Raw genomic sequence first — 288,358 nt, 5'->3', positions numbered from 1 at the left:
GTGGCCATAAGCACTCATTTATACTTGACGTATACCTATAGATTATATTTCTGACATGCATATGTTCATCTTTAGCAGACACTGGTAAATTATTTTCCAGAGAGGTTGTACCAATTTATACCTCCACTAGCGGTGTACGAGAGTTCCTGTTGCTCTATAGTTGGATAATATTTTAGGAGATTAATATGCTTATATATATATATTTTCACCCCATATATTCCTCCTTTTATTTTCTTCCATTAAGCAGGTTCTGGCCCTCTTGGTCACCAGGAGGTTTGTAGAAGTACAGAAAACTGACTTTTCCCACAATACTTGCTGGCTTTTGTTCACAAGAGCCTTGAGCCCCAGAGGGAGGAAAACATCTGCAGTAAAGAAAAAACATCTTGGAATAAATAGAAAGGGAAGAGGATTTTCCCAGATTAAAAAAGAGATTTCTCCAATATAAAGGTAGGAGAGAAAGAGCTCTGTGGATTCCAGAGTGGCAGAGCCTGGCCTGGCTTCTGGGCAGCATATGCGGAAGGCCCTAGTGAGAAGTGGTGAGGTAGGGAATCTAAGAAGTTGAGACCAGAAGCAAAAGTTTTTCACAAAAGCATCACAGTGCTGCCAGACCTGAAGGGCCCTGCACAGGGGTCAATGTGTATGTCAACATTTACCAGTATGAGCAGATGGCTTGATGACTAGAGGGCCATAATGCCATGTGCTGGTGCATATAGAATTCCAGAACCTAGGCACAACTCAGAGTCAGGGGTCCCAAGAATAACTTAGGTTGAGTTTCCCTCCAGACTTATGGGATTGGGAGCTCAAAATGGAATTAACTCTGATTTATAAAGAGCAGTGATATTTCTTATCCATTGGAGTTGTGGAATGAGGTTTGTACCTCCAACACTGACCTGGTATTCCCCAGGGCTACTGTTAGCACATATAGCATCTTTGTGAAAATTAGGAAACAGACATTGCCTCTGGGCTAACCAGTTAAGGAAAGGCTCACTTTCCTCTGAGCTGGCAGTGTTGGGCCAGTACTTGGCATGATAAGTAGAATGTGGACTAGATTTCAGCCCCCTTTCATGCTTCTTGTACCATACAACCTGCGCAATTATACATAGCAATCCTGAGGAGTCCCTGTCGCAATCCATCCTTCCCATCATCACCAGAGTTCTTGCTCTGAAGCACACATCAGACCATGGCACTCCCTAGCTTGAAACCTTTCAGTGGCTCCCCATCACTTAGATCTGCACTAACAGATACGCTAGCCACTAGTCACATGTGGCTCTTAAGCATTTGAAGTGTGGCTAGTTCAAATTGAGATGCACTATAAATGTAAAATACATGCCAGATTTCAATGATTCAGTACTAAAAAAGAATGTAAAATATGTCATTAATAATTGTTTATATTGATTACATGTTGAAATGATATTTTTATATATTTGCTTAAATAAAATATAATATTAAAGTTGATATTGTCTGTTGCTTTTTTCTTTTTTAATGTGGCTATCAGACAATTTAAAACTGCATATGTGGCTCACATTATTATTTTTTCCTTCTAGTTTTATTGAGATATATTGGCATACAGAACTGTATAAGTTTAAGGTGTACAGCATGATTTGACTTACACACAGCATGAAATGATTACCACGATAAGTTTAGTGAACATCTATCATCTCATATAGATGCAAAATAAAAGAAAAAGAAAAAATTTTCCCTTGTGGTGAGAACTCTTAGGATTTACTCTCTTAACATACAGCAGTGTGAATTATCTTTATCATGTTGTACGTTACATCCCTAGTACTTATTCATCTTATAACTGAAAGTTCGTACATTTGACCACCTTCATCCAATTCCCCCTACCCCCACCTCCTTCCTCTGGGAACCACAAATCTGATCTCTTTTTCTATGAGTTTGTTTGCTTGTTTGTTTTTGAAACATAATTGACCTACAACACTGTGTTAGTTCCTGGTACACAACATAGTGATTTGGTATTTCTATACATTTGAAAATGATCACCACTCACATTATATTTTTAATAGACAGTACTGGTCTAGGTAAAGTCCAAACTCCTGACTTTGACACAAAAGCACATCATATTCTCGTCTTTGCTTCTTCTATAGCCTTATATACCCTCCAGTCTTCCTCCTTTCTCCCCACCCCTCCAACACATGCATACACACACTCTTTCATCTGGCTTACAACCACTTTAAATATGTTTTCATTCCTTTTCCTACCTTTTGCTTTTGCACAAGCTTTTTCCTTTTCCTCAGATGCACTTGTCTCCCCTGGGTCTTAGGTTCCTCGTGTCTCAAATTTTAAGAGCCATAGATAATCTCTAGCATTCCTTCCAGGCCAGTGGTTCTGCAACTTGGCCTCAAAGTAGTACACAGCGGTATAGATAATTGAATAGTCATTGACGTTTGCATTCAATGTAAGAAATAATAATATATACTGTGCACTAGAGGCCCACTGTGTTCCAGGCTCTGTTCCAATTGCTTTCCATACCACTTAACCTCATTAGCAATCCTATGAGATGAGTACCATCATTATTCCTGTTTTACACATGGGGAAAACCAGGTTCAGAGAAGTTAAGTGATTTGCCAAGGATACTGGAGACTTCAGAGTTTGCTCTTAACATCTATACTGTGTTTGAGAAGCTGGGAATTGATAGCAATTTCAGCTGAAGGAATCTACACGGTGAAAGAAATGATCAGGAAAAGATGACAAGCTGCCCAGATCTCTTATCCTGTTCTTGCTCTTTCAACATTCAGCTGCCTCGTCCTTCTCTAACACTGGAAGACTGGTGTCTCTACCTGTCACTGTCTGACTTTCCTTCCAGGTTTATATTCCCACAGAACCTCAATCATGGAGGCCCAGCCTACAGCTCAGGATGGCTGCCCATGTACACCATTGGACGCTTCCTCTCTGCCCTTGCTCAGCTGTCCCAAGAGTCCAAACGGTCTGGTCAGAAGGGGATTCTCAATATTTTTCAGGCCCCTCTCTTTAGGTTCAGGGATTTCCCTGAATTCTCTGGAATTAGGTTGCCTCATCAGCAAGAAATGCATTTATCGAATAATCCCACGAAGTCATAGGTAAACACAGAGGAAATGTGCAAATAAAAGAGCAGAAGCACATTCATCTAATCGGGTCTCTCTTCAACACACACTCACTCTTCTCACTCACACACACTTTTTCAAAAAATCATTCTAAAAACAACCTAACAGCAACATTAAAGAGGAGTTGTGGGAGAAATCATCTGAAGTGATTTAATAGAAAGGCTGTGGAATGTGTCAGACCTGGGTTCTGCTCCTGGCTTTGCTATGTGACCTTCAGCAAGATAACCTCTGTCCGAGTCTTCTGATAAACTGTTGAGCCCCCTCCATCCCTTCAATCCCCCACCATGTATCCAACCATCTAGCCCTCCTGCTTTGGATTCTTCCACAAACCCAGGCATTCAGCTTGCTTTTCTCTCCTTCAGGAGCTGTCAGCCTTTGCTCTTTGTCTTGAGGTTCAGCTTTTGCAGGATTGACTGAGATGTGGAATCCAGGCCTGCAGTCCCCGCTTCTTTGCTGCCCCCAGAGACAAGGGGCCATGGCCTGGCACCTGGGAAACTTTTACTAATTTGATACTCATGATTTTCATTCAAAGGTTTTGCTGTCAGCCCCTTCAGGGAAACAGAAAGGGGTTAACAAAAATCACTAAAACTGGAATATTGACAAAATTTCCAGAATCTTAGAAAGTACTCCGAGTCCCTGTCCCTGTTGTTTTGTCCCTACGTCTCTTGCTAGATGCTTCCTTGAAGCCCCAGAAGCCTTCTGTTCAGTTTTATCTCTCAGGATAGAGCTCAGCAATCCTCTCATTTGTCGCTGACTAGCTGTGTGGTAATTGAGCAGGTCATTTACCCTGAGCCTCAGGGGATGTAATGTCTCCTACTAATATTTCCCCATATGCTTTCTTCTTCTGTTGTTTTTCTTTTCTTTTTTTTTTCTTTTTCTTCTTCTTTTTAATCTTTCTCTGTCTCATTGCTCCCCTCACCTGCAGCACTCTCCCCAACTCCCACCCAGGCTTTGTACTGCTGGCAGCTTAATCTTTAGGTCTCAGCTGAGGTAATGCCTCTTGAGACAGGCCTTCTCTGTATACCAAATCTAAAGTAAGCCCTCTGCTCATTACTTTCTCTTGATATTTCTTCTTCCTGTTAGTTATCACAATTTGAAATTATGTATTTACTTTTCTGCTTATTTATTATCTGTCTCATCCCTAGACTGGGAACCTTAGGAAGGCTGGCACCGTATGCCTTGTTCCCTGTTTGGGTACCTATATAGAGATGGTAGTTATTCACGCAAAACTACTGTGGCTGAACTCTGGGAGGGCATTTTGTATTACCTGTGCTTTCTCTGGTTCTCACAAGCAATCCAGTTGCATCAAGGCTTTTATTTTTAAAAAATTAGAGGCAGAGAACAGAATCTACTGAAGATGTGGAGAAACTAAGGGAAGGGTCATATTTTCCTATCTCTCCCCTGCTTCTCTCCCAAGCCGGGTCCTGTTTTCCCCACACTCCAAATTCCTCTCTGTTTACTATCAGAATTGCTCTCTCTCCTCTACCTTTGTCTCAGTTTGATGCCCTCAGGAGACTTTCTTTTTCTGCAGGTAATTAAATTATGTATAAAAGGACATTACTGAGAAGGTTAAACAAAGCCTCCTTTGTTGCTTCCCCCGGCCCCCATCCCATTTTTCCCAACACCCACCAGAAGCTAATGGTATTATGAATTTAACGTGTAAAGTTTTGATTCAAGATTGTGGCCTTCCTGAGGACAATGACCACTCTTTCATCCTCCAGATCCTCTGCCCCAAGCACAGGGCTCAGAACGTATTTGAGGAATGAAAGGAGGAGTGGACTTTCTGTTCTGTCTTGAACACTAATTATTGATTGACTTCCCAAGGAGAGGGAAGCTGCCCTGTGAGGGACACAAGGGCCGTGCCTACCCTTCAGGTACTTATGATCTGAATGAGGAGAGAAAAGAATGCATAAGATAGCATATTCTCCAGGTCAAATGAAGAAACCAACTAGCATTGTTGGAGTTCAGAGGAAAGACTACCCTGGAGGCCTCAGAGCTAAGGTAGGATTTAAGTTGGGTGTTAAAGAAAAGAAGGTCTTAATTAATCAGAGAGTGAGTGGGCAGAACATTAGGAGAAGAAAGCAACCCAAGTGAATCTGTGAGGTAAGGAAAATAAATACCTCCCTGGGCACACCAGTGTCTAGTAGGTTTCTTCCTGACATACCATCATCTACCATTAGCTGCCAGTCTGCAGCTGGAGTCCCCAGGGCAGCCTGTTATTCTAAAGCAGCTTCTCTGGTCACCTTTTGAGGATTTGTGAATGCCATCTTACAGGTTACTAGTTTCATAAGTAGCCCTAAATTATAATATGGATATGTTATATGAATCCAGTGGGTGTGCACTGAGGTATAAGATGGGCTGCTGCACTGGTAGGGCCTATACAGAAGTTTTCATAAGTATTACTTTATATTTTATTTAACAAACATATAGCATTTACTAGTGCTAGGCATTGTGCTAAGCAGTTTAAAATATTAACTCATTAACAGATACCAACCTCATATTGACCTATGAGGTAAGTGCTATTACTATCCTCATTTCAGAGATGAGTAAACTGAGGCACAGAGAGGTTAAGTCACTTACTCATGGTCACACAGCTGATAAGCAGCAGAGCTGGGATTCAATCCTTTCTCTTTTTTTTCTTTTTTGGTTTATACAACAGCTTTTTTGAGATATAACTCATGTGACATACAATTCACCCCTTTCCAGTGAATAATTCAGTGGTTTTCAGTTCATTCACCAGGTTGTACAACCACCACCTAACTTCTTCACCACCTCAAAAAGAGACCCTGTCCCCGTTAGCAATCACTCCCCATTCCCCGACCCCAGCCCCTGGCAACTGCTGATCTCTTTCTACCTCTTCTGGACGTTTCACATAAATGGAACCACACACTATTGTGGACTTTTGTGTCTGGCTTCTTTCACTCAGCATAAAGTTGTTTTTTTTTTTAACTGAAGTACAATTGATTTGCAATGTTTCAGGTGTACAGCAAAGTGATTCGGTTTTATATATATATGTATTCCTTTTTCAGATTCTTTTCCATTATAGGTTATTACAAGATATTGAATATAGTTCCCTGACAGTAGGGCCTTGTTAGCATAGGTTTTAAGGTTCATCCATATTGTAGCTTGTGCCATAAATCTTCATTCCTTTTTATGGCTGAACAACAGTCCATTGTACATAGGGACCACATTTTGTTTCTCTAGTCATCATGGACGTTAGTTTTTCATAATCCTTGATTTGTCTATTTTTCTATACTAATCCACCTGTCTGTCCAATAGAACTTTCCAATGTTGGAACGTTCTAGATCTGCACTGTCTAATGTGGGAGCCACCAGCTACATGTGGCTACTGAGCACTTGAGATGTGGCTAGTGTGGCTGAAAAGCACCTTATTTAATTATACTTGAGTTTAATTACTTCAAATCCTGTGGGATGGACCACAGTCTATAGCTGCAGAGGAGCTATGATAGATTGATCAGAATCGGAGGCTCGATTCACGAGTCACTCTGAGACTGTGCGGCCAAGAAAGGACACTCCAAGCAACCTGAAAAATAACCCCCCCCAGCTCTAGGAGGTCTGCTCCCTGCACGGTCATGATGAAATACTGCACAGGGGTCTCGGCCCCTGGTCCAGCCAATCACAAAAGGGATCCAAATTCTGGAAGAAGTCACACATTGGCCCTAACCAGAAGGCTGAAGCTACCTATCATGATGTTGCAATTGCTACAGAACTGAGTGGCTGAGGAAGAAGGGAAACAGAGGTAAAAAACTGCTGGATTACTTATGCCTGACTCCAGGCCAGGCTCAGGAACAGTGGTGAGGAAATAGGAGGGCGTTCCCTTGTGTGATGAGTTATTTACATCCACTCCCCCAACAGCAGCTGCCTGTGCTCCCACAGCACAGCAAGGGATCCTTGGCCTGAGAACAAGGTTGGTGGAGCTGGGACTTCTTGTTCCTCAGAGACAAAGCGAACCCAGAACTGACCAAAGTGAGGCACAGATGCGCACCTGAGGCCAGCACAGGGGACAGTCACGGCTCAGAGAAGAGAGAACAAGCCCCTCGGTATGAAGTGCCCAGGGAGCCTGGCAGCTCTTCAAGGGGATACCCATCTGCAATCCAAGATCCAAAGGTTTTTACGCAAGTTGGCACTCAAGTTCACTTGGAGGCAAACCTGACCCACACCAGCGTGTGTGACTGTTACCGCTCTGACGCTAAAAGTCACTGAACGCAGGCTCTGACTCAGCCCTTGTCAACGCCACATACCTAAAACCCAAAATTCTGAGTTCTGTAATGTACCCAGCCCCAAGGTTTTCAGGAAAGGGACTAGGCCAGTATCGGGTCCTCCCAGCTACATTCAAAGCTCTCCAAAAAGCGTTTATTTGTTTTTTTTCAGGACAGCTCCTCCAGATACCAAGAAGGACTGCTGTTTCAATGGAAGGATTCGGGAAGGGGGTGTACTCCTAGGGTATCCTTGGCCTTCAGAGACTGCTGCAGGCAGACACCACAGAGAAGAACACAGGTGGAGCGCCTGCATATCAACCCTGGAAGATGCACCTGTGTGCCTCCCACAGGCCAGAGGAGGCATGGGAAGGCAATTCTTGGAACTCATAAGGTAGTGCTTCCAGGAACATCCGCCAATGCTAGGTTTACATGCAGGGTGGCTTTCTTTTCAGGTTGATATGAATGATAAGCCTTGTGTTCTAAGTCAGGCCCCAGACACTCAATCTTCCTGAACTCCCATAAGGTGTACAGGATAAAAAGGATTTCACCTAAAAGGTATCAGTCACTAGATACAGTTCTTCATTCAACAAAAATATAAGGTGTGTACACTGTGTGCCAGGTACCAGGGCAGTCCTAGGACACGGTGAGTCCTAGACCCTGCACTCACAGGAATAGACAGATGGCAGAGGCCAGGAGCCATCATGGATGCAGTGAGAGCAGCAGCCGCACAGACAGTGGCCCCGCCCAGGGGCTGTGGGTGCAGGGTTTCCTCCCCGAGCCAGGACAGGGTGTGGAGGGGCAGCATGGAGCCTGGATGTGGGTTACTGGCTTGCAATCTTCTCTCTCCGGAGCTTTACTCTGCTCACCTGTCTTTTCCTTGATCTCACAGAGCACAATGAAGAGAGCAGGCTTCATCCCATGGCAATTCAGAGCATGCTTTCTGGCCTGCGCCTCCTCCAGGCTCCGGTCGGTGATGGCCATGATCTGCTGCAGGACGCCGCCCGTATCGGGGCGCGGCGGGGTCCCAGGTGCGCGGCGCGGGGCGGGGGACGGCGGCGCGGGGCGTGGCGGGCGCTTAACCTGGAGCCGCCGAGCCTGGAGAGCTCGAGCTGACGTCATAGACAACTGCCCCCATCTGTGCGGCGCGCCCTCAATCAATTCTTAACCATTATGCTCTAGTGCCTCTCTCTATAAAAATCCTGGATAGATGGTTGAATTAAGATCCTTTAAGTCTAGAAGCTGCAAAGATAGTACCAAAAATTCACCCTGTTTCCCCTTATATTAGCATGTTACGTAACTGTGGCCCTTGTGTCAAAATTAAGAAACCAACATCGTTACATTACTGTAAACTAAACTACAGAATTTATTTGTATTATACCAGTTTTTCCACTTATGTTCTTTTCTGTTCCAGGCTTCAATCCAGGCTACTATTTTGTATTTAGTTATCATGTCTTCTTAGTCCCCTCTGGTCTGTCAGTTTGTCATTCTCCTTGGTTCTCATGACCTTGACAGTTTTGAAGAGTACTGGACAGGTATTTTTGTAGAATGTCCCTCAATTTGGGTTTGCCTGATGTTTTCCTTATAAGTAGACTGGGGGTGACTGGTTTGGAGGAAGAACACCACCGAGGTGAAGTGCCCTTCTCATCTCATGGTATCAGGGAGGGCATGACATCCACATGACATCACTGGTGGTGTGAACTTTCATCACCTTTCTAGTTAGTGTCTACCAGATTTCTCAATCAGAAAGTTACTACGTTTCCATTTCTATACACATCTCTATTCTGTACACATACTGGTTAGAAGTGAGTTATTAAGTCCAGCCCATAGTCGAGGGGGAGGATGTTAAGCTCCACCACCTAGAGGAAGGGAATACATATATTATTTGGAATCATTCTGTATGAAAGATTTTTTCCCTTCTCCTCTATTTATTTATTTGTTAAATCATTTATTTTTATCAGTATGGACTCGTGTGTTTCATACTTTGGGTTTTTATTTGGATTATTATTGACTATTTTTAAAATATATATCCTTCCTGTACCTTTAAAAGGTTATTGGCTTGAAAATCCAGAATTCCTTATTGTGGATTTGTTTGAAGTAGGGACTATCTGAATTAAGTTTGAGGGAGTGTATGTGTGCATGCAGATGAGGAAATTAAGTGATGTTATGTAAATTGACCATGCTTATATAGTATGTGATGGAATCTCATACAGGAATGGTGTCTACAGAATCCTAATAGTAGGTCTCCATCCTCTGCTTAAGCACCTCTTGTGACATGAAGCTCATTACCTCATAAGACAGCTCTTTTGATGTTGAGTCTGCTCTCCTCCTAGTGGGATTGCAGTCATCCAGGTAGTGGGATTGCAAGAGAGGAAGGGAAATGATGGCCATGGGAAGAGCAGAATATGACAGAGCAGTTGGCAAGAAAAGGGATTTGATTAGAGGAAGTGGTGACTGAGTCTAGGATGAAGCAGCTAAAAACTGATGTGTCTCGGGACTTCCCTGGTGGCACAGTGGTTAAGAATCCGCCTGCCAATGCAGGGGACACAGGTTTAATCCCTGGGCCAGGAGGATCCCACATGCCGCGGAGCCACTAAGCCTGTACACCACAGCTACTGAGCCTGTGTGCTCTAGAGCCCGTGAGCCACAACTACTGAGCCTGCATCCCACAACTACTGAAGCCCGTGAGCCTAGAGCCCATGCTCCACAACAAGAGAAGCCACCTCAATGAGAAGCCCGCGCACCGCAACGAAGAGTAGCCCCCGCTCGCCGCAACTAGAGAAAGCCTGCATGCAGCAACGAAGACCCAATGCAGCCAAAATTTAATTAATTAATTTTTAAAAAACTGATGTGTCTCCCTGGATTTCAGGGAAGTATTGGGCTGGCAAAAAAGTTCGTTCGGGTTTTCCATAATATCTTACTTTTTGGCCAACCAATAGTTGTCTACCAGGCTGACAAAATATATACAGAGAGAACTTGTAGTGACTACTCCCCCACACCCCATGCCCATCTAGACCCTATTCTTCTCCCCCAGTGGACAACCTTCAGTTATTGTATTACTCCTTTGCCCATCCCCAATACATCCATTCTTAGATATAAACTATATTCGTTAATTCAACAAATTTTTCTTGAGCACCTACTATATATGCCACAGGAACTATTCTAGGTACCACAGATGAGTTGGAAGGGTAGTGTGTGCGTGCATGTGTGTAGGAGGTGAAGCAAGCCCTTCTATTGCTCTCTTTTATTTGGATTAAATTATTTCTCATTCCTTCTATCCCTGATATGATTTTTAAAAATCTTTGAGATGTAATTCACGTGTCACATATCATACAATTCACCCATTTAAAGTGTATGTACAGGCAACTCAAGATGGCGGACGAGAGTGATACAGCAGTGAAGCCCCGGGCACCTCCAGTGCATTCCAGAAATGCAGCCAGAAATGCAATGGAAATGGCCATGAGCACTGCAGCGATTGCAAGAATGAGGAGGACAACAGCTACAACGAGGTGATTTGAGTCCAGCCAATGACACTGGAGCCAAAAAGAAGAAAAAGAAACAAAAAAAGAAGAAAGAAAAAGGCCGTGAGACAGATTCAGCCCAGGATCAGCCTGTTAAGATGAACTCTTTGCCAGCAGAGAGGATCCAGAAAATACAGAAGGCCACTGAACTTTTTTTGGTGGCTCAAGGGACCTGCAAAAACCATGGAGGAGGCTAGCAAGTGAGGCTACCAGTTCTGGGACACGCAGCCCGTCCCCAAACTGGGAGAAGTTGTGAACATGCACGGTCCTGTGGAGCCTGGCAAAGACAACATCCGCCAAGAGCCCTACACCCTGCCCCAGGGCTTCACCTGGGGCGCCTTGGATCAGGGGGACCGTGGTGTGCTGAAAGAACTATACATCCTCCTGAACGAGAATTATGTGGAATGTGATGACAACATGTTCCAATTTGATTATTCCCCAGAATTTCTTCTGTGGGCTCTCCGGCCGCCTGCCTGGCTCCCCCAGTGGCACTGTGGTGTTTTAGTGGTCTCAAGTCAGAAACTGGTTGGATTCATCATCGCCATCCCAGAAAACATCCATATCTATGACACAGAGAAGAAGATGGTAGAGATCAACCTCTTGTGTGTCCATAAGAAGCTGCACTCCAAGAGGGTGGCTCCAGTCCTGATGCGTGAGATAACCCAGAGGGTTCACCTGGAGGGCATCTTCCAAGCTGTTTACACTGCTGGGATGGTATTACCAAAGCCTGTTGGCACCTGCAGGTACTAGCATCGGTCCCTAAACCCACGGAAGCTGATTGAAGTGAAGTTCTCCCACTTGAGCAGAAATATGACCATGCAACGCACCATGAAGTTCTACCAACTGCCAGAGATTCCCAAGACAGCTGGGCCACAACCAATGGGAAAAAAGGACATTCCAATAGTGCACCGGCTCCTCACCTGGTACCTGAAGCAGTTTCACCACATGCCAGTCAGGAGCCAGGAGGAGGTGGAACATTGGTTCTACCTCCAGGAGAATATCACTGACACTTTTGTGGTGGAGAGTGCAAACGGTGAGGTGACAGATGAGCGGAGCTTTTATACACTTCTGTCTACCATCATAAACCACCCAACCCACAAGAGTCTAAAGGCTGCTTATTCTTTCTACAATATTCATACCCAGACCCCTCCTCTAGACCTTATGAGCAATGCCCTCGTTCTCACCAACATGAAAGGATTTGACATGTTCAATGCAGTGGATCTCATGGAGAACAAAACCTTCCTGAAGAAGCTCAAGTTCAGCATAGGGGACAGCAACCTACAGTATTATCTTAACAATTGGAAGTGCCCAGCATGGGGGCAGAGAAGGTTGGGCTGGTGTTACAGTAACCAGTTGCCAGTGAGATTCTGGATAAAGCCACTGAGAATTCAAACCAGGAAATGGAGCCCCACCACTTGTTGGTCCAATTTTCACAAACGTGAGAATCTCTGGCAAGGGGAGTAGAATTGAACTGGCTTTACAAACCGCCACTGAATTTGATGATTGTTTTGCAATGACATAGGCTGTGTGATGTCACCTCTGGCCATGTCTCTGGTCTCCCTGTTTTTCAATTAATCACATCATTATGCAGCCGTGATCAAGGGAATGTAACTGCTGAAAACTAGCTCATGATTGGCATATTATGGAGTTAATGGGTTAATAATAAAAGTATATATATATATATATATATATATATATATATAAAGTGTATGTACAGTTCAATGGTTTTTAGTATATTCACAGATATGTGTAAACATCACAGTTAATTTTAAAACATTTTCATCACATCAAGAAGAAACCATTTAGCTATCATCCCTCTATTTCCTCAGTCCCTCCTCCCAGCCCTAAGCATCTACTAATCTACTTTCTGTCTCTATATGTTTCCCTTTTCTGCATTTTCATATGAGTGGAATCATATAGTATATAGTCTTTTGTGAATGGCTTCCTTTACTTAGCATAATGTTTTCAAGGTTCATCCATGTTGTAGCATATGTATCAGTACTTCATTCCTTTTTATAGCTGAATAATATTCCATTGTATGGATACCATATTTTGTTTATCCATTTGTCTGTTGATGGACATTTGGGTTGTTTCCACCTTTTGGTTATTGTGAATAATGCTGTTGTAAATATTCACATACAAGTTTCTCTGTGGGCGTATGTTTTCATTTCTTTTGGGTAGATACCTAGAAGTGGGATTGCTGGGTCATATGGTAACTCTATGTTTAATCATTAAGGAACCACCAGACTATTTTTCAAAGTGGCTGCACCATTTTATATGTTCCCGCCAGCAGTGTATGAGGGTTTCTACTTCTCCACATCCTCCACATCAACACTTATCTGACTTTTTTTGTTCTAGTCATCCTAGTAGATGTGAAGTAGTATCTCATTGTGATTTTGATTTGCAGCATTTCCTTGATGACTAATGATGTCTGAGAACCTTTTAATTTGCTTTTTGGCCATTCATATATCTCATTTAGAGAATTGTATATTCAAATTCTTTGCCCATGTTTTAACTGGGTTAGTTATCTTTTTATTATTGAGTTGTAAGGGTTCTTTATATACTCTAGACACAAATCCCTTATTCTTTTTCCCATCACTTGGCTGAGATCCATGTCTGGTAGGAAAGTGCCCAAGGCAGACCTTGTAGTCAAGATGATGGTGTAAAAAGGCAGGAAAGAGCCTCAAACAGAAAAAGCTGTACATGTGGAGAAAGGGCCCAGCCTGCTTCTGGATTTTCTAGAAGTCTGGCAGCCCATGGAGGGGATCCTAGGCCAAGGGGAGCTGGCTACATCTAGCTAGCAGGTTAGCAATGCTACTCCAGGTAGCTGTTAAAAATTATTTGACCATACACAAACTTCACTAAATGGTGCCCTTTCTGAGGAAAGCCTCACTCTGTGCTTGGTAATTTCAGCTCCTTGTCTTGGAATAATTATGCCAGTGTTCATAAAAATCTTATTCATGACACTTGTTAAAGACAGCAAGGCAGACTTTATTTGGGGGAGTACTACAATGCGGTTTACCATGGGGAAAGAGATGGGGCTTAACTTGGAATACAACAAGGAAGGGTAAGGATTTGTAATCAAGGAACAGGTTTAGGGCGGGTATATCAGTGTATGAAAGACTACTAAGAGGAAGCAACAGGGGTAAGGGGGGATTCTGGCTAAATTGACCTAACAGGATTCTAACTGAAGGCAGTCAGGGTGATCAGACATCACCTAGGGGATGGTAAAAGGTGAGGAATTCGATCAAATATTGAGAGTGATCAGATGGGGGGGGCATTCTCGTTAAAGAGACTTAGGAGTCTCGCTAAAATTGGACAATGCAGAGAGGAACACAGAAGCTCAAAAGTCAGGGCCTAGTTGAGAAGGTAGTTGGAGACTGACTAAAGTTTGGTCAAGGAGAGACTCTTCGACACTAGTCCCCCACCCCAACTCCCGTACATTTTCCCTGTCTGCTTCCCTATGAGTAGACGGTCAAGGGAGACAAACACTCCTCAAGGCTATTGGGTGGTCTGATGGTTGCTAGGCAGCCCCCAGGGCCCCATTCAAACTGTAGCCTGCCCCACACCCCTCCCGGCTGGCGTGCCCCTGCCCCACCTTATGGCAGCTGGCTGCTAGCAGTATTATGGGTCCCACAGCAAAGACTCATCTGCCTGCAGGCTGCACTGCCAAGGGCCAGGAAGAGGCAGCTCAGGCCTGGTGGGGCAGGGGGGCAAAGTCGTGTAAGTCCTTAGGATTCATCAGAACAACCAAAGCCCATTTGGTGCTGCAGGATGTCTCCACCACTCACCTCTTTGTCTCTTTTGCCATGCCCATTTCCCAGGTAAGGGAAGCTGGGAGCCCTAGAGGGTGGACCACTGGCACCCCTGGGGAGGGTCTGGCACCAGCAGGGGTTAATCTCCACATTATTGGGGCTCATTAGCCCCAGCCATAACCTCACTCCCTCTGTACTTCACTCCTAAAGGACCTGGGTTTCTGAGGTTCCTTCCCTATCACCCAAATACAAATTTGGGTAGGTCTGAGGTCCATATCTTGGCTTAATTGTGGTCACATGGATAGACAGTGGTGAGAGTGGGGCTAAGCTTGTTTGTTTTGCTCAGAAAGGACCAGAGCAGGCAAAGTGGGACCTTCAGGCAGTCTGTATGCTCCTGTCCCTGAGGTGGGAACAGTAGGTACTGTCACATACTGGGAATGAACTCCGCAGATATGGGCAAGAGCAGAAGGTACTTTCAGCCTGGGAGCCTCCCAGGGAACAGACGCTGCAGCCAGACTACCTGGGTCCGAATAGTGACTCCATCACTTACTAGTTGTGTGACTCTAAGAAAGTTACTTCACCTCTCTGAGTCTCGAGTTCCATAAATGAGGATAACAGTTCCTAACTCATAAGGTTGTTGGGGGGACTAACATGTGTTAATATATGTAAAGTGATGTGTTTACTGTTATTTTCATTGTGGATGGAAAGAGGGCAAATGCCTTGGTTTTCAAGGGCCTAGGCCTGGCAACTCTTGATTCCCATAGAGCTGATAGGCACTGAGAATCTGGGGCGTGGGCACTTCACATACACTTGTGGTTAATCCTCTCAACAACCCAGTAATGTATCATCAGTCCCATTTTGCAGATATATCTCTTAGCAAGGCAAGGAAATGGTTAGGGTTAAAGTAAGAGGGAGGGAGTGAGTGTGTGAAAAGCTCAGTCTCCTGACTTCTCCTACAGTGCCCTCTTCACTTCACAATCTGCAACAGACAGCTGAGGAAAAAACAATTCCTGGACAGCAGGATAGAAAAGCTGTTCTATGAAATCAGAGTAAAATGGCTTAGAGGGAAGAACTGCCAACAGAGAAGGGCTTCCTGCTTGGACCCTGAGCCATGTTTTGACTCCTGGTTCCTGGGGGTTGTTAGTTTCCTCTGAAGAGGGAACTTATTTCTCTCCTATAGGCAGAACCCAGGAAACAAGCCTACTTTCCTATAAACTAACCTGAGTACTCTCCAAAGAAAGAAACTAGGTCTTCATTAATCACCAACTCCAGCTACCTCATCCCTCCCACCCCTTATAAATCAACAAACACAAAAACTTGAAACACTTGGCTCCTGGCCCAATGAGAACTTTGACCTTTTTATTTATTTATTTATTTGGCTGTGCCGGGTCTTAGTTGAGGCATTCAGGATGTTCGTTGCTGCATGTGGGATCTTTTAGTTGTGGCACATGGAATCTTGTTTCCGGACTAGGGATCGAACCCAGGCCGCCTGCATTGGGAGTGCAGAGCCTTAGCCACTGGACTGCCAGGGAAGTCCCAAGAACTTTGATTTCTAAGGAGTGAAGAAACCTCTGACTCTGCTCCAGATTTGTTGAATAAATATCTAGTGATTCCCAAAGCAGAAGAAATAATTTTCAGAAGGAAGAGATCAAGAACAAGGGAGAACAGTGACCTTGTTTTCCCATCGCCACATTCCTCTCCATTTCTGAGCCCTCTCTACTACTCTTAGAAGGAGGTAGGGAATCTGCCTTTGACTACTGTAAGAATGGAGTCAACCAAAGTTCAGAGGTTAGCTCAGATGGAGAGTAACAGAACCCAAGCCTATAACCACTGAGTCCCATCTCCTGGTTTTATCCCCCTCACAACTAGGACTCTCCCTAAACAGAGGTATAAACTTGCCTCCTGAGATTACCAGCCAGCCAAATTTGAGTACACACTTCACCCTCCACCCTCACACTCTAGCTCAAAGCTGAATTAAGACTTCGGGAGCATAAGGACTAAAAAAGAAATTGTTTGGGGGAAATCAGCTATTTGTCAATCAAGTCTTTTGCATCTTTAAATTCATATATGGACTATTCACGTGTAACATGCCTATCATTTTTAAATCCTCTGAAACAAATTAGATGTCATAAACTTCTCTTTCTCAGGAAAAATGGTTCTAAAGCATGAGGTAATTTGAACTTGTGAAATTGAAGTTGGATTCCAGATAAGTTATAGTTTTATTAAAGAAATTGAGAAAGTCCTGTTTAATGTGACTGCCCTTTTGGGGAACTTTTTTTAAAGTTATTTCAAAAACATGAGTCTTTTTTGCCATATGAATTTTTGTTGCAATGTACACATAACATCAAACAGCTCGGGTGCAGGGAGTTCACCCTTTTCTAGGCTTCATATGACCTCTTCAAAGATCTTCAAAGACATTTTCAGAGAAAGCGCAGATAAATTTATGTTTTATTATAATCCTTTTCTCCATTCACATTCTCAATGTCTTTCTAAATTAGAGAAGGACATAGTTCTTGTACTACACTTTGAAATTATGATGTTATGACAGGCTGACATTTTAGCACCTTTTCTATGGCCAGCAATAATGATAGGCATCTTGTAGGCACATGTCTAAGGATGCTGTCTCCTTCCATTTCTATAAACTAAGAAATCTCATTATGTGCTTCTGCATGTTTTGAGGAAGTTGAAAATGACCCCAAACTTTCATTATCAAAGCTCTAATTTCACAGGTAAGCAAAACACACTCCTTTTAAGCAGCATTGTGTACAAGGTGTGCAGGACATTTAACGGGCAAAATATTTTCATTTTCTTTAGTACGTTTATAGACTGAATGGAATTTTCAAAATTTATGTGTGTACTGTCTGCTGAATATGCAGATAGATGAGCAAAATCTAGTTTGTATTGTTCTGCTTTCTGTGGTTTCATTAACATCTTCATAGGTATCAGGAAAGCAATATGAAACTCTACCTTTTTTAAAAAAATTGAAGTACCTAATAACTAAGTTTTTTCTTGCTGAGATCAGACTCATCATTTGACACACCGTAAAAAGCATGATCATTGGTAAGATATGACAGAATCAGATCTATGCTATAAGGGACCTACATATCTGTTATCAAAATTTCCCCCTTTTGTTTGCCTAGATTTGCAACCTCGTAATCAGGATATGTAACTTTAGTCAGTTTCATAGAGTAAGCAAAGGAATAACATGATAATGCATGTTCATTTGTGTGGTATGCCCAAGCTAATTCAGTTATTATTATTTTCAACCGAACAGTGGCGTCTTTTGTGGAGACTTTTGATTAATTTAGAAGTACTTGCCAGTCTTATCCAGGACTTGTAAGATTCAGTCTCTATATGTGCTTTCACATACCGTTCTTCACCATGCCCAATCCCAAATTCTTTATATTGTGTAATAGGTCCTGTTTGGGTTATTTACCTCCCTAATCCAGTTGTATATGGTCTTCACCTGTCTAAAATAACACAGTAGTTTAGCCTTCTTTTTCAGTGATGCTAGTATTGGTATTGTAATGGTTCTCATTTTCATTATCTGCATTCTTGCAGAACATGGTGTTATGGGCTGAACTGTGTCCCTCCCAAATTCATATGTTGAAGCCCCAACCCACAGTATCAAAGAATGTGGCTCTATTTGGAGATAGGGCCTTTAAAGAGGTGATTTAAGGCTGTTAGGGTGGGCCCTGATCCAATCTGACTGTGTCCTTATAAGAAGAGGAAATTTGGACACACAGGGAGACACAAGGAGTGCACGCTATGCAGTGGAAAGACCATGTGAGGACACAGGGAGAAGGCAGCAATCTACAAGCCAGGAGAGAGGCATCCAAAGAAACTAAACCTGCCAACATCTTGATCTTGGACTTCCTAGGCTCCAGAATTGTGAGAAATAAATTTCTGTTGTTTAAGCCACCCAGTCGATGGTATTCTGTTACTGCCGCCTAAGCAGACTAAGACACATGGTGACAATATTTACAATGTTAAAGGTTAAACTAGCACTATTTCAATACAATTACTACAAAGTATAGGCAAAGTCACAGACTGTTAATGCTCATGATTACAATACACTTAAGTTGCACACTGAAGTGGCATCATTCAGAGTGATGCAACAATGAATCATCCATTATTCATTCAGAGTGATGCAATAATGAATGATCCATTACTGTGAACCAAAATCATGGTTGTCAATATCAGTATCCAGGGGAAAAAACAGCTACAACAACTGCAGAAGGCAGATAATCTATACCATACTTGTTTCACACTAAAAGCTGTGTTGTTTTCACCCCCTATTTTGGGGGCCACCATACAGGTTTTATACTCCCCCCTCAACAATATTTAGCACCCACCAGTGAAAATTGAGACTTTTGATATCCCAGGAAGGGGTTTCCTGGGATTCAGGACTTTCAGTGCTAAAACTGTAATAGTTCAAGGCAAACCAAGACAGTTGGCCATCCTAAGTGGTGCTCCTGGGATGCCACTGGCTATGTTCTATTTCTTGCCTGGGTGATGGTCACATGATGTACTTTATAATAACTTTTAGCTGTACATTTATGTTTTATGCATTTTTATGTTAGTGTATTTGTTTTTCAATATATTTTAGAAAAAGTTATGCCCCCTCGCTTCCCATCCCATATGTAATTCAAAATAAAATGATACTAAATCATAAAACAGAACAAAATCTAACCAATTTCTGATTTTTCCATGGTATATATATAATGTAAAATTGATTCCACTTTTTGTGATGCCCTACTTTGCTGGTGTCTTAGGTACCTGTTTATTTAAACAACCTGGTATCGCCCTCAATGAATGACATCACATTACCAGACACAACATTGGCAGGCCTTCCGACACTAGCCCCATGTGACCTTTTGCTTTTTATCACTCTTTCAGGTAGAGTTAATGGTTCCTTTCCACTGCACTTTGTGTCAGTGCTGATCACAATTAATTGAAATTAGGTGTTTATTATGTGTCTCCCAACATTACACTGAACTCCTTGAGAGAAGAATGGTGCCTTGTTCATTTCTGCATCATCAGTGCTTTGTGATTGGTACTTGGTGACATTTTTTGAATGAATGATGGGATTTTATTAGGGCCAGCTATCAAAGTCTTCCCTCCCTGGTGCCCTTGTACTACAACTGCATTATAAGCCTGCCTATGTTGGCTAAATCCCAAACTGGCTCTGTCCAACTGACAGCATTTATTTTCTGAGCACCCCCATTACCCTAGAATATAGAGCTGGTATAAAATTCATTTATATAAGATACATTTATTGACTATATCAATAAATACAGTCAATAAATGTACCCTGACCTGTGCCTGCAGTACAAAGAGGCAAAATCTAAATTGAAAAGATACCAAAAAAATAAAATAAAATAAATTGAAAGCGTAATCAAATGCTGAATTATGGCAGGGAAAACCGGTCTACATGAATCATTTACTGAGCCTTCTACATTGATGGCTCCTGGAAATAACTGTTTGACATCATCTTCTAGAGGTGCCAAACAGTTACTTCCAAAAACCCAAGGGGTTTTTGATCATTTTTCCAAGTTTTAGTATTGATTTTTGGGGGGGAGTGTGTCTTCCAAGCTCCTCACTCAGCCATTCTGAAAATCCCCACAATTATTTATTAATTGTTGTACAACATTCTCTATCCATGAGAATAGATACTATAAATAGCCCAAGATAAAGAGGCATTGCTGTCTTGAAACATAAGGCAAAGATAGCTTCTTCACTGCCCAAAAGCACAAAACAAGCAAAATCTGTCAAAATCATTTTTAATATTCAACTCATAAAATAACATATATTAGGTAATCTGATGGCCCTTGGCCATTATGAGGTACTTTTGTTTTCCTGTTTTGTCTTAGAGGTGTTTTGTGCTTTTGATGCAATCAAATTTATTTACCTGTATCTCTATGTTTTATGCCTACCCTACCCTATATTTCCTTTTATAATTTTATATTTTATGTTCAGGCCTTTTATATGAAATTTACTTTTATGAAAGTTGTGAGCTAAAGATCTAACTTTATTTATCCTAAGTGGATAACAAGTGTTCCTAAGACCATTTACTGAGTACTTTATCCTTTCTTTTTTTTTTTTTTTTTTTTTTTTTTTGCGGTACGCGGGCCTCTCACTGCGTGGTCTCTCCCATTGCGGAGCACAGGCTCCAGACAGGCAGGCTCAGCGGCCATGGCTCACGGGCCTAGCTGCTCCACGGCATGTGGGATCTTCCCGGACCGGGGCACGAACCCGCGTCCCCTGCATCGGCAGGCGGACTCTCAACCGCTGCGCCACCAGGGAAGCCCCCTATCCTTTCTCCTTTGTCAAAAACTGAATTCCCTTATACAGTTGGATCTGTTTTGGACTCTTTATTCTGATCCATTGATTCATTTGTCAGTGTTTCTTCCATTACCACATCATTTTAATTACTACACCTCTATGGTGTGTTTTGATATTTGATAGGGCAAGTTAAGTCTCAACCCACTGTTCTTTTTCAAAATTGTCTTGGCTATTTTTGCACTTTTTCTCTTCCAAGTGATTTTTAGAATCAATTTGTTGAGTTCTGTAAAACTTTTCACTAGGATTTTGATTGGGATTAAATTTATAGACTTTTATAGGTCATTGACATCTTTACAATATTGAGTTTTACCATAGTGAAATACAACATATCTATCACTTCACTCAGATATTCTTCCATTTCCATCTGTAAAGTTTGGGGTTTTTTCATCTAGATTTTGTACATTTATTATAGATTTTTTTCCCCTGGGTAATTTATAGTTCTGGGAGTTGTTGTGACTGGGATCTTTTTAAAATCTATTACAATGCCCAGTAGATTATTGCTGGTGTATAAAAATATTATTGCTTTTTGTATGTTGCTCTTGTATTTTGCCACTTTGCTAAATTATTTGTACTGGTTCTAATGGTTTCTCGATTGACTGTCTTGGATTTTTTATGTAGACAATTATATTGCTTACAAATAATGATAGTCATATTTCCCTTTTTATTATTTATATCTCTTTTGCCAAAGTTCATTCATTCATTCAATTAATATTTGGCAGCTGCTTATGTGCCAGGGCAGCTGCCATGTGCCAGGCATTGTTCTACACTTGGGGGATACAGTAATGGACAAAACAGACAAGGTTTATGCCCTCTAGTGCTTATATTCTATTCAGGAGACATTGACAATTTAGGAAAGGCATAAAAAGGTCAGTCACCTAGCTGCATGTAAATCAAGGAAGTTAGAACACTCCCTAACAGCATACACAAAAATAAACTCAAAATGGCTTAAAGATTTAAATATACATCATGATACCATAAAACTCCTAGAAGAGAACATAGGCAAAACATTCTTTGACATAACTCGTAGCAATGTTTTCTTAGATCGGTCTCCCAAGGAAAAAGAAATAAAAGCAAAAATAAACAAATGAGACCTAATGAAACTTATAAGCTTTGCACAGCAAAGGAAACCATAAACAAAATGAAAAGAAAACCTACAGACTGGGAGTAGATATTCGCAAATGATGCAACCAACAAGGGCTTAATTTCCAAAATATACAAACAGCCCATACAACTCAATATTAAAAAAACAAACAACCCAATCAAAAAATGGGGAGAAGATCTAAATAGACCTTTCCCCAAAGAAGACATACAGATGGGCAATGGGCACATGAAAAGATGCTCCTCATTGGTAATTATTAGAGAAAGGCAAATCAAAACTACAATGAGGTATCACCTCACACTGGTCAGAATGGCTATCATTAAAAAGTCTACAGATAACAAATTCTGGAGAGGGTGTGGAGAAAAGGGAACCCTCCTACACTGTTGGTAGGAATGTAAATTTGGTGTGGCCACTATGGAGAAAACTAAAAATAGAGTTGCCATACAATCCAGCAATCCCACTCCTGGACGTATATCCAGACAAAACTATAATTCGAAAAGATACATGCACCCCTATGTTCATAGCAGCACTATTTACAATAGCCAAGACATGGAAACAGCCTAAATGTCCACTGACAGACAAATGGATAAAGAAGATGTGGTTTATGTATACAATGTATTATTACTCGGCCATAAAAAGAATGAAATAAAACCATTTGCAGCTACATGGATGGACCTAGAGATTATCATACTAAGCGAAGTCAGTCAGAAAGAGAAAGACAAATATCATATGATATCACTTATTTGTGGAACCTAAAAAAGAATACAAATGAACTTATTTACAAAACAGAAACAGACTCATGGACATAGAAAACAATCTTATGGTTACCAAAGGGGAAGGGGGTGGAGGGATAAACTAAGAGTTTGGGATTAACAGATACGCACTACTATATATAAAATAGATAAACAACAAGGACCTACTGTATAGCACAGGGAAGTATATTCAGTAACTTATAATAACCTATAATGGAAAATAATATGAAAAGGAATGAATATATACATGTATATAAATATACATATATATATATATCTGAATAACTTTGTTGCACACCTGAAACTAACACAACATTGTAAATCAGCTACACTTCAATAAAAAAAAAAAAGGTCAGTCATCACTGGCAAAATATCCCCAAACTTAGTGGCTTAAAATAACAATAAAGGGGGAGGGATAATTTAGGAGGTTGGAATTAGCAGATACACACTACTATATATAAAATAAATAACAACTATATATAAAATAAGATAAACAACAAGGACCTACTGTATAGCACAGGGAACTAACTATATTCAATATTTTGTAATAAACTATAAGGGAAAGGAATCTGAAAAAGAATATATATATATATATATATATAATTAATTATATATATATATATATGAATCACTGTGCTGTACACCTGAAACTAACACAATGTAAATCAACCATACTCCAATTCTTTTAAAAAAGGCATAGGCTCTGAAATCAGAAAGAAGAAACAATAAATATTTATCTCACACAGTTGATACTGGTCGTGAATCTGGTAATAGCTTGTTGATGACTCGGGGTCTTTCTTGAGGTTGTAGTCAAGATGTCAGCTGGGCTTGCCATCATCTGAAGATTTGGCTGGGACTGGAGGATTCATTACCAAGATAGCTTACTTACATGGCTGGCAAGGTTCTGGTTGTTGGCAGGAGGCCTCAGTTCCTCATCTCCATAGGGCCGCTTAAGTGTCCTCATCATGTGGCAGCAGGCTGTTCCCAGGAAGAGTCATCCAAGAGGGAGAGACAGGCAGAAGCTGTAAAGTCGTTTATGACCTAGCCTTAACAGTATTCCATCATTTTCACAATATACTATTGATTACACAGGTCAACCTTATTCAGTGTGGGAGGGGACTACACAAAGGTATGAATACCAGCAGGCAGGGATCACTGGGGGCCATCTTTATTTTTTTTTATTGGAGTATAGTTGATTTACAATATTGTGTTAGTTTCAGGTATACAGCAAAGTGAATCAGTTATACATATACATATATCAACCTTTTTTTAGATTCTTTCCCCATATAGGCCATTACAGAGTACTGAGTAGAGTTCCCTATGCTGTACTGTAGGTCCCTATTCGTTTTCTGTTTTATATATAGTAGTGTGTACATGTCAGTCCCAATCTCCCAATTCATCCCTCCCTCCCCTTACCCCATCAGGGGCTATCTTGAAGGTTGGATACCACAAACTATACAGGAATTTTGAGGGAATTGTAAAGCATGAAAGTAGAGGATGTCAGCTGTGAAGCATAGACAACTTGAAGCCAGGAGACAGGCTCATGAACAAGAATTGAGGATTATTAAAAAATGAATCTCTAAGATAGTTATTCTCGACCACCAAACTCAATAATGACTTTATAACAAATATTTTGTAATACCCTTTTATTTTCCTGAAATGGAGTTTGTGGATAAGTAACTTACCTATATACCTAATTTGAAAAGATGAGCATAATGTCCTAACTGTAATATTAAGGACATAAAATTATATTTTTTAACAAAATAAAACATATTTCAATATCTAAATGCTTAATCATGATTATACTGGAAGACATAATGAAGTCAGTGACCTCCACCTGAAAATGCTAACTGATACAGGTGTGTTGTATTGGTCACTCAAATACCACAGATGGCATTGCCATAGTGATGTTGAAATGGAGCAGAACCCTATGGTCCTCCCCACAATGTCCTCTGCCTGCCTTTTGTCTGTGGAAAAACTTTTATTAAAGAATAAATTTAATCAGAGAGTGAGAAAATTCAGAAACAAAGGAAAACAGTCCAAGACTAAATAATAATAGTCACTAAGCATAATCAAGGACCTTTAGTTCCTCTTCATGGGCTATAGATAATATTCTGAGCCATATTCTGTGAGCTATCTTGTAGATATTGAAACCCCCACCAGGTAGAAGAAGTTAACTACAGGATGACCAGACTATAACCATGACATAAGCGGCCACAGTTCTGAGAATTGGGCTCAAGGAAATGGGAACAAACCGACCCTGGAACTGAAGATTAACTGTACTTAAAACAATCAAGATGATGCTGGTCAGACCACCACATGACCAATTTCAAGAGGACTGTCAGAGCTGACTCTTGCTTCTGCATGTAGCCCTCTCCCTCTGTCTATAAAAGCTCTTGCACACTGGTTGTTGGGGGTCGGGGGTAGCTGGCCTTTGGACAGGAGTTCGCCCTCCTCCCGGGTTGCCAGCATCCAAAATAAAGCAAATTTTCCTTTCCACCAACTTGCCTCTTTATTGGCTTTTGAGAGGTGAGCAGCTGGACCTTACTTTTGGTTACAATGTGGTTTTCCAAATGATGAACAACTCTTGGTAAAATTCTGAATAAAACAACGCACAATCTTCCCTTGATTTACATGATTGTTGCATTTTTGAAAACTTCAGTGTTAATTTAAACTGTATAAAAATACTTGGTGTTTTTGTTTAATATGGAGTTGGGCTATAAGCTTGGATAATCGTAAAGTCTTTTCACCTACATGAATGTCTAGCAGACATTCAAAAGTTACATGAGATAAGACCATCATATGCACTGCAGGACTTTAGCAACCCTGAACCCTGCCCACCCTCCCCCCCCCCCCCGGTTGTTGTGACAACCAAAAGTACCACCGTATATTTCCCAAAATGCCTTCTAGGGAGCAATATGGACCCCCACCCTCACTCCCGCCCCCACTGAGGACCACTTACTGAAGAGAGGGAAGGTATGTGTAGGCAGTGGAAGGAAATGAGAAGTGGAGGGGTATGGTTGTGAGGGGTACTTGAGAACAGGAAATGAGGCAATCTGAATCTTGGGGCTTCCATCACCATACATATTTATTGATGGAATGAAGGTCTCAGAACCAAACACAACCTTACACCAGGGACAAGAGGGAAGATGGAGAGGCGGGTAGAAGAAAAGGCCAGGACTTGTGGACTCTGAGCTAATAGGACTTAGGACTACTATTGCACTTTTGCTGCAGTCACCTTAGCATTTTAGACACTACCTCATACCTTTCTTTCTTTCCCTTTCTTTGAGCCCAGACTAACTGGAGCTTCTAAAATGCTGAAAGACATCTCTATTTTACATATGAGAAGACTGAGGCCCAGAGAGATGAAATGCCTTACAGGAGGTCCCCACAGCAAGTTGATGGCTGAGCTGGGGGAGGTGAGGATCTTTCCACAAGAGTACTCTTTCTTTTCTTTTTGAGGATACAAAGAATTTATTTTGGCGTGTCTCTTTCCTGACTGTCTTCTGTGGTTTGTCTGTGAGAGCTGCTGATAGCAATATGTCTTCAGGAAACGCCAAAATTGGGCACCATGCCCCCCAGTTCAAAGCAACTGCTGTAATGCCAGATGGTCAGTTCAAAGATATCAGTCTATCTGACTACAAAGGAAAATATGTTGTGTTCTTCTTTTACCCTCTTGACTTCACCTTTGTGTGCCCCACAGAGATCATTGCTTTCAGAGATAGGGCAGAAGAATTTAAGAAACTCAACTGCCAAGTGATTCGTGCTTCTGTGGATTCGCACTTCTGTCTCCTGGCATGGATCAACACACCCAAGAAACAAGGAGGACTGGGACCCATGAACATTCCCTTGATATCAGACCCCAAGCGCACCATTGCTCAGGAATATGGGGTCTTAAAGGCCCATGAAGGCTTCTCATTCAGGGGCCTTTTTATTATTGATGATAAAGGTATCATTCAACAGATCACCATAAATGACCTTCCTGTTGGCCGTTCTGTGGATGAGACACTGAGACTAGTTCAGGCCTTCCAGTTTACTGACAAACATGGGGAAGTGTGCTCAGCTGGCTGGAAGCCTGGCAGTGATACCATCAAGCCTGATGTCCAGAAGAGCAAAGAATATTTCTCTAAGCAGAAGTGAGCACTGGGCCATTTTAGGGCCAGGTTGCAGTAGGTGGCCATGAGAACAAAACTATTGTATTTTGTACTATTGTAATGCTTAAAACACAGGACCTTACACTCAGCCGAGATGTGGTGTGGAACAGGACAGGCCTTTCCTGCAGCGGTTGGGGAGGCCAGCCTTTCTTCCTCTGGAGGGAATGACCTGAGCTGTATTATGCGGCAGGCAAACTGATGTGTATAGTAGTAGGTTATCGCTTTTGGTCTTTTGTAGTTTTATTAAACTTGAGTTGAGACCTTGTTGATTCTTCATTTTAGGAGGCATTAGCCTTTGAGTGTAAGAGAAATTTACTTTTTGCTTTCCCTCTTTAGGGGAAAATGAGGTGTGAGAGCTGCCTCAGAATCAGGAAATTATATTGAGGGGAAATGCAAGGAGATACAGGGAATGGACCTGAAGCAAGGTGTTTCATTTCACCATATCTGGAGAAGAGCAAGACCTACTACACTATTGGCCAAGGCACTGCAATTTATGCTATAGGCTGGGTTGCAGGTTAAGAGCCCAATGAGATTACTGACATTCACTTTTACACTACTGGGAGGGCTATATGAAAACCTGAGGCTTGGCCTCTTCTGATAAATGCCTGGTACTGGTTCTGTAAAAGATCAGAGTTAGAGGCTTCAGTACCTTTGGAACTAAAAGGGAGAGGGGGACACAAACACAAGCGCTGGTGTTCATAGGGTAGGGCTTTCTGTGTCAAAAGCACAGTGCTGAGCACCTCGTGGCTTCCCTGGGTTTCTATCCTTGATTTAAGGGTAGTTCTTTCTTGCCCTCATATCATTGTCCTGAGGGAGGGCTGTCAGTGGGGCAAAGGTGGATTCCTCCTGGGCTCTTGAGGCTAGGGCAGATTCAGGACTGAGAATCCTTCTGTATATCATGTGGTGCCCTTCTAGACACCTTCCAGACACGGCTACCCCAGCCTACCTACCCCTCCAGTATTCAGACAAGCAAGAACTATGAGCGGCAGTATAGGATTCCCGGGGCCTTCAATAATAGCTTATTATATGCCAGACACTATTTTGTATTTATTCAGTCTCCATAATAACTCTCTGAGGCAGGTACCATTAGTTAGGGGACAGTTTCTTCTTAAGCCCTGTAACAAGTAGCATCTTGAAGCACTGCAGAGAAATGGTAACAGGTAATAATCCCATATTCCAAGGCAGGTGGCAAGTCTGGATCTGCTTTGGTCTTTTGACCAAACTTCTTTGAGCTTTATTATCTTCATTTAAGATCTCTACTATAATTCTTTATCAAAAAATGATCATCTTGGGGCTTCCCCGGTGGCGCAGTGGTTGAGAGTCCTCCTGCCAATGCAGGGGACACGGGTTCGTGCCCCGGTCCAGGAAGATCCCACATGCCGCGGAGCAGCTGGGCCTGTGAGCCATGGCTGCTGAGCCTGCGCGTCCGGAGCCTGTGCTCCGCAACGGGAGAGGCCCGCGTACTGCAAAAAAAAAAAAAAAAAAAAAAGATCATCTTGTACCCAATAAAAGTCTTGCCCAGCCAAATTTAAAAAAAAAGAATTTATTTTAATAATAGGCATCTGGTCAGTTTCTAGTGCTGGACCAAGGACTCTAGGCCTGGACCTACTTCAAATTGATCTGGTTTAAATGGATCACACTCTACATTCCAGATTATAACTGCCACTTGGTGAGTAGACATAAGGTTCGCCTCAAAGCTAACAAGAAAATGTAAAAATATATTTATTTATCAGTAATAAATAAATGTTATACATATGACTTTTTTCAGGTTAAAGCTTGAAATACACTCAGGGATGTTAAGCACTGATTTTTTTTCTCTTTCTTTTTTTAATTGAAGTAAAATTGACCTATAACACTATGCTAGTTCCAGGCACACAACATGGTGATTCAATATTTCTACATATTACAAAATGATCATCATGATGAATCTTCCACTTTTAAAAGGGAATTAGACCTGACTAGAAAGTGTAACTAGTGAACGGGCCTCTCTTTCCTCTTCAGGTTCCTTTGGAACAAGGTCAGGGACAGATAACACTGTTGTAATTCAGGCTCAGCTTCCTACCATCTGGAAGGTTAAGTCATCGGTTTGTTATGTTTTCTCTTAAAGAGCCAACCACCTGGAAGTCCTGAAGAATTGAAATACTTACAGTTGCTCAAGGGCCTGCCAGTGTCCCCTGACTTCTGACCAGATGTGCCTCAAGCTGGCTGACAGTATTAAGAAATATGTGTCCTCAGTGAGCTAGTGAGAAGGTTGACAGGCTGTCCAGTGATGACAGCCTCCTCCTTCTAGCCTCTGTCCTCTGCCCCTAATGTGGGGATGGGGTGGGGCATACCAGAAGTTGGTCTTCTCAGAGTTGTCTAGCTTTCCTTCAAGGGACTGATAATATTCTCTAGCACAGTATCCAGAAACGTGAGTTGCTTCCCCAGGGACCCAGGAAGGGCTTTTGAGAAAGATAGGTTCATATTTCCTGGGGGTCCTAATTATCTATGGCTGTGTAACAAGCCTCCCCAGAACTTAATGCCTGACATAAAAAAGAATGAAATATGGACTTCCCTAGTGGCGCAGTGGTTAAGAATCTGCCTGCCAATGCAGGGGACATGGGTTTGATGCCTGGTCCAGGAAGATCCCACATGCCGTGGAGCAACTAAGCCCGTGCACCACAGCTACTGAGCCTGCACTCTAGAGCCCACGAGCCACAACTACTGAGCCCATGTGCTACAACTACTGAAGCCTGTGTGCCTAGAGCCCATGCTCCGCAACAAGTGAAGCCACCACAATGAGAAGCCCACTCACCGCAACGAAGAGTAGCCCCTGCCCACCGTAACTAGAGAAAGCCTGTGTGCAGCAACGAAGACCCAATGCAGTCAAAAACTTAAATAAGTAAATAATAAGAATGAAATAATGCCATTTGCCGCAACATGGATGGGCCTAGAGATTATCATACTAAGAGAGTCAGACAAAGACAGATACCATGTGATATTGTTTATATGTGGAATCAAAAAAGTGATACAAATGAACATACTTACAAAACAGAAATAGAGTCATAGATGTAGAAAACAAACTTATGGTTACCAGGGGGAAAGGGAGGGAAGGAAAAAATTGGGAGATTGGGATTGACATATACACACTACTGTATATAAAATACATAACTAATAACCTGCTGTGTAGCACAGGGAACTCTAGTCAGTACTCTTTAATGACCTATATGGGAAAAGAATCTAAAAAAGAGTGGGTATATGTGTATGTATAACTGATTCACTTTGCTGTACACCTGAAACTAACACAACATTGTAAATCAACTATACCCCAATAAAATTTTAAAAAAGAACTCAGTGGATTAAAACAACCATTTTCTTATATCTCATAATTGTGTGAGTCAGGAATTCCATCAGGGTTTGGCTGGATGATTCTTGTGTCCCACATGACTGAGATTGCTCTCAGCTGGTGGACTGGGATGGTCTGGAGCGTCCAAGATGGCTTCACTCATATATCTGGCACCTTAGTAGGGATGACTGGAAAGCTGGGCTCAGATGACACTGTTGTGCAAGGTGCCTACATGGGAACTCTGTGGCGTGACAGTCTCAGGGTAGTTGGATTTCTTACATGGCAGCTTAAGGCGTCCAGAGTGAGTGTTATAAGAAACCTGTGTGAAAGCTACAAGACTTATGACTTAACTTCAGAAGTTCCAGAATGTCAGTTTTGCTGAATTCTTTTGGCAAAGCAAATCACTGAGTCTAGCCCAGATTTAAGGCAAGGGGAATTAGACTCTACCTCTCAGGGAGAAGGGTAGCAAAAGATTTGCTATTAACCTTAATCTGCCATACCAGTCCTATAGAAACATTCATTCATTCACTCAACAAATATTTATTGAATGTCTACTACATGCATACCCTAGTCACTAAAGACAATAGTGGGAAATAAAGCAGACACAAAAATTCCTGCACTTGTGGAGCTTACATCTTCCCAGGGGAGGTAAACAACAAATAAGAAATTAGTAAAATAGGGGCTTCCCTGGTGGCGCAGTGGTTGAGAATCTGCCTGCTAATGCAGGGGACACAGGTTCGAGCCCTGGTCTGGGAGGATCCCACATGCCGCAGAGCAACTAGGACTGTGAGCCACAACTACTGAGTCTGCGCGTGTGGAGCCTGTGCTCCACAACAAGAGAGGCCACGATAGTGAGAGGCCTGTGCACCGCGATGAAGAGTGGCCCCTGCTTACCACAACTAGAGAAAGCCCTCACACAGAAATGAAGACTCAACACAGCAAAAATAAATAAATTAATTAATAAACACCTATCCCCAACAGCAACAAAAAAAAAGAAATTAGTAAAATATATAGTATGTTAGATTCTTGCAAGTTTTAAGGAGAGAAAACAGGGTAGGGGAATAAGAAGCATTGGAATGGAGGTCGTGTGGCTAGAGAAAGCCTCATTAAGAAGACAACCTTTGGGACTTCCCTGGTGGCACAGTGGTTAAGAATCTGCCTGCCAATGCAGGGGACATGGGTTCGAGCCCTGGTCCGGGAAGATCCCGCATGCCCAGAGCAACTAAGCCCGTGTGCCACAACTACTGAGCCTGTGTTCTAGAGCCCACGTGCCACAATTACTGAGCCCACGTGCCACAACTACTGAAGCCTGCGCACCTAGAGCCCGTGCTCTGCAATAAGAGAAGCCACCACAATAAGCCCACGCACCGCAACAAAGAGTAGCCCCCGCTCTCCACAACTAGAGAAAGCCCACGCACAGCAATGAAGACCCAACGCAGCCTAATTAATTGATTTCTTTAAAAAACAGCAGCTGTTATTATTTTTAAAAAGAAGAAGAAAAAGACTTTTGGGTAAAGAGCTGAAGCAAGTGAGGGAAATAGCCATTCACCTCTCTGGGGGCAAATACTCCAGGCAAAGAAAAAAGCAAGTGAGAAGGGCCTGAGAAGAGAGGGTGCCTGGTGCCTGGTGCCTGGAATACTTGAGGAACAGTGAGGAGGCCAATGAGGCTGGAGGGGAGCGAATGAGGAGAGAGAGTAATAAAGTAAGACTAACTATGGAGATTGGTGGGTGAGCGGAGCACCAGATCCCCTATGTTCTTGGGATCCATGGTTAGCAGTTTGGCTTTTCTTCTGAATGAGACAGGAAGCCATTGGAGGGTTTTGAGCAGAGAAGTGATATGACCTGACTTAGGTGATGTCTATTTTAAAAGGAACATTCTGGCTGCTCTGTGGAGAAAGAAAGACTTAAGGGAGTCTAAGGCAGAACAGGAAGTCCAGTTGGCAGACTCTTGCAATCATGTTAAAGGTGATTCCTGGCGGCTTGCACCAGAATGATGGCAGTGGGCATGGTGAAAAGTGGTTGCATTCTGGATAAATATCTCCAAGGTCAAACCACCAGGATTTGCTGACAGACTAGATGTAGAGTATAAGGGAGAGAATAAGCAGGCACAAAAATACGGCCTCTTCTATAAGTTCACTAAAATCTCAGATCCCTTTAGATTCCCTGTTAGTGCTTTTCATGTGACATCGTTTTGTTGTATTTTTTTCCCCCAGAGGTTCTATTTTATTTTGGTAATTGTGTGTGTACGTGTGTTTTACTTACTTCCAGTATGAAAAAGAAAATTCACATCCTACTTATCTTAATTGAAAAAGTTATCTCTGTGTTTACTGTTTTAATTTTTGTCAACCTTGACTTTCAACATTTTTGGTTAGATCTGAGAAAAAGAATTTAATATAAATGTAAATGAATGTATCATGCTGATGATTGTTGGTTTTGAAAAGATGGGCCAGTAATATACAGCCCATATTGAACACAGTAGGTGTTTAGAAAATGTTGATTGACCTGAATTGGTACCTTCATCTAAGAGACTAGAGAAACTGAGAATCTGTAGTCTTTAGGAAAATTCTGTTAAACTGAGTTTCAGGATCATGTGTTATTTCATGCAGACACTTAGGATGATGGAGACTAAGAGTTTCCCTTCTGTTGTGTGGTGTTCATAGAAAATATACTACTTCTAACAGGTGTTTCCAGAGGCAGTGTCGCTAATTCCAAGGGGTAACTCACCTGTAAGGTCAGACTTAAGACTGGTTTGCTTTCTCATTCAACAAATATTCTCAAGGTATTCTACATGCCAGATTGTGTCCTGGACACTGGGGCTACATCAGTGAACAAAACAGCTGTGAATATCCTGGACTTTACTGATGGCTTGGATCTGGAGGACTATGGGCAGGAAGTTGTTTGTGGTCGTCATACATTGTCTCCTTTGTGGAAGTGCTGCTATCTGTGGGCAACATAGTGAGATGCTGCTGGCTGCTGTTGCTTCTACTCCCAGCAAGGCACCAGTTCATATACAGGGAAGAAGGTGGCTGCAAGAAAAGAGTTCTAGAGGCTCAAAGTCCAAGATCAAGGTGCTAACAGATTCAGTGTCTGGTGAGGACTGCTTCCTGGTTCATAGATAGCTGTCTTTTTGCTGTGTCCTCCTGTAGCAGAAGGAGGCAAAAGACATGTCACATCTTTTAATGGTAGGATTCAGGTGACAAATGCTGCAGTAAGCCTCAGAGCACTGGACCAGTTGGGACTTGCAAGCCTAGAGGCACCATTCCACAGGACTTATGCTACTGGGCTGGCTAAATTCTTATAGTCTGTACATAAGAGGTGGGAGAGCCTGTGTATTTCTAGCCAGTCTACATGTCTTGAGCAGCATTCATTTCACCAATGAAAAAATCATTTCTAATTTGCATTATGCTATTTCACAATCTCTGGTATCAACTGGAGAAAACTTAAGTATTGGTGACAGCCCTCTGGAGTGTGGGCTTCTTCAAATGAAAACTAACACATGGCTTGTGCATTTCTAATTAAGATACTTCAGATGTTAACCAAAAGCTCCTAGGATGTTGATCAACACTAACCAGATACACACACATGGATCCCACTCTCTTTGTTAAAGTATTTAAAAGTAAATTTCCAGAAATTTTAACTCTAATTGGTCTCAGCTCTGTGGCCCAGAAGCACTTGGTCTATGGACCTTGAGAACTTAGATTCTTATTGGGAGGGTGTGGGCTAATTAACTGGAGTGGCCTGCAATCCCTTCCCTCTGTGTCAATCTAAGGACACAGAGGTCTCAGAAAGAAATTTCAAATGGTGTTTTTCTGCACCACTGTCCCACCTCTGTCCCATGCTCTTTACCAACGAGGCTTATTTTTCCACTTCCCCAACAAGAGCCAGGATGGACACTGCCAGTGCATCTGAGGGGCAGCTGACCACCCCTTCCTCACTCACCTCTGCTCACCTCACTCTGTTGCCCTGCAGCTCTGCCTCCTGGATGGATGGGAATGTGAAGGATGGGCTGGATTTGCTTAGGCAGAGAGGAGAGTGATGACAATCTGAGCTGGGGAAGAGCATGATCAAAGACATAGAAGTGGAAGCACACATGGGCAGGACGAGGAGACAGGAATTTATCCCATGCAATTGGAGCTGAAAGCCACAATAGAGAAGCAGTAGGAGACCAAATCTGAAACACAGGTTAGGGCCATGTAATAGAGGGGCTTGAAAATTTAGCTAATTCATTTGGTCTTCCTTTCAGTAATAAGAGTAGTAACTTCTGTTTGTTGAACGTCCCCTATGTGCCAAACTGTCCCAGGTACTTTTCCTACATTGTCTAATATAATCTCCACATTAAAGTAGAAAATATTTACCCTGTTTTACGTTTTGAGGAAGTGGAGTCTTAGAGAAGTTAAAATCCCTTGCTCAAGGTTACCTGGTTAGTGAGTGGTATAGCCCAGCTGCAAACCTAGGTCTGTGGCTCTTTAGACAATTTAAACAAGTTGCTCTCCCATTTAAAACACCTTCAGGTCCTTTGGAAGGCTGGGATAGAGGTGAGTTGAGTCTGAAGAGCTGATGGAACTCTAAGCTGAAGGTCTCCTTCATCCTTAACAGCCACCCGCTACTCTTTTCCTTCCAGAAACTCCAATCCATCCTGAGGAGCTGCCCCAGTCATCACTCCTACACAACTGGAAGCCCTGAGATCTGCTGTCTTCCCTGCACAACCTCACCTACCAGGCAGAGGCACTTTGGCTCAGTCAGGGTGACAAGTACCATGTGTACACCTAGGTCTACCTTTGCTTCAGTAACAGGGCTAAAGACAAGGAGCCCTTCCTCACAATCCAGTACCTGATACAAGGTATCAACTGCTACACTGATTACCACCATCCCATTCTGCTCCTCAAGGGTATGGCCACCAAGCGCTGGTCACTCAAGATCAAGTGTAGCCTACAGGCTCTATTCTAGCTGGGCATCTTTGAGTTGAGGAGTAGGGAGAGCTCTTTGTGTCTTATCATCCCTCTCTGTAGATTACACTGACAGGACACCCAATTATTTGGGGACTTTCCATCTGGCCATGTGACCAAGCTCGTGGCCTGGAGTTAGGGAGTAGCCAGACTAGATCACACATTTTTCTTGACTTGTGAACCCTCAGCATGAGAACTAAAAATAACCAGATACTCAGATGCCAGTACTGTGGCCAAGCAGCTAGGGCTGGCCTTTTGGATCCCCTTCCCCCTCTCCTTCTCAAGAACCTAGTCCATGAGATGCCTGAAGGCCTGACATCATCCCCTCTGCCTATGTAGAGCCTGATGACCAAAGTGAACAAGGCTGAGGAGAGAGCTGAGGATGAAGAGAAGCAGGAGACCTGTTCAGAGGAAAACAGCAGTTGCCCACCTCCGTGCCATCACCCTTGGGGCTGGCAGAGTATAGCCAGGGACTGAGAGCTGAATTCTCTGAGAGTGGCTTATGAGACAGTGACTCCACTGAGCACTTCCTGACGGCTCTTGTTAGGACAAGCAGCACCTACTTTTTCTTCAGAGCATGAAGGAAGTGGGGAAGGCTAACCTACTGGATAAAAATGCTGTTGCTGAAGGAAGGAGAGAAGTAGGTTCTTGCTGCCCCTGAACTTGAGAATTGTGCAGTCCCTTGTGTTTATATCTGTTCCTGTTGATTATTTCTATTAAATAAATATGTAAGGCTGCTAAAGAGGTTTTTTGTCATCCGTCACTTCCTTCTCCTTATTCTAGTCTTTCCTAGTACACCTGAAACTGGTCTCCAAGTTGTAACCATTCCTATTTCTTTCCTTTCTTTCTTCTGTAATTCTCTCCAGGCTCCAGGTATCAACTAGCTACAAAGGCCCAGTCTTTTGCCTCAGTTTCTCCTCTCAAAACTCTAGCAATTTGTTGGGATTGGGGTCCTCTTGGAACTTCACACAGGCCTTTGAGTTTGTCCTTGACCCTCTGCCTGGCTCTGATCAAATTCTTCCTTAATGGGAAGACTCCTGCTTGTATTTTCCCAGGGCTCTCCTGTGAATGGACCAATTATTCAAAATCCCAAGTCCACCAGGATAGTTGCTTCATGGGATTTTCATGTAAGAAAACCATGGTAAGAGGCATCTAAGAGTAAAAGAATGAAAAGATGGTTGATGACTTGAGCACAATGTCTGAAGGACATACTCCAATGATAGGATGTCTCTCTGAAATTTGTAGTATGGACTATGTTGGGGGACTTTGAGACCATCTGGAAGAGAACAGGGATACCATGAACTTTTCCTCCCTCTGCTACAGAAAAGGGAGTGAAATCAGAGTGTTGTGCAGTGTCCTAGTATGACATTATCATAGATCCTAAGCCCTGTGGCTTGGGCAGGTTCACATGGAGATTCTCCAGTGGGTCCTGGATTATGGAGTCAAACAGACCTGTGTTGAAGCCCCGCCTCTACTACTTACTAGCTTTGGACCCTTAGGCAAGTCACTTGTCCTTCTGTACCTGCTTCTTCATCTTTAAATTGGGACTAATGATAGAGTTGTGAGGATTAAATGAGAATTCAAAAATGGTAGCTGTTACTCATAACAAGAAGACAAAGCTGAACTGAGTCTGTTGATCAAAGGAGAAAGCGTATAAGTTATACTGCATTTCAAGGAAGACAGAAGGACCAGAGAGTGAACCCCTCTGACCTGGTTGTCCCCCATTGCTGTTCCCCATTGGTAAGGTAACCATACAATGTATCATCCAAGCTGGGACACTTTTGAAAGTAAAAAGAGGCTATTCATTATTACACCATGAATACAGGTATAAACTGGGACTGGCCCAGGGCAAACCAAGTTGTATGGTCACTCTACCCACAAGGAACATGGTATAACATAAGATAAAGCCCCCAACATTGTAAAGATAAAATCCATATGGTTTGAATCCATAAATCCATGCTCTTGTCTCCTGGGACCTTGGGAAAATCATTTTGCCTTTCTGAGATTTAACTCACACATCTTTAATTGCAGACCGAAAAATCCACTTCACAGAATTGTGGGTGAGGATTAAGTTCCTTGAAATTTTATGTAAAGTAACTGACAGCTCCAGGTGGCTAACAAATGCTAGTTCCCTTACTCCTATTTTCCCTATGCCCTCAGGACAGGGCCCCAGTACCACTGTCTCTCCAAGCCCCAGTCTCAACTCAAAATGCCCAACTGGCCTCCAGCCTCATAACTCTGGGCCCAAGTCCTGCCCATTCAGAAAGCTCAGCTGTTAGCAACCCATTCTCCTTTTGCCTGGCCAAACTCAAAGGATCTGAGGCTAATTATCATGATCCTATCTGCCCATATGTGCTTCCAGTCTTGCAAAATATTTTCTCATCCAACATTTCATCACTATATGTCCATGCCACTCTCTCACTTCATCCCAGCTCGATGCTTTGTGACCATCTAGAGGGGTGGAGAGGGAGGGTAGGAGGGAGACGCAAGAGGGAGGAGAGATGGGGATATATGTATATGTATCACTGATTCACTTTGTTATAAACCAGAAACTAACACACCATTGTAAAGCAATTATACTCCAATAAAGATGTTAAAAATTTTTTCATTAAAATTAAATCAGTATTCCTAACCTTAACTCACCATGAAACTCAAGAATGGTCTTAAATGGGGACATCTGAAACCATCAAAAAGAATACATGTTACTGCCTATCAGCATGACTACAAAATCCTGGGCCAGTATTTCACAGGATTCCTGGGAGAAAGTGATGAAATGTTGGATAAGAAAATATTTTGCAAGACTGGAAGCACATATGGGCAGATAGGATCATGAAAATTAGCCTCAGATCCTTTGAGTTTGGCCAGGCAAAAGGAGACTCAGTTGCCTTTTCTTCACACCCTCTCCAGCATTTACTGTTTCTAGATTTTTTGATGATGACCATTCTGACTGGTGTAAGGTGATACCTCATTGTAGTTTTGATTTGCATTTCTCTAATGATTAGTGATGTTGAACATCCTTTCATGTGTTTGTTGGTAATCTGTATATCTTCTTTGGAGAAATGTCTAGTTAGGTCTTCTGCCCATTTTTGGATTGGGTTGTTTGTTTTTCTGATATTGAGCTGCATGAGCTGCTTATATATTTTGGAGATTAATCCTTTGTCAGTTGCTTCATTTGCAAATATTTTCCCCATTCTGAGGGTTGTCATTTCATCTTTTTTTTTTTTTTTGTCATTTCATCTTGTTTATGGTTTCCTTTGCTGTGAAGAAGCTTTTAAGTTTCATTAGGTCCCATTTGTTTATTTTTGTTTTTATTTCCACTTCTCTAGGGGGTGGGTCAGAAAGGATCTTGCTGTGATTTATGTCATAGAGTGTTCTGCCTATGTTTTCCTCTAAGAGTTTTATAGTGTCTGGCCTTACATTTAGGTCTTTAATCCATTTTGAGTTTATTTTTATGTATGGTGTTAGGAAGTGTTCTAATTTCATTCTTTTCCAGGTAGCTGTCCAGTTTTCCCAGCACCACTTATTGAAGAGGCTGACTTTTCTCCATTGTATATCCTTGCCTCCTTTATCAAAGATAAGGTGACTGTATGTGTGTGGGTATATCTCTGGGCTTTATATCCTGTTCCATTGACCTATATTTCTGTTTTTGTGCCAGTACCATACTGTCTTGATTACTGTAGCTTTGTAGTATAGTCTGAAGTCAGGGAGCCTGATTCCTCCAGCTCCATTTTTCTTTCTCAAGATTGCTTTGGCTATTTGGGGTCTTTTGTGTTTCCATACAAACTGTGAAATTTTTTTGTTCTAGTTCTGTGAAAAATGCCATTGGTAATTTGATAGGGATTGCATTGAATCTGTAGATTGCTTTGGGTCATTTTCACAATGTTGATTCTTCCAATCCAATAACATGGTATCTCTCTCTCTCTGTTTGTATCATATTTAATTTCTTTCATCAGTGTCTTATAGTTTTCTGCATGCAGCTCTTTTGTCTCCATAGGTAGGTTTATTAATTTTAATGAAATTTGATGTGTCATATTCTGATTGTCAAAGAAATATATGCTTCATTGTAGGATACTTGGAAAATACAGAACAGTGTAAGGAAGAAAACTAAAAATCCCCTGAAAGCCACCATTCAGACACAGCACTGTTTCCTTCCAGACTCTTCTAGTAGTGTGAATAATAGAGTAATAACTAGTAATATTTAGTGAGTACTTACTATGTGCAAGCACTATACTAAGGGTTTTGTATTTATTATCTCATTTCAGTATTCACAACAACCCTATGAGGTACATAATAAACTGAGGCACAGAGAGTCTACTTACTTGGCCAAAGTTACCACAACAATTAACTATTGACACTGTAGTTTGAATGCAGAAAATCTGCCTCTGGAGTCCAGCGCCTACCCCTATGCTATGTGGCCTTGTATGTTAGATATTTCCTACCTAATGCTTCCTGCAAGAAGGCAGACAGAACATGCAAATAGTAACTTGAAACTTGTCACTCACCTTTCTTTGCCACATCTGTTCCTTTTCACCAGAGCTGTTCCCCTTCTAGGAGATGGGCTAGAAGCCACAAACTGGTCCAATACCATGCAACAGGAGGAAAACAGAGGAAGAAAATGAAGGTCTGGATGAGGTGGCCTGCAAGTTGAAGGAAGCCAGGATCAGACGGAGTAAACCACAAGAAGCCTTATCCTCTGTGAGCTCACACTCTGTGACAGACACTTTTGGCAGGCATTCTCCTATCTTCTTGCTAACAGAACCCCAACACTGATCAAGTCTCCAACAGAGAACTCTTGACCTCAGGGAGGGGTGGGCCAGCACTAGGAGATGAGCCCGTGATTGGTTTATGACAGTTACAGCAACACTCTTTTCCTTGACCAGTGATTGGTGCCAGTTCTGGCCAGTGAAGTATAAAAGGAGGTCAGCTAGGAGACTTCTGGGAAAAGTTTACATCCCTTTCCTAGTGACCCAGATGCCTCCCTAAAGACTTCCTTGTGTATAGCATTAGGGACAAGAGTGAAAAGTCAGCAGAGAACATGAAGTCCGTGCAACTCTGCAGGACAAAATATAAACACTACTAAAGCCCAAGGTAAAGTCTTAAAGGATGGGAGGGGTTGAATGGCCAGATCATGGAGAGAAGAAGGATTCCAGAAATATGATAAATGGCAGGGCTGAGCACAGTGAGCTTAGCCAGGGGATGAGGTACCATGATCTATTCAGCTTGGATCATGTGTCCATCATCCTTATGGTCCAAGAAATAGAATCTATTCCCAGAAAAAAATAGAGATAAAAGGTAGTAGACAGAAACAATCAATGGCCATTATTGGGATCATCCACTATTTATACTTTTTCAATAATTTATCATACATTATCTGCTTTGAGAAGTCTGACAAACCCGCCATCCCCATTCTCTGACAACTGGATCCTTCCCCTCATAGGGGTAAGGTCCTGGCATCCATGTTGTAATCCTGACTTCTGGGCCAAGCTGATTGAACCATACAGGATCCCTGATCCAAGCTGGGACAACCAGATTCCATCCTGAGAATTTGGAACTGGAATACAGAGATGCTAGTCAGTCTCTGCTGGTCACTTAAACCTAGGACTTGTAAACCCAATAGGGAAGCTCTATTTAGTCAAGTTCATGGAAAAACAGAGAAGTCAGGATTGACTTCTGACTGTGAAGTGAAGACTGAAGCAGATATGGAAAGACAAAGACCACATGGACTGAAAGGGTTATTAAAAGAAACAGAATTACCTTGATTCCTGATAACTTTCTAGTTCACAGTTTTAGTCCCTCCTGAAACATGCCTTCACTTAATGATTTTGTGTTCCATGACACTCCCTATACCATACAGTCAATAAGTCCCCCTTTTAACTAAGCTAACTTAAGTAGGTTTCTCTTGCTAGCAACTGGAGAAGCCTTGATGAAGATATATTGTTTGCTCTTCAGACCAAATGAAGTAAGGGCAGTTAGTCATCATCCTCATTTCACACATAAGGAAACTGAGGACTCTCAGAGGTCAGCCATATAGTTTCCACTGAGGCAACTCACAGAACCTTTCTGAACATAAGTTTGTGAAAAATGTCTGTGAGTAATGTCTGTATCTCTTGAGTTCCTTCAATTAAAGACCCATTGGATGTGTGTGTGTGTATATATATATATCTCACAATTTCTTTATCCATTCATCCATCAATGGACACTTTTGTTGTTTTTGTATCTTGGCTGTTGTGAATAATGCTGCAATGAACATACGGGTGCATGTATCTTTTCAAATTAGTGCTTTTGTTTTCTTCGGATGAATACCCAGAAGTGAAATTGCTGGATATGGTAGTTATATTTTCAGTTTTTTAAGGAACCTCCATACTGCTTTCCATAGTGGCTGTAGCAATTTACATTCCCACCAACTTTCTGAAGAGAACATAGGAGGAAATCTTTGTGACCTTGGGTTAGAGGAAGAGTTCTTAGATATGACATCAACAGCAGAATCCATTAAAAATAGATACATTAAACTTTTTTATTTAAAAAAAATTTTTTAAGTCTCCTATTGTATTCCCATCATTTTAAAACTTTTTTTAAATTAAAACTTTTTCTCAGTGGGAAAACCTTGTTAAAAGAATGACAAGACAAGCCATCAACTGTGAGAAAATATTTGCAAATCCCAGATCCAACAAGAAACTTGTACACGGAATATATAAAGAATGCTCTAAAACTGAACAATAAGAAAACAAAGAATCTGATTCAAAAATTGGCAAAAGACTTGAACAGACACTTTGCCAAAGAAGACGATATGGATCTAAAAACACATGAAAACATGTTCAACATCACTAGCCATTAGTGAAATAGAAAGTAAAATCATAATGAAATATCACTACACACCTATTAGAATGGCTAACATGAAGAATACTGACAATACTAAGTGCTGACCAGAATGGAGTTATTTGAACTCTCATAACATTCCTGGTGGGAACAAAAACTGGTAAAGCTACCCTGGAAAACACTCTGGCAATTTTGTACTATAGGACTCAACAATTGCACTCGTGGGTATTTATCCTAGAGAAATGTAAACTTATATTCACACAAAAAAACGTGTACATGAATATTCAAAGCAGCTTTATGTGTAATTACACAAAACTGGAAACAACCCAACATCCTTCAGTGGGTGAACGATTAAACAAATTGTAATACATCCACCCAATGAATTACAACTCAGTAATAAAGAGAAACAAGCTGCTGATACAGGCAGCAACAGGGATGGATCCCCAGGGGCTTACGCTGAGTGAAAGAAAGCTAATCCCTTGTGATTCCATTCCCTTCTGAGAATATAAAATTCTCAAAAATGACAATATTATATATAGAGATGGAGAACAGCTAAGAACATATAGGGAATGAGAGGAAATATATAAAGTAGCAACATTGGGAGTTCCTTTGTTGTGACAGAACACTTCTGTCTCTTGATTGTGGTGAGGGTTATATCCATCTGCACGTGTGATGAAATGTAATAGAATTATACACAAAGACATACCCCAAAAATGAGTGCATGCAAAAACTAGTAAAATCTGAGTGAGAGCTAAGTCTAGATAATTGTATTGAACCAGTTAATTTCCTGTTTTTGATATGCACTTTAATTATGTGAGATGTTACTGCTAGGGGAAACTGGGTAAGGGGACACAGGACCTCTCTGTGTTGTTGCAATTTCTTGTGAGTTTATAATGATTAAGAAATGAAAAGTTTTTTTAAAAGAAAGAAACCTAGAGTTGGTAGTTAAAGCTATGCCCTAATTTTCTAACACTCACATGGCCCTTGTTTGCTAAAGACTATTTGCCCAGGGGTGACTTTACAGGATATAAACCTTGCCACCAGTGTCTCTATAGAGCCCTTGATCTTGGGGAACTACCAGACTGAAGAGATGGAACATTAAATATTTGGGCAGGCTCTTTCCTCTAAAACAAATGTTCTTAACCTGGAGTCCATGGACCAAACTTTTCAAGTCTGTCAGTGCCCTCTTTGATATTTTAGAATGGTATTTTTGTTTCTTTAGAAGCTATACACACATGATAAAATAGTTGTAATGTACGAATAGTTAAAATCTTAGATTAAAAGCTCTCCAGGGGACTTCCCTGGTAGTCCTGTGGTTAAGACTCCACGCTTACAATGCAGGGGGCATGGGTTCAATCCCTGGTCAGGGAACTAAGATCCTGCATGCCATGGTGCATGGCCAAAAAAACCCAACTCTCCAGCCTCAGAACCCTAGTCCTTCTATCCAAATGTAATTTTACTTTTGACAATTTTGTGTATTCTTCCAGGAAAAAGAAAGATACAAGTGGTAGCATACTATAGTCACAGTTCCTACTTTTCACACTTAAGAACAAATCATTGAGATAATTCCACATCACTGTAAACTGGTACAGCCACTATGGAACCAGTATGGAGTTTCCTCAAAAAACTAAAAGCAGAGTTGCCATATGATCCTGCAATCACACTCTTGGGCATATATCCAGACAAAACTCTGATACGAAAAGATACATGCACCCCTATGTTCATAGTAGCACTATTTACAATAGCCAAGACATGGAAGCAACCTAAATGTCCATCGACAGATGAATAGATAAAGAAGATGTGGTACGTATACACAATGGAATATTACTCAGCCATTAAAAAGAATAAAATAATGACCTTTGTAGCAACATAGATGGACCTAGAGATTATCATACTAAGTGAAGTAAGTCAGACAGAGAAAGACAAATACCATATTATGTCACTTATATGTGGAATCTAATGAACACAAATGAATTTATCTATGAAACAGAAACAGACTTGTGGTTGCCAAGGGGGGAGTGGGGAAGGGACGGATTGGGAGTTTGGGATTAGCAGGTGCAAACTATTATATAGAGAAAGAGAAAACAATAAGGTCCTACTGTATAGCACAGGGAACTATATGCGATATCCTGTGATAAACCATAATGGAAAAGAATATGAAAAGGAATTAATATATCTGTATAACTGAATCACTTTGCTGTACAGTAGGAATTAACACATTGTAAATAAACTATACTTCAAAAAAGTAAATTTTTGAAAAAGATCATTCCACATCAGCACTACAGCTCTACCTCTTGGTTTTAAATAGCTGCTTAATGTTCTCAGAATTAATAGATGAACCACAGTTTATTTAACCAAACTTCAATGATGGACACTTTGTGTTTTGCCATTATGAAAAGTTCTGCAGTATCTTTATATGCTTACACCATGACATGCTTTTGAGTATACATACATATGGTAAATTCTTAGCAGTAGTCTTGCTGGGTCAAAGATACGTAAATGGTAAATGCTGATGCACGCTGCAAAATTGCCTCCAGAGAACCTGTACCAATCGTCCATCAACAGTGGAGGGTAGCACCTATTTCCCCTTATGCTTGCCAACCATGAGCATTATCAAACTTTAAAATATTTGTTGTCATTCTGATAGACCACAAATGGCATCACTTGTTTATTCCTGGAGATAACTAGCTTTGGATGATTATGATTCTTCTGCAGTCTTTCTCCGAACTTCCCTCTTTGTCTGTTGTCCTTTATTTTTAATTAAATAATTGTCTCTTTTTGTTAGACAAGTACTAAATAACATTCATTGTATAAAGACAAATCAAACAATAAAGAAGTATAGAGAGTAAAAGGGAAAATCCCTTTTCTCCTCCGCAACCCCATCAGTCCCACTCTGTCCTCAGAGCTGCAGAGACACTGTTGTGTGCCCATGAGTTTCACTCTGCTAGATACCAATGCACCAGCACTCATTCTGAGTCCTCTCATTTGGGACTGGAATGCTTGTGCCGGGGCATGGCTGAGGTTCAGCTTTATAATATCCAGAAAGAAGGGGGGGGGGTGCTGAGCACTTCAATACTAATAAAGACTGCAGAGAATGGCTAAACAATGTATGTGAACAAAATGGCTTAAAAGTCCTTCAAAAGCTTTAGAGGCACCATTTCCCTACAGCAAACCATAAATAATGTGTTTATGAAAGCAGAATCCAGAAGCACTTCAAGGAACCAAAGCTTAGTTAATTTATTTCCTATATGCTTTGAAAGTAGTGAGATGGTTATTTAAACAGAGAGGGAGAGAGAGGGGGAATTAGTAAGAAAAGACAAAGGCATAGTCTACACGTATAGAGACAGACTGGGGTAAATTATTTGACCCTTAATTTCCTCACATCAGATGGGAATAATTAGAAAATATCTAGCTCATAGGGCTATTATAGTAAATAATAATCTATGTAAAGTGCCTAGCACAGAGTTAGGTATAGAGTAAGTACTCAATAAATGGTAGCTACCCTTAGCTATTCCTAAAACCTTTCCTGGAAGGGGGAAGGCATTGTGGATAGGAAGCACGGAATGAATCAAAGCTTGGATTCAGTAATCATCCCCATTTAACAGATGAGGAAACTGAAGTACAGGGTATTTAATTGACTTGCCCGAGTTCACATAGCTAATTAGTATTGGAGCCACATTTTCAAACCAGTATGTCTGACTCCAGAGGCCACAGGCTTAAATTCCATATGTCAGTTGACAAATTTTTCCCTATCCCAGACCTGGGAGTTCGACTGTCTCTCCAAGATGTCTATATTCTCAATGTCACTTGATCACTTTTGGCTCGAAGAACCCACTGTTACTGAAGTACTCTGCATCTCACTTGTATCTTACCTCCTGTGGCTGATCTCTTCTCCTTTCTCTGAAGCAACCCCTCCATGAGACTCAGTCCCTTTTCCTTAATTTCCTCCAAAATCACTCACAAAAGACATCTGTGTATGTAGCAGACTTTACTGAAAGCTCCATTCTTCACTTTTGGTATTGATCATTGGCTCATTATTAACCTTGGGTCTTACTTATCACCCAGTGCCCATTTGCATTCTCTTGCTCCCATGCCACAAATCATAGCCTATGGCTCTCGTGCTATTGCTGTGCTTTAGTAAAAAAGGGCTTGAATCTGTGACTTAAGGGAGTCACAGATTCTGGTTCACTCCTTCTACCTGTTCCCAGAGCTGCAATTTCTCATCTTCCCCAGTGAGGTTGCAGGTGAAAACATAGTTATTGAACAGTCATATGACCTGAGGCAAGTCCACAGGGGGCAAACCTCCTCTGGGCTTGGAGCCAGAGCCTGAAACAGGCTGAAGCTGGCTCAGAATAGGCTGGAGAACAGGAAGTCAAAAGCCCAGGAGAGAGATCATTCTGGAGGAAAAGACATCTGTGAAAAGCAATCTGCTCTAATAAATATTAAATGGGAGAAAGAAATATAAGGCACTATGAATCAGCATCACTCTAATTCTGTGTGTGTATGTACAAACTGTAATATATACAACAAATACTAAAAATAAATTCACTAAAACCTTAACAGTGTATCTCAGAGAGAAGGAATTATAGGTAATTTTACTTTCTTCACTATGATTTTCTGTATTTTTTGACAATGATCCTACATTTTATAATCAGAGAAAATGGAACATTATAGTTTTAAAAAGCAGACTGTTGCTTTTCACATGTCCCAGTGTCATCTGTTGAGCAGTTGGGAACTGAGGGAGGTGGGTTCTGATCACTAGATTCTAAGAACTTTACCCAAGGAAGGTGTATTAGTCAGCTCAGGCAGCCATAACAAAAAATACCATAGAATGGGTGGCCTAAACAAGAGAAATTTATTTTCTCATTGTTCTAGAGGCTGAAGTATGAGATCAGGGTGCCAACATGGTCAGTTTCTGATGAAAGCTCCCTTCCTGGTTTGTAGACAACCACCTTCTCATTGTGTCCTCACATGGATGGCCTTTCCTCAGTAAGTACACATAGAGGGAGCAAGAGAGGGTGAGCTCTCTGGTGTCTCTTCTTAAAGGGACACTAATCCTATTGGGTTGGGTCCGGGTCCCACCCTTACAACCTTATTTAACTCATTACTTCCTTATTCCAATTACAGCCATACTGGGGGGTCTAAGCCTTCAGCATATGAATTTTAGAGGGACACAAATAGTCAGTCCATAACAGAAGTAAAGGGAAGGGGTCTACATAACTACTAAAGTCCAGGCAGTTTAACAAATAATCTTACGAAATTCTCACAACAATCTTGGAAGACAAGTGTTGTTTTTCCTCCTGTATATGTAATAATAACAACAGTAAAATTTATTAAACATTTACCGTGTGACAGGCACAGGGTTATGGGGGTAATCCCTGTTAAGTAGTGGGAAAAAAGCTTATTGAAATTGTTGCCTGAAGTTAATGTGGAAAGTAGAACACGAAAGTGATAAATTTGCATATTTACTCAACAAGACTTCCAAGCAAAGTGTTGAAGGTGTGGCCTGGTATTTTCTTGCTAGCCATAGTAAAATGTGAGGGGAGAAATAAATTAAGAAAAAAACTGTTAAAACTAGAAGAAACCAGTACATGATTGATTCTCAGCCACTCCAGATGGCAGAAGATGCAAAACTTGAGAAATGGCAGACTTCCCTAGTGGTCCAGTGGTTAGGACTCAGCACTTTCACTGCTGTGGCCCCAGGTTCAGTCCCAGGTCGGGGAAGATCCACAAGCCACGTGGTGTGGTGAAAAAAAAAAAAAAGAAAGAAAGAAAGAAGGAAATGGCTTCCAAGCACTCTTAAGAAAGCATGGCATTGAGAAAAGGCTGAGAGAGTGGCTGTACAACCTTTTGTTAAAACCTCAGAAAGATCAAAGGATCAGAGTGGTATTCACTCATACAATGGGCCCTTTCAAGAGATTAAGGGTATGCCTCCCGGAACCTTTCAAACAATAGGGCCTCTAGGAAGCTTAAGAGCTATGTACCTAGCCATCTCAGGAGTCCAAGGTAGAGAAGAGCTTATCTTGAACAGATCTGTGTGTATGTATTTTTTCTAATGGAGTGAACCTCAATTAAATCCACTGAAGACTCCTAAAGTTTTTGAGGAAGTTATTTCAGCAGAAACACTGTTAGCTTGGACTGAGACAGAGAGTACAAAATTAAAGAAATTTTGGACCCCCCAAAATTCTATTGGCAGGAAGCAGGCTGATAAAACTACTCAGCTGCAAACTTGTGCCACCTTTCATGAAAAAGGAAGGATAAGTCAGAGGGCAGAACCAAGTGATTCAGAACTAATCAGGGAATATTTAACATTTGCCCAGCTGGATTTCAAAATTGCCATGGACTCTTTGATGCCTCCCAAGACCCCTGCACCCTTTTCAAATGGAAATGTCTATAGTGGGTATTCTATGCCTCCCCACCATTTTCTGTTGGTTGTATAGGGGTAGATTATTTGTCTCTTTAGTTTTATAGATCATCATATTGAGAGGAATTATACTTAAAGGACCACATCCACACCTGGACCTGATTTAAGTGATGATACTCTGGACTTTAAGCAGATACTATAATGGGATGAGACCTCAGGGAATTTTGGGAGGGAGTGAATGTATTTTGAATGTGTGAGGGATGTGAATCATTGGAAGTCAAGAGGTGGACTGTGGCAGAAAGGCTCTAATATGGCCCCCAGAACCCCCATCATCACCATCCCTTTGAATGTGGGCAGGACCTGTGACTTTCTTCTAACAGAATATGGCACTAGTAGCAGGTTAGCACTTCTGTGGTTATGTTGCATAATCTTGTAAGGAGCCTCCTGCTAGGACACTCTCTTCCTTACTGGCTTTGATGAAGCAAGTGGTCATGTTGGGGAGGCCCACAATGGCAAGTGTAATGGTTAGTTTTAAGTGTCAACTTGGCTGGACCACGGTGCCCAGATATTTAGCCAAACATTATTCTGGATGTTTCTGGTGGTTTTGTATGAGATTAATATTTAAATTGATGCCTTTGAGCAAGGCAGATTGCCCTCCATACTGTGGGTGGGCTCCATCCAATCAGCTGAAGGCCTGAGTAGAACAAACGACTGACCTCCCCAGAGCAATAGGGAATTCCTGGACTTAAACTACAACATTGGTTCTTCCCTGGGTCTTCAGCCTGCTGGCCCACCCTGTGGACTTTGAATTTGCCACCTTCCTTATCACATGAGCAAATTCCTCATAACCTCCTCTCTCTGTCTCTCTCCCCCCACCTCCCTCTCACTCTCCATATCTGTGTACACACACACACACAATTGGTTTTGTTTCTGTGGCAAACCCTAACTAATACAGCAAAGAAGCAAGAGTGACCTCTGGCTGACACTAAGCTAGGAACTGATGCCTTCAGTGGGGCAGCCCACAAGGAATTGAATGTTACCAATAATCATGTGAGCTTGGATGTGGATTCTTCCCCAGGTGAGCCTCAGATGAGAGCACAGCCCTGGCCAATACCTTGATTTCAGCCTTGCAAACAACCCAGCTAAGCTTTGCCAAGACTCTTGATCCACAGAAACTGTGAGATAATAAATGTGTATTGTTTGAAGCCACTAAGTTTGTGGTAATAGTGTTACACAGCAATAGACAACTAATAAAAGAAGGTATGGAAACTTGGAGATTCCTTTCTATTTAATGTCCTATTTTTTTTTCAAGAGCTCTCCTAGGGGGCTTCCCTGGTGGCACAGTGGTTGAGAGTCTGCCTGCCAATGCAGGGGACACGGGTTCATGCCCCTGTCCGGGAAGATCCCACGTGCCGTGGAGCAGCTGGGCCCGTGAGCCATGGCTGCTGAGCCTGAGTGTCCGGAGCCTGTGCTCCGCAACGGGAGAGGCCACAACGGTGAGAGGTCCATGTACAGAAAAAAAAAAAAAAAGAGCTCTCCTAGCTTTCAGTAAGTCAGTCCTGTGTAATGCTTCCTTAGCAAAAATAGCCAATAGCCTATGGAAATATTGAAGCGTCGTGGTATTATAGAAAGAGGCTCGGGAGTCATACAGACCTGGACTTGAATTCCACCTCCACCACTTCCTAACTGTATAACCTAGGACAAGTCACTTCACCCTGCCACCAGCATGAGCATCCCTTTCCTCAGCTGACATAGGGTATAATAACAGTATCTGTTTCTCAAGGTTGTTGTGGGGATTAAACAAAATAATAGATGTAAAGCATGGAATCTACCACTTCAAACAAAGCAAGCACTCAATACGTGGAAATTTTGTAAATGCTAATTTGTGGAGGGTTCCTAAGCCTGCAAAACCCCAAGGATGAACACCATTGCCTATGGCTGCCCCAGATCCAGGGCTACTTGGTCATCTCGGATAACAACTGGTAGTGGCATGATGTCACCATTCTCTCTAGATAGCAAAAGCCTGGAAGTACCAGGCCCAATAAATATTTGCTGAAAGAGTACAAGGAAAAGAAACAAAAAGCCTCTACTAGCCTGTAAGCCCTGTGAAGACAAGGACCATGTCTGTGTTGTTGGCCGCTGTACATCCAGCACTCAACACAGTGCTTGGGACAGAATTGATGTTCAATAAATAGTTGCTGAATGAATGAATGAATGACTACCTCATAATGAGGCATGAAGGGAAGTAGGTTGGGTGTTTATTTCCAACATGTGTCTTCTCCACTTGAATGGCTCCCCGGAGATCCCTGATACAAGTACTGGGGCCATCCAGGGACTCCCTTTAGACCAAATTATTTCTACTACTGTTTTGGGGAATAGTTAATTTCCCCCAAAGGGAGGCAAATAACTGTGAGCAGAAGGGCCCTGGTTATTTAATTAGAGCGAAATAGAAGTAGAATGCCATTTTTTTTTTTTTTTTTTGCGGTACGCGGGCCTGTCTCTGTTGTGGCCTCTCCCGTTGCGGAGCACAGGCTCCAGACGTGCAGGCTCAGCGGCCATGGCTCATGGGCCCAGCCGCTCCGCGGCATGTGGGATCTTCCCGGACCAGGGCACAAACCCGTGTCCCCTGCAACGGCAGGCGGACTCTCAACCACTGCGCCGCCAGGGAAGCCCCTAGAATGCCATTGTTTAAAGCATTTACCAGGCACTGCTGAGATTTTTACACACATTATCTGTCTCATTTATTTCTTACCACGACTCTCTAGGTTAGGTATTAACATTATCCCCCTTTGGCAGAAAAGATTACCGAGGTACAGAGAGGTTAGGTGCCTTGCCCAGGATCACACAGCTAGTAACTGAGAGTTAGGACATGAACTCAGGCCTGTCAGACTCCAAAGCCTATGCTCTTTCTACTACAGCAGTATTGGGATCTGGCAGTAGCCACAGACTTTTAGAAAGACAGCGGGAAGGGACCCTATCTTATTTGCCTTTGTGCCTCGAGTTCTGTCAGAGTGGCTGTCAAGTAGTAGAGATTCAATAAATGCTTAATAAACAAATCTATCAGTGAAGAACTCTTCTCATTCATTTGATCATTCATTCAATAAATATTTATTGAGTGCCTATAGTGTGCCAGGTACGTCTAGGTAGAAGCTGGGCATATAGTGGTGGACAAAAATCCCTATGGAACTTACATTCTAATTGGGGGAAATATACTATAAACACATAACTAAGAAAACCTCAGATGACGATGACTACTCTGAAGAAAAAAGAGCATGAAGTAATTAAGAATGACTGGGAGGTGAGGGAAGGCTTCTATAAAAGAGGTCATTTAAACTGAATAATAAGAAGGTACTAATCATGCAAAAGTCTGAGGGAGGTACATCTGAGGAAAATGAAACAGCAAGTGCAAAGATTCTGAGGCAGGAATAAACTGGGTGTGTGAGGAACTGAAGAAAAAAAGGAAGTGTGCTGGTAGCAAGTGAGAGGCTGAACACTAAGAGATGAGGTGTATTAGGTTGTTGGGGCTGCCATAACAAAGTGCCACAAACCAGGTGGTTTAAACAAGAGGAATGTTTATTGCCTCAGTTCTGGAGGCTAGAAGTCCAAGATTAAGGTGTTGGCAGGGTTGGTTCCTTCTATGGCTGTGAGGGAGAATCTGTGCCTCTCTCCTAGATTCTGGTGGTTTGCTGGCAAACTTTGGTCTTCCTTGGCTTGTAGACACATCACCTCAATCTCCACCTTCATCTTTACCTGGCATTCTGTGTGTGTGCGTGCGCGTGCACTTGCTTCTAAATTTCTCCTTCTTATAAGGACATCAGTCATATTGGATTAAGGCCCGACCTACTCCAGTATGACCTCATCCTAATTTAATCACATCTGCAAGGGCCCTATTTCCAAATAAGGTCACATTCTGAGGTACTGGGGGTTAGGACTTTAACACATGAATTTTAGGTGGACACAATTCAACGCATAACATGAGGTTAGCAAGATAGGCCAGATGAAGGTCATGGAAGGCCTCAGAGGCCAGGGTAAGGGGTTTGGGTTTGCTCTGGATGTAATGGGAAGCTACCAAAGGGTTTCAAATCAGGCAACTGACATGATCTATCTTTGAAAAGGATCATTCTGTCTGCTGTGTTAGAATATGAAAGAAAACAGCCCCTGTGCCTGCATGAGTCATATGGCTCCCCTACTGGGGATGGGAATTCTCATCATAACAACCATCTACTGGACCTGAGGCTTTAATTTTCTTTATTTATCATTAGTTTGCAAGAAAAACAAATTTAGCTTCCAACTGATGAGATGAACACATATTTATAGCCACATATAAAAATATTGTTTTCTTTCCTGGATGTTTACTTTTAAAAAAATATAAAAGTGACATATGCTCCCAGTAAAAACTTCAAATAATACGAAGGGAAGTCAATTAGTAAATACAGGCCCCCCAGACACTGCTCCCCAACCCCAATCCATCCCCACTTCTCACTTTTCTACACAAGCACATTTTTAAAAAAATCTCTTTGGCGATCCCCTTCCTAGGATTGCTTCTGATCACCTCTACACGCCTCTATACAGATTCTTACCCACAGTAAATTTTTAACACTAGGCCAACTGCCCAACCAGGCAGGCTCCTGTTACTCTCTTCCCATAAACTGGCCTAGAAACAGTCAGGATCAACAGGAGCACATAGCCATAAGATTAGTCTGGATCTGGGGTCAAAAACACTGAGTTCCAGCTTCTGTTACAACACTTCCTGCCTCTGAGATACTGAGCAAATCACAAACAAGTCTTAGTCTTAGTATCCTCATATTTTGCCTATCTCACGGGGTTGATGTGAAGTTCAAGGGTATTTGTGTAACAAAATATTTCTAAGTATATTGCTGCTAGTGTAGACAACCCTCCTCTCCACTCCCCATATTCACACAGCCGCATCTGTTGGTATTCACCCACATACGAGGGAGTAACTAGAACTAGAAAGAGAAGCTATGCTGGAGGACAGGCAAGAAAGGAAAGGGTACAATCGATTTTCTCAGGCTGGGTGATACCTGGGGTAGGGAAGGGTTCTCTGAGTGGCTTTGCAGGCTTCAGCTGTGGTCAAGTGGGGGCTGGAGCTAGAGGGAAAAAATATAGGTGCATCCCTCTTGACAACCATAGCTGACAGATTGGTTTGAGTGTAGCTGGGATGCCCTGATTCCAGAGTTTCAGAGGCAGAAATAATTGGAAAACATTTTGGTGGGAGAGGAGGTGCCAAGATTCTGCTAATACTCAGCAGAGGCTGCTAAGCCCACAGATATGGGACTTGGAAAAAAATCTCTTTGTCATTAGAATAGACTGCTGGTTGATGCCACTCTTAATTGACTGTGTTTTGGATTGTCATCTCGGGAATGGGTCTATTTTTTCCTTTCATTGAATCTCCATTGCCTAGTGGTGCTCAATAAATACTGGTTGAGCGAACTGACTATTCTCATACATTACCTCCTTTAGCCCTCAGGACCAAATGAATAACAATGATGTTTGCATAGCCAACTTGTAAAACCCTGTTTTCTTACCTAGTTTCATTCATTTCAACAGTCCAATTAGCAGGTTTTATCATCATTACTACTTTACAGATGAGGTTACTGAGGTCACAGAGGTTGAATCACATGGTGAATAAGTAGCAGAGCCTGAAATAAACATGCTCTTCCTCACTTACAAAGGTTGTATGAGATGGTGCTTATCAGGTTGTGACTTGTAGTATAAATTATAAGAATTGCTTGGGGGTGGGTAAGCCTGGTGTCCCTGGAAGGTGGTATACATCTAGGGAAGAGACACATCTTCAGGCAGGCAACAGGAACTAAGAAGGCAAGTTTTACACAGGCTGCTATTCTACCAGTACTGCATTTTCAGAGGTCTTGCTCTGTGCTGGGCGCTCTATCTGGCACTTGGGATACAAGAGTGAACAAGAGGAGGGACAATGAATTCTCCCAGGTGGTACTAAGTTGATGCCCACCACGTAGAAGTCTGATAAAGCTTCAGGGCAGGGTGAAGCCTGTAATATCCCCCATATGGTTTTTCAAATACTAGTCCAAGACCTGGCACCAAACCACCAAGAATCTATATTTTAATACCCATTTCAGATGATTCTGCTGCACAGTCAGGGTCAGCCCGATGAGCTCATTGCACATCACGATGGCTTCATTTTCCCCAAACTTTTAAATTAAAAGTTCTACCTCCGTCTCAGCTGTGCTATAGAGGCACTTTCAGACTAGAATATTAAAAAGGAGTGATCTCCACTGCACCCCAAGGCCAATGAGGTAACCAGAAAGATTGTCTCAACAGGAAGGAGAATCTTATGGAACACACAGCTGCACTGTGTGGTCCAGGAGCCCCTTTTCAAGAGAAGACCCTTCCTCCAAGGCCAATCTCAGAGATCCTGAGTTTTGTTTGACGGAGAAAGGTAGCAATTCCTTTATAGGAAGCCTCAAGTCCAGGTCCCCTGGCTCCAAATTCTATGCTTTTTCCATTCTCTCCGTCTTCTATTCTATCTGCAGCCTCCTGAATCAAGATCCTAAAATGTCTACTTAGAGACACTAGCAGTGGGCAATGTATAGACACAGAACTTCCTCAACCCAACAGCTTGGAAACCCAAGGAAGGAGGAAGGAAGGAACAGCAAGGAAACAACAAGGAACAGCAAGGAAACAACAGCAAGGAAACAAGGAGGAACAACAGCAAGGAAACAAGGAAACAACAAGGAAGGAACAGCAAGGAAACAACAGCAAGGAAACCCAAAAGCCATAAGTGTCTTTCTCTTACCCTGAATGTTGCTCTCTGCTCAGAGTCCTATTATTATTTTTGAGAATAAAATTTTTTTGTGGTTGTCTGAACACCTCTCTACCCCATGTCCCAGTAGCAGTTAAGATGAGATTGCTTATTATGAAGGAGGGAAGAGAGGCCAGGAGAGGGGCTTTGGGAGCTCAAGGGAAGGGCAGAACCTTTGATCCTAGGGAAGGAACTTAGGAGCCCTGGAGCTAGAGTCCAAAGGACAGGAGCTGGAGATCCCTCAGGAAGAGCGGTTGACCACACTTCTTGGTTTGCCAGTGTTATCGACTGGATGTTTGTGTCACTCCCAAATTCATACACTGAAATCCTAACTCTCAATGTATTTGGAGGTAGGGCCTTTGGGAGGTGATGAAGTCAGGAAGGTGGAGCCTGAACATGAACAGGATTAGTGCCCTGATAAAAAGGACCCCAGAGAGCGCTCTAGCTCTCTTTCTGCCATGTGAGGATACAACAATTCTGTAGTCTGCAACCTGGGAGAGGGGCTCTCACCAGAACCCCACCATGCTGGGCACCCTGATCTCAGACTTGCAGCCTCCAGAACTGTGAGAAATCAATTTCTTTTGTTTATAAGCCACTCTGTCTATGGTCATTTGTTATAGCAGCCTGAGCTGACTAACACACCTGGGATAGTCCCAGTTTGTGCCTGTTGTCCCTGGGTAATTATTAACACCACCATCCCACTGTCAGAAGTGTCTTAGTCACACAATAAATTATATGGCGATCCTAATGAAGGAAGAACTGGAGTCCTTTCCTCATTGTTTTTATCTGAGGCACTGCTTCTAAAAAGAAACTACAACTTTCAGACACCAGGACGATAGGCTCCTTAAAGGCAGGGACTGCCATGTGATTGACTTGTTTTAACAATAAGAAAAACACAGTTTATTATATACGTTAAAAAGAGAATATCTGATCAACTAAGAAATACCTTGTGATTGAATTTTGTATTCCCAGCATCTAGCTGTATGTATGAATTAACGCTTTTTGCCCTGCCTACTACCCTCAGACAGTTTTTTTCTGACCAAACCAGAGCTATACCAGTATTTTAATGATTGCACTGACATCTGGTGGTCATTTCCAGGTTCTTCTCTGGGCAGCTCCTGTACCAGATGATGGATTAATCTGTACCTCGTACTCCATCAAAGCCATTTTTATCTGAGCCCTACAGCAACTAGACATGATACTCTAATTCTTCGCAAGTTGTTGAGAGCTGGTAACAGCTAGATGCAGTGTTTTTTTTCTTAGAAAGTATTTAGATTAGAGGCAGGGATGATGATAAGTGTGGAAGGGGTCCAGTAAAATGATAAATAACATCAAAAACTGAAGTTTCCTTGTGGAATTTCAGGCTTATGAGGGAGTTATTTATACATAGAGGTGTCCTTCCTGAAATGATACCAAGTAGGCCAAAGTCATTAAAGTTCTTGGTAGCAACAAGGTATCAAGTCAACACCAGTGCAGATGTAACCAAATGTCAACGGGAGAAACTCTTAAATGAAAACTTGGACACACAGTAAACTGCCTTCCTGGTGGTCTGGCTAACAGAGAGAGGGACGGAGAGGGGAGGAGGAATCAGATACAGGAAAAATAGGGTGAGAAAGTAGGAAAACCATACTTCAAAGTATAGCTTTCCTTTGTTTTCTGGGTTCCAGAGAGGTGTGAAATGGAAATGTTTGCATATTCAACCACTTTCCCTAAAAGCCCCACTCCTCAGTTACTTCAAAGTGTTTCCCACAGAAAACATTTCAATCCCAACCCACCATAGCGAGGATACTACTAGCCCTACTATTCATTGGAGGAACATTTCCATCACCCATCCTTCTCCTTGTAAGAACTGACTATAGGCAAGAGGCCTGTCAAAGCCCATAATCTTACATCATTAAAAGCTTAAAAAGAGAGGGAAAAAACACAGCTCCAGCTAATCCTCATTTCATCAGGAAAGGATCACCAATGTATGAGACAGGAACATTTAAGTAGCCATAATGAATGAGGTATCTGGAATCTCTCAGAAAATACAAGGTGCTCCTCATTTGTCTCCTTATGGTAAAAAGTATTACTCGATCTGTAAAACTAATTAAGTCTTTAATAAATCATTTTAAGAAGTGAGCCTACTAGCAGGAATTTGCAGGTACCTTTTACACTACCCTCCCCCAACCTCCACACCGAGCTTTTATGATCAGAAATCAATAGCTACAAAATTGAGAGTCTTCAGAAACACACCAGACACCAAGTTGGATAAGGCTGTGCTTTATTACATGCATAATTACAAATCTGTGCTAAGTGAAAAATGTATAAAGCAATGGCGACCTGGGTTTAAGCCACACAGAGAAAGGGCTGGACAATCCCATTAACCTTTCTGCCAAAGTCCATTCCATTGCCTTTAACGTGATTGTTTCCTTTTCTTACAATTTGCATAGCACTTACTTGTCAAAGTACTTTCCTTTCATTGTCTCAGTTTATCCTCACAACAACCCTGTGAGGTAGGTAGGGCAATTAACACTATCCCCATTTTGCAGATGGGAACACTGAGGCACAGAGCGGTTAAGATCTCGAGGCTAGTTAGTAGAAGCATAGGGAATAGAAACCAGGTCTCCTAACTCCCCAGCCCACATCTTCCTTTTTAGACTATGTTCCTATGCTTGACCAGGGAGCAGAATGAACTGTGCAGTGAGCCACAGCTTTGGTACAGGCTGTGCCTATGAACAGGGACCAACGTCTCTAAAAGTTAGAATAAAGCTAAGAAAGCGTGACTAAAGGGTTGGCAACACTCAGATAAATAATTGCTCTGAACAGCTCAGCACCAAGTTTCCTGTGGAAACTCTATTAGCTTTAGTTGACTCTAGTTTCTGGACGCCTAGCTACTGCTAATGTCTATACCTTAGCTTCGGTTGAACTTTTACCAACTCTCGGGAACTAAAATGTCGAGTCAGACAGGTTTTCTTTGGCTACTGCAGTTGGAGCCGGCCCTACAAATGAGCTTATTACAGAGACATTCATATAGTGGTCCATGGGCTGGAACCGGCCCCTCTGATCCTCCTGGCCTCACTGGCTCACCTGACAGGTGGTATTTTTCCCACAGCCAGAAATGAATGGACAGAGGTAAGAGCAGGAGGCTGGCCTTGGTCAAATGAAGAAGAGTCACCATCATTACATCAATGGCATCCTTAGGTGACATGACCAGGGTGCTGTCCGTCAAGCCCAACTCCTTTCTGGCCTGTACCTGGTTAGCAGCATAGCTTCAAAAGACAGTTTAAAAGAACAAAATATTAAACACATCATTTTTTTTACCTAGAATGAAATTAATTCTTAATCATTACATAGTCCCAAGGGACCAAATATATAATAAAAAGTAAATATTTATTAAAATCTGAGTGCTAAAAAGGCGGGACAATGGGAAAGAGAGAGAAGGGATAAAGTGAAATGGAGGAGGGAAAAGGAACACTCTTGAAGGACCATATATTTGAGGTACACTCAATAAGATAATGAGGCTAAACATTCCTACCCTGACAAAACCATCTCGGGCCATTCCCTTATCTCCATTCTGCCAGGTGGCATTTCACTCATCAAACCCTAGACCGCCTCTGACTTTCAACAGATTTGGACTAGTAGATGATAACAAGGTTTAGCAATGAATACTTCACATGTCTTCATTAAGATGCTAAAGCCCTGGACACTGCCAACAGATACCATTGGCTTTAGCCCCTACAGTGGAGCAAAGCCCCACTGGTTCCATCAACTCAGAAGTATCTTCCATTCTCTACTCTCAGAATGATCCTCTCCCTCCCCAAGGTCCACATTCAAAATAATACACTTAGAGTAACTGAGAAAATTTTTTGAATTCAGGGTATTGCGGTGAGGAGAGACAGAGAGACAGGGGTGGGGAGGAAAGAGGAGGAGAGGCAGAGATCATTTATTTAAACCCTCATATCTTTATACCATCACACACTTTCTTCCCCTTAAAAGGCCAAACTTTAGGCAAGGCATTCATTCAATGAGTGTGCACCCAGAGGCTGAAGACCCTTTGGCAGGAACTTAGAGGTAGGAATTTAAGACTGCGGGATTGGGCTGGATGACCTGATAGGTCCCATCCAAGAAACGCAAACTCCGCACATCATAGACCTTCTTTCTTTCTTGGGTGATTTGGCAAAATCAGACTACAAGGTGGAAAAAACGATTTTGCTCCCTACGTCACTTCAAAACTTTGCCGAGATGCAGATGTTTAGAAATGAGACTGTGACCAGCAAACATTTAGGGAGTAACTTGAAGTTGCTAACACCTACTAGTCCAGGAACTCTTCCCCTTGGGGCAAGCAACCAAAATTGAGGCTGAGCACAGCTCAGTGGTTACCACAGGTCAAATTTACACAGCTCCCTGAGCTCTGAGAAAGCCTCACCTTTTTCTTTTTAATCTACAATAAGTACATACCAGGGAGGCTAACAATATAGATTTTTAAAATATTTTGCTATCAAAATTCAAGATAAGCTACCTAAAGCTTATCACTTAGGCAATGGCAGTAGACGCTGCCCTCCTCCACAAGAGGGTCTGGTCTTGGGTCAGCCCTCTCCACAAAAGTAGACTGCCTCCACCAAATGCTGCTTTGAGCCTCTTGGTTGCTTGGAAAGCCTGGTCTTTGGGAGGCTACTAATTTTTTCTCTCCTTGAGGCACATGATCAAGCAGTTTATAAATGTCGGGTGTTTGGCTTGGGGCATGGAATGGCCTTCCTCCCACCATCTTACAAGAACTCGTATACTTGCTTACTAGGCTTTTTCCACTGCCATAACTTTCCATTCTCTCTCCAAAGGGAATCCAGGTTATCCCAGAGGTGGTTAAAAAAAAAATCAAGGTCGTCGGACACTGAAGTTCAGACCACATATTTAGACACCTTTTTTTTAAGGACTCAATATTTCACCTCCCCTTTACTTTCTGAACTCCTCATTTTTTCTCAGAGTTTTTAAGAGCTCAATACTCTATGCACCACCATGAAAGATGCTCTCCTGCTTTCTCTGAACAGATGAGTGGCCTGCGTTTGGCTCTGATCCAGTGAAAGTAAACCGATTCCTCACAATACAATGTGGTCAGTCATCAGTAAGTACTCTGGCAATATAAAACACACTGGTCATGTCAAATTTTCAACTGTCTTCACTATCATTTATTAAAAACTCAACTTCAAAAACTGCACTCCTTGTGATTTATTAAAAAATAAAACCAAAAGATACTGTGGGGTAACAAGTACACCTTCCTACTCATCACCTAACTAAACAAATCAAGGTCAGGATCCAACCGGGACAGGTGATCCAAATACTTAAAACATACAGCAGTGATTACATTCCCTGATCGACTCTCTTGCACGCTGTTTTAAAAAACACATTTGCTCCCCCGACACCTGAATGGGTTCATAAATTCATAGTTAAGAATTACTTCACAGCCTTAGACCACACAAAGTCCCCATTACTTTATCATTCTTGTGTTCAAGCACAACTGAAGACTTGCTAGAGACATTTATGCTTCTTCTCTGCTCTTCCTGTAAAGGGTTCAGATTCAGCCTCTGGTGCCAAAACAACGGAACTGCTTTGCAGTTCCATCAGCAAATTAATCGACTGCTCTGCCAGCTGGCAAATCCAAAGTACCATCAATGTCAGATTATCCACCAGAGGATATCTGCTCTGTGGATTATACCACCTCTACTCCACAGCTGGGCTGAGCCTGAAGGACACCAGAGCCAGAAAAGAGGGGGAGTGTCTGAACGTACATCCAAATAGAAGTGATCTTAAAAGTGGCCATTATTTTGCTTGTTCAGTCCCCTGCTTCTGCCAGTGGCGTAACTAATCATGCCTTAACTATTTCGGCTTCTTTAATTCTTTACATCACAGATCTGAAGATACAAAATATAGCAGTTAGACTTTTACAAATCCATAGACTCTCATTCCTTTCGTGGCCTGGATGCCTACCAGACATTTTGCCTTGGAAAGCCCTAACTCTCTCGAAGCACTTATTGGCATTCTTTTGTAAATCCTTTCCGTGTGTCGGGAAACCTTCTTTCTTATTACCAGAATCGACTGGTCTCGGCTCATACTAATTTTTAAATCACAGATTATCCAGTCTTTTGCCATTGAGGTATGTGGCCATTTGAGACTACTGACAGACCCCCCTATATCAGCTTTGTTGGTTTAAGTATGTCCAACTGCTGAATTGGCAATGGCAGAAAGAACATTTTCCTTTGCCTCAAGACAAGAAACTCTGAGTGTTAAGGTGCTGAGCTAGCAGTCTAGCAGAGAGCTCTACCACAATTAGCCAGACTTGGAGCCAAACCATCAGACTGGACATATAATGGATACCATACACTACAGCTACTTCTAGCATATGAGTTACAAGGATTCCTGAGAAGCTGAGGTTAATGAATGAGATTTATCAGGAGTGAGGTATCAAAGGGATATTATTCTCTGGAGGGCCAATTGGTGCTTAGTATCTAGAAAGTATACCTTGGCACAGTGTTATCTGATTTCTTGAATTTATTCTCTGAAGTAGCACCTGAACACTGGCTCATCTGTCTCAAATCAAAAACAGAGCCTAGAAGAAACACAAAGGCAAACTTAGACACTCTCCATATCACTGCTGTACTATGAAATGCGACCAAACCTTTCACCATCACCAAATACCAGAGATACTAACATTTCCTGCTTTGCAAACTTTAGTTGGACGGCTGATAAGAAAAGACAGGTAGTGAACCAGAAGTACACACATAAGAACTTTGATTTGCGCACAACAGACGCGGTGGTCAGGTAAATAGCCTCATCTCGTGTGAGGGAATCAGTGGTACAGAAGGGACAAAAGACGTGAAGTTACTGAGTCGTGACTATAATATAATATAACCTAGGGAGGTTTTTGTCTTTTTCATTAAAATGCTAGAGTGATATACTTAAGAGGAGAAACTCTGGTGACTGCCTTGATATTTTAAAGATAAAAATCAAAATAAGCCTTGGCTCCCCAGTTCTAGGCAATAAAAGAATTTCAGATTTTGGAAAGATAAGAAACTAGGGGTAAAAAATCCTAGAATCAGAGATAGACAACTTTTAAAATGAGGTACGCTGAGGTGCTTGGAGTGGGAGGAGAGGCTGTGCCGAGTGACTGCTGATTCTAGGCTAGAAGCATGGTGGGAAGCGCTGGGAACAGACTTGTAAAATGGGAAAGGCTCAACTCCCACCCCTAGCATTTGAGTCTCACTGCTGTGGGCGTCAGCATGGAAATGGAGCTACTGGGCTATAAAGCAAAGCAAATGGTTGTGCGTCACCTCTCGTCCATGGGCTGTAAGATTGTAGAGGCTGGGTTTACAATTTAACTAGCCCTGGGGGTTACTTTTTTGTAACAGGAATGATTAACCGGGCACACTACTCAATCCCAAAGACAGGACTCAGGACTGAGGCGTGGGAAAGGGAGAATGGAGGGGGAACAACAGCACGTGGGTAAAACTGTAGAAAACGAAACAGTAGTCGGAATGATGATGGTGGCTCTGTAACTCCACCAGGTGTCCCTAGAGTGTGATATTTTCTACTGCAGTAAAGGTGGTAGGAAATTGAGACAGGCACCTTTTCAATTGTATACAAGCACCTTTGGTGTCACCAGGCCTTGTCCACACCCCTGGGTCTCAGGAAGGTTCTGCATTTTATTTAGAATTCTAAGGAGCCTCAAGAGAGTCACAGCTGCCTATCCTGTTCCAATGCCTTGAATATACCTGAAAGTACCCCAAGCCTAAATTCACGATCACGGGGACAACACTGGCCTGTTATATATATGTACTTAACACTGGGAGGAGGCATGAGTGCCCAGTCATTTTAGTACTGGTGGTTGTTATGAAGGAATGCATGAGAATGCAGATACAGTTCGGGATCTTCCCTGGTTTACCAGTATGCAGTCTAGACTTGGTTCCCTTTACTATTCTTACATATTCCAGAAGCTAAAAGCACCATCACTCATGGAGGTGGCATCTGGGTAAGAGTTGGGACCTCACAAAAATGTGAAAGTCCTGGTCATTGACTTTGCTCAGAACTTTACTAATCATTCGTTTCAAGGAAGATGGAGAAATCATTCCTTGCTACTAACAAATTCGTGGCAAAGTCCTTGTCTACTAGCTAACAAAGGCCATCTGGAAAATTACCCTTTTTGCAGACAAGGAGAAAATTCTATAACTTATCTTTTGTGCACTTCAAAAGAGTACCAGGAACAAGCAAGCTATAAAAGTCAACCTCTCTACATTCATTTAGAGGAGATTAACCAAAGCAGCATTGTCTTATAATCAGGTATTAAAATTAACATACACATACACACACATAAACTAATAATGCTAAATATTGTAACAAGAACAAGATAACATTTGAACTGAATTCACAGTCTGGAAAATACCATTCCTATTTTCCTTCTGGTTTTCCTTTCTGTGGTTGGAAAAGCAAAGTCCCTGGTTTACACTTCATCTTCCACCAATGACAGAGTCCAAAAAAGTGACTTTTTCATGAGCTTCCTGCAGGCTATAGGTCAGGACGGTTGGAATTTTTCTTGCATAGTTTTCAGTGATTGCATATTGGCTAATACTTATGTTTTAAATTAAAAAAATCTTTAGAAAAAGAATTAAACCATAGCAATCTTGTTTACTCTTTCATGAAATCTTCCTAATGCAATATCACAGAAGCCTAACTGAATTTTCTCCTAAAGAGAAGATTAATTTCCAGAGATTATGTAGTGCAACTGGTTAACTTGTAGGAAAGAGACAACACACAAATATAACTTCACCATCCAAATGTGGGAAATGTTTTTTGGGTACCCAGTTAATAAAATATATCCATGGTCTGCAATGTCCTTCCTGTTTTATATCCAGTACAACCCTGTGATTCTAGTTGAAGAGAATGGAATCAGGATCTTGGTTCGCCATCTGTGCTATATGCTTTAGCACATCCTTTTTGGTAATGATTCCAAGCAATCGCCTAAAAGATAAAACAAGACAAAAATTAATCTGTAGTTAAAATAACATTCTCAAAGGTGACACTTTTTGTGGTCCTTTTCATCTTTGTCTTTGAATACTATCTGTACCTACAGAACGATGACAGGACTAGATTACATGTACCAGGTAAATGGGACAATGCATGGGTCCCGAAGCATGCTCTAAGCACTTCTTCCTCTAGGTCTTAAATCCTGCTGTTTCCTGTGGTTTAAATATTCTCCCTATATACAAATCTTACCTTTTGCAACCCAGTTCAAATGTCCCTCTTCCAGAACACCTTCCCTGATCCTACGAGCCAGTAATAACTGTGCCCTCCTCCTGGGAACAGCATGTTCTGTGCACACCTCTTCCGTAGCATTTGTCCAATTTGCTGTGTTCTCAGCTTCCCTATAAACACTGTATGCTCCTTGAGGGCAGAGAAGGGTCTCATTGCTTTTTGCTTCTCCCCAGAATCTAGTGGAATGCCTTCTTACATGAAGTACAGATTCAGTAAAGGTTGAATGGATCAGTTAGGAAAAGTCCCCTTACTGATCTCAATCCTGCAAGACATCTGCTACGCTATTCATAAACTGTAGAGGGCGAAATTCTTATATAATCATTACATTAACATACCAGGGTCAAAAACAACAACAACAAAAACAAAAACACGCACCCTTCTCCTCAACCTCCTTTCTTTTCCAATAAAAATAGCATGGCTTCCTTTACTGGATAAGAAATATCCCAGAAAGAAAGAGCCTTAGCCTTGGAAGTCAGAAGACTTGTGTTTAGGGAGTTCCCTGGTGGCCTAATGGTTAGGATTCCGGGCTTCCATTGCATGGCCTGGGTTCAATCCCTGGTCCCGGAACTGAGATCCCGCAAACTGTGTGGCGAGACCAAAATAAATAAATAAATAAAGGCTACCACTACTAGACAGTAACTGGGGGTCCTTGTGCAAATCTTTAAACCTCACTGGAACTTGGTTTTCTCACCCTCAAATAATAACAACAAAGGTATCGTAAGCACCAAATACTATACATATACTACCTAATACCATTATAATTTCAGTGCTGCCTGTTCATGAGAACATAGTTGTTTCCTTTGTGGGGGAGGAACTGAGTTATTTATAATGTGCAACCAGCAGTTCGCATCTCTCAAACCCACTATCTTCCCCAAACTCCTTTTCTATTAATTATGACAAAAAAAGAAACATATTCATCTTCATCTCAGAGCTTCAGAAAGGTCTATAAATGCTACAAATATTCATGTGAGTTGGGTTCTTCTTTCTTTATCTCTCTACATTCTCTTTTCCTCCCAAATCCAATTAGCCTTCACCAAAGAGCTCTCACCCATTGTGTGTAACCAGGCACTGCCGCAGTCCCAGCTTGCGGAAGATATCTACCACGATCTCCATGGGTGTAAGGTCAGTCACAGTGAAGGGGCTGAGATCCAGGATGTTCCGAAGCTTGAGGGTAGGTGGGGTGTATGGTGGCACTGGAGGAGAATGCTCGGTGAAATAAATGACAGAAGTGCTCACAACTCCATCCTGTTTTTTTCGAGCATTTTCTATTTGAAAAGTAGAAAACAAAAGGTTGAAAAAGGAAGGACTACTTCTAAACTTCTGGCCCTTAACCAGTCGCCTCTCCACTCTGTCCTTCCCCTTTTCACGCATGCATGCATGCTTAGTGATTGATTGACTGATTGTATAGTTGATTTACAATGTTGTGTTAGTTTCAGGTATACAGCAAAGTGATTCAGTTTTATATATGTATATATACATATAATTATATATATGTCGATATATATAAACATTCTTTTTCAGATTCTTTCCCATTACAGGTTATTACAAGATACTGAATATATTTCCCTGTGCCATACAGTAGCCTTGTTGCTTATCTATTTTATATATAGTAGTGTGTACCTGTTAATCCCAAACTCCTAATTTATCCCTCCCTTCCCCTCATGCATATTTATTTATTTCCATAGTGGATTCCCTTATCCCATTTCTGAAATCCTTACCAATTGAAATAATGAGGTCTCTTCGGAGGACAAAACCCACAAGTCTTTGGGACTCCCGGGACACCACAACTGGGAAGCCACTGTAAGTGGTTTCACTGATTATGGTCTCTACGTCTTCCACGGTCATACTGTCCTGAGTAAGGACAGTCAACAAAGGATCATTTCTCCGGGGTTTCATCACATCCATTGCCAGGGTCTTGTGAGCAAACTCTTCTTTGGCTTCAAGAAAGGGGTATCCATTGAGACGGATGTGGGCATCATAGATGCCCTCCCGCCCAAGAGCATCTGCCACCCACTTGCTTGTCATGGCTGCGGCCATCAGAGGCACAATGTATTCCAAGCCACCAGTTAGTTCAAACATTATGACAACAAGAGAAACAGTCATCCGAGTCACCCCGCCTGCAAAAAACAGACACAGGCTACTTACTGAAGGGAGCAAAAGTATAGGATTCATTACAGTTATGGGCCTGTCACAGGCCCCATCCAAAAAAAGCTACTTACCAGAAACATCACTAAAAGGAGGCCTCACCTACAGACCCCTGCAACTGCATTCAAGCAAGTTTACAGTGAACATGAGTCAGACTTCTAAAAATAATCTCTACAAAAGTACAAGATACCTCCTTCATTCTTCTTCTTTTTTTCATTTGTCTGTTGCTCCCCACCCCCCAATTATATAAGTAATTGCATAAGATCTCTATGATTTGTGTAACACTACAGATACGAGAGGTTCTCTGGGATGTGCAGGCCCACTGTGGAAAGATAAGAAAATACATATATTTTTAAAGTATATAAAAGAAAGCCATTGTCCATAAGCTCACTGTCTAGAAATATGCTGAGTAAAAATTTCAAATGACTTTTTTCAAAAACGTATGTTTTTATACAGATGAACTCATATTATATGTTTAAATTCCCCACCATGCTTTTTCTCCTAACTTTATATTAGGAATACTTTGTATATTAGTACAAATGTATTTAACATTGTATTTAAAGATATTAAACCTATTAGCACCACATTCAGTGGCTGTATGGTATGGCATTATATGGATGTACTATACCATAATTTATTTAACCAGTCCCTTATTGTGCTTTTAGGTTGATTCCAGTTATTTGCTATTACACATAATACCATGATGCACATTCTTGTGCAGATCATCTTTGCCCAAATTTCTGATTATTTCCTCAATATGACGGAATTTGAGAGAAGAATTACTCTCAAAGGGGAGGAATGGAGATATACGGTAAAGAATGCTTTCTTAAAGCACTTGAAAATGGCAAGCCCAACAAGAAATGGAGAGTCACCTTTAAAAAAATCTACAGTCGGGCTTCCCTGGTGGCGCAGTGGTTGAGAGTCCGCCTGCCGATGCAGGGGACACGGGTTCGTGCCCCGGTCTGGGAAGATCCCACGTGCCGCGGAGCGGCTAGGCCCCGTGAGCCATGGCCGCTGAGCCTGCGCGTCCGGAGCCTGTGCTCCGCAACGGGAGAGGCCACAATGGTGAGAGGCCCGCGTACCGCAAAAAAAAAAAAAAAAAAAAATCTACAGTCAATTGTGTTTAATATCACTCGTCTTTATAATGCCACCTGGGTAGCAATCTCTTTGGAATCAATGCAAACAGTACTCACCCAAGCAGGCTGCAGCCCCAACCATCGCATAGAGGCCAGGGGTGATACAATCCGCTCCTTGACTGCACCAGCTATTGAAGATGGCCCAGTCATGGTGGTAATAAGCCAGCTGTTCCATCCCTACTCCCAAAAGCCGACCCGCTATAGCACCAACAGCCATGCTAGGGATAAAGAGGCCAGAAGGGATCTGCAAAGAGAAAGCAAAAGATGGTCAGTGAGAAGTGACGTGATCGTCCGGCACATGGAAAGGGCTAGAGGACTGACCCTCTGCGAAGCGAACAGGCCAATGACAATTTAACTATGCACTACGCTAGCAAGTGGCCGCAAAGATTTGTGTAACACTACAGGGACTAGAGGTTCTCTGGAACGTGCAGGCAAGGACGACTGCAAAGACGCTTACCCTGATTCGGAGTCCATCAGGCAAGAGCCTGAACTCTCCAGACCAACACAGAACTGGAGGCAGAAATTAAGCCTTTCCCAAAGAAAAAGGAAAATAGATGGAGTTTCTCATATATGCAGACATTTTCCCCAATTTTGAATTCTAATCAACAACAATTACCCTTTATTGACTATCTACAATGTTCAATGCTGGATGCTCTATGGACCAGATTTCATGGGTTCTTTACAACCACCCCAGGAGGCAGGTGTTATAATTCCCAAGTCGCAAAGGACCTAAGGTGCAGAGAGGTTAAGGAACTCACCCAAGGCCAAGATTTAGTAAACGCTGGTACTGCGGTTTAAATGCAATGCTTGTAACCACTCTCATGTATTGAATCTTGACCCATTACTCACACAAAAAGGATGGCACATGAGGTTTCAGTTTATTTTAACAGTATAAAGAAAGAATAAATGATTAAGTTTTCTTAATGAGATAGTGACTATGGTTGCATGACTGTCCCAAAAAGGAACCCCCATCTGTCTCCCCACTCTTTTTTTTTAACACCTTTATTGGAGTATAATTGCTTTACACTGGTGTGTTAGTTTCTGCTTTATAACAAAGTGAATCAGTTATACATATACATATGTTCCCATATCTCTTCCCTCTTGCGTCTCCCTCCCTCCCACCCTCCCTATCCCACCCCTCTAGGTGGTCACAAAGCACCGAGCTGATCTCTCAGTGCTATGCGGCTGCTTCCCACTAGCTATCTATTTTACGCTTGGTAGTGTATATATGTCCATGCCACTGGAAGCAACCTAAGTGTCCATCATCGGATGAATGGATAAAGAAGATGTGGCACATATATACAATGGAATATTACTCAGCCATAAAAAGAAACGAAATTGAGTTATTTGTAGTGAGGTGGATGGACCTAGAGTCTGTCATACAGAGTGAAGTAAGTCAGAAAGAGAAAAACAAATACCGTATGCTAACACATATATATGGAATCTAAGAAAAAAAAAAAGGTCATGAAGAACCTAGGGGTAAGATGGGAATAAAGACACAGACCTACTAGAGAATGGACTTGAGGATATGGGGAGGGGGAAGGGTAAGCTGTCCCCACTCTTTTTTTGACTCCTAGGATACAATAGTGCATTCTCAATTTTCTGTGCTAAGAGAGGGAAAATGATGACAGAGATAATCCAAACAGCAGATTATTTTAAAATAGATTGTATTCAATTCTGGAATATATTTGAATCAGGGTGGGTCTGATGGTCTGCAAATTCACTTTAGATGAAAGAATGAAGCCACGAGGTAAAAAGTAACTCAAGAAGCACTGCAAATCTGTCCAGGGTGTTGAGGAGCATGCATATCAATTCAGAGATTACAGTACTGCCTAAACCGACTTGCTGGCTCTTATTTTCTGGTTTGAATCTCCATTTCCCTAGAGAAGAGGAAATACCTTGGTAGCTGAGTGCTAAAAAAAGAAACAAATGAAAACCAAGGAAGAGAAGGAAAATACTTTACAAATTTTCCTTCCTGGTTTCTTCTGACACACGGAAATGATAATGGGTACTGAAAATAAAAGATGCTGGCCTAATACCAGCTGTTGATAATCTAAATACTAATTTAGGATCACCTGTGAAGTTCTTGCTAATTGGACACTGATAACTGTAAAAAATACATTTAGCTACCTATTGGGCTGAGCCATATGAAATTGCTATTTTAGTGGTCAAAATGGTCGGCAACTTCTTTTGGTTCAACCTACTATCTTGCTTTATTCGTAACTCTAAATCCACTTTATAAGGACCAAAAATGTGTTGGTCAGATATTGTTTTGATATAAAATGCACTGGAATAAATACCTCAGCATCCTTTTTGAGAGGCAAAATATGTTTTCCACAGAAAAGGGGAAAATCTTTCTACTTGAAATCTCATCACTGAGGTTTGCATTTGGCCTAAAACTGGGCTTGCACTGTTTTAGATAGAGGTACAATCATCTAAGAAGTTATGAGAACACGTGGGGGTAAAAAGGGATTTGGGTCTTTGAAGTTGGATGCGCCACACGAACTATTGAGAATCGTACAATATCTTGGCTTTGCCCTCCAAACTTACAGCCACACAAATATCCACCAAGGACCAAAAGAATCTCCTCACCTTCATGCCAAAAGTGAATATAGTGATGACAATTTTCAGTATGAGTGTCAAGGCCAGCTGCCACATTGCGCTGTAGACTCCCACACCAGCTGGTCTGTCGGGCAGCTCACCCGCCTTGCTTGTGTTGAAACGGTTCTCATAATCACAGAGCTTAGAGGAGTCCAGAAGGCCACAGTCATTGAACAGCTCAGAAATGAGTTCACTTGTGCTCATACGGGTGTACTCATTGGGGAAAGCCAGGATGGCAGTGATGGCCGTCATGACGAGTACCTCTATGACAGGATACTTGCCCAACTGGGTGGTCTTACGCTTCCGACACCAGGCAATATTGGTGCGGATAAACAAAGCTCCCCACAGACCACCAAATATGCCCAACAGAATGAAGGGCACGAGCTCAAAGAGATGCCATGGGGTGTGAAACTCCACATAAAATAGAACCAGGCGGCTGTTCCCAAATGGATTGATGGAGCGTAGAGTGAATGCTGCCACTAAAGCAGCAAAAAACGAACGCCACAGTGTTTTGAGGGGAAAGTAGTAGCTGACCTATAAGAGAGAAAATGAGAAAGTAAGCTCAGTCATCGTGCATAAACTGGGGTGAAAACTGGTGCTGCAGGAATTAGAGTTGAGGATGAAAATGGCCTGGAGATCTCCGGCCCCGTGGCAAAGCACTGGAGTTGGGCAGAGCACTTTGGGACTGCAATGTACACAGACAATGGCCAGAATTCCTGGCACAAAATCATGTGCGTGGCTCTACAGACAGATAAAAGTATTACCTCTTCTAGGCTGAATAATACTCCGCCAATAGGTGCCCCAAAGGCTACAGATACACCGGCTGCAGCTGCAGCTGACAAGACCTATGATGCAAAACCCAAAATTAGTGAATAGATCAAGGCCAACTTTCCTACCTTCAATCACATTTTAAAAAGGAATGTTAGTGGTTACTAAATAAAAAAACAATTTTATATGCTCCATATCCAGTTTATCAGAAATGAAGTTCAATGTATATTTACTTTGAGAGCAAACACTGTATGCTGAATTTTGAACACATGGTTCACATGCTGATACATGTAGAGGGCCTTCCTTCGTAATTAATTTAGGCATGTACTTGATCCCAAATTATGCCCCCATCCCCAACACTCCCAATTCCGTAACTGATTTTGAGTCTGCAGACCTATTTATCACCTAAATGAAATACTTCCAGTGATGTATTTACATAGCACTTTCTTTATAAAGGAAAGCTTTTAAAATGAGATTTTAAAGGTTCTAATGATACAAAACTGAAGTAATGATTGGCTCACAGCTAGTCAGAAGTTGAAAATATTCAGACAATAAGTATTTAGAGTTTCCTGTACTATGTGCCCTACTCCATGCCTAGTGACCTATGGAAACAGAAGTAGGGGGGCGACTAGAGGCAAAATTGGGGATAGATTTTGAAAGGAAGAGAAGACCTAAATGTGTTTAGGTGTGGCAAGGAAAAGGGTGAGGAGGGAGGGGAAGAGGAAGAAGCTGTGAGAGAGAAATTAAAAGGGACAAGGAGATGGGGAAAGAGAGCAAGTGATATTTCGAGAGCACCATCTTTGTATGTCATAGGCATTGGCGTGTGTATGTAAAAGGTGCATGACAAACACACCAGAATTAATAGAAGGATAAAGTCCTTTCATTGGATTCTGGTTGCTGTGGGGTGGTATATAATTTGTGGTAGTGAGGAACTATTTTTAAAAGGAAGTTGAATAAAATTAAGAGTTTTTGAAGAAAAAATGGTTCTTGGCAAAAATAAATAGGCAGGTTTCTCTGGGAGTGCAGGATGGCCAAAGAAAATGAAGGGGGTGAGGGGGAAGAGTGATCTCTGGTGCTAGCTGGGGAGGACTTTGAAATTCAAGGCTAGAATGACTTTCATCTGAGAAGGATGAGGACATTTAACATGGAACTTGAGAAAGGGGATTTCAGTGACTTTGTTTAGGTTGAATTATGAGGGAGAAGAAAGAATCGAAGTGGCCTATTTGCCTTAATATTATGTTGTAGAGTAGGGTCTATCTACACCCTATCTTCTCAAATCTCTATTTTACTCTCAACCATCTGGCCACTTTGACAAGGCCCTGGGACATAAAAGGGTTACTGCTGATGGTGAGAACAACAGGAAAAAATAACTGCAAAGTCTGAATAAGCAACAGGAAGTGAATGACATTCAAATATTCATGAGTTTAGTTAGAAATATATATGACATCTGTACAGAGAACCAGCCAAATGAAACTCCTCTCTTATTTTATGAAGAACTATTTGAACAAAAATGCCAATTTTTATGGAATGAAAGTAACCAGCAATCTACAGTTTCAAAGTTACCTCTACCTATGCAAAACCAGCAACAATCAACACTTTACTCTTGACAGTTAAAATGTTTTTTTTTTCATGTCTTTAGCTTCTGTTATACATTATTCCTGTCTAACAACCTCACTAATTTAATACTGCCTTTATGTCCCTCTACATTTGACAGATAGCTAAACAACCTACTCAGATTTCCCCCTCTCTCTCCTGCTAGCCTACCTCTCCTGCCAGGAACTTTCCCCCTTGAACTATCAAAATGTATTCCATATTTGAAATTTCAACATGTTTGAGTTTCCTTCCGAGTGTTATGGTGAATTTTGTTTTGTTTTGTTTTGTTTTCAGAACAAATCATTAGATTCCAATTTTGTGAAAAATCCTTTCCAATGAAATGACCTTGGTCTTGACCCATTCCATATGTGATTTCTTTGTAATTCAAGGAAAATAGAGCAAGAACCATTTTCTTAAATCCTTAATTATAGCAGGACAAAAGTAACCAATGACTTGGAACTTTTAAAAAAATGTTCTTCCTCCTCAAAATGACATACATTAACAACTGTATAAACACGAGAACAACTATAGAGATGCTGCAGCGGGGTTAATTTAGCGGGGTTGAGCCAGAAGACAAGGGAGAGAGAGATCCAATACAGAGAGAAACCAATGCAGCGTCCTGTTAGGTAGAAATAAAAGATGGAAAAGCTGGCATCTTAAACACATGCTGAATTTTATATTCTTTCACAGGGATAAACAACTTTCTTTTAAAATAATCTTCCATTAGTTTTGTACTTATTTTGTAATAGAAATAGCACATGCTTGTATAGAATTATTCATAATAAAAAGTTGACGTCCTTACTTCTCCCTCACTTTCCCCCTCACCAGAGGTAGACATTTTTTAACAGTTTGGGGTGAAACCACTTTCCAGTCATTTTCTTTCTAGGTGCACATATACATACTTTTCAAAAACATTAACTGATTTTTACTATACACATTATTCTGAGATTGGCTTCTAAAAGTTTAATGGTATTTTATAGCCATCATTCCATGTGAGTATACATAACATTATCTCATTCTTTTTAACAGTTGCACAGTATTCTAGAGTATGGACAGAATATTGTTTAATCAGTCCCCCATTGATGGACATTTTGATTGCTTCAGTTTTTCACGATGTTGACAGATGCTTCACTGTCCATCCCTATACATCTTTGTGCACACATGGTAGGATGTCTGTAGGATACATTTCTAGAAGTGGAAGTTCTGGGTCAAAGGGCATTTGCATTAACACTGGTAGAATCTCCCAACTCTCATCCCTAAGGTTGTACCATTTATGCTCTCACCAAAAAAGAGACTATTAAGGCCGTTTGTTATTACCTCTCTGCGTTTGGCTTCATTCTTCCTGTATTTGTTGAAGCAGTGGCACAGGATGTTCCCACAGCAGCAAGCCACGTGCACTAGGGGGCCCTCTTTGCCCAAGCTCAGGCCAGATGACACTGCCAGCACCAGTGTTATGGTTTTGATAATCAGGGTCCACTTACCCAAATAGCCCCTAATAATGAAACCACTCAAGATAGTTTTTATCTGCAGGTCAAACACAGAGAGATTGAATACAGACTAAGTAAGGAAACAAGGCTAAGAAGCTATAAATCTGGTCCTCGTTATAGAAACTGCACCTTTTGAAAACAACTGATATATAAATGCTTGACCCACAGTGATCCCAGTTTGGGAGGGAGCCCAGCAGCCCAAGAAAGTGAGAAATGTTCTTTAAACTTTCATGTTCCTTTTTTTCTTTTTGGCCATGTGATAGCTGGGCAAGGTAGTATTGTAAGTATGAGAGTGCATTGTATGGAGAAGGGGCGGCAGAGAGGGAGGGTGTTTCCCTTACTTAATCCTTACAGGCTAGTATAGCGCTGATTCTCTACCAAGGAATCTGTAACTATGACTTGGTCAGGAAACAGAGGGGGGGCAAGGTCATCCAGGTAACCTAAAATCTCTGTGGTTTCAGTCACTGTCAAGCAATCTAAACCAAAAGTACTTAGAAATAGGGTTTTAGTCACCCTCCTTCTAGCCCAAATCATATTGCAGGAAATGTAGCAAAACAGTTTTATTTCTTCTGCTCTAACAAAGTTGACAATACCACTATTTTTTTAGACCAGAAGCCTGGGATCTACCCTAGGAGCTTCTTGGTTAGGGAGTCGGGGAGGTCTTCAGGGGCCTGGTTCACCAGGAACCCGGAGGAGGCTAGGAATCAACTCCTTTATTTATTTTTAAAATATTTATTTATTTATTTATGGCTGTGTAGGGTCTTTGTTGCTGTGCTCAGGCTTTCTCTACTTGCAGCGAGCAGGGGCTACTCTTCGTTGCGGTGCACAGGCTTCGCATTGTAGTGGCTTCTCTTGCTGCGGAGCACGGGCCCTAGGCGCGCGGGCTTCAGTAGTTGTGGCTCTCAGGCTCTAGAGTGCAGGCTCAGTAGTTGTGGCACACGGGCTTAGTTACTCCGTGGCATGTGGGATCTTCCCGGACCAGGGATCAAACCCGTGTCCCCTGCATTGGCAGGCGGATTTTTAACCACTGCCCCACCAGGAAGTCCCTCAACTCCCTTTAATGTCCAGGTAGCCCAGCCTGGAAGGAGACTTAAGGGAAGATCTAGAGAGGCCCTAGATTGCCTCGTGATCTGATTCTGCTTGATATTCAACTGTGGTATATGCTGGAATACATATTAAATCATTTTAACTAAAAGGGATTCATTATTGTTACCATTTATAAACCATTTTAGAGACTCACCTCAGGGATTCCGGAGCCACAGGCGTACGGTGCGAACACCTTGACAAGAGATACGGCAAGGAAGGCAAATAGGAGAGCCCAGAGGACATACATGAAGTAATTGACTATGTAAGCAAAGGCTCCCTGGAACAGGGGAAAAAGAAAGACGCTTGTTTTAGCCCAGACAGCCTCAGTGAGGCATGCATCTCTTCTGAGGAATGGGTTTTCAGGAGAGGAGGTCAGAAAGAAAAAAAAAACAATATTAAATTGCTCAAGATGTTCCTTCCCAGACTGTCAGCAAAGCAACTGTCAGCCCACTTGCTATTGAAAATGAGAGGCTTTGTTACACCCAGAGGACACTGACAATGCCTTCTAAGGATGGACAAGAACGAAGAAGCAAATTCACTTTCTATATGAGTGCTTTGATAGATTTTGTAGTCAAATATATATGATACTATGTCAATTTCATTAAGAGTCTTAACAGCCCTTTTATTGGAATGGCTGAACCTTGACTACACATTTGAAGTGAAGACTGGCTCCAGAGTTCCATTAAATTCATCCTTGCCTACTACCTACCTTGGTGTCAAATTCTCATAGGTTAGAGTATCTAAAATTCTTTGGTATTTTTCTTAAAATAAGCAATGACATTCTGTAGAGACCACCACATCTTTGAGAGAATTTTGCCACTGTCGTAGCAAAGGTGTAGTTGCTGACTGGCAACAAGAAAATGCAGTAGAAAGTTTTGGGCTCTGACCATCAAACAAAATCAGTGAGATGCCAGATATCCCAAAGAATAAAACAGCAACAGCTATTTTTAAAAATGGAGAGAATATACTTATGAGACTATCCCCCTATTATAATGAAATCTGCCAGAAATCTAATTTTGACCACTAGCAAGCATTCACCAACATTAAAGGGCTCGCAAAATAGCTATGCCTTACAAAAAAAGATATTTTGAACACTACCAGATGATGCTTGCTCATAGAAACATTTGAAGTTGAAACTCACTCAAATTACATGAAACACAAAACTCAAGGGACTTCCGACTTTTTAAAACCTAAAACACTATCAAAATAATTCATTGACCTAGACAAGGAGAACCAAAATGCTCAGGTTTTTTCTGAGTTATAATTTTGACACAGGTTTCCCATTATTTTAGTCCCTCAGAGGAACAAATAATTGCTCTCTTGGCCTTCAGAATGTAGCTAGGGAGGAAGAATACTCTAGAAGTAGGAGACAAAGAGGAAAAGGGAGGGAAAGGGGAAGTAGCTGAAACTGACTAGAGGCAGAGACCAGGAGGTCAAGTTCTTGGCAGGAGAACTCTTCTTAAAACCTAGAAGACTCTTTCCCCAGGCAAGAATTTCATTCATTAAAAGGAGGGCCAGAGAAAGTTGTCACTTGTGCAAATCTCCGGCTCCAGTTTGAAAGTTATGGTTGGAACACTTAAACGCATGCACACAGCTCTCAAGGAGTAGCATGGGGGAGCCTTGTTGTGATGGAACAGTAGTTCTACATCTTGATTGTGGTGGTGGCTACACAAATCTACACATGTGCTAAAACTGTGGAGAACTACACACACACACACACACACACACACACACACACACACACTCACCCTAAATCCGGAGCTTCTCAAACTTTTCAACCCAAGTACATACTCCTAATCTAGGAGAGAGGATAGGGGGTGGGGTACCCAGAGCAGAGCTGAAATAGATATTCTGTTTTATCTTAAACATAGGACTTTTGCATTCCTTTTTAATGATTGTTTACATTTAATTTTTGAAAAAAATTTTCTTCCAAATACTGATCAGGAAAAACTGATATTCTGGGAAAGCACATAGCATGTATCCTGAGGTTTCACATACCCTCTGGTACGCTGACCTAACCCCAGTCTGAGAAGCACAGACTTAAACCCTCTCACACATATAGTATGTAGCTAACCCAAGCCAATATGCACAGTCAGATATATGTACATAAACACTCTTATTTCTGACTTTATTATTTTCTTATCCTTCTCTTACCTTCACTGAATCTGTGGGGGTGTGTGCCATTTCAAATTGTTTGTGGACCAATGTAGGTATGAAAATAAATTTTAAAAGTACAAACAAACATCCTAGTCTTGTCCCCCTCACTTTACCAACAGAGTAGATGAGGAGTGAGCTGAGATAGTACCTGTTTTAGTTGGTGGAAGCCAGAGTGGTATTGGGAGTTGAGAGTTGTTTTGTGTGCTTTCGTGTTTAGTAGGAGAGATCTAACATACAAACCAAATGGTAAGAGAAAGGTAAGGAACCAAAAAACAAAATTACTTTTACATCCAAAAAGATATGCTAAAAGACAATGACAAATGAACATTTTAATCTCAAAATGTATGGGCAATTTTATTCCTGGGTTTCTGTTATTTTGCTATGGAACGTATCATAATTTTTTTAATGTTCTAATGCAATGCTCAGGGAAAAATCGCTTAAACACATTTTTAACCCATTCCATCCTTTGTTAGAAATTATAGCTTACCTGTTGGCTGACTCTGACATTTCTACGGAAATAGCTAGAGAAAGATTCAGTCACACGGTGTACTAACAACTAAGAAGAAACATCAGGCTTGTTTAAAACAAGCAAAACATTTTAAGTTGTTGTGTAAGCATCAAAAAACTCCACATGTCAGAAGAGATAGAAATAGGACTGCACTTAAACCACAGAGAAAGGCAGCTGGCACTGGTTCCCCTTTTCATGAAAAGGAAAATAAAGGAAGCTTCCACATTTGCCACAGGGACAGTATAAGAAATGAAGTAAATGTAAGAATAATTAAATCAGTGGTTCAGAAATCTTCACTACGTGTTACCTCATTCGTGCTGATGATAAGCTGGGACCAGCTATTCCACTCTGGGCATTTGTCTCTGTCTTCAAAGGTGACATGCTGGGAGTTCCAGCAACAGTGTTCATGGTTAAACCAGATTCCCCCTGTGCATATACCTTCTTTTAAGTCTGTCATCCAATGAGCAGAGATGTCTATCAAGCCAGCTAGGGAACCTGATTTGAGGGGAGGGAAGGAAAGGCCACAGTTGTCAGAGAAAATAAGGGAAAAGGAATCAAAATAATGGACAAGTATATACTTTCTCATTCCATCTGCAACCCCTTTCTGATTGTCTGTCTGCTTGCTTTTCACCTTTTATCTCTAATGGATTTTACCTGTTATTAAATGCCTGTTCAAGAGGGGAAAAAATAACAACAACAACATTGTCTGCATTAAACACTGTGTGTGCAGGATCTTCATTGTATATGGGAAACTTAGAGGAGAGCAAAGTGGTGGGGTGGGAGCAAGGGGCGAGTGGATTTGACTTTTAGCTGCTTCCCCTGGCAAAGACTCTGCTTTGACTTAGAGTTGATGAATACTGATCCATAAAGACGGTCAAGTTTCTTAAAGTTTATTTTATTCTCACTTTATACATAAAACTGAGAAAATGTGAATTGCCCATGTTGAAGAATATTATATGATATTTATTTGAGATGGCTTGCCAAGGGCAGTTGATGAACACTGTGAGGAAAAGGGCTCAGTCTCCACACCGAATTGGCTCCAGCAGCGAGGGAATTTGAGTGGTGGCAGGAAGGCATTCTAGGCTAAGGGAACTGAAGTTATAAAAGCACAAACTGTGATGTACATGGAAGATTAGATGAAGCTGTAGGTAGGTTGAAGCCTCCTGAGCCTAGGATGTGAACATTCTGAAGTTTTCTTAGTGACAAGGAGCAAATAATATTTTATACAGAACGTCCCTCAAAGAAAATTATGAGAAAATGAATGGGGACTAATGCACTGCGGCTAATAGACTGATAGGGTTAAGATAGTTATAGTACTTTCAATTCTGCCCTTCTCATCATTTCTGCTGTCCAGATGAAGAAACGCTGGCATAAAGAAATTAAATGGTCTAGAATCGTGCTTTAGGGAAATAGCAAAGACATCATAAAATTCACAGCCCCTGAATTCCCAGACTGTTCCTGCATTCTGACACACTGCTTCTATTGTTGCTCTCCAATGCTTAAAAACAAAATACCCTGTGTGTATGAGGGAAAGAAAAATATTCACTGACCACCTAGTGACAAGACATACATTAAAAAGTTGAGGATATTACGCCTACGTTCCAACAGGCTGGAGGCCATGTCATGTGTATGTTTTGGTAGGTGCTAAGAGTGTTAACACACTCTCTTAGTTATTTACATATTTGAATAACCTAGTCAAATCTAACAAATTGTTTGACACCTACTCTTGGCCACTCCAGTTCCCGCTGTCTCTTCCTTCTAACTCCTATTGCACTTACTGCCTGGATTCAGAAAACTAACACGATGTTAAAGAGTTTGGCTAATTCTCTGGTTGTTTCACGTGTGCATGTCTTATTCTACCTAACACTGGTACCCTTCATCCTATCTTCCCGTCTACATCTCCTTCTCCTTCTTTTCCCAATTGGCTCTTTCCTCCCTGGTTACAAATATTAGCAGGTTTCCCCTACCCTAAAGAATGAAATGCTTCCCCTTGTCTATGCTACCATTTCAAGCTTCTGTCCCTTCTCTCCTTCCAGTGACTACCCAGTAACCCCAAAACTTCTACAATGGTTGCCTTCCCTTGCAGTCTGGTTCCTGGGTACTCCCTGGTGATCCAGTGGTTAGGACTCGGTGCTTTCACTGCAGGGGCCTGGGTTCGATCCCTGGTAGGGGAACTAAGATTCTGTAAGCCGCGTAGCGCAGCCAAGAAAAAAAAAAAAAGAAATCTGTCTCCTAATATTTATCTGAGATGCTTTTTCAAGGTCACTGGTATCCCCTAACTGCTAAACTACATAACCTTTTCTCAGCCCCCTTCCTTCTTGACAGCTTCTGTGCAATACTCGACATTACAGACCACTCAGTCTATTATGAGCCAGCTCTAAATTGTCCAGACCACGTCTCTCTCCTGTGCGAGCCAGAAAAGGGACAGCATTAACACCCTAGACCATGGGTTGGCAAACTATGGCCCGAGGGTCAAATCTGCCTCTGTGTTTTTAAATAGAGCTTTTCTTGGTCACAGTCCAGCTCGTTTATTTTCCTACTTTCTATGGCTACATTCTTGCTATACAGACAATTTGGCCCACAAATCCTAAAATATTTACTATCTGGCCCTTTACAGAAAAGGCTTGCTGACCCCTGGCCCAGATAATCTTTGAAAACTCTGCTATGGATGAACCATTTCTCATTTGCTGCGATCATTTTATACTCCATGGCTCATGAATTATCTCTAGGTAACAGCAGCATTGTGAACAACTGGACACTGTGTTGAGTGCTGTATCGCTGTATTTCATTCAATTCTCGCAACAAACTTGTAATATAGGCACTCTTATCCCCATTTTACAAGTCAGTAAACTAAAACTTCCAAGGGTTAAGAAACTTGCCTGAAGTCACAAAACTAGCAAGCGGTGGGGCTGGGATTCAAATCCAGGTAGCCATAAACTAGAGCCTGTGCTATTAACTACCATTCCATCCCAACCGCCATCCAATTTCCCACCTTTTATTTTAGCTCAATATTCTAAATCTTCCTAGGCCCATCTTCTAATGCCACAAGGATATAAGTCTCGGCATCTCTGCCTGGTATTCTTGGCTTTCTGCTTTCCCCATGGGAGAGGAAGCCTGCTTGGGAACCAGCTTTAAAGCTGTATTGCATAGCAAGTGTGCTATTCGTGTTTAAGATTATATATTATTTGGAGTGCCTTAGAAGGTTGATGGAGAAGATAGGAAAAGGTGGTACCATCCCAGTCCTCGGTCACCATGAAAGAGTAAGAATTTAGGCCCCCTAAGGGTATGAGCCATATCTTACATGCTTTTCTTTACTCCCAAATGAGAGAGTAGATATTTAAGAAATAGCTACAAAAATCTCTCAGGAAGTCCTCTTCTACATGTTCTTTCCTAAACCCCATGCTTACTAACATGTTAAAAAAAGGGGGGGGGGGGGAATTCTCTGGCTGTCCAGTGGTTAGGACTCAGTGCTTTCACTGCTAGGGCACGGGTTCAATCCCTGGTCGGGGATCAAGATCCTGCAAGCCACGCAGCACGGCAAAAAAACAAAAACAAAAAACAAAAAAAGAAAACCCTGTCTCTAATAGAAAGGTTCTTCCTCAAGACAAGCACCAAAAGGCAGTACTAACAGCACCTTTAAATGGATACAATATTTTATAGCATACAAATGCACTTAAATGCATTTCCTCATTTAACCTCATTTATTTAAGGAAGGAGATGAGGTATTACTACCTCTTTATAGACGGGGACATCAAGCTTCCCAAAGGTCCACAAACAATTCCGTTCATGTAGGAAAACAGTAAAGTACAGTATTCAATTCAGTTCATGACTTGGGAGAGGGGCACACCACAATTTTAGGAGATTTGTTTAGAAAGCTCACATGGTTTACCATACCTGATAAAAGCCCAATAAGTAGCATCAACAACCAGCCAGAAAAAGCATCGCTCACACTGTGAATTAAGGCCCATGTTGACTCCTTGCTTTTATTGGTAATCTAGGGAGAGATGAGAAAACATTGATACATTCTACACACACTCTTGCTTTTTTACCTCAAAATGTGCGATAAAGAAACACAAAGACAAACCTATTCATTGGAAATAGATTCCAATTTAGAGTTACTTCTCAAATCTTTGGCTGAACCAACGCCACCGCGAACTTTGAGCTTTATTGAACCCTGTCTTACTGAACCCACCTTCATCTCCAGTATTGCAATGTCTGCAAGTACCTTATTCAGGACTTCCCTATTAGCTGCTAAATTCTTATAACATCAATCTGTTTTGCTTATTGCAGCGGTCTCTTTCTAGCCTGGACATCAGATAGTCCAAAGATGGTCTCTTGACTCACAGCAAATAGTTTGATTGTTTTTCAAAGAATAAACAAACACGGGCTTATTTGAGGAGTTAAAAATACAATTTGTGGTTTTCTACCTGGGGCTGTGCTTCAGGTCAGGCAAATTCCAAGACTTGATACCACAAACCTCTTACTGTACAGTGATCACAGATGTTAAATGATATCAGGGATGATCTCTTTCATTTTCAAAAACCTGCTGGGAATATCTGCAGCTTTCAAGAGGTGCAGAAACTTTTACCTTTTAGGTCCTAGCCTTGTTAATTTAACCCTTCAGTGCCCACACTTCAAAACCCAGCATTCTAACAGCTTTGTCATTAGTGCTTCCCCCTTCTCTGTACCTGTTTCTTTTTTTTCGGCGGTACGTGGGCCTCTCACTGTTGTGGCCTCTCCCCTTGCGGAGCACAGGCTCCGGACGCGCAGGATCAGCGGCCATGGGCTCCGCACGCACAGGCTCATGGGCCCAGCTGCTCCGCGGCATGTGGGATCTTCCTGGACTGGGGCTCGAACCCATGTCCCCTGCATTGGCAGGTGGACTCTCAACCACTGCGCCACCAGGGAAGCCCTGTACCTCTATTTCTTATCTTTGAAAGTGTAAGTTAGCTACCCCATCTTGATCTGCAGTAACATCACAAGTAATAAATTACTATAAAATTTTAAAAGCAGTTTAAAATTTCATTTTGACTTATGACTTTAAGTTTCCAATTTAAGTGCTGAAAGTAGATGAGGTGATACTTTTCCCTATGACACTGTTTCCATTCAGATGATGAACAGTTAATGCTAAAAAAGGTCACCTTTGAACATTTGATAAACACATTTTAATTGATTTTAAATTATTATTAGCTGATATAATGTGCCTCAGATGCAACCATTTTGATATAACGGGAAATGTGCCCTTGTCATATCACAGGTGGCTTTCACAATCTGAGTAACATGTTGAATAAGCAAATGGTGACAAACTGAACTCTGAATACAGATAGCAAAAATTCTAAAGCCGTAAGATTCTATATTTTAAAGGCTGCCTGATGAATTGATATAACAGAAAGCATATGTGTGTATGTTCCCAAATAGCAGGAATCTTATAAAAAAAAAGAATGTTTTACAGAGATCACCTTTCTGAGTTAGGAGAAGAAAACTCTATGGGATTATGACAAATCCAAGGACTACAAAGAAATTTCTCAAAACCTGTACCTGGGACAACCTGACTCCTGGGTTTAGGTGGTCTTGAGAAAGCCAGTCAGGAGCTTGGAAAGGAATGAAAAGTGATCTGAACCTGACTGCTCAGGAGATTCACTCAGGTCTAAGAGGAGGAAATCATGAATTTAGGAGAGAATGGAGTCAACTTAAAAATCGAATTTTAAATTTGGAATCAAAGCAGAAATAGTAAGGAAGAAAAAATAATCATACTTACTGTTGGCTGAAGAAATGTTCCCTACTGAATCAGGATGACTGGGGCTGGGGCCCTACCTTTTGAATAAGCTCTCTATGTGCTCCTGACACAAACTAGAAATTGTGATTCCCTGATTTAAATGATACACAGCAATAAGTTAAAGGCAAATGACCTTGGCGGACTGCTCTGAAAAGTTTTCACAGTACTTTGAAAAGAGAAAAGTAGGGAGACTCTCTTGTCATATTCAAAACAAACTGGGCCATAGCTATAAGTACCATCTATCACCTATCATATTAATGTCATTGATTTGAATTTGATTGGTCTTGTGGTTTTGTGTGAGTTGAATGCATAAATTTGCTTTGGTTTTATGGTTGTACAAGAGCTATAATCACAGGTTTACCCTGTAAGCTTCAGTAAACACTACAGCTTTGAGATTTTTTTTCTTTTATTCCTTTAAAAAGAGCCCATTTACTTTTCTTAGGTGTAAAAATCCTGCTTCAAGGGAAAAGCATAAAAGAGAGATGAGATGGGGAAGGAAGATCTTTGAAATTTAATTTGGTTCCTCCCACCAACTTTGTTTTCACCTCTCTGCACAGGCATTTATACCCAAGGATCCTTTTCAACCACTTACTATCGGGAGATAAATCATCATTAAATATAAATTCTTTTCAAAATCATATACAAGATACCTTAAAAATAAAAATATATTAAAAATAAAACCCTACATGTCCAACAGAAAACAGATTCAGCCACATCCAGTGTTGAGGGAAAGAATACATATAAAGAATCTATACCTTCAACTTCTTCTCCTGAAGTTTCCTAACACTCACTCACAAAGCATCTTTCGTCTTACCTCTCGGTGCCTATCCCGGTCTCGAGACTTCTCTCTCACCCAATCAATTGTATTGAAATCATCATAGGTCCCCACACCAGGGATTGGCTCCTCCAAGAAGTCCATCATCCTATTTGAAGAACCTATTCCTCCACCATTGTATGACTTGTCCTCTGGATTGAACAGAAAACAGACATTAGTACTTCAGACACTCTGGACATTTTTAATACCTCTTTTCTGAGCACCAAGAGGTGAGCCCTTAAACTATCAGATGACTACTGTTAGGGTGTGCTGATAAAGCAGAATAATCACCTGGTCAGAACATCCATCACATTCAGAAGTTTCTGTGGCTTAGGCACAAAACGATGAGCATCTCGAGGCAGTGTGAATGGAAAGGGACGTATGAGAGCCACAGTACAAAGGGAGAATTGACAGGGGTTGAAGTTCAGTGGGAAAGGATTTGTGAAACAAAAAACAGGAGCTTGGAGCAGCTTAGGTATTTCAGTTTCTGTTCTAGGATGAAGACAAAAGGGTCAAAGGTCTTTGCAGACAAATCAAGTCAGAAACCATTTTACATTTATAAGGCAGTAATTCCATCCTCAGAGGTGGCTTTTGCCTGAGTGGGGACTCCAAAGAAAGCATGTAGGTCTCTTCTAGAGTTAAGCTGGCTGGAATGTACATATTTCCCTTCCATAGATATAAGACTTTGATTCCTAATGCCATGGGTTTGTGGAAACTTTTACTGAGTATACCAGGACAGTCTAAGATTTCCGAGTAGAGATTTTTTAAAAAGTGCATGGCTCAGAGATGACATGTCCCTCCCTGATCCTTCAACTGGAAGAAACATATCCTTTTGGCCAACAATCACAATCCTTCACCTGCTTCGTTTTTAGCACTTCTACTACAATTACTTAAGCAAATGCTTTATCTTCTTTTCTAGACTATAAGCTCTTTGAGGGTAGCCCTATTATCTGATTTACCATTGCCTTCTCCAGTGTCTAGCACATGGCTACGACCCAATAAATATCAGCTGAACCCAAGTTTGTTTGATGAACAGTTGGGATGAGGGAGGAGTGTTCAAACTCAGAAGTTGCACTTACACAAGGTTCCTTAGTATTGCTTAACAAACTTCTTCAAAATATTTCCACAATCCTCTGGTGAAACAAGATTTCACTATTAAACACAAAATGTAATACCGTATTCAGGAATGCATGCAAATGCACAATGAGGAAAAATGCAGAGTAATGCCATCAATGAACTCAACCAGCCACAGCTCACATTTGCAGCATCAACCTTGGCAGGGACAAAGTTCTAGCGAGACTGTTTGGTGATGAATCCCTCTGTGAAGAAGGCCAAAGTGGGCCTGAGCTGACCCCCTCTTCCCCCATCCATACCTCCACCTTCACTCTAAACTCCTAATAGACAACTTGAGCACCCTCAAAGGATAAGTTTGAATTAACACCCAAGTTGCACCTGGTTTACAAAGTCTAAGTCTCCTGAATACCTAGTTCAGCGTACCTTTCCCAAGCAACACACACACATGAAAGGAAAAGCTCTGCAGAATCCAAATCATAATAAGGGTGGGGGTGGGGTGAGGGTGGAGTGGAGGAGATGAACAAGTTAATCTTAAAACCCCTAACCAAAGTCCTTTCCATATCTTCAAGCATACTTGGCCATAAAATGGTTGGCTGCTTAATCACCAGCCCAGCATTTCCTATCATGTCAGTGGCATACCGATAAAGATTAATGCTGGTGCTGTTGTTTGAGAGCTTGGAGGGAAACAGCCAACCGGGAAATGAGGGCAGAAAGAGACTAAAGTATGTGGGGCAGGGGGGAACCAAGCTGTTTCAATTCTCAAGACAAATGCTGACATGAACACAGGACACCAACCAACCAGAAACTGACTTTTTAAAGCAGGTTAATGCTTCAATTGAATTTGGTCTGGTTTAAGTGTGCTCCTTTCAGGAGAAATTTTCAAAGGATTTTGTGAAACTGATTTTTAAAAGCACCCAATAGTTACCTAACGTTACACTGTATATCAAATGAGGCCCCCAGCTGGAAGAATATTAAGACAAAATGAAGATCTGCAACAAGCTTCCTAACAGGAAAGAAAAAATCCTATTACATCACTAGGTAACATGAGCACTGCATCATCCTTCTTTGTAGATAGTCTCCTATTATAAATGCAAATTGTCAGGCAGCTCTAAAAGAGCAGGCAGTGATTAGAATCCGACAACAGACTGCTTGTGATTCTCCAGATCCCCTTCTCCCTGGGGTCACGCTTCGGTCCTTGGCCAGGCTCAAGTCTGCTTACCTTCAATCACAGCTTTCTTTTTTTCTGCCTCAAGGAAGAAATAACCTTGGCAGCCCGCATTTGCTCATTTAGGCTGAGGAGCTTTTACAGAAGGAGCCCCTGTCTGAACTGCTTTAGAAGGGCACTTGCTGCATTCTCTGCCTTTCACAGGAACAAACGCCACCTAAAGAACCACCAGTGTTCCCTGGCGGTCAGAATGTGATGTCACCGTTGGAATCACGTGACCAGACCCTTGGACCAGCCTTGGAGAAAGGAAGATTTTTAACCGAGCACAGAAGCCTTAAAGATGTAGTCTCATCTAAACAAATGTCATCAAACTTGGGGCAGTCAGGTCAGTTCAGAAAACTGGGATCCAGAAGTTTTAGTTTTCAGACCTCATTTAGCAGGAAATCTATGAAGGCAAAGTAGAAATATCGGAAAGCATTTAGAGTTACAGAGACCCTAAGTTTAAAAGAAAAAAAAAACGAGGCAGGGGAGACAGGCAAATATAGAAAGGCTTTTTAAAAAAGGGCACTGGATACCAATAACACAGATAAAATCTCACAAATGTAACAAGCTAAATAAGTGAAATGAGTGACAGATGCTGGACACAAGAGAGCACATAATATGATTCTATTCATGTAAGTTCAAAGTCAGCCAAACCTAAATTATATCATTTTAGGACACAAATGTAAGTGACTACATTCCAAAGAGAAGCAAGAAAATGACAGAAGTAAAGACAATAAAGCCAGAAGTAAAACCAGAGGAGAGAGGGGGTCGCCATCTGGATGGAGCACATGGTGAGGGTGGGGCTTCTGGAAGGCTGGCAATTTTTCTTAATCCGGGCAGGGGTTACCTGAGTATTCACATTATAATTATTCTTTAAACTGTACACACATGTTTTATGTCTTTCTCTGCACACATCATAGAGAAAATTATGAAAAACTGAACCACATATGAACTTACTATACAAAGTCAGTTCTTTAATACCACCTAGTAACTTTGAAAACTCAGAAAGCAGTCGAGAAAATGAGGCGTGTTAGTGGTAGTGCTCTACCTAGAAAGCAACATCAAGTCTGATCTCATTAATCCAACCTGAGTAAAAGTAGCTATTTCAGCCATGAAAATTAATTCACTACTACAGTTGCATTGTTTCAAAGGCTTTCCCTTCTCTTGTCTTATTCCAAAGGCTATTTTTAAGCAGGTTTTAATAAACTGTGCAGTAAGGCTAGTCCAGTAAAGAAGAATGAAATTGCCATCTCTCACTATACCTACCACTGCTGTATGATATATAGGAAAGTTGTTAAGAGAGTAAATCCTAAGAGTTCTCATCACAAGGAGAAAACTTTTTCCTTTTTTCTTTTCTTTCTTTTCCTTTTATTGTATCTATATGAGAAGATGGATGTTAGCTGAACCTACTGTGGTAATCATTTCACAATATATGTAAATCAAAGCATCCTGCTGTATGCCTTAAACTTATACAGTGATGTATGTCAATTATTTCTCAATAGAACTGGAAAAAAGAAAAGAAAAAACCTGCCATCTCCGAACTCCTTACGTGAATCTACAGAACAGCCACTGTTGAACATTAATCTAGTCAGTGTGCTCCAATAATCAGACCTGAATGTAGGGCTTTCAAATGTTGTGATTACTCTCATCAGTTCTTAAGGCCCAATGCTTCCTGAAATGTCAGTACAACAAAACCTTAGGAAATGTGAGGCGCCTCATGGAACTTGTATGCTTTTGGTCCGTCCATCACTATGATGATATCTCAGTCTCTTGATGAACTAACCTAGCACTAATGAGAAGTAAAATGAAGTGGCAATGGAAAGTATTGTGGCAAAGAACTAAACAGCTTAAAAAGTAAAACCTATGGCCCAAGTGTGACTGTCTTATACAATTACACTTTTAGAAAAGTATGTATATCTTACTTAGAGAGGATGACAGGGCCAACCTCACAAGCCTCCTTCAAAGTTATTCTTTACTCAATAGGGTTCTGCCTATAGTATCTGAAGACCACTACAGAATTAACTTACTTTAATAAGATTTACATTACCTTTTTAGATTATTTTATACTTTAAGATACTATCTTTTTGGTACTTAAAAAGTGTGTAGTTCTTCAATGTACAGTGATTGGATTGCATAACCAGTACCATGTCAATAACTTCTGATGAAAGTTCATGTGTTTTTCAAATACTCCATCAGTGCTTCTAGGGGAGGAACTCTTTTATTCCATGTAAATTTACCTCTTTTGAAAACTAGAGGGCTGATAGCCATGACACAGTCCTCATACTAAAATGAGATTTAATTACAATTCAGATTAAGAAATGAGGCACTGGATTTGTAGCAACGTGGGTGGACCTAGAGATTATCAGACTAAGTGAAGTAACTCAGAGAAAGACAAATAGCATATGATATCACTTATATGTGGAATCTAAAAAATGATACAAATGAATTTATTTACAAAATTAAAACAGACTCACAGACATAGAAAACAAACTTATGGTTACTAAAGGGGAAGGAGAGGGGGATAAATTAGGAGTTTGGGATTAGCAGATACACATTACTATATATAAAATAGATAACCAACACGGACTTACTGTGTAGCACAGGGAACTATACTCAATATTTTGTAATAACCTATAAGGGAAAAGAATCGGAAAAGGAATACACACACACACACACACACACACACACACTAAAATTACAATGAGAATTGTTGTATTCAATTTTTTGGCTGTAATTTATGCAATTGCTTTTTGTGATTTTTTAGAAAAGGAGGCACCTGTGTTACTTCATTATTGTAAAATTTTCTCAACCAAAATTTGGTGAATTTTAGTAGTCAGTCTACCTCACTTTTTGCTTATGATTCTAAATTGTTTTAAGTTGTGTTTACAGTATGTTCTTGTCCTTTAACTTGGTGAATGTAGTAAAATTCTCTCCCATCCCCCCCAAAATATATATGAATCACTTTGCTGTACACTAGAAACTAACACAACATCGTAAATCAACTATACTTCAATTTTAAAAAAAAAGAAATGAGGCACTGGTATTCAGAATTTGACATATTTCTTTTACTCTTTTCTACCCCTCTATTCCCTTCTCTGCCAAATTTGTAATCTCTAGCACATGTTTCTTTATACAGACTGCCAGGTCAACATATTATTATGGAAATAAGAGAAAGAAATGCTTACCAATTTTTAATGCATCCTATGATAAAACCACAATGATAAAGTTAATATTTGGGGACAAACAGAGTTATCTTTGTGGAACACAGATCTGATCAGATCATTTTCTGTTTCTAACACGTTAGTGGCTCGTACAACAATGTTTTTAAAACTTTCAACATGGGAAGACCACTTAATGAGCATTTAGCACAAGTGTGGACTAGGAATTGTAAGATATTCATTATAATTTTTAGAATAGGAAAAAATTATTTTATTTTTTTAAATAAGTAAATTTTTAAAAAAGAGAGCAGTGTTGTTTAAAAAAAAGATTTTGAAGTATTTTTCCAACTACTTTGGAAAAAAATATTTTTAAATGTATAATAAGGATGATGACAATGACACTACTAACTTTTTAAGGTTTTACCAATGTGAGGGATGAAACTGTTTGCACTCTTTCACAGAGGTATCTATATCTGACTTGATGACAAACAGCTTAAGCTGTGGGTCTTATTCCACATCCAATTGGTTTCTTTTCTTAGCATTTTTATTACTTAGCAGAAAGAAATATTAATGTCATAAAACTAAGTTGTCAAGAATGGCAGTAGAGATTATTCCATTCAGGACCAACTACTGAGGTACAAAGAGAGTAATAAAACACAAAAGGCGGGCTTCCCTGGTGGTGCAGTGGTTGAGAGTCCGCCTGCCGATGCAGGGTACACGGGTTTGTGCCCCGGTCCGGGAAGATCCCACATGCCACGGAGCGGCTGGACCCGTGAGCCATGGCCGCTGAGCCTGCGCTCCGCCACGGGAGAGGCCACAACAGTGAGAGGCCCGCGTACCAAAAAAAAAAAAAGGAATTAAAAGATTTAAGCTTCTGGTCTGTAAATACTCTACCAAGGGAAGAAGAGTAAAATTAAACAACGACCCTAAATATCAGACTGGGGTGCTTATTAGGCAACTCTAGATTCTTGCCTCTATACAAAAAAAAAAAAGTAAAACTTAGGTTTTTGAAGGCATAGTGTGCCCTTCAAAGTAAGTTATATTTAAAATGATTTAATGCTCTAGCAGGAAAATGATTCAGGTTAAAGTACATCTAGCTCTTAAATGATAAAAGTCACCCAAAAGCTAACCTGGATTGCTTGAGTCTGGGAAAAAATGTACAAAAAACAAGTCAGAAAAATAAGTCAACCTTGAAACAGCTTTCCCGGTAAGTTACACTTAGGTCTAAAAACTTAATTAATGGGTGTTTAAAAGCACACTGCTTGAATGAGGAGGCATATAAATGAATGTATTTAGCTCATTTTCCTTTATGGAAACCACTTTCTAATTTTTTTCTAAAAATCACATGATGCTTAAAACTGGAAAACCCCTTAAAATACAAGAAAAGAAACTCCAATTTGAGAATAATGTTTATTTCAATCCCTAACCAATATGCCATTAGACATTTCCCTGGGGAGCTGAACAGTAACTGATTAAGTGAATTAGTTAAACACTAACAAAGACACAAGGGGAAAGAGGATAGAAGGAAACCTCCTTCACCCTGAAGTACTGCTTTAGCGATAACCACAGCTGCATGAGGGCTCACTTATTGGCAGCAGCCTAAAGAAAGAAATAAGCACTCAAAGAAATGGAGCAGGGCTATTGGTACATATCACAGGACTTGAAAATAGTTCCATTTTTAGAATGTATTTCAGTTTTTACAGGGATATATTGTATTTTTGCAAGGCTAAAAGCACATGTACAAAAAAGTCAACACTCGACCCAGCACACATCAGCAGATATTCATCCTGCAATCTTTTAAACTGTACCTTCATTCAACAGCAAGTACTAAGGTTCTATTATGAGCCACTTCTCACTTCCATACCTGCACCCTTTTCCCTTCTTGTATTGGTTCATCCATTCCAGATCTCCCAATAAGCCATGAACTTGAGAATACATTACAGTTGAAGCCCCAATAATTAGTCAACATTTTTAGGACCTTTCTATATATCAACTTGTGCCTCCATTTTGCTTCCCCACTTACCGAAACCCAGTGGCTGAAAAGCAAATGCTTCCCCCCCCCCACCGGCCACACCGCCCTGCGGCTTACAGTATTGAACCCAGGCCCACAGCAATGAAAGAACAGAGTCCTGACCACTGGACCGCCAGGGGATTGCCCTGAAAAGCAAATGTCTTCCTATGTAAGCCCTGGAGAATGTCACAGGACCATGTTATGTTTTAATATACTATCTTAGTTCGGCCCCAGGACACTTATTCAGGGTGACTATTCCATTGATACACATCTGTACAGCCATACTGGTTGTTAAACAGTGAAATACCTGTGGCTGTAGATAAATAACTACTCTTTCCCAAGGACTCTCCTCCCCCACAACCATCCCCCTCCCCCCCCCCCCCAGCCTCCTGAACTTTCCCATGATGCAGCAGCTGGAACACTAGGAGGCTCCAGAACACTACCCGCAGCTATATCTGACATCCAATCTGACGGGTCAGTGCCTGTGTTGTTTTGACTGTCACCCTGCACCCATTTCATTTAAGGACTGACTGCTTGGTTCCTGCTCACAGCACGTTAAAATGTGAAGCTAAGAGGCAGGAAGGACAACAAAGAGGAAACTCTCTATCCCAGCTCTGCTGAGCTAGACAATCAGAGAGGTGGTGAGAGAGGTGGGGAACGGGACTGCAAAAACAATAATGAATCTATGATATGTACTATTAAAATGAAGTGTGAGAGCCATGAGAAGTATATAGGAAGGTGGGGGATGGGAGAAAGGGATAGGGAAAAGGCTTTCGAGATATGCGTGAATCTAGATTCTTATACCACCTTCAGACTCCTTGGTTCCCATTGGATACAGCTCTGCCCCCACTGGGTTGTAGACATTTGCTTGACAGTGTACCTTTTGTGCCTTCTATTCCCAGCATCTACTCTAATGCGGAAGTTCCCCACCCAAATCACTTTCATTACCAGTGGAGCCAGGGTGCTAATTGCCAGAGTTACCAGTGTTAGGAAAAATAGCTTGAGGAGTATGGCTTGATATCTGAAGACCCCCACTGTACAAAGTCAATGTAGAAATAGAAGTAGAGGGGATAGGTTTGACAATGTTGCTGAGAGGGTTGTCCACATAAAGAAAATAGCCCTCTGCTCCATTATTTGTTCTTCATTCCTTCCTTCTCAAATTTATACATAAAAGGGACTGACAAGAAGACTGGTAAATGTAATGGGTAGGGAAACCCTGCTCTAAAATGCACATTCCATACCAGAGTATTGAGAAAGCCTTTGGCTAGCACGATCCTGTGTGACTACTTGTGCTTATTATTTTAGAAGCAGCATTTCTCCAGTTCTTCTATATTGAGTCTGCATTGGTTTCTCTCTATTAATCTCCAAAAGGAAGTTGGGGAAAAAAGATTAGCAACTATTCTTTAGCAGGAGAAAAAACTTCAAGAGAGGAAATACCAAGCAGGAGATTCTTCTTGGATTCATGGGAACAGTGTGATGTCATGGACAAAAAACAAAACAAAACAGTTAAACACACACACACACACACACACACACATATAACCTAGGAATTGCTCTTAAGGAAACACTTGTACCTGTGCACACCAATGTATGTATGCTATTCACTGCAGCACTGGAATCAATGAAAGAGTCCAGTAATGGGGGAATAGCATAAGGATAGAAGTAGACTGATGTGTACTGAAATAGAAAAATCTCCCAAACTTACTATGTGATAAAAGCAAGTTACAAAATAATAAGTAGATTTTTTAAAAAAATTAAAGTGTGTGTCTCTGTGTTAACTTGATAGAAAAAGAATTGAAAGGGTCATAACTGAGTTATTTTGAAGGGTTATCTCTGGAGTGGGAAGTAGTGAGGGAACTTTCACATTTTATATACATGTGTATTGTTTGAATCTTTAACAGTGAGGTGTATTTATGTGTTATATAAGTGTTTCTAAAAATAAAAATAATGATAATGCAGCTAGAAGAGTAGAGACAAGACATTGCAAAGGGAAGACTTCCATTCTGAGAGGCAGACCACTGGGGTATTTAGAAACAAAGCAGGTGACAGTTTCTGCAGAACACTAGGAGGAAAGCACCAAGAGGAAGATGACTTAACTAAATTTTTACATGAAAGTCAATGGGAGGACTTCCCTGGTGACACAGTGGGGTTAAGAATCCTCCTGCCAATGCAAGGGACACAGGTTCCATCCCTGGTCTGGGAAAATCCCACATGCCGTGGAGCAACTAAGCCCGTGCGCCACAACTACTGAGCCTGTGCTCTAGAGCCTGTGAGCCACAACTACTGAGCCCACGTGCCACAACTGCTTAAGCCCACACACCTAGAGCCTGTGCTCCGCAACAAGAGAAGCCACCGCAATGAGAAGCCCGCACACTGCAACGAAGAGTAGCCCCCACTTGCCGTAACTAGAGAAAGCCCACGCACAGCAATGAAGACCCAACGCAGAAGGGAAGGGGGAAGGAAGGAAGGAAGGAAGTCTTTGTGATCAGACCCATTGTCCAGCAGTGAGAAGATACAGATTCCAACCCTAGCTCCATAACTCACTAACTGTGTCACCCTGGGCAACTGTCTTGATCTCTGTTGGTTTCAGGTTCCCCATCGTAAAAATAAGGGCATATCAGCATGTATGATTTTTACGGTCCTTTCCAACTCTCGTACTCTATAATTTTAGCAATGATTATTTGTGGGTTATTCGTACATTGTGTTGAATGACTTCTGAGAAGACATTAGCTTTGAGGAATTCCAAATGGTATTTTGATTGCAGAGTTATCACAGAATACCCTTCTGGCAAGATCAATAAATGGTACTACCAAATCCTTAGGAAAGTAAGATTCAGCTGAGAGATGAAGTAGAGCACAACCTGGGACCCAACACTTCCAGTCTGTGCCTAACTAGAACTATACCAACGTGGCCACGGTACCTCTGGAGTACCTGCTAGCCACAGACCCCGGAAACATCCAGCACACACTCCTGAAACATCACAGCAACCCTCTCATCTACCACATAATGCCATAAATTCGAACAAGGTGAGGTTCATAATAATCCACTCAGGATTTATTAGAGGCCAAACGCCCTCTAATTTTTTTCTCCCTTTGAGAGGGGACCAAAGTGGTCTCACTAATTAGAAAATAAACGGTGAGCTTCCAGATTCAGCTCTGGCAAGTAAAAAGCTCAGAAATTGTCTTGCTGTATACTTGAAACTAATACAACATTATAAATTAACTATACTTCAATTAAAAAAACAAAAAAGTTGTTGCTCCCATTCGTACAGCAAGAAAAAGCTAGACAAACTAAAAAATCAATAACTTTTCTTGGACCCACCGGAGAATTGCTGCAAGGGAAACTCTGACCCCCAAATCTGAAGAGACAGGCTTATCCAAAAAGACACAGAGAGATCTGCTTACCTGGAGTAGAAACTGCTAGAACCATAACTGGTAGGGCTACTTAAAGGCAACTTTGATGAATTGCTGAAGGCTGTGTGTGGACTTGTGTGAGAGTAAGGATCTCCTGAGCCTATACTTCGGTGGCTTTTATCTCCAGGAACCCTACCAAGTTCTCAAAATGAAGAGCTAAGAAACATGTCCTCCTAGCTCAGAGGAGGAGAAGTGAAGAGCTATCATTGTGAAATAGGCCAGACCTGTCTCTGTAACAAAGGCCTATGCTCCAGGGGAAAATACTTTGCCTGAGCCTTATCCCAGTTGGGGGAAGGGCATTCTTCCCTCTCCAGCCGTAACCCGTCTCACTTAAGGGAAAAAAAGCAAAGTCAGTAGGGGTCTGGGCTTCCTGGAAATGGGCTGGGAATGCTGAGGTCAGAGACAGGAGTAGGGGGCAGGGAGAACAAAAAGCTATAACACCGGATTACACTTTGTGAAGGTTAAAGACACAAGACACAGGTCCAACAGACAATGCAATTTAATCAGAAGATTATAAAATAACCTGCTCCCCCATACCACACAACCACACCAATGGGGCTCCCATATCTTAATAACAGTGGATTACAGCTGCAAGACACAGAATCTCTTTCAAGGAATTGTACTTAAGGAAACTCAAAATCAAGAGAGGAGACAAAAACAAGGACACTACAGGAATTTAACCCCTGGCACTAATAATTACACCAAACATTAAACAAAGCCCAACTCCTAGCCAGTTTAACATAAATCTTAACACAAGGGAATTAAAATAGAAACCAGTAACAGAAAAATAGCTGGAAAATGACTAAATACCTGGAAATTAAGCAACATACTTCCAAATAGCCCATGGGTCAAAGAAGTCTGAAGACAAATTTTAAAACATTCTGAAGTAAATGAAAATGAAAATACAACGTAACAAAATTTGTGGGATACAGCAAAAAGCAGTACTTAGAAATTTATAATATTAAATGTGTATATTAGAAAAGAAGAGCTAAAATCAAAAGATCTGAACATCACCAGAGAAGATATACAGATGGCAAATAGCAAATGAAAAGATGCTCAACATCATTTGTCATTAGGGTAATGCAAATTAACAACAAGTTCCCACTACACACCTATTAGAATGGCTAAAACCTAAAACACTGACAATACCAATTGCTCACAAGGATGTGGAATTACAGGAACTCTCATTCATTGCTGGTGGGAATACAAGATGGTACAGCCACTTTAGAAGACAGTTAGGCAATTTCTTATAAAACCAAACATAGTCTTACCATATAATCCAGAAATTGCATCTATATATTTACCCAACTGACTTGAAAACTTACGCCCACAGGAAAAACTACACACAGATGTTTGTAGCATCTTTAGTCATAATTGCCAAAAGTTGGAAGAAACCAAGATGTCCTATAGTAGGTAGGTGAATGAATAGACAAATTGTGGTATATCCAGACAATGGAATATTATTTAGGGATGAAAAGGAACGAGCTATCAATCCACACAAAGACATGGAAGAACCTTAAATGCATGCTGCTAAGTGAAGGAAGCCAATCTGAAAAGTCTATGTACTGTATGATTCCATTTATAAAGACATTCTGGAAAAGACAAATTTATAAAGATGAAAACGGATCAATGGTTGCCAGGGGCTCACAAGAAAGGATGCTGAATAGGTAAGACACAGGAGATTTTTTAGGGCAGTGAAACTATTCTGCATGATACTGTAATAGTGGATACATGTCACTATGCATTTGCCAAAATCTATAGAGTTTTACAGCACAAAGAGTGAACCTTAATGTATGCAATTAAAAAGAAAATCTCAGGATGGAATGCAGAATGTGGCGAAAGAATCCAATTATATCACAAATTTGTGAAACAGCCTCACTAAAGGAAAAAGATGCTGACCCAAGTAACTGGAAGTGAGTGGAGTTTGTAAGACTAAAGGTAAAAGAATTTTGTATAAGCACTTTACTGTAGTTGATAAAGTAGTTTCCCACGGAGGGTATGGGTTAACAATTTGAAACCATGCACATACACTGGAAATGAACAGTTAAATATTGGATGGTGGATGGTGGGAGCCACGTTTCTCACTACCTGGAGCGGAAGGTTACAGACAAGCAAGGGGAAGAGGCAAGAATGATCCATGTGGTAACGGATTACAGTTAGAGACACCAGTATGATCTCATGTTTAGCTTAATATAGATGCAGATAGTTACATACAGATAATCTATTTACAGGTATGTGTAAATACATGGGTCAGAATACACATATATTTATATTTCCTTACTGAGAGGACCTAGAAGCAACAACGCCCCAACAGAAAAAAGCACACCTCGTGCCCAGATCTTGCTTTCTAATACCAATCTCCGCTGAAAGGAACTAGGGCTCCTTGGAGAAACGGCTGATACTAGGACTGAGGCAGGAAATATATAACATGGGCCTGGAGCATACTGTAGTACCAGAAAGTAAGTAAGTGCTTAAGAAACCTGCACAGTGACAGGGATACATCAAAGGGAGACAGAGCCAATTGAAAGAGCTCCAAATGCAAAGTTAGAAAAATTTGAATAAAATAAAGTAATAATGGATTATAGCCCAAAGTATTAAACAGATGAGTCCCTACTGATATAAATAAGTGAATGAATAAATAACTGAGAATAGAGAAATCTCCGATGAAGAACAATTCCAAATAGTGTTTGTAGATACTTCACCCTCAAGGAGGTAGATAATAACTTCCTTATTCTTAAGTGTCAGCTACGCAGTGACTTCCTTAACCAAAGAACACATTATGGAAAGGATGAAAAAAGAGTAACTTCACAGTGGAGAAAACTGACAAACACTACCTCAGCCACGTGATCAAGGTGAACATCAGCAGTGATGAGTCATATTGATGGTATATACCTTTGATATGATGTGGTAAGAATGACACTTTACCTCTAGTCTTCCCCCAAGCCCCAGTCCAATTATGAGAAAAACATCAAACAAATCCCAACTTAGCAACATTCTACAAATACCTGGCCAGTAATCCTCAAAACTGTCAAAGGTCACCAAATACGAAGAAAGTCTAAGAAACCAACACAGCCAAGAGGAGCCCGAGGAGACACGACAACTAAATGTAATGCGGTGTCCTGGATGGGACATTAGGTAAAAACTCAGTAGACCTGAATAAAACATATACTTAAGACAAAAATATAAATATATACATGGGGGAGAGATTAGAGGGCATACATTCTGAAATCTGACCGGGTATTTTCCCATTAAGGAACCTAAAGGAAGCCTTTAAAGCCTATGGACCATCACCATAGGCCTCATTTTATGGGGTCAGCATATTAAAACAGGTGAGGTTTATGGCCCCACGGAGCTTTTGATAAGGGCTACTTTTTCTTTTTTTCAAGCTCAAAAAGCAGCGATAACAATTGCCATTCTCCTAGGCTAAGCGTTTAGGGAAGTTTGAATATTATGAGGGTGACGGTTCCCAAATTCCCTTTCCTTCTCCTCCTGGCACCATCCACACAAATGAGTCAGTTTGGGAGAGCCTAACTGAGATGATGAAGGGAGGATTCTCCATGAGCTGAAGCCTAAGATGTTTTCTGTTTCTCTCTGAAGGAATACTATGATCTTTCTTTACAGCGGGGCAGAACAAACAGAACTGTTTCACAGCTTCCATGGTGGATTTCATGCACCGTCATGTTTTTCATTTTAAAAGATTTTTCCCTTCCCTGGGACATCGGGAGGTTATGCTGAGGCTGGCAGGGGTGGTCTGGGCATGTTCTCACACGTGAGGGGGAAATGGCCTGCTCATACTCCACCTGGGCTTTGAAGTCATCTGTGACTCTTCTGGTTTATTCTCCATGTCTAATTGGTCCTATTGATCCCCACTCTGAAATTTCTCCAGAACTTATTCTTTCCCCCTCTCCATTTCCTGCTGTCTTAATTCAGGCCTTTGCTCTTTTGCCTAGATTGTTCAAAACTAACAGTTTAACTGGTCTTCCAGTCTCCAGCATACTCTTCCCCTGAACCTATCTTCCACACTGCCATAATTCTCTAAAACACCAATCTGATCACATCATTCCTCTGCTTTTAAATCATTTGGTGACTCCTTGGTTACAAGATGAGGTCCAAAAGCACAGACAATCTGGACCCCACCTAGATTTCTAACTAGATCACCCAGCCTATATCCTGCTCCAACTCTCACCATCCCCACCCTTGGAGTCTCAGGCCTCAGACATACAGACTCTGTTTCTTGAGCAGAGGACGCTCTCTCATGCTGCTATGTGCCTTTACCTGTGCTGCTCTTTCTGCCAGGAATGTCTCCTCATTCTACAGTTAGGGAGTAGCAGCAAGGCATGCTAGGTAGAAAGACAAGGAAGCGAGGGGGAAAAGAGAATCGAAGAACGTTACCAAAACAACACAGTTCGTATCTGGGTGTTCCATAAATGAATGAATCGCTGAATTGCTGACCAGGAGTTCCAGGCTGCGGAGGCAGGCAAGTGAGAACAGATGGACTATGAGAATAGCTCTGAATTTCTTCCTGTTACTCAAACCTCAAACCCTTTTTCTATTTGCCTCCTCCTCCCCTTCTTTCAGATCTCTGTGTTTATGTTTCTTCTAATTTACAGACTACTATAACACTACCTCAGATGCATTTAACCATGCCATGCATAATTTATTTATTCATTACTCATAAATCAATCCCTCCAGCCATCTGGAAAACAAGGACCACTTCTACTGCCTTTCAAGCTCCTTTTAACTAATCTTTTTAGTACGTGCCATTGTGCCTGGTACAAAGTGTAATATTTTATGCACAGTTTCACCACCAAATACCAAGGACTTTATGACCTTTTTTTTCTGTTGTTGTGTTCACTAGGAAATCCCATGTGAAAACATTAAATAAAATAAGAACAATTAAAAAGCAAAGCAAGAAAATTATAACACTACGGAGTATTGTAAGTGGACTGATTTTTGTGTGTGGCTCATGGAAAACAGCCTCATTATTATACGGTCAGACGTTGGAAGCCACAAGTAGTAATTCTCCTGTAAAGGCTAGTGATAAGTGGTGAAGGACTACTCACTTAAAACTATATTCCACAATCATAAGCAATGTCAAAATCTTGTCTGCCTCAGTTTTCTAGTTTATTAAATGGGAATAATGGATACTTGCCCCAATCACCTACCCAGAGCAACGTGAACACAGAAAAACTACTTTGGTCATACAGATGCCATATGAAATCATTTTTCATTAGAAGCAATGATGATAACTATGCTAAACCACTCTGGTTTAGCCAGAAGGCTTAAGTAGAGGTAGCCAGTTTAAGCTAATGGATACCCTAACTGACCACTTCACTAGAGCCAGTAATTGGTATGACTGACTCACTGTGGTTGTAAGTACTCATAAATGGACAGGATACACACATGTCCCTTTTATATTAGTAGGCAAATAGGAAAACCCACTAAATACCAAACCATGAGTACCTTTCTTTTATGAACTTTAAATTCAGGGGCTCTCTTCTACTGTCACTGCCCTGAGGTACCTTTACCAGGCAAATTTCTTGTTATCCTTTTGAACCTGTGGTTTTCTTACCTGTATATTCATCCCAAGTTGGGCACCTCCCCTCAGAGGAGCCTTCCCTGACCTTTCCAACTATTGTGGTATTCCCCAGTTATCATCTATTATCATTCAGTTTATTTCCATCCTCGAACTTATCACAATGTGTAATTAACTAGGGAATCTGTTTATTTACCCAACTAGATCTAAATTCCAGATCAGCTTGCATCTTATCTATGTTAATCCTGCCACTGTATTCCCAGTGCCTATAGCAGTACCTGGTTCATACCAGGTGCTCGAAAAGTATTTGTTGAATGAGTATGTGAAGGAGTTTTGTCCTCACAGTGACAATAAGGTTAATTCAAACTTCTTAGCATGACATTCAGGCCCCAATTTACTTATTTGGGCTTATATTCTGTCTTTTTATACCTCTGTATATTATGCCTGTTGCTATCTCTGTAAAAGCTTGCTTTCTGCCTCAAATGCTCTTCCTCCTACCAAATAATTTACCTTTCAAGGCCCTTCTCAAACACACCTTTTCTGTGAAATTTTTTCCAATCCTACACACACACACACACACACAGAGAGAGAGAGAGAGAGAGAATGCGTCCTCTGCTAAGTCCTTGTAATATAGGGTTATAATAGACATAATAATGATGATGATTATGATAGCTAACATTTTATTGAGCATTAACTCTATGCTGGGTACATAAGCACTTTATATGTTATTATCTCATTTAATCCTGAAAACAACTCTTAAGAGGTAGGTAGGTAGGTACTATCATAAGTACTTATGTGTCTGTTAGGCTAGCTAGAATCAACTTCATGAAGGCAGGGATGGTGCCTTAAAGCCTTGCTAATTCCCAGAACCTAGCAAAATATCTGTAATGTCATAGGCCCTTAATACAAATTTGCTAAATAATGAATTCTGACAGTAGTTTCTTGTCCCCTGATTTCACTTTGAGAATGGCAATCCCAATCACTTAAAGAACCAGACAATAAAGTATATAAATTTAATCTTAAAGTGATACAGTCCTTTCTAATTACATCAAGAAACTCAGAAGTCATAAAAGGGTTATATACCTAGTTATACAAAAATTTTTAAATATTTGTAGATTAAAAAAACAAAGTTAACAAAAGCAAACCAGAAATAGAAAATATACATATTCAACCTACATTAGACAAAAGGTTAATAATAATAATATAAAGGGCTCTTATAAAAAAATAAGAAAAGGGCTTCCCTGGTGGCACAGTGGTTGAGCGTCCGCCTGCCGATTCAGGGGACACGGGTTCGTGCCCCGGTCCGGGAAGATCCCACATGCCGTGGAGCGGCTGGGCCCGTGAGCCATGGCCGCTGAGCCTGCGCGTCCGGAGCCTGTGCTCTGCAATGGTAGAGGCCACAACAGTGAGAGGCCTGCATACCACAACAACAAAAAAAAAAGTGTGAGAGAAAATAAGAAAAGATAATCAGCCCATTAGAAAAATAGGAACATCATATGAACAGGAAACTTCCAGAAAAAGAATTTTTTTTGGCCAGACCGCACAGCTTGTGGGGTTTTAGTTCCCTGACCAGGGATTGAACTCAAGCCCTCGGCAGTGACAGTGCAAAGTCCTAACCACTGGACCACCAGGGAATTCCCCAGAAAAAGAAATTTAAATGGTTAATAAACATGAAAATATGCTCAAGCTCATTAATTTTAAAAAGTGAAAATTAAAACAATAATAGGGATGTATTTATTTATTTATCATATTGTAAAAATGAAAAAAGAATTATAATATTTAGCACCAGCAAGGCTGGTGAAAGGGGAAATAAGCACTCTTACACACTCATGCTACAGAAATGCTCTCATACACTTAAAAGATACACAAACACACACACACACACACACACACACACACACACACGCACATGGTTGTCCATTGTGGCATTGTTTGTAATAGCAAGAGATTGGAAGCAACTGAAATGTGCAACAATAGAAGCTTGGTTAAGTAAACTATGGTACAGCTATACCATGAAATTGTATGCAGCCAATGAAGAGAATGATGTTACTGCATAACCAAATAATAGATAAGGGGAATTCTCATTTTATAAATATATTCCAGATAATAAGAAAACAATTATAAAAAGGGGAAAGGATTTGAACAGACACTTCATCGAAGAGGATATAAGGTTGGCAGATGAGCACATGAAATGATGTTCAACATCATAAACCATTAGGGAAATGAAATTAAAACCATGATGAGATAACACTACATAGCTGTTAGAACGGTTAAAATTAAAATTACTGAAAATACTAAGAGCAGAACAAGTGGAAGAACTACCATACATGGCTAGTTCAGATGCAAAATGGTACAGCCACTCTGAAAAATGGTTTGGCAGTTACTTACAAAGTTCAGCATACATTTATCACACAATCCAGTGATCCCACTCCGGGGTATACTACTCAGCAAGAGAAAGGAATGAACAACTTAAATGAATCTCCAAGGCATTAAGCTGAGTGAATGAAGACAGTCTCAAAAGTTGAAACTATGTGACTCCATGTATATGACATTCTCAGAAAGGAAAAACTATGGGACAGAGAACAAATCAGTGGTTACCAGGGCTTGGGGGTCAGGGAGGACTGACTGCAAAGGGTAGTAAGAAGGAATGCTTTGGGGGTGTTGAACTGTTCTTATCCTGTCAGTGGTGGTGATTACAAGTATCTACGCATGTGTTAAAATTCATAGGACTGTGTGCCAGGAGATAAATAAATGTTATTGTATGTACATTGGAAATAATTTTTAAAAAGATAAATTGTCATCAGCAGTAATGATACCTTCTATTTCTCCATCTAAGGGAGGAACATCGTCTCTCATGGAGAAATCCATAGCTGTCCCTGGTATGTCCATCAAGTCCTCATCACTGGAGCTGCTCTGGAAGCTATTGAAACTCCCCTGCTGAAAGCCTCTGTTATCCATGGCTCCTGTACAGAAAAAAAAACAGGAGGCTTATTACAATGATTTCCAAGCCCCTTACCACTTATTCTTTTTTTATTGTGGTAAATACACATAACATAAAATTTACCATTTAAACCGTTTTAAACTGGCAATTCAGCAGCATTTAGCACATTTACAATGATGTGCAATCATCACTATCCATTTCCAGAAATTTTTCATTATCTCAAACAGAAACTTGCTACCCAGTAAACATAACTCCCCATCTCCCTCCCACCCCAGCCCCTTATAACCTCTATTCTCTTTCTGTGTCTGTGATTTGCTGATTCTGGATATTTCATATAAATGTAATCATATAAGATGTGGGCTTTTGTGTCTGGCTTCTTTCACTTCTCATAATTTTCTCAAGGCTCATCCATGCTGTAGCATGTATCAGTATGACATTCCTTTTTAGAACTGAATAACACCCATTGTATGGATATACCACATTTTATTTATCCATTTATCAGCGGATGGACATTTGGGTAGTTTTCACCTTTTGGGTTACCACTTATTCGTATGTCCTCTTTCGTGCTCTTATTTTGACAGTATAGACATACAAACTACTTAGCATAGTCAGTTACCCTCCGGATATAACATACCGCTACCCTTACAATGTAGTTGATATTGGTTTTTTGAGAACCATTGCAAATAAGCAAATCAAATGAGGACATGCATACAAAACTCATGGGAGTTCACAATAAAAATCTGAAATAAAAACTAGACAGCAGTATTCAGAAATGTGCTAGCCATCTGGGAGTGGAAAAATATTATTTTATGCCTCCGGCTCTCCCAGAGTTCTTAACACAATATAGATGCACAGAAATACTGGGAAAAGGAGGCAAACTGTGCTGTTCAATGTTGTTCTCTGCTCAAGAATGTAATATTAAAGATGAAACACTTTCCACATCCCAAGTGGGAATCTTCAGATCATAAAATTTTATTCAAAAAAATCTTAGTATATTGATCATTTTTAAAAAAAAAACAAACAGCATTACAGCCAACTTTATCTAGCCCTGTACCACCACCACCCCAGTTTTTGATGAAATCTTGATCAAGTTTCATAGCCAGCAAAGTTCTATTCGATTAGGCAAATAATACTATTTTTTAAAATTTCATTCATTCATTCATTCATTTTATTTTTGGCTGCATTGGGTCTTTGTTGCTGTGTGCAGGCTTTCTCTAGTTGCAGCGAGCGGGGGTGCCTCTTCGTCGTGGTGCGCGGGCTTCTCATTGTGGTGGCTTCTCTTGTTGTGGAGCACGGGCTTCAGGCGCGCGGGCTTCAGAAGTTGTGGCAAGCGGGCTCGGTAGTTGTGGCTCACGGGCTCTAGACACAGGCTCAGTAGTTGTGGTGCACAGGCTTAGCTGCTCCATGGCACGTGGGATCTTCCCAGACCAGGGCTCGAACCCGTGTCCCCTGCATTGGCAGGCGGATTCTTAACCACTGCACCACCAGGGAAGCCCTAAATAATACTCTTTTAAGAAACTTCTTACTCTGGGTTATCAGAATTATGTGCAAGAATGTGGTAAATACCAAATACGTTAAATTAAACTTTAGGGGGACTTCCCTGGTGGTCCAGTGGTTAAGACTCTGTGCTCCCAATGCAGGGAGCCCGGGTTTGATCCCTGGTCGGGGAACTAAGATCCCACATACTGCAACTGGAGAGCCCGTACGCCACAACTAGAGAAACCCGTGCACTGCAATGATGACCCTGAGCAGCCATAGTTAATTAATTAATTAATTTAAAATTAATTAATTAAATGTTAGGCCTAAAAAATTGGAATCACAGCAGTTAAATTAAATATTTTGAACATTGAGCATAAAGGAGAAAGAAGCAACATTTACCAGGACTTCAATTAATTTTCAGGCCCTGGGCCATGCGCTTAAAGTGAACTCTTTCACTTAATTTTTCCAGCGTTCCTAAGCTGTGGCATTAGCACTCCTAGTGCAGATGAGGAAACCAAAGCTCAGAGAGACTAAGTAACTTGCCCAGTTAGTGTTTTTAAAAGACGGTAAGCTCCAAATCATGTGTTCAATTTCACAACATCTCACTTACGATAAAGAGGTCAGCCTGAAGGAGGAGGTCAGCATGAGTGACATTTATGAACCACCTATTATGTATGAAGCATTGTGGGATAGTGGGACAGATACAGAAATGATGCTGGGTAGGCCAGATGAGATGAAGATTGAGAGGCAAAGACTTGGGAGTTATCAACATCAAGGTGATGACTGAAATCAAGAGGACAGATATTCTAAGGGAAATCTGCCATTTACTTATGGATAAGGATGAATATAAATAAAAGAAACACATTCTCAACAACATCCTTTAGTATACACCAATAGCTTGAACGCTGTGCAGACATGAATCTAAACAACAGGTTCTCCAGGAACATTACCATGCTTCCATGGTGACATATGGTCAGGTGGAGACGGTAGGGTCATTTACCCAGAGGTACTAATAATTTAGAAAATTATCTATCATAAAACCATTCCCTCAGCTACAAAACCTCTAACCTTCCTATGTGGATCAAATGTTTCCTAGGATACTAAGAATCCATGCCTTGCATCTTCAGCCCAGCTCCCTCGCTGCCAGCCAATCCTTCATCCTCGCTAGACTCTTCCTCCTGCTCTATCCTGCTTCCTTCATGCCCCTTCTCTGAGCACACCTGCAAAAATGCACTTACACGAATTCCTCTGAATTATGATTCTAAGCAAGAAGGTGGCAAAAGCGGACTCTGCCGCTGCTTCCAAGTCTAACCTGACTACCACGGATCCTTAGCAGGTTTTTCCTATTACCAACGACACACAGGAAATTCTGAATCTCTCAGTCTTCCCTCCTGTCATCCAGGAAGAAGTGTCTTTAATCTTTATTTAAGAAAAAAATTAGTCTCTCTATTTTGTTCTTGATCTGACTGAGATAACAGATCCTTACCTGCCTTACTCTGAGTTACTTTATCTTATCCTTTAAGGAAACCTACTATCTCTAGCCCTCATCTCTATCTCAAGCTCCAGTCCTTAATTCCCAAGAATTCCATTTGACACTTCCGTTGCTGCTTCAAACTCAACAGGATGAAAATGAAAAACAAGCAGAAATAACATTAGCCTAAACACAAATAACAAAATCCAAACAAAGCATGTTTCCTGCCCTCACCCCTCACATCAACTTTCCCTTTTAAATGTAGGTGGCATCAGAGTCAATAGTTGTACTTAATATTTGTCTAACTCTGGGATTTACTACGTTCAACGAACCTATAAAAGCAATCTCAAAAGTAGGTATTCCAGGTTTCTAGAAATCTTAACGGAAAACGAGCACCATTTTAGCTGATGAGAAGAACTTGAGAGATTTTCTTTCTGTTTAAATTCATCCAACGCCTGTGAATTCCAGTGACTAGCACTGAAAGTAGGCAAGAAAATTTGCAAAATGATGCAGAATCCTTTCCGTCTCTCTTCACTGGTTACGTGCTTCATTCAGGAAATGATTTAAAATACACAGTTTCAGCAACTCTACATTAGCCACACAAATCATAGGAAGAAAAAGTATGGGGAGTCCAAAAATAATTTATATTTGGCTTTGGAATATGTCCTGTAGTCATATTTTCAGAAGGTGTACCTATTGTTCTGGGAATTCATTAAAACAAAATAATGACGCTACAAGATGAAGACTCAACAAAGGAGAAGCTGGAAAACTCTTCCGTTTCCCCATTAGGACCTTACAAACTCCTTCCTGTAACCCACTGACACAGAACAACCCAGCTAAATTGAGCTGCCTCATTTCAAACATTTCATGGAACAGTTATCTGGTTCAGTGTTTGGGTTATAAAGTGCTTCCTTAATAAGTACATAGAAATAAAGGGTCAACAAAAGAAAATTAGAAGCAGCAAGCAGATCAAGCAAAACAGATGCAACAAACTGGAGTTCAACAAAGAAAAAGAACATAATCAGTAAAACTCAAAGTGATATTTTGCCCGTGGATAATCCATTCTGGTAGTAGTTGGTTTTATTTTGCAGATATAAAAAGGTTCCAGACAAAAAGTTAAAGCAGCAGAATAATGAGGAAATAATTTAAAGTTCCTCCAAGTTGAGATTTGATCCTGCATTTAGTTGAACTCCAAGCCTATTGCTCTTTCCATAACACTCTGGGGCTTCCCTATGACATGTCAGTCCAGAGAATGGCACATCTGGAATAAATCAAACCTCTAGATGGTCACAAGCCTGAGGTCAGCCGGAATTTAGGGTAGACCAGGAACAAAGTAACAGGATTTATTATCCCAACTAGTGGATTACTATAGGGCTCGTCATACAATGAAGGGTTATGGGGGGAGGGCAAACAGGGAAAAATGTTTGGTTGATATCTGCATTACATAGCTGACACTTTCAGTGCCTTTTGTCACCTTCTTGCTTAAAATCATAAGCTGGTTCCCCATTGCCTTTTGGGTCAAGTTTACATTTCTTTGTATGGTATTCAGAGCCCTATCAAATCTAGATCCCATCTACCCAGACAGACTTATCTCCTGCCATAGATTTGTTATACTCCACATAGGCCATGTACTTTAACACCTCCATACCTTTGCTCAGGCCATATATTCTATCTGAAATCCCACCCAGCCCCCATCCTCTTTTTAGCCTGGTGAAATCCCCTTCAATCCATCTCGGGCCAGCTCATACAAGCTTTTCCTCAACACCCCCTTTGTTCAGACATCTATGCTGATTGCATAATCTCTTCCACTTGAGTCTTGTGACTACACCGTATCCTTCTCATTTTTGTGGTCTTAACAACTCTAGTGTTGTTCCAGAGAAGGTATTCAATAAATGCTTATTGAGGAGGATTCTAGTTGGGGAGGAATGGTTAATAGCCAGTCAACATATTTACATAGCCAATACTCAATAAATCTATGCCTTGCACTATGAGGGTAGAGGATTAAGGATACAAAAAACATCTGTTACCCTGTCACTGCTCTCAAGAATTTATTATCTAGTTGGGGAGGAAACTTCCACATAATGTAATTATACAACAGCTAAGTGTTAAACTGTTAGAATAAAAGTGAAACTGGCATTTAGAAAATGGAAGGGAGATTGTAAGCTAGAGAAGCCTTCATGGAGGAAAGAAGGTATTCGAGGACCAGGAAACAAAATGGCCAAAGGCTTGAGATGAGAATGAGGCTGGCATCTGTGCTTGACTAGAGGACAGGGTAGCTGTATGTGAGCAAATGGTTGGGAAGCCAATGGAGTCACTGTAGTTTTTGAGGAGCAACATGATAAAAACATAACTTTAGGAGGTAAGTGTGGCAGCAGTGGACTGGAAGAGAGAGGATGAAAAGGCTAGGAAGGCAGTTCACCACTTCCAGTTTCAACGTAGGTCATTTAGGATGGAGGAAGAAGAGGGAAAAGGGGAGGAGGAGTGCATATTCCCAACAGCTGTACTGAAAAAGCCAGGTGGGGATGGGGTGGGATGGTGCTAATTTGTGGTATGGCATACTAGCATCTTGTTTAACTAGTGACAGCAACACATTTTGGTACAAACAAATTAATACCTCCATCTCAACTAGCCCATTTGGCAAAAGCAAATGTATAAACCAATGGGCAGGCTGATACACACAACCCTTCAAATAAAAATATAAAGTATGTCACATATTCCAATGCTAACAAACACAAAGAAGCAATAAACTTTTCTATTTCTTATTTTGGTTCAAGAACGATAACTGTTGACCTGCACATGGCATTCCGGGTACGTAATATGCCAGATACCACAAATGTGGAAAAGGGAGGATGCAAAAGGAAAAAAGGGTAAGAGAGGCATTATACAACCTACCAAGATACAAGTATTGTCTTACCATTTAAAAGAAAGAACATTAAGTCAATCCTAAGTATAACATTGAAGGTGACAAGAACTGGCACATACATAAAATCACCCTTTTTCTACCCACTATACTTTGAGCTACTTGAGGACAGGGTGCCTTAAATCTGTATTCCTAAGTGCCTGACACAAAGAGAGCTCAGTAAATAATCTAGATTATACTCCGATTCCAGTTTTAGTTACTTTATTTTGAGAGGCAGAAATGAAATGCAAATCTTGGACAGTAGTCTCTGAGGTGCCTTATTTCAGAGGTTTGGGCCAATCCTAACCCAAGTCACCTTCTCTACCTGTCAAAATTTCAAGTAAAAAGTTCCAGGAGGAAATAACAGTGCTTCTTCTCACAGTGTGGTCTTCATCTGGGAGTCATCCTCACAGACAAGTAGGGGTTATGAGAAAAAACAGAACTCAGAGCAGGCAGTACGAGAACAGCAGTTCTCAAATTTTTTGGTCTCAGGATCCCTTTAGTCCTCAAAATTATTGAGGGACCTAAAGAGCTTGTATTTATAGGGGTTCTATCTATAGATATTTACTGAATTAGAAATCAAACCCCAGAAATGTTCAAAATAAATATTTATTAATGTATTTAAATATAATAATACTCATCCCATTATATGTTTACATTAACTTTTGGAAAAAAAATCTATATTTTCCAAAAAAAATTAGTGACAGGCATTTTGCAAATCTTTTTATTTTTTAATTTTTTAGATTTTTAAATTTTTTATTCTTACTTTTATTTATTTATTGGCCTCACCACGCTGCTTGCAAGATCTTAGTTACCTGACCAGGGTTCGAACCCGGGCCCCCTGCAGTGGAAGCTCAGAGTCCTAACCACTGGACCACCAGAGAATTCCCACAAATCTTTTTAATGTCTGCCTTAAGAGGACACATACTCCATTAGCCATCAGAGCAATGACATCAGCACCTGTCATACAGCCTCTAGAAAACTCCACTGCATATTCATGAGAAAATGAGAATGAAAAAGGCAAAGAAAGTCTTAATATTAATATGAAAATAGTTTTGATTTTGCAGACCCCATGACAGGGTCTCAGGAAGCACAGACCACTCTTTGAGAATTGTTAAAGGAGAGAAAGAACACAGAATGGAGAAACCATACTTGGGCAACACTCATAACTGGTAAGAAGGAGGAAGAGGACAAACCAGTCAGATGAGACCGTGTTGACAGATGAAGGAAGTGGAAGTGAAGCAAACTAATATTTCCTATAAATATTTTTCCAAAGGAGAAATAGCCTTGATATATAAAGAGATTGTTCAAATCATTAAAACTGAATCCCAACAGATGAAAGGGCAAAAGATATTGGTAAGTAGATAATTTATTAAAGAAAACGGGGAAAGGGGTTTTAAAAATTCAGAGAAATTAAAATTGAAACAATAATATGCTATTGTCCCTTAGCATTTCTTTGGTTTTATCTCAGAAATTCTTTCTTTCTTTCTTTCTTTCTTTTTTTTTGGCTGTGCCACATAGATTGTGGGATCTTAGTTCCCCAACCAGGGATCGAACCCAGGCCCCTGCAGTGAAAGTGCCAAGTCCTAACCACTAGACCACCAGGGAATTCCCTCAGAGATTCTTCAAATATGGTAACACTCTGATAGAAAGGCTTTCAAGAGTGACAAATAAGATGGCTAGAGAAGCACCCTGAAGTTCAAGGACAAGAGCCTGCCAGGCCTGACAAAGATACCACTCATATTTTATAGATCACTTTCACTTTGGAATATATGAGTAAAACACCAAAATAAACTTTAAGAAACTGAAATATAGCATTACATTGAAAGATTTGCCTACTACAAATAAGGAGAGTTTATTCCAAGAACACAAGACTGATATCACAAGGGAAATTGTCGACATCATTTATCAGACTAACAGATAAAATTTTAAAAGCCATAATTATCTCAACAGATGTCAAGAACAGATTTTAAAAGTTTATATTTATTCCAGATTAAAATATTTTAAAAATATTCCAGGTGGAAAATTTGTTTCTTGACATGATACAGAAAATTTAAATTAAAACCAAGAAGCAAAATCTCATTCCCCTTAATACAGGAAGATAATGATGCCTATTATATTTAACATGGTAAAAGAAAACTTTAAGAGGAAAAAAGTGAAGAATGCATATAGGAAAGGAAGAAATATATTTTGATGTTTGGATTGCATGAATAATATCTATACAGCTCTAAAAATATTAACTAAAAATAACTAAAGGTAATAAATGAATTCAGAAATTATAAGGCAAATAGACAAAAAAACAACTGCATTCCCATGTACTATCACAGAACTAGAAAATACAATAATTTATTTATGATAGAGACATACACTTGAAACACAATATTACTGTAAAATTTATAAAATCCAAGTAGGAGGAAAAAAAGAATGACATAAATCAACAAAGAAGTATCATGCTCATGGATAGAAAGTCTAAATATAGTAAGAACAAAACAGACACCAATCTGAATTGTATTACAACTATATATTAATCTAGAGTCCCTATGGCATCCTTTAGATAACTTGAAAGATTGATAGTGAACTTTACCTGGAAGAATAAGTAGGCAAGGATACTAGTGTATATATTTTCTTAAGTAAATATGGCAAACATAACCTGTCAGATTTTAATCTTCTACAAAGAAACAATCATCAAAACTTTATGGCACTGGATTAAGAATAGAGATTCTAGCAGTGGACACGCACTATTTTACGAACTTAATAGCTGATAAACCAGAAGCAACACAACTATAAGGAAAGGATCAACCACTTTTTAGTAAATAGTTGAGGGATTGCTAGATATCAAAATGGAAAACAATGTACAATTACAACATATACCACATTGTGGTAAATTCCAAATGGGTTTTTTTAGGGTTGATTTTTAAAATAACACAGAATAGTATATTCATTCCAGATGTGGTGGACAGGCAAAGTTATTTCTGACCATGGACACATACAAAATGGATTAATTAATATGTAGTAAAATAAATAACTTTTTGCATCAGGGAAAGTATGTAATAAAATGAAGTGAAAAGAACAGAGGAACAAATCTGTGTCATCATTGATAAAGGTAATAAAAAAGGTGGATGCACATATTCAAGTAAAGATTAAAGGAGGATTTCTGGTCAAGAATGTAATAAGGAGCTTGGAAGTTCTCATTCTCATCCTCACAATGAGAAAAAACTGAACAAACTGAAAATCAACAACTCTCCTTAGATCCATCAGAGAACTCAGATTACAGGACAAACTACTGTCTCCAAACTTAGGGAGACAGACAGGCGGATACAGAGAATCATAGCTTACACTAGCGGAACCCTCTTTGAGAACCAGTGCCAGGGTAGGAGAACCTAAACTGTAATTGAAGAATAGCTAGAGGCTTAGTGTGGACAAATTTGAGAGTTAAGAACTCGAAAAGGCCCAGTGAAGACCAGAGAAAAATCCCCTCGTGCTTCCAGTAGGGGCAGGAAAATGAACAGGGCATTCTCTTCTTTTTACAAGGCTGGTCCTCAGGAGAAACTATTTTACCAACGCCTAACCAACTTAGCGGAAAGGAAAACTGAAGTCTAGCTCCCTCCAGCCTTCCTGTCTCACATAAAGGAGAAAAAACAAAAGAAAATAAAACTGAGAAGCACCTGTGAAGTTCACAGTCAAGGGGGCACAGGCTTGCTAAAAGACTGAAACCTAATCATAGGACTATAGAACACATCCCTTCCTCCATGCCTTACTAACACATCAACAGGGCTCATGAATAACAATAGGAGAATATAACTATAAGAACTGCAAAACCCAAATACATATGAGGGACAAAAACAAAGACATTAGAGAAAATTTTAGCCTCTGACACATACAGATACAGCAAACAGTAAACATATCCTAACCCCCATCCAGATAAACATAAAATCTCACACTAAAGGCCTATTTACTTTAGTTATTTTTACCCAGTATATCATTGTCCAGCTTTCAAAAAAAATTCCAAGGCATACTAAAAGACCAGGAAAAAAAAACAAAAACAGCATGTAGAGACAGAGCAAGCATCAGAACCAGAGTCAGATGTGGAAAGAATGTTGGAATTTTCAGAACAGCAATTTAAAGTAACTATGATTAATATTCTAAGGGCCTTGGAAAAGGTGGACAACATGCAAGAACAGATGGGTAATGTAAACAGAGAGATGGAAACTAAAAGAAAAAATCAAAAGGAAATACTAGAAATGAAAAATGCTGTAAAAAAAAAGGTGAAGAATGTCTTTGATAGATGCATCAACAGACTGAACACAGCAGAGGAAAAGGATCAGCAAGTTTGAAGAAATGTCAATAGAAACTTCTAAAACTGAAATGCCAAGAGAAAAGAAGAATGAAAAGAATATAAAGAGCTGTGGGACAATTACAAAAGGTGTAACATACGCATAACGGCAATAACAAGAAGAAATGCTGCAAAAGAAATATTTGAAGCAATAATAATGAAGCAATAAAAACCACAGGTCCAGAAAGCTCAGAGAACATGAAGGAGGATAAATATATACATACATACATACTACAACTAGGCATATAATACCCAAACTGCAGAAAATCAAAGTCTTGAAAGTAGCCAGAGGAATAAACACCTTACCTATAGAAGAGCAAAGATAAGAAATACATCAGACTTCTCTTCAGAAACCATGCAATCAACAAGAGAGAAGAGTGAAAAATATGAAGTATTGAAAAAAACCACCGATCAAGAATTCTGAATCCAGAGAAATTATCCTTCAAAACTGAATGAGAAATAAAGACTTTTCTCAGAAAAGCAAAAATTGAGGTAATTTGTCAGCAGGAGACCTGCCTTTCAGGAAATGTTAAAAGATATTCTTTAGAAAAAAGAAAAATGATAGAGGTCAGAAACTCATATCTATGTAAAGAAAGGAAGAGTGCTAGAGAAAGAATAAAGTAAAATAAAATATTTTTAAATTCTTAATTGATCTACAGACAACAGTTTGTGCAAAATAATAACAGCAACAATATTCAGTGATGATATCTTATGGATAAGTGAAATGAAAGACAGGAATATTATAAGGGACAGAGGGAGGAAGTGGGGATACTCTGAAAATAAGGTACTTGCATTATTACTCATTAAGTAGAATTGTGTTATTTGAAAGAAGACTTAGATTAGCTGTAAATGTATATTGCAAACATAAGGGCAACCACTAAAAAAAGTAAAAAGATAAAAAGGAAAGGAAAAAGTATGATTAATATGCTAAGAAAGGAGGAAAAATGGACTCATACAAAATGTTCAATTAAAACTAGAAGGCAAAGAAAGAGTGGAAGATAAAATAAGAAAGCAACAAGGGCAACAAATAGGAAACAGCAACAAATATGGCAGATAATGTGGACTCAACATATCAGTAATCACTTTAAACATCAATAGTCTATTAAATATACCAATTAAAAGGCAGAGACTGCCATAGTGGATAAAAATACAACACCCAACTATGTTGTCTATAAGAAACCATGCTAACACTAATTAAAAGGAAGCTAGAGTAGCTATATTAATTTCAGAAAAAGCTAACTTCAGAGCAAGGCAAATTATCAGGGATAAAGAGGTACATTACAAAATGATAAAGGGGTCAATTCTCTAAGAAGCCATAGGAATCCTTAATGTGTACGTGCCTAACAACAGAGCATAAAAATACATGAGGCGAAAACTGACAGAATGGCAAAGAGAAACAGATGAACCCACCATTATAGTTGGAGACTTCAACAGCCCTCTACTGGAAATGGACAGATCCAGAACCAGAAAATCAGTAAATACATAGCTGAACTAAATAGCATCAACCAACTGAATCAAGTTGGCAAATATAGAATCCTTCATCTAACAGCAGCAGCAGAATACACTTTCTTTTTTTTTTACACTTTCTTCTTAAGCTCACATGGATCATTCACAAAGACAGATGACATTCTGGGCCCTGAAATACACCTTAACAATTAAAAAGAAAAACAGAAATCATGCAAAGTTTGCTCTCAGATCGTAATGGAATTAAACTAGAAATCAACAACAGAAAGGTAGCTGGAAAAACTGAAAATACTTAGAGATTAAAGGACACACTTCTAAATAACACATGGGTCAAAGAATAAGTCACAAGAGAAATTAACAAACATTTTGAAGTAAATGAAAATTTAAAATTAAAATTTGTGAGAAGCAGCAAAACCAGCACTTAGAGGGAAATTTATAGCATTCAATGCATATATTAGAAAAGAAGAAAGGTCTAAAATCAACCCTCTAAGTTTCCACCTTAGGAAACTAGGAAAAGAAGGGCAAATTAAACCCAAAGTAAGCACAAGAAAATAAATAATAAAAATTAGAGCAGAAATTGATGAAACTGAAGACAGGAAATTAATAAAATAAATCAACAAAACCAAGAGTTGGTTCTTTTAACAGATCGATAAAATTAATAAACCTCTAGCCAGGTTAGCTAAGAAAAAGAGAGAGAAGATACAAATTAATAATGTCAAAAATGAAACAGGAACCATCACTATTCATCTTACGGACATTAAAAAGATAATAAAGGAATATTATTAGAAAATCTATGCTCACAAATTTGATAACCTAGATGAAATGGACTAATACCTTGAAAAATACAATCTACCAAAACTCACACAAAGAGAAATAGATCAGTGAATATGCTTATATCTATTAAATAAGTTGAATCACTAATAACCTTCCAAAACAGAAAGCACCAGACCCAGATGGAATCACTAGTGAATCCTACCAAACATTTAAAGAAATTATATCAATTCTCCACAATTTCTTTCAAAAAATAGAAGCAGAGAGAATACTTCCTAACTCATTTTATGAGACTAGCATTATCTTAATACCAAAACAAGACAAAGACAAGAATAGAAAACTACAATATTTCACATGAGCACAGTTGCAAAAAGCCTCAACAAAATATTAGCAGATCAAATCCAACAATGTATAAAAGAGTTATATGCCATAACCAAGTATGATTTATTTCAGGCATGCAAGGCAGGTCCACCATTAAAAAATCAATTAGTATAATGCATTACATCAACAAGGCTAAAGAAGAAAAATCATAAGAACATATCAATCGATGCAAAAAGAAAAAAAGCATTTGACAAAAATCCAACATCCATTCATGATAAAATCTCTCAACAAACCAGGAATGAAGGGGAACTTCCTCAACTAGAGCTAACATTTTAAACTTAATGGTAAGGACCTAGATGCCTTCCTGCTAAGACCAGGAATAAGACAAGGATGTCTGTGCTCACGACTCCTACTCAGCATCATACTAGAAGTCCCAACTAATGCAATAACAATTAAAGGAAACAAAAGGTATACAGTTTGGGAAGGAAGCAATAAAACTGTCTTTGTTCACAGACAACATGATTGTCTACACAGAAAAAAACTCCTGGAACTAATGATTAACTCTAGCAAGGTTGCAGGATACAAGGTTAATATACAAAAGTCAACTACTTTCTTGTATATCAGCAATGAACAAATGGAATTTCAAATTAAAAGCACAATGCCATTAGAGCTGTAAAATGTGCTGCTGTGGGGAGGACTAAATGAACCAGAAATCATTACTCCTTCTGGCCTGGAAAATCTCCAACATTAGTTTACACCATAGGAAACAATCTTTTTTGCCTGTATCATGAACAGCCACTCTGGGGTAGTTGAAAGAGTTTATAATAAAGTTTTTCAATTGGAGATTGTGGCTATAGAGATACTCATCAGAGAACTATAACAACGTCAGTGATTCCCAGAAAGTCATCGGGCTTGGAGGGCAGGAAGCCTCTCCACGATGCATGTCATCTAGGAATAGATCATGTCATGAAATCTCTTTCTACACCACTCTTACAGAGAACCTGGCAGTGTTTTCCTAAACAGATGCCTAGTATCAAAAGCTCAACTGATGGAATGAGATGTAAACCCCTAACATAGTAGGAAAATACACATAAAGGACTGGAGAGAAGGAAAGAGTTCAGGACTGGTTGTCAGGAAACCCAGTCCTGTGTCCCTTCCTCCTCTGCCTCTCTAAATATCAGTTTTCACATTTGTAAAATGTGCTCCTTCACCCCACCCACCAAGGATCATAAACTCTTTGAGGGCAGTGGTAAGTCTTAGCTCCAGAATCACACATCTAGGTTTGGCCAAGAATAAAACTGTAAAAAAAAAAAAAATTAAACACAGTGCCATTTACATTAGCACCAAAAACATGAAATAATTAGGTATAAATCTAATAAAATGTGTACAAGATCTATATGATTAAAGAAATCAAAGATCTAAATAAATGGAGACATATTTCATGCACATGGACAGGAAGACTCAGTACTGTCAAAGACGTCAGTTCTTCCCAGCTTGATCTATAGATTCAATGCAATCCTAATCAAAATACCAGAAAGTTATTTTGTGGATATCAACAAACTGATACTAAAGTTTATATGGAAGGGCAAAAAAGTCAGAAAACCTCACACAATATTGAAGGAGAAGAACAAAGTCGGAGCACTGACATTACCCAACTTCAAGACTTATTAAAAAGCTACAGTAATTAAGACAATGTGGTGTTGGTGGAAGAATAGACAAATTGATCAATAAAACAGACTAGAGAGTCCAGAAATAAACCCACACAAACATAGTCAACTGATATTTGAGAAAGAACAAGAGGCAATTCAATGGAGAAAGGACAGTCTTTTCAACAAACGGTACTGGAACTGGACATCCACATGCAAAAGAGAAAATGAATCTAGACAAAGATCTGCAACTTTCACAAAAATTAACTCGAAATGGATCATAGACCTAAATGTAAAGTGCAAAACTATAAAACTCCTGCAAGAAAACCTAGGTGACCTTGGGTTGGGAGATAACTTTTTAGCTACAACACCAAAAGTATGATCTATGACAGAAAAAAGTTGATAAATTGGACTTTATTAAAATTAAAAACTTCTGCTCTGCAAAAGCCACTGCTCAAAGAATGAAAAAAACAAGGCACATATGGGAGAAAATATTTGCAAAAGACACACCTGATAAGGGACTGGTACCCAAAACATACAAATAACTCTTAAAGAAGTTTTTTTTTTTTCTTTTGGGCACGCTGCGCAGCTTATGGGATCTTAGTTCCCCGGCCAGATATTGAACCCCGGGCCCTCAGCAATGAGACTGCAGAGTCCTAACCACTGGACCACCAGGGAATTCCCAAGAACTCTTAAAAGAGTTTACACATAAGGAAATTCTGACTCTTAAAAATCATCCTGTGGAACACAGAAATCTGTATTAAAGTTATTTAAACCAGTGGTTCTCCAAGCGCACCGTGCATCAGAATCCCCTGAAGGGCTTATTACACAGACTGCTGGGCCGCCTACCTGAGCCCACCCCCGATTTTCTGATTCCCTAAGTCTGAGGTAGGACCTGACCATTTGATTTTCTAACAAGGTCCCTGGGAATGCTAATGCTGCTGGCCCTGTGCATCAAGAAAGATGTAAAGTCTGAGAAAAATAAGAGCAAGGCCGAGCAGCCACCAAAATGGGGTTTTAGAGTAGAGGGTGGGGAGAAAAGGGAACACTCTTGCATTGCTGGTGGGAATGTGAAATGGTACAGCCATTATGGAGAACAGTATGGAGGTTCCTTAAAAAACTACAAATAGAACTACCATACGACCCAACAATCCCACTACTGGGCATATACCCTGAGAAAACCATAATTCAAAAAGAGTCATGTACCACAATGTTCATTGCAGCTCTATTTACAATAGCCAGGACATGGAAGCAACCTAAGTGTCCATTGACAGATGAATGGATAAAGAAGATGTGGCACATATATACAATGGAATATTACTCAGCCATAAAAAGAAACAAAATTGAGCTATTTGTAATGAGGTGGATGGACCTAGAGTCTGTCATACAGAGTGAAGTATGTCAGAAAGAGAAAGACAAATACTGTATGCTAACACATATATATGGAATTTAAGAAAAAAAAAAGGTCATAAAGCACCTAGGGGTAAGACAGGAATAAAGACACAGACCTACTAGAGAATGGACTTGAGGATATGGAGAGGGGGAAGGGTAAGCTGTGACAAAGTGAGAGAGTGGCATGGACATATATACACTACCAAGTGTAAGGTAGATAGCTAGTGGGAAGCAGCCGCATAGCACAGGGAGATCAGCTGGGTGCTTTGTGACCACCTAGAGGGGTGGGATAGGGAGGGTGGGAGGGAGGGAGACGCAAGAGGGAAGAGATATAGGAACATATGTATAACTGATTCACTTTGTTATAAAGCAGAAACTAACACACCCTTGTAAAGCAATTATACTCCAATAAAGATGTAAAATAAATAAAAAATTTAAAAAAAAAGAAAGAAATGAATGGGATAGACAGGTAATCCAAGGGCACTCTACACTTTTCCATGTCAGGCAAGGCTCACCCTCCTAGAGTCCTTTTACTGGGGCACTGCACTGAGAGTACTCGCTCCCAGGTACCAAGGACAGGAGAGACGGAGTAAATCCGCACATGCACCTGCATGCCCTAGGTGAGCCAGACAGGGACACACTGACAGAGACAGAGAGAGATGGAAACAGACAGTATGGTAACATAAAAATCTAGGGTGTTCTCATCTCCGTACTTTGTGGTATGCATATAAGATGAGCAATAAGATGGGCTCCCTGCCCTTATCCCCCACCCAATTCAAGAAGAGTCTGTGGTAGGCATCTTAAGGAAGCTCACAGTCCTGTCTGCAGGTCCTGGGAGATAAGGGACAGCTTATGAGTGCAAACTCCTACACATCCTATAGGCAGGAAGTTTCTCCACAATTGTGCGCACCTCTCCATCATCAGAGGAGAGGGGGTGAGGGTGCCCTCTTGATTTGGGGGAATATCAAGACTCACTCTTTGGCACCCCCAACATTCATGCCCATCTGCACTGTGGATCTGAAGTTCATTCTCCTAAAGCTGCTCACCAGAGGGCAAGTCCAGTGATTCTGCCTGTCTCATTCCTTACTGTATCCTTAACACTCAACACAGTGCCTGACACGTGGCAGAAACTCTGTACATATTCAGGAAGGCAAAAAGGGAGACAGAACGAACTCAGTCCTGCCCTATGTAGGCAAAGCTCCAGCTATCTGAAGCCCTGACTGGAGACAACACTTGAGATAGTGCTCACTTCTGGGCTGAAAGGGAGGGAAGGAGGGAGGGAGGGGGTGGGAAGGCTCTGGTCTCCGCCCGCCACCCCGGGTGGAGAAGGCAGGAAGGGAGTAAAAGGGAAGCTCACTCTCTAGCACTTTGCACATCTGAGCACATAGACATTATTTAATAGGACATCTCTTCTAGAACACTGGCAAGCCCACTAGACAGAGAGCCCCAAATCCCTGATTATTCTGTTTTCCTGTGCTTTCCCAATATCCACCAGTCACTCAAAAACTCTTACTGGAAAGGAAGAGGGGAGGGAAGGAGGGAAGAAGGGAAGAAGAGAAGGAGGGAGGGAGGGAAGGAAGGAGGGAGGGGAGGAGGAGGGGAGGAAGGGGAAGAGGGAGGGGAGAAGAGAGGGGAGGAAGGAGGGAAGGAGGGAGGGAGGGGTGATTTATAGACTGTCCTTGGTGCAGTTCAGCCCACCCTCTCTGAATCCTTGCTCAGGTGCATTGCATCAAGACAGCACTAGCACCCAGATAGCAAGGATTAGAGAGGGGGAGCAGGGCAGAAGGCTCAAGCTCAACACGGAGAAGGCTCTCTATTACCTAAGTCTTTGCAAGAGCAGGAAGCAGAAGTCTGCACACTGTGTGCCCTGGGAGGGGGATTCCTAAGAAGCCCCATTCCGCAGCTCACCCAAACTCAGCACATGCAGGATATTAGGTGCCACAGAAGTCCACTCACCTACACATATCCTTTGAGATAAGGACCACATCCATCTTCTCAGCCCAATGTCAGCACACTTGCTCAATAAGTACTTGAGGAAGGGAGGGGGAGGGGAAAGGGAGGAGAGGTGATTCACAGGCGCTTTGTCCTTCCACCTGTAGAAAAGGGCCCCGCTTGGGGTCCTGGAGTAGGCGCTAGCACTCACATCTGGGGCTCAAGGGAAGTGGGAGCAGAGCAGAAGGCTTGGAACGTGCACACCACAGGCGCATCTGTGTGAGGCGCATCTGTGTGAGGGGATAAAGAGAAGCCCAGGCCCCACACGCTGAGCCTGTGTATCCACAGGCACTGTCGTGAGAAAACTAACTGTCCCAGGGCCCTCTAGACAGTGAGGCTGGCGTGCCTGACCAGCTAGCTCACCGTGGCACCCCCAAATAGCAGTAGCTCAGTAAATGTGTTAAATGGATGAACAAAAAAATGCACACACAAATAACTGACTGAAAGAGCATCAAGCACAGCAAAGCAAGTGCTGTACAGGCTTCGTCCTACACGGAGACCAGGCTCCCCATCTTGCATCCTTGCGCAAGCTCATGGCACAAAGCTGGCACTCAGCCTAGGTTGCAAGGAGAGGGGAGCAGAAGTGAAAATCACGGTCCAGGCAACGCCATACGTGCTTTTGAGTGTGTGTGCACAACAAGGAAGTTTGAGCTTCTACAAACAAGTGTAAATACTATCAAAGTCTCTCTCCTGCCTTTCAGTTTGGGGCAGAAATGTTGTCTCTACTTAGGTGTGTCTGTGTGCATGTGCACGGGGGCACATGGGTACGCACAGCACAATGAGAGGCCTCAATTCCTGGCACACCCTGCGTGCCTGTGTTCTAGGCTTGGGGAAGTTCATTCACCACACACCTCCACCTGACAGGAAGTCCTGTAAAGAGAGAAGCTATCCCGTATTCAGCAGGATGCTCCCAGCCCAGTTCATGGAACACAGAAAGGGATCAATACACATGTAATGACTGGATTGTTCAGCAGAAGGTGCACGATGACAGGGCTCGCCCTCCTGTAATCCATGCACATAGGAGGTGCTTTGAGAATTCACAACTCCGATATGCAATGGGTATGGGAGAAGGAGCAGTTCGTTCTTCTGCACACCGTGTGTGTGTGTGTCTAATGTTAAGTGCATACCCTGAAAAGTAATGATAAGGCTCTTCCTTGATAGAGTCTTGGCTGTGACTTCACATAACCTCCTCTGCTCGCCACGTGTGTGGCTCTAGTCATGAGCACACGTACCCTCTGCCACAGCTTGCGGGGACACAGCACTGGGCACATACATGACAAATGGGGAAACGTGTTCCCTTCCACCCTCTACGGGCTAAGTCACTCGGAGGCCGATTTGCTTGTCACTGCATCCCCAGCACTTCCACTAAATCAGTGACTCTCAAACTTGAGCGAACATCAGAGTCAGCGGGAAGGCTTGTTAGAATACAGATGGCTGTGGTCCATAATTTAGTAGGTCAGGGGTGGGGCCCAAGAATTTGCATTTCTAACAGCTTCCCAGGTGATACTAATGGTGCTGGTCCAGTGACCATGCTTTGAGAGCCACCATTCTTAAAGAGTTTTTTTGATGTGAATCATTTTTAAAGTCTTTATTGAATTTGTTACGATATTGCTTCTGTTTTATGTTTTGTTTTTTTGGCCATGAGGTATGTGGGATCTTAGCTCCCTGACCAGGGATCGAACCTGCACCCCCTGCACTGGAAGGCGAAGTCTTAACCACTGGACCCCGCCAGGGAAGTCCCAAGAGCCACCACTCTACATGGACATGAAAGAAATGAAAGAATGGGACGGGTGATGTAAAGACTCTCTACTATTTTAAACATGGATGAGATTCATTTTCTATGAAATTTTGTACAAGGGCAATGGACTGGGACAGTATTTGTCTCCAAGTACCAAGAATGAGAGAGGGACCCGAATAGAAGGCTCAGGGTTCTTCAGACTTAGTCTATCACTCGTGTGTGTGTGTGCGCACGCAGGTACAAGAAACATCACTCTCCTGCTCACAGGTGATTTTCCTATGATTGTGCGAAGATGACATGCCCTTTCTGCATATGCATGTGTGGGATAAGCAATAAATAAGGGTGACTTCCACCCAGGCTCTGGCTGTGGAAGAAGCGTGCAGAAAGCTCACTGTCTTGCACACTGGATACGGGCGAGAGCACACTGCCAGTGACACTTAGTATCCTGCACACTCCGTGGATGCAGCTCTGGGTACAGGGGACACACCGTCTGTGTTTCTATGCCTGAGTGCTCTATGTGTGTGTGTGTTTACAGGGAAGGCTCACTTTTCTGCATCCAGTGTGTTCACATGTAATCGTACAGAGAGGGAAAGACAAGGCTCTCTCCTGCACACAGCAGCATGAATGGGAGCAGCAGTGAGAAGGCCTCCCTCACTGACTCCTATCCATGGGAGGGTTAGGAAAGCTGATGGGTCTGCACGCTGGGGTGGCAGTGGGAAGGCACAACAGGCTCCATCTCCTGCCCTTGCTGTAAGCGGGAGTCTCTGCACACAGGTCCACATTGCTGAGCATTTCTGGAGGCTGGGGTGTTGAGAAATCTCGCTGTTGCATATCCTGCACATGTTTGTGTCTGCAGAATGGGCAGCAGGGAACATAGAGATCTCCTTCATTCCTCTGAACAGTGGCCTATTCGTGCACAGCATCCATGTGTCATAGTGTGTTTATTAGTCCCCCACCAGAATGTAAGGGTAGCAAACATGTCCGTTTTGATCCCTGCTACATCCTCTGTGATGACATAGTAACTGGCATTTAGTAGACACTCAAATATCTGCGGAAGGAAGGGAAAGAAGGAAGGAAAGTTGCTGCACAGGAGCTCTGTCCTAAATGTAGACATGGCTCCTTCCCTTGGAGTCCTAAACAGGGGCAGTGACTCAAGACAGCATGGGCTCCTAGACTGAACGAGGGAGGGTGGTGCACCCAGCCTGGGCACATGTCTGTGTGTGTGCACCCAGTCGGGCCCTTCTCCTGCACACAGCGCATTTATGTAGGACTGTACTGAGGCTTAGAAGAGTCTCCTACACACACATCTGGCTGTGACCAGGATTGGGGGTGGTGGTGGCCGTGTCAAGTCCCAGTGTGCAGCCTGCCCACCCTCAGGACACGTGGGCATGATGAACGAAAAGGGGTCCATTCTCCAACCTGCAGGGAGGGACCAGACGCAGCTCATTCTCTCGTGGGCCGGTTGCCCAGCACAGCACCTGAGCTAGAGCAGGTACTCAGTAGGTAGCTGTAGAAAGGAGGGCAGGAGGACACAGAGGTGCTCTGTCCTATGCGAAGGTGGTGCTCCCTCTCTCAGAATCCTTGCCCAGGTGCATTGCATTCAGAAAGCACTCTCACCCAGGTAGCAAGGATTAGAGAGGGGGAGCCAGAACAGAAGATTCCAGAACCTGCATGCCTTGCATGTGTGTTTAACAAGGAGGCTCACCATTCTTGCCCAGTGCATTTATGTAGGATTGAACTAAAGCTAAGAGAAGGTTCTCCTACACAGATCAGTGTGAAAGTGGCAACGAGAAGTGTCATACTTGTCTGTATGTCGGGGGGTGGGGTAGATAAGTCCCTGACGTGGCCCACTCACCCTGGGTACATGCAGGGGTGATGGGTGATGACAAAGTCCACTCTCCTCCCTGGACTGTAAGATCCAGGAGGGCAGGGGCCAAGTCTGTCTTGTCCAACTTCTGTGTCCCATGTCCAGCATGGTGCCTAGTAAATATTATTTGTAAAATGAAAGAATGAATGAGGGACAGACGGCAGGCAAGCATGCAGCACGCAGCAGAGAGGTGATGTCCATATCCTCTGTCCTGCTCCATGCAGAGCAGGCTCGCCCTCAAGAATCTCTGCGCCGGTGCACTGCATTCAGAAAGCGCTCTCACCCACGGACAAAAAAGAAGAGGGGGGAACAGAGCAGAAAGTACTGGTGCTGGCACCCTGTATGTGTGCATATGTACATAGTTAACTCTCACGGTCCCATTCCCACAAAGTATCACTATGTGCATGTAATGAGACTGATCCCTTTCCCCAGCACGTGCATGGGTACTCATCTCCATGCACGAGGTCCCATGGCCATTCTCTCTCAGACAGCCTCTGAATAAAGACCGTGAGCAGCATCTTTTTCAGATCGTACATGAGAGTTTACGCATGTTGGCTGTGTGTGTGTGGGTTAACAAGAAGGCTGGGATGATCACCAATGTACATGCACATGCTGTAGGATGGTACAGTAAAGAGGCTACTTTGCCCCCTTCCATTCCTCTGCTAAACTATAAGCTCAGGGAGGGCAACAACTGGTTGTGGGAGCCTCGTCACCCACTGGATATTTCTCCATTATAGTGTCTGAACGTAGGAAGCCAGAATAAAGAGAAAGCTCATGCCCTGACATAGGTATAAGCCTGCCCACGGGGAATGATGCCCATTCTCCCACATGTGCCCTCCAGAGAACCCAGGGACGAGGACTCTGGGCCAGTCCATCTTATTCACCAGTGAATCTCTAACACCCAGTGCAGCGCACCTCATAGCAAATGCAAATATTATAAAGACGGTGGGATGGTGGAAAGGTGATATAGAGGTGCTCGGTCCTTCTCCATGCAGACCAGGCTCAGCCTCTTTGAATCCTTGAATAGGTGTGTTGCACTAGAGCAGCACTCACACCTAGGTTCCAAGGATTCGAGAGGGGGAGCAGACAAGAAGGCTCAGGCACCTGCAGAGTGTGTGTGTGTGTGTGTGTGTGTGTGTGTGTAGCTATGACAAAGAGTCTTGGCCTCATGTATATACATTGATGAGTGATGGTATAGAGCGGCAGAGAATGTTCCATGTGAGATCAGAGAAGGTTCCTGATTTTGTGTACTTGTGGGTGACAGCAGCAATGAGAAGGCCACTCTGTGACCACCCACTCTCGGGGCAGGTAGGGGTAATGGCTGATGAGGAATTCCATTCTCCTCCCTCAACTGTAAGCAACATGAGGGTAGGAAAGCGGTGTGCCTTGTTGACGACTGTAGGCTCAATGCCCAGCTTAGTACCATGTATAGAAGAGGTGATCAATAAACATTGGTGGGGTGGCTGGAAAGGTGCTCTGTCCTGTATGAAGATGAAGCTCTCACTCTCAGAATCCTTGCCCAGGTGCATTGCATTCGGACAGCACTCTCACCCAGGTAGCAAGGATTAGAGAGGGGAGCCAGAACAGAAGGCCCCACGTGGACTTAATCAGAGGGCTCCCTCTTCTTCACAGAAGCTGCTTAGTTGTGGCACAGAAGTAAAGACAAGGTTCTGGAGCTTCACATTAAAGATGTCCAGTTGAACAGATATTTTGTCTGTTCTCTCAGATAACAACAACAAAGAAGTATAAACCTGTTAAGACAAAGAGACCAGGAGGAGAGAAGAGTGTGAGAGGAAAGAGAAAACAAATGAATATCACTGAGGCTCGTTATCCCCCAAATCCTTTGTGTGAATGTGTGACCACATACAGTCGAGCACAGTTGTTCTCAAACTGCAACATGCATCAGGATCACCTGGAAAGCTTGGTAATACACAGGTTATAGGGGTTTCTGACTCCATAGGCCTGGGGAAGGGCCCAAGAATTTGCATTTTTAACAGGTTCCCAGGAGCTGCTGCCACTGCTAGTGTCTGGGACTACAGTGGTGTGCTGGGAAAACCATGGACCCTGTGAATACTCAGGGTATTCACATTACCCTTGTTCGAATTCAAGCTCCACCACGAATGAGCTTAGAGAATCAACACTTTCTGAAAAATGGGGTCAATAAAGCCTACCTCCTTACGGTGCCAAGAAAACGAAATAGGATGACAAATAAACGCAAAGTGGAGTGCCGCACCTGTCACGCGTCTGTCGTCACTTGTACTTCTTACCCTCCACTTATATGTGTCTGTGTATTTGAATGAGTGTGCATTTTTAAGGGTGGGGGTCACACTCCTGCAAGCAAGGGACACATGAGAGGGAAGAGGCCTGAATACCTGTGAGACTGAGTACCTGCAAGGGTGGGGGATGAACAGATTCATTCTCTTGAATTCCTTGTGTGCGTGAGTTGATGAGTCTGTCTCTCCCTCAATCTCCCTTATCAACAAAGTTCACACCCCATCATATATAAAGAATATGAAGGAAAACATCAGAAGTTTCCTCTACTCGGCGTGCGTGTGCGTGTGCGTGTGCGTGTGTGTGGGGGGGGGGGCGCAGTGGGGAACCACTGCAACAAGATGCACCCTGGCACCCTTGTGCAAACGTAGCACATAGGAATGGGGTTTAGAGAGCTTACTGTTCAACTGCAAGAACAGTGGAACCAGAGGGCCTGTGCCTTTGTACTGGGGATCCATTATGCATGAAGTTCTGCATGCAGGCGTGGGGGGCGGGGGCAGCACATACGCCCACACACCAGAATGGGGCAGATGAGGCTTGCCCTCCTGAAAACCCTGCATGTTGGAGGGCGTTTTAGAAAGCTCACCCTCCCAGGCAAGGGATGTGAGAAGGAGCAGGTGAGGAGAAGAAGTCAGAAAGTGAACTCTTTGAGTGAGAGTCCGTATGTGCCTGTGGTGAGGGGTGGGGAGGGAAGGGGTGGGGAGAGAGAGAGAAAAATAGAGAAAACATACAAGTGGATGAATGAGAATGGGGCATTTGCCCCTGTGAGTATAAAACCAAAGGCACCAGCTGTCTCCCATCTCTGAAAGCTCACCTGCCTGTCTACGCTGGAAACTTGGCCATGCATGGGCCTCCTGTGCACGCTCACCCTCCCGTCTATCTTGCTGGTGTGTATGAGAATGCTGGTATCTGTGTATCTGTGAACGTGAGAGCAAGCACTAACAAGCGAGTGCACCTTCATTCAATAACTTCTCAAGGGAAGAACCCTGAGACAGCTCACTGCTCTTCCTGGGAAGTATGAGAGAGCAGGGTCAAGGGCAGGAAGGCTCCATCCCTGCTCACCCCGCCAGTGGGACTCTGTGCATGCAGGTCCACACCCCTACGTAGATGCCCGGCTGTCCTGGGGGTGAGGCAGGGTGCTTGGCGAGTGGAGCCTAAAGAGTAAAAACTCATTCACTAGCATGTGTGCACACCTGCGCAGTGGGTACAAATGAGGTTCATCCTCCTTTATGTGCCCACTAGCCAGTATACTCAGGGGAATATGAGTGTCCTGTTTGCTGCTGGCTCCCTACAGCCAGTGGACTGTCTGGCACATAGTAGGAGGTAACGAAATAATGGCAGGCAGGAAGGAGAGAAAGGTGACATACAGGCACTCTGTGCTTCCATCTGCAGATGAGGCTCAGCCTGCTCGAAATTCCTGCCCAGGTGCATTGCGTGTACAAAGCACTAGCAACCAGCTAACAAGGATTAGAGAGAAGGAGCAAGTGAGAGGGCTCCCAAGGGTGGTGCGGGAAGAAGGACAGAAAAATCTCACTTTTCCCAGCCCCTTGAACACGTGAAGGCAGGCTTAACGGGAGTGAGGAATTTTATTCTGTGGCACAAGCTCACAGGACAGTAAGCCCAGGGCCCCTGATGCTTTGCTTAGATTCCCAAATCCAAGAGATGTTCAAAAAGATCTGTGAAAGGAATGAGGAGAGGTGATAGATAGGCACTGTTCTCTCTGTGTAGAAGACACTCACCCTCTGAATCCTTGTTCAGGTACATTGCACCAAGACAGTACCTCCATCTGGGTATTAAGATTAGAGAGGGGGGATCAGAGCAGAAAACTCAGGCACTCACACAAGCAGTGTCAGCACAGGTGCCCAACTGACACATGAAAAAGAGGAAAAAGAACAATCTTTGACCCCTCTTTCTCTCATACCTCACATCCAATATATTGGTAAATCTAATTGGCCCTAACTTTAAAATAGATCCGTATCTGACCAGTTTTCACCACCTTCACCACTACCACCAATACCACCATGTCTCCATCAATCTGTCACCTGAATTATTTCAATCGTTCTCCCTGTTTCTGCACTTATAATCTATTCACCACACAACAGTCAGCATGATACTTTTGAAACAAAGGCATGTAAAACCCCTGTTATGATTTTGAATTGGAAGTGTAAGAATGATCTCATGTTTTTGTTTTTGTTTTTGGCCGTACCACGTGGCTTACAGGATCTTAGTTCCCTGACCAGGAACTGAACCCACACCCTCGGCAGTGAAAGCACAGAGTCCTAACCACTGGATGGCCAGGGAACTCCCTGATCTCATGTTTTATCTAGAAACAAGACAAAGCAACAATAACAAAACCTTTTTTTTGTTCTGGTCATTAAAGAAGCCTGAAAACAATGACTAATCCAGAGGCAATGAGCACCCCTAGGGCCTAGAATGTGGTCTCCAAATACCACGTCTAATAAAAGGAACCAAGGCTTACTGAAGACATGGCAGATTCCAGGTCTGGGGAAGGAGATGTCTGAGATAAGCCTGGAACAATTTTTCAATCCAGAAAGCAGAGAAGCTATTGAATCAATACTGGGGCCATGTCAAAAGAACTCAGGAACCAAGTTGAAGGTCTCCTGGCTAAACATGGGACATTTGAGCTTTACTGAGGACAAGAACTGCAATGGAAAGATCAAGTATATTTAAATCCATGAGTTTATCATAATAATTTTTTTAAAGATTCTCTTTGGAGTAAGCTAGTGAGACAACTCATTATTTTGAGCACTGATAAAGAGAATCAAGCATTTATCCTGCCTTTTCTATAAAAACTGTACCACTGGGTAATCAAACAGTAGTTGAGGGGAAGTTTTTCTTTACAGAAGTATTTCAGCTAATAAATAAGAGAGAATATATCATCATTTTGCAAACCTAATGAAATAATGGCTCTAGGAATTGAGCATCAATGGCAACTAACATCACAAAAGGAGGGACAACCAATCATTATGTGCCTCTTGATAGAAGTACTTCTGCCCCCTTTCCCAAAATTAAGCCTGAATCTGATCAGGCTTCTAGATACAATTAACAATTTACGGGAAACACAAACAAGGAAAAGCAACATGTAAACTACACCACAGGGATGCAATAGGAAAAATCCAGCCTGTGGGAGACTGCAGAACAAATAGCCCACTTTCTTCCAACAAATAAATTACAATCAGAAAAAAAAGACAGATGGTGGGAAAAGGTATAATTCAGAGACTTCAGATCTCTATCAACCAAATGCAGTGTATGGACTTTATTTAGATCCTAATTTTTTTTTTTTTTTTGGCCACTCCACGCGGCTTGTGGGATCTTAGTTCCCCAGCCAGGGATCGAACCCAGGCCCTCGGCAATGAGAGTGCGGAGTTCCAACCACTGGACCACCAGGGAATTCCCTGGATCCTAATTTATGATATTCTTGAGAAAACTAGAAATTTGAACAATGAGTATTTGATGATATTAAGAACTTATTAACTATTATTGTGTGATAATGGTATTATGGTTATGATTTTTTAAACAAGAGTTCTCATCTTCTAGAGATACATACTAATCATCAGCTTTCCATTTCCTCCATCGGATCTTACTACTTCCCATGCCACAATGGCCTCTTTGTTGTTCCTAGAACACAGTAGCCCTCTCTTTTTTTTTTTTAATTTTTACTAGAGTATAGTTGATTTACAATGTTGTGTTAGTTTCAAGTGTACAGCAAAGTGAATCATTTATACATATACATATATCCACTCTTTTTTAGATTCTTTTCCGATATAGGCCATTACAGAGTCTCGAGTAGAGTTCCCCGTGCTCTACAGTAGGTCCTTATTGGTTATCTATTTTATATATAGTAGTGTATATATGTCAATCCTAATCTCCCAATTTATCCTTCCCCCTCCCTTACACCCTGGTAACCATAAGTTTATTTTCTACATCTGTAACTCTATTTCTCTTTTGTAGATAAGTTCATTTGTACCATTTTTCTAGATGCCATATAGAAGCGATATTATATGATATTTGTCCTTCTCAGTCTGACTTACCTCACTCAGTATAACAGTCTCTAGGTCCATCCATGTAGCTGCATATGGCATTATTTCGTTTGGCACTTATCACTAATTGACACACTATGCGTTTTCCTTGCTCACTTTGTTCACTGCCTGTGTCCCTCCCACTAGGGAAGGAATTCTTTTCTTTCCATCACTGATGTTTCCCCAGTGCGTAGGAGACTGTCCGATACATACTAGATGTTCAATAAATATTTGTTGAATGAATGAATGAATGGCTCACTGAATAAGCTGCAAATTCTGCATCTGGGAAGAGAATAGAGAAGGCTCACACTCTGATTCATGTCTATGGAAACGCCTAAGAAAACAGACCTTCACACGCCCTCTTGTGCAAATAAATGTGCATTGGGTAAGGCATGGGATAGTGAGGAACCCCACTTCTTGCACCCTATATGGATGTGTGCGTGTATGCACACTTCCATATGTGTTAAGGAACAGACACTTCTTAATTTCCCTCACACCTTGGGTTTGTGAGAATGAGCTAGAAGGCTCCCTTTCCATCATACCCCATGTATGGGAATACTGAAAAGGCTCTCTCTTCTCCCCGCTAGGTGCTGACAAGGAAGGAACAAGTCAAAACACTCACCCTCCTTCTAAGTTGTCCTCATCCCTGAGTATGAGGACCTGCACTTTGTACAAGATAAAGGTAAGAGAAAACTCCCTCTCCTGCAAGATCTACATATGACTGAGATGGGAGAAAGGACATAGGGCAGAGGGTCGTCCTCCTTCCCACTGCCGGTGGATATGTCCGTCTTTTCTGAGGGTGTGTGTATGTGTAGGTGTAAAGGCACAAGAGAGCAAGGAAAGCCAAGGCTCACCATCCTGCAAACCCTGCATGTGGGAGGGGTTTTCAGAAAGCTCACCCTCCACCATGCAAGGGATGTGAGAGAGGGAGCAGGGAAAGGCTCACTCTCTTGGCACAAGGTGTGGGTACCCTCTAGAAAGTGAGATACAGCAGCCTGGGGGTTGCCCATGGGCAGCAAAGGAGTGAGGGAGGAGTGTTGGGGGGTAAGCCAGGAGGGGCACACATGGAGCGGGACAGCCACGGTGGGGGGTTTGGTGTAGCGCACACACGGCTTAGGAGGGAGGGGTACATCAAGACCCGGATCACCTACAGTGTCTATGTGTTTGTGCTCATGTTTGTGCACTGCAGAGGGAGGAGAAGGCTGGCCCTCCTGCAAGCCTTGGGTGTGGGAGGGTAATTGAGATGCCAACGGTCCTACACTCAAGGCATGTAAGAGAGAAAGCAAGTCAGGAGATTCGCTCTCCTGTACACTGTGTGTGTGTGTGTGTGTGTGTGTGTGTGTGTGTGTGTGTGCGCGTGCCCCAGATACTTTGGACAGGTATGTATGTGACTGTGCCCCATATATAAAATGTCTTCCATTTAATGAGACTGTGTGTCTGTGTGTCCATGCACAATATGTACCTTCAAGAATGTTCACTATTGCCTATTTTTTTCCATTTTCTTTCTCTTTCTTTTTATTCCAAACACCAGTATGGCATTCATTATTTAGAGGGCACTGTTCCAAGTGCTTTTCATATATTAACTTATTATATCCCCATAAAATATCTACAAGGTAATCATCACTCTATTTTATGTATGAAACAACACTGGACCATCAGAGAGGACACGTGATAAGAAAGCTCAGAATCTTAGATGCCGCTGTTTAGAAAGAGGCCCCACAAAGGCGGCGCAACCTGCTGACAATTGTATGCATATGAGGGAGTGAGATGGCAGGAATCCTAGGCTGTGCAAGGCATAGGCGAGCGTCTCATATTCCCCTTGTGCTGCATGGAGGGAAGGACGTGTGAGTGTGAGAAAATGAGGTGGAGGAGATCTGTGTTCCATGTGTGCTGTATGCAACAGGGAGGCTCATTCTCCTGCTTATAGTAGGTGTTAAAGTCCACAACCCTACACACATGGCATGAAAAATGATAGGGTCTGGGTGTGGGAAAACAAAGCACAAGAGTGTCAGAGGGAGAGACAAGGTGATCAATTTGCTAAGAAGGTTCCCTTTGGTGCCAGATCATAAGAGGGAGATTCAAAAAGTACAGCTTTTGGGACTTCCTTAGTGGGGCAGTGGTTAAGAATCCGCCTGCCAATGGAGGGGACATGGGTTCGAGCCCTGGTCTGGGAAGATCCCACATGCCGCAGAGCAACTAAGCCCACACACCACAACTACTGAGCCCACACTCTAGAGCCCCCGAGCCACAACTACTGAGCCCGCATGCCACAACTACTGAAGCCCGCGTGCCTAGATCCCATGCTCCACAACAAGAGAAGCCACTGCAATGAGAAGCTCATACACCGCACCGAAGAGTAGCCCCTGCTCGCCGCAACTAGAGAAAGCCCGCGCGTAGCAACGAAGACCCAACACAGCCAAAAATATAATTAATTAATTTTTAAAAAAAGTACCACTTTCTGCAGGCAAAGGATGTGAGATGGAAAGAGAACAGAAGAAAAGCCTTATTTACTGGCATGTGAGCAATGTAAGCCAAGGTTCCCTCTCTTGCATATCGGCAGTGGTTTCAGAAAGCTCACCCTCCACTGGGCAAAAGATGCAAGCAAAGGAGGTGAGATGATTCACTCTCCTGAATACCTGTATGTATGGATGTGTGTGTGTACATGCCCCAAACAAGATGCAGAAAGAATGTGGAGTGTGTAAGCCATGGGTAGGCAGGTAGAAAAGCAAAGCCAGGGCCTGGGCCAAATAAGGTGGCTCATTTTCCTGCAGGCCTGTGTCCCTGCACTATGCATGTGTGGTGATGGCGGAAAGGCAGGGGAGGGACTGCAATAAGCCTCCCTTTTGTTCAGACTGATATAGGGGCAGGGTCAGAGGAAAGCTGAGTTTGGGAAAAGGGAACAGTGAGAGGAAAAAGACAGAACCAGACAAAATGGGAGAGGGGGAGGGGGGAGGGGGAGGGATAAAGGAGGGGGAGAAAGGGAGAGAGGCCCAGCCTGGAAATATCAATAGGGAAGTCATCCACATAGGATGGTGTTAAGAACCACAGAACAACATAAGAACTGCTGAGGACTAATGAGAAGTAGAAAGAAGTCATCCAAAGACTAAGCCCTGTGTCTCTCTAAGGTTTAGAATTCAGGAAGAAGAAGAGAAGCTATCAAAAGAGACTGAGAGGACTTCCCTGGTGGCGCAGTGGTTGGGAGTCCGCCTGCCGATGCAGGGGACACGGGTTCGTGCCCCGGTCCGGGAGGCTCCCACATGCCGCGGAGCGGCTGGGCCCGTGAGCCATGGCCGCTGGGCCTGCGCGTCCGGAGCCTGTGCTCCGCAACGGGAGAGGCCGCGACAGTGAGAGGCCCGCGTACTGCAAAAAAAAAAAAAAAGAGAGACTGAGAAAGAGAGGCTGCTGAGGTAAGAGGACAATAAACTGAGAGACAATGGAGTCCTGCAAACCAGAGAGAGTCAATGAGCAACTGTGTGTGGATCTGTCAAAAAAGACGACAAGATTGTCCAATGAACTGGGGGGTGCTAAAGGCATCAGGGACCTTGACAAGAGTGATTTTAGTGGTGTGGTGAGGATTAAGGCCTTAATTGGAGGGCGTTCAAGAGACAATGGGAGAAGCATAAATGGAGTTAGCTCCTTGAAGGAGTTTTTCTGTAAAGTGGAACAACAAAATGGGGAGAAACTGGAGGAGCTTTTAGGGTCAAGGAAGGAGGTAGTGCCTTTTAGTTCTTTAATTTTTTTCAATTTAATTTTTTTTCAGTTTTTAATATATATATTGTGGAAATTGAGACAACAAGAAGAAAAGTCGCTTGTCCAGGATCGCGAAGCTGGTAAGGGATCATACCAGGATTCCACCACAGGTAGTCTGACTGCCGAGACAGCACACCCAACCACCAAACCCCAAGCTGTGTGTGCCCATGCGCGTACAAGAACCACAGGTAATAAGGACTCACTTTCGGTGCATCCTGGGCACACATGTATGGGAGAGGGAGCGGGGAAATAGAAGGGAAAAAGATGAAGGATGTGTCCTAAGAAGGCTCAAGCTGCTGTCATAGATGTGTGGGGGTGGGCACAGAGAAAGGAGCAATAGGGAAACTGACACTGTAGCACAAGCAATGCGTGCATTGGGAGGCTGCAATAACAAGGTTAATTTTGTCAGTTTAAGCCACGCATGGGGTGGGAGGTGGGCAGTACTAGAAGGCCCTCAGTCCTACAACGCTGGATGAAATGAGACAGCTCACGTGTCTCTCTTATACGCAGACTATGCACGTGTGCATGTGAAAGAAAGAAAGAGGACTGCGGGATAAGAGAGAGAGGCTAGTGGGACGGGGGTGGGAAAACACACACCAACAGACAGGACACGTAAGAGAGAGAATACGTTGTCAGCAGGGTCACTTGGTGTGTGTGTGTGTGTATGTATGTGTTTGGGTAAGCTTAAAGAAAGAACAAGCTCATAGTCCTGCATGTTCAAGGTAGAAAAGATGGGACAATTCAAGAGGCTTGCACTCTTGCATTGACAGTGGGGGGTGGCTGAGGGGAAAGAAGAGGCAGAGATGGGACAGGTATAAGAAGAATGCTTTGGACATATATACACTACCAAACATAAGGTAGATAGCTAGCGGGAAGCAGCCGCATGGCACAGGGATATCGGACCGCCTGGAGGGGTGGGATAGGGAGGGTGGGAGGGAGGGAGACGCAAGAGGGAAGAGATATGGGAACATATGTATATGTATAACTGATTCACTTTGTTATAAAGCAGAAACTAACACACCACTGTAAAGCAATTATACCCCAATAAAGATGTTAAAAAAGAAAAAGAAGAAGAATGCTTACTGATGAATCTTATAAAAATGTTAAAACAGAAATAGTCACACTATTTTTATGATGTAAATACTTATTTGAACAAAGTTCCAAAACCTTTGAAACAACTAAAAGATAAAGGGCTTTTAATGTATAGACTAAGCAAGCAAACTTATCAGCTGTAGGATGATTCTCATACTCTTTTCCTTACATGTCAGTTGCTCGACAACGCTAATTATAGTGTAAAGAGCCCAATGTATATTCACCTTGGCACTTTTTCTTTAGTCTTCAATCTTGTTGGCCAACAGATGAAAGCTTAGAAGTTCCATGCCATCCTTGAAGGATAAACTCCAGTTTCTGATCCTTCTGTTGTCCCCACTAAGTTAAGAGGGGCAGATAGTTTTTATTCTTCCACATACTTCACCATCCAAGGCAAATACTAACAGGCAGAAGGATTCTTCTCCCTCACTTCGTGTGCGTGTGTTTGTGTACACATCTAAATACATATGTGCCTGTGAGTCTGAGGCAATTTTTTTAAGTTCACTGCTGTTCTACAAAGCATGCTTGTAAGAAGGGAACTTTAAGGCATGCTGGGTGTAAGAGACAGGGCACAGCTCAGAAAGCATGTATACCTATAAAGCTTGTGTGTGGGAGGGGACCTGAGACAGCTCACACCCAACATGTGAGGCACTAGAGCCCAAACAGGTCAGGAGGCTGCTGGTCCTCAGACAGAGAACGTGCACCGACACAGGTACAGGGAGGTGGGGGGATAATCAGGAGCCTCCTCCTCTCACCACCGGTGTGCATCATCTCTGTGTGTGTGTTGGGGCAGGGAGGGTGTCACTGTAATAAAGCTCAGTCTTGTGCAGCGTGCCTATGAGAAGGGCATGAAGAAATCTCCGTCCTGCCTGCTGGGCGAAGGCTCACTTCTGCAAACTCCACAGCTGGGGGTGGAATTCGGAAAGTTCACTCTCCTCGGGTGAAGCCATATAAAAGGGTGATGGGGTCAGAAGGCTCTTCTCTTGGGCTCTCTGTGTGAGGAGACGGGGAAAGGCTCGTTTGCCTGCAAACCTTTGGTGTGGGAAGCGGACTGAGAAAGTTCACACTGTTCAAAAATTTTTTTTAATTTTTGGTGAATTAAAAAAATTTTTTTAATTCACACTCTGACATATATAAGGCCTGTGAGGTAGCAAGCAGGTCAGAGAGTGCATGTGCTTATACATCTGAGGTGAGAAGCCTTGTTTCTCTGCACCTTTTTTGGGGGGCTGCTCATGAGACAGTCCATCCCTCTGTGCAGGGATGTGCAGGTGCCCGCTCAGTGGCAGGCGGTAGGGCACCTGCACATCCCAACCGTTCACCTCCTCCCTTGTCTGGGGCCAGAAAGGAGCTGCTAAAGAAGGGGAGGCCCAGACTCCACTCTGTGCTCAACAACCTGGGCTCAGAGAGAGGGAGAAAGAGAGAACTAAGAAGATAGACCCAGGGGTGGAATCTGCCATAAAAATGTTCACTGTTTTAATTTTGAAGTAAAGGAGCTGGCAAAATGGACTGGAGACCGAAATGGCTGTATGTATGTGCTCTGGAGGAGAGGAAGGAGCTACTGGGGTAAGGGGTGAAGGACGGACACTGTACAATGGGGACATGACACATGGGAGGCAAGATAATAAAGTGGTGACTCTGATGGCTCTGCGGGAAACACTGGTGATCAACAGGATAGGCTAGATAATGAGCCCCTGAAAAATCATGAGATAATGACACATTTAATGGCATCCAGAGTGCAGAAAACCCTAAAAAGCAGCCATATGTTCGAGGCTTGATATGTATAATGTGACTGCTTTCCTCAAGGAGCTTGCAGTCTTTACACCAAGTAAGAAAGTCTTAGGCAAAGTTCTTAAAGCTCCATCCCAGCTCTGAGACTTTGTGATGCCCTAAGGACAGACTTAAGCCAGATAAAATGAAATGCTGAACTAGTGACACAAGGCAGCAGGGGTAAAATGCAGGAGTTTAGAGAGGAGAGACACTGCTGTAGACCACATGGGTTGGCTTGAAGAGTGACCAAAGAGGATGGGAAAGATGCTGACAGGTCAAGAGGAAGAGGAGGTGGAGGAGGGTATTCCAGAAGGTGGAGGAGAATATGTTAAGGTGCTACTTAAGAGGCCACAAATAAACCAGTTTAGCTGGAGTGGAAAGTTCTGCCAGGAAGATGAGGGTGGATAAGGCCAAGGCCATGCTGTGGTCCTTAAATGCTGCAAGAACAATAACGAGTTGGACTACCCATGCAGTGAGCAACCACTCTGGAGAGGGAACTCTTAACGCGTCCACTTTAGTGTCAAAGAGGAATAAACTAAAACTAACTCCAACTTGCATTTCTATGGAGTTTATTGCTTGAGATGAGACTAAAATATTTAATTTTTAAAATGAGCTGATTCAAAGGAAGATAACAAGTCCGGATGGACATGAAGATTGTGAAGGCAGGATGTAAATGACTAGGATGCCTGCGAAACACAGCTATAGGCAATGGGCAGTTTCCAACGTTTTATAAGTTGGAGAACAAAATGCTCCTTCAGGAAGTTTAGTCTAGCAGCAAGTGGAAATATGGATTGGCACGAGGGGGATCAATTTAAAAGCTCAGCTCTCATGACTGACAGTTGTGAGAGGAAGTGATGCTGGGCAGGGTGGTGAGAGATTCGGTAGATTTCAAGAGCAGGAATTGGCAACTCACACTATGCGGTGTTTTATGAGCATGAGTCTTGTGACAGTGTTCGAAACAAGGCTTGATGAGGGTGGTAGCTGAGTCAGTATAAATGTGATAGGCATGAAGGATGCTTTAAACAATGTACAGAACTTGGATGATTAAGCTGGGGCATGATTACATCAGAAAATGCCAAGGATTCCAGCGTTAACACACAGATAATGGCTTTGGGCTAAGCATTAGGTATTTGGGGTCTTAGCATCCTTCACTGAAATGATCATGTTGTATTGCAAAGCACTAAACAACAGAATGCCGTTTGCTGCACAGATACCAATGCATTTAATATACTTTTGCTACTCTGAATTCTGGGTAAGCTACCTATCTGTGACGGTGTTCCCAAGGTGAAACACTAATTTTTCCTCTCATTTCCCAACCCCTGTAGCTCGAAAGCCAAGATATAACATGTGATAAAACTGGCAGTTGAGTGGATTTTATTTTATTACTCAAGGGAAATTTAAACAAAAAACGACAACTTGGAAGGACTTGACTCATGAGCTGAAGTCCCCTCTAAAAATAGACACAGTTACACCATTCATTTGGTACATAAACTTATTACGTCTTACAACTTGGAGGACTGGCAGGATGAATAGAGTCATTATGTCTTCATTTATGCTTTTCTTAGTAGCTGTCAGGCCTTTGCACTGTCTCTCCTCTGACTGGCTCCCATAGCACGTACACACACTCGGCCTTGCGTTCCAGTTATTTGCACTGTGTCTTATCTCTCCCGAAGGGAAGAGACTGACCTTAACTTCACTTGGAGGCCTCAGATACAGGGTAGAAGCTCCATAACTAACTGTGAGATGAATCCGTTTGCTTTTAACCTAAGTACAGCTGCTCCGATTCTGTTTGAAGTACTGCCATTACAAGGCCCCACAAAGGTCATATCAGCGGCTCTTCAAATTACTTCCCCTTCCCCATTATTGTGCAAGAAGATATGGATAAAATGATTTACTCATTCAGGAAGATTTCAGGGTGTGTCAGGTTTGGGGACACACACATACTCCATTCTTCAGTCACTGTTCTGCCTAACCACCCACGCAAGGCATGGCAACTACTAGTCTGACAAATTACCGCCTACACCTCACTCTGTAATTCTTAAATGTAAGCTTATGAATAAGTCTTGATCTGAATTTAGTTCCAAGAGATAAGATATATAGAGTTGAAGGTTAATCCTTATTTTCTCAATGGGCTAGAGGAACAAAAAACATATTAACCAATCTGGGGAACTGGATTCTAGCTCCAACCCTGTCACTGATGTCTCCATCTCAGCTACTCATGGTGATATGACTAAACATTTGTTTTAGGGAGAAAATAGTCTGCTGAAACTTTGTGGAAAAATTCACCCAATCTTGTTTAACTTTTGTGACCTATCATATATATTTGAAGATAACATGCATAAGCCTGTATTTTATGCTGTCCCTCAGGTTTATGCAGCAGAATGGAGTCATGGGTAAGATTCTTCTAGAAATATATCCCTTCTTAGAATGGAGTCCAAGACTGTATCAAATTCTGCACTATTAAAAGTTGTGTTAGGGCTTCCCTGGTGGCGCAGTGGTTGGGAGTCCGCCTGCCGATGCAGGGGACACGGGTTCGTGCCCCAGTCCGGGAAGATCCCACATGCCGCGGAGCGGCTGGGCCCGTAAGCCATGGCTGCTGAGCCTGTGTGTCTGGAGCCTGTGCTCTGCAACAGGAGAGGCCACAACAGTGAGAGGCCCGCGTATCACAAAAAAAAAAAAAAAAAAAGTTGTGTTATAGTGAGATTCTAACTTTACCAGGTCAAAAGGGCTTAATATCTTCCAGAACCTAACGCAGCTAAAGGGAATTTTTTACACTTCCTACTCTTCTCATTTTTTTCTTGTAAGCATCTGACATAAGGTGACTCCCCAATCCTTGAAATGCCCTCATCTTCGTTTGTGTTATCCTGTACTGTAGTATGGTTCTCCTACTGCTTCTCTGAGCTTTCCTTCTTTTCAATCTTTGTTGCCACCTCTTCCTTCTTCAGGGTTCCTACTGTTTGTCTTCCCTCCTCCCCCACCCCTCCTGCCCCCTGGCAAAAATACATCCTTGGCTTTCTAATCATCTCTCTGAGTTCTATTTCAGGTTTCAGACGTCATTGTTCTCAAACAAATTCTAAGTATCTATTCCTGCTCTCCCATTCAAGCCACAGGGTATTTCAAAGCTTTTATCACAAAGCATTTATCACAAAATAAAAAGGCTGACACCTAAAAAACATACCTAAAGCTAAACTCACTACTTTTCCCCAAAGCAAATTTCCTTAACCCCCAAGTTGCCTGCAGTTGCTATTGCTATTTTGAGCTTACCAATTTAGAATGTTAATTATCTTTTGCTCCCTCCTACTGTCATCTCTATATTTAATTAGTTACCAAGTCCAAACTTTCTGGCTTGCAATGTTTCATATTTGTTCCTTTACTTTCTATCCCCACCTTTCTCACAGGAGTCTGGCCCTGGCCGCTTTACACCCTTCATGATCTGTTATTCCTCTGCAAGACCGTCCCCACTGCCACATTCAATCTCAGACTCCCCTGCCCTCCTACTCAGAATCTCTACAATCCTCTTGCTCAGTCAAGACAATTTCCTCATGGTCAACCCCTACCCACCCCCAACCAAACTTGTGTTACTGGGCCAGACTGGACTGTCACCTCCCCTTTCTGCATGTCCAAATGCTAACTGTTTTAAAGGCCCAGCTCAAGACTCACTTTCAAGACACTCTGCTTTTCCCAAACTCCCACTGGACAATGCTACTCACTTGTTGACAATATTCTCATCCTCCACCCCCCTTGTTGTTTCTTGAATAATAAGGCCAAGAGAAGCCGGGTTGGGGGCATTTTTCTCTTATATCCTCTTCCACAGTGCTAGACAGATAACGAGTATTCAAGAAGTGCTTTTTGGTTATGCAATGATTAACGTTCAAACTATATTATTTAATTTGAAAGCTCTAATTTCTCTCTGCTCTAATTTCTCTCCTCAGTGATCACACATTGAATCTAGAAGGGCCCAAGAGAGTCATGACACTCTGGTCCACCTCCCTACTCCTCTCCTTGCCTTTAACACATGAAACATAACACACGAAAAACATACATATGGTACTAAAAGTCTGTAATTTGAGAACTTTAGTAACAAAGGACCACAAAATAACGCTAGATACTTCCCTTAAATGTGAAAAACTGCTTTCCCGCCCACAGGAGTCAGGTTAAACAAAGCCCTTAAATTAAAAAGCAAGGACAACCGGAAACCTTTCCTCTTCAGGTCCCCGGGGAAATGCTGCTCTGAAGCTGACATTGGTAGTGGAGAAGGTGGGTGTGGGGAAGAAACTAGAATCTAGGGCTCAAGCCAAGAGAGGAAGAGACCCAAATCCACTGGGGCCCAGAACATCTTTCTCTAACACCAGAAGTTCAAGGGCGGGGGTCTCATTTCCTAATTTGTCTTGCTGTACGCTTAAATCTCTTTAAGTTATTGTACTGCTTATCGCATCACCCACCAGCCACCAAGTAACAAGCCCTTTCTAGTTAGCTGAAGGAAACAACAGCACACCAGTCACACACCCTTCTGTACTCTGCCTAAGAGTAACTGCAACAATTAGTTTTTTGTGGGCCAGCAGAACTTACTTAACTACGTTATAAACCAAGGAAAAATTATAGCTCCACATATATGCAAACCTTTAGATTTTCAATATGTTCCTCAATTAACCATAAGGGCAAGCAAATTACTTGCATTAAAAACAATCTTTAAAAAAGGTGGCTGGCTTGCTGCAAAATTAATATATCATTGAGTAAAGAAATTATTGCTGGGGGAGAATGAAGAAAACAACGTGCAGAACATTTAGCATATTGTAGTAGCAAAGTGCGAGTTTTGTTGCAAAAGATTTTAGGAATGTGGCCCTTTTTTTTCCTTGACACAAACCGCAATATTTAAGTATTTCTTCTCTTTGTTCCTTTTTTATTCCTAAACAGAGGTCTTGGAGATTCTGCCAGTGATGCACCTGGATGGTAACTGGGTATTTTAATGTGGGTACTGATTAAAATGCCAACCCCACAAACCACACAGGACCTCGAAGAAGAAAACAGGCAGGTTTCCCAGCGCAGGAACTTTATGAGCGCTGTGTCTAATCCCACGGTAGGACACATAAAATACTGGCTTGGCCAAAACGTTCATTCGGCTTTTTCTGTAAAATCGCTCTAGTAGCACTTAGTTGTCTTTAACTACATTCAAAACAATTTTGTTAGATTGTACTGTGACAGCTGTCACATCAGCATGCATTTTTAAAAAACTTATCAAAATTGGTGATTTTTTGTGTAGCCATTTTAATATTGAATATTGAAGGAAAAACAATATTTTCAGCATATTATGCATTATTATTTCAAAAAAGGTAAAAACGCAACTGAAACACACAAAAAAGATTTGCACAGTGTATGGAGAAGGTTCTATGACTGATCGAACGTGTCAAAGGTGGTTTGCGATGTTTCGTGCTGGAGATTTCTCGCTGGATGATGCTCCACAGTTGGGCAGACCAGTTGAAGTTGACAGAGATCAAATCAAGATATTAATTGAGAACAATCAAAGTTATACCACGCGGGAGATAGCCGACATACTCAAAATATCCAAGTCAAGCGTTGAAAGTCATCTGCACCAGCTTGGTTACGTGAATCGCTTTGATGTTTGGGTTCCACATAAGGTAAGCAAAAAAAATCTTCTTGGCCATATTTCAGCATGCGATTCTCTACTTAAATGTAACAAAACCATTCCATTTTTAAAACATTGTGACGGGCGATGAAAAGTGGATACGGTACAACAATGTGGAATGGAAGAGATCGTGGGGCAAGTGAAATGAACCACCACCAACCACACCAAAGGCTGGTCTTCATCCAAAGAAGGTGATATTGTGTATATGGTGGGATTGGAAGGGAGTCCTCTATTATGAGCTCTTTCCAGAAAATGAAACGATTAATTACAACAAATACTACTCCCAATTAGACCAACTGAAAGCAGCACTCAACTAAAAGCACCCGGAATTAGTCAACAGAAAACCCATAATCTTCCATCAGGGTAATGCAAGACCGCATGTTTCTTTGATGACCAGGAAAAAACTGTTACAGCTTGGCTGGGAAGTTCTGATTTATCCACCGTATTCACCAGACATTGCACCTTCGGATTTCCATTTATTTTGGTCTTTACAAAATTCTCTTAATGGGAAAAGTTTCTGTTCCTTGGAAGACTGTAAAAGGCATCTGGAACAGTTCCTTGCTCAAAAGATAAAAAGTTTCAGGAAGATGGAGTTACGAAGTTGCCTGAAAAATGGCAGAAGGTAGTGGAACAAAATGGTGAATACACTGTTCAATAAAGTTTTTAGTGAAAATGAAAATTGTGTCTTTTTACTTAAAAACCGAAGGAACTTTTTGGCCAACCCAGTAGTATGTCAGAATTCATCGTTTGAAAGTCCAAAGAAAATAGTAACCATGGAAAGATAAGGATGTGGGAAACTTTTTATAATTTTTCCAAGCTGAAATGCAGAAGGCAAAAGAGAAAAAAAAATAGACTGGGGTGGGGCATGGTGTAGAGACTGACCCCAATATCTCTTTGTACCTTTTGCAGATTCTACAGCACAAGTCAAGAAGATGTAGCCAGCCAGCTCATAAATTTGCCACTAACCACAACTAAATATAATTCAAAACACCTGGAAAGCTTTTTTTTTTTTTTTTTTTTTTTAAAGAAGTGAACTGAAAGACCCTATAGATTTGGGCAGTTGTCAGAATTTGTGCTGGCAGACAGATGGCATCAATACTCTCAGGACAATGATACAAGTCAAAGGCTTAATTCAGTCAACTGAGCAGCACCTCTGCACATGGATTACAATTTACACTTCATAATGTACACTCCAACTAACACCACATGTTTAAGGAACCATCATTGGGTTTGTGAAAGGAGTGCACACTATTTTGTAGGTGTGTTATAATATAAAAGTTAAAAAAAAACCTTCCCAGAATCCTCTGACTAAACTAGTAGCATCATTAAACACCTTGCTGCAGAAACACTTAAATGGCATAGCATTCCAATCATTTGGAATAGACTCGCTGGTTGAGATAGAAACATAAGCACTTGTGGACTACTGGCACATGGACGATAAGAACCAACCCTGCATCTAAATGCATAGGGGAGGACTTCCCTGGTGGCGCAGTGGTTAAGAATCCGCCTGCAGGGGCTTCCCTGGTGGCGCAGTGGTTGAGAGTCCGCCTGCCGATGATGCAGGGGACACGGGTTCGTGCCCCGGTCCGGGAAGATCCCACATGCCGTGGAGCGGCTGGGCCCGTGAGCCATGGCCGCTGAGCCTGCGCGTCCGGAACCTGTGCTCCTGGTGCTCCACAACGGGAGAGGCCACAACAGTGAGAGGCCCACGTACCACAAAAAAAAAAAAAAAAAGAATCGACCTGCCAATGCAGGGGACACAGGTTCGAGCCCTGGTCTGGGAAGATCCCACATGCCATGGAGCAACTAAGCCCAGGCGCCACAACTACTGAGCCTGCGCTCTAGAGCCCGCGAGCCACAACTACTGAGCCCACATGCTACAACTACTGAAGCCTGCGCGCCTAGAGCCCATGCTCCACAACAAAGACAAGCCACTGCAATGAGAAGCCCGCGCACCACAACGAAGAGTAGCCCCTGCTTGCCGCAACTAGAGAAAGCCTGTGTGCAGCAACGAGGACCCAATGCAGCCAAAAATAAATACATAAATAAATAAATGTATTAATAAATAAATAAAGGCATAGGGGAGAAATTATTCATTGATTAAGGGGTGTGCAGACTGGGCCACTTAACCTAGAACAGGGCAATCCAACAATTTCCAAATTTGGGGCAACTGTAATACTCTCTCAGTTTAAAGTTTCCTCTAACCTTTAAAGGGAAAAAGCACTGCATGGTGTGTAAATGTGTAACAAAAATTAATAGAAATTGGGTAAATAGGAATCAATTTTTGAAGTTTCACAACATTCTTAACATGTGACACTCCATGGAATCATCAAATCAGGGCTGAGAATAACCAGTCTGAAGCAGCAGAAAATGCCTATGTGAGGCGGTACACCTAACCAAAACCTGTGCCATAGTCAACCCTATACAGTGGCCCACAGGTTATGTAACAGGGCAGTATTGGAAAGTGAGTACTCTGCATGTACCCAGACTATAGTCAATTTAATATACTTTTAAAATACATGTTTTAATCAAGTGCCTACTCTGCATTGTGGAAGACACATTTTAGGGGGAGAAAATGTTATTTTTATTTGGATAAAAGAAGATTCATTCATTTGTTCAACCAATATATATTAAAGAACTTACATGGCTAGGTGCCAGGATACAATTTTTTTTTTGGAAGACACATTTTATACTCTTTAGCATCTCAGGCTACTTGGGAAGGCAGGAGGGTGGGCGGTATTAACAGAGATGGAACAATTGTAGAAAAATAAAATATGGTGTGTAATCAGGTGCTAAGCGATGCAGTATTAACTGTAAGTAGAGCAGCAGATTAAGGAAGGGGTATATTCAGTATGGCTTAGTATAGCTGCAGAAGTGGAGGAAGGAGGGGGCACACAAGTCTGGATCTTCTAGCATGGGCAGGTAAGATTACTGAAAAATAGGGCGTTCTGAGCCAGGGCAGGTACGTCTAAGCAAAGGGCAAGGCAGTGTAAATCAGCAGGAGGCAGAGCTGTGGTACTCAAAGTATAATTCAAAGCCTAGTGCCAGGCCCCAAACTTTATTACCAGTGTTCACCAAGGCAAGTCCAGAACTTAATAAGCATTTAGAAACTTTGTTTGACAGAGTAATTTTATGTTTCATGACTAATAATAAATATGAAGCTTTGTATGTCTTTATTTTCCATGTCTTTATAATTTGATTCTCTGAACGATTTTTATTGTATTATGCAAAAGTATCAATTCATGATGGGTTAGAAGTTAAAACAAAAACAAAAGCAAAAAAAACAGTGGGTCTCTCAGCACAGCTCCTTGAGAAGCACTGGTTAAGATTGATGGTACGTCTGACTCAAGGGGCTGGGGTGTGGAGGAGAGGTAAAGGAAGACAAAGATGGATAAATGAGGTGAGGCAAGATAATAAAGACCTTGAAACCCAAACACATGGAGGAGTTTACACTGGAGACAATAAGAATTGGAAAATCACCCTAGGTTCATCAATAAGGAAGTGACATGAAGAAAGCAGTTATTTTGTAGGGCAGAGTCCATTGGTTGGGTTGGATTGGAAAGGAGCTCAATCTCTCGGGAAATAAAGGGATTGGAGTAATTTGGAAACCTGGTGAAGAAGCTGAACTTGATTCTCCCCTAGCCTGGGGTGATGGACAATCGCACTGTGGAACAAGGGGTAAAGTTTAGTACACCAGCTATCTGGGGGTGAAAAAGGTGAAACAGGACTCCAAGGTTTCTTGCTGGAGGCCAGACACAAAGGGACCTCACTTCTCTAAAAGGAGAAGCTAAGCCTTGAACAAGGATGACAGGTAAAGACAGACTAGTAAGGAACATGGGAGACCCAAAACACTTACTTGGAAGATGGAGGGCTTTTTCTGGGAGTGGGGGAAGGCAAGGGGTATAACCATGGGAAGAAAGAAAGGTCTAGAAGAGTAACACTATAAACACTGAGACTATGTATCTGTACCTCATCGAATCTGTATAATCTATAAACTAACCTATACAGTTTCTACTCTGAGATTCCTCCACACTGGAGTTAGTGTATGTTAAAATGGCTGCACTTTGGGGCAGGGGCCTTTCTGTAAAGGTCTAAATAGCAGACCTTCCCTGAGCTTCTTCTCACAGGCACAGGCAAGAGAATGTTACCTGAGATTTAACAGGAGTCTAATTAAGATGGCCTCTGCTTGAGGACTTCCAGGAAAAATGTTTTATAGGGCTTCCCTGGTGGCGCAGTGGTTGAGAGTCCACCTGCCGATGCAGGGGATACGGGTTCGTGCCCCAGTACGGGAAGATCCCACATGCCACGGAGCGGCTTGGCCCGTGAGCCATGGCCACTGAGCCTGTGCATCCAGAGCCTGTGCTCCGCAACGGGAGAGGCCACAACAGTGAGAGGCCCGTGTACCACCACCAAAAAAAAAAAAAAGTTTTATAATGACTTGAAAACATCTTCATACAAAGTTTACAATTATAACACCACTGGTCTGTTAACATTTGGTCTTATATAAAGGGCAGTGATTTTCCCCCCTTGCCATAAGTATCAACCCATGTACCTGTCAGGGGTTGATTCTAATGGATTTAATAAGTAATATTTAATAGACTGCTTCTATATAAATATATTACTGTTAGTAACTTTCCAAAAGGATATACAGACAAATTGCTCCCAGAATCTGGCTGAGAGAAGTCTTATCAGATATCACCTATCCTGTACAAGAAATGTGTTGTTTACACCACCCACCAAGGGGGTAAGGGTAGGGTGGACCACAAACAACCTTGGACAGGTTCAGAAGATAAGAAAGCATTACGGGGCTACAGTCTCCTAAGGGGTCAATCTTCTTGAAACCTCAATAAACAGGCGATGTCAATGAACTTTTGCCAATGAAATAGTTTAGAGACACAAGGTGGGGTGAGGATGAGAATGTCATTTCAAAAATGTGTTGGGTAGCATAAGCTGGGTCTCCTGTCAGCACTCAAGCTTTTGACCTAGTCTACACCTATGTTAACTGTTGAGCGTGTCTTGCATTATTCCTTATTACATAATCTTCTGTTTTTGAAGATTATCAAGTCCAGCAGCTTCTTTTGAATGAGTGCAAGTATATATTCCTTAGACCAGCATTCTCTAAACTGTGATTTATGGAACACCTGGTTACATGAGATGTTACCTCAAAAAATTTTTTTAAGTATGATTGCTCTATGGTCTTTAAAAACCTTTTCTCCCCCTCTTAGAATGCTTCTGAACCTCCTGGAAAACATTGTTTTGTGTAGGAAGTGCTGCCTTGCCTAAGCACAGTATTTTAAAATCAGTATTTAAAAGTCATTTATACTAGGTATCACAATTCATTTCACATTTTTAAAGTATATTTACTTTCCCAGCTGTACTTTCCATACTTTTCATTTTTATTCCTGACACTGACGGAGAGCATTTGCCAAAACATCAGACAGGCAGCAGGAGGAAGGCAGGTGGGATGTAAATGTAGCCACACACTGGTTCATTCACAGAAAGACCTGACTGAGGATATATTTTTAAAGCTTATAAATATATATATATTTATGATATTAGTATTACATATATATTACATAATTGTATTTTTAAATGTTAAGATACAGTGTAATAAGCAAGCTAGAAGACAATATAGTCGCTTTGCTTTTCGGAAAAAAACCTGCTGTATTATACACTGCTAAATTTTAAGACAGTTTATTAGAGCTGCTAGTGCAGAGAGGAAGGTTGATTTCTAACGTTTTCTTCAATAACTGACATTTTTCTAAATTAAAAATGATGAGAAAAGATGGAAAATTAAACCATGAATGCAAAGGAAAACAATCATCTTTAAAGGTTTGCAACATATGAATGTGCTAAATATCACACCTAAGATAAATAATTTTTAATTTAAACAAACAAATCCTTACATACATTTGATTTAAGGAAAAAGCAATTTATTTTCATGTCCTTAGAAAAAAATTCTACAGATGTTTTAAAAACATACTAATTCTTAATAGTAGAGAAAATGAATAACTAAAGCTGTACAAGAAGCCAGACATCTCAGCAGATATGGCAAAACAACAGCTCCTCTGAAATTAAACACATTAAATTTTTTTTCAAATCTCAAAGAATAATGAATATTATTAATTAAAAACTAATCAAGATAGGATGCAATTACTATGATATCTTTTCTCCTCATCTATAAAATGGAGATAATAAAAGTATTTATTTCTTGGGTTGAGGAGGGGATAATATGTAAACCTCTTAGCACCACACCTAATAAAGCTCATAACTACAATGTTCAATACATATTATTTTTAATTATTTTTATTTATTTAAACTAAAACCCAAAAAGCAGTTCACCGATTTTTCCACCTCACACCCCCTGCCTCTAGCAACCACCAATCTATTCTCTGTATCTATAAGCTATAATATATATATAATATATATTAGATTCCACATATAACAAAGACCATATGATGTCTTTCTCTGACTTATTTCACTTAGCATAATACCTTTGAGATCCATCCATGTTGTTGCAAATGGCAAGATTTCATTTTTTTTAATGGCTGAACCATATTCTATCATGTGTATGTATGTATATGTGTATACACACTCACATACACACACACCACAATTTCTTTATCCATTCATCCACCAATGGACGCTTAAATTGTTTCTATATCTTGGCTCTTGTAAATAATGCTGCAATGAATGTGAAGGTGCAAATATCTTTCCAAGCTAGTGTTTTCATTTTCTTCAGATAAATACCCAGAAGTGGGATTGCTGGATCATATGGTAGCTCTATTTTTACTTTTCTGAGGAATCTCCATACTGTCTTCCATAATGGCTGCACCAATTTACATTCCCACCAACAGTGTAGGAGGGTTCCCTTTTCTCTACATCCTCCCCTACACTTGTTATTTCTAGTCTTTTCGATAATAGCCATTCTAACAGGTGTGAGATATCTCATTGTGTGTTTTTTTTAAGTATAGTTGATTTACAATGTTGTGTTAGTTTCAGGTGTACAGCACAGTGATTCAGATATATAAATATAAATATATATATATATATTTTCAGATTATTCCACTTATAGGTTATTATAAAATATTGAGTAGAGTTCCCTATGCTATACAGTAGACCTTTGTTGGTTATCTATTTTATATATAGTAGTGTGTACACATTGATCCCAAGCTCCTAATTTATCCCTCACCCCCCTTTCCCCTTTGGTAACCATAAGTTTGCTTTCTATGTCTGTGGGTCTAACTCTTTTTTGTATATAAGTTCATTTGTATCTTTTTTTTTGCATTCCACATATAAGCGATACCATATGATATCTGTCTTTGTCTGGCTTAGTTCATTTAGTATGATAATCTCTAGGTCCATTCATGTGCTGCAAATGGCATTATTCCATTCTTTTTTATGGCTGAGTAATATTCCATTGTATATATATATACCACATCTTCTTTATTGATTCATCTGTCGATGGACATTTGGGTTGCTTCCATGTCTTGGCTACTGTAAATAGTGCTACAATGAACATTGGGGTGCATGTATCTTTTCGAATTAGAGTTTTATCCAGATATATGCCCAGGAGTGGGACTGAAGGATCATATGACAACTCTATTTTTAGTTTTTTAAGGAACCTCCATACTGTTCTCCATAGTGGCTGTACCAATTTACATTCCCACCAACAGTGTAGGATGGTTCCTTTCTCTCCACACTCTCCCCAGCATTTATTATTACTTTTTGATGATGGCCATTCTAACCAGAATGGGGCGATACCTCATTGTGGTTTTGATTTGCATTTCCCTGATGATTAATGATGTAGAGCATCTTTTCATGTACCTGTTGGCGATCTGTATGACTTCTTTGCATAAGTGTCTATTCAGATCTTCTGCCCATTTTTTAATTGGATTGTTTGGGTTTTGCTATTGAGTTCTATGAGTTCTTAATATATTTTGGATATTAACCCATTATCAGATATATGATTTGCAAATACCTTCTCCCAAGCAGTATGTTGCCTTTTCATTTGGTTGGTGGTTTTCTTTGCTGAACTGAAGCTTTTTAGTTTGGTGTAGTCCCATATGTTTAGTTTTGCTTCTGTTGCTTTTCCTTTTGGTGTCAGGTTCAAAAAATCACTGCTACGACCTATGTCAAGAAGCTTACTGCCTATTTTTTCTTCTAGAAGTTTTATGGTTTCAGGTCATATGTACAAGTCTTTAAATCCATTTTGGGTTAATTTTTGTGTATGGTATAAGATGGTGGTCCAGTTTCATTCTTTTGCATGTGCCTATCCAATTTTCCCAATACCACTTATTGAAGAGGCCATCCTTTCCCCATTGAATATTCCTGGTTCCTTTGTCATAAATTGATCGTATATGCATGAGTTTACTTCCAGGCTCTCTATTAGGTCCCATTGATCTATGTGTGTGTGTTTTTATGCCAATACCATATTGTTTCTATTTCTCTAGCCTTGTAATATAGTGTGAAATCAGCAAGCCTGATGCCTCTAGCTTTGTTCTTCTTTCTCAAGACTGCCCTGGCTATTGGGGGTCTTTCATAGTTCCACACAAATTTTAGGATTGTTTGTTCTATTTATTTGAAAAATGCCATTGGTATTTTGATAGGGATTGCACTGAATCTGTGGATCACTTTGGGTAATATGGACATTTTAACAATATTAAGTCTTCCCATCCATGAGCATGGAATACCTTTCCATTTATTTGTGTGTCATCTTCCATTTCTTTCATTAATGTCTTAACAGTTTTCAATATACAGGTCTCTCACCACCTTGTTTAAGTTTATTCCTAGGTGTTTTATTCTTTTTGATGCAATTGTAAATGGGATTGTTTTAACTTCTCTTCCTGATAGTTCATTATTAATTTATAGAAAAGCAACAGATTTTGAGTGTTGATTTTGTACCCTGCAACTTTACTGAATTTGTTTATTAGTTCTAACAGTTTTTTGATGGAGACTTTAGGGTTTTCTACATATAATATGTCATTTGAAAATAGTGACAGTTTTACGTCTTCCTTTCCAATTTGGATGCTTTTATTTCTTTTTCTTGCCTAACTGCTCTGGCGAGGACTTCCAATACAAGCATACCTCGGAGATATTGCGAGTTCAGTTCCAGACCACAGCAATAGAGCAAATATCAAAATAAAGCAAGTCACATGAATCTTTTGCTTTCCCAGCACATAAGAAAGTTACATTTACACTGTACTGTAGTCTATTAAGTATGCAATAACCTTATATCTAAAAAAATGTACATACTTTAATTTAAAAAATACTTTATTGTTAAAAATCGCTCACCATCGTGTGAGCCTTCAGCGAGTCATAACCCTTTTGCCAGTGGAGGCTCCTGCCTCGATGTTGATGGCTGCTGACTGATCAGGGTGGTGGCTGCTGAAGGTTGGGGTGGCCGTGGCAATTTCTTAAAACAAAACAACAGTGAAGTTTGCCCCATCAACTGACTTTTCCTTTTGAACACCTAGAGGCTATTGTAGGGTTATTAATTGGCCTAATTTCAATACTGCTATGTCTCAGGGAATAGGGAGGCCGAGGAAAAGGAGAGAGACAGGGGAACAGCTGGTCAGTGGAGCAGTCAGAACATACACAATTTATCAATTAAGTTCGCGGTCTTATATGGGCACAATTCATGGTATCTCCCCAAATTACAATAGTAACATCAAAGATCACTGATCACAGATCACCATGACAAATAATAATTAAAAAGTTTGAAATATCGTGAGAATTACCAAAATGTGACAGCGACATGAAGTGAGCAAATGCTGTTAGAAAAATGGCACCAAGAGGCTTACTTGATGCAGGGTTGCCACAAACCTTCAATCTGTAAAAATCACAATATCTGCGAAGCACAATAAAGCAAAGTGCAATAAAACAAGGTATGCCTGTACTATGCTGAATAAAAATGGTGAGACTGGGCATCATTATCTTGTCCCTGATCTTAGAAGAAGTTTTCAGTTTTTCACTGTTGAGTATGATGTTAGCTGTGGTCTTGTCATATATGGCCTTTATTATGTGGAGGTACATTCCCTCTATATCTGCTTTGTTGAGAGTTTTTATCATAAATGGATGTTGAATTTTGCCAAATGCTTTTTCTCCATCTATTGAGATGATTATATGATTTCTATCCTTCATTTTGTTAATGTGGTACATCACATTGACTGACTTGTTGATGATGAACCATCCTTGGGTCCCTGGAATAAATCCTATTATGATCCTTTTAATATAAGTGTTGAATTCAGTTTGCTAATATCTTGCTGAGGATTTTTGCATCTATGTTCATCAGGAACATTGGCTTCTAATTTTCTTTTCTTGTGGCATCCTTATCTGGTTTTGGTATCAGGGTCACACTGGCCTTGTAAAATGAGCTTGAAAGAGTTCCCTCCTCTCCTGTTTTTTGGAAGAATTTGACAAGGATTGGTATTAATTCTTCTTTGAATGAAATGAAGCTGTCTTCTTTGAATGACCAGTGAAGCCTCTGGTCCTGGACTTTCATTTGTTGGGAGGTTTTTGATTACTAAGTCAATCTCCTTGCTAGTAACAGGTCTGTTCAGATTTTCTCTTTCATCAGTCTTGGTAGGCTGTACTTTTCTAGGGATGTATCCATTTCTTCCAGGTTGTCCAATTTATTAGCATGTAATTGGTTCATGGTAGTGATCCTTTGTATTTCTATGGCACCAGGTGTAACATCTCCTCTTTCACTTGTTTTTATTTGACCTCTCTCTTTTTTTGTTGGTGAGTCTAGCTAAAGGTTTGTTAATTTTATTTATCTTTTCAATGAATAAGCTCTTAGTTTCACTGATCTTTTCTACTGTCTTTTTAGTCTCGATTTCATTTATTTCTGTTTAAATTTTTGGTATTTCCTTCCTTCTATTAAATTTGGGCTTTGTTTTTCTTTTTCTAGATGCTCCAGCTTTCTTTTAGTTTCCATTTGCATGGAATATCTTTTTTCATCCCCTCATTTTCAGTCTGTGTGTGTCCTTATATTTATAGTGAGTCTCCTGTAGGCAACATATAGATGGGTCGTGGGTTTTTTTGGTTTGTTTTTGTTTTTTTTAAATCCATTCAGCCACTCTCTCTCTTTGGATTAGGGAATTTAGTCCATTTAAATTAATTATTGATAGGTATGTGTGTGTTGCCATTTTGTAGTTGTTTTTTGGTCTGTTTCTGTAGTTCCTCTCTGTTCCTTTCTTCTTTTCTTGCTCTCTTCCTTTGTGGTTTGATGACTTTCTTTAGTGGTATGCTTATATTCCTTTCTCTTTACCTTTTGTGTATTTACTATAGGTTTTTGCTTTATGGTTACCATAAGGCTTACATATAATAACTTATATCTATAACAGTCTATTTTAACTTGATAACAACTTAAGTTTGATCCCATTTTAAAACTCAACATTGTTACTCTCCCCCCACTATGTTTTATATGTCACATTTTACATCTTTTACCTTGTATATCCCTTAACTAATTGTTGTAATCATAGTTATTTTTACTACTTTGTTTTTTTAAGCTTCATACTAGCTTTATAAGTGATTAAACTACTACCTTTACTATATATTTACCCTTCCAGTGAGATTTAGTCTTTCACATGTGTTACTAATTAACACCCTTTCTTTTCAGCTTAAAGAAGTCCCTTTAACATTTCTTATAAGGCCAGTTTAGTGGTGATGAACTCCTTTATCGTTTGCTTTTCTGGAAAATTCTCTCTCTCCTTCACTTCTGAATGATAACTTTTCCAGGTAGTATTCTGGGTCGGAAGTTTTTTTTCCTTTCAGAACTTTGAACATATTGCACCACTCCCTCCTTGCCTTCAAAGTTTCTGCTGAAAAATCTGCAGATAGTCTTTTGGGGGTTCCCTTCTGTGTAACAAGTTGTTTTTCTCTTGCTGCTTTTAATATTATTTGTCTTTAACTTTTAACATTTTAATTATGTGTCTTGGTGTGGGTCTCTTTAGGTTCCTCTTATTTGGAACTCTCTGGACTTCCTGGATATGGATGTCTGTTTCCTTCCCCAGGTTAGGGAAATTTTCAGCCATTATTTAAAAAGCAAGCCAGGTCCAAGTAAAAAGTTTCACAACACTAAAAGCAAATATGCAAAGTCACAAGGACAGGGTGAAAACAGTAGCAAGATAGTATAAGAAAAACAAATATAAGATAGATGGCCTAACAAGTATATAAGAAAGACTACCATTCGATGGCAAATAGCCATTAGATTATTAAAAATAAAAAAACCACTGAGCACGTCTATAAGAAACTGAGGCAATATTATAAATTAAGGAATTAAGGCTATCCTTCCACATCATTGAACCATCTAGTAAATCTATTAGATCATGAATTTAAAAAGAAAAAAAGTTAATTGTTAAGTGAAAAATACAGGATAATCACAATGCTAAATTTTATGCAGTAAATACAATAATAATAATTATAGATTGGTTTAAATAAAATCTGACCCTAACTGATTACAAAAATACTTTTTTTTTTAGGCCGCGCCATGTGGCATGTGGGATCTTAGCTCCCCAACCAGGGATCAAACCTGTGCCCCCTGCATTGGGAGCGCAGAGTATTAACCACTGGACCACCAGGGAAGTCCCTATAAAAATACATTTAAACTGAGGGATTTGGAAGCTGGGGCTCTGCCCGGCCCTCAGCACACCCAGGGATGATGAGAGCGGGCAGTCTCACCTCCCCACTCCCCAGCCAAACCTGGGGGGCCCACCTGTACCCCTCGTCTCCTTGTTTTCTGGTGCTGGGTTCCTGACCCTGAGGTCAAGCTACCTGATCTGACTGGACATTCAGGGCTCCTTGTCTCAGTTCTGACCCCTGAACCCTCAGTCCTTCTCATGTCCCAGGCGGAGGGGGCATGGAGAGGGAGGGGCCACCTGCTCCCACAACGGCTTGTGACAGACACCAGGAGGTAGATGTGTATTGGCCAATAAAGGCCCCCAGCCTCACTGCCCACCGAAAAAAAAAATACATTTAAAAAACGTCTACTCCTGCAAATGGCAACAGAAACAGACTCACAGATATGGAAAACAAACTTGTGGTTACCAAAGGGAGAAGGGAAGGGAGGAGGGGCAGATTAAGGGTATGGAATTAACAGATACAAATGACTGTGTATAAAATAGATAAGCAACAAGGATACAATGTACAACACAGGGAATTACAGCCATCATCTTGTAACAGCCTATAATGGAGTATAATCTGCAAAAATACTGAATCACTATGCTGTACACCTGAAACTAATACAATATTGTAAATCAACTATACTTCATTCTTTTTAAAAAGGCTACTCCTTTTAGGTTTGCTAATGTAATTTAAAAGATATTAGTCACAGAATTTTTTTTTTAAAAAAAGCAAATTTTAAACCAAAAACAGACATTTTAAAATGATTTTTTTTTTTTTTTTTTGCGGTACGCGGGCCTCTCACTGTTGTGGCCTCTCCCGTTGCGGAGCACAGGCTCTGGACGCGCAGGCTCAGCAGCCATGGCTCACGGGCCCAGCCGCTCCGCGGCATGTGGGATCTTCCCGGACCGGGGCACGAACCCGTGTCCCCTGCATCGGCAGGCGGACTCTCAACCACTGCGCCACCAGGGAAGCCCATAAAATGATTTTTTAAAGCTCTAGATAATGATTTTTTAAATATCCTGGAAATAAAAGAAAATCTAATGATTTTTTTACAAAACAAAAAATTGATCAATTTAACATGACAAACACAATTCTAGTTGGAGAACTGCTCCATTATTTGAATGTGAGAAATCGAATTAGCAACAAAAACAATGAAAGAATTCAATATATCTAAACAAAACAATCAATACAACTATCAGGTTTATCATAATATTCAACTGGAAAATTTTGAGAAAATTTTTTTCACAAAATATTTATCATATACTCAGACACAAAAACATTCTCAATAAATATGAAGTGGCAGGATTTTTACACAGCACAAAGCAGTAAGATAAAAGTGGGATAAAAGAACACAAACCACATGGAAATTATAAAATATATCTTTCTTAAATGACAACTAAACCAAGAAAGTAAGGGACTATTTAAAATTCAAATATGAATCAAAATAGATTCATAGCTCTACATGTCACTCTTAAGAAAAGAGCGGTTTAAAATAACTAATAAAATTGAGAAATTGGTAGTACAATTCAACGAAAGAGAAAAGCACACAAATTACTGACTTTAAAGATATATAATTCATGCAAAGATGATTTACATTATTAGGGCATTCCATATGCAAATATGTTTTTTTAAAAAAGAAAAGGAATAACTTTCTTCAAAAGAAAAGCCCAAGTACCCAGAGTGAAATAAGGACTCTAAATAGACCAGAGAAATAAGCAACATTATCAACAAACTTCAAAAGAAACAAAAATGGCACTTAAATGTCTAAATAGTAAATGAATAATAATCCTATTACACAAATGTTTCCTAAAAGTGTTGTATCAAATTCATTTTCATGAGGTGAACATCAGCTTGATTACTAAACCTGACTTATGGCTAAACTCTGAAAAGGAAAATTATAGTTTTGTCTTATCTGTGAACATAGATGCAAAATTCTAAATGAAATTTTAGCAAACCATATACCAACACTTTACAAGAATTGATCTTCATGGGCATTCAGGTTTTAGCCTGAGGTTGCAAGGCTGATTTCTAAATAAGACCAGCGATTCACGAGAAAAATAATAAGCACAAAATTAAGTGAATAAATATGGTTTAAATAATCTGAAAATTCATTTCTGATTTTTAAAAAAGGATTTTCTTTTAACTATAAATATGATATGTCTGAAAGAAGTCAACACTATTCTTAAAGCAGACACACTGGAGGTATTCATCCAAAAAAAAAAGCAGAAAAACACAAAGATATCTAGTCACCATTCCTAATTAATCATGTTAGAAAACTGGACCATTGTAACGGCACATGAAAAATGAGCAAGTAGTATAAGGAGATAAAATTAAAACAGCAGTTTTTGCACATTATGTAGTTATATAACCTGAAAGACCAAGATATTCAAGAAACAAAATTAAAAGTAATGACTTCAACAAAGGGGCAAATTATAAGATAAAATCTCAAAAATCTATTGCATGCCAATAATAAACATCTACAGAAATTTGTTTTACCACAGCAACAGCCACCAAAAAAAGTTAACCCAAGAGTTATCCTAACTGGGCCACATATACTTTGTGGGGACTAACTATGGCAAAGATGACAACAGCTTAATACAATACAGAAATGCTTAGGCCTTCATTTCTGCATAGACGTTCGCTGAATCCTATCAAGTTTACTTCTATAATGTGACAGTATGATGTACAAACCACAAGCAAATGATTACTTAGTACCATATTCACCCACTGTGTTAGTAAAACAATAAAGCCAAATGACTGTGGGCTATTGGGATAATGAAGACACACTCAAGATGCTATTGACTATATTACCCCACAAACCAACTGTCTGACCCAGTACTCTCAGTTCAGGAACAGGTCGCCCCCCTCCGCAAAGTAAATCTCTCCTCTCCCATTTATAAAGGGTGCTTTGTATAAAAGATAATTGTCACAATTGCATTCATAATCTTTTTTAAAAATCCCAGAGATGTGATTAAACCAACTCCAATATAGCACTTATTCCCCTCACTCACTGATTGTTCATTTCAAGTGATACACACATGAACGAAACATGCACTCTCTAATATCAAGGAACTTGGGTGATATTATTTAATTCAACCATTTAAATAAGTGTTATATCATGATACATGGAAGTGTAAAAACTAATGTTAGCTGAAAAGGTCTATCAATGACAAAAACAAAAAACTGCATAACCAATGGTAAAAGCAATGTGGAAAGATTTTCTCTCTATACACACAAATAGAAACAAAGGAGAGAGACAAGAATGTGTAAGAAATGTACAATAATATAAACAGTTGGTGTTTTAAATCACACATGCATACAAACTTGCACTGCAACTTCTATAATGCTTTCAATGGCAAAGTTTGGCATTATCTAGCTGCTTCTGTTTCTATTTTTTTACAGGGAGACCAGCCTTTATGTAAATGTAACTCAGTATTCCCCTCTTTTTCCTTCTCCTCTGTTTCTCTTCTAACTGCCAATAACGTAAAACCCAAGTACTTCTTGTAAATTATTGTACTTGCTGCATTTACTGAATAGGGGGTTTTATGTTCCCTTTTTCTAATTTTAAAAACAGATGAATGGAACATGTTATATTTCTTTACTTTTAAAAAGTTGCTTTTTTAAACTTGTGATCCTTAAATGAAATCTTTCAGTGGGTCAGTGACCCTTGATAGAAAAAATAAAATACAAGTTCCCCCATCCTGTTTTATATGATGCTACTTGTTGGAATGTAAAAAGGAATCCTGAAAGTCGACATTACAAGTTTCCCACCAGGGGGCAAGGGGCTCCTCTACATTTAGGCTCCCCCTGGCCCTTCAGGACATTTAAAGGGATTTTATATTTAGTCTTAAAACTTCCAACTTATTTTGTTCCTAAATGTCACCTGCATTGAAAACAATGTTTTGTCTCTGTTGCCACTTTGAAAAACAGCTCAAAATTAGGAGATCAAAAACACAGAAAGAAATGAGCACGGATGATAATGGCAGTCAAAGGGAAAAGAGGAACGGCAGCAAAAGCCAAGATAATTCCCACCCCCACCCCCGCCATTCCCGCAGACGTATGGCCACTGGCTCCAGTTAGAAGCATCACAAAGCCTTCAACACAGGACCCGAGGACTTAGACTAATTTCCTTAATGATGCCACTGAGAGTTTGGTGAATTTAATCTTTAGAAGGTTTATTCTATTGGTTTCAGCTTCATATTTTAGCTCGAACACAATTAACGGTAGTCCAAATACATTCTCTGTGTTCTTTGCTATTCTCTCAAAAGCTCAACAGCTGCTGCTCTCTGGCTACTAGTAATAGAAAGAAATGAATTTAGTAATATTTGGATTTAAATCCTGAATCTTGAAAGGCCTGACTTCTGTACTTGAAAACTTGACTTAAAAAATAAGTAAATAAATGGAATAAAAATCTGCTAAAACTGAGATGCTGAGGCATGGAAAAATAAAATAAAATACCTAAGGTATCTTTCCATGCAATTTCAAGATGCAGTTTTTTGTTTGTTTTATCACTGTTTTTCTTTTGGTTAGGGTGTAGTATAGGGTTGAGTTTCCAGAATAAAAAGTAGGGAAATATTTTTTTTAAGTAGGGAAAGATATGTATAAGGCTCACAGATGGAGGAATGCATTTACCATGAAATCTGAAATTAGAATAGGATTCAAGCAACTTCAACTATGTGGGAGAATGGATAGCAGAAAAAGAATTCACACAATGTCTTTGAATTACAGTGTGAGAAATGACGGTTCATTGGGGAAAGGAACTTTCGATAAATGCTTTTGGGAAAACAATTAAAATTCATTCCAGATGAGTCAAGGATTCAGTTTTTTTTTAAATTATGAGACACTATAACAAAATGGAAAGGTACATTTATAATCAATGTGTGAAAGAATTTTATTAATACCAAAGCAAAAGAAGAAATTATCACCTATGGGTGATGAATATGACTAAATAAAAATAAAGCTTTTCGTACATTAAAAAATTACAAAGTTTAAAAAGAAAGCAATACAGATAAAAGCAGCCATGATTTTGATGGAAAAAGAACTTAATACAGAAAATAATAAAGATCTGATACAATCTGATAGTTAATACTACTTTCCTTTGGGTAAGTAGCTAAAAAATATAAAAATCTTACGTCAGTCACCAAGAAAGGAACACTGAAAACTGTTTAGCCTCATCGGCGATGAAAGCACTACCTATTAACTCTGTAATAAAATTCAATGCTACAGCCACATTTTATTCTCCTGACAAATGATACTAGTTTTTAAGGTTACAGTACTCTATTGGCTCCAGATGAATTAGTTAAAGCAACAAACAGGAGAAAAATCCATATTTTTTGGTCACTGGCATTTTTTATACTATTTCCATGCACCACTAGGATAGTTCTGTAACCTTTAGGGCATGTTTTTAGCATTTCAGTTCCTTTCAGATTTTTTTTAATTTCAGATTTTTAGCCTTTTATGCCTAAATCTGTTTGGCAATCTTTCATAAATATTTCTCCAGTTTGTTTCTGCCATTAAGTGAAACTGCTTTGGGAAATTTGGTTGAAAATATTTCCAGTCACAAGCTTCTTTATCAATAAATAACTTTTATACACTTTCTGGTGATTTTACAACATTTAAAACATACTTCTAAAAAGGCATTTTGGGCTATTTTAATCATTTTGTTTCATTAAAGCCTATATTATGAAGAGAAACAAAGCTTTCAACAGTGAAGGACTGGCTGAATTTATTCTAAAAGTGGCATTACATGTTAAATATTATTTTATGATAGAGGTGTTAGCTAACACTACCATGGTAACCATACTGCAATATATAAATGCATCAAACCAACATGCTGTACATCTTAATGTTATATGTTAATCATATCAATAAAAATAAATGTTATTTTAACTCTGTAATATAAAACTAAGAGATACATACAGATATATAATTAATTCAGCATCCCAATAATCATAAGAATATTTATATCTTTAATCCTAAATACATTAGACAGTACTAGACCTTTAATGTGACTAGTTAGAATTTATAAAAGTAAAGTTGCTTCAATACAAAAAAATTATAGGGAACAAAAAGTAGAGAAAGCATAGCCAAAGAAGTGAAGCAAGCAGAGGAGCTAAAAAGTCACCTAACGCTTACCTAATAACGGAGGATATTTTTTAAATTCACAAAGACACGGCCAAACGAGTAGATATGTATGATGGGTTGAAAGTGAATTATATTTTGTTGAGTCTGAAGAATGGACAGAAATAATTCAAGGCAGATGCAAAGCTTCAGAACTATCCTGTGATACACAGAAATGAGCAATGTGAGAAAACTGTGGACAAGTTCATTCTTTCAAAGAAATCATCTGCTTCCCAAAAGTTTTAAAATCGGTAAATGGTTAAATAAACTGTGGTATATTAGTGACGGACTAAAATCTAGCCATCAAAAATGAAAAATGATAAATGTGTGGCCCATGGAGGGTGTGAAGAGAAGTGGGCTGTAGGCAAGACTTTAATAAAATAAAATGAAGATAGAACACAAAACATCTGTCTTTCACTAAAAATCACAAGGACACAGAGGTAAGAGTTGTGGGGAAGATATTGCCCTCTTTTCAGGTATATTAGTATACAGTAAAGAAAAACATATTACATTCAACCTTTTTCCTTGTTTCAGAGGATGAAATTCCCCCCATCCTCTGCAAAGTTGGCCCCCTAACCTGCATTTTGACTACCTTCTTCCTCACCTTTGTGCGGGCCTTTGGTTCAACTGCCTCCAAGGGACCCCTATATCTCCAGTGACACGTGGTCCACTCCTTCCATTTAAAACAGAACCACAGACACTCCTTCAATCTTGCTGTCCCCTCAAGTAATATACACCCCACTCCATCCATAGATACTTTGCTCCTACCTTTATCTTCCACCTTGGTTGGAAAAAATGTCCATCCTTTTGGGAGAGTCTACAGACCAAACCTACCCAACCACTACTTAATCCTGTCTCCTGGTCTTCTATGCAAAATAACTGCTTTAAAAAAAAAGTAGTTAAGGGATCAGCTTACCCAATGTCACACCGTTGATTTGCAACAGAGAGAAAACTGGAATCCAGAAAGCTTGACGCCAGTTGCCCATGGCCACAAAAGACCCTTTTGCTCCCTGTCCCTCTTCCAGGTGATTGAGATCTGCTAGTTATGGGCAACTGGAGAGGAGCAGCTGTCACCATCACAGCTGAATTGGCTTGAGGCTGGCTGGCCCAGCCCTGCCCGCCACCTGCTCCACACTCTAAAATCAGCCTTTGTACAGCCTGGCTTCTGGGAAAGAGGAGGCACTAGGAGGAAATGGGGGTGGGGAGAAAGCGGTTCTTTTTTTTTTTTTTTTCTTTCAGTCTCCCTCCATAGATCCTCTTTGGGGGAAGTCTAGACACACATATTTTGAAAACTCCCCTTGTGGTCCTGATGTTCAACCTTGGGTACTGACTGTAGTCCAATAAGGAGAGGTATGAAGATATATCAGATACCTCTAGGAAACTGATCACTATAGCAACTCTGTTGCTATGTTAATTACAGTAGACTTGCAGAAAAACATACCAGGGTTTAGAATTCTAGCCCTGACACTTACTTGCTGCCTGACTCCAGGCCCATCATTTTACTTCTTATAGCCTCAATTTCCTCATCCTACAAACTGGGGATACCACCATTAATTTCCCTGGCTTATGAAGTGTACTTAAAGATTCACTGCACTGTGCCTGACACACATATAGTCATGAAGTTTCTTTTTAAAGAGAATTTTTTTAAAGCCTTGTATGGAAAATAACTGCTTTAAAAAATTATATTCAATGTCAGCATTTCTCTAACATACTCAACTTGTTAGGGAAACAAATCCCTAATACCAGCACCTATTTTAACTCTCCCTCCCCCAACATAGACAAGGCTCTAAAATTCTTTTCTACCCTCACGCCCACTCAATAAAAAGCTTCTTTAGAAAACTATCCAATCCAAATCGCTCTGGGTATCTACTATTTATGATACAAGCTTTTCCCCTGAAGGAGACTTTTCCTCTCCCATTGTCTTATCTATATCCTTGACTTCCTTAATGAGGCTTGAGAAAAATTTCTGTTCTGAAGTTGGCTTTTTTATTGGTTTCTTCCCAGAGAACCAAAATTAGCCTAAGGCACCTGCTTAGCTTTTCCTAGGACCTCCAAGTCCACCAAACCACCCTTCCCCCAAGCAGTACAAACTGGCCATGGGATCCAGTTTACCTTTGCTGCCTACCGCTCTGGCATAACCTTTGAAAACACCTTTTTATGTACTGTTACAGCAACACTCCACTGTAAAAATACTTATGTACATAGACAAAGCCTGAAAGAAAACACAAAAAGAATAAGAGCTGCTGTGTTAGAAGGATGAGAGTCCTGGCAAGTTATTTCCAGAAGCCTAACATTAAATACAAATTTTAACAAGCAGTTCTTTTGCATAGATGACTGCAAACTGAAAGCTTTCAGGTCCCCCCTACTCAAACCTGTCACTTCTGAATGACATTATCCTCGCCGCCCTCCATTTCAGGAGTCTTAACTATTAGCAGCAGTCTCAACTCCCTTTGCCTGTTCTCATATTTAGCAGTTCTTCAGGAATATCTGATACCAAGGACCACTTCACCCTGGAAACCATTACCTCCTGTGGATTGTTCTACCATTATTCCTTAACCACCACTCCCATGCTGGGAGTCTCTTGGGGTTTTGGTTCTGGCTCTGTTACCAACCCGCTCCCCCCCACCTCCCCGCCCCCCACCCGCAGTGAAAGCACAGAGTCCTAACCACTGGACCATCAGGGAATTCCTGCTAATCCACTTTTTGACTTTAGAAGTGGTTCTCAAATGTCAGCCTGTACCAGAACCCCCTGGAGGGCTTGTTCAAACAGAGTGGGCTGATCCCTGGAGTTCCTCCTTCAGTGGCTTTGGGATGGCACCCTAGAATTTGCCTTTCTACCGGTTCCCAGGTGGATGCTGCCACTGCCGGGGGTGGGGACCACACTTTGAGAACCACTGCTTTACATAGAAGAGAGCTAAACTTGGTTAGACCCGGGTTTCTCAACCTCAGCACTACTGACATTTTGGGCTGGGTAACTTGTGGTGGGTTGCCTTGTACACTACAGAATGCTTAGAAGCATCCTTGGCCTCTACTCGATGCCAGTAGACACCTGCCCCCTCCCCCCAGTCAACTGTCACAACCAAAAATGTCCCCATACATTTTCAAGTGTTCTGGGCTGGGGAGGCCGGGGTAGGCAAAATCACCCCAGGTTAAGAACCACTGAGTTAGACTGACAGCCAAGCTCCCTTTTTAATGAAGTAATGAAGCCTCCTCCTCTTGTTCATAAAATGCAGATTTTTCTCCAGATGTGACCATTTTTGTTTAATTCATCCATGCATCTATCCTACTATGTGTCAAGCACTGGGGGGCTACTCAGGTCGATGAACAGGTCCCTGCTCTTAAGGCACTTACAATTAATAGAAGAGCCAGTGTGATCAGTAGACCCAAGAAACTGTGGGGACACGGAACAAGGGGTCACAGCAGACTTTCTGAAAGATTACGATAAAGATGGGCAGGAGTTGGCTAGACAAAAGGGATGGGGTAGGAAAATTCCAGGCAGAGGTCATGGCACACTCAAAGGCATGGAGGCAACAAAGCATGAGAGTCAGGGAACTACTAGTTGTTCTTGTAGCTGTAGGCAATCATCTTCCCCCCCTACCTCCACCCCCCAACCCACCCCCCCACCCCCCCACCCCCCCCCCCGTGTAGGAAGGGGTTAGTTAGGGGAAAACAACATTATCAACCCTTCAATCTTTTTATCTCCTATATCCGTCTCTGGTAATTCTCTGTCCTTCCCCCATTTGTACCTTAAGCTATAGCCATTTTATTTTTTTAAATTTGTTTTATTGAAGTATAGTTGATTGACAATGTTGTGTTAATTTCTCCTGTACAGCAAAGTGATTCCGTTATACACACACATATATGTATATACATACACACACACACACACACACACACACACATACACACACACATTCTTTTTCATATTCTTTTCCATTATGGTTTATCACAGGATACTGAATATAGTTCCCTGTGCTATACAGTAGGACCTTACTGTTTATCCAAGCTATAGCCATTTTAAACTTCTTTCTACTAACCCTGGAGCCTCATAGAATCACTTTCTCCAGGCGCCTGAATTAAATCCTTCTCCTCACTTTTATCATGACACCCATTACACTTAGTTATAATTGTTTTTGTCTGTCTGCCCTACTAAGCCCACAATCTCCATTAGGGCAGGAACCATGACTAGGCCTTTCTTCAATGTATCTCCAGAATCCTGAACTATGCCAGGCACAGACAAGCCACTCAAATTAAGTATCACCTGAATGAATGATGTCCTCAAATTCTGTATGTCCCAGACTGAACACTCGCCAACACCTTCCTTCCACAAACTAGGTTCTACTTCTATATTCCTCTACCATCCCTTCCACCTCCCACATACCCCATTCATGTATTCTCATCAAAATCTTGGCATAATCCTTCACTTCTTATTTTTCTCACTCCATACATCCATTTTGGTGTCTTCAGTGAGAAGCAAGATCTGTCCTCTAAACCTCAATAAATATTCATCTGGTAGACAATCTATGGAAAGAGCATGGGCTTTGGAATCAAATAGAAGTGGGCTTATCTCACATCTGCCTATTAATCACTAGGTGATTTTGAACAAGTTATAATCTCAGAGCCTTAGTTTCCTTATCCTTAAGTGGGTTTAACAGCACCAACCTTACATAGGTTTTTATGAAGTTAAACGTGAAGTACTTAGCACTTCAATGTTACTCAATAATAAATGTTTCATTTCTCCTCACAGCATCCCTGACAGGAGTAAGCAGCGGTCAGGAAGACATGTAAAGAGCTAAATAAAAGGTCAATAAAATGGGAGAGAGTGAGAGGGATAACATGGAAAGCCAAATAAGAAATAAAAATTTAATTCCCTTAAAGAATCATGTTCACTTTTCTATTGTTTTCTTTTCTCAAAATGTAACACATAATGTTTATATTGATCAAGGAACACAGTTAATATCCAAGAGAAATGAAAATATATGTCCACCAAGAAACTTGTATGCAACTGTTCATAGCAGCATTATTCATAATAGTATACAAGTGGAAACAACCCTAATGTCCGTGAACTGGTGAATAGATAGACAAAATATGGTACATCCATACAATGGAATATTATTAGGTAATAAAAGGAATGGAGTACAGTTACATGGATGGACCTTGAAAACATTATGCTGACTGAACGAAGCCAGACGCAAAAGACCACATATTGTATGATTCCATGTATATGAAATGTCTAGAATAGGCACAGAAAGTAGCACAGTGGTCTCCTAGGGTTGGGGTGAATATAATTAAAACCATTGAATCATATACTCTAAATGGGTGAGCTGATGGTGTGTGAATTATATCTTAATAAAGCTGCTAAAAAAGAAGATAGAAGAACAGCTGGAGAAATGTCCAAAAAGTTTTTTCCTAATTATTTCCTTCCTACATCGTAGTAGATTATCTTGTATGTCCCACTCTGAAGACTGCCACCTTTGACTAAAGAGAAACTGTCTGGCTACAGAGAAAGTTTCTCTGGCACCGGCCATGACAAGGCCATGACAAGGCACTGCCAGAGAGGTTGGTGAGAGCCAGGCTTGAGTAGAAGTGAAGGGTCAGTGCCCTAGACCAGTGCTTCTCAGACTTGAAGGTACACATGCATCACCTGGGGACTTGTTTTCCCAGGGTTGGTGTGGAGCTAAAATGAAAGAATGTATTAAAATGCATTATAATTGGTAAAGCACCATATAAATGTTGCTGTTAGTCAAGTCAAACATTTCTGAGGATGTGTGGGGGGTCCTTGTGAGGGGAGGAAGGGAAATGGCAGTAAGGTTTCCTTTTTCCTACTTTGCTTAAGGAAGTTAACAGCCACTTAACCTCACTGAGCCACAACGTCTTCAAATCTGTATGTTGCAAGCAGCCGGCACAGGCTGTAGAATCATATGATTTTAAATGGCTTTAAAATTCCTAAGTGGAAAAGTCACATGTAGACAGCTGAGAGCTTATTCAGCAAGGTCACTTGGTGTGGAAACATATGAACTCTGGGGTCAGAAATCCTGGGGTTGAGGCCCAGGTCTAACAATCGCTAAGCTTTATATCTTTAGTAAATTCCTCAGTGTTTCTCCATATTTGATAGGGGTGGGAAAATACATCTTGCCTGCGTCACAGCGTGGTGGTAGGATCAGCTGAGCTGATAGTGAAAGCATTTTGTCAAACTCTGGATGGGTTGCTTCACAAATCTTTTTATTGCACAGGTCTATCAGTAGAAAAACATTCAGAAAAGAATCTGAAAAAGAATATATGTATGTATAACAATCATTTTGCTGTCACCTGAAACTAACACAACATTGTAAATCAACTACACTTCAATTAAAAAATAAATAAATAGAGACTTCCCTGGTGGTGCAGTGTTTAAGAATCCGCCTGCCAATGCAGGAGACACGGGTTCCATCCCTGGTCCGGGAAGATCCCACATGCCGTGGAGCAACTAAGCCCGTGCGCTACAACTACTGAGCCTGCACTCTACAGCCCACGAGCCACAACTACTGAGCCCATATGCTGCAACTACTGAAGCCCGCACGCGCCCAGAGCCCATGCTCCACAACGAGAAGCCACCACAATGAGAAGCCCAGGCACCACAACAAAGAGTAGCCCCCACTCGCCACAGCTAGAGAAAGCCCATGCGCAGCAACGAAGACCCAACGCAGCCAAAAATAAATAAATAAATAAATAAATTTATTTTAAAAAATATATACATATAATGACACAAATGAGTTAAAAGTAAGAGACAATTTAAGGCTACAATGAGATACCACCATGCACCTACTAGAATGGCCAAAGTCAAATACGTGACCATATCAAGTATTGGGACAGATGTGGAGCATCTGAAACTCACTGACTCTACCATTTTACATTACCATCAGCAACCACTGTGGATAACAAGTTGGCAGTTTCTTAGAAGTTAAACATACACCTACCATATGACGCAGTCATTCCAATCTTAGCTATTTACTCAAGAGAAATGAAAGCATATGTCCATAGAAAGATTTGCTCACAAATGTTCATAGCAGCATTATTCACAGTAGCTAAAAACCATAAATAACTCCAATGTCCATCAGCAGGGGAATGGATAAATAAACCGTAGTATGTCCACACAATAGGATAATAAAAAGCAATGGGCTGTTGGTATGTACAACACGGCTGAACCTCAAAATAATTATGCTGAACAAAAGGAGCCAAACAAAAGAGACTACATACTGTATGATTCCATTTACATAAAACTCTAGGAAATGCAAATTAACACGTAGTGATAGAAAGCAGATTGGTGGGGGGGTCGGTGGCGGGGCGGTGTCTCCACTGGCTGAGAAGGGAGGAATTAACAAAGGGAAACTTTTGGAGGTAATGGATATTTTCATTGTCTTGATTGTGGTGATGGCTTCATAGGTGTATACATATTTCAAAACTTATCACATTGTACACTTTAAATATGCGCCGTTTATTGCGTGTCATTATGTCTCAATAAAGCTGATTAAAAAATAGATAAAGGGCTTCCCTGGTGGCGCAGTGGTTGAGAGTCCGCCTGCCAATGCAGGGGACACGGGTTCGTGCCCCGGTCCGGGAAGATCCCACATGCCGCGGAGCGGCTGGGCCCGTGAGCCATGGCTGCTCGTACCGCCAAAAAAAAAAAAGATAAAAATCACACGTTCTCAAGGCCGAACAGATTCTTACAAATCATTAAACCAATCCTGGGCAGATCTTTTGGCCCCTCTGTCACTTTGATGTTCCTGGTTTAAGCTGAGGAGTATGAGCCTGTGCGTTCAACTTCCAAGTGGAATGAGCAGCACGAGACAACACAAGACAGACCTATTTCAATCCCCCTCCTGGCTGCCCTGGAAGCACATATGCTTTGTTGTATGTGACACAATTTTCAGTCATGTAGATATTGATGAAGTTCAAGAAAGGTTTTTCCTTGAACTTGGGACACTCAGTCACTAACAGACTAAGGCAGGATAAAAATTGTCCCATGTGGGGTCTGTAGGAATCTGCTATTGAGGGAGCAATGGAAGAGACGGCTTGTGGAACTGAACACTCTTGATGGCTGAAAGAATGAGCCTTGGAGACAAGTGCCCGGCACATAGTAGATACTCAAAAAATAAGCAAAAAATAATAAAAATAACAAAATTAGGGTTTGCCTGGTGGCGCAGTGGTTGGGAGTCCGCCTGCCGATGCAGGGGACGCGGGTTCGTGCCCCGGTCCGGGGGGTCCCGCATGCCGTGGAGCGGCTGGGCCCGTGGGCCATGGCCGCTGGGCCTGTGTGTCCGGAGCCTGTTGCTCCGCGACAGGAGAGGCCGCAACAGTGAGAGGCCCGCGTATCGCAAAAAAAATTTAAAAAATTAAAAATAAATACTATTAATTCAGAATCTGTCATAAACTGGATTATAGCTAGGTAGAAAAATATCTTCAAAAAGGGAGAAAGTTCAATAAACAGATCAACAGCATAAGCAGGATTTCAGGGGCATGACAAATTCAATTAAGCAAATTAAACTTACACGTCCTTCAGAAAGAATCTACTTGCAGCTTAATACAGGTAGCACAAACTGCCTGCATTTCAAATCCTAACATCATGACTTAATATCTTGTAACCTTGAATAAGATGTCAAACCTCCATGTTTCTTCACTTATAAAATGGAGGTGAAAATAGTATTTACCTCACAGGGTTGTTGGGGATTAATGAGTTCTTATTTGTAAGGTGCTTAGAACAAAGCCTGGCACTAAACTGCTACTTGTTCATTAAAGCTGTAACTGGCAAAAGTTTGTTTCAAGCTACACTTTTTGCTAAAATACAGTGACTTTACCTACAATTGGATGGAATTAATGAAGTTTTTTCAAGAAGTAATCTCTCACCTACTCCTCCTGTAACAGTTCTTTCAAAAGAACATACCTTGTTTGCTGCTCTAATTTCAACAAAAACAGCGCTATTATTCAAAACATTGCTTGATATTTTCTGGCACACAGTTGGTGTTCAATAAATGGTTGCTGAACAAATATTCTTCCAGACCAAAGCAAATGTACCATAAGTAACATTACTGTTTTTATAGTCAGAGTTAAAAATGCAACATGCATCCCATCCAAATAGGAAATAACCCAAAAGAGGTAGAGTTACCACCTAACCGGTTAACCAACTTCAATGAAGCTGCCCAAGATAAGAAAGGTGCTAGTTCACTGCAAAAGCAGCAGAATTAAGGCTTTGGTTTAAGCCAAAATGATGATGCAATGCAGGCATTCCTTAGCACTTTTTGGTGAGAACAAGAAAAAAAGACAGACTTAATGGTCCACAAACAGCAAGAACATGGACTGTACCCTAAATGGCCTCACTGGGAAACAGCACAGGTCTTCAAAGTAACTGACATGGGGACATCCCTGGTGGTCCAGTGGCTAAGACTCCACGTTACCAATGAAGGGGGCCCGGGTTCAATCCCTGGGACTAGATCCCGCATGTCGCAACTAAAGATCCCACATGCCGCAACTAAAGATCCCGCACACTGCAACAAAGATCCCGCGCACGGCAACGAAGATCTCACGTGCTGCAACTAAGACCTGGTGCAGCCAAATAAATAAATATGTTTTAAAAAAAACAAAAACAAAGTAAATGACATGGAATTCACCTGTCATCCCTCTTTTGCAGGGAATACTGAGCTGGTTTGTAACGTTTGTCCTGAGATACCTTCTAAGGTGGGAAATCAAATTCCCTTTTTCCTAACGAAAGGCTGGAATCAAGCAGGAAGAAATATTTCCTTGCTTTGAGTGGCCCAGGTGAGCAGAAGTTGAAAGCATCATCTCCACAGGTAGCAAGTAAAGTGTCCTCAAAGAAGCAGCCAAGTGGTTACCACTTTGTCCTGGGTACTGCCAGACATTTCTGTTCCTCCTCCTTTCTAGACTACTTTTACATTACTATGATGGCCACCTGTTGCAATAGTCTCTTCTTAAATCTTAATCAGCCTCTCCCCAGCCCTCAAACCATGTACTTCACTGGGAAGAGAGATCAAACACAGCTTTCTTGTTCTTTGCCTCTCCAGTCTCAAGGGAAGGGTTACTGCTCCAACATGACTTGTTCATTCCGGCTTCCATCCTCTTACACAAGTCATTCTGCTCTACCCAGAATCACTTGCTCTTGCCCCCACCTCAAGTCAAACACTTCCTTAAAAAAAATTTTAAAACCAACGTATGTCTCTCACTTCTTTCACCACCCACCTCTTTCTGGAGTCACTGGCTGGCTGTTCATTAAGTCTGCACCCCTTTTACCGTCACTTGTAGTACTGGCCCAGGTATGTCAGGTCCCTAATCTCGTTCCAGTACTGGATTTTCAGCTCATGCTATTGCCTCTAGGTTAAGATGGCACCCTATCAATCTGTTATCAGCACTATACCTGGTTGGGCCAGGAAGAGGGTGGGGACCTTCATTCTCAAGGCAGAAAATATGGAACTGGGTCAGGCTTGAACTTTTTAAATAGGCCAAGCTCTCATTTGGGGTAAGTTCAAGGTGAGAATGACGTTTCAAGCTTAATCACCTAGAGATCACCAAGGTCAAGCCTATAGTCTGACAAAGTCAGATTTATTCATGCATCATAAGGGAGGGCACTCCAGAGGAACCATGGGATGCTGCTCAACGAGAAGAAGGGAAACATCTTTCAGGGATGTTTCTGAATGATTCTGAGAAGGGCCTAAGGAAAGTGGGGATCAGTTCTGGATTGGTTATTATTTTTGAGGCAGGATTAGGAGAAGTGGCGATAAACTAAGGGTTGGGTGCTCTTCTGAGGCAAGGGCAACTCAGCAATTGGGAATCCCCAGTAACAGATGGGAACAGCAAAGTGGATCTCGGGCACCATTAACAAGAAAGCAGTATTCACTGAAAGAGTGTATCTTTATGGCTTTTTACAGCTGCTGCCTGACTTTGGGAGAAACAATGTTTCCTGTTAACTTTGCAGTTGTCTTCATTGGTGTCTGTCCTTCCAGCCCAATTAACAGAAAGAGCTGACTTTTTTTTTTTCAGTCCCAGCTAATTCTCCCATCCTGGACTTTTTTGACTCTTTCAGTGAGATGGACATAGATGCCATGCATCTTCCAGTTTATTTTCAGTCCTGAAAATGTCTAGATCTGGCAACAAATTATACAACCAAGAAGAACCTGGACTATATCTACTGACTTTGTAAGTTTAGGCAGAAAACTGAAGACTTTAGGGGCATGTAGGAGCTTTCTACGTCTTCTTCCTTGTTGAAGGTCATGACTCTTGACCAGAAGGGAAGATATGGGAAATGAATATTGCTACTTAGATGATGTCAAAGAATAGGATGTAGTTCTCTGGATAATCACTTAAGATCTCAGAATGATGAACTTCTGGCAAGGGAGGGGGAAATTTCACACAGACAAGGAAGAAATGATTTTGCTGGAGATTCATTAACATGATGAATATGGACTTAAAAGAAAATGTTAAGGAAAAGAAAAAAACACCACCAAAAATGTGACGTAGAAAGAAAAACCACAGTGGAAGAGACACCCTCTGCTCTTCAAGAGAAAACCAGACAAAAGAGCTAGAATCGAAACTGACACACCATTGTAGAGCAGTTATGCTCTAATAAAGTTTTTTTTTTAAAAAAGAGAGATTTTTAAAAAAGATTTTTTAAAAAAAATCATGCCTAGGGCTTTAGAAGTCCTCAGACTGATTTAAAGAGTAGTAGTAATACACAAAGTCACTGGGGCACTTCAAACACCAGAAAGCAATGACCTCACAGTTACCATCATCAAGAAGGAGTGAGATGGCATCTGGCACTAGATCATAGAAGGCAGTAAAGTATAATGGTTAAGGAGAGGTTTGAAGTCAGGCCGACCAGGGTGCTGGCTCTTGCTTGTCACGTAATCTTGGTTAAAACACTTACCCTCTCTGAACCATCACTGGCCCATCCATAAAATGGGTATTAGAATACTTACTTCACTAAGCTCTTATGAAAACCAAAGGCTATTTAATACATTCAAGTATCTATCACAGTATGTGGCACAGAGTAAGCTCCCCAAAGGTGGCCATTATCATCATCATCACCATCATCATCATCACCATCATCATCCTCATCATCATTTGTAGTAAAAAGGCAGTAGTACTTTCTTATGGAATTTAATAAACCAGATGGTGGAAACACAGTGAACAACAGCTGAGAATAAAGCAAAGAGAAAGAAGTGATGTTATTACATCATGTTATTAATGAACTTTTCTGGAACAGAAGAAATGTATAGTATTGAATTCTATCCCCTCTCCCTGATACTTCTTTTCCCCTCTAAACAAGCATGGGCAATCTTATATGTACACACACACACACACACACACACACACACACACACACACACACTCCTTCCTTCCCTCCTCTGTTTTCTGTACCTCGGGACATCGAATCCACACAGTCTGAATTTCAAAGTCAATGCTAACCTATGAGAGGTCAGTTTTTACTAGAGGGAAGGGTGCACAAGCCAGATTCTATGAGTTGAAGGCTGAAAAATGAGGAAGCATAGATGGCTCTTTCAAGAAATTTTCAGATAAAATAAACAAAAAAGATTTCCCATTAGTCTGTAGGGATGGAATTTGGGGGAAGTAAGTGAAAGAGGGATTCTTGGATATGTGCAAGTAGAAGAAAAAGAGTTCTTTGAGGAAAATACTAAAGAGACAGAAGGAAGAGATGAATGGAACAGAGAATATCATTAAGGAGGCATCAGGGGATAAGTAAAAGGCATTGGAAAAGACAATATGAGAAGAATGAAGATAAAAGTAGCCATGGAAATAAATGTTTCAAGGGAAAGAGAGTCTGTGACCAGTGGGCTCTATCTTTTCAGGGAAGTACGTAACTAGATTATCTGCTGAAAGGAATTGGGGATAGGGAAGGCTAAATTAGGGCAGTGGAGGGGTGCAGTAAGAAAATGGAACAGATGCTGTGGGAAATTGGAAAAGGAACCAACTAGGAATGTGTAAAAAAGGATTAGTGAGCAGCCGTTGAGGATCCAGCTGTGGTCAGAAATCACAGTTTGGTCATGGATATAATCAGCATGGTGAGGTGATTTTCCCGAGGACAACTCAGCAGCCTGGGAACAGGACGGAAGAAAACATATGCTAAAGTCCATCGAGGTTCGAGGATTGGCAGGGCAGGTGCAGGGGAACAAGAGGGACGTGAGGTAATTGAGGATACTGGTGAGAATTGATATCAAATGGCTGGCAGGGTTTAGCAGGGGTGAGAAATGGCTGACTGAGTGGGAAAGACCGTAGAAGCAGGAGAGGACTGAAAGTCAGGAAGAAAAGAAAAGGGACGATGAGGTCAGAAAGGTTCTGTGAGAGGAAGGGAATATGGGATGTGGAAGGCTAAAGGTATTAGTCAAAAAACTGAACTTCAGCGTTTGAAATATCAGAGGTAGGACAGTTCCAGCTGGTGACAAGGCCCAAAGTGTGGCCATAAGATGAAGTTACTGAGGCAGACCAAAAATGAGGGTCACAGTATTGGAGGTCAAGGAAGTGTTATGCTGGAGCATTTGATGATGCATCAGTGTGGCCACTGACATGGTCTAGGATTATGCCAGGAGTCAGGATAGCACAGAACACTAAGCTAGGTGCCAGAGGTCTCAAAGAATTTGAGCAAGTAAGCCAGGGATCAGATTATGCCAGTGAAGAGAGTTGGTACACTACCCAATGGCATGTGCATTCAAGAATAAGGAAAAGGATGGTGTTGAACAACATCCTGGCAGCAGAAGCCAGCTTTGAGATTGAGGAACTATGAGAGAATGAGCAGCTTCCATTTAAGAGGGTAGTGAAGAAAATAGTGCCATCAAGGCAAAGAGTTCCAGAAAAATAGTTGAGAATATATGGACATTTCCTGACCAAAGAACAGGAGTTCTGGAGGCCACAAGGGACCTGAGAAGGGAGTGTCAGCCAGGGAACAATATGTCTATGGAAGGGGAAGGGCTGTACTGAACTTATAAGAGGGAAATTTCATCCTTTAGGAGGCTGAGGAAGCAGCAAGAGGAACTACAACTCTGTAAGTTTGACCAAGAAAGAAGAACTGATTGGTAAAAGTAGAAGTTAAAGAAACTTTAGGAGATACAGCCATGATATCATCTTAAGTACTGTTGGGTAATGACCAAGAACAAAAAAGTGTGATAGGTACCAAGATATTCCCCAGATATTGAGGATGGACATTTCTACAAGAGACCATAGTGACTCTTAAGTGGACTACTGTTTAAGAGGAATAAAAGATTTCAAGGGGAAAGTTCTCATAATATCATCAATCGTCCATGATCCTGAAAGGAACAAAGGAGAAATGAGTAAAGAACCCAATGTAGCTACACAGGAAACATGCTGGTAGGCTACAGGAACTAATGTAGCTATAGCAAGCTCAGATTTTTCGAGGTAAGATCATCAACCCTAAATAGAAGATATATGTGAACAGGTGACAAAGAGAGCAAGTGAGGGAGCAAGAACACCAGTGGGATGACTGACTCAGTTCCTATTTTGATTCCGCCTTAAATGATAAGGATCATTTTCAAATTGAAAATGGTGGCACAAATGTGAACAATAGTTTGTCAGAGCCCAACAGATATTGAAATATTGAGACAAGCAAACAGTTTCAAACCAGTTTGGGTCTGTTGGCCCACATCAAGAATACCGGGGCTTCCCTGGTGGCGCAGTGGTTGAGAGTCCGCCTGCCGATGCAGGGGACACGGGTTCGTGCCCCGGTCCAGGAAGATCCCACGTGCCATGGAGCGGCTGGGCCCATGGGCCATGGCCGCTGAGCCTGTGCGTCCGGAGCCTGTGCTCCGCAGCGGGAGAGGCCACAGCAGTGAGAGGCCCGCATACTGCAAAAAAAAAAAAAGAATACCACATGCTACTGAGATACCCAACATTCCTGATTGAGAAGCCACTACTGGTATCTCTGAAAAATCACAGCCAACTACAAAAATGAAGGAAGACTATAACTGGACAACTAACAGCCCAATTTTCAAAAGTCAGATATTTCTAAAACAGCTCAGAAATCAAAGACTGCTGATCTTGATGAAAAACAGTCTACAATGGGGTATTAAACTTATGGTTATGAGCAATGATCAGGTAGTGAGACTGGTAGATTGAGGTAATGCCACTAAGTGTTTTCCCCTGTAGAATACATTCACATGAGACAGCGAGATGTGCTCTGCACTGTTATACAGATAGGTTGATTTATGATTGATTGAATAACCTTACTCAAAAAGAATACTAATGGAATACTCAAAAAGAATGCTAATGGAATGTTATTCAGCAACAAAAAGGAACAAACTATCGATACATGCAACAACTTGGATGAACCACAAGGAAATTGCACTGAGTAAAAATAAAACAATCTCAAAAGGATACACACTGTACAATTCCATTTGTGTGACATTCATGAAACAACATAATTATAGAGAAGGAGAACAGTTGCCAAGGGGGTAGACATGCGGGAGGGGGAAGAGATGTGGCCATAAAGGGGTAGAACAAGGGAGTCTTGCACTGATGCCAGAGTTAAGTATCTTGATTGTGGTGGTGGTTACACAAGGCCACACGTATGATAAAATTTCATAGGGCTAAACACACACACACACACACACACACACACACACACACACACAATCTGAATTAAGCTCTACAGATCGTACCAAGTTCAATTTCTTGATTTTGATACTGTACTATAGTTGGGTGAGACGGTAACACTGGGAGAAGCTGGAAGTGTGCACAGACTTCTCTATACATTTCTTTGCAACATCCTCTGAATCCATAATTATTTCAAATTAAAAAGATTTTTTACGGGAATTCCCTGGTGATCCAGTGGTTAGGACTTGGCGCTTTCACTGCTGGGTCCCAGGCTCGATCCCTGGTTGGGGAACTAAGATCCCGCAAGCCGCATAGTGCAGGCAAAAAAAAAAAAAAAAGGTATTTTTATTGGTTTGTTTTTATAAATTTACTTATTTATTTATTTATTTTTGGCTGCACTGGGTCTTCTTTGCTGTGTGTGGGCTTTCTCTAGTTGCAGCAAGCAGGGGCTACTCTTCGTTGCGGTACACGGGCTTCTCATTGTGGTGGCTTCTCTTGTTGCAGAGCATGGGCTCTAGGCACGCGGGCTTCAGTAGTTGTGGCGCACAGGCTCAGCAGTTGTGGCACGTGGGCTCTAGAGCGCAGGCTCAGTAGTTGTGGCGCACGGGCTTAGTTGCTCCGCAGCATGCAGGATCTTCCAGACCAGGGCTTGAACCCGTGTCCCCTGCATTGGCAGGCGGATTCTTAACCACTGCACCACCAGGGAAGTCCCAAGGTTTTTTTTAAAGAGCACTAATTAACGAATCAATGTCCACCTCACAAAAGGAGATCTAGCTGCTCATCTCAGGGCTCTGTACTGACACAACTGAGACACCATTTTTAACCCAACAAGTTAGGGAACACAGAGGAAGCATGTTGATCAAGTTTATGAATGATATAAAACATAGAGACTCAGCTAATCTGGTTTCAAACAAAACTGGAATCCAAAAATATCAACAGGCTGTGCTAGGGACTGAAATACAATAGAGACAAAGGTGGAGCCCACCATATTGTATCCCAAGCACACAGCACCATGCCTGGCACAAAGAAAAGGGCTCAAAAAATGGTGAAAAAGTAAGTGAAGGCAAGTTTTAAAATATTCAACAGGTTAAATGGGAGTTCACTTGAGAAGGCCCTTAGGGACTTCCCTGGTGGTCCAGTGGTTAAGAATCCACCTTCCAGTGCAGGTGGCGTGGGTTCAATCCCTGGTCAGGGAACTAAGATCCCACATGCATGGGGCAACTAAGCCCATGCACCGCAACTACTGAGCCCGCGTGCTCTACAGCCCATGCATCACAACTAAAAGATCCCGCATGCCACAATGAAGATCCTGCATGCTGCAACTAAGACCCGACACAGCCTAATTAATTAATTAATTAAAAAGAAAAGGCCCTTTAGCCAACACAATGATAATATTCCCTCAAACCAACACAATTTTCCACTTCATGACAAAGTATATATTTTTTAAGGGCAGGTAGAGGTAAATATTATCATTGTGCTCTGCACTAATCTGACTGCATATAGAAGACCAAGTTCAAGTCCTAGGGGCCATGTTTTAAAGGACACATGAATAAACTAGAGTATATCCCAAGTAAGGCAACTAAGATGATTAAATATCTAGAAATCTTGTTATATGAACAACACTAGAAGGAGTGCAAAATATTTAGCCTGGAGAACATACAATGTGGCAGATGCAAGGGACACATTAGATAATAATTATAGTGTAGGGAATTCCCTAGTAGCACAGTGGTTAAGAATCCGCCTGCCAATGCAGGGGACACAGGTTTGAGCCCTGGTCCAGGAAGACCCCACATGACGTGGAGCAAATAAGCCCATGCGCCACAACTACTGAGCTTGCACTCCACAGCCCACGAGCCACAACTACTGAACCCACGTGCCATAACTACTGAAGCCCACATGCCTAGAGCCAGTGCTCCACAACAAAGACAAGCCACCATAATGAGAAGCCCGCACACCACAAAGAAGAGTAGCCCCCGCTCGCCGCAACTAGAGAAATCCCCTGCACATCAATGAAGACCCAACGAAGCCATAAATAAATAAATAAAATAAATTTTAAAAAAATAATAATAATTATAGTGTAGACCATGATATAATGATAATATTAAATACTCCTTTGGAGGTAGCATGGCATTTTACAATTTACAACGTGCTTTCACACTGTGTCCCTACCTGTCCAATATCTGAATGTCTGGCAAGTAGGGAAAGGGTTAGATTTTTTTCTTTCTGTGCATCACAGTGGTTAGAGATTACAAAGATAGATATTTCAGATCAAAATAAAGAAGGATTTTCAAACATTTCAGTCTTCATGACAGTGAAATACCAATAGCGGTAAGAGCAACAAGAAAGTGCTAGAAGATATAAGTACTATACGTTATCTGATTTAATCATCACAACAGTCTTGTGAGGTAGGTACCATTATCCCCATGTCACAGATGAGAGAAGTAATGTACACAGGGGTTAAATAATCTGCCCAAGGCTATAACCACAGCTAGTGAAGTATCAAAACTAGAATTCAAATTCAGGCAGCCCCACTCCAGAACCACTACATGTGGGGTATTTGGAACAATCACCCGCTGAGGCCACTGCAGGGTGAGTGGACTGCTAGCCTGAGTCAGAGGCTGGACTAAATCAAATGTAAGCCAACAGGATTCTAGGAATCTTAGATGACAGGCTAATTTGGACTGGAAATACAAAGTGGTGCCCTTCTGAAAGTGGTATGGCTCTAGTACAAAAAAAAAAAGTAACATTTTTAAAAGAAATATATAGTTTACTAGGAAGGTAAGGGACATTGCTGTCAAAATATTTCTTACACATATATTTTTAATCTTGTAATGGTTGTTTATGTTATTTCCTTATACATCTGCTCTCCTTTGTTTTCTTGCAGAGTATTTTGACCATAATTCTATAATTTCAGTCTTATCCTAGATTTATGAGTGAGGAAAACAGCATAATGCAATGTGCATAGTAACTAAAAGAGTTATGCTATTGTGTGTTATGTCCACATTGCCCCTAAACTGAAAACAAACAAACAAACACAGTAAAACAAGAGGGAAGGGATATGGGGATATATGTATACTTATAGCTGATTCACTCTGTTGTACAACAGAAACTAACACAACATTGTAAAGCAATTATACTCCAATAAAGATATTTTTAAAAAAAGCAAAACAAGCAAACAAAAAAATACTAGCTCTAAAGCAGGTTGTCTGAGAGTGAAGGCAACAGGATAAGGTCCAAAGAGCTAAGACACCTTGGAAGTAGTGGTACAGTTCTCCACACATTCAGATCAGTTTTGCTTTCATCAAAATCTGCAGTTTGAAGATCTAACAGAAGATTAGTGTCATCATAACTGAATCACAAAAGTATCTGGGAATTACTTCCTATTTCAACCCCTGCCCCCATCAACTGATGCAACATATATTAAATTCGCAAAGCTCACTCCACTTTGACAGTTTTAATTAACAAGTTTTCTCTGCTTGAACATAAATTGAGATTTCTATCTCTGGGGAAATAAAAGTAGGGTTTTCCTTCATTAAAGATTAAAAAAAGAAAGAAACCTGCCGTGTTGAAAGTCAGTTTAATAGTTGGTAGGCTGGGAGAGTGGCGGAGGACGCCGGCCCGCCCAGGCTCTGAGGCTGGCGTCGGGAGACCGGGCTTCGGGAGGGACGCCGCACCCCTGCCTTACAACACCACCGACCGGTGCGGAGGAGAGGCGAGGGGCACCGGGCAGAACGAGAAGGGCGGCCCAGTTTGCCATGAACGTCCGTCCATCGTCTGGCGCGGCCTAGGCCCGGCCCCGGTGAGCGGGACGGCACCACATCCATCGATCGACCTCAAAGATAGAGTCATCTCTGGTGGAACTGAAGATAAGAAAGAAGATCAAAGGAAGAAGAGGACTTCAGGAAAAGCCAGTAAAGAGTGCTGAGGGAGAAGGCGGAAGATGGCGGAAGAGTAAGACGCGGAGATCACCTTCCTCCCCACAGATACACCAGAAATACATATACACGTGGAACAACTCCTACAGAACACCTACTGAAGGCTGGCAGAAGACCTCAGACCTCTCAAAAGGCAAGAAACTCCCCACGTACATGGGTAGGGCAAAAGAAAAAACAGAGACAAAAGAATAGGGACGGCACCTGCACCAGTGGGAGGGAGCTGTGAAGGAGGAAAAGTTTCCACACACTAGGAAGCCCCTTCGCGGGCGGAGACTGCGGGAGGCGGAGGGGGGAGCTTCGAAGCTGCGGAGGACTGCACAGCAACGGGTGCGGAGGGCAAAGCGGGGAGATTCCCGCACAGAGGATCGGTGCCGACCGGCACTCACCAGCCCGAGAGGCTTGTCTGCTCACCCGCCGGGGCGGGCGGGGCTGCGAGCTGAGGCCGGAGCGCAGGGAGAGGACTGGGGTTGGCGGCTTGAACATAGCCTGAAGGGGTTAGTGCACCACAGCTAGCCGGGAGGGAGTCCGGGGAAAAGCCTGCACCTGCTGAAGAGGCAGGAGACTTTTCCTTTCCTCTATGTTTCCTGGGGCGTGAGGAGAGGGGTTTAAGAGCGCTGCTTAAAGGAACTCCAGAGACGGGCGCGAGCCGCGGCTAAAAGCGCGAACCCCAGAGACGGGCGCGAGCCGCGGCTGAAAGCACGGACCCCAGAGACGGGCGCGAGCCGCGGCTGAAAGCGCGGAATCCAGAGGCGGGCGGGAGACGTTAAGGCTGCTGCTGGCGCCACCGAGGGGCCTGTGTGCGAGCACAGGTCACTCTCCACACCCCTCTTCCGTGGAGCCTGTGCAGCCCGCCACTGCCAGGTTCCCGGGATCCAGGGACAACTTCCCCGGGACAGCGCACAGCGCGCCTCAGGCTGGTGCAAAGTCACGCCGGCCTCTGCCACCGCAGGCCCACCCCGCACTCTGTGCCCCTCCGTCCCCGCCGGCCTGAGTGCGCCAGAGCCCCCAATCAGCGGCTCTTTTAACCCCATCCTGTCTGAGCAAAAAACAGACGCCCTCCAGCGATCTACACGCAGTGGCAGGGCCAAATCCAAAGCTTAGCCCTGGGAGCTGTGAGAACAAAGAAGAGAAAGGGAAATCTCTCCCAGCAGCCTCAGAAGCAGCGGATTAAAGCTCCACAATTAACTTGATATACCCTGCATCTGTGGAATACCTGAATAGACAACCAATCATCCCAAATTAAGGAAGTGGACTTTAGGAGGAAGATCTATGATTTTTCCCCTTTCCTCTTTTTGTGAATGTGTATGTGTATGCTTCTGTGTGAGATCTTGTCTGTATAGTCTTGCTTCCACCATTTGTCCTAGGGTTCTAATCCGTCCATGTTTTTTTTTAATTTTTTTTTCTTAATAATTAATTTTAATAACAATATTATACTTTACCTTCGTTCTTTCTTTCTTTCTTTCCGTCCTTCCCTCCCTCCTTTAGACAACGAATCATCCCAAATTGAGGAGGTGGTCTCTGACAGCAAGATTTAGGATTTTTCCCCATTTACCTCTTTTAGTGAGGGTGTATGTGTATGCTTCTGTGTAAGATTTTGTCTGTACAGCTTTGCTTCCAACATTTGTCCTAAGGTTCTTTCCGTCCCTTTTTTTTTTTCTAAATAAGAATTTTTAATTCAATAACTTTATTATACTTTATTTTATTTTTACTGTATCTTCTTTCTTTCTGTCTTTTTTCCTTCTTTCCCTCCTTCCTTCCTTCCTCTCTCCCTCCCTCCCTCCTTTCTTTCCTTCTTGCCTTCTTTCCTTCTTTGCTTCTTTCTTTCTTTCTTCCTTCCTTCCTACCCTCCTTTCCTTCTTTCTTTCCTCATACTTCTACTAATTCCCTCTACTTTTTCTCCCTTTTATCCTGAGCCGTGTGGATGAAAAGCTTTTGGTGCTCCAGCCAGGAGGCAGGGCTCTGCCTCTGAGGTAGGAGAGCCAACTTCAGGACACTGATCAACAAGAGACCTCCCAGCTCCACATAATATCAAACGGCGAAAATCTCCCAGAGACCTCCATCTTAACATCAGCACCCAGCTTCACTCAACGACCAGCAAGCCACAGTGCTGGAAAACCTATGCCAAACAACTAGCAAAACAGGAACACAACCCCACCCATTAGCAGAGAGGCTGCCTAAAATCATAATAAGGCCACAGACACCCCCAAACACACCACCAGACGTGAACTTGCCCACTAGAGAGACAAGATCCAGCCTCATCCGCCACAACACAGGCACTAGTCCCCTCCACCAGGAAGCCTACACAACCCACTGAACCAACCTTAGCCACTGGAGACAGACATCAAAAACAGGAGGAACTATGAACCTGCAGCCTGCAAAAAGGAGACCCCAAACACAGTAAGATAAGCAAAATGAGAAGACAGAAAAACACACAGCAGATAAAGGAGCAAGATAAAAATGCACCAGACCTAACAAATGAAGAGGAAATAGGCAGTCTACCTGAAAAAGAATTCAGAATAATGATAGTAAGGTTGATCCAAAATCTTGGAGATAGAATGGACAATAGATTGGACAAAATGCAAGAATCAGTTAACAAGGACCTAGAAGAACTAAAGATGAAACAAGCAACGATGAACAACACAATAAATGAAATTAAAAGTACTCTAGATGGGATCAATAGCAGAATAACTGAGGCAGAAGAACGGATAAATGACCTGGAAGATAAAATAGTGGAAATAACTACTGCAGAGCAGAATAAAGAAAAAAGAATGAAAAGAACTGAGGACAGTCTCAGAGACCTCTGGGACAACATTAAACGCACCAACATTCGAATTATAGGGGTTCCAGAAGAAGAAGAGAAAAAGAAAGGGACTGAGAAAATATTTGAAGAGATTATAGTTGAAAACTTCCCTAATATGGGAAAGGAAATAGTTAATCAAGTCCAGGAAGCACAGAGAGTCCCATACAAGATAAATCCAAGGAGAAATACGCCAAGACACATATTAATCAAACTGTCAAAAATTAAATACAAAGAAAGCATATTAAAAGCAGCAAGGGAAAAACAACAAATAACACATAAGGGAATCCCCATAAGGTTAACAGCTGATCTCTCAGCAGAAACCCTACAAGCCAGAAGGGAGTGGCAGGACATACTGAAAGTGATGAAGGAGAAAAACATGCAGCCAAGACTACTCTACCCAGCAAGGATCTCATTCAGATTTGATGGAGAAATTAAAACCTTTACAGACAAGCAAAAGCTGAGAGAGTTCAGCACCACCAAACCAGCTTTACAACAAATGCTAAAGGATCTTTTCTAGGCAAGAAACACAAGAGAAGGAAAAGACCTATAATAACGAACCCAAAACAATTTAGAAAATGGGAATAGGAACATACATATCAATAATTACCTTAAATGTAAATGGACTAAATGCTCCCACCAAAAGACACAGATTAGCTGAATGGATACAAAAACAAGACCCTTATATATGCTGTCTACAAGAGACCCACTTCAGACCTAGAGACACATACAGACTGAAAGTAAGGGGATGGAAAAAGATATTCCATGCAAATGGAAGCCAAAAGAAAGCTGGAGTAGCAATTCTCATATCAGACAAAATAGACTTTAAAATAAGGACTATTAAAAGAGACAAAGAAGGACACTACATAATGATCAAGGGATCGATCCAAGAAGAAGATATAACAATTGTAAATATTTATGCACCCAACATAGGAGCACCTCAATACATAAGGCAAATACTAACAGCCATAAAAGGGGAAATCGACAGTAACACATTCATAGTAGGGGACTTAAACACCCCACTTTCACCCATGGACAGATCATCCAAAATGAAAATAAATAAGGAAACACAAGCTTTAAATGATACATTAAACAAGATGGACTTAATTGATATTTATAGGACACTCCATCCAAAAACAACAGAATACACATTTTTCTTAAGTGCTCATGGAACATTCTCCAGAATAGATCATATCTTAGGTCACAAATCAAGCCTTGGTAAATTTAAGAAAATTGAAATTGTATCAAGTATCTTTTCTGACCACAACGCCATGAGACTAGATATCAAATACAGGAAAAGATCTGTAAAAAATACAAACACATGGAGGCTAAACAATACACTACTTAATAATGAAGATATCACTGAAGAAATCAAAGAGGAAATCAAAAAATACCTAGAAACAAATGACAATGGAGACACAACGACCCAAAACCTGTGGGATGCAGCAAAAGCAGTTCTAAGGGGGAAGTTTATAGCAATACAAGCCCACCTTAAGAAGCAGGAAACATCTCGAATAAACAACCTAACCTTGCACCTCAAGCAATTAGAGAAAGAAGAACAAAAAAACCCCAAAGCTAGTAGAAGGAAAGAAATCATAAAAATCATATCAGAAATAAATGAAAAAGAAATGAAGGAAACAATAGCAAAGATCAATAAAACTAAAAGCTGGTTCTTTGAGAAGATAAACAAAATAGATAAACCACTAGCCAGACTCATCAAGAAAAAAAGGGAGAAGACTCAAATCAACAGAATTAGAAATGAAAAAGGAGAGGTAACAACTGACACTGCAGAGATAAAAGAGATCATGAGAGATTACTACAAGCAACTCTATGCCAATAAAATGGACAATCTGGAAGAAATGGACAAATTCTTAGAAATGCACAACCTGCCAAGACTGAATCAGGAAGAAATAGAAAATATGAACAGACCAATCACAAGCACTGAAATTGAAACTGTGATTAAAAACCTTCCAACAAAGAAAAGCCCAGGACCAGATGGCTTCACAGGCGAATTCTATCAAACATTTAGAGAAGAGCTAACACCTATCCTTCTCAAACTCTTCCAAAATATAGCAGAGGGAGGACCACTCCCAAACTCCTTCTACGAGGCCACCATCACCTTGATACCAAAACCAGACAAGGATGTCACAAAGAAAGAAAACTACAGGCCAATATCACTGATGAACATAGATGCAAAAATCCTCAACGAAATACTAGCAAACAGAATCCAACAGCACATTAAAAGGATCATACACCATGATCAAGTGGGGTTTATTCCAGGAATGCAAGGATTCTTCAATATACGCAAATCTATCAATGTGATAAACCATATTAACAAATTGAAGGAGAAAAACCATATGATCATCTCAATAGATGCAGAGAAAGCTTTTGACAAAATTCAACACCCATTTATGATAAAAACCCTGCAGAGAGTAGGCATAGAGGGAACTTTCCTCAACATAATAAAGGCCATATATGACAAGCCCACAGCAAACATCATCCTCAATGGTGAAAAACTGAAAGCATTTCCACTAAGATCAGGAACAAGACAAGGTTGCCCACTCTCACCACTATTATTCAACATTGTTTTGGAAGTTTTAGCCACAGCAATCAGAGAAGAAAAGGAAATAAAAGGAATCCAAGTCGGAAAAGAAGAAGTAAAGCTGTCACTGTTTGCAGATGACATGATCCTATACATAGAGAACCCTAAAGATGCTACCAGAAAACTACTAGAGCTAATCAATGAATTTGGTAAAGTGGCAGGATACAAAATTAATGCACAGAAATCTCTGGCATTCCTATATACTAATGATGAAAAATCTGAAAGTGAAATCAAGAAAACACTCCCATTTACCACTGCAACAAAAAGAATAAAATATCTAGGAATAAACCTACCTAAGGAGACAAAAGACCTGTATGCAGAAAATTATAAGACACTGATGAAAGAAATTAAAGATGATACAAATAGATGGAGAGATATACCATGTTCTTGGATTGGAAGAATCAACATTGTGAAAATGACTCTACTACCCAAAGCAATCTATAGATTCAATGCAATCCCTATCAAACTACCACTGGCATTTTTCACAGAACTAGAACAAAAAATTTCACAATTTGTATGGAAACACAAAAGACCCCGAATAGCCAAAGCAATCTTGAGAACGAAAAAAGGAACTGGAGGAATCAGGCTCCCTGACTTCAGACTATACTACAAAGCTACAGTTATCAAGACGGTATGGTACTGGCACAAAAACAGAAAGATAGATCAATGGAACAGGATAGAAAGCCCAGAGATAAACCCATGCACATATGGACACCTTATCTTTGATAAAGGTGGCAGTAATGTACAATGGAGAAAGGACAGCCTCTTCAATAAGTGGTGCTGGGAAAACTGGACAGGTACATGTAAAAGTATGAGATTAGATCACTCCCTAACACCATACACAAAAATAAGCTCAAAATGGATTAAAGACCTAAATGTAAGGCCAGAAACTATCAAACTCTTAGAGGAAAACATAGGCAGAACACTGTATGACATAAATCACAGCAAGATCCTTTCTGACCCACCTCCTAGAGTAATGGAAATAAAAACAAAAATAAACAAATGGGACCTAATGAAACTTCAAAGCTTTTGCACAGCAAAGGAAACCATAAACAGGACCAAAAGACAACCCTCAGAATGGGAGAAAATATTTGCAAATGAAGCAACCGACAAAGGATTAATCTCCAAAATTTACAAGCAGCTCATGCAGCTCAATAACAAGAAAACAAACAACCCAATCCAAAAATGGGCAGAAGACCTAAATAGACATTTCTCCAAAGAAGATATACAGAGTGCCAACAAACACATGAAAGAATGCTCAACATCATTAATCATTAGAGAAATGCAAATCAAAACTACAATGAGATATCATCTCACACCAGTCAGAATGGCCATCATCAAAAAATCTAGAAACAATAAATGCTGGAGAGGGTGTGGAGAAAAGGGAACACTCTTGCACTGCTGGTGGGAATGTGAATTGGTTCAGCCACTATGGAGAACAGTATGGAGGTTCCTTAAAAAACTACAAATAGAACTACCATATGAGCCAGCAATCCCACTACTGGGCATATACCCTGAGAAAACCAAAATTCAAAAAGAGTCATGTACCAAAATGTTCATTGCAGCTCTATTTACAATAGCCCGGAGATGGAAACAACCTAAGTGCCCGTCATCAGATGAATGGATAAAGAAGATGTGGCACATATATACAATGGAATATTACTCAGCCATAAAAAGAAATGAAATTGAGCTATTTGTAATGAGGTGGATAGACCTAGAGTCTGTCATACAGAGTGAAGTAAGTCAGAAAGAAAAAGACAAATACCGTATGCTAACACATATATATGGAATTTAAGAAAAAAAATGTCATGAAGAACGTAGGGGTAAAGCAGGAATAAAGACGCAGACCTCCTAGAGAACGGACTTGAGGTTATGGGGAGGGGGAAGGGTGAGCTGTGACAGGGCGAGAGAGAGTCATGGGCATATACACACTAACAAACGTAGTAAGGTAGATAGCTAGTGGGAAGCAGCCGCATGGCACAGGGATATTGGCTCGGTGCTTTGTGACAGCCTGGAGGGGTGGGATAGGGAGGGTGGGAGGGAGGGAGACGCAACAGGGAAGACATATGGGAACATATGTTTATGTATGACTGATTCACTTTGTTATAAAGCAGAAACTAACACACCATTGTAAAGCAATTATACCCCAATAAAGATGTTAAAAAAAATAGTTGGTAGGCTGAACTGTCTTTGGGGTATGCAGTATATGATTAAAAGTAGAGAAAGAAGATAAAAAGTTGAGTCAAATCCAGATGAATTTCTGAAAAAAAAGTTAGAGAAAAATAAACCAAGGTCGTCACAATAAGCAACCTGTATTCAGAAGCAGCCAATGGCTATGCTTACAGCATTTCAAGGGAATTAAGGGCTGGGGTGACTGAATAGCTCATTAGAAGCCTTAAGAAAAACAAAACCACGCCAATTCTGTAAAATAAAAGTATTCATCAGTGAAGGACATGACCAACGATTTAACTCTCAGGATGTTCATGGTGACACTGGTGACACTGGTAACGATAGACAACAACTGGAAACAAATGTACAACAAGGGATTGGTTAAATCAATCATGGTACAACAATACAATGGGGCATTCAGAAGTGTTATTGTAAATGAAGAGATGACAATAGAGAAATAGGTCCATGATGTAAAAACGAAAAAAGGTGGTTTATAAAGTGGTACAATTCATTTTATTGTTAAAGTTATACACACAACCTAGAAGCCTACACACATGGGTGTTAAAAATGTTCTCTTTTTTTAAAATTTGGGATGTTAAAATTTTTCTTTGTCCCTTATTTGTATTTTCTAGTTTTTAAAAACTGGTTACAATAAAAATGAATGACATTAATATTTTTAAGAGAAGAGATGGATTATCATTTTTAAGGGACTTAGTTACACTAACATTCTACAACAGCATCCCTTTGTAGCTTTACCATTTTGGACTCTGAAAGGAAAAACTAATGAACTGTATGGTATCCTCTGGAGAGCAGGAAGGGGTCACTGCAGCATCTTGTACATTAATGCGGCAAAACTCTATTAGCATAAAACAAACAAACAAACAAAACCTTCCTAGAAGACAAAGGCCCTGCAAGTATAGGGTGGAGACTCCCCACCGCTTAAAGCTATAGAGTTTTACAGTCTTTTAATGCCAAATGACTTCCACACAAAACCAAAACCAGTCAATATGATGCACAATTGGTAGGTGGAAGGACAGGAGAGAATTAAACACAGTGGTATTGGTGGGGGGAGAGGGGATAATTTTATTTTCTACTTCTTCCATTTCAAGGTAGAGAAGCTTCTGTTAGAATAACATTTCTGGCCTCTTTCTACCCCCTTACTTACTCCTCCCCATGGAAAGAGCTACAATTATTTTCTTGAGAGATTAGACAACAATTTATAAGAACAAATTGGTGTTAAATGTAAATTTCAAGGTTGGTCCATTGTAACTACAGTTTAAAAACAATTTATCTGCCTGCCCATCCATCTATACATACTTAAAAATATATGCATGGGCACGAGATACGTACTTAAGCAACACTTGCTCTCTGGCTAATCCAGGAGATTAGAAATCAAAAGACTTAGATAAGTAGGCTGTTCCGTAAGCGGAAGTTTCCATGTCTGTGCAAGAAAAGGATCTGCCAAAGGAAGGCACAGCAACACAAATGGGTCCTTAACAAATCCCCATTTCAATGTACAGGACCTCTCTCCATCTTGTGCCACACAGAGCTTCCGTCTGGTGAGCAGAAAACCATGCCAGCTCAATGAACTGTCACCAATTTCTGCATGTCATTGGGAGTACAGAGGGGACATCTATTAAAATCCTATCCATCTTTCTCCAACCAGCTCAAATGTCACCTCCTTCCTGAGCCTTCCCTCTTCCTCACCACAGCTGCAAATTACTTCTTGTCCTCATAAGATTCTAAGCCCTTTGTTTCTATTCTACCACTCATTACATATGACTTTATGTAGAGTCTCGTGGGTACAGGTTCTTTCACTATCAGTAGATAATAAGCTTCTTGGTGGCAAGGTCCAAGTCACTGATTTTTATCTGAGCCATACTGTCAACACAGTGTCTTCCACAGTTATTCATTAGATGTGCACAGGACTAAAACTTTAGAACTTACATAAGTTTAAAAGCATCTTCCCTCCCCACCCCTTAATGCAAGCATTAGAGAATAGCCCTGAAGTTCCCCCTTAGAGACTTACTGGTGACAGCAGCAAACTTTAGCCCAAGGTATTTAATATTTTTGCCTTCCTCAGCTTTTAGCTTCATGTACATAATAGGCTAAGATATCACCCACCCACAGGAGCTAGCCTGATAAAACTCTCTAGAGCAGTGTCATCTAACAGAAATATAAAAACATATGTTGGGCTTCCCTGGTGGCGCAGTGGTTGAGAGTCCGCCTGCCGATGCAGGGGACGCGGGTTTGTGACCCGGTCCGGGAGGATCCCACATGCCGCAGAGTGGCTGGGCCCGTGAGCCATGGCTGCTGAGCCTGCGTGTCCGGAGCCTGTGCTCCGCGACGGGAGAGGCCACAGCAGTGAGAGGCCTGCGTACCTCAAAAAAAAAAACCAAACAAAAAAACATATGTTAACTTTATGTCAACTTTAAATTTTAACTTTATGCCAGCCACATATGTTAACTTTAAATTTTCTAGAAGCCATGTTAAGAAAAGTAAAAAGAAATAGGATGAAGTTAATTTTAATAATAGATTTTATTTAACCCAATATATCTAAAATGTTATCACTTCAACATGTAATCAATATTAAAAATTATTGAAATACTTTATATTTTTTTATCATACTAATTCTTTGAAATCCAGTGGGTATTTTCCACTTAGAGCATATCTCGATCCGTATCAGGCACTTCTTATTAGCTATAAAAGCTAGTTATTTAACCTCTCTTTACCTCAGGTTCCTCAATTTTAAAACGGGAATAACAATATTCACCTTATAGCACTGTACTGAAGTTTAATAATATGTGTAAAGGGCTTAGAACAGTACCTGGCAAATTGTAAGGACTCAATAAATATTAACTACCTGTAGGAAGTTAAATAAATAGTTCTACATTCCACCCAGAATAACTCTGTGAGTTTCATTTCTCTCATCTGTAAAATAACATAACATGGCCCACTTTGTAAAGTAATTATGATAATTTGAGATAATGTGTGTAAAGAACTTCTTATGTTGTTGTTGTTATGACAATTTACAAACCTCATACCCTTCCAACCTTTGTGGTTCTATCAATAGCATTGTACCTTCGGATGTTCTTAATCCTCAGTAAAAGATACCTGTAATATTTTTAAAAATTAACTACTTTTATCATTAACATCCTCCATTTACTTTATGAAGGAACTGAGCATATGAAGAAACTAAGTATATTTCCTAAGTTCATAATGCAAATCAACATTGGTTCTATTCCTTTCGGGGTTTTTTTTTGTTTTTTGGTTTTTTTTGTGGTACGAGGGCCTCTCACTGCTGTGGCCCCTCCCGTTGCGGAGCACAGGCTCCGGACGCGCAGGCTCAGCGGCCATGGCTCACAGGCCCAGCCGCTTCGCAGCATGTGGGATCCTCCCGGACCGGGGCATGAACCCACGTCCCCAGCATCGGCAGGCGGACTCTCAACCACTGCGCCACCAGGGAAGCCCTATTCCCTTTTAAATACTCGTCTATTACAGTATGGTACTGCCCCAAAAACAGAAATATAGATCAATGGAACAGGATACAGAGCCCAGAGATAAACCCATGCACACATGGTCACCTTATCTTTGATAAAGGAGGCAAGAATAAACAGTGGAGAAAAGACAGCCTCTTCAATAAGTGGTGCTAGGAAAACTGGACAGCTACATGTAAAAGTATGAGATTAGATCACTCCCTAACACCATACACAAAAATAAGCTCAAAATGGATTAAAGACCTAAATGTAAGGCCAGAAACTATCAAACTCTTAGAGGAAAACATAGGCAGAACATTCTATGACATAAATCACAGCAAGATCCTTTTTGACCCACCTCCTAGAGAAATGGAACTAAAAACAGAAATAAACAAATGGGACCTAATGAAACTTCAAAGCTTTTGCACAGCAAAGGGAACCATAAACAAGACCAAAAGACAACCCTCAGAATGGGAGAAAATATTTGCAAATGAAGGAACTGACAAAGGATTAATCTCCAAAATTTACAAGCAGCTCATGCAGCTCAATATCAAAAAACAAACAACCCAATCCAAAAATGGGCAGAAGACCTAAATAGACATTTCTCCAAAGAAGATATACAGAGTGCCAACAAACACATGAAAGAATGCTCAACATCATTAATCATTACAGAAATGCAAATCAAAACTACAATGAGATATCATCTCACACCAGTCAGAATGGCCATCATCAAAAAATCTAGAAACAATAAATGTTGGAGAGGGTGTGGAGAAAAGGGAACACTCTTGCATTGCTGGTGGGAATGTAAATTGATACAGCCACTATGGAGAACAGTATGGAGGTTCCTTAAAAAACTACAAATAGAACTACCATATGACCCAGAATCCCACTACTGGGCATATATACCCCGAGAAAACCATAATTCAAAAAGAGTCATGTACCAAAATGTTCATTGCAGCTCTATTTACAATAGCCAGGACATGGAAGCAACCTAAGTGCCCATCATCGGATGAATGGATAAAGAAGATGTGGCACACATATACAATGGAATATTACTCAGCCATAAAAAGAAATGAAATTGAGTTATTCGTAGTAAGGTGGATGGACCTAGAGTCTGTCATACATAGTGAAGTAAGTCAGAAAGAGAAAAACAAATACTGTATGCTAACACATATATATGGAATCTAAGGGGAAAAAAAAGGTCATGAAGAGCCTAGGGGCAAGATGGGAATAAAGACACAGACCGACTAGAGAATGGACTTGAGGATATGGAGAGGGCGAAGGGTAAGCTGTGACAAAGTGAGAGAGTGGCATGGACATATATACACTACCAAACGTAAGGTAGATAGCTAGTGGGAAGCGGCCACATAGCACAGGGAGATCAGCTTGGTGCTTTGTGACCGCCTGGAGGGGTGGGATAGGGAGGGTGGGAGGGAGGGAGATGCAAGAGGGAAGAGATATGGGAACATATGTATATGTATAACTGATTCACTTTGTTATAAAGCAGAAACTAACACACCCTTGTAAAGCAATTATACTCCAATAAAGATGTTAAATAAATAAATAAATAAATAAATAAATAAATAAATAAATAAATACTCGTCTATTAAACCATGCAGGGCAGCTGGGAGCAACGGAAAATCATATTTTTTACCCATTTAAAATTCCAAAGTGCTAGCCAAATGGAGCTTGGGAGTCAGTCCAAAAGGCAACATTTTTCAAAATGGTAGCTTAGAAAAATGCCATCCAGCTATATTATACTAACAGTCCTTTTACCCTACCACTTCCTTTAAGCTCCACCCCCGATTTGTGTAATATTGCATCCATGTTAATTGGTGGAGAAGTAGAACTCCTTGAGTTTTACTCTGCAGTATTTTAGGTTATTTTTGTTGGTGAGGTTGAATATTCTTGCAAAAATCTGCAAAATGCCCAGCACCTAAGACTATCCAATCTTGACATACTTGATTGTGCTCTTCAGGAAAAGCAGCAACACAGAAGAGATGGCAGAACTGAAGGAACAATAGCCTAGAAATCAGGAGACCTGATTTCTGGCCCAGGGTTGATTAAATCACTATGTGACCTTGGGTGACGCAACTTAAACTCCAGAGCTATATCTCAGTTTAAGATAAGGTCACCTGCAGTATTCAGGATTAAGAATTAGAACACCAGAGCAATAACTGAAAACTGCATCAGGTCTTAGCATTCTTGTTTATCTCTCTTTAAGTGTTCTGGCAATAAGTTTCCCTTGAAAAAATGAGTATTGACAAAGTTTGGGAATAATTTCCTTTAGTATCCAAATAATTAGAATAGCTAGAAAAGCAAATAAGGGTCTTTTATCTGATATTTATGCTACTATCACTGGAATCCAAACAATTGTCATTATCTTCCAAGGTTAAGAATTACAGGACATCAGCATAAATACAAAGGGGCATCAATGACCACCTCCATGGATCTCTCTCAACCCCAAATTCCCTGGTTTCTCAACTTCAGCACTGCTGACATCTTGGGTCAGATCATTCTTTGTTGTAGGGGGCTGACCTTTGCTGTGGGGGGCATTATAGGATATTTAGCAGTTTTCCTGACTTCTACCCACTAGATGCCAGTAACATCCCCCGCAGTTGTGAAAACCAGAAATGCCTCCAGACATTGAGGTGACCCTCAATTCCTTTGTAATTAAGCTTATACAGAGACCTGCAATTTTCAGTGTGTCATCTGCTTATGACACAGCTTCATTAATATGACATGGAGTGGGCTTCCCTGGTGGCGCAGTGGTTGAGAGTCCGCCTGCCAATGCAGGGGACACGGGTTTGTGTCCCGGTCCGGGAAGATCCCACATGCCGCGGAGCGGCTAGGCCCGTGAGCCATGGCCACTGAGCCTGTGCGTCCAGAGCCTGTGCTCCGCAACAGGAGAGGCCACAACAGTGAGAGGCCCGTGTACCGCAAAAAAAAAAAAAAAAAAAAAAAAAAAATGACATGGAGTAATCAACTTCCACTGGCAATCTAGATTCTCAAAAGGCATGACCTTACCAATAAATTTGCGTTTAATAAACATACAGCGGAAAATACTTTTGTAAAGTGACCCATTACACTGCAGAGCTTATCCATATATCTTTTTCAGAGCCAAAACAATGTTTTCACACAAATAGTGATTCTGGTAGCTAATATTTTAGATTAAGATATTTAAGTTTTAGAGCCCATGATATTTTTCCTTAATGTTAGAACCCTGGCTTTAATTTACTGATCAAAGTTTCCAATAAACTATCCATCACTTTATTCTCCTCCAACAAATCCCCATGCTTCCTCTTACTCACCTAACCGCTCACAAGTTCTGGTTCCCAGTGACTGGGCCCTATACCCAGTCATCCACCTTTTCATCTAAAGTTTTGACAGAGGGTTATTCTACTTCTTTGGGATTAGAACTGGGAAGGAGTACTAATGAGAGCTTATCAGCCATAAAATAATAGGATCCACCAAACATATAAGGAATATCTTTAATGCGATGGGGACACAAAAATAAATACATATTAGACAATGAAAGAACCACAGAATAGAAACAACCACAGAAAGAATCACATCAACCACATGCCCAAAGTCATTCAGCTAACTCATTTGATAGGCTGATAGTAGAGCATTCAAGTTAAGGGTATTCAGACTGCAGTTATAGGTGAAAAAGTAGAGTTTAGAGCTAAGTTTATGGGTTTGTGACTCAACACCTGGAAGGTAGGACACCAACATGATAATGGTGGTTACCTCTAAGGAGGAGGTTGAAAGAGAACTTTCACTTTTTACTCACGATGCTTCTGTATTATATTTTAAGATAAACATGTAATCATTTGTTACTTCTATAATTAAAAACCAAAAGAGGTAAAGCTAGAAGAGAAGACAAAATTTCACAGGGAGAGAATATAAAGGGAGAAAAGGCAAAGAACACTCCCAAATATGGATATAATTAGGGGGCAGAAGGAAGCAACAGCAGGAGAGGCAGGCAGAAAGAGAACTAGCAGGGTACAACAACTCTGTGGCCAAGGGAGGGAAGTTTCAAAAAGGAACTGAACTGTCAACAGGACCAAAAAGGGAAAGGGGGAGAAAAATAAGATGGCAGAACAGAATTTAGATCTGAAAGAGGCTTCTTAAAAATCATAACCTTCTGCCTATATTTTGCCACTCAATCTTTGAGAAAATTGAGGCCCAGAAAGGTTAGGCTGCTTGCTAGATAGGTATTAGTAGCTAGAGGGCACAGCAAAGGGAGACCACAACATTTATGGATAGTCTAGCGAATGGGTCCAGTGGAAAGAAAGAAAAGATACCAGAAGAAAAGGGGGGATAATTGGATACATGCTACCTAGAATAGACAGGAAGAGATGGGACTGAAGACAGAAGCAAACAAAAATAATACAACTTTTCCTCTGAAGCAGCATAACTTGTTTCCTTTTTCATTTGGGTTGTTAGATTGGGAGGTCAGGGGACTCACTCAAAGTACTTGGGTTTCCCCAGAACTTCACCCTTGGCACCTTTCCCCTCTCAAACTATACACACACCCTAGACTCCATTTACCATCTTTATATGAAAGACTCCCAAATCTCTATTACACAGCCCAAACCCTCTCGTAAGCCCCAGACCTGGGGGAGATGAATCTCTACTTGGATACCTATAGGCATCCAAACCGGAATCTCTGTCTCCACAAGTCTACTCCTGCTCCAGTGCTCTTTGTCTCAGTGGAAGGCCCCACATGATGAATGATATTAGGCGAATAACTGAACATCACCTCTCATTGTATCTTTGTAAGCAAGATGAAAAAAAAAACATTCACTGGATGACAATAAAGTTAGAGTCACAGCTGTTAGAGCAGCCTTACTCAGTAAGTGTCCCTTAATGTCTTAATGGTAAGTTGCACGTCTTCAATTAGCCTCATTCAGCTCTATGCCAAGTGTAGCAGTCACTTGTAGACCACCTCCAATCATTCGTACCTCCTGGTGTTCATGCCCTTGCCTTCAGTGTGGGTGGGACCTGTGAGTAGCTTCTAGCCAACAGAACACAGCAAGGATGATGGATGTCACTCCCATGATTATTATAATTCCTTCTTGCTGTGGTGACATAAAGACTTTATGGTTTGCTGGCCTTGAAGAACTAAGCTGCTATGTTGTAAAGTGCCTTTGGAGACGGCCATGTGGCAGGGAACTACAGGTGGCCCCTAGGATCTGAAGGCCTCAATCCTACAACCAACTAAAGAACTAAATTCTGCCAACAGCCATGTAGGCTTGGAAGAAAACCCCAAGGCCTCAGATGAGACTTGTGGTCCCAACCAACACACTGATTGCAGCCTGAGAGACTGAGCAAAGGACCCAACCAAGCCATGAAAGACTTGACTCACAGAAACTGTGAGATAATAAATGGGTATTGTTTTGAGCCGCGAAGTTTGTGTTAATTTATTATGCAGCAATAGAAAACTAATACACCAAGCAAAATTTTATTAATTACTTGGATAAAGATATTCATAAAATATATATAATAATAATGCAAAAACTAACAAGACAAACAAATAAAAATTTAACTACATTAATGTTTAAGTAAAAGCCTAGATAGAAAGTTTTTTGTAAATAAAAATAATTAAAAAGAGAGAAAGAGACAGACAGACATAGACATACTTGGAGTAAGAAGTAGGCCTTAGGCTCATTACAAGCTCATAGTAAGATGTAGCTGCCAAAAACTCAATACTATTTGAGGCCATATTAATAAAGTATAATGGACAAAACAAAAGGAGGGCAGTCATATTGTACCATATGAACTGGTCAAATCAAATCAATAACTATTTCCCGGGTGCTTCTATTTAAGGCATTAGGAACATGTATGTTCCTGTCCCTCAAGTATTTTACACTCTATCTGGGGAGCTAAGATAAACATTTCAATAAGTTAAACCATAATAAAGATTTTAAGAAACAGTTTAAGACAATGATAGAAAAGATATTATAAGGCGGGCATTAGAATTCATCTGGCAGTTAGTTAAAGGCGGTAACAGAAGCAGAAGTTCAGAAGAGGGAGACAACACATCATTATCAATATTATGATTATTGTTTTGCTGATATAATATAAAAATGAATGTATTCAACACTGGGATTCAAGTTCACATTACTGAGCACAAGCTCTCAAATTTTGAAAAGATGGAGGTAAAAAAAACCATTCAGACAAGCTGTGCTATTTCAGGGGCTTTTTAGTGACAGATAACACTACATTTTACAGGTGAGTAAATATTGGCAAAGGAGGGTTAAATAATTTGTTGATTATAACCCAGTAAGTCAACTGTACTGAGAAGCAGATTTCCTCTTAGTCTAGAATGCTAATGAAAACTCACATTACCTTTCTACATTACAATGGCTACTTTTGGTTAACAACGTTTTCACTAAATAATTTGAAATCCTGAGTTGTCCTTTACTCTTCTCCCTCCAAAGTTGACCAGTAATCAAGCTTTGTCATGTCTTCCTTTGTGATGGCTCTCACATTTATCCCTTCCTTTAATTCCCCCAAATTAATTTCTTATATCCAGGCCCTCACACTGTTCTACCTGAATCTCTTTCAGCGATCTCCTAACTAATCTCTGCAATTCCAGTATCTCCTTCCCATCTGCCTTACATAGTTCTAACCATGACATTCTCTGCAAAAAGCCCTTCAATTGCCTCCCCTCCGCCCCCACTGCATGAAGTATGGACCTCTTAGTTTGTGAGCCAGAGTTGGATTCAAGTCCTGGCTCTACCACGTCCTGCTATGTGACTTAAGAGCCTCGTTTTCCTTGTTTGTTAAATGAGGATAATACCAACTGCCTCATGTCTTGGTTTTCCTGGATCAGTCTCTGTCTAGACTAATGCCATTTGATTAAAAGTGTCCTGGTTTTGACATTAAATCATTTGGTCAATAAAGGGTTGTTATGAGGATTTAATGAGACAATGCATATAATGCATATAACAGGCCTGGCATGACACTTTTTCTCATTTTCTCAAATGTACCTTGTACTTTGCTGCCTGAAATCATATCTCTAACATCAACAACTATAGAAGAACCTACCCCATACTACCCGGTCTACCTCAGGTGCCACCTCCTCACCTTTGCCTAACTCCTATGGTATTCTAAACCTCTCTTATCATGTGTATCTAACACTAGCTTGGGTCACGGTTATTTCTACACGTTTTAACTTACTCAGAGATTAGCTGTGGGGAGGACAGTGTTTACTTCTGATTCCTCTTAGTCCCACTTGTGACACCTAGCAGTGTCTTTCACACAAAAGATACTCACTAAATTACTTAAATTTAGGAAGAATCCAGAATTTTGGCCACAAAATTCCATTTCACTTATCCATCAACTGCTTATTCAAGCCTTCTGCCTTCTTACTGCCTTGAGATCGTTTCACTTCCTCATTAGTACCACAGCAAGGTCACTAGAGCCAGACTGCCTTGGATCTAGGCTCTATCAGTTACCAGTTAAAAACGCATGTAACAGGACTTCCCTGGTGGCACAGTGGTTAAGAATCCGCCTGCCGAGGCAGGGGACACGGGTTCGAGCCCTGGTCCAGGAAGATCCCACATGCCGTGGAGCAGCTAAGCCCATGCGCCACAACTACTGAGCCTGCGTTCTAGAGCCCATGAGCAAAACTACTGAAGCCCACGTGCCTAGAGCCCATGCTCTGCAACAAGAGAAGCCACCACAACGAGAAGCCCACGCACCGCAATGAAGAGTAGCCCTCACTCGCCACAACTATAGGAAGCCCATATGCAGCAACGAAGAACCAGTGCAGCCAAAAATAAATAAATAAAATAAATTTATTTTTTTAATGCATGTAAGGCACTTGGAAGAAGCACACAGCAAGTACTGGATAAATGATAGCCGTTATTATTTGTTCTCTTCTCTTCCTCGACCTTAGTCAAATCAGAACACTTTACTATGGAGTGAGGCCTCTCAGCAACATTTTCTACACAGGGCAGTCAACTTCTGGCTCTCAGCAGATACAAAGTTCGGCCCATTTGTCGCTCAGGACCTTCTCTGTCTTTCTAGGATTTCTGTTTCTTGTCCCAGTTTCCCCCTCCTTTATGCCTAGTCCAAGGTGGGGCTGTTTCTTACAGCTTCTCTGATCACTAGCAAAGACAAGAATCTTCCTGTCTGGTTCTCTAAGCATAACTTCCAGGTCCAGGTTCAGGTTCAGTCTAAAGCCACACTCCAGGCAACTCCTCATGCGCTACGGTTTCGCCAACCAGAAACATCTCTCAAAAGTTGCACTCTTTATGATTCCAGTCCTTCTACACCAATCTACAGCCTGAAATTGCTTAGCCTTTCTCACTCCAGCCTCTGCCACCTGCCCAATTACACATACAATTATACATCCTAGAGTAAAACATGTCTTGCTTCTTAACCCATTTTTAAGTCTTCTACCATCCATCACCTGGCTAAAATTCCAAATATTAGAGAACCAGGGTCAGTTAAGACTGGCTAGTGACTCACCTCTACGTGCACACAGTTGAGTGAAGGAAATATTCATTACACCAAATCAAGAGGACATTCAGCTAGAAATTCCATTTACCTCTTGTAGCTCAGGCAAAAGCCTTCTTTTGGTGGGGGGAGAGTGGGCTAAAATGAACCTGAAGCATTTGAGGATTTAATTTAATCAAAACTTTATTACGTAAATATAGTCAACTTAAATCTTCTCCGCTTCCAACTTAAGACTATACCTGCATTCCTCCTCGGGTCTTTAAGCAAAAAGCTCGAGAAACTGTAGCCTAGCATTCACTTACAATATTTAAACAAGTTGAACAAGAACAAGAACTATTTATCCAGACACTGAGACACGTAATTGTTTAATTGTGTCCTAAAATACAATTATTATGCAACTTAGGTATTAAAATACCCACAGATCAAAACTAATGACATAATTAAAATTGCTTCATCAAAAAAAAAAAAAACAAAAAAAACCTGAGCTTCCCTGGTGGTGCAGTGGTTGAGAGTCCGCCTGCCAATGCAGGGGACACGGGTTCGTGCCCCGGTCCGGGAAGATCCCACATGCCGCGGAGCGGTTGGGCCCGTGAGTCATGGCCACTGAGCCTGCGCTCCGCAACAGGAGAGGCCACAACACTTAACAAAATCCTGATTTTTACCTAATTTTATCTCACTTTCTTAGCATTAAGCTTTAAACAGAGCCACACCCACCCCACACCACCCCCCAAGCCTCCTGGTCATGATGATTCCCTGGTAGCTTTCTGAGGCCTTAGATTTGCCCAAACTCTGCCTCTGGTGCTTCAGACCTGACCTCTCACCTCAACCACTATTACACCTTTTATTTCTTAGTATAATAGTGTCAAGAAAAGAATTGTGTGGAATACAGGTTTTATTTAAAGTTTATTATTTAAAGGCATTATAGCTTGTTGTAAGCAAGTCAAGCAGTACAGAAAAGTGTCAAGTGAACATGAAAAAACCCTAGCCATCCCTAATCCACAAGTAACAACTGATAATTGTTTCATGTGCATCATTCCAGAAAATGTCTATGCATATGTAAGTATATATATTTACAAAGTTAGATCTATCTATCCTATAACTCTCCCCTTCTTTATGCTGTACAGATGGGATCATACAATACCATTCTGCACCTTTCTTTTCCCACTTAAAATGTATCTCGGACATCAATCTCTGTCATTATATAGAGAGCTATCTCACTCTTCTTAATGAAATACATTCCATAGTGCGTATACACCGTTATTAATATAACCAGTCTCTCATGATGGACATCATGATTATCGACAGTGAAAAAATGGCAACAACGAGGCAACTAACATCTTTGTAACATATACTTTTGTGCAGTTCCTTTTTAGACTACATTCACCGGGACAAAAGGTGAATTTTACATTTTGATAAGGACTTCCAAGCTGCCCTCCAAATGGGCTCTAACAATTTATACTCCCACCAACACTGCACAGAGGGTGGGCTTTTTAAAATCAATCACCTGGTCTGAAGTTCCTGCAGCTCAAATAGGGAACTAAATATTTAACACAAAAATAGAAGCACAATGGGCTTCCCTGGTGGCGCAGTGGTTGAGAGTCCGCCTGCCGATGCAGGGGACACGGGTTCGTGCCCCAGTCCGGGAGGGTCCCACATGCCGCGAAGCAGCTGGGCCCGTGGGCCATGGCTGCTGGGCCTGTGCATCCGGAGCCTGTGCTCCATAACGGGAGAGGCCACAACAGTGAGAGGCCCGCGTACCGCAAAAAAAAAAAAAAAAAAAATAGCAGCACACTGATGATTTTGTTACATCTTTTACTTTATTTAACACAGTCTAGAAAACCAGGTGCCATGGCTGGTGGCAGCCACACCTTGCTGTGATTAGCCTGATTAGCCTTGCCCCATCCAAATGCAAATTCAGAGGTACTGTTCCTCACAATTCATCCAGCTCTTCAATAACGAATTCTTTAGGCTCTTTAGGCTCGGAGATTTTATTGAGTGAATTCAGCACAGAAGAGAAACCTATACTTCTCCTGGCAACACAATTATCTCTAACACCAGAGAGATTTTGCTAGTTTAACAATTTGGGGTTTTTTTCCCCCAGTGGTAGTGAACATCTGTAAGCATCACTGCACAGAATCTAGTGAATCGCATCTAGAATAACACTTGTTTAACATTTTACATTTTGCAAAGCACTTTAGCATATCTTACCTTCTTTAATCTTCATGGCAATCGTGGCAGGAAGGCCAGGCAAGTATTACTCATTAAACAAAGACTCAATGAACCCATAGTATGTGGCAGGCACTCTCTACTAGACAGCTGGTATGCAAAGGTGAACGAGACACTACTCTCTCCTTCACTGATATCCTGCCCTGTCCAATCTATCTGCAAAGCCTCCACACTGCACTTAGGATACTTCGTTACATGGCCTACAAAACCCTGTGTACCAGCCCCTGCCCACCCTTCCAATTTCTTTCTTTCTTTCTTTCTTTCTTTTTCCCTTTGGCTGTGCCACGCGGCTTGCAAGATCTTAGTTCCCTGACCAGGGATCAAACCTGTGCTCCCTGCAGTGGAATCGTGGAGTCTTAACCACTGGACCACCAAGGAAGTCCCCACTCTTCCAATTTCATCCCGTGCCCCTTTATACCTCCTTCACTATGGTACAGCCCCACTGGGCCATGCTAGGGAAGAATTCAGGTTCTTTCCACCTCAGGGATTTCCACTTTGTTTCCTCTGCCTGGGATGCTCTTCCCCCAACTCTTCACCTGGATGACTGCTTCTTATCTTTCAGTCTCAGCCGAACTTGTCACTTCCTCCCAGACCCTCCCTCCCAATAAATTATGTCTCATTTATTATTGCTTTTTTCAGAGGACATTATAGCACTCATGACACTTCACAATGAAATATTTCTGTATTTATTTGTTTGCATTCCAACTCCCCCATATGACTGTAAGACTTAGGAGGACAAGAATCATGACTTTTGTGGCCACTACTATACCCCCAGCGCCCACCTAACGCAGTGCCTGACACATGGCAGACACAAAAACAAAAGTACTAAACAAAAATAGTCAATGCCTTCAACGGATATACAATATAGTGTGGAAACACACAAAGAGAGGAAAGGCGAATTTTACCAGAGGATGTGCAAGGTTTCAGGAAAGGCTATAGAGAAGAGATGACCTCTGAGCTGATAGCTGAAAGATAAGTAGACATTTGCCAGGAATGTGACCTACTGAAATGCTCTAGGCCACCAAAGGTGGACTGCACGTGGGGAAGAGCAAGAACCATGTGATGCCACACAGAATTTTGGCTTTGATATCTGGGTAGATGGTAGTTCAATTAATACAGCGAATGTAAGAAGAGAGGTTCTACTATTATTATTTATTACCAGGGTCCAGAACCCGAGGAAAACAAGCCCTTGGCAGAGTTGGGCATTTGGATGGTGGCCATTCCCCTGCCAACCTGCTTCTCATCACTCTCAAACTAAACAGGAAAGATCATGATTTCAACCTGGGAATATTCAGTGCTTAGTCATAGGTGGCCACACAGCAGGCCAGGACAAGGAAGGGCAGTGGAAGGACCATAAGACCCAGTACAGACAGGGCCAGGGGGTTCCTCTATATCTGAACACTTTTTATGGCCAGGAGATGTCAGTGATGTAATTTAGTGTGCTTATCTTTTTGTGTGGGGGCCAGAAGAAGAAAAGAAGAGGTGGGGAAAAAAGGAAAAAAAAATTTTCAGTGCCCAGAATATCTCACACACCTGATAACATCTATTTCATTGCCACTAGATCGTCCCTGTCCTGGATTTATTTCTATGTTGCAATTTCTGTGATGCTCTTCATGGAAGTAGTCAGGGCAGAAATCCTAAATAAATACAATAAAATGCTACCTCACCCCTGAATGGTATTGGGTTGAAAAGCATGAAAATATGTCATTACTACAGGGGTTACTTCATCCTATTAACTCCTCAACAGCTTCTCTGGTCTGACCACAGGGCTATAAATACCTGCGTGTTAACAGAAGGTAGGAAGAAGAAGAATCTGGCATTTGTTGCCACCCATAGTGCCCCCCTCCCCCTGCCCCACCACACACAGAACAGCGTTACATGAAACAGGAAGCTCTGAATCATAATCCCGGTTAAAACCTAAGGAACCTATAGTTTATTTCAAAAATGCTAACAGAGGCACAGGAAAAAGAAAAACACATCCTGGAAACCTCAATGACAAAACAATGCTTTGGGGGAAAAAACCCTAAACTTTCCAAAGCAGCAATAAAGTAGGAAAAGCAATAGTAGGGAAAGACTAACAATTATAGAAAATTATAAAATAGTCAAGCCTGGGGGAATGGGGGGCAGTGTAATGCAGTAGAGCTAACAGACTGGCATTCCCACGAGACAGCTGTTATGACCCAGAATGAGTCTCCCTGGGCCTCAGTTTCTTCCTTTGCAAGATGAGACACTGGAAACAGATCACCTCAAAAGATCCTTTCCAGTTGAAAGATGAAAACTCTAATTCAAAAAGATACATGCACCCCAACGCTCATAGCAGCACTGTTTACAATAGCCAAGACACACAAGTAACCTAAGTGTGCATCAACAGATGCATGGATAAAGAAATACACACACACACACACACAAATATTACTCAGCCATAAAAAAGAATGAAATAAAGCCATTTGCAGCAACATGGATGGACCTAGAGATTATCATACTAAGTGAAGTAAGTCAAAGACAAATATTATATGATATCACTTATTCATGGAATCTAAAAAATAATACAAATCAACTTATTTACAAAACAGACTCACAGACACAGAAAACAAACTTACAGTTACCAAAGAGGGGGGGATAAATTAGGAGTATGGGATTAATAGATATATGCTACTATATATAAAATAGATAAACAATAAGGATTTACCGTATGGTGCAAGGAACTATATTCAATATCTTATAATAACCTATAATGGAAAAGAATCTGACGCTGTATATCTGAAACTAACACAATAATGTAAATCCACTATAGTTAAATAGAAAATAAAATAAAATAAAATGTGGGGGGGCTTCCCTGGTGGCGCAGTGGTTAAGAATCCGCCTGCCAATGCAGGGGACACAGGTTTGAGCCCTGGCCCGGAAAGATCCCACATGCCGCGGAGCAACTAAGCCTGTGCACCGCAACTACTGAGCCTGCACTCTAGAGCCCACATGCCACAGCTACTGAGCCCACGTGCCACAACTACTGAAGCCTGCGCACCTAGAGCCCGTGCTCTGCAATAAGAGAAGCCACTGCAATGGAAGCCTGTGCACCGCAACGAAGAGTAGCCCCCCGCTCGCCGCAACCAGAGAAAGCCTGCATGCGGCAACGAAGACCCAACACAGCCAAAAATAAAAATAAATTAATTAATTTAATAAAATAAAATAAAATGTGGGGGAACTTTTCATTATAAATGAATTCTAGCTTTAAAAAAGAGGGATGATAAAATTAGAAAAATTATCATTTTTCAACAATTCAGGTAAAGATTGCCAATTAATGCTAAAATTACTGGATGAATGATTTGGGAAACAGGATATTCACAAGGTCTTAAAGTACCATACCATAGATTTTTTAATTAATTATCTATGAAAAACAGAACCTCAGCAATGAAGAGATATGGCAGACACCTCCTTAATAAGCAATTACCTTAGCATCACCAATAATGGGATAAACTGACATTACATGTCTTCAACCAAAATGTAATGCAGTGGGACATACACAACATCATCTATGTAATTTTCTTGCCAAAAGCACAGAACTGGAATCTAATCTCAAGAAAACAATCACACAAAGCCAGACTGAGGAATGTTTTACATGACAACTGTCCTGGACTCTTCAAAACTGTCAATGTATTGAAACAAACAAAGGAAAAGGAACAGGGGATTAAAGGGAGAGATAATCAAATACCTCCTCCTTGATTGGATACTAAATGCCCCCTCAAGAAATGCTATAAAAGATATTTTAGGATAATTGAGAAAAATGTAATTATAGGCTATAAACTAGATAAAATTATTGTATAGATGATAATTCCCCGTGTGTGAACACTATTATTGTTATGTAGGAGAAAGTCCTTGTTCCCTGTTCTTTTTTTAATTAAAATTTTATATTGAGGTAAAAACTTTATTTGTAGATTCACATGCAATTGTAAATAGTACAGAGTAAGGCCATATACCCCCTGAAGTATGATTATTATTAACCCCATTCTACAGATGAAGAGGGTGAGGCCCACAGATGAAATAACTTGCCCATAGCTATCAGTGACACAGCCAGGATACAAACCCAGGGAGTCTGTCTCCAGAGACTACACTTGACCCCAGAGGAGACAATTGAGGCTTTTGGAGCTTAGGGAACTCTGGCTACCAACTGGCAGAGCTGGGTTCAGATCCAGGTGTATCGGATTCCAAGGCCCATGTTCCTTCCACAGTGTACGCTTGGGAAGGAATGACTGGCTCTTACAGAAAAAATTTCTGAAAGACTGGTTTTAGTTACCCCCTATTCAACGTTTTTCATCATAATCCTTCTCCCCCGCCCCCATTCTGCCCCGCTGAGGAGTTGTGGAAGGGCAATAATGCAGAGAGACAAAGAAGTCATTTCTTGTACCTGTCGGAGATGAGACACACAGATACTAACGTTTTGATCAACAGAACAGAACCAGATGGCTTTTCCTAGGTGATGGTGGTCCAACTATCAAGCCACACAGCCATCTAGATTTCACACTGAAGTTCTGTTATCAACTCACTGACTGCTTTGTGATGCTCCCCTTGGCCCCCAAGTGTTAGCTAAATCACCAGAGTGTTTACAAATACACTGTGATGTGCTTTAAAAAAAACCTGCAAAGTTGAAACTTACTTCCTTTGGATCTGAAGCCAACAGAACAGTTTCTCATTGCAACTGTTTTATTTTCACCCTTACCTGACATATTTTGCCACTTCACCTTATTATGTAACTTCCACACTAAATTAAGTGTAATTTCTCCATTTTTGTACACTTTCCCTGTCCCTAATCTCACTCTCAAAAGAGTTTTTGGAGTCAGTAGGAGAGACAGCTAAAAGTTACAAGAGTACTTGAGGAAGTATTAGTAGCAAAAAAACTGCTCTAACCAAACCCTCAGGAGTTTGGTTGGTTTTTTTTTCTTTAATTTGGAGGCAGGGGGGCACAGAGAGGCTGAAACAGTTGTCCAGAAGCCCACACAATTCACTCTTTGTTGGAGGCACTGCTATTTTATACCTCACTTCCAAATTATTAAAAGTAATACATATTTATTACATAAAATTTGGAAAGTAAAAATAAAAGGGAAAAAATATAAATGCATCCTACTACCTAGGGATAGCCATGTCAACAACTTTGGATAATTCCCATCTCTTCTGTATTTATTGTCACATTCATAGGTATTTTCTTTTTTGAAATATATTAGATTTGGTTTTTACTGCAGAGCACACATAGCAGGGCAAAGTGCTACACACACAACTACAAATCATTTTGGGGAAAAAAAGCTGTAAAAAAATAAAACTGCAACTGCTTTAGTTATGCAGTCCCAACTTGAGGGATCCACGCTGGCAAAGGTGGATATATACATTCACAGGTATATACATAACATGTAAAGACAGAGATATACACAAAGCCCCACTTAAATTGAAGACAGAAAAGGAATAATCCCAATACTCTTCCATTATGTCATGAAGATTTTCCTCAGCATTGGTCTGGATTTTTAATCTGTGGACCTGCCATAATTTACTAACATTCCCCTACTATGGAAATTGTCTTCAGTTTTTCACCACTTATAAATACCTTAGTATATAAAGCTGTGTACATATATCTGATATTTCCTTCAGAAATTATACCTTTAAAAATTAACAAGGAACCCATGTTATGTACAGAAAAAATGGAAGATACAAATAAGTAAAAATAAAGTCAACCATAATTTCTTTTTAAAATACTCGTGTGTCTATCCTCTTAGACTTTTCTTTGTACAAAACATACATGGACACACCACATATATTAATATGGGACCATACTATTAATAAGAAAAAGTAACAGTTACTAATAATAGTTATCATGTATTAAGTACTTACCACATGCCAGGCACCGTGATTTTCTGATTTAATCCTTTCAACCGTCCTATATATTAGCTCAGCAGTTCCCTAACTTGTCTGCACACTGGAGTCACCAGGGGCTTCAAAATTCCCAGAGTGCTGCATCTCATTCCCAGAGATTCAGATTTAATCGGCCTGTGTGAGGCCTGGGCTTGGGTGGGCTTAAAAGATCCCCAGGTGATCCTAATGGACGTACAAGTTGAGAACTGTTAGGTTTGCTGCTATTTTATCCCTCTTTTAACAGATGTGGAATTTTGAGGAACACTAAGGTAAGTAACTTCACAAAACCACGAAGCTCATAAAGCTGGGATTTCCATCCAGCTCTTAAGCCCAGAGGCCACACTGTTAACTACTGATAATTTGGGATGTGCTTCCCAACCCCACCATTTAACACCATATCATGAACCTATTTCTATGTTAATAAGTATAATAACTCCACAGTATCATTTTTAGTAACTATAGTATTGCATTGTATCAATGCATCAGAATGCAAGTGTTATCAGTTTTCCCTAGTATAGAAAATGCTGCAGTCGATATCCTTATTGATACATCTTTGTGCACATCCTTCATTATTTCCTTAGGATGAGTTCCAAGAAAAGGAATTGCAGGGTGAAAAGGTAAACACGGTTTTTAAAGCTTTTGATGAATATTGCCAAATTGACATCCCCACCAGAAGTGTATGCAAATGCCTGCTCCCTCGGGTCCTTGCCAAAGCTGCGTTTTGTCATTCCTTTTTAATCACTGCAAATTATATTGGAGAAAATAGTATGCTATTTTAATTCCCCCTTTCTTTGACTACTACTGAGATAGAACATTTTTTCATGTTTATTGGCCATTTGGATTTCTGAGTATGTATTTTCCTACTCCCATGCTTTGCACATTTTTTCTAGCAAAATACTTGTATTTTTCTCACTGAGCTGTTGTCTTTACATATTAAGGATAATGAGTCTTTTTGCAACTGTTTCCAGTTTTCTCATTAATTTTATGGTTTTGTGCAGAAATTTTAAATTTTCACACAGTTAAAACTGTATTATTCTACCTTTCATATTATGCATACAAAGATCTTCCCTATCCCACGATTATATGAGTATTCTGTATTTTTTCAGTTTCTTTATAATTTCTTTTTTTAACTTTTAATTCTTTAATGCAGCAGTTCCCAAACAGGATTACACATCAGAATTGCTTACAGCACTTCTTTAAATCCTCAGGTCTTAAGACTGAATCACAACTGGGGGGGATGAGAACTGAGCAGGAATTTTTTTTAACATCTTTATTGGAGTATAATTGCTTTACAATGGTGTGTTAGTTTCTTCTTTATAACAAAGTGAATCCGCTATAGGTATACATATATCCCCATATCTCCTCCCTCTGCGTCTCCCTCCCACCCTCCCTATCCCACCCCTCTAGGTGGTCACAAAGCACCGAGCTGATCTCCCTATGCTATGTGGTTGCTTCCCACTAGCTATCTATTTTACATTTGGTAGTATTTATAAGTCCATGCCACTCTCTCACTTCGTCCCAGCTTACCCTTCCCCCTCCCTGTGTCCTCAAGTCCATTCTCGACGTCTGTGTCTTTATTCCTGTCCTGCCCCTAGGTTCTTCAGAACCATATATATATATTTATTTATTTAGATTCCATATATATGTGTCAGCATACGGTATTTGTTTTTCTCTTTATGACTTACTTCACTCTGTATGACAGACTCTAGGTCCATCCATCTCACTACAAATAACTCAATTTCGTTTCTTTCTATGGCTGAGTAATATTCCATTGTATATATGTGCCACACCTTCTTTATCCATTCATCTGTCGATGGACACTTAGGTTGCTTCCATGTCCTGGCTATTGTAAATAGAGCTGAGCAGGAATATTTTTAAAAGGCAATTCCGATGCACCAGCCTCCTTTATTAAGAAATCCTATTTTAATCCTTCTAAATTTACGTTGGTGTCATTTTTCCAAGTTACTTCAACACATTTGTTAAATAAAGCATTTCATAAGCTTGAAATTCTACTTTTATCCTCGTTGGTAAGTTCCGTGAGAGCAGAGCCCATACCTGTTTTTACTGACCACTGCATCTCTAGAGCTCAGCACAGTGCCTGGTGCACAACTGGTGCTTGATGTTAATTGAATAAATAAATGAGATCTGACAACACAAGTCTCCACTCTCATCCCGCCCTAAACTGGCTAGTATTCTCTTCAATATTTCCTTGACCATTAGACCAATGAAACTGATGTTATTAATGATGACCCTGAGTTATCAAAGATATTAAATTATGCCCAGTACACTCTGTTTAAAATGGCCAGGAAATGTCTTAGAGGACTCCATCAAACGAAGTCAAAAATAATAATGTTGGCCATGTTAAAGAGGCATGGGAATTCGGATCCAATTCTCCATGAAGGAACTAGACAGGACTGACCCAAGAGACTAACGACACTTGGCTTCCTCTAGCTTTCAGAGTTCCTCTACTAGATCCAGAGATTGACTCAGAGCTCCCTTGAGCTGGGGACAGACCCACACATTCCCTCTTCCACGAGTCCATGGAAAGAAAATTGGAATAGGGAATCAGGAGACCTGGGTTTTAGTCCTATCACTACTATTAACCTGTTTTGACCGTGGGTATGTCACTTAACCTCTAGGGGTTGGGCTAGATGTTTTCTAAGGATCTCTTCATATCTAAACCTCTATATAAAGACCCAAACAGATGACTACAGGGCAGTTCTTCCAAGGACAACCTGAAATTCCCTCCACAGAACAGGGTGCCAGGCCCACTCCAGGCTATAGCAAATAATAATGACAGCAGTAGAAGTAGTAGTAGTAACAATAACAGCTATTGCTAAATTTTACTAAGCACTTATATGATAGACAATATTCTAAATGTCTTACTACTAATAATAATGGCACACATTTATATGACACTTACTATGTTCCAAGTGTTTTGTTTAATATTAACTAATCATCACAACAGCCTTATAAGGTGAGTTCTATTGTTATCCCCATTTTACAAAAGAGAAAACTGAGACAGAGAGATTAAGGGACTTGCCCAAGGTCTCACAGCTACGAAGTGACAGAACCAATGGAGTTGAACCTAGACCCATACTTTTAACTACTCTACCATACCGCCACCCAAACTATCATTGTACTATGCTTGTCACTTCAGAGGTTGCAGAAAACAAGGAATGATTGCAGTTATTTCTGTGGAATACTCCCCTCTTCACTAATGCTAGAAAAATTGTTTTCCTCCAATGTACTCTTAAGCAGATCGGATTTCAGGCCCTGAGATAGCAAAATATATTACTTATTAAGAAATTATGACATTTTTATTAAGAACTGTTATCCATTAAAATGTTTTTATTATAAATCATTAACTACTGATGACATTTCCATCAAAAAGAGAGAAAACACACAAGCTCTTTATGCATCATTAGGAAACTTTAGCTCCCCACTTACACAAACTCTAATTCTATACTTTCAGGACTGTCTTTTAAACATTGACCTGACAGCTCACAGGTGTCTCAAACAAAACAGGCCAAACCAAATGCGGCACAGTAACTTCCCACAGTCCCCATGCCCCTCTCATTACCTCCCATGTTCCCCATCTCAGTGAATGGCACCACTGGCCCCAGGCACCCAAACTGGCTGTCAACCCAGGCTCGGTTCCTCCCTGCATCTAGTCACAGGACGTTTCTAGAATTCATCCCATTCTCTCTATCCTTGCTGCCCCTGCTTCTGCTCAGACCCTCACCATCTCTTCCCTAAACCACTATAACAGAAACCTCCCAACTGCCTCTTGGCTTTCATTCTCTCCGGCTCCAACCCCACCTCAACATTGCTGCCAAAGTAATCTTTCTAAAACAAAATCTGATTATGTTACTTCCCTGTTTAGAATCTTTGTCTTCGGGATAAAGTGTAAAATCCTTCCTAGGACATACAAGGTTCTTTGTTATCCAGCCTCCAACTACCTTCCCTGCTTCATCTGAGGTCGTGGCCCACACATCTCACACGAGTCCAACAGAGCAACTTGGAAGTTCCCAAACAGTGCTTCTCTGTCTGCCCAGAATGCAATTCTCTCAGTTGCCCATCTGGCAAACTCCCACTCATTTTTTTTTAGCCCAGCTCAAAACTCACAGTTCATCATGCTTTTCTCTGGACGTCCATCACATTTTGCATCTCTCCCTATTATAACACTTATTCAACCTGACACAATTATTTGTTTGTATGTTTGTCTCCCCCACAAGACAAGGAACCCTCTAGGGTTCTGCATCTTACTCATCTCTGTATTCTACTTGTTGAATGAAAGAATGTCTCAGGATTTAAACAAGAATATTCAAACTCCTCCTGATAAATGCCCATTGTGTGAGTCAAAGCAGGGATACAGGCCGAATCTCACATCAAAAAGTATCTTTAAATTGACAACCCTCACACATCAAAAATTCTTCTTACGGCTGTAACCAACTGGAGACGGTTTTAAAAGATACATTAGACCACCAACAAACCTACCTATTGAATATTTATGGACATTCAAGCTCCTTTCATTCTACTGCATATAAGTGGCCCTTAACCTTCTGTGGGTCACAGACCAATTTGGGTAGTGTTTGTCTACCATTTCTTAAACCCACATTCCCTTCTGATAAACATAAAAATCCCACACACCCCTGGAGATTCTGATACTCTCCCAAAGGGCACCATCCCCAACCCCACCAAAATAAAAAGTAACTTTATATGTGGTAAGAATTCACAGGTTCACAAGAGGTATAGTCTATCAGGCAAGACATCACTGAGCTTTGCTCTCAAGTCGTTCCATAATATTAAAACAGGCATTTCCCTTCTATCACCAAATATAATCATTATAACGCTAAATATGCTTTCAAGTCTTTACTGCGAAGAGAAAGTCAAGGAGGTGCTGACATCTGTCTCCCCGACCTTTGAAAACCTTATGATAGAAATTTGCCGGAACCAAATAAAAAACAGAAATATGAAAAGATATCCTCCATCTCTTCACCTATAACCCCCACGAGCACATGTTAAAATGAAGGGAGTTCTTTGAAAATGCTCCTGGCACTACATTTTCCCGCTACTCCTACCCCCCCCAAACACACACCCCCCTCCACCCCTACTTTAAAATAATCTGAACTTCCAGCTAGCAGCAACTCCTTTTAAACCAATATGCTTTGTCCTGGCGAAGACAAAGGGTTAAATTAAAGAAACCGCTGCCTGGCTGCCTGCCACTGGCTTGGAGGGTTGGGCTGGGATAGAGAATAGAGGAGGAAAAACCAGTTGAAGGCATAAGTGCTAACTTCTTACCCTGCCACATGGCCATCTTGATCCTATTCTCTCCCACGCTGGGGTCACAGGCTCAGAGTTTCCCGGACCCCCCAGTTTTGTAGGGAGACTCGACTGGGATGTAGATGGAACAGCAGCTGTGTCGTCTCGTTTTCTGCAAGATGCTCAAGCCCAGAACCTGAAAATATCAACAGGAAAACAAATACCTAAATGAAAAACATTCAAATCCTTGAAAATCATCTCCTGTCCCTCTCTGGACCTCTCTTTCAAAGATAAGCAGACATGGACAGTGTTAAGTTTCCACCTAAGCAACAAGATCTCACCGAAAAAAAAAATGGGGAGATCTGGAGTCAGTTAATATTGCCCTTGAGTGCTGTCCAATTCTGCATGAATCACTGGATCTTCAGTAAGTGGGTTTCAGAATCTCAAAGGATGGGTGGTTGGATGAGATAACCATTAAGTGTCTCTCCTATCTCAAAGTTCCACACTTTGGGGGAATGAAGAACAGCATAATATCCGATGCCCTCCCCAACCTCCCCAAAACACCCAACTCTGCAACAAAAAATTTGTAGAAAGGAGAGGAAATTTTGTGACTAAAAGTTTTAAAACAGATCTCGTATAGGAAAAGAAAAGAAGGCATAATAAAAACTGAAGAGCGATGCCCTCGAGGTCGTGGTGCTTCCTCTCCGCTTCATTATATTTTCCCACATTTTGCCAATGTCCTGTAGAGAGCATAGACTGCTTTTAAAATCAGGAAAGAAAAGAACCAAAGGAAAAGAAAAATGCAAAAAAAAGAATACTAATTTAAGTAAAACCAAATTAATTCAGATAATTCCTATTTTTAAAATGTCAAATTCAGTCTTAGGATAGTACTACTTGGAAGGATATGAAAGGCGCTAGGAATGGGAGAAAAAAATGAAAGGTCTGACTACTTCGTTTGATTCAGAAGGTGAATATATTAAATGCTTTTCTTGTCCATTTAAACAAGTTCTTCATTAAGTCTTCCTTTTGTAGCATACAAGCCAATCTGCTTTTTCTAAGAAAAAGTCCTCACCTTTTTGACCTGGGGAACTTCAAAGCAGATTGCTATTTCCATAGCTTTCATACAAGCAACACCTCCACCCCTTAAGTGAAAACGCTAACGTATACATACTGAAGACTAATACGAACTTGAGAGCCATCATTTTGGCCTTTTTTAAATACCTTTTTTTAAAGGACTAAAGTGTGAATGTGTACACTAATCCCAAAAAGCCGATAGAGGAAAGACAACGCTTTGGATAAGGAAAGGCTTGTGAAGTCCAAGAAAACTAGGAACTCACAAAGTCCCAGGATGAATTCACCAGGGAAAAGCGCTCTGATGACTTATCTGGCACCCAGGACAGTTTGTTTTGGTTTGCCTTCTTTTCCCTCTTATTTAGCGCGCAGTTAAATAGTACTGCTCCGCGCCTCGTGGGACCAGGAGAATTTAACATCTCCGTAGTCAAACCCGGGTAGTTGCTAATAAACGTATGAAGCGTTCATAAAGCAGATTCTTACTGGCTTTTTGTACTCCACACTTCTGGATTTCTCTCACTTATTCGGGGTAGCTTACACTGACGTTATCACACGGGCACACGTACAACTTCACTTGGCACTCCTGGAAACTGATTTGCTCTGAAATATTAATAAAGTACACGCGCATCAATGTGAAGGTAAAGTTTTGCCCTTGGGGTGGGTGAAGGCGCTCACGCGCAAGCCTGTAAAGTCTAGAGAGAACCAGCTCCCCGCGTTAAGTGGGAAAAGGAAAACGGAGCAACTACTTTTCCGAGAGTGTGGACTCGGCTTCGCTACGACCCACACAAACCTGCCAGTCCAGAGCAGGATGGATAAGAACGGGGCCTCGACAGGGCTTTACCAGCCAAAGCCACCCTGCCCCAGTCCTGGAAAGGGGACGCCTGCAGCTAACCTCCCCCATTCAAAAGCGGGGCGGGCTTGGCGCGGCTCCGCTAGGAAACTTCGCTGGGACAGCGCAGGGACCCTGGCTCGGAGAATAGGGCTGGGCTCCCTGGAAGATGCCGCCCTGCACTGGCTAGAACTGGCCGGTCTAACTCCTCCGAGTGCCAAGCAGCAGCGGCCAGGCACGGGGAACCCCCATCTCCCGGGTACAGAGCCAGCGGAGGAGCGCTTCCCCTGTGTCGCTGAGCCCAAGGGAGTGCTCCGGAGGTGGGCCGGGGGCCAGCGGCCCGCCAAGGACCTGCTGGGGTAGGAACAGCCCATTCGTCTTTACCTGTCGCCGAGGTCCGGAGCGGCAGAGCCCGTGCCCGCCGCTGGCGGGCCGAGCGCTCAGTCGGCTCTGGCGTCCGGGACACTAAGTTGAGCTAGCGCCCCACGTAGCCTGCAGAGCTTCATTCACAGCCCAGCCGGGAGGAGGGGGAACGGAGCGGGCGCGCGGCTCATGTGACAGACGCCTCGCAAGGATCTGCCAAGCACGGCCGCTGCCTGCGCGTGCGCGCCCCGTCCAGCCCTCTCCCCACACCTCTGCCGAAGCGCGGAGGAGGTGATGCCCGCCCAGGAGGCAGCAGGGCGGAGAGAGCCGCGGAGAAGGCGGTGCTCAGAGGAGTTTCCGCGCGCGCAGCCGCAATAGGTCGGCCCTGCTCGCTGCCATATTTAATGAGGACTGGGCGGGTCCTAACCCAGTGCTGGGCGTGTCAATTGCTTTTGAAAAAGAAATGCTCCTTTATGTTTCACTCTTTAGAGCCTACGGTATGTTTTTTTGGTTTTGTTCTTAAAACAAAACTGTTTATCCTGAGCTTCTGGCCCACAGAATAGTTAGTGGTAGAAATCTTAATACTAATTACATTAGCTCACGTATTTTGAGCCTCTAATTATATGCCGGGCACTGTTCTAAGCCCTTTACTTTTTTCATCTCATTTAACGTGCACAATAACCCCACTGGGGTACGTACTATTATTTCTCCACTTTTATTCATAAGAAAACAGAGGCACAGAAAGGTTGTCCGAGCTCACATAATAGTGGTAGTATGAATAGTGATCAAATATAGTGATGCTTGTAACAGCCAACTCGATCCTCATAGTAACACTGGAAAATCTACACTGCGGTTTTTGGTATTGTCTCCATTTTAATAATTACAAAACAGAGGCTCAGGAAAGCAAAAATTACAGGACTGGTAAGGGGTAGAACTGGGATTCCAACCTAGGTCTACCTGACTCCAAAGCCCTTTGGCCTAGGTTTGGAAGAAACAGCCCCTCATTTTACAAAAGAGAAAACAGGCCCTTGGGGTTTGTTGACCTACTTAACATGATCCAGCTAATTATTTACTGGCAGAACTGAGACTAGAATTTATATAATCAGTCCAGGTAATCTAAGTAGAACCCCAGTACGCTAATTCAGAGTCCACTGTAGTGAACAATTTTGAACGCCTGCTTTGGGCAAGCTAAGTGGTGTGGGATACAAAACCTGTATCCTAGACCAGTCAGCGCTAGGCCACCAAGGACAAATCTATAATCAAAAAAGTCCGGCTTTTGGACCTATTGCAACAAGGGAGACGGCACACCAGAGAAACCATGGGACATCTTACCAAACAAAAAAAAAGTCATTATGGTGTTGGGGGGAAGGGTGGAGTTTAAGTGAATTTTAAACGAAGCATTGTTTTAGTAAGCTCAAAGCAGGGCTGTGTGAAGGGGTCAACATCAGGTCTGGACTTCGAAGTGAACCCAGAGTCCTGTTTCCTTGGGAACCACAAAGTAAAGATAGATGTGGAATGTTGTGTCCAGATACCCCTTATCTGAAGCTCTGCACCTGGATTGGAAATTGAGGCTGCTTCTCTGGATCCAAGAAACATATGTACTCCAGACAGATGTGGAATATTTTATTCTCACTGATATGATTTCAAGCAGCAAAGTTCCTGATAGTCTATGATTGTAGAAAACAAAGTTTCTCAGTGAGTAAAAAACATGGTGGTCACTCAGATAAGGCGACTGTTATCCTCTTACAGCTGCAGCATGTCTCTGGGAGAAATATTGTTCCCCATTAAATTTACAGCTGGTTTTGTTTGTGTCTGTTATTCCAGCCTGATGAAAGGCCAGGTTTTTGCTTTCTCAGTCCAAGCTAATTTTTACTTTCTCACCTGAGAACATTTATTCTCTGCTTTCAGGCACTGGCAGTATATAGGTGGGTGGGTGCATGGGTGGGGGATAGCCACAAGCGACTAGAAAGAATCAGGGCAGGTTGTGCTGAGTCCTCTGATGATGGTAAATGCAAGCAGAGGTAACACCTTGTACAAAGGTGTGCAGGCAAGAAATCACATATGAGGACCTATGAGTAGTCCTCCATGGTTGAAGCTTAGGGTAAAGTAGTGTATGGAAGTTGTAGGCGATGTAACCAGAAGGTAAATTCAGGCCCAGTTTTGGAGAATCCTGAATGTTGGACTGAGATTTGTACTTAATTCAGAAAGTGATTGAAAAAGAAGGTTTTTGAGCAAGGTAATCCCTTTATTGAGACACTTCTTTTTTTGTAGTTGAGGTATAATTGACATATAACATTATATTAGTTTCAGGTGTGCTTACTCGCTATCATTACCACAATAAGTCTAGTTAATATCTGTCAGTCTTCTTTAAGAAGGTGAATTTGGAGTAATTGTTCAAGGAGAGGTTGGTTGGTTGCTTGGCTTTTGTCGATGCAGGATAGGAGAAACCAGAGCTTACCTGTAGGTTGAGCAGGAAGAGACACCAGTGAAACAGAAATTGAAGAGGCAAGAAAAGGAGGGGATAAATAGTGGAGTAAAATACATGAAATAGAAATGAGATGCAAAATACAAGCTAAGCTTGGAAAAGATGCCTTTCCCTATGAGACAAGAAAAAGATGGTTGCAGGATGGCAATCTGGTTGGAAGCCACCACTGTAGAGCGAGCAAATATTGGCTTTACGTGGAATACGGGTTTATTTGGGAGAGCTTGGGCAGGAGTGATTTATGGAGAGTATGAGGGCTGCAGTACAACCAGATGACCACGTGGTGTCGCCACTGACCGCTGACCGCTCGGAGGGCTCCTGTTTTAGGAGTACACTTCATAAAAGAACATTCTATCTTTTGCGAATTGCAAAACAAAACCAGTTACGTGAATCGACTCTGGAGCCAGACTGCCTGGGCTCAGAACCAACCAGACTCAGACACTTATTAGCTGTGTCACGTCGTTCAAGTTTCACTCTCCTTCAGGTTTCTTATCTGTAACATGAATAATAGGCTAAAATGTATTAATAGATTTTAAATAGTTGGAAAATGTTAAGTGCTCAATAAATGTGAGCTAGTATTACTATTAATGGTGATGATGATTAATAAGGCTCCTTTGGATCCACAAGTTTTGCAGGAGTTATTTATGTGGTGAGTAATAAATGCCTATACAGCAATACCTTCCCAAGTGAAATGGTTAGAGTGTGGTGCTAATGAAGCAAAGTTAATAATTTAATCAGGAGGTATGGATTCTGTTAACTCTGTTCTCTTCCCCATGAGAACCTTAGCCAGGTGCCCCACAAGTGTGTGTACACGGTCACAAGTGGATCTGGCCAAAAGAGTGTAGATAGATCAACATAAATGAGACCCTCTGTTCTCCTCCCCCATCCTTGGAAAAACTTGAAAAAATGTTCCCACCCAACCCCCCACAGTGGTCAGCAGACTTTCGGTCAAGAGCCATTTCAGGTCTTGCAAAGTAAAGAGTAAACACAATGTGATCTTAAAAGTTAATTATAAAGATACAATAAAACAGTGGATTTCTCTGTATAATAAAATGTAGCATTTTAGAGTTAATTTTGCAAAAGAAAAACCTTTAGAGCAATAGGTCACAGTGGCACCTAAACTGTCATATCTAAAGCAGCTTTATCTTTTTTTAACCATTTTTTAAAATTGAGGTACAGTTAATTTACAATGTTGTGTTAGTTTCAGGTGAACAGCAAAGTGATTCAGATATATATATATATATATAATGTTTCAGATTCTTTTCCATTAGGGATTATTACAAGATGTTGGATATAGTTCCCTGTGCTATACAGTAGATCCTTGTTGTTTATTTTATATATAGTAGTGTATATATGTTAATCCCAAACTCCTAATTTATCTCCCCCCATTTCCCCTTTGTTAACCATAAGTTTGTTATCTATGTCTGTGAGTCTTTTTTCTGTTTTGTAAATAAGTTCATGTGTATCTTTTTTTAGAGTCCACATATAAGTGGTATCATATAATATTTGTCTTTCTCTGCCTGACTTACTTCACTTAATATGATAATCTCTAGGTCCATCCATGTTGCTGCAAATGGCATTATTTTATTCTTTTTTATGGCTGAGTAATATTCCATTGTGTGTGGTATTCCATACCACATCCTCTTTATCCATTCATCTGTTGATGGACATTTAGGTTGCTTCCATGTTTTGGCTATTGTAAATAATAAAGCAGCTTTATCTTTAATTTTGAAATTGTCATTGCAAATCCAGAGTGAAATAGTTACATGAGTACATAGCCATGTAAAGTAGTAAGTGAATGTTTCTGGTATTGTTCTTTATTTGTTCCACATTTTGTTTGAGTCTTTACTATTGTGCCAGGCACGTGTTAGCCCCTAGGGATACTAGTTTTAAAATAAAATAAGTGGTACATGCTACTATATATAAAATAGATAAACAAGGTCCTACTGCATAGCACAGGGAACTATATTCAATATCTTGTAATAATCTATAATAGAAAAGAATATGAAATATATGTATGTATGTATAACTGAATCACTTTGCTGTACTCCAGAAAGTAACACAACATTGTAAATCAACTATACTTCAATTAAAAAAGAAAAGAAAATACCATGCATAAATAAAATAAAATATCTGGGGTACCCAAGGGATGCCTGGAATAGTTCTAAAAAATGGGGCAGAATAAAAAGAAATGAACAAAGTTCTGTAGCTCAGGGAATCTATCAAGACAGTAGATTAAGTCTGAAAATAGAGTGATCTAAGATCATTTGCAGTCACCTTGTACTGGGCTTCCCTGGTGGTGCAGTGGTTAAGAATCCGTCTGCCAATGCAGGGGACACAGGTTTGAGCCCTGGTCCAGGAAGATCCCACATGCCACGGAGCAACTAAGCCCATGCACCACGACTACTGAAGCCCACACGCCTAGAGCCCGTGCTCTGCAACATGAGAAGCCACCACAATGAGAAGCCCGCACACCACAACGAAGAGTAGCCCCCACTCACTGCAACTAGAGAAAGCCTGTGTGCAGCAACGAAGACCCAACGCAGCCAAAAATAAATAAATTAATTAATTAATTAAAAAATAAAAAGCGAAAAAACAATCACCTTGTACCTAGAGAGCTGAGTATCAAAATTAACAAATGGTTTCTAGGACATAATGGTAGCTAACCTCATGATTGGAGAAACACTAATGAAAACCACAGTGAGTTACCCTCAATAAAGCATAAAAATGTTGGTAATATACTGTGTTGACAAAGCTGGAGGTGGGAGGAGTCCTCTCAAATTGCTGGTGGGAGTGCAATTAGTCAATTGAGGGCAACTTTGAAATAGCAATAAAAATTTCAAATACATGAGACTTTGATCCAAAAATTCCATTTCTAACAATCTCTCCTTCAGTTATGTTTGCATAGGTGTAAACTATTGTGTGCAATTGTTTGTAATAATAAAAATAAAAAACAACAAGATCTCCATCAGAAGAGGATTGATCAAATAACTAATGTAATTTTTAACTTTTTTATTGAAGTGTAGTTGGTTCACAATGTTGTGTTAGTTTCAGGTGTATAGCTGTATAGCACAGTGATTCAGTTTCTATTTTATATATGCTCTTTATGTGCTTATATGTAAAATTCTATGAAAAAAAGGAAGGTGTGGAGCTGTGTACTTTCTCAATTTTGTGCCATGGAAGTGTATTACCTATTCAATTATGTATCTTAAAAAGTAATATAGAAAACTTTTTGAATAGCCTGTCAAGGATGATATTTAGATTGAAGAGCGAGTTGGTCAGCTTCCTGCCTTAGTGTCAGCTAAAGAAAGATCCTGTTAGCCTGTGAGCATATACTAGAAAGTCTATGTTGTGCAAAAACTCAGTCTTTATAGTTCTCTAATTGGGCCCAGCAGAATTTTTGACAGATGGTTTTCATGAGAAATTTTACTTTGTATAAATCCCATATCAGGTTGCCCTCTATTTGAGAGAAGTCCAATTCTATTTAGATTAGAGCTGCTAAGCTCTAAGGGCGCAAATAAGAGAGTTCATTTAGAGAGTGGTTTTGAGGATGTGCAGGTCTCTATTCTGTATTCCATCCAGGTCTGTATTGCCTTCTTTTCCATGCAGCAGTGCAAGCCCACAGAGTAGTGGTGGTGTTTTCTCAGAACCACGATGCCTTTTCACCTACTACCGTGAGAGCTCCTTGAGGACACGGTCCATGTCCTATACTTCCTTTATATTCATCAGCAGAGCTTCTCAAACCATTTATGTTGAAGGACCATTTTCCCCCAAATCCATTGTGTACCAATACTTTTATATAACACAATAAAAATGAATGACTAGAAAAATGAAATCAAAACAAAAGAGAAATACAAGCCCAATTCTTTTCTGATTATATTCAACAGACATAAAATTACTCTGTCAATTTTCTGTTAAGGTTTTGAAACATTTAACCTCAATTTCTTGTCATGGACCAGCAATAAACTGTTGAATACATCATTCTTCTAGTGTTTCCTATTTTGCAGAGTGTTTTCACATCTCTCTCCCGCTTCTACTATAACACCACCTTCGGAATTAAGTGGAGCAGATTTTATCATTCCCATTTGACAGAAGAGGAAGATGAGGCATGCAGATTAAGTGATTTGCCTGGTCTGAAACAGCCCAAATTAGTCTCTGACTCCTATTGCATTTTGCGGCAGCTGCACTAAGAAAGCCCTCCAGTCAAAGAGAGCCTCCCAAGAATTCCACCAATTAGAAAAACTTGCCTCAGGCTTTCCAAAAGACCGCTTGGCGTGATGGTGTGATGGAAAGAACAGAGATTCTGGAATCAGAGAGGTAGTTTGGAATCCAGGCTTGAGCAAGAGATTTTACCTCTGAGCCTGACTCCTTATCTCTAAAGTGGGGATAATGATAGCTTCTCCACAACGCTGCGCTAAGAACTAAATGGTGAATGTAAATAGCCAGGTACATAGTTCAGAAAGAATGGTTATTATTAAAATCAGGCTCGGTTTAGAAGGGCCCCATTGAACGACGCGCTCTGTAATCTAATCACGTGGAAATGTGCGCCATCTACTGGTGGAGTAAAGAACATGGCTCTGAGAAGAGAACGTTGCTCTCTGCTAAGAATGGGATCAGTAAACTGTGCCCTTCTTGTCTTTCTTTTTACTCCTTCCCAATAGTAACAAGTGCCTCTCCTGCCTCACAGTGAAAACAAGGTAGGAAATATGGTCTTCCACCTCTAAGTGGTAGTAACAAGGCCGCATCCCCTTTCTGACATGGTATCAGAGGAGGTCAGCTCAACAGACGATTTAAGTAAGATCCAGAGTCCCATCACATAATGTCAAAACTGTCCAGGATACAAATGAAAATAACTTGTCATAACAAGAAACAGGAAAATCTCAAATAAGAAAAATCAACCAACAGATACCAAGACCTATGTCACACAGATGTTGGAATTATATGACAAGGATTTTAAAACATTCAACATAAAAGTGCTTCAAAGAGCAGTTCTGAACAGGTTTGAAGTGAATGAAAAAGTCTCAGCAAAGAAATAGATGACATAAAGGAGAACCAAATGGAAATTGTATCCTTAGTACAGTTTTTTAAATAGAAATATAGTTGATTTACAATATTATATTAGTTTCATGTATACAGCATAGTGATTCAGTATTTTTGCAGATTATACTTCATTATAGGCTATTACAAGCTAATGGCTATAACTCCTCGTGCTATACAGTATACCCTTGTTGCTTATCTATTTTATAAATAGTAGTTTGTGTCTGTTAATCCCATACCCCTCATTTGTCACTCCCCTCGTCCCTCTTCCCTTTACTAGCCACAAGTTTGTTTTCTACATCTGTGAGTCAGTTCCTGTTTCGCATATACATGCATTTGTATTTTTTTAGATTCCACATATAAGTGATATTATACAGTGTTTGTCTGACTTATTTCAGTAAGCATAATATTCTCTAGGTCCATTCACATTGCTGCACATGGCAGAATTTCATTCTTTCTTATGGCTGAGTAATATTACAGTACATGCACGCACACCACATCTTCTTAATCCAATCGTCTGTTGATGGGCACTTGGGTTGCTTCCATGTCTTGGCTATTGTAAACAGGGCTGCTATGAACATTGGGGTGCATGTATCCTTTCAAATTAGTATTTTCATTTTTTCCTGGATATATACCCAGCAATGGAATTGCTGGATCATATGGTAGTTCTAGTTTTAATTTTTTGAGGAACCTCCATACTGTTTTCCATAGTGGCTACAACAATTTACATTCCCACCAACAGTATATAAGAGTTCCCTTTTCTGCATATCTTCTCCAACATTTCTTATTTGTAGACTTTTTGGTGATAGCCATTCTGACAGGTGTGAGGTGACATCTCATTGTTGTTTTGCTTTGCATTTCTCTAACAATTAGCAATTTTTCATGTGCCTGTTAGCCATCTGTATGTTTTTTTGGGAAAATTTCTATTCAGGTCTTCTGCCCATTTTTTTTATTGGATTGTTTGTTTTATATTGAGTTGTATAAGCTGTTCGTTTATTTTGGATATTAACCCCTTGTCGGTCACATCATTTGCAAATATTTTCTCCCATTCAGTATGTTGTCTTTTTGTTTTGTTGATGGTTTCCTTTGCTGTGCAAAAGCTTTTAAGTTTAATTAGGTCCCATTTATTTATTTTTGCTCTTATTTCTTTTGCCCTAGGAGACTGATCTAAAAAAAAATATTGCTATGATTTATGTCAAAGAATGTTCTGCCTATGTTTTCTTCTAGGCATTTTATGGTTTCCATTCTTACATTTAGGTCTTTAAACCATTTTGAGTTTATTTTTGTATATAATGTGAGCACATGTTCTTGCTGTTTTACACGTAGCTGTCCAGTTTTCCCAGGACCACTTGTTGAAGAGACTGTCTTTTCTCCATTGTATATTCTTGCCTCCTTTGTCATGGATTAGGTGTGTGGTTTTATTTCTGGGATCTCTATTCTGTTCCATCAAGCTATGTGTCTGTTTTGTGCCAGTACCATGCTGTTTTGATTACTGCAGCTTTGTACTATAATCTGAGGTCTGGGAGGGTTATACCTCCAGATTTGTTCTTTTTTCTCAAGATTGATTTCTCAAAATGTCATGGGTATTTTGATAGGGACTGCCAAATGGAAATTTTAGAACTGGAAAATACAAAGACTGAAATTTTCCAAAATTTGGGGAAAGAACCTACAGATCCAATGGCTGAGCAAATCACAAACAGAATAAATGCAAAGAAATCCACACCAAGATACATCATAATCAAACTTTTGAAAACTGAAGGCAAAGAAAAATCTTGAAAGCACCAAGTGAGAAATGACACCTTACTTAGGGGGAGGGGAACTATTTGAATGAAGGCATGGTTCTCATCAGAAACCATGGAAGCCAGAATGAAATGGCACAACATTTTTCAAGGGCTAAAAGAATTGAATATATAAAGAACACTTGAAATTGAACAGTAAAATAAAACAAATAATCCAACTAGAAAATGAGCAAAAGACATGAAGAAGCATTTCACTGAAGAGGATAAATGGAAGGAAATAAACACCTAAAAAGATGCTCAATGTCACTAGCGTTTAAGGAAATGCAAATTAGGACTATGGTGAGATATCACTAGACACTTCCTAGAACTGCTAAGCAAAAAACAAAAAAAAAACAGTGATGATACTAAATGCTGGCAAGGATGTGGAGAAACTGGATGTTTCATAAATTTCTGGTGGGGATGTAAAATGGTACGGCCACTCTGGAAAACAGTTTAGCATTTTCTTAATAAACTAAATATATACTTAGCATATAACCAAGAACAAGCTCAAGGTGCTATATGAGACGGAACAGAAGAGGCCTATGACCACCCTGTGTCACTGAAACTGCCATCTGGTATCAGCCATCAGCCAGAAGAGCTTCCTGTGAAGCCTGTGGGCCAGCAAGCTGAGGGGCATGGTCTCCATTAGCACCCAACTGTACTTCCACCAGGTAATCAGTGTGAAGCATTTCATCTTGGCCATGGCTGTCCCGAAGAGCACCTCACTGCTATGCAACCAGTAGGACAGCAAGACTCTAAGCCTCAGGTTCTGGGATGACAAGACCCCTCAAAGTGTACAACGTGGACCTCATGGTGGACAATGCTCAGCTGGGCTTCAGCGTGTCTGTCCAAGACCACAAGCTCATGGTCTACCTGTACCTGCTGAAAGCCAAGGAGAGTTCTGGGGGCATATGCCTGCTGCAGTGGGCAGACGTCCACGTGGGCACCCAAGTGAACATGATCTGGAGGACCCCAGGTGGAGGGTCACCTAGGGGCCCAGCAAAAAGTCAGTAGTGTGGGAGAACAAGCATTTCACGTGGTTTGTCACACTGGATAGTGGCATCGGGCTTCAGCAGCTGCTGAAGCTGCAAAACAGGCTGACCACTGTGCTGCCACACCTGCGCTGGCCACAAGTCCTGCAACGGGTGGATGCAGCGTGTGGACTATGTCCTACAGAATGTGGTGTTGACCTTCCTCACCCCAGCTTCTCAACTGCTGTCTTCACTTCAGAACCGAGGAGCACTGTGAGCTGGCCAAGATCAGCACCATGCCTGGCATTGTCGTGGATGACCTGATTGAGACCTATGGCATCACCACCCGCTTCTAGACCCAGGGACGCTGCCACCGTCCCCATGCACTGCTTTCTACCCCCTTTTTGTATAAAACACGGGGAAATGGGTAAGCGGGGAATGATTGATACATGCAATAATTTAAATGGATCTCAAGGATGGTGAGTGTAAAAAAGCAATCTCAAAAGGTCACATATTATAGGATTCCATTTACTTCAGATTTTCAAAACGAGAAAATTGTAGAGATGGAGAATAAATTAGTGGTTGCCATGGATCAGGAATAGTGAAGGGAGGGGAGTGACTAGAAAGGAATAGCATGAAGGAGATCTCCATGGTGATGGAACAGTTCTGTATCTTGATTGCAGTGGTGGCTACACAAATCTACACATGTGACAAAAATGGCATAGAAGTATTCACACACTTGTACCACTGTCAATTTCCTGGACTGGATATTATACTATAGTTTGTAACATGTAACTGTGGGGGAAATCTGGGTGAAGTTTACAAAGGACCTCCATAGTATTTTCACAACTTCTGGTGAATCTATAATTATTTCAAAATTAAAAGTTTTTTTAAAGAATGGGAAAAGAGGAATTGTAGACATCGAGTATAGACAATTCTAATGAGGAATTTTGCTGTAAAGGGGAACAGAGAAATCAAGTGGGTAGAGAACAAGGGAAGGTGGCTCAACAGAAGATGTTTAAAATTTTTTAATGGGAGCAATAACAGCATGGTTGAAGCTAATGGGAAAGACACTATAGAAGGAAAAAAATTATGCTTGAGGGGCAAGAGAGGAGAAAATTGCCAAAAGAGGAGTGGAGGGGTTGGCCTCAGCTAAGAGCAGGGAAAGTTCATCCATAGTCATAGGAGAAAGGGTAGAATATATACATAGATTTAGGTAGGTAAGTAGATGCAGTGGTAGAAATTTGTGAGCTCTGTTTTCTGATTGCCTCTGTTTTCTCAGTGAAATTGGAAGCAAGGTCATGAGCTGAGAGTGAGGACAGGTGCGGAGGTGTTAGAGGTTTAAAGGGAGAAGGTATGAAATAGTTGTCTAGGAAACAGGGAGAGTAAATGGACTAGGATAATATTATGTGATTTCCTGGCAACATTAAGTGCCCACTTGAGGTTCGTGGTCTTGAATTTAAAGCGAGAGTGTCATTTTGTGTTTTTCTCCAGCCATGTTCAGCTCCAGTGATATAGGAGAGGGATAGGGGTCATTGGTAATGACAAAATGGAGGCAAGAGACTGCAATTAGGTGGAGGAGAAAACTGGAAGAGAGGATTTCAAGGGACTGAGAGGCTAGGGTGTTAGAAGGATCAGGTATTGTGATACTGAAATCACAAAGACTTAAGACAGGATTAACTGCAGAGAGTTACAGTGAGACAGAAACTAAAATATTATATAGCATATATAATATATTTAACATACTCTGTGACAGAAATTCAAAGATGGGGATTTTTAGGGAGGAGAAAGGGAGGATGACTTGAAAATAGCAGTGAGGGACCTCAAGCTGTGGCAATAAAAATAACCACCGCTCGAGAGGGCTGTAAGGTCCTTGGGTAGATCTAGATTTCAATCAGATTAAGAAGGTGAGGGAAGCATTCAGCAAACCAGGAAAGAATATAGAGGATTTTGCTGAAGACTTTGAGTACTAGTTAAGATGACTATATAATTTATCATCCAATCTGGGATACTTATGAGAATGACAAGTGTTAAACTGGGCAGGATGGTGGTACACCGTGTGTAAACTGGAATTGTCCTGCGCAAACCAGAACCATGATTCTAGAGGACAAAGTGGAAGGATTTCAGGGCTAAGAGATGGGGATAGAACATGAAATATTCAGATAGTGAGCAAGGAGTCCCAGGGTTTTTGTGATGACTGACATAAACAAAGTTGAAAGGCATAAAGAGCTTAGTTCTGGTGATACTAAGGCAAATTGTGGTGGCAAGTCTGTGAGTGTTTAGAGGGAGAAAAGGGTGGGTGTTCAGGGCCTGCCCTTCACTCCTACCAATGGAGATAGAGTCCTGGATACGAGAGTTCTATTCCCAGCCAGACAGCAGCTGGATCCTAAGCCCCACTGAAGAATACCTTGATATTTCTGAAACTCTTTGTGTTTCCAGTATGAATTATTTGGGCAACTGGGACTGGACTGACTGCAGCTAAGGAAATTAATAGACCTAGCTGTGAAAAGGTGAGGATGGGAGAGACAAGGGACTCAGTGGTATTTCCAACAGAAGCTACAGGGAAAGACACTAACATTGACAAAAGTAGAAAATACCATGCTGAATAGGAAAAAATATAGAGTCCACCACTTAGATCTAAAAACCTAACTGCACAAGAACAGAATGGCTAATACGCTGCTTATTAATGGCTAATAAGGTCTCTTATTCCTCTTTTCTATGTTCATTCCCTAGGTGAGTTCATCTAGTCTCATGGTTTTAATTACCATTAATATGCTGGTGACTCCCTACATATACCAAATGCTGGAGAGGGTGTAGAGAAAAGGGAACCTCCTACGCTGTTGGTGGGAATGTAGATTGGTGCAGCCACTATGGAAAACAGTATGGAGGTTGCTCAGAAACTAAAAATAAAGTTGCCATATGATCCAGCAATCCCACTCCTGGGCATATATCTGGACAAAACTATAATTCAAAATGATACATGCACCCCTATGTTCATAGAAGCACTATTTACAATAGCCAAGACATGGAAGCCACTTAAATGTCGATCAACAGATGAATGGATAAAGATGTGGTATATATATATATACAATGGAATACTACTCAGTCATAAAAAAGAATGAAATAATGCCATTTGCAGCAACATGGATACACCTAGAGGTTATCATACTAAGTGAAGTAAGTCAGAAAGACAAAAACAAATACCATATGATATCACTTGTATGTGGAATCTAAAATATGGCACAAGTAAATTTACCTACAAAACAGAAACAGACTCACAGATATAGAGAACAGACTTGTGGTTGCCAAGAGGAATGGGGGTTGGGGAGGATGGATTGGCAGTTTGGGATTAGCAGATGCAAACTACTATATATACATATAACTGGATAACTTTGCTGTAACCAGAAACTAACACAACATTGTAAATCAACTATACTTCAATAAAATAAAATTTTAAAAATATGCTTATGACTTTCAAACTTATTACTCTAGACCTAATATCTCCCCTAAATCTCAGATCATACAACTGCCTTATTGAAATCTCAACTTGGATGTTTAATAGGTGTCTCAAACTTAATATGTTCAACACTGAACCCCTGATTTTTTCCTTAAAAATATGTTCCACCCCCACCATGCCTCATCTCAGTTGATAGAAAACTATCCTTCCAGTTACTCAGGCCAAAATACATTGGCCATAGCTTTAACTCTAATTGTATCCCCAATTCTGTTTGGTTTGTCTCTTTTTCTCACACCCCGCATCCAATGTATTAGCAAATCCTTTTGGTTTTCTCTTCAAAATGTACCCAGAATTATACACTTCTTACCTTCTCCACCACTACCTCACCGTTCCTAAACACCATGATCTCTCACCTGGATTACCATAATATTCTCCTGACTGGTCTCCTTGATTCTACTCTTGCCACCCTATATTCTGTTCACAACACAGAAGTCAAGGTGATCCTTTCATAACACAAATCAAATTATGCTACTCCTGTGTTCAAAACCCTCCAATAGCTTCCCCGTCTTACTCAAACAAAAATCCATACACCTTATCATGGCATGCAAGAAAGGCCCTATGATCTATTCCCTGCACAACTCTCCTCTAGACACACTAACTTTGTATTGCTGTTTTGGATTTGCCATGCTCTTCAACCTCAGGGCCTTTGCACTTGCTGCTTTCTCTGCCTAGAAAGCCCTTCCTCACCCTCACCCTCACCCTCACCCCTACCAGATATCCCCTTGGCAAGCTCCTCACTTCATTTGGGTCTCTAGTCACATGTCTTATCCTTCCCTTCTACCACTCCTAAAATGCCACCTCCTTTGTCATCAATTCCCTTGATTTATTTTTCTTCAAGCACTTTTTACAAGGCTATATATTTTACTCATTTCATTTATTATCACTTCCTCCCACTAGAATGTAAGTTTCTTGAAGGCTAGAATTTTGTCTCATTTATCACTATATCTACGGCCCTAACAACAGTGCCTGGTACATAGTAGGTACTCAAAATTTTGATTGAATGGAGACAAAGGTATAAATAATTAAACAGATAGAAATAAATTTTAAGTGGTATTATATGTATATATGTTATTTTAAGTAAAATACTGGTTTTAGATTTATTCCTAGATACCTTATAAGTTTTTTTTATATTGCAAATGAAATCCTTCTTTAAAATTACATTTTAACTATTAATTGCTACCATACAGGAACTCTATTGACATTTATGAGAAATTCTTATATCTAGCAACCTTGTTGAATTCTCTTATTCTAATAGTTTTATAGATCCTCGTAGCTGTTTTACATAGAGAGCCATGTCATCTGTGAATTATATATATTTTATCTTCTTTTTCAGTCTCTATTCCTGTTTTTATTTCCTTTTATCATCTTAGTGCATTGTTAGAACCTCCAATTTAATGTTGGATAATAATGGCGCTGGGTTTCATGTAGATTTTGGGCAGGTATCCTTTTTCAACTCTATATCTCTTATGTTTTGTTGTTTGTTTTTAAATAATGAATGGGTGTTCAATTTTAACAGTTACTTTTTCTACAACTAAGATGATCATATGGTTTTTCTCTTTTTTAACTATTAGTGTGGTGAATTATATTAACAGTTTCTCTAATTAAATCACTTTCGAACAATGGGAAAACCCTACTTGTTCATATTTTTAAAATATACATGAGGGAATAAATCTGCTTGTATTTCAGTTAGGAGTTCTCATTTATGTTTATAATCAATATTGGCCTCTAAAATTTTTTTCATGCCCTGTCTTGGTCAGGTTTGGACATTAAGGTTATTCTAGCCTCAAAAAATGAGTGTCCTATTCACCAGGAAATTTGACGTTATATAATTGTTGAAGGTTGGCTTTAAAAAAAAAAGCTATGGTAAAGTCATTTTGGCCTCATGCCTTTCCTTAAGTGGATTTTTTACTACCATTTTGACTTATTTAATTGTTAAAGGTCTATTCAGCTTTTGAAAGTTCTATATACACTTTGGATACAAGTCCTTTGTTAAGTATGGATTTGCATATATTTTATCCCAATCTGATGTTTGTCTTTTCATTCTCTTAACAACATCTTTCTAAGAACAGATTTCGATTTGATAAAGTTCAATTTACCAATTTATTATTTTATAGGCCATGCTTTCAGCATTATTTATGAGAAATATGTGCCTAACTCAAGGTTTAAAAAAAAGATTTTCTACTATGTTTTTTCCCAGAAGTTTTATAGCTTCAGATTTATGACCATTTTGAGTTAATTTTTATAAATGGGGAGAGGCATGCATCAAAGTTTACTTTTTTGCAGGTGGATATCTAATCATTTGAGCACCAGTTGTTGAAAATGCTATCCTTTCCAAATGAATTGCCTTTGCATCTTTGTCAAAAATCAATCCTGTGGGCCTATTTTTGGACTCTCTATTCTGTTCCATTGATCTATTTACCAATATTCATGCCGATACCACACTGTCTTGATTACTGTACCTTTATAATAAGTCTTGAAGTCAGTTGTAAGCATTCCAACATTATTCTCCTTTTTCAAAATTGTATTTGAATATGTGTATCACATCATCACATTGTACACCTTAAACTTACACAATGTTATATGTCAATTGTATCTCAAAAAAGTTGGAAATAAATTTAAGCAGACACCAAGATAACTCAGTAATAAATAGTGCTTTATTTCAGTATTTTAAAAAATCAAAATTAATGTAAAAATCCATATTGAATAAAATATAAAATTTTAAATGAAGATACAATCTGACCCTGGAATCAATTGCATGCCCCTTAAAAAATTGTATTTGACTATTCTAACTTCTTGGAATTAACATGAATTTTAGAATTTGCTTGTCAGTTTGTACAAAATTCTTTCAGGATTTTTATTGAGAATACATTGAATCTTTAAATCAATTTGAGGACAACTGACATTATAACAATATTGAGTCTTCAGATCCACGATGAGGATATACCTCTTGATTTATTTACATCTTTTGTAATCTCTTTCAGCAATGTTTTCTAGTTTTCAATGCATAGATCTTGCACATATTTTGTTAGATTTTTATCTCCAAGTATTTTATGGCATAGTTTTTTTAATTCAACTTCCAATAGTATGCAACTTGTATATAAAAATGCAATTGATTTTTGTTTATTGATCTTGTACCCTACAGTGTTGCTAAACTCATTTATTAGTCCTAGTAGCTTCTTTTGTGAATTCCTTAGCATTCTCTATGTAGACTATCATGTCAACTGACTATAGAATTTTAACTCTTCCTTTCTACTCTGTATACCTTTTATTTCTTTGTCTTGCTCTATTGTATTGGCTAGGACCTCCAGTAGAATAACAAATATAAGCAGAGAGTAGATATTCTTCCCTTGTTCCTGATTGGACTCAAAGCATTCCATCTTTCACCATAAATATGATGTTACATATAGAGTTTTTTTGTGGGTTTTCTTTAATGGATTGAAGAGATTCCTTTCTTTTCCTAGTTTGCTGAGAATTTTTATCATGAAAGGATCTTGGATTTTGTAAAGTACTTTTTCTGAATCTGCTGAAGTGATCATATGGTTTGTTATTTTTTCATCTTTTAATATTGTGAAAGACATTGGTTGGTTTTCAGATATTAAATCCTCTTTGTAGTCTTGGAATAAGTCACTTGTTCATTATATTTTAGATTATTTTTTAAAATCTTAAGAATTTTTGCATCTATGTTTATTAGAGATATTGGTCTGTAGTTTTCTTTTCTTTCAAATTTATTTGTCTCCTTTGGGTATCAGAGTAATGCTGGCTACATAGCATTAGTTAGAAAGTGTTCCTTCATCTTAAATGTTTGGTAGAATTTGTCAGTGAAGCCATCTTGCCACGAGTTTACTTTGTGGGAAGGTTTGTAAATAAAATTTTAATTTCTTTATTAGTTATGGGTCTGTGTATGTTATCTATTTCTTCTAGAGTAAACTATTGTCCGTAATATTCCCTCATTATCCTTTTAATATGTCTAGGATCTGTAGTGATGTTCCCTTGTGTTATATCTGATACAAGTAAATTGTATCTTCTCTTTTTTTCCCTGCTCAGTCTGAGTGGATGTTTATTTATTATATTGATTTTTCTCAAGGAAACTGCTTTTGGTTTTATTGATTTTTTTCCCATTTTATATTACAGTGATTTCTGATCTAATATTTACTATTTTTATCCTTCTGTTTAATGTGTGTTTGATTTGCTTCTCTTTTTCCAGTTTCCTAAGATGAAAGCTTGGGTCATTTATTTGAGACCTTTATTCTTTTATAATGTAAATGTTTAGTGCTATAATTTCCCTCTAAGCACTGCTTTGTTGTTGCCCTTACATTTGGTAAGTCATATTTTCATTTTCATTCAGCCCAAAATGCTTTCTAGTCCCCCCTGTGATTCCTATTCTCTGACCCATGGGTTATTTATAGGTGCATTAATTAGTTTCCAGATATCTTGGGATTTTCCAGATATCTTTCTGTTATTGATTTGTAATTTAATTATTTTATGGTCAGAGAACATACTTTGTATTACTTGAAGCCATTTAAAATTATTGATACTTTTTATAGCTCAGAATTTGGTGTCTTGGTCATATTCTGTATGATCCTTAATAATGTATATTCTGCTGTTTTGGGTGAAGTGTTCTATAAATGTTAATTAGGTCATGTTGGTTGATAGTTTTGTTTGTCATCTATACCTTTATTGATTTTCTGTCTCCTTGTTCTATCATTTCTTTAAATTAATTTATTTTTATTTATTTATTATTTTTGGCTGTGTTGGGTCTTTGTTGCATTGTGCGGACTATCTCTAGTTGCAGCAAGTAGGGGCTACTCTTTGTTGTGGTGTGCGGGCTTCTCATTGTGGTGGCTTCTCTTGTTGCGGAGCACAGGCTCTAAGTATGTGGGCTTCAGTAGATGAGGTGCATGGCCTCAGTAGTTGTGGCTCGCGGCCTCTAAAGTGCAGGCTCAGTAGTTGTGGCGCACGGGCTTAGTTGCTCCGCAGCATGTGGGGTCTTCCCGGACCAAAGCTCGAACCCGTGTCCCCTGCATTGGCAGGTGGATTCTTAACTACTGCACCACCAGGGAAGCCCTCTATCATTTATTGAGAGAGGGATGTTGGAATCTCATACCTGTGAATTTATCTGTTTCTCCTTGAAGATCTCAGGTTTTATTTCATGCATTTTGAAGTTCAGTTATTTGATGAATTAACCATTTTATCATTATGAATGACACTCTATCTGTGGTAAAATTCTTTGCCCTGAAATCTATTTTGTCCTGCACTAATATACCCACTCCAGCTTCCTTCTGATTAGCACAGAATATCATATTCTATCCCTTTATTTTTAATATAGTTGTGTTTTTATATTTATTGTTTAAGTGTGCAGCAGTTTTATTTTTTTAAGATTTGTTTACTACTTATTTATTTATTTTATTTATTTTTGGCTGCATCGGGTCTTAGTTGCAGCATGTGGGATCTTCATTGAGGCATGCAAGCTCTTTGTTGTGGTACACGGGCTTCTCTGTAGTTGAGGCATGCAGGTTTTTCTCTTCTCTAGTTGTGGTGTGCAGGCTCCAGGGTGCATGGGCTCTATAGTTTGCGGCCTATGGGCGCCAGTGGAGGTGCATGAGCTCAATAGTTGCGGCAAGTGGGCTCAGCTGCCCTGCAGCATGTGGGATCTTAGTTCCCTGACGAAGGATCGAACCCCCTGTCCCCTGCATTGTAAGGCGCATTCTTTACCACTGGACCACCAGGGAAGTCCTATCTTTTTATATTTAAAATGAGTATCTTGTAGGCAGCCTATATTCGGGTCACGCTTTTTCATCCAATCTGGCAATCTCTGCCTTTTAATTGGGGTATTCAAACTACACGCCTTTAATGTGACTGTTGATATAATCATATTTAACTCTGCCATCTTGCTATTGATTTTCTCTTTATCCCATCTGTTCTTGTTCCCATTTTATTCTTTTATTTATTTATTTAGGCTCCGTTGGGTCTTTGTTGCTGCGTGCTGGCTTTCTCTAGTTGCGGCAAGTGGGGTCTACTCTTTGTTGCAGTGCACGGGCTTCTCACTGCAGTGGCTTCTCTTGTTGCAGAGCATGGGCTCTAGGTGTGGGCTTCAGTAGTTGTGCCACATGGGCTCAGTATTTGTGGCTTACAGGCTCAAGAGCGCAGGCTCAGTAGTTGTGGCGCACGGGCTTAGTTGCTCCACGGCATGTGGGATCATCCCGGACCAGGGCTTGAACCCGTGTCCCCTGCATTGGAAGGCAGATTTTTAACCACTGTGCCACCAGGGAAGTCCCCCCCCTTTTATTCTTTTATTGTCTTCTTTCTGGATTAATGAGATTTTTTTTTGGATCCCACATTATCTCCTTTTTGGCTTATTAAATATAACTTTTTGTTGTGTTACTTTACTGATTGTATTAGGATTTACAGTATACTTTAACCTATCACAATCAACCTTGAGGTAATAACAGTTCATGTACAGTATAAGAACCTTACATCAACATTCTTCCACTTTCCCTCTCCTTGCCTTTGTGCAATTGTTTTCATACATTTTGTTTCTACATATAAGCCTCATAATACATTGTATCCTTTTTGCTTTAAGCTACCTATGATCTATTCAAGAAATTTGTAATATATGGACAAGAAACAGTATTTACCCACATAGTTTCCTTTTTCAATCTCTTCATTTCTTTATGTAGATCCAGGTTTCCACTGGGTATTTTCTTTCTGCCTGAAAGACTTCCTTTAGCCTTTCTCATAGTACTGGTCTGCTGGTGGTTAATTCTTTCAGCTTCTATGTGTCAGCAGAGGTCTTCATTTTTCCTTCATTTTTAAAAATATTTTTACTGAGTATAGAATTCAATGTTGACAGTTTTTTCTTTCAATCCTTTAAAGATGTTGCTTCACTGTTTCCTGCCTTTCATGGTTTCTGGTGAAAAATATGTATAATTTTGATATTTGCTCCTCTGTATCTAATGTGTCTTTTCTCTGGTCTGTTTTAGTATTTTTTTTCTTTATCACTGTTTTTTGAGATATTTGATTTTGATGTGCCTTAATATAGTTTTCTTTATGTTTCCTGTGCTCACAGTCTATTGAGTTTCTTAGATTTATAGGTTTATAGAGTTATCATTTTGGGGAAATTTGGGGCCATTATTTCTCCTAATTATTTTTCTTTGCCCTCTTCCCTCTCCTCTCCTGGGAATCATATATATATATATTAGGCTACTTGCAGTCATCCCATAGCTCACTAGTGTTCTGTTCATTTATTTTCAGACTTTTCGTTTTTGTGTTTCTTTTTTGAATCATTTTAAGTGCTATGTCCTCAAGTTCACTAGTCTTTTTTATTGTCATGTCTAATCTGCTCTTAATCCCATCCACTGTATTTTATATCATAGACGTATATTTTCATATCTACAAATTCAATATGGATCTTTATTTATATCTTCCTTTTCTCTCCTTAACATACCCCTACTTTCCTCTACATATATGGAATGTATTTATAGCAGTTGTTCTAATGGCCTTATCTAGAAACTATATCATCTGTGCCATTTCTGGGTCTATTACTATTGATTATATTTTCCTTAATATGAGTCATATTTTCCTACTTCTTTGCATACCTGGTAATTTCTTATTGGATGCCAAACATTGTGAATTTTATCTTGTTTGGTACTAAATTTTCTGTATTTCTCTTAATGATTTTTAGCTTTCTCTGGGATACAGTTAACTTACTTGGAAAGAATTTGATCCTTTTGAAGGTTGCTTTTAATCTTTGTAAGGTAAAATCTGGAAGAGTAAATAAAAATAAAATTGAACTTTCCCTATTGCCAAAAAGGAAAGATATCTTTTTTTCTCTCCTTTTTCTTAGAGTTTTTTCCTTGAGAAACCTAGTATTTGTGAATTCATCCTCTGTTGCTTTGATATGTATGTAAATCTTTTTTAAGGACTAAATAAGCTTCTTGCCAGCCTTATAATCCAGAAATGTTTTTATGAAGGGACTGGGAGCCATCTCTCTGAAATGTAAACATCAAGGAAGGGGCTTCCCTGGTGGCACAGTGGTTAAGAATCCACCTGCCAATGCAGGGGACACGGGTTCAAGCCCTGGTCCGGGAAGATCCCACATGCTGTGGAGCAATTAAGCCAGTGTGCCACAACTACTGAGCCTGCATTCTAGAGCCCACGAGTCACAACTACTAAGCCCACATGCCACAACTACTGAAGCCCACACCTAGAGCCCGTGCTCTGCAACAAGAGAAGCCACCTCAATGAGAAGCCCACACACTGCAACGAAGAGTAGCCCTTGCTCACCACAACTAGAGAAAGCCCGTGGGCAGCAACGAAGACCCAACACAGCCAAAAATAAATAGATAAATAAATAAATTTATAATAAATAAATAAATAAACATCAAGGAAGATAGCACCCCTATATTTCTCTGGCATCCTGGGAGTTTAGCCTAGGTGCTTTGCCCTAAGCTGTAAGCACCTGCTTGTTACAGAGATATGAGAAGCTGTATTTTTCCTTCAGATAAAGGCAATTAACTAGCACAGATGGCTACTCCAATTACCAGGTGAACTTAGGATGAACTATGAAAGAATGTGTAGCAAACAGTACTTTCAAGTCCTCTTACATAAGGACACGTTATAATTTAAAAACATGTATGTAATAGATACATGGCATACATAAGAATGGGATTTATTTCTTTCTTTCCAATCTCATTAGCAGATTGCCTGTAATGCATCACAGTCTGGTTTAATGCCTATTCAATAATAAAACTTTTTCTCTCTTGTCTAGATTCATGGAGAGGATTTCCTGGATTGGCAGAAAATTGTACTTTTAGTTTTTCTCCAACAGATCAGACAGCAGTTTAAGGCTAATATTGTCCTCTACTGTGGCACTATTCTTCTGAGTACTCTACCCAAAGCTCTATGTATTACAAGATCTCTCTATTCTGGATATTGGGGATATGAAATCTTCCCAATCCAGTTTGAGCTCATAAACTTGTTCTCTATTCTCATTTCTTGTAATTCGTTTCCTGGCCTTGGGTAGTTTCCTCACATACATGTGCTGATCAGTACTCAGCTGAAGACTCTAGGAGAACCCACTGCATATTTCCAGAGCACTCAAGTATGCTCTCTCTCTCACTCTTGGTCTCTCTCTCTGTGTCTCTGTCTCTCTCTCTCCCTCTCCCCTTCCCCCCAACCCAATACTATGCCCTGTGAATCTAATCACCTTGTACTCCTTGAATTTTCAGCTCAGTCTTCTTGACTCAGGAAGACTGCCAAGCTCTGTTTAGATTCCCCCTGCCTGTGCTGTGACCTGAAAACTCTCCAGGCAGTAAGCTGAGGTAATCATAGGGCTCACTTTGTTTGTTTCCTTTCTCTCAAGGATCAGTGTCCTTTGCTGCCTTATGTCCAATGTCTGAAAAACATTGTTTTATTAATTTATCCATTCTTTTTAGTTGTTTAAGGCAAGAAGTTAAGCCCAGTTCCTTTTACTCCATCATGACTGGAAGAGAAAGTCCCTGCGTTATCTTTGAATCACAGTTTCTTCTTTTTCCCCCTCTTTTCCTGCCTCTCTTGGATTAATCACTTTTTTAAAAATCCCTAATGATTTTGAAGTTATTCACTATATGCCCTTTCTTTTATAGGTGACCATTTTCCACCTATTGTCTTGGACAAATGATGAGCTTCTTTGCTGTATTTCAGGCCCTGTAGGTGAAATTTTACTAGTTCCCTTTGTGTGAAAGGGCTCAGGGCTTAATGGATAGAACTCAGTTTCTGCTTTGTGGCTACATCTTCCATCTCTGGAAGGGTATTATAACTCCAGTACCTAAAATGCAGCGATTCTCAAACTTTTTCATCTCAGAACCTATTTACACTTAAAAATTATTGTTCTGTTTTGCTGAGTTAGAGTAAACAAATTCCAAACTGTCTCTCCCACTAAATATAGCTGTAAAACCTGGACAGAATGCATGGAACAGCTATTTGAGTACTCTGAAAGTAAATAATAGAGTAGATAGGGGAAGAAGACTAGATTTTGTAGTATTACTGAATTATCAGTAAGTTTACCATTTTATTTCTTCTGGTCAGTAAGTTTACCATTTTATTTCTTCTGGTGTAACATGGTTGGACTCAAGGAAGTCCAAAAACCCAAAAGTGTATGCTGAAAATTACTAAATGCTGATGGAAGAAATCAGAAAAGGCCTAAATAAATGGAGGTACATATCATGCTCATGGATTGGAAGACTCGACATAGTAAATACGCCAGTTCTCCCCAAATTAATCTATACATTTAACACAACTCCAATCAAAGTCCCAGCAATATTTTTTTGTCAATATTGACAAGCTTTTTTTTTTTTTTTTAGATTCCACATATATGTGTTAGCATACGGTATTTGTTTTTCTCTTTCTGACTTACTTCACTCTGTATGACAGACTCTAGGTCCATCCGCCTCACTACAAATAACTCAATTTTGTTTCTTTTTATGGCTGAGTAAGATTCCTTTGTATATATGTGCCACATCTTCTTTATCCATTCATCTGTTGATGGACACTTAAGGTTGCTTCCATGTCCTGGCTATTGTAAATAGAGCTGCAATGAACATTTTGGTACATGACTCTATTTGAATTATGGTTTTCTTAGGGTATATGCCCAGGAGTGGGATTGCTGGGTCGTATGGTAGTTCTATTTTTATGAAGAACCTAGGGGCAGGACAGCAATAAAGACGCAGACATAGAGAATGGACTTGAGGACACAGGGAGGGGGAAGGGTAAGCTGGGACGAAGTGAGAGAGTGGCATGGACTTATAAATACTACCAAATGTAAAATAGATAACTAGTGAGAAGCAGCCGCATAGCACAGGGAGATCAGCTTGGTGCTTTGTGACCTAGATGGGTGGGATAGGGAGGGTGGGAGGGAGACGCAAGAGGGAGGAGATATGCGGATATATGTATATGTATAGCTGATTCACTTTGTTATAAAGCAGAAACTAACACACCATTGTAAAGCAATTATACTCCAAAAAAGATATTAAAAAAATATTGACAAGCTGATACCAAAATTTCTATGAAAAGACAAAGGAATGAAAATAGTTAAAACAATTTTGAAAAGAATAAAGTCAAAGTAATCACACTATCTGATTTTAAGACTAACTGTGAACTTTACTTTGAACTTAAAGAAATCAAGGCAGTGTGGTATTGGTGAAGGGACACACACATAGATCAATGCAGGATAGAGAGTCCAGAAGCAGAACCACACCAATATGACCAATTGATTTTTTATAAAGGTGTAACGGCACCTTCATACCTTCCTAAAATGGAGGAAAGGTAGTCTTTTCAATAAATGGCATTGGAACAACTGGAATTAGATGTACAAAAAAATGAATTTCAACCTTAACCTTATACCTTACAGAAAAATTAACTCAAAATCAAAATAGATCTATATGTAAATCATAAAACTATGAAACTTTAAACAGAAAACGTAGGAAAACTAGCTTCATGACCTGAGGTTAGGTAAAGAGCTTTTTTCACATGACACTGAAACATGATCCATAAAAGAAAAAAATGCTAAATTGGACTTTGTCAAAACAGAAACTTTTTGTTCTGTGAAAGACACTGTTAAGGGAATGATAAGAGGAGCTACAGACTGGGAGAGAATATTTGCAATTCCCACATCTGACAAAGGACTTGTATCCAGCACACATAAAGAACTTTCGTAACTCAACAGATAGAAAATAAAAACTCCATTAAAAAATGGCCATTGTATGGAAATATGTTAATATAAATATTTCAGACATTACATGAAATTTCTAAAAATCTTATATGTTCTGGTATAATGTTATAAGTCACAATTCTAGTTATTACTTTAAAATGTATATCAGAAATAACTAAATTTCCTTGTCAATTGCATTATTATGAACTTTCATCAAATCTTTAACCGTGGTCACTTTTAAGTATTTTGTCATTTACAGACAGTTCTGGGTGTACTCTGATGCTTATGCAAAAATGTTCCTATAAAAGGGTTTCATATTCAAGGAATTCATGGAAAAGACTCTGACAAGTACAGGTTTCTGGTAACTGACTATACTGCTGAACTGAATGAATAAGCATTTTCAGAACTCTAATGGAAAACTGATGAATTCATAAAAGTGCTAACAAAAGATCAAGATGAAAAAAAATTAATTACATGGGACTGAGTGAACTGATGAGGATGATTATAATTTTTGTGAATTTCTGTTTGAATTAAAAAAAAATTCCCCCCCAAAAACCAAAATGGCCAAAAGGCTTGAACAATCACATCAACGAAGAGGATTTATGGATGAAAATAAACACATGAAAAGATTTTCAACATCATTAACCATTAGGAAAATATACATTAAAACCACTACATATATATTAGAATGGCTAAAATGAAACACTGACAAAACCAATTGCTAGCAAAGATGCAGAGCACCTGGAATGCTTTTACATTGCTCTTCTAAATGCAAAATGTTGCAGCCACTTTGGAAAATAGTTTAGAGTTTCTTATAAACATACACTTACCATATGATCCAGCAATCCCATTCCTGGGTATTTACCTTAGAGAAATTGTTCACATGAAACCTGTACATGGAATGTTCACAGTAGCTTTATTTGTAACAGCCCCAAAGTGGAAATAACCCAAATGTTCTTCAGTGAGTGAATGGATAAACAAACTGTGGTACTACTCAGCAATAAAAAGGAATAAACTATTGATTCGCCCAACAACTGGAATGGATCTCAAAGGCATTATGCTGAAGGAGAGAAGCGAGTCTCAAAAGGTTATATATTGTATGATTCATTTATATGACATTATCAGAAGGATGTAACTATAGTGACAGAGAACGGATCAGTGGTTGTCAGGGCTTAGGGGTGGGGGGATGGTATGATAAAGGGATAGCACAAGGGAGTTTGGGGAGTAATAGAACTTTTTTTTATTATTCTGTTTGTGGTGATCGTTGAATGACCCTATACAAGTGTTAAAATTCACCAAACTGTATGCCAACAAAATCAATTTTACTATATATTCATTTAAAAACAAAAATTAAAAATTATTGAACATCCTAAAGAGCTTTTGTTTATGTGGTTTATATCTATCAATATTTGCCATTATAGAAGTTACAAGTGATTTAAAAATTAAATATTAATTTGTTAATTCATTTAAAACAACAATACTGGATACATGCTACATGTTACATAAATAACATACTTGTAATAAAAAGTGACTATATATTCCAAAATATGCAAAAAATGTAATCTCATTGTTTTACATCTTTGCAAATCTCTTTCATGTCTGGCTGAATAGAAGACAGCTGGATTCTCATATCTGCTCTGCATCAATCTGTTGCAGTATCATAGGTCATGTAGCTTCGGGAAAACTGCTAAACACTTGATGGAGAGAGTGATAAATGAGAGTGATAAATGCAAAGAGAATCTCAGCATTCCTGTGAAAATACTTTTGACTTTGTGGACCCCTAAAAGGATCTTGGGGACCCCGAGGTGTCCCTAGACCTCCCTTTCATTATCACTGCTAGTGTATGCCAAAATCTGATACCTGCTTAGGTCATTTTCAGCTTCAGCTCGGCGTCACTGATCTAACTTGGCCTTCCCTCTTTGTCTATGGTGCTTGGGAATTTCCTTTTCTTGATTCTAAACATGGCTATATATATTCTGTTTCCATTACATGTATCCAGCATTTATGTATCTGAAGTGGGATACATATCACATCAGCTTCATCTTCTTTATCAGCTGTAGTTCTCTCTATATATAATCATTGTGCTATTGATCTTTTCTGTTTTGTTTGGTGTGATTTCCTTGTGCCTTTTCAGTGTTTCTACATTTTCAGTTGTGGGGTTTCTTTTCTTGTTTTCTTCTAATGTGGCTTTGTAATTTATTTTTCTTTTCTATTTTGTTTTGAGATTTAAAGCTTGTTTTCTTAATTTCCTACCATCTTCAATATCTTCTTTTGACCCTAGTATTTTTCAGTTGTTCTCTTTTTAAAGAGCCATCATGATACCTATAATAACTATATACGATCATGATAACCTATGGTATCTATATACCATCATGATATCTATAATACTTCCAGTGTTTCTTTGGTACCCTTTCTCACTGTGTATGCTCTTCATTTGCCTTTTGCTTATGTTCCTTTCTCTTTTCCTCATTTCCCCCTAGTTTCTATGCATAGGCCTTGAATTGGTTCCTTTTTGGTTACCACTCATATTTTGATGGGTCAGCTACCTGTTGCAAAATACTATAAAGCAGTCCACATCCTTGATATAGGTTTATTGTATCAAATACCTTGTCTCAAATCATATTAATTTATTTGTTCTAGGAGAACATCTCTATCTTTGTCATGCCCTACCAAGGGCAACGGTAGTGGGAACAGCTTTCTGCACTGGGTGGCAAGGCAATAAAGGAGTGTATTGTCTTTAGATAATTTAAAAATAATAATAAAAAACAACTAAAACTCAATCTGATTTTTATTATCACCAAACATCAGAAATTGTAAATAAATATCAGTGATAAAATACTCCTCCCCAACACCCGGGGCATGCTCCCATGGCCCTCCCCCAACTCCCCTCCCTGCCCATGCCTCTGACTCATCAGAGCCATGTGAGTCAAGCCCTTTAGTGACACAATATCTTTACAAAGGGGCCTTCCAGTTTTTGCTGGGCTGCTTATGTTTATTTCCATTGCAGATCTATAATCTATTCCCCTGTTTTCAGTCCAACTTCTCATTCCTACAAACCTCCAAATCCTCTCTAGGACTCCACTGGCAAGATGGGCTTCAACCTCTACTCCAGCATCCTCATAAAAGTACTCTGGGGGCTTCCCTGGTGGCGCAGTGGTTGGGAATCCACCTGCCAATGCAGGAGACGTGGGTTTGTGCCCCGGTCTGGAAAGATCCCACGTGCCACAGAGCGGCTAGGCCAGTGAGCCATGGCCGCTGAGCCTGCACGTCCGGAGCCTGTGCTCCGCAACGGGAGAGGCCACAACAGTGAGAGGCCCGTGTACCGCAAAAAAAAAAAAAAGTACTCTGGAGTTAGGCTTCTCCTCTTCCACTCGAATATGGGCTCCATGAAGTCAGGGTTTTTTTTTCTGTTTTGTTCACAGATAGCAGGGACACTGCTATTTTCCCAGTGTCCAATACAGTGCCTGACATGTAGTAGGTGATTATCTATCTATCTATCATCTATCTATCTACTTGACCATGGTCATATGTTTATCTGTATTGCTGTGTGGTGCATCTCAGCAGATGGTACAATAAGCAGCATTATGAAATACTTACATGTCCCACTGTGGTATGGACTCATCAGATAGCCACCAGACTTCATGGGGCTGTAAGGCCCAAGATTTAGTCAGCAGCAAACTATGGGGACAGATGATTGAGGACTAGCTGCCAATCTCCGATATCCTGGCAGTGTCTAAAATATCAGGCAGAGGGGCTTCCCTGGTGGCGCAGTGGTTGAGAATCTGCCTGCCAATGCAGGGGACACGGGTTCGAGCCCTGGTCTGGGAGGATCGCACATGCCGCGGAGCAACTGTGCCTGTGAGCCACAACTACTGAGCCCGCGCATCTGGAGCCTGTGCTCTGCAACAAGAGAGGCCATGACAGTGAGAGGCCCGCGCACCACGATGAAGAGTGGCCCCTGCTTGCCACAACCAGAGAAAGCCCTCGCACAGAAACGAAGACCCAACAGAGCAAAAATAAATTAATTAATAAAAATAAATTAATTAATTAATTAAATAAAATATCAGGCAGGGAGGGATAAATTAGGAGGTTGGGATTACCATATATACACTACTATATATAAAATGAGCATTCTCTATTATACAGTGTATTAATTATTAATTCTGCCTTTATTGGAAAAATAAGTATAAAGTAAAAATAGATCTTTTTGTTCTCTAAAAAATAGAATAATAATTCTAAATAAATAAACAAACAAACAAATAAATAAAATATCAGGATTATAGCACCAACTTGGTGGTAGATAGGGATAGGTCTGAGATAGTATAACTGAAATGGGGGCTCAGGGGCAGAAATTAGGTTGAATTATTGAAATAAAGTTGTATTTATTTCACTCAAGTTTGTGGATAACAGGTTAATACTACATACACATATATATAGCTAACATAATTGAAACCATATCTTTGGAATAGATAGTACATTCACATGTGATGGTGGCATTTCATATTTACTGTTCTGTACTTTGCTTTTTTTTCACTTAACATACCTTGACAATTATTCCATATGAGTACATAAAGAGTTTTCTTTTTAACATCTGCATTTTAGTCCATTGCCTAGAGATACCATAATTTATTTAACCAGTTCTCTATTGATAGACGTTTAGGTTGTCTCCAACATTGCAATAAATAACCTTATATATCATTTTGCCTGTATGCAAGTATGTCTATAGGATAAATTCCTACAAGTGAATTTGCTTAGTATAAATATATGCTTTTGTTTTGTTTTGTTTTGTTTTAAACATATTTATTGCAATAAATTTGACAACTTATAAGAAACAGACCAAGTCCTAGAAGATGTGGCACATATATACAACGGAGGGTTGCCCTGGTGGCGCGGTGGTTGAGAGTCTGCCTGCCGATGCAGGGGACACAGGTTCGTGCCCCGGTCCAGGAAGATTCCACATGCCGCAGAGCGGCTGGGCCCGTGAGCCATGGCCGCTGAGCATGCGCGTCCGGAGCCTGTGCTCCGCAACGGGAGAGGCCACAACAGTGAGAGGCCCGCGTACCGCAAAAAAAAACCCCAAAAACCAAAAACAAAACATATATACAACGGAATATTACTCAGCCATAAAAAGAAACGAAATTGAGTTATTTGTAGTAAGGTGGATGGACCTAGAGTCTGTCATACAGAGTGAAGTAAGTCAGAAAGAGAAAAACAAATACCGTATGCTAACACATATATATATATATGGAATCTAAGGGGGAAAAAAAGGTCATGAAGAACCTAGGGGTAAGACGGGAATAAAAACACAGACCTACTAGAGAATGGACTTGAGGATATGGGGAGGGGGAAGGGTAAGCTGTGACAAAGTGAGAGAGTGGCATGGACATATATACACTACCAAATGTAAAATAGATAGCTAGTGGGAAGCAGCCGCATAGCACAGGGAGATCAGCTCAGTGCTTTGTGACCACCTAGAGGGGTGGGATAGGGAGGGTGAGAGGGAGGGAGATGCAAGAGGGAAGAGATATGGGAACATATGTATATGTATAACTGATTCACTTTGTTATAACGCAGAAACTAACACACCATTGTAAAGCAATTATACTCCAATAAAGATGTTAAAAAAATTTACAAAACCAAAACCGGCAAAAAAAAAAAATTAAATACCTGAATAGCCCTATATCATCTGAATAAAAGAAATAACTTAAAATCTTCCAACAAAAAATACCCTAATTCCATATGCATTCACTGGTGAATTTTATCCAACATTTGAGGAAGATATAATAGTTGTCTTACAGAAAGTTTCAGAAAATAGAGGGAATACTTCTCAACTTATTATGAGTCTACCATTACTCTGACACCAAAAGTATAGCTATCACAAGAAAAGAAAATTAAAAACCAATCTCTCTCCTGAGCCTAGTTGGAAAAGTTCCTAACAAAATATTATCAAATCTAACTTAGCAACATATAAAAAGGATAATGCATCATGACCAAGTGGGATTTACCCCAGTAACAGAAAGTTGGTCTAACCTTTTAAAAATAATCAACGAAATTCACCATGTTAACAAACTAAAAAAGGAAATCCACGTGGTCCTCTAAATAGATTCAGAAAAAGCACTTGATAAAATTTAACACCTACTCAGGAACAACAACGACAACCAAAAACTCTCATCAAATTAGGCATAGAAAGGAATTTCCTCAAACTTTTTCTCATAGATTCAATGAAATCTCAATCAAAATCCCAGAAGCCCTTGTGGTAGAAATTGACAAGTTGATTCTAAAAAAATTTTTCTTGGCCGCCCTGCACAGCTTGCGGGATCTTAGTTCCCCAACTAGGGACTGAACATGGGCCACCGCAGTGAAAGCGCCAAATCCTAACCACTGAACTGCCAGGGAGTTCCCTGATTCTAAAATTTAGGTAGAAATACAAATGATATAAAACAGCCAGGACAAATATTTAAAAAAAAGAACAAAGTTGGAGTGCTTATATTTTCTGACTTCAAGACTTACCATAAATTACAGTTATTAGGACAATGGATTTTGACTAATTGCTCTACACAGAGGCTGTGTCCATTTAATAGCTACCAACAATATCTCTCTGTCATCCTCACCACTATGGTGAGTTAGTAAACTTTTTTAATCCTTGCCAATCTAATATAGAAAATATGGCAACTCAACTTAGTCTTAATTTGCCTTTCTCTTATTATGACTGAAGTTGAGAAACATTTACATGTAGGAGACTTTTATTTCTTTTTCTGTGAACTGTCAATATTCTTTGCCCACATTTTTTACTGTGGTCTTTTTCATATGGATTTGTAGGAGTTCTTTGTATTTTAGGAAAATAAGCCTTGTGTGATATGAATTGTAACTATTTTTTATAGTTTGTTATCAGTCTTTTGGTGTTGCTTATGGTGGGTTAGAGCAATAAATCACACTTTTATTATAAAATATTACAAACATATGGAAAAGTGCACAGAATAATATATCAAATACTCATGTACCCTAAATTTTGTTATTTGGGCATGCTTACATACTTTTTTTTTTTTTTTGGCCTCACTGTGCGGCATGTGGGATGTTAGTTCCCCAACGAGGGATCGAACCCGCATCCCCTGCATCGAGTCTTAACCACTGGACCGCCAGGGAAGTCCCTATTTGTCTTTTTAAAGAAATAAGATACTACAGATGAAGCCCCTTTTTGTTCTCCTTCCAGATCCACTCCCCTCTCTCCCTCCCCCAAGGTAATTACTATTCTGAAATTTATCTGTATTCTTCCCATCAATGTTTCTATACTTTCACTTATAGGTATGTGTCCATAAAAACAGTACTTAGTACTGTTTGGTGTATTTTTAAAATTCTATATAAATAATATCAAATTGTATGTACAACTTGCAAGTTTGTTTTTTACTCAATATTATGTTTGTAGGATTTATCCTTGTGGCTACATATAGACCAAATTAACTGATTTTTATTTCTATAAAGCATTCCACATATTAATATACCAACATTTAGTCATCTCATCTCTCACTGGTGGAAATTTTACTATAAAAAGCAACACCCTGGGCTTCCCTGGTAGCGCAGTGGTTGAGAGTAGCCTGCTGATGCAGGGGACACGTGTTCGTGCCCCGGTCTGGGAAGATCCCACATGCCGCGGAGCGGCTGGGCCCGTGAGCCATGGCCGCTGAGCCTGTGCGTCCAGAGCCTGTGCTCCGCAACGGGAGAGGCCACAACAGTGAGAGGCCCGTGTACCACAAAAAAAAAAAAAAAAAGCAACACTCTGTGTGCAAGAGTTCTCTAGGGTTTATACCTAGAAGCCGAGTGGCTGGCTAGTACCACGTCCCTTTCAAAACCTGTGAGAAAACAAAATAAAACAACCAAACTCCAAACTGTTCTCTACAGTGGTACCTATATATACTCCAGCCAGCAGTATACGAAAATCCCAGTTATTCTAACATCCTTGCTGATGCCAACTTGATATTCTCAGACTTTAAAAATTTTCCAGTCTGATGAGTATGAAAATGTGTCTCAATATTGTTTAATTTGCATTTCCTAATTGCTAGTCAAATTGAATGTCATCCATCTGGGTTTCCCCTTCTGTGAATTGCCAGTTCATATCTGTTTGCTCATTTTTCCCATTGGCTTGTATATACTTCTTATTGCTTTATAAGAGTGATTTCTATATTCTGGATAATAGAGGTACACGGAACACACATGAATGACGTCCATGTACCCTAAATTTTGACTACTTTGACTACTAGTCAAAGTCAAGGCCAAAGCTGAATATCATTATCATAGCATAAACTCCTGAAGTACAAGAATAATTCTGAAATTTTATCAGTGTTTTTACAATTACAATTTTATTAACAAACTTTTAACAATTTGACATTATAATGCAGGAATATGAATTTCTCAGTGCTGTCAGCAGCTAGACTCCTCCTGTGCTTACTAGCGTGCACATTTTCAGTACTAAACACTACTCACCTTCCACTGAGATCAGTGGAAAAATAAGATATTTACACTTATATGTGGAATCTAAAATATGACACAAATGAACTTATCTATGAAACAGAAGCAGACTCACAGATGTAGGAACGGACTTGTGGTTGCCATGGGCCGGGGGAGGGGAAGGGATGGACTGGGAATTTGGGGTTCGCAGATGCAAACTATTTTATATAGGATGGATAAACAACAAGGTCCTACTCTACAGCACAGGGAACTATATTCAATATTCCGTGATAAAACATAATGGAAAAGAATATGAAAAAGAATGTATATATATATATGTATAATGTGAATATATGAATCACTTTGCTGTACAGTAGAAATTAACACAACATGCAAATTATATTTGAATAAAATAAAATTTTTAAAAAAGAATAAGGTACTTAGGGTGCTTCTCATTTTTCTCTAAAACTTTTTTCTTTTGAACTCTTTATAATCTTTAAGTCTGAACTAAAGGTGATTTATAATAAATGTTGTTATACATGATTTTGGAGTTTTTCTACCACACGAAATTTTGACATGGAAAAGATGACATATTGCTCTTAATCCATCTTCACAAGCTATGAGGAATTCTCAAATAAGGCTTATAGTCTAAATGGAACTAAGCAACTAAAAATTAAATGTAATTCTTAAATTTTATTTTGTTTAACGTTATGAATGCTCTGTGTGGAAACAACTCTTACAAACAATAAAATTATTGTATAATCAAATATCTATTACTCTGCCTTGGATTATTATATAAAATAACATAAACATCTGTTAGTTCAAAAAGCATATAATGCCTTTCCTAAAATTGTCTAGCTAACATACTGTCTCTTAATATTGGCATTAAAGGTCAACCTATGTCCCTATTTAACTATCTGAAATCCCTTAATCACTTTTTTTTTCTTAATCACTTTTTGATATAAAATTAACAGCTTGCCCAATCATTAATTATTGCAGAATTTGCTCTTGCAATAATAAATAAAACTTTATTCTTCAAGGGACTGATAGAATTTCAATATATAAAACAAATTTTTTTGGCTTCAAGTTACATCTGGAATATTTTCCTTCATGCCTTTTGCTGTTTATGTTCTGTATAAGAAATCCCGAAGTTATTATATTCTCCTGTATTTTCTTATGAAGGTTTTTAAGTTCTGTTTTTCACATATAAGACTTTAACCTATCTGAAATTTTTTTTCAGGGTTACGATGTCAAGTACTGGCTTAATTTAATTTTTCCATGTGAGTAATCAATTGTCCCAGCAGACTTATTAAATTTTCTATCTTTACCCACTAATTTGTAATGCTCCCTCTGTTGAATACAAAGTTTCCATATGCGTGTGGATTTTTTTTTCTGGATTCTCTATTCTGCTCCATTGATCTATTTATCTATACCTTCTTCTCCTTCAAAATTATTTTGGCTGTCCTTGGCCCTTTGTTTTTTCATATAAATTCTAAAATTTGTTTTCCTAGTTACATGAAAAAATCTTTGGGTATTTTAATTGGATTTGTGTTGAATTTTAAATTAGTGAGATTTTTAAAAATTCCATGAACATGCTCTATCTCTCCATTTATCTAGGTCATATTTATGTGTTACAATGAAATTTTTAACATATTCCATGTAAGTTTTGCATTGTTGGTTAGATATTCCTAGGAACACTATATGTTTAGTTGCTATTGTGAAAGTCTTTTATTTTTATTTTTTATTTATTTATTTAACTAATTTATTTTTGGCTGCGTTGGGTCTTGGTTGCTGCGCGCCGGCTTTCTCTAGATCAGGGGCTACTCTTCGTTGCCGTGCGCAGGCTTCTCATTGCGGTGGCATCTCTTGTTGCGGAGCACGGGCTCTAGGCGCACGGGCTTCAGTAGTTGTGGCACGTGGGCTCAGTAGTTGTGGCTCGCGGGCTCTAGAGCGCAGGCTCAGTAGTTGTGGCGCACGGGCTTAGTTGCTCCACAGCATGCAGGATCTTTCCGGACCAGGTCTTGAACCCGTGTCCCCTGCACTCGCAGGCAGATTCTTAACCACTGTGCCACCAGGGAAGCCCCTGAAAGTTTTTTTAAAGAAACATTTTCTAATAGGTTGTTGCTGGCACATAGGAATGTTCAATTTCTGTACACTGATCTTGTCTCCAGCAGCACAGCTGAACTCTCTTGTTGGTTCTAATAGTTTGTTGTAAACTCTCTCAAATGGGGTACTGTCGATGCCCTGTCCCATACCCCTTGACTCATCTCTGTGTTCATCTACAGCTGTGGTAGAAGGTATTTGTCAAGCTGACTACTTTCCTCCTAAAAGGCATGAGTATCTCTGCTTCTTTCCTTGAGGGCTTTGTCCAGCAAAACAAGAGCTTGGAGACACCACCGGGAAGGCTGTGGGGGAGCTAACACCTCTGGGGTAATATTCAACCAATGGGGGTGGGGAGAGTCAGTGGATAAATGCTCCTATCTCCCTGTCCTTCAGCGGAGTGGCTCTGACACATGTGCCACATGTGTGGCACACAGGGGGTCCTAGTGAGGTTGATTCCCAGATACGCATAGTACTAACCAGCTCATTAATACATCTTGTATTGTTTTTTCTCCCATTCCCATATAACTTCCTCACTCCCTCACTTGTGCTTATTTGGATCACCTCTCAAATAAACTACCTGTCCCCAAATCCTACTATCTAAGGGTCTGCTCTTAGGAGAATCCTAACTAAAATAAATGGTTTATCTAGTTAATCTTATCATCTTTAAATAATGAGTCTTTTCCAAATCCTATACCTTTTTCTCCTGGTCTTACAACACTGGTTAGGAACTCCCCCACCACCAGTACAGACTAAATATAAAATAGAATGTAAAGTCAAGTGATAAAGGCACCCTAGTCTTATTTCTGAAATTAAAGGAAATGCTTCTAATATTTTATTTTCAAGTATGATGTCTGCTGTAGAGTTTTGGTTCTCTATCAGGTTAAGAAAAATTTCTCTACTCTTAGTTTGAAATATTTTAAAAAGCATGAATGGGTATTTTATTAAATGTTTTAAATGTATTTATTAATATCATTTTTCTTTAATTTGTTAATGTGATAAATTTTATAGATTTCCTTTAAATAATTTTTAAATTTAGATTTGCATCTTATCAAAGTTATATAAGCATTTAGAGTCAAATAATTCTACAAGGCTTTTTATGAAAAACTACATTCCCCTCTAGCCTTCCCCCATTTCTCACTCCCCAGAGGCAACAACTTCCAACTCATGTTATTTTATTTTGATATTATTTTAAAAAAGAATATTCTGACACTTGTTAAAATGGTAAGGAAGACTGTATTCAGGACTTTTGTGATAGGTGTCAAGACTATCACAATAGGGGAGAGAGATTGCACTCAACTCTGAATACAACAAGGATAAGTGGGGATTTATAGCCAGTGGGCAGAATAAGGGGGTCAGTGGATGAGAAATTACTAAGAGGAGACATCGCGGTAGGGGGATTCTTGTTAAACTGACCTAACAGGATTCTTGCTGAAGGCAAGCCAGGGTGATCAGACATCAAAGTGGGGGATTCTCTCTAAAATAACTTAGCAGGATTCCTGGTAAAACTGGACTAGGCAGGCAGATGACAGGGCCCAAGGATGAGATCTAGTCCAAAAGAGGTCTCAGAGGAGCCTGACTAAAGTTTGGTCAAGGAGAAAATCTTTGTCAGTTTTTACCTTGTGGCAGAGATTGTTCGTTTTGCTCATCCAAATCTATCTGGGCACACAGCATTTCTGCAGCTTCCCTTGCAATTAGGTGGGTCATTTGTTCTGTAAAATTTCACTTAACCCCCTGTTTTCAGGATATCACCCCCATCTTCAACTATGTTTTTTGTCCCCTGGTATGGAGATCCTTTTTTACCCTCTCCAAAGAATAAATCTCCTTCTCAGCTTAGATGGGAAAGAGGAAGTTATATGGTTGAAGACAAGAAGAGGGGATAGGTTCTGGGGTATAACTAACGAAGCCAAATCCGGCCTCTGTACCCCGACACCGAATTAAATCTCAGACACAGAGTTTTGGATGAGGCAGAAAAGATAGCTTTATTGCTTTGCCAGGCAAAGGGGGCCATGGCAAGCTAATGCCCTCAAAACTGTGTGTCCCAACCTGGAAAGGGTAGTGAGAAGTTTTATAGTAATGGTTCAAAGGGGGCATGATCAGCTCGTGGACAGTCTTATGGTTGGTTGGTGGTGAGGTAAGTGGGAGTCGGCATCATTAACCTTTTGGTTCCAACCTGTCGGGGGTCTACGTGCTTGTGGGCAGCTTTAGGCAGCATACCATCGTTAACCGTTAACTTCTCTCACCTGGTGGAGGTTTCAGTATCTGCAAAAGGGCTCAAAGATATTGTTGTGTGTCTCCATCAGTGGGGAACCAAGACGTTGCCCCAAGCCTGCACTATTGTTTCTCTTGACTATTTCTCTTTGGTTTTGCATCTCCTCCCTTCCCTAATTAGCAACTGTTTGAACCTGCCCATTGGAACTCAGGGAAGCTCATGGAGGCTGAATGAAGCCTATTTCCTGTAATCAAAGAAATGGGGGACACAGGAAGGCTTTTGTGCCAAGGAGCTCCACAGGGTCCTGCTTGGTATCACTACTGCTTCTTCTTCTTCTTCTTTTTTTTTTTTTGAAAGAATTGCACCTTTAATTTATTGAATACTTATGATAGTGTGATGGTGCCAGGAATTCTGCTAAAGACTAAACATGCATTATCTCTTTGAACCTTCACAACAACTCTTTGAGAAATATTCTGTTATTATAATCTACATTTTAAATTTGAGGTACAATTCACAGGCTATAAAATTTACCCTTTTAAAGTGTACAATTTGGTGGGTTTTACTATATTCACAGGATTGTGTGCAACAATTACCATTATCTAATTCCAGAACATTTTCATCATCCCCAAAGGAAACCCTGCAACCACTAGCAGTTACTCCCACTCTCCCCTCCCCCAGCCCCCAGCAATCATTAATCTCTGTCTCTATGGATTTGCCTATTCTGTACATTTCACATAAATGGAATCATACAATAAGTGACCTTTTGTGTCTGGCTTCTTTCACTTAGCATAATGTTTTCAAGATTCACCCATGTTGTAACAGGTATTGGTACTTCATTCTTTTTATAGCTAAATAATATACTATTTTATAGATATACCACATTTTGTTTTTCCATTCATCAGTTTAGGGTCATTTGGCTTGTTTCTATATTTGGGCTATGAGGAATAATACTGCCTTGAACACTCATGTACAAGTTTTTGTATGAACATATGTTTTCACCTTTCTTGGGTATATTCCTAGGGGTGGAATTGCTGGGTCATATGATAACTCTGTGTTTAACTTTTTGAGGAACTGCCAAACTGTTTTCCAAGGAACTGCATCATTTTACATTCCCACCAGCAATGTATGAGGGTTCCAATTTCTCCACATCCTTGTCAACTCTTGTTATTGTCTTTTTTTTCTTGTCAAATCCTTTTTCTACATCTATTGAGAGAATCACCTGTTTTCCTTCATTCTATTAATAGGGTATATTACATTGATTGATTTTCATATGTCGACCCAACTTTGCATCATGGGATATATCCCACTTTGTCATGGTGTATAATCCTTTTTATATGATGCTGGACTTGGTCTACTAGTATTTTGTTGAGGATTTTCACATCTACTTTCATAAAGTATATTACTGGTCTATAGTTTTGTAATATTTTTGTCTGGCATTGGTATGAGTGTAATACAGACCTCATAGAATGAGTTGGGAAGTGTTCCATCCTCCTGTATTTTGGGGGAGAGTTATGAAGGATTGTTGTTAATTTTACTGTAAACACTTGGTAGAATTTACCAGCGAAACCATTTGCTCCTGGGCTTTTCTTTGAGTACTAACTGCTTCTTAAATTTTCAAATAAGCCCTCTATTTTTGGTCTCACCATCACCCCTAATTTCAGAGGTTCTTGGTGACATCAATTCCTGAGAGTTTTGAGAATTTCTTGGCATAAATTGGGTTGGCTCTCTATTTGCTCCACTGCCATTTTAGGATTCAGCTTTCATTGGGTCTGCTAAGTCAGTTGTCATTCATCCATCTGCTTTCTCTGGCTTCTTTCAAGACTTTCTCTGCCTTTGGTTTTCTGAAGTTTGAATATGCCTAGGTGTGGGGGTTTTTTGTGTTTTATTTTGTTTTGTTTGGTGTTCTCTGAGCTTCCTGGATCTGCAGTTTTGTGTATGTAAATAATTTTGGACCATTATTGCTTCAAATATTTCTTCTGTATATATATATATATATATATATATATATATATATATATATATATATATATATATTCTCTCTCCCTCTACAAACTCAGTTTTCAGCAATATGTCAAAATTACTAGTTAAGTAAGTGGTCTTACTGCTATGGCTTCCACTGGCTTCTATTCCAGGTAAGCACATCTTGGGTGCTGAATCTCTTTGGATCTGCCTGTCTCTCTAGATTTCAAGATGGTAGTTTGCCCTGTGACTTCAGTTCTCTGACGGTATAAGAAAATAATCTATTTTCAGTTCACCCAGCTTTCTTGTTGTAAGGATGGGAGTAATAACTTCTAAGCTTTTTACATATTGGAGCTGAAACCAAAGCTACTTTCTAGATCTTCCAACTTTATTGCTGTTATATACTCTCTCATTCTCCTTATCTTTGTGGATTTGTTGCTTTTTAAAATTCCTTTAGGGACTTCCCTGGTGGTCCAGTGGATAAGACTCCGCACTCCCAATGCAGGGGTCCCGGGTTTGATCCCTGGTTAAGGGACTAGATCCTGCATGCATGCCACAAGAGTCCACATGCTGCGACTAAGAAGCCCATGTGCAGCAACTAAAAGATCCTGCGTGCCGCAACTAAGACCCAGTGCAGCCAAAATAAATAAATACTAAATAAACAAACAAACAAATAAATAAAATTCCTTTACTATTAATTTAGTGGGGTCTTGGGAGAGAGGAAGAGCTAATGCGGGATTCAACCCTCCATCTTTAGCCAAATGTCTCAATAGATTTTTTAGTATTAACCCATCCTTGCATCCTTTGGACATGATATACCTTTTTCATATACATTGCTATACATTGCTAGTTTGCTAGCATTTTGGGGATTCTTGTGTCTAGGTTTCTAAGTGAAGTTGGTTATTATCCATAAAGATTATATATTTGTTGCACATAATGATGTGAAAGTATTCCGTCCTTTTATATTTCCTGGAACAGTTTCTATTAGGTAGACTTGATAGATCTCACCTTAGAAACATATTTTTTAATTTAGTTTAGGGGAGAGAAGATTTTTACTAACTATTGATTCAAATTTTTAAAATATTTATATAACTTTTAGGCTTTCTATTCTCCTTAAATAAGTTTTGCAAAGTTATATTTTTTTAGAAGATTGCTCGTTTCATCTACAATTTTACATTTATTGGTAGAAAGTTGTTTGTAGTATTTAAAAATTATTTTTAAAATCCATTGTACCTGTAATTTTGTCACTCCATTCTTTTTTTTAAATAAATTTATTCATGTATTTATGTTTGGCTGCATTGAGTCTTCATTGCTGCATGCAGGCTTTCTCTAGTTGTGGTGAGTGGGGGCTACTCTTTATTATTTCTTTTTTTTAACATCTTTATTAGAGTATAAATTGCTTTACAATGGCGTGTTAGTTTCTGCTGTATAACAAAGTGAATCAGCTATACATAAACATACATCCCCATATCTCCTCCCTCTTGCATCTCCCTCCCACCCTTTGTTGCGGTGCGCGGGCTTCTCATTGCAGTAGCTTCTCTTGTTGTGGAGCACAGGCTCTAGGTGCACGGGCTTCAGTAGTTGTGGCACGCAGGCTCAGTAGTTGTGGCTCACGCGCTCTAGAGCACAGGCTCAGTAGTTGTGGCGCACAGGCTTAGTTCCTCTGTGGCATGTGGGATCTTCCCGGACCAGGGCTCGAACCCGAGTCCCCTGCATTGGCAGATGGATTCTTAACCACTGCGCCACCAGGGAAGCCCCCTATTCATTCTTAATATTATTCACTTGTGCCTCTTGTTTTCTTGTTCAGTCTTGCTAGAGGTTTATCTTTTCTAAGAACCAGATTTGGGTTTTATTGATCTTCTCTATTGCTTTCTTGTTTTCTATTTCATTGATTTATGATCTTACATAGCTTATACCTTTGTTGTGCTTTCATTACATTTAATTTGTTGTCAGTTTTCTAACTTCCTGAATTAGATGATTAAGTCCTTAAAATTCAGCCTTCTTTCTAATAAAAAGTATTAAAGGCCATACAGTTCCCCCTAAGTTCTGCTTAAGCGGTCTCTCACAAGTTTTAATATCAATGTTATCATTCAGTTCTAAATACTTTCTAATTTACATTATGATTTTTCTTTAACCCATGAGCTAATTAAAAGTGTTTTTTAAACATTCCAAACAATTTTTAAAGCTTGTTGTTGTTGTTTATTTCTAATTAAGTTAGTTCAGGGAAAGTGATCTGGATGAAACCAATTCTGTGGTATTTATTGAGACTTACTTTATAGCCAAGAATGTGGTCAATATCCCAAGTGTGCTTGAAAACAAAGTGTATGTATTACCTCTTATGTGCATGGCAATGTATTTGTGAGTGTGTGTGTGTTTGTATATGTATATATATATATGTGTGTAATATATATTATTGTGTGTGTGTATATATATATATCCATCCATTAGATTGAACTTGATAATTGTACAGTTCAGATATATGTTCTTATTGGCTTTTTTGTCTGATTAATCTAACAGTCTCTAAGGAAGGTATGCTAAAATCTCCCACTATGATTATAGATTTGTCAGTTTATCCTCATAATTCTGACCATTTTTCCTTTATATATTTTGAAGCTATGTTACTAAATATATAAAATTTAGAATTTTTATATCTTCCTACTGAACTGTTTCTTTCATCATTACACAGTGATGCTCTCTATCACTAATAATGGTTTTGGTCTTATAATCTATTTTGTATGTTATAAACAGAGCTACGCCAGCTTTCTTTCATTTAGGATTTTCCTGAATATCTTTTTTCATTCCTTAATACTTCCAATCTGTGACCTTCTGTTTTAGATATGTCTCTTTTAAAGAGCACATGGCTAGATTTTTCAAAATCTAATCTGACACTATTAACTGGAGAATTTAATCCATGTGGATTATTGTTGTCTTGTATTATTGTATTTGGATTTGTTACCACCATTTTTATTTGCGCTTTCTATTTACCCTAGTTTTTCAGCACTTCTTTATGTTTCTTCTCCTTTCTTGCCTTCAATTTGATTGATGGGGTTTTTCCCGTTCAGTAGCTTGGAAGTTATATAGTTTTTGTTGTTGTTGTTTGTTTTTGTTTCTGTTTCTGGCCGTGTTGGGTCTTTGTTGCTGTGCGCGGGCCTTCTCTAGTTGCAGTGAGTGGGGGCTACTCTTCGTTACAGTGCGCAGTCTTCTCACCATGGTGGCTTCTCTTGTTGCAGAGCATGGGCTATAGGCACGCGGGCTTCAGTAGTTGTGGCATGTGGGCTTAGTTACTCCACGACATGTGGGATCTTCCCGGACCAGGGCTTGAACCCATGTCCCCTGCATTGGCAGACAGATTCTTAACCACTCCGCCACCAGGGAAGCCCTATATAGTCTTTAAAAAATTATTCCAGGGCTTCCCTGGTGGCGCAGTGGTTAAGAGTCCGCCTGCAAATGCAGGGGACACAGGTTCTTGCCCCGGTCCGGGAAGATCCCACATGTCATGGAGCGGCTGGGCCCGTGAGCCATGGCCGCTGAGCCTGTGCATCCGGAGCCTGTGCTCTGCAATGGGAGAGGCCACAACAGTGAGACTCCCACTTACCTCAAAAAAAAAAAAAGTAAAAAAAAGTTAAAAAAATTATTCCATTTTCTCCCTCCCTTAGTGTGTAAATTAGGAAATTATGCACTGCACTATGTTTCTATTTTTTTATGATTACCTCAGAAATAATGACATGCATAATTAACTTACAAAAGTCTAAAATGAAAAAAAATTCCTTTACCTTCCTTCCACATAATACAAGAGTTTAGAACATTTTAACTCCATTGACTGTCCCAACTCACATGCTTATTATTGTCTAGTATTTCAAGTCTAGACTACCAATGATTATTAATACCTCATATTTATTTACATTTGTCCACATGTTTACCATCATCTTTACTTTTCATTCTTTCATTCATCCCATATCTTCCATCTGGGATAATTTTCCTTCTACTTTTTACTCACAATACACTCCTTTGAATTTCCTTCAGTGAGTATCTGCTGGTGAGGAACTATCTCAATGTTTGTGTGAAAATGTCTTTATTTCACTCTCATTCTTTAAAAAAAATTTTGCTGAGCATAGAATACTAAGTTAACAATCAGCAAATTGAAGATCATTCCACTATCTTCTGATTGTTGAGACGTTAGCTGTCAGTCTAATGACTGTTCCTATGACATGATCTGTCATCTTTCTCTGACTTCATTTTCTCTCTCTTTGTTTTTTTGCAGAGTCTGGGTTAGACCTCTTTTTATTTATCCTACCTAGGATTTGTTGGGCTTCTTGAATGTGTGGGTTGATTTCTTTTATTAGGATGAGAAACATTCTCAGACATTATCTCTTCAAATATTGACTCTGCCCCATCAATATTCAAATTCCCTTTCTCTCACACTATAATCAGATGTGTGCTAGATTTTCTCATTGTATCCTCCACATCTCTTACTCTCTTTCCTGTATTTTCTATTTCATTTCGTCTCTCCATAAAGCATTCTTGATCATGTCTTCGGGTTTATCTTCTAATTCATTAATGCTCTCTTCACTTATGTCCACATTTCTGCCAGATACATTTACTGAGTTGGTATTTTTCACTTCTAGAAGTTATTTTTCATTTTTTCCCAATATGCGATATCACTTTTTATAGATTTCTCTTCCCTGTGGATATTTTCAAATTAACAATTTGTTTCTTTAAACATGTACGCATAGTTGTTTTAAAATATGGGTCTGGTAATTCCCTTATCTGAAATCTGTGTGAGTCTGTTTCTGTTATTTCTCATCCCTGCTGTTTCTAACTCAAGTTGCCTTGTTTCCTTGTATGCCAATTTTAGTCTGTTTTCTGGTCATTGTGCCTTTGAAAACTTATTTGTGGGGGTTCCCTGAGGCCTGGAATGGATAGATTCTCCTCCAGAGGCTTTGTATTTGTTTCTACTGAGTACTATGGAGTACTACCTGTCTGGAAGCCACTTAAATCCAAAGTAATAGCTTGAAGTTCCCTGGCTGATTCAGGCCATGGGTGATAGGGGTGCAAATCTGAGGACTGGAGTGTGGCCTCATTTTCTCAGGGATGACTTTTTTTTACCCACTCCCCCCTTTTAAAAAATTTTATAATCTATTTATTTATTTTTATTGAAATATAGTTGATTTACAATGTTGTGTTAGTTACAGCAAAGTGTACAGCAAAGTGATTCAGTTATACATCTATATATATATGTAATATATTCTCTTTTTAGATTCTTTTCCATTATAGGTTACTATGAGATATTGAGTATAGTTCCCTGTGCTATACAGTAGGCCCTTGTTGGTTATCTATTTTATATATAGTAGTGTATATATTTTAATCCCAAACTCCTAATTTATCCCTCCCCTTCCCCCTTTGATAACCGTAAGTTTGTTTCCTATGTCTGTGAGTCTATATCAGTTTTGTAAATCAGTTCATTTGCATCATTTTTTTTTAGATTCCACATATAAACTATATCATATGATATTTGTCTTTCTCTGTTTGGCTCACTTCACTTAGTATGATAATCTCTAGGTCATGTTGCTGCAAATGGCATCATTTCATTCTTTTTATGGCTGAATAATATTCCATTGTGTATATGTACTACATCTTCTTTATCCATTCCTCTGTTGATGGACATTTAGGTGCTTCCATGTCTTGGCTACTGTAAATAGTGTTGCTATGAACATTGGGGTGCATGTATCTTTTTGAATTAGAGTTTTCCCCAGATATATGCCCAGGAGTGGGATCACTGAATCATGTGGTAACTCTATTTTTAGTTTCTTAAGGAAACTCCGTACTGTTCTCCATCCCACTCCCCCTTTTTTAAAATTTTTTTTAATTTTTTTTTTTGCTGTACGCGGGCCTCTCACTGTCATGGCCTCTCCCGTTGTGGAGCACAGGCTCCGGACACGCAGGCTCAGCAGCCATGGCCCACGGGCCCAGCCGCTCCACGGCATGTGGGATCCTCCCGGACCAGGGCACGAACCCGTGTCCCCTGCATTGGCAGGCGGACTCTCAACCACTGCGCCACCAGGGAAGCCCCCCCACTCCCCTTTTTTATACCCTTTATTTTTAGCAAGAGAGCTCTGCTTGGTGCCTAGACAGCCTTTGGTACAGTTCTCTGGGACTGTTGGAAACAGGGGCAGATTTCATTCTGGTTGGCCCTTACACAGCTGATGTAGCTCTTTGGGGTCTCAGCTTAATGTGGAGAGGGTCTCCTATTAAACCCCTACCATGGGCTGGCCCTGAGCCTTAACTTCTCTCCCTCCAGCCCCGTATGGCCACTGGTTCAAAGCTCAGGTGGGCAATGTAGGCAAATGCCCTCAGAGCAAATTGGCTTTGGTGTGCCAATACTCTACTTAACCTGTCTGGTTACAAGCTTTCATCCAAAACTTGGCCTGAAAGTTTCCCTTTGTCCTCTCAGCTCTTCAGTGGTTTTGAAATTTTTTATCCAGTATATTTCATTACTTCAGTAGGAAAGTTGAATCAACCAAGGCTGCCATTGCCAGAAACTAGAAGTCCACACTCTTAAATGTTTAAACATTCATACTTGACTTAACAAGGTCCAAACGCAGGCAATATCCCTACTCTCCTCCCAAACAATACAAGAGCCTTAGAATGCTTTAAATGTTAATAGCCTCCTGCTGTTTTACAGGTTTTTGTGCTCTAGTGCCAGCTTTTTTATACCTCCATATGATTCAACATTATTGTTTTATGCACTTAATGCTTATTTAGATTGCTCCATGTTTACCAATTTTTGTTCACTGTTCCTTGCCTCCTATTCATTCCTCCTCTCCAATTTCAATTTCCTTCTTCCTGAAGTACATCTTTCAGTAGTTATTTTAGTTGTCTATTATTGCTGAACTTTCTTAGGTTTATTTTTTCTGAAAACGTCCTTATTCCACTCTCAAAAAAAAAAAAGAGTAGAAGTCCATCTCATCAGTATTTCTTCGGAGTACTAATTCTCCTCCTTGTGGCAACTGGTGACTCACCTTCATGGCATGTCATTTCTTTGCAAGTACAATCTTTTATTGTTTGTTTCTGAGTACATCTTGGGCAGATATTGTCTTTTTCTGTGGGATTCTATGTGCCCAGTATTGTAAAAATGTGTTTGCTTTTGCTGAGGTTCTAGAGGTTTGAATTGTTCTGCTCCAATTTCTGTTTTAATTTTTCAGCATGTGATTCCCATTATACACAGTAGGGTAAATTTAGACCCCATATCCACATATGACATAGGCCTGGGATTTTTATTTCTTCTTGTGGTTCCAGAGACAGCATAAGACTTTTCATGGCTTACTCTCCAAACCCCTTTTTAATGAACAGAGAAGCTACTAAAGGCTTTATCCAGAGGCTTTAATTACAGCTTCTCTGCCTCTGGTGGACCTGAGGCTGTGTTGCCAGTACCTGCATGAGCACTAGATTCGCAGCTCTGAGCCCCAGCCCCTACAGCCTGATATCTAGAACCAATACCACAAATAGGTTATTGCAGTGTCCGTTTACAATTACTAGACTGGCTTTTTCTTTTTTCTCTGGAGATTTTACCTTTTGTTTTTTTAAGCTCAGCTATAAGTTAAAATTTTTGTTACAGTTTATCTAGTGTTATTATGTGTTTGTAGTTGAGGGGGGCGCTATTCATGTCCTCTTAGTGTGCTATATTGCCAGAAGAAAATCATACTTTATACATATGATTTTGCACTGTAGTTATACTTAAGCATTTTCTCTTATCACATCCATCCTCATAAATATGCACTTCTCTGAGTTCCAAGGAAATTAAGTCCCCCTCAGGACCATGTAGATTAAGGGTACATATGAGGCCAGGTCTCTGTAGCATGTTGGATCATTCTCTGGATATACCACCTATGTAGTTTAAATACATCACTCCCCTGGGGTCTAAAGTTCCTTAGCAGAGTGATTTTCAACTTCACAAAATTTTAGTAGCAGAACTCTTTCTTCAGATATTACTTGGAACCCCCAAATATAAAATCAGTAACTCCCTCTTATTGATTTTATATTTCAGAGTTCCTGATTCTCACCAATTTGCCCCTCCTCTAGCTCCCCAAGGTGTTCTCCAGGGCCACGTTCATAGATTCCTTGGGCACCAAGTACCACAGTGTGAAAAGAAATTGAATGTGGTCCTCAGAGTGTGGTCCCAGAGCCAGAAACATGAGCATCAACTGGAAATGTGTTTGAAATGCAAATTCTCAATGCTGCCCCCATCCCAGGACTACTGAAATCAGAAACTCTGGGGGTGGGACCCAGCAATCTGCATGTTAACAAGCCCTCTAGGTGATTCTGACGTACGTTTAAGTTTGAGGCCTCACTAGAATAGAGTAGCCTATTCAGGAGCTATTGGAACAGGGTTGGAGTATTTGCCCAAAATTAACATTTCTGGGTGCCTAAATAAGCCCAAACTTATCTGGCAGGCTGTTTTCCATCCACTGTTTTCTTGTACATGAAGGTGATTAAAGACCCTCTCAAGGTCCAACTTTGCAATGGCCTGGGTCCCTTTGAATTGGTTCAATAAGTGAGAAATTACTAGGAAGAGTAGGAAACCCTTACTTTTAGTTCATTAGGCAGAAATAATGACACTCTACATAATTTTTCTTGACAACAAGACTTCAGATCGGAAGCTCATAAAATAATGTTGAGCAAAAGAAGCCAGACACAAAAGTATACATACTGAACAGTTCCTTTTATAGATGGCACTTTAAAGGCAACACTGATCTACAGTGAAAAAAGTCAGAATAGGGATTGCCCTTCGGGGTTATTGACTATAAGGAAGCAGAAAGGGGGCCTGACTTATGGGTAATGTTCTATTTCTTGATCTGAGTGCTGTTTACAGAGGTGTGTTCATTTTGTAGAAATTCATGAAGTTGTACCCTGATGATATGTGTATTTCCTGTATATTTGATATGCTTCAATGCAAGAGTTTAAAAGTAGCATTAGGTCACCTGCAGGGGAAGGTCAGTGTGTAAATGACACACTACTGTGGGTGCTCGGATACATACTCTCAGAGGACCAGGGCCTTTGCTTCTGGGTGTGAAATACACATTTGGTGCAAACATAGGTTCCTGGCACCAGGTCTATTGCGTTATGACAATGAGTAGTATGGGGTCCATTTTTGTTTGTTTGTTTGTTTGTAATTTATCTTTATTTTTATAGCGGAGTAAAGCTGATTTACAATGCTGTGTCTTTCTGGTGTACATCCACTTGATTCACTTACAGAGAGACATATATATATTCTTTTCCATATTCTTACCAGTCTTATATATTCTCTTACAGTGATTACAGTGTGTTGAGTCGAATTCTATGTGCTATACAGTGCTTTTTCTTGATTGGAAAAGACCTCTTGGTTGATGGCATCCCTGATCAGGATTCCCTGTGGATGGGGAAGAAGTGAGGCAGTTACCAAATGTGAACTATAGGCCAGAGTAAGTTTTAGCACCTGGCTACTCCAGGAAATGGGAAGTGATAGGGTTCTGGATTTCCAAATCCAATTGGAAATTGGATTTCCAATTTCTTAGGCCAAGAAACTGTGGGAAGCATGTGTAGTGGGTAAAAGGTAAGTACCCCATTGTTTGGTCCCTCATCCTGAGCTCTATGGGTGGATAAGGCCCCCAATTGTGAGCACCCATCTTTTGCCTGTACCCTTCTGGGCCCAGATCATAAACCTACATATGAACTGGGTTTCCCTGGCTTTATCAGCTTGTGGAAGTAGAGAGTCTCAGTTAAAGAATTAGCTTAAATTTCACCAGCTCTTGCCCACATCTGCTCACACAGGAATTCCAGCCCCCATGTAAAATAGCCCAATTGTGTCTGAAAGTCCCCAGTATGTCACAAACCAATCTGTTTTGGGCATCTCCCATGTTCTTCCTCACTTATTCTGGGCCCCATTTTTATGTGCTTTGCCCATGAAGCTCCTTCAGGAGTATTTATGCCCTCCCTGCCACCCCACTGCTGCTGTGCCCACCATGGGAATATTGATGAAGGTGCCAAGGGTGCTACCTCCTGATCCCCCTAAAGGCCCCAACCATGGAGGTGCCCGCCCATGTACAAGACATGCTCAAACATGCCTGAATGGCATTTGAGCTCAAGGTACCACATACCTGCCAAATACATGATGCCCTGGTTCCCACAGTGATGTGATCTGAAAGCAGGCCCTGCTGCTGTTACACTCCATGGCTCAATTTGGGGGTTGGTGATGGGTAGGGGCATAGGGCTGGGCTTGAATGGCTCCCCTGTTGCTGAGGGACAATGGTGTTTTCCAGACAGAGGTGAATGCTTCAATCAGGAACTGCCAGGTACAGCTGCTCCCTCTGGTGGAGACAGGGAGATCAGCTTCAGCAGTCTCGCGCCATTCATATCTCTTAGAACTATTCCTGAGTACAGGATATTTAAAAGACAGTTTCTGTATCAGACAAACCCAAAATGAAGAATATTCTATTAAAAATGCTAATGCCATACAAGATGCAGAAAGGCTGTGAAAATATTCCTGATTAAAGGAGGCTAAAGAGACATGACAGCTAAAAGCAATACCTCATCCTGGACCAGATCCTGTGATGAAGAGGAAAAATGCTATTAAGGACATTATTGGGTCACCAGACAAAACTGGAGTACAAATGGTAAACAATAGTATTATACCAATGTTTAACTTACTGAAGCTGTTAACTATACTGTGATGTAGGGAACATGCCTATTCTTAGGAAGTGCACACTGAGGTACTCGGGCATAAAGGGCCATGATGTTATCTGTCCTCAGTCGGTCCAAACACACACACACACACACACACACACACACACACACACGGGAGTGCATACATGCAAACGATAAAGCAAATGGGGTAAAATGTTAGCAATAGGTAAATCTGTTCTTTATACTATTTGGTTTTTTTGAAACTTTCCTGTAAGTTTGAAATTATTTCCAAATGAAAACGTTTTACAAATGTAAAAGACAGCATCTGTGCAAGCAGTCAGGATCTGGTGGCACATGCCCGACTGAACTCTTCCTGTGGCAGAGATGAGGAAGGAGGACATGGCGGTCTTCCCAGGCAGGGCTCCTGCACATCCCAAAGGGGAGTCAGATACCTGCATGAAGGTGCCAAGTGGCACCTGAGGCCACTTACCTCTTGCTCTCCCCCAGCCTACAAGATATCAAAAATAACACTTTTTACATTTTCTCCTGAGGATTATGAGCCTTGGGGTGGGGGGATGATGAAAATTTGGTTATGAAAGGAAGGTGATTCGGTTAATTCATCCATCTGGAAAATGTTTCAAATACTATGTGCCAGGGTCTGTGCTAGGGGCTGAGGACATAGCCCGGGGTACAAGAGGGGACAAAACCCCTGTCCTAAAAATGCCTATGAGCTAGCGGGGCATGCATCCACAACCACACAAATAAATATACATTTCCAAATGAGCTGACCATGAAGTAGACTTGGGGAGCCCTGGGGGAGCCCAGCCTCTTACCAGAGCCAGTGAATCCAAGCCCCATGGGTCTGAAACATTCAGTTCCCCTCCTCCCCCTCAGGATTTTCTAGGTACTAGGTCCTTTTGTATCTGATGCTGAGGAGAAAAGAAGGAACCACCACCAGTGCTTAACCCATCCTGGGCACATCCCATCTGTTTGAGCTTAGCCCTCCACAGGCCACTCTGCCCTCCGTGAGAATCAAGAGAGGAGGCCAACATGCCACTCCCCCACTACCTCTGGGCTGATGGACCAGTGAGCTTTGGAAAACAGTCTTTCTCCTGATCTATGCCTGTAGGTGAACATAGCTATGCCCATAATGCTTTTGGAGGGCAAAGACCACCAACACCCTCACGTGGAAGCCTGTCAGTCTACTGGCCCTGAGTCCCATCACTGGGGTGCTGAGTCATGATAACAACATGACAGTTTTCCAAATGGACAGAATAATGACTTTGGGGGGACAGCTGTGGTTCTGCCCCCAGTCCCAGGTGTGGAACCGACTGGGATGCCCTGTACACAGGGAAAATAGTGGGATCCACTGCCTTGGGGCTCCAAGTAGACAGTACTAGGGAGGGAGTTATAAGAGTGTGTGTGTGTGTGTGTGTGTGTGTGTGTGTGTGTGTGTGTGTGTGTGTGACTACATGTGACACAATGTGTGTCCCTTCTGTCCATGGGTCTCAGGTAGGGCTGACCCTCACCTCTAATGCATTCTGGTCCTGGTGCAAAGAAGTTTCAGATCCAACGAACACTTACTGAGCCCCTACAAAGTTCCAAGCCTTTTTACTTTATACTTTGACACATTTTATATCCTTTAATCTTTAACAGTAACCCTTTAAGGTAGGAATTATCTGCATTGTACAGATGAGAAAACAATCGCAAAGAGGTTCATTGATTTGCTCAAGTATATCATACAGCTTTAAAAAAAAAAAACACTCACACACTATACTCTTAGCTGAGGCCTGTCTGTGTTGGTTGCTTATCTTACAGTGTCTCTTGTCTTCTCTACCTTTGGAGCAATTGCTCCCCTTATACAAAAGCCCCCTTCTTTCTTGTTTCACAGGCCCATGTGGGCTTTTCTTTGTTTAATACTGCATTTAATAGCACAAAAAATCACGAATACAAAGAAACTGGCAAAGGTGTTTGTCAATGAGATATCCCTGCCTCCTCCACTTTTCCGCTTTCATACCCATATATGTAATGGGCTACATTTGTATGAACTTTTCCTTTTTCCCCCCAGACATATAACTGTTATGTGATTGGTCAGTTGAAGCTGAAACACCCATGGAGAAAGATGTTTTATGGTTACAAGGGCACACACCCCCCCCCACACCACCCCCCTCCCACCCCACACTTTCCCACACAATCTTTTGGAGGAATATAGGATATGTACCAGTGTCAGGATTTCCCTGCTCCTGCCTTCCCCACCCAGAGCATCCTGCCATTTAATCTTCCTTTAAATGACTGCTTAGACTAGAGCCTCTTCTCCCACCCCTTCTATTTCTCTTCCAATCAGGACCTTTTAGACACTGGGAACTGTTCAATTCTTACTCTGTCAGGCCCGTGGGCCATGCAAGTAGGTCCTTTAAATCTCAATGCCAGTTGTAGTATGGGTGCTGTCATCTTCCATTACAGGTAGGTAGGTCTGTGTGTCACTTCAGTAGGCTTGTGTATTCACTTCTTTCACTTTTTCTGACTCATGTTCCAGGACCTGTTTGTGATAGAACAGTAAATACCCTTCACTGTCCAGAACGTCCTTAATACTGGCCTTGGTGATGACGGCATCATCACACTTGAACCACTGGTCCTTGTGGTGCCGGATGAAGCTGGTGTAGTGGCCACTCTCCAAGGTTCCTTGGTGATTAACCACAGCAAACAAGGAATACTTATTCTCGTCGTTTCCACTATTGGTTGGCAGCTGCAACTGTCCATTCATCCTGCTCTCTTTACTCGAGGCCATGAATGGTGTCATATCCAGCTCCAGAGGAAAGGATATGTATGTAGTGATCTTGCGCCTCTGTTTGGCTGAGTGTTCAAACCGTTTGAAATGAAAACAGGCAACGACAGGTAATTTATTCATTGTGAGCTGTTTGGTAGATTCCTGGTAGCTTTGGCAACTACCGCACTTGATTTTGGCACTGCTTCCTAAGTGCTCTGGCCTCGTAAACCTTCGCAGGCAGTCCGTGAGGGTGGTGATTCCTGGTATGTGGCTTTCCCCATTCACACTGCTCTCCCTCCCTGGGCTCATAGGCCAGAAGGAGGTGCAAGAGCCAGGCAAGTCCAAACTGATGTCCCAGCATGGGTCTATCGTGGTGGAGACACCATGGCAGGCTTGACAGGTAACATCAGATTGCAGGCCACCTGTGAAGATTTGGTCAATGATGCAGTTACAGTGGTTGGGATTGTTGGCTGCCTTCCCGGCATCATCACCTTTGCAGTGCCTGTGCAGGACATCTAATGCTGCGATGAGGAACTCATGGGCATCCTGTTGCCTGTACCCTGCTAAATGCCGTGCGTGTATCCACACCAGGTGCAGTAATTTATAGGGAACGTGAGGAGATGGATTTCCAGAATACAACTCCCGAAAAAGCGAAGACATCTCACAGACCAGACACAACTCGGGACTTGGCATTTCACATCTGTGCCTGTCGGAGAGGAAGAAATCTCTCAGGATCGGAGTGTGGGTAAGGGCCTGGACAATGCAGTTCATAAAGCACGTGTTGCCAAGATTGATTAGTCCTCTTAAACCGATGGTAAAGCTGGAGGTAATTCTTCTTCTCCTTGGGTTGTGGCCCAGCAGTTCTAACTCGGGTTTGGTTGTCTCCCAGGTTGGATATTTCTCACTGAGGCCTGGCATTGAACACTGCTGGTGAGAAACCTCGGTTGAGGTGGAAGCTTGTAATTTCAAAGCTTCCCCTTGCTCTTCTTTGGCAATTTGCTCAATGTCTTTGTCATATACATAATCCTTACACATAAAGCAGTATATACCTCCGTAATAAAGGTCTACAGCTAAGTTGTGTTGTTTTGTCTCGGCGTGCTCATGAATGTGTTTCTCTGTGAAGCAGCCAAAGAAGACACAGGAAAGGCAAGAGTGGAGTCTGTTCAAATGGGTGCCGCACACATGGCAGATGCACGACTTTGCCTTGCTTTTCCTGGTCTCTGGGGTTCCACACCAGACGAAGCACTGGTAGATCACCCGCAGTTCCTGCCTCCAGTTCTCTCCCACCTTAAAGCTGTTCACGTGGGAACAGCCTGGTGGACCCACAGCGAAATCCACATCCAGGCATCCGCCCCCAGGGCCGCGCCGGGGCCGGGGCCGGGGCGGGGGCCGTGGCCTAGGCTGCGGCGGGGTACGGAGCCGGGTCTGCGGCCGCGGCCGGGGTCGGCGGCGGGGGGCACGGCTGCGCCGCGGGGAGGGATCGGGGGGCCGCGGGGGGTCGGAGGGAAGGGTGGGGAGAGGAACCTCGTCGCTGCCGCCGCCACCGCCGCTCCGCGCCGGGTTCTCATCCTCTGGCTCCTGCTTCGGTTCCCCCTTTGGCCCCTGCTCCGCCTCCCGTGCCGGCTCGGGTTCGGGTTCGGGCTCCAGCTTGAGCTCTACCCGGCGGCCCGGACCCTCCGCCGTCTCCACCTTCCCGGCAGCGTCCACCTTCCCTGCCGTCTCCACCTTCTCGGTGGCGTCCACCTTCCCCGCCGCCTCCACCTTCCCCGCCGCCTCCACCTTCCCCTCCACCTTCGCCTCCGCCTCCACCTTCCTCTCCGCCTTCTCCGCCGTCTCCGCCGTCTCCGCCTCCTCTGCTCCTCCGCCTCCACTGGCGGCGGCTCCTCCCCCTGCTCGCAGGGATCGGGCGGCCACTGGGCGTGGTGGCGCGGGGGCCACGCAGACCTGGGGTGTCCCCCGCCCGGCCTGAGGGAGCGCGGTGGCTGTGGCAGCTGGAACCAAAAGGGACTTTCACTGAAGGAGGCGGCGGCGGAAGCAGGCGACGCCCCCGGGAATCCTCCCGCCGTAGCCCTCTAGCGGAGGCCGCTCGGCAGCCAGGCCCCGTTTCCTTTAATTCAATATTTCCCAAACTTGCTTGTTCACGAGAATCACGTGGGGAGCGTGTTAAAATTACAGATTCCTTGGCTCCACCCGCAGCCCCACTGAATCAGAGTCTCGAAGGGACGTGCTCCGGAACCTGTATCTTTAACTAGGGCCCGAGAGGATTCTTATGATCAGGCAAGTTTGGGAAACACAGCTCTAATTCATTGAGGCTGGCGGGAAGGGGGGCGGGGACCGCGCAGTCTCTTTAAGGCGCTTCCAGTTCTCGGCTCCAATCGCTGCTCTGACCCCCTTCATCGTCTCCTCCCCTCTCCTCGTCCTTCCCTTCATCCATGTATCCTCCCCCAGCCCTGCGGGGCCAGGGACGGAAGGGTAGCCAAGTCCAGAAACGCCCCTGGGGCTGGGCAATGGGCCCCCAGAGGCCGGGTCCTGAGGAGCGCTGGCAGAAGCTGTGATAGGCCATCATCTTTGAGACTGAGCGTGTCCCCATCCCTGTCCCAGGCTCTCCGCCCACCCTAGGTTCTGCTCTGCCCCATAAGGATGAAGCCCCAGCTCCATTCTGGGACAGGCCTGGACCCCAGATCCAGAGGGGTAGAGCTCCCAAGGCCACCGGGCCCGAAGAGGCATGTCCCACGCCCATCTTATTGGTGCTCTGCACAGTCTGTGCCTGCTCCTCGCCTCCTCTTCACCTTTTCCTCGGGCTCCCAAGGCCAAGGGTGGGCTGAGGGTTTGGCAGCCAGCCTTTTGGCCCAGCAGACGCTGAGCCGCCCCGGGAGCAGTGGGAGGAACAAGGCACAACAAGGCCATGCCTGCTGCTGGCATCTCCCCTACAGCTGAGAGAGGGGCCTGAACTACAGGACACTGTCCCAAGACCCTCAAGCCGTAGCAGAGACCCGGGTCGGGCAGCAGGTGGGAGGGGCGGGGAAGCAGCTTCCATCTGTGGAGCTACCGGTGGGGGGAGTGGGCGGCCACGCGTCTGGGAAGCGCTGCTGCGCTGAGAGCTGCTGGCAGTGGGCAGCAGCACCAAGGGGCCCACGAAGACTGAGCCCAGGACAAGCGGCTTAGGTCTTGGGCAGCTGGGGGATGTTGGGAAGCGACCGCAGGTGCTGGTCCCGGGGAGTGCAGCCCAGGGCAGGCGTCAGCACAAGGCTCAGGAGAAGCAGATAGCCCATGCTCGAGAGTCAGGGAGACTGTTCCAGGAAGAGTCTGGCCCCTGAGTCCTGGTGAAAGCCGGCCTTGGCCCAGTACACACTGCACTGCCCGGCCCGGCCCGTGGGGCTGTGCTGCCTGATTACATTGTGGCAGAGTTCTCCCTGGTTAGCGCTGGATATCACCCCTCCACCTGGCCCCTTCCTCCAGGTAGGGGGATGTGCCTATGCCTCCTGGGGTCATCAGCAGGAGGTGGTTGTCAGGAATCAGGAGCCCCTAAGGAGGATAGGATGCTGGTTCCCATACACCTGAGGTCCCCAGAGCTGCCCTGGTGCCTCCCCTTTCAGCATCCTTCCAATAAATGCCTGCCCTTTTTGGCCTGCAACAAGAGGAACTGCAACTAGAGCACCCACTGAAGGAATCCTGCTCCTGCAAGGGTGGGGGCGGGGAAGCACAGGAGATACTCTCATCCCACCTCCACAGAGTAACAGACGTCAAAGAGACCTAAACATCTCAGTGCACCCAAGGCTATCTGCCACTGAAGACTAACCATGGCAACCTGACTGCTTTACGGATCATCTTCCTGCAGAAGCCCCCACGTCCAGCATGTTCTGGAATGGAAGGGGGCGACTCTGCCATCATTCACTCACTCGACAAATGTCTATTCAGCTCCAACCCAGACCAGGTGTTGTACTAGGAGCTGTACCAAACACACTTGCTCCAGGGCCAGAATCAGGGCTGGGTTCCCCAAAAGGCAGACTGAGGAAGTGTCTAGGTCACCAGCAGAGAAGAGACACCAAAAACAAAAGAATCAAGAAAAGAATATCAGAAACAGTTTGACATTCAATTTTTTTTAAACAGTCCTCATGGGAAAAGTCAGAATTTTATTGTACTTCCTTACATTCCTTTCCTGATTGCATGTTGCTTTTGCTCTGAATCACATGCGGGGGCGGGTGGGGGGGTCAGCATAATCCTTTCGATGCTTCGTGCTTGTATGGGTCTGGATTCAGTCCTGGGCGAATGCCACCATTTCTGCCTCACAAAGACCTGACTGAAGGCTAGCCAGAGGGACTGACCTAGGAAGAGACCCCCCTCCTCATTACAGCTGCCATGCCTAGGGTTGAATACAACTCTGGCCACAAGGTGGCAAAAGAGTATATGATGCTCCCTCTGATATTTGTTTTGTATATTTATATAAAACTTGGTTTATATCAAAATGCTCTCTAAAATATTTTTTAACGTTGTGCTCCTTCACACACATTTAGGTTGACATCTCAAATTTTGCATCCAAAATGTCAAGCTGCAAATAATGTGATTTCTGACAGATATTAACATTCACAAACAAAACGTGACAGTTTTACGTGAAAGCAGTGAAGCCTAAATACGTTAGTGATTTGAGAGCCACCGTCATGTTTTAAAAATTCATAACTGAGCTCTTCTTTGATAGTTAGGAGGTGTACATTTTCCCTTTTCTCCCTGGATTCTCAATTCCATTTTATTCTTCTAATAGAATTTTATCTTTATAATATATATTTTTGCACTTGAAATGATTTTATTGATTATCCTATCGTATTTCCCTGCAGCAAAAATATGTGTATATTCTGCTATTTAAATGCTTTTTAAATGTTGCTGTGATCCTAAAGCTCTAAGTGTTGTTCAGAATTTACTTTTGCTCAAGTTATCATGGCAATTAGTATTGCAATATGATAGATCAAAAAAATTGTAAACATATTACAAAAAATTGTAAACATATTACAAATTTTGATGGGTAATTATTAAACATAAAAACAAAAATTTACGAAAGATAGGTAAGTCTTTTTTTTTTAAAGGTTGGTGTATCCATAGATAAATATTGCTTATTTTTAGAGTGAGGCAGGATTCAGCATCAATTCTCTTCCTACTTTTTTTTGGTTAAACGTTAGCACACAGAAACCTCTTTTATATAAATAAGTAAATGGGAATGGATATTTTGTTTTAGCAGTATCACTCAAGTATTTGAACTCCTTTGAAGATATATGGGGGGAAATTACACAATGATTTACCTTCAAAATTATTTTTCATGATTAGCCAGCTGACAGCTCCATTGGGTTCGCTTTCAATTTTACTGGAAGCCATCTGAATTGCAAAAGGATTTGATACCAATATATTCATTTGTTAGAGCAATTTGTTTCTTCACCATCGGCAGCAGTGTTTGGAACTGTCTCTCTGGTTCCCTGAGGATTTTTTCAAAGATATGCTTTTCTTTTGTAAAGTGCAAAAAGGACTATTGTGAAAAGGGAGATGGAAAAAGAGATCCAGCTTGATTCTTCCACGGCTAGTGTGTTCTCTGGCAGATCAATTTTAGGAAATATGAAAATGAAATTTGAGGATGTAGAAATCGATCCCCTTAAAACTGTAAGTGCTTATTTACCCCTTGGAAAGTCCCTATAGCCCCCACACTCCACTTTTTTCTTGTTTTGTTTTGTTTTTGTTTTTGTTTTTGTTTCTTGCGGTACGCGGGCCTCTCACCGTTGTGGCCTACTCCCGTTGCGGAGCACAGGCTCCAGACGCGCAGGCTCAGCGGCCATGGCTCACGGGCCCAGCCGCGCCGCGGCATGCGGGATCCTCCCGGACCGGGGCACGAACCCGTGTCCCCTGCATCGGCAGGCGGACTCCCAACCGCTGCGCCACCAGGGAAGCCCCACACTCCACTTTTAAGGTTGCTGGTTTATATTTGTTATTATAAAATAATATATACAGTGTATATATTATTGTATATATATATATAGTAATATATACAATATTTGTGGTGTTTAAAAGGGGGATAAAAGAAGGCATAACATGAAAAGTTAAAGCCCCTCTCTCCCCTGCCAATCAAACCCAGTTCTATTCCCCTAAAATAACCATTTATTAACAGTTTGTCATGTATCCTTTGGGAAATTTTCTATGCAAATACAAGCATGTTTTATACATTTATCCTTTTTATGAAAAATAAATGAGACTGTAATATACGTATGGACCAGCAACTTAGCACTATAGCTGGACATTAGGCAGCACTCTCTAAGTTGATCTACACAACCAAGGCAATGCCAATAAAAATTCCAATGAGATTTTTGGAGGAGAATTTTACAAAATTAATATGGAAGAATAAAAGGCATTTCCCCTTTCTTCATTTCTCCTTCTTCCTCCTGGAAATGAGGATTTAATGGCTATAGCTGAGTAGCCATCTTGCAACCAAAAAACTGATTACCTCAGGACCTAATCTTACATGAGAAAAAAATGCCGTATGTTACCAACTCTAAAAGGTACATCTCTTCATGCTTCAACATCTCTGAAATCTTTGAATGACAGCTTGTAGATTATATTTACCAGCATTTTTTTCCTCTTTCTTGGTACATCAAATAATGATGTGTCCTGGAATCAATATAACACTTGAAACATCATCCCATTTAAGCCTTTGTTATTTGGATCCCTGTTATGCGTAGCTGAATACATTTCCCAAGTGAGCAGGCTTTCCATTTCACTCTTAGTGAAGTCCCAAGTCCTTATCCTGTTCTGTAAAGCCCTGTAGAATCTGGCCTCAGTCTCTTAGACTTCATTTTCTATCAACTCAGCCTTGCCTCAAACAAACTATACGTACTGTTGTTCCTTGAATAAGCTAAGCTGGCTCCTGCTTCCAAGCCTGTGCCCTTATTGTTCACTCTTGGAAAGCTCTAGCCCTAGAAATCCTCATGGCTTTCTCCCTCACTTCTTCAGATCACTGCTTAACTATCACCTTATCTCAGAGCCCTTCCTTGGCCTCTATATAAAATGATACCCCATCCCTGCTTTATTTTTCTTCAAAACACTATTACCACATGATGTATTAAATATTACACACACACACACACACACACACACACAATTACTATAATGTAAACTCCATGAGAGTAAGATGTTCACTATTCTATTCCCAATGCCTCTTTGGCACTTAAAACATATGTAAATACATGTGAAATAAACAAATTAATGCTTTTCATCATGAGTGAAGTCAACCATATTTTCAGGTTTATTGATTATTTTGTATTACCTTTTTTTGTGTGAAATGCCTGTTTACATCCTTTGCCTAGGTTTCTTTTGGCTTCTTAGTAACCCTAATAATAAGTAAAACTTACATGATGCTTGAAGTATACCAAGAGTCATTCTACTAAATTGCTTAACCCTCACTACAATATTAAGAAGTAGGTGTTGTTAAAATCCCCATTTTACAGATGAGGAAACTGAGGCATAGAGAGATTGAATGAAACCCAAGGTGACACAGCTAGTAAATGATATACCTGGGATTCAAACCCAGCAGTTGGAATCTAGAGTTTAGATTACTAGGTATTAGTCCTTTGGCTGTCATATGTTTATTTTCCCAATTATCATTTAACTATTATATTTTATTTCATTTGGTGATATTAAACATATGGTGTTTAATATTATTATGTAGTCAAGATTCACAAACTTTATGGATTCTGGATTTTTAGTTTCTCACGTTTTTTGTTGTTGTATTGTTTTGTTTTTCTGAGTATAAACATGTAGAGCAAGTGCAAGGTCCTGAGACAAGAAGCTTGATGATTTTAAGAAATGAAAATATGGCCAGATTGGCTTGAATTTGGAAGACGGAGAGTGGTACAAGATGATGAGTATAGAGATGTAGGCAGGGACAAGATCACCTGCAGCCTCATAGACCATTGTATAGGATTTGAATATTATCCCAATTATGATGGAAATCATTGGGGGGGTTAGCAAGGGAATGACATGATATAATTTATGATTTACATACAATAATTATAATCAAGTAAAAGTAACTAACATTTATTGTTTCTGATACTACAGGCACCCCTGTTTGATAAGTACTTTACTAAGTTATTTAAACTTCATAACACCCTGATGAGGTAGGTCCCAATATTATTCTCACTGTACAAATGAAACCAAGGCACAAAAACAATAAGTACCTTGAATTTGCTCATGCTTACTCTCTGCTTCTATACCTGTTCCCATTCAGAATATATCTACCATCAACAATAAGATATCTGAAACCTACTTTGTCCAGGCCCCTGACGTCCCACTAGTGGTCCGCAAGTCTTCACTGGGCTAAAGAAAGGGGAAAAGGCAAGTTCACTCAGCACTAAGGCCCTTAGGTCTGGGAGCTGGTCAGCTGGGCTCTTCCCATCCCATTTGGGCCATGCCAAGCTGCCCTAAGTTCAGGAATAGCCAGCCTCCTGGCCTGGTCATAATGACCAAGGTAGCCAGCTCAGCAGCCCTGCTCATCGTTGTAGCAGGACAGGGCCTTGCACCCTGCATCCCCAGAGCCATACCAGCAACCAGGGAACTAAGTGATAGGCTCATCAGGATCCACCACAGGCTTCCGGGAGATGCAAGCCCTACAAAAGGAAGCAGCAGGCCTAGTGGTGTGGAAGGGGGCAGAGAATGGAAGTTAAGGCCTTCTTCAAGCACACATAGAGCCCTGGGTAGCCTCACCCATGTGATTCCAATGGCCCAGGCCTTTTGTTGGTTGAAAGAAAGGAAAGGCTCATAGAGAGAGCAAAGTCAGGCGTGTGAGGGATGACAGCAAAGATGTAGGTTATATACTACATCATATGCTAACCAGCCATTTTCCCAGTTTTCACCACATATTGCTTCCAGTAGTCTGTTTCTTAGCTTCCCTCAGTCTTCAGCAACTCTGACTATACCTCTTCAGACTGCTGCCCCATTTGACTTATATGTTTTTTCTTTCTTTTTTTATATTGATTTATAGTTGATTTACAATGTTGTGTTAGTTTCAGGCATACAGCAAAGTGATTGAGTTATACATATATATAATGTATTATTTTCTCAGATTCTTTTCCATTATAGGTTATTATGAGGTATTGCGTATAGTTCCTTGTGCTGTACAGTAGGTCCTTGTTATTTATCTATTTTATATATAGTAGTTTGTATGAGTTTGTATCTACTAATCCCAAACTCCTAAATTATCCCTCCCCCTGCCCTCTCCTCTCTGGTAACCATAAATTTGGTTTCTATGTCTGTGAATCTATTTCTGCTTTGTAAACCAGTTCATTTGTATCATTTTTTTTAGGTTCCACATATAAGTGATATGATATTTGTCTTTCTCTGTCTGACTTACTTCACCTGTTATGATAATCTCTAGGTCCATCCGTGTTGCTGCAATGACTTACACTTCTGATTCCTTACCTCTCTGCTTCATAACATGGGCTCTGAACAGCCTCCTGCATGCTGGTGCACATCTGGCCAACCACCTATCTTACCTCTGCCTTTTAGAAAAACACTGGAATCCCAAAATCTGTTTCCAGTGCTGGAGGTTGGCCCTGTGGAATATAGCATGGCCCTGGGTCTGAGTTTAGACAGAGGCACAATGAAGAACATATTCTCCCATTTTATTCACCAAAGTGTGGAATCTGACTTTCTGTGCTTGTTCTAAATGTCTCTTTCAAGTTCAAAGGGTGGGAAAGGTAGATCTTGTAGTATTGTACCAAAACTGGTACTTAAAATCTTAATCACACTTTCTCCTCTTTTTCAAAACCTTATTCCTATTTTTATTTTTTAAATTCTTATTTATTTCATTTATTTTTATTGAAATATATTTGACATACCACATTGTGTCAATTTGAGGTATACAATGTGTTGATCTGATGCATTTATATATTGTAATAGGATTGCCATTGTAGAGACAGTTAGCACCTCTATCACATCACATAATTATCATTTCTTTCTTGTGGTTGGAATAATTAAGATCTAATCTCTTAGAAAGTTTGATGATTATAATACAATATTGTTGTCTATATTCACTACACTGTGCATTAGATCACCAAGATCTATTTATCTACTAGTTGCAAGTAAGTATTATTCATTTTTAAAACCACAAAAAGCAATATAGACAAAATTATATAACCTCAATAGAGGGGAGTTTAGCAATGTCTAGCAAGATTACATATGCACTCACTATTTGACTCAGTCGTCCCACTTCTAGGAATCTAAACCAAACATACACCAGCAAAAGTACAATGACACATACACGAGGCAACACTATGCACAAAGTGCAACACTATGCACAAAGTGCAAAATGACATATGCACAGGGCAACACTATGTGAAATAACAAAAGACTGGGAGAAAACAAATGTCCACCACTAGGGAACCAGTTGAATAAATTATAGTGGAGCCATAAAATGGAAAGCTGCAAAAAAATTTTAATAAAATGAAATGGAATACTATGGAATGAGATAGATTTCTATATAATATTTAGGAGTAATATTTGGGATATATTGTTTAAGTGGAAAAAGCAAAGTATAGAATATTATATATACAGTAGTATGTTAGCTTTTGTGTAAGAAAGATGAGGAAATACAAATATTTACAGAAACATTATGAACTTATGATTTATTTATTTTTCTCTTTCTAAAAATAAATATTTCCTAGCTCTGTCCACTGAAAAGATACAGCAGCAATGACAACCTACTAGCAGTGTGTATATTTAATGCCTAGATTGTGGTCTCTAAATCTCATTTCCTACCAAAATCTTCCTTGAAGAAATAATTGTTTATAGGCATTTAACAGGAAATGTACAAAATGATCCTGGGACATCTTTTTTTGTCAAAGAACAAGGAAGATAGCAAAGACTAAAGTAGTCATGTCAAAAGAACACAGGATCCAAGATGAAGGGGAGTTCCTATTTGCCTATATTGGACAATTAGAGCATCAAAAAATCTGCAATTAATCAACCATCAAATGTATAAAATATGAGTTCATAATGACATTAAAAAAACATTGGTGGGACTTCCCTGGTGGTGCAGTGGTTAAGAATCTGCCTGCCAGTCCAGGGGACATGGGTTCAATCCCTGCTCCGGGAGGATCCCACATGCCACGGAGCGACTAAGCCCATGCACCACTATTACTGAGCCTGCGCTCTAGAGACCACGAGCCACAACTACTGAGCCCACGTGCTGCAACTACTGAAGCCTGCGTGCCTAGAGCCCATGCTCCGCAACAAGAGAAGCTGCTACAATGAGAAGCCAGCGCACTGCAATAAAGGGTAGCCCCCACTCGCCGCAACTAGAGAAATCTCACACGCAGCAATGAAGACCCAACGCAGCCAAAAATAACTTTAAAAAACCAAAAACCAAAAAAAAACATTGGTCACCCTTGGGTGATGCTAGGGCACCAAATTATTGTTGCAAAAATTAATAAAGATAAAAATTAAGAACTTATCCCACCTTTCCCATAGTTAATGATATTCTTCTTTATGCAATAATTCCAGATAGCAAATGCAGAAGGAATGATAGAATTACTATATCACTATTTATAATCCCTAGTGAAATAATAAATCTAGGCCATGGTTTCTCGTCCCCAGTGCTATTGACATTTGGGGCCAGATAATTCCTTATTTGGGGACTATCTATGCATTGTAGGATTTTTAGCAGCATCTCTGGTCCCTACTCCCTAGATGCTATTAGTACCACACACACAACCCCACTTGTGACAATCAAAAATGTCTTCAGACATCGTTAAATGTCCCCTGGGGGACAAAATCATCTCTGGTTGAGAACCACTAATCTAGGGCAATGATCATGAATGGATTGAAAAGAAAGATTAGGCAAATGATGATGGGGAACTTTACAATGGAGGGATCAGGTTGATACCACCTGAACCCACTGATCAATTTTAGCATCACTAAGAGTGGGACAGCTAGATATTATGTGCCTTCTGATGTGATGCAGTAGGAATCATACAGCATCATCTATTATATATTGATGCCAAAAATATAAAAACTGAACCTAAATCTAATCAAGTATCTAGCTCTAATTCCCAGTTGATGGTGAATATGGGAAATAGAAGAACAAGTTCAGTGTCACCACTAAGAAACAATCAGCAAAATCCAGAATGTGGAATTTTTTATAGGAAAAATGACCCATTTTTAAATGATAAATGGCATTTAAAAGAAGATGAGGAAAACAATAAATGTTTAAATAAAACAACTACAAGGTAAACTAATACTGTATGATTCCACTACATGACATCCTGGAAAAGGAAAAACTATGGAGACAGTAAAAATATCAGTGGTTGCCAGGGGTTAGGGAGAGGTAGGAATGAATAAGCTGAGCACAGAGGATTTTAGAGCACTGAAAATACTCTGTATGATACTATAATGGTGGATACATGTCATTATAAATTTATCCAAACCCAAAGTGTGTACAATACCAAGAATGAACCTTAATGTAAACTATGAACTCTGGGTGATCATGATGTGTAAAGGTAAGTTCATCAATTATAACAAATGTACCACTCTGGTGGGGGTTGTTGATAATGGGGGAGGTTATGCATATGTGAGGGACGGGGGTATATGGAAATTTTCTGTACCTTTCACTCAATTTTTCTGTAAACTTAAAACTGCTCTAAAAATTAAAGTGTATTTTTAATTGAAAATAAGAGAGAATGAGGAAAAGAAAGATGGGAGACTTACAAATTCTTTTCTAGCTTTATTGAGGTATAATTTACAAATAAAATATGTATATATTAAGGTGTACAATGTGATGTTTTGATATATGTATACATTGTGAAATGATTACCACAATGAAGCTAATCAACATGTTCATCACCTCACATAGTTACCTTTTTTTAACGGTGAAAACAGTTAAGATCTACTCTCTTAGCAAATTTCAAGTATACAGTACAGCATTATTAACTACAGTGACCATGCTGTACATTAGATCCCCAGAACTTATTCATCCTACATAATTAAAACTTTGTACACTTTGACCAACATGTCCCCATTCCCCCACCCTCCAACCCCTGGAAACCACCCTTCTACTCTCAGCTATATGAGTTGGGCTTTTTTAGATTCCACATATAAGTGACACCATGTAGTATTTGTCTTTCTGTGCCTAGCTTAGGAAATTTAAAGATTTTTTAAAAAGACTTAAGAGAGATAATGACCAAATGCAACATTACATTTGGTTTGGGTCCTATTTTGAAACAAATCAATTTTAAAAATACTTCTTGAAACAATCAGGAAAATTTGAATATGAATTAGTATTTAATTACATTAAGGAATTATTATTAGTTAGTAAATTGTGATAATGGCATTGTGGTTATGTAAAAAAACTATTTTCTGTTATAGATACACACTCACATTGAATGAGGTAATATTATATCTAGGATTTGAGTTAAAAGACTGCAACAAACCTTGGGGTGGAGAAAATAAATAAAACATGATTGGCAAAACATTGAAAATTGTTGAAGCTGAGTAAAGGGGATTCATTCTACTAATTTCTCTACCTTTGTGTATGTTTAAATTTTTCCATAATAAAATGAAGTTTAAAAACAAACCGAGTGAGGGCTTCCCTGGTGGTGCAGTGGCTGAGAGTCCTCCTGCCAATGCAGGGGACACGGGTTCGTGCCCCGGTCCGGGAAGATCCCACATGCCGTGGAGCGGCTGGGCCCGTGAGCCATGACCGCTGAGCCTGCGCGTCCGGTGCCTCTGCTTCACAACGGGAGAGGCCACAACAGTGAGAGGCCCGCATACCGAAAAAAAAAAAAAAAAAACGAGTGAGACTTCTGTTTCTAGAAAGATGTGGTAGGTGTACTTCTCCCTATTTCTCCTGCTAAGTACAGTTTAAAACCCTGGACACTGGTTATAAAACAAACGTAAAAAGAATCTGAAAAGTAGACAAGAAGGCAGACTGGCTTTAGAACTCAGAACCCAAGGAATGACAAAGCAGTGAGTTCCCTGAGATTTTGTTCTGTTTTGTTTTACTTCATATATCCTATGCTGGGTGCTGGAGAAGCTGAAAACCTGGAAACATCAATGGGTATAGGAAAAAAAGAAAAGAAAAGGAGAGGAAATGAAAGGAAAAGAAAAGACAAGGCAAAGAAAAAAAGCCTGCTCTCTCTAGGCAGAGGACCAGGAAAGGGGCAACCTTGCAAGACAGAAAAGTTTTAGATAATAACCACTCTACTCCAAGCAAATCCCACAGAAAAAAATGAGCCACCATCCATGCCAACAAAGGCCAAATGGAAAGATTAAACTTCCACCCTTGGCAGGCTGTAATATGCTAGGATGGTGTCAGAGAAAGACAAGTTGGGAGCCTGAACGTTCATTCCTACTGGGCAGTAAAAAGGCCCCTTTGATGCAGTGTCTGTGGAGACTACATGGAAAGCCAGGACTTCATGCCCACCTGGTGATAACAAGGGGCCCCTCCTCTTCTCCTCACTGGAGTGCTATCAGAGGAGTCCCAGTAGAGAATCAGCACTTTTACCGCCATCTAGCAGTAACTAGTATCACTCCCCCACTGTGGTGCCAGTGGCGGTCATGAGAGCTACAACAAGGCATTCCTGCTCCTCTCAGCCAGGGTGAGAGAGTATCAGCAGAGGCATAGGGGAGAGCCAGAACTCCCACCTTGCCAGGTATTAATGAGGAGATCCTCACCCCCAGGTGTCAATGGAGGCAGAATTAGGAACCTGGACTCCACTCCACCTGGCAGCAATGAAGTGGCATTCCCCTACCCCTGCCAGAGCAGTGTCAGAAGCATAAAAAAATAAGAGATTTAAATGCTATCCAGAGTCTCATAAAATATTATCCAAAATGTCAAGATTTCAATCAAAAATCAGTCATCATATCAAAAGCCAGGAAAATCTCTGCTTGATGAGAAATGACAACTAAAAGACAGAAACATATGACATAGATGTTCATTAAGATGCTTCAATAAGCAATTACAAACATAATAAAAACAAATTTTTAAAAAGAAAGTCTCATCAAAGAAATAGAATGTACAAAAAAGAAGTAAATTGAATTTGTAAAACTAAAAAATGCAATAACTGAAATTTTAGAAATTAGTAGATGGGCTCAGCAGCAGAATAGAAGAGACAGAGGAAAGAATTAGTGAACTTTCAGAGAACTAGAACAAAAAATTTCACAATTTGTATGGAAACACAAAAGACCCCGAATAGCCAAAGCAATCTTGAGAACAAAAAATGGAGCTGGAAGAATCAGGCTCCCTGACTTCAGACTATACTACAAAGCTACAGTAATCAAGACAGTATGGTACTGGCACAAAAACAGAAAGATAGATCAATGGAACAGGAAAGAAAGCCCAGAGATAAGCCCATGCACATATGGTCACCTTATCTTCGATAAAGGAGACAAGAATATACAGTGGAGAAAATACAGCCTCTTCAATAAGTGGTGCTGGGAAAACTGGACAGGTACATGTAAAAGTATGAAATTAGAACACTCCCTAACACCATACACAAAAATAAACTCAAAATGGATTAAAGACCTAAGTGTAAGGCCAGACACCATCAAACTCTTTGAGGAAAACATAGGCAGAAAACTCTATGACATAAATCACAGCAAGATCCTTTTTGACCCACCTCCTAGAGAAATGGAAATAAAAACAAAAATAAACAAATGGAAACTAATGAAATTTAAAAGCTTTTGCACAGCAAAGGAAACCATAAACAAGACCAAAAGACAACCCTCAGAATGGGAGAAAATATCTGCAAATGAAGCAACTGACAAAGGATTCATCTCCAAAATATACAAGCAACACATGCACCTCAATGTCAAAAAAACTAACAACCCAATCCAAAAATGGCCAGAAGACCTAAATAGACATTTCTCCAAAGAAGATAGATATACACATTGTATACACATTGCCAACAAGCACATGAAAGAATGCTCAACATCATTAATCATTAGAGAAATGCAAAGCAAAACTACAATGAGATATCATCTCACACCAGGCAGAATGGCCATCATCAAAAAATCTAGAAACAATAAATGCTGGAGAAGGTGTGGAGAAAAGGGAACACTTGCACTGTTGGTGGGAATGTAAATTGATACAGCCACTATGGAGAACAGTATGGAGGTTCCTTAAAAAACTAAAAAGAGAACTACTATGCGACCCAGCAATCCCACTACTGGGCATATACCCTGAGAAAACCATAATTCAAAAAGAGACATGTACCAAAATGTTCATTGAAGCTCTATTTACAATAGCCAGGACATGGAAGCAACCTAAGTGTCCATCATCAGATGAATGGATAAAGAAAATGTGGCACATATATACAATGGAATATTACTCAGCCATAAAAAGGAACGAAACTGAGTTATTTGTAGTGAGTTGGATGGACCTAGAGACTCTCATACAGAGTGAAGTAAGTCAGAAAGAGAAAAACAAATACTGTATGCTAACACATATATATGGAATCTAAAAAAAAAAAAAGAAAGAAAGAAAATGGTCAGAAGAACCTAGGGGCAAGACAGGAATAAAGATGCAGACCTACTAGAGAATGGACTTGAGGATACAGGGAGGGGGAAGAGTAAGCTGGGACAAAGTGAGAGAATGGCATGGACATATATACACTACCAAACGTAAAATAGGTAACTGGTGGGAAGCGGCCGCATAGCACAGGGAGATCAGCTCAGTGGTTTGTGACCACCTAGAGGGGTGGGATAGGGAGGGTGGGAGGGAGAGAGATGCAGGAGGGAAGAGATATGGGGACATATGTATATGTATAACTGATTCACTTTGTTATAAAGCAGAAACTGACATGCCATTGTAAAGCAATTATACTCTAATAAAGATGTTAAAAAAATTAGTGAACTTGAAGATAGAACAATAGAAATTATCCGGTGTGAACAATGGAAAGAAAATAGACTGGGAGCAGGAAAGGATGGAATGAACAGATCCTAAGGAATGTGTGGGACTATAACAAAAGTTTGGACATCTGTGTCATCACAGTTAGAAAAGGAGAGGAGGAAAAAGAGCTGAAAAAGTATTCAAAGAAATAATGGCTGAAAAATTTCCAAAAGACGTAAACCAATAAATTCAAGAAGCTGAACAAACTCCAAACTGTATACACATAAAGAAATCCACACAGGGCTTCCCTGGTGGCGCAGTGGTTGAGAGTCCGCCTGCCAATGCAGGGGACACAGGTTTGTGCCCCGGTCCGGGAAGATCCCACATGCCGCGGAGCGGCTGGGCCCGTGAGCCATGGCTGCTGAGCCTGCGCGTCCAGAGCCTGTGCTCCGCAACGGGAGAGGCCACAACAGTGAGAGGCCCGCGTACCCAAAAAAATAAAAATAAATAAATAAATTAAAAGGCAGCAAGGGAGATGATGCCTTGCCTTTAGGGGAAAAACAACTTGAATCACAGAGGATTTCTCATCAGAAACCATGGAGCTCAGAAGAAACAGATACAAT

General features: G+C 40.7%; 3 protein-coding genes across 3 annotated transcripts; 1 reads left to right on the top strand and 2 right to left on the bottom strand.

Moving 5' to 3' along the window:
• Positions 1-26,329: 26,329 nt before the first annotated feature.
• Positions 26,330-26,945, top strand: LOC309977801 (peroxiredoxin-1-like; the record flags this gene model as incomplete). The annotated part of the gene is made up of 1 exon (XM_082864122.1): positions 26,330-26,945. The coding sequence occupies one exon, from the start codon at positions 26,330-26,332 to the stop codon at positions 26,927-26,929; it is 600 nt and encodes a 199-aa protein (XP_082720248.1). The 3' UTR covers positions 26,930-26,945.
• A 37,023-nt stretch (positions 26,946-63,968) lies between these two features.
• Positions 63,969-215,143, bottom strand: CLCN5 (chloride voltage-gated channel 5). The gene is made up of 13 exons (XM_082864973.1): positions 215,050-215,143; positions 103,759-103,905; positions 84,544-84,695; positions 81,848-81,947; positions 78,261-78,448; positions 75,443-75,565; positions 74,033-74,239; positions 71,119-71,199; positions 70,346-70,888; positions 67,811-67,997; positions 66,191-66,589; positions 65,521-65,737; positions 63,969-64,178 (listed from the first exon to the last, which is right to left on the bottom strand). The coding sequence occupies exons 1-13, from the start codon at positions 215,063-215,065 to the stop codon at positions 64,088-64,090; spliced, it is 2,451 nt and encodes an 816-aa protein (XP_082721099.1). The 5' UTR covers positions 215,066-215,143; the 3' UTR covers positions 63,969-64,087.
• Positions 215,144-270,601: 55,458 nt separating this feature from the next.
• Positions 270,602-271,918, bottom strand: USP27X (ubiquitin specific peptidase 27 X-linked; the record flags this gene model as incomplete). The annotated part of the gene is made up of 1 exon (XM_082864711.1): positions 270,602-271,918. The coding sequence occupies one exon, from the start codon at positions 271,916-271,918 to the stop codon at positions 270,602-270,604; it is 1,317 nt and encodes a 438-aa protein (XP_082720837.1).
• Between the last annotated feature and the right edge of the window lie 16,440 nt (positions 271,919-288,358).

The sequence above is a fragment of the Leucopleurus acutus genome, assembly GCF_964270905.1.
Source record: "Leucopleurus acutus genome assembly, chromosome: X".
NCBI lineage: Eukaryota > Metazoa > Chordata > Mammalia > Artiodactyla > Delphinidae > Leucopleurus > Leucopleurus acutus.
Note: the sequence above shows the minus strand (reverse complement) of the source record. Positions and strands in the feature narration are given on the sequence as shown.

Bases quoted from the DNA above. Each gene is read 5' to 3' on its own strand.
- CLCN5 (XM_082864973.1), bottom strand. The intron at 74,240-75,442 runs GTGAGTCTCTAA...TTTGACCTGCAG, and splicing joins GTGGCTCCGGAATCCCTGAG to ATAAAAACTATCTTGAGTGG. The intron at 67,998-70,345 runs GTGAGGAGATTC...TTCTCTTTGCAG, and splicing joins TATTCACTTTTGGCATGAAG to ATCCCTTCTGGCCTCTTTAT.